This window comes from Zosterops lateralis (assembly GCF_965231275.1).
Source record: "Zosterops lateralis genome assembly, chromosome: 15".
NCBI lineage: Eukaryota > Metazoa > Chordata > Aves > Passeriformes > Zosteropidae > Zosterops > Zosterops lateralis.
In genome coordinates, this window is record NC_139775.1 from 5,553,270 (window position 1) to 5,819,073 (window position 265,804).

The 265,804-nt window shown below is 40.1% G+C and overlaps 14 protein-coding genes across 17 annotated transcripts; 7 read left to right on the plus strand and 7 right to left on the minus strand.

Moving 5' to 3' along the window:
- The first annotated feature begins 31,441 nt into the window (after positions 1-31,441).
- On the plus strand, positions 31,442-36,811 carry LOC310915339 (parvalbumin, thymic). Its single transcript, XM_083872140.1, has 5 exons — positions 31,442-31,547; positions 33,258-33,325; positions 34,104-34,236; positions 34,454-34,563; positions 35,838-36,811. Exons 2-5 carry the CDS (start codon positions 33,265-33,267, stop codon positions 35,861-35,863), a joined length of 330 nt encoding a protein of 109 aa, XP_083728266.1. The 5' UTR covers positions 31,442-31,547; positions 33,258-33,264; the 3' UTR covers positions 35,864-36,811.
- Positions 36,812-42,201: 5,390 nt separating this feature from the next.
- Positions 42,202-44,362, plus strand: LOC310915422 (parvalbumin beta-like; the record flags this gene model as incomplete). The annotated part of the gene is made up of 4 exons (XM_083872295.1): positions 42,202-42,262; positions 42,870-43,002; positions 43,751-43,860; positions 44,337-44,362. 4 exons carry the CDS (start codon positions 42,202-42,204, stop codon positions 44,360-44,362), a joined length of 330 nt encoding a protein of 109 aa, XP_083728421.1.
- Positions 44,363-52,558: 8,196 nt separating this feature from the next.
- LOC310915775 (parvalbumin, thymic CPV3) lies at positions 52,559-55,182 on the plus strand (the record flags this gene model as incomplete). Its single annotated transcript, XM_083872907.1, has 4 exons — positions 52,559-52,619; positions 52,988-53,120; positions 53,546-53,655; positions 55,157-55,182. 4 exons carry the CDS (start codon positions 52,559-52,561, stop codon positions 55,180-55,182), a joined length of 330 nt encoding a protein of 109 aa, XP_083729033.1.
- Positions 55,183-61,907: 6,725 nt separating this feature from the next.
- On the plus strand, positions 61,908-74,610 carry CCZ1 (CCZ1 homolog, vacuolar protein trafficking and biogenesis associated). Its single transcript, XM_083872686.1, has 15 exons — positions 61,908-62,061; positions 64,173-64,270; positions 64,394-64,487; positions 64,585-64,659; positions 65,665-65,712; positions 65,977-66,060; positions 68,009-68,184; positions 68,412-68,493; positions 68,629-68,690; positions 69,076-69,187; positions 69,766-69,799; positions 70,157-70,274; positions 71,812-71,970; positions 73,066-73,193; positions 74,265-74,610. The coding sequence occupies exons 1-15, from the start codon at positions 61,963-61,965 to the stop codon at positions 74,318-74,320; spliced, it is 1,425 nt and encodes a 474-aa protein (XP_083728812.1). The 5' UTR covers positions 61,908-61,962; the 3' UTR covers positions 74,321-74,610.
- A 122-nt stretch (positions 74,611-74,732) lies between these two features.
- On the minus strand, positions 74,733-87,957 carry RSPH10B (radial spoke head 10 homolog B). The gene is made up of 20 exons (XM_083872296.1): positions 87,325-87,957; positions 86,539-86,614; positions 86,256-86,324; positions 85,881-86,054; positions 85,266-85,351; positions 84,518-84,638; positions 82,893-83,069; positions 82,082-82,265; positions 81,767-81,826; positions 81,544-81,665; positions 80,878-81,067; positions 80,073-80,181; positions 79,909-79,988; positions 79,661-79,809; positions 78,811-78,918; positions 77,551-77,757; positions 77,348-77,399; positions 76,765-76,842; positions 75,523-75,709; positions 74,733-75,104 (listed from the first exon to the last, which is right to left on the minus strand). Exons 1-20 carry the CDS (start codon positions 87,582-87,584, stop codon positions 74,906-74,908), a joined length of 2,688 nt encoding a protein of 895 aa, XP_083728422.1. The 5' UTR covers positions 87,585-87,957; the 3' UTR covers positions 74,733-74,905.
- Positions 87,958-89,418: 1,461 nt separating this feature from the next.
- PMS2 (PMS1 homolog 2, mismatch repair system component) lies at positions 89,419-100,841 on the minus strand. Its single transcript, XM_083872818.1, has 15 exons — positions 100,745-100,841; positions 100,406-100,545; positions 99,747-99,833; positions 98,583-98,685; positions 97,735-97,918; positions 97,094-97,261; positions 95,729-95,826; positions 95,319-95,418; positions 94,999-95,083; positions 94,451-94,603; positions 92,535-93,429; positions 91,579-91,746; positions 91,309-91,409; positions 90,214-90,383; positions 89,419-89,824 (listed from the first exon to the last, which is right to left on the minus strand). Exons 1-15 carry the CDS (start codon positions 100,762-100,764, stop codon positions 89,681-89,683), a joined length of 2,616 nt encoding a protein of 871 aa, XP_083728944.1. The 5' UTR covers positions 100,765-100,841; the 3' UTR covers positions 89,419-89,680.
- Positions 100,842-101,019: 178 nt separating this feature from the next.
- On the plus strand, positions 101,020-104,647 carry AIMP2 (aminoacyl tRNA synthetase complex interacting multifunctional protein 2). The gene is made up of 4 exons (XM_083872149.1): positions 101,020-101,152; positions 102,689-102,895; positions 103,403-103,634; positions 104,126-104,647. The coding sequence occupies exons 1-4, from the start codon at positions 101,021-101,023 to the stop codon at positions 104,509-104,511; spliced, it is 957 nt and encodes a 318-aa protein (XP_083728275.1). The 5' UTR covers position 101,020; the 3' UTR covers positions 104,512-104,647.
- Positions 104,648-104,834: 187 nt separating this feature from the next.
- Positions 104,835-117,789, minus strand: EIF2AK1 (eukaryotic translation initiation factor 2 alpha kinase 1). The gene is made up of 15 exons (XM_083872150.1): positions 117,490-117,789; positions 116,910-117,068; positions 115,611-115,747; positions 114,875-114,906; positions 114,310-114,409; positions 113,573-113,653; positions 113,089-113,206; positions 111,464-111,515; positions 110,802-111,189; positions 109,640-109,751; positions 108,090-108,196; positions 106,294-106,414; positions 106,103-106,182; positions 105,501-105,734; positions 104,835-105,040 (listed from the first exon to the last, which is right to left on the minus strand). Exons 1-15 carry the CDS (start codon positions 117,572-117,574, stop codon positions 104,918-104,920), a joined length of 1,929 nt encoding a protein of 642 aa, XP_083728276.1. The 5' UTR covers positions 117,575-117,789; the 3' UTR covers positions 104,835-104,917.
- Positions 117,790-118,015: 226 nt separating this feature from the next.
- Positions 118,016-136,456, plus strand: USP42 (ubiquitin specific peptidase 42). 4 transcript variants are annotated; one of them, XM_083872429.1, is made up of 18 exons: positions 118,016-118,096; positions 120,061-120,154; positions 121,531-121,768; positions 122,533-122,733; positions 123,811-123,921; positions 124,083-124,185; positions 124,346-124,413; positions 124,577-124,647; positions 125,183-125,265; positions 126,587-126,698; positions 127,084-127,224; positions 127,430-127,530; positions 128,010-128,148; positions 128,830-129,558; positions 129,955-130,040; positions 130,672-132,168; positions 132,646-132,938; positions 134,993-136,456. In XM_083872429.1, the coding sequence occupies exons 3-18, from the start codon at positions 121,540-121,542 to the stop codon at positions 135,031-135,033; spliced, it is 4,005 nt and encodes a 1,334-aa protein (XP_083728555.1). In that variant the 5' UTR covers positions 118,016-118,096; positions 120,061-120,154; positions 121,531-121,539; the 3' UTR covers positions 135,034-136,456. The 4 variants fall into 4 exon arrangements, with proteins under 4 accessions (XP_083728555.1, XP_083728554.1, XP_083728557.1 ...); XM_083872428.1 differs by lacking the exon at positions 120,061-120,154 and having other exon boundaries at positions 118,030-118,096; XM_083872431.1 differs by lacking the exons at positions 118,016-118,096; positions 120,061-120,154 and adding an exon at positions 118,767-118,786.
- Positions 136,457-137,112: 656 nt separating this feature from the next.
- Positions 137,113-186,360, minus strand: CYTH3 (cytohesin 3). Its single transcript, XM_083872640.1, has 13 exons — positions 186,129-186,360; positions 160,956-161,038; positions 160,330-160,394; positions 159,846-159,912; positions 155,647-155,765; positions 153,010-153,090; positions 150,845-150,957; positions 149,631-149,779; positions 148,789-148,900; positions 141,598-141,674; positions 141,445-141,516; positions 141,157-141,311; positions 137,113-140,552 (listed from the first exon to the last, which is right to left on the minus strand). Exons 1-13 carry the CDS (start codon positions 186,157-186,159, stop codon positions 140,480-140,482), a joined length of 1,197 nt encoding a protein of 398 aa, XP_083728766.1. The 5' UTR covers positions 186,160-186,360; the 3' UTR covers positions 137,113-140,479.
- A 15,720-nt stretch (positions 186,361-202,080) lies between these two features.
- SMIM10L3 (small integral membrane protein 10 like 3) lies at positions 202,081-208,007 on the minus strand (the record flags this gene model as incomplete). Its single annotated transcript, XM_083872480.1, has 2 exons — positions 202,081-206,132; positions 207,822-208,007. 2 exons carry the CDS (start codon positions 208,005-208,007, stop codon positions 206,112-206,114), a joined length of 207 nt encoding a protein of 68 aa, XP_083728606.1. The 3' UTR covers positions 202,081-206,111.
- An 8,840-nt stretch (positions 208,008-216,847) lies between these two features.
- Positions 216,848-229,850, plus strand: RAC1 (Rac family small GTPase 1). Its single transcript, XM_083872402.1, has 6 exons — positions 216,848-216,981; positions 223,245-223,316; positions 224,662-224,779; positions 228,310-228,372; positions 229,074-229,233; positions 229,383-229,850. Exons 1-6 carry the CDS (start codon positions 216,947-216,949, stop codon positions 229,511-229,513), a joined length of 579 nt encoding a protein of 192 aa, XP_083728528.1. The 5' UTR covers positions 216,848-216,946; the 3' UTR covers positions 229,514-229,850.
- Positions 229,851-230,438: 588 nt separating this feature from the next.
- Positions 230,439-243,695, minus strand: DAGLB (diacylglycerol lipase beta). The gene is made up of 15 exons (XM_083872400.1): positions 243,571-243,695; positions 242,896-243,047; positions 240,632-240,806; positions 239,877-240,138; positions 239,666-239,791; positions 238,558-238,685; positions 237,513-237,639; positions 237,084-237,167; positions 236,589-236,666; positions 236,111-236,191; positions 235,899-236,026; positions 235,346-235,414; positions 235,178-235,250; positions 233,933-234,186; positions 230,439-232,606 (listed from the first exon to the last, which is right to left on the minus strand). The coding sequence occupies exons 1-15, from the start codon at positions 243,663-243,665 to the stop codon at positions 232,414-232,416; spliced, it is 2,025 nt and encodes a 674-aa protein (XP_083728526.1). The 5' UTR covers positions 243,666-243,695; the 3' UTR covers positions 230,439-232,413.
- Positions 243,696-244,271: 576 nt separating this feature from the next.
- KDELR2 (KDEL endoplasmic reticulum protein retention receptor 2) lies at positions 244,272-257,022 on the minus strand. Its single transcript, XM_083872401.1, has 5 exons — positions 256,852-257,022; positions 250,084-250,184; positions 247,534-247,692; positions 246,253-246,505; positions 244,272-245,488 (listed from the first exon to the last, which is right to left on the minus strand). The coding sequence occupies exons 1-5, from the start codon at positions 256,940-256,942 to the stop codon at positions 245,454-245,456; spliced, it is 639 nt and encodes a 212-aa protein (XP_083728527.1). The 5' UTR covers positions 256,943-257,022; the 3' UTR covers positions 244,272-245,453.
- Positions 257,023-265,804: the final 8,782 nt, after the last annotated feature.

A 265,804-nucleotide genomic window follows, 5' to 3' on the forward strand; every position in this document is an offset into this window, starting at 1 on the left:
TCTGCGTGGGAAGTGTTAAAACCTTTTTTTAGAGACAGATAATTGGATCAGCTAAAGGACACGGATAGTTTTATTTTCAGTTGGTTTTCTTCAATATTTTTGATAACATTATTGATGTGGAAGGAATATTTGTCTAGCAGGCTGAGCAAGTTGCCAGAGAGATGTTAAAGGTCCTCAAGGTAACTGTGAATAAAAGCCCCGAAATATTCACTATTCATTTACTAAAAAAGAGCATCACTGAGCATCAGGAACCGAGCTGATCACAGGACCCAGATCTTTATTCCAGATCACTGCTTTAAGCACAAAGATTGGCTTCTCTATTTATGAATGTTGAGACACACACTCTGCTCTCCCTTCCCCCGAAAGAATCACATCTCATGCTTTCAAATATAACCTTTCTTTCCCTGTCAGTGCTGTCTTTTTGTATTTAACAAAGTGGTTTGCTCTTCCATCTGACAGAGATGAAATAAACATCGCTGGTTTTAACCTCCACCTTCAGTCATCAGTGACCTAATAGTGTTTTTCTATAACTGGAGGCTTCTTTCTCCATTCCAAAGTCCAGCATCCAGAATTTCACATTTCAAGGAAAACCGGCTGAAGAAGACCGAGTTTAAAACAATCAGTAAAAGAAATTTTCTCATTTGTGTCAATTGTTTTCTCTTAGTATCTATCTGTAATTCTAAAATGGGTTTAGTTCAGAACTCTCTGATTTCTTCCCACAAATGACTAAGCTTGCACGTGGAGAAATAAACCTCTGGAATATATGGTGCTACATATTTTTAATTGCTGGTAGACAATTCAGTTTGCATTAATTTTAAAATGTGTTAAATAGAGATAAAACCGCCCTTTTTTCATCCATTCCTTGTAAATCATAAAGTAATTTTATTCTTCTTGGGAAATAGTTACTATTTGGATTTGCATCTGCCACTAGCATCCTGCAAAATTTAGTGCAGGTTTCATTTCTGTTGATTCAGGATTACCTAGTGGATTTTGATGGGCCTGATTGGGAAGGTTCTGCTTACTTTAGCTTCAAACAGGTAGACTTTCAATGAGTTTTAGCATTAAGATAGGAAGATGGAATATAATTGTAAATGTATCTTATTCAATTAATTTAAATTTACTTTATTTACTTCATTCAATTAAATTCATTTCACTTTATTCCACTGAAACATTCTATGGAATCAAGCAGTAGCAGTAGTTAGTCAAAAGAATTAATTCTTGTGAAAGGGAACTTAAGTACTACCTCACAGAAATATAAGTGCCAACAGCAATATAAATTTATTCTCAACAGGATTCCATCCTGGTTTACAAAAAATAGAGTCACAAGTGGGTAAATTTTTTTCCCTACATGTTACTCTGATGATGTTGCCATCCAAATTGCCAATTCATGCCAGTTTTGAAGCTGGATTTTATGTCACTGACAACTATTTAATGCTGAAATAAAAGATACATCTGTGGTGATAAATCTCCACTTTAAAGCTTCCTACACAACCTTCCACCAAAATCATAAGAGAGAAATGGTATGTGTCTATTTCCTCCACAGGTATAGGAAATTTACTTGATTTCCATTAACACAAAAAGGAAATGCAAAGTTATGATTTTTGTGTAAAGAAGCTGTTGTAAAACTTTCTCAGCTACTTTAGAAATTCCTTCCACCCTCTCCTATTTATTTTTAGCAAACATTAAACTCTGTGGACTATTAAATTTTGCTCCGGATGCAGCAAATAAGGACTGAATAAAGTGAGAAACCATTTAACCAAACAAATGTCTAATGCAGTCCTAATCTAAATATACATTGTATGTGTGTCAAGGGTAAAAAAAAGCAAACCAGAAAGAATATTCTCACAAACAGACCAAGTAAGAAGCAGGAGATCAAACAACGAGGTTGCAGTTCAGCATCTCCTCATGCAGTACTTTTATTAAGGCAGTAGTTGTGGAAGCTGCTCAGCAACTCTCAGGAACTTGTCCTGTCTGAGACAGCTCAAAAAAGCAAATGTCACCGCATGAGGCTCTGGGGGTTTTTACACTGGAGGTGTAGGTGACAACAACAGCAATTCTGCAAAGGAACAGTTCAGGACCACTTCTGCCTAAGTGCAAGGGTTCGGCAAAACTATCTACAAGGTGCAGAACCAGGCAGTGCCTCTGAGAAACAAACCATCTCTAGGCTGTAGAACACTCCTGTAATTAGCCGTGTTTAACTACGTGTTTGCTGATGCAAACTCTGCTTACACAATGCCAAAAAAATTATCTGCTTCTGCACCTCTTGAACAGCAGGAATCTCCTCATCACAAATCCTTTCAATAAAGGAAGGCAAACTTCAGAGCACAAGATAAAATATGATTTGCATGTCTCTCTAAATAGGAATTCTAATACTAAATTTTGATGACAGTCATATGTCACCATTTGAATACGTCACCTGTTGAAAGACAAAAATTTTTTGGAGTCCTACCAAACAGGAAATTCTTGATTAACCTGTCTATTAAGGTAGTCCTTTCCATTTCCATACCACTTTATACCTAACTTTATAGAAAACAATCAAGAGAAAGTCTCATACAAGTACTAGTTCTCGTTAACATTGAGCAAGCTGAAACTCACAGAAGATTAAAGGACAATTTTTTACATATACAGGCACTCACCTTCCACTTTAAATACCCCTAATAACCCAATCCTATGCAACTGCTCTAAAATTAAACCAGAAACTATCTTAGACCACTTGCATTCCATTTCAACAGTCTCCTACTGGCTTCCACACTAAGTTTTAGTGAAAGCATAAGCAAATGTTTCAGGCTAAGGACCCCTCTGTGTACGGGGCAGGGAAGATCATCCCAATTTGGAAATAATTCGTAATACTGACAAAGGGAATTTTTAAAAGGAGCATTTGGGTCTGGAGGGAAGATCCAGAACAGGATAAAAGAACGGAGTAAGGAAGCTGCTAACAGAGAGACAATTGGTGTCTTGATGCTTTCGGCTGAAGTGCACATTTGGAAGAAAAGCACAAGGATCCAAGATTTAGAGGAAGGTGCAGCTCATTGCAGCACTGCAAGGGAAGGATTTACCTTGTACTGAAAAGTTTATGCATTCTTACGTAAAACAAATATCAGATGCATTTTTAAAAAACTTGTCCTTCTTAAGGACAGCACCTCACCCTAAAAGTTTACTTATTAACTGGTTACTTACAAAACCAGACCTGAAATATGCAGCTCATTTTCCCTTATCCTTGCAGTCCGAGAGTCCAAAGATCATCCAAGAATCAAAGCCCTTCTATCTTCCACAATTCCTTTATCTTTTTAATAAAGCTAATTCCACAGAAATAGGTTTACAAAATTATTTACATTTTGTAGTCTTACATGTGAAGTTGCTTTGCTTGTAGGATTATAAAATACAGATTAAAAGATACTGAGAATTTAAGCAAGGCTCATACTCCCTGTGACTGGTTTTCCAATCCCAGCATTAGCAATTTACTGAGCTCAACTCACCATGCGGGATATTTTTTCCTGCCCTGTGTTACAAGATTATAGGAGCAATGTATGTCCTTCATGCTGCACTATATTGTTTTGGCCATATCCTTCAAGGGAGTAGAGCTGCTTTTGTGATTGACATTGCCCATGTGTGCCAGGATATGGAGAAATATGTCTCATATTTTTACTGATGAACTTCAGGAAAATCCAGGGAATGAGGCCACCTTATATAAGCATGAGCTACCTGAGAACAAAAGACATTTTTCAAAATGCTCACCTCCTTGCTGCTTTTCAAAACTTTGACTGAAGAGAAAAAGTCTAATCTCATTCATTAAATGTCAATAGTTACAATTTTGCTCTCCAGTCCCAAAAAAGAAAAATTGGTCCAGATTAAAAGATGCATTTATCTTTATGGGTTGCTGGTGTTTTCTTTTGATACCAAAGCAATATAAAAACCAGTAAAGATACCTTAGTGGGATGTTTGTGGTATATCAGACAATACAGAATCTAAATTACTTTTGAAGAGTAGAAAGGGTTTGATGACATTTTGCTGACTATGTATGAATCTCATTAATCAACCTCTATATACACTAATCAGGAATCAATGGTAGCTGAAAAATGCATTTTATTTTTCCTACTTTCTAATATAAATTATTTAAACATGAAGGAAATTCAGTCTAAAGGTCCAAAGCTAATCAAAACCCATGTTTTGATTAGCAAAACCTCATGTTTTGATTGTAGTATGTTTAGCAAGAGGATCTCTTTGATATCTGTACACAATACAAAAGAGATGTGGTGTTTCAGTGCTGTGAACTCCAAGGGGTACAGTGAGTACCACTGCAAATTGAGAAAAAAACATCATAAGAGATTAAACTAGATGTGAAAACAGCTTTCAGCACCTTTGCCAAAAGTTTAATTCTTCTGTAAGTTTGTGCTACCAGGGCTAAGTAATTCTGACCATCCAAATGTTTTTAGAACATGGCAGGTGACATACGGGCTCCAAGACATTAGAAAATGCTAATGTCACATCTGCTTGGAACTTCCTTTAATGCCAAAGCAGACTAGGAATTTTAAAGATAAAACAAAACCCCCACAACTTTAAGTCATAATGTACTATATAAACATGAAGAATTATTTCCTCTTGGGTTATGGGCATGTGCCATCAGCACACTGCTGGAAAACTGCCTAACAAGTTGACAACTTCTGAATTACCCTTGTGTGAGCACAGGTCGGGTTATCTATTTATAAAGTCCTACCACAGGTGTTATGGTACCACAGTGTACAGTGGGATATTACAATAGGCAGCAGTTAGAGCTTTTCTCATTTTGATGTGACCCAGGTGCTCAGTTGTGCTTTATCGTTCTTTCTAGTCCATGCTCTCAATTAGAAATTTGGAGAGCTTGGCATCTGGCACAGGAAGACAACAGAAATTAACATTACCATTTCCCAGGGGTCATGGATTAAACATGGCTTGCACCTGCTCTGCTTACTGCTGAGCTGGTAAAAGCAAGACTATCACTTTTACCCTTCCATTGGTTAAATTTTACAGTTTAACTATCCACCAAAGTATAGACCACTTTTTCATTTGACCCAAATATAATCTTCATTCCACACAAACCACTAGATATATTTATTTTTCTTAAAGACATATCTCAAAATGCCGATTCTCTGAACATAGGTACAGAAAATGTTATTTTTATCAAGCAAATTAACACACATCACATTACATTCCTACACATTAAATATTTGTCATACAGGAAAATATTGCAATGCTCTCTGTGCATAAGCAATAACATCAGTGTGTGATATCTGATTATTCCTCTGCCTAGATTTGCCTATAGTTGTTGGAGGTCAGGACAGTTGCAAGAGCTTTCCTCTTCACTGGCTGGTCCCACCACTGGCAAAGGGCTTGGACACACATCCCTGCTGCATTGTGCTTTCCTCCAGCGGGCAAACACGAGCCTGACAGCCATCTGTTAACATTCCCCATGCTGATCTAGATTCCCTGCCTGGGCAGACCTACTGCAGAGGAAATATCCACTCTGAGGATTCCTGGTCTCATGTACTGCAAGCCTTACCTTGTAGATGAGGTGCTAATGGGAGAGAAAGAGGAGAAGTGTGCTGGTTTGGCTGAGATAGAGTTAATTTTTACCACAGTAGCTGGTATGGGGCTTTGTTTTGTATTTGTGCTGGAAACAGTGTTGATACACGAGATGTTTTTGTTATTGCAGAGCAGAGCTCAGCCAGGGCTGCTCCTCACCCCACACACCAGGCAGGAGGATGGGGGTTCCGAAGGAGCTTGGAAAGGACACGCCCAGGACAGCTGGGCCCCACTGACCCCACGGATTTCCCAGACCACAGGGCTCCAATGCTCCATGTTTAAAGCTGGTGGAAGACTAGAGAAGGGAGGACTTTCAGAGTGGTATCATTTGCTTTCCCAAGTCATTGCTACACATGATGAAGCTCTGCTTTCCTGGCATGGCTGAACCTGACTACCCATGGGAAGTGCTGAATGAATTCCTTGTTTTGCTCTGCTTTTGTGGTGGATTTTCTTTACCCATTAAACTGCCTTTATATCAACTCATGAGTTTCCTCATTTTTATCCTATCAATTTCCTCCCCGTCCCACCAGGCAAGTATGCGTGAGTAGCTGCATGGGGCTGAGTTTCCATCTGGGGTTAAACAAGAAGGAAAAACATCAAGCTGACCACTGCAAGGCAGGAGATCCTCTGTGTGCCCCACCATCACCTGCCAATGACTCCCACGGAGATCTGAACAGCACCAGTTCCAGCCTGAACCCAGGCTCACCTCTGTATGCTCTGGGGCTGTGACACTTACGCAGGTGGCTCAATTAATGCACACAGTTCTCCTTATAGAGCAAACTCTGAGTAAGAAAGACACAGGAGCTCTGCCATAGATTGATTTAATGTCCAAAGAGCTCACCAAGGAAGGTTGTTTCCCATATGTGCTCTAACTTCTTTTCTGCTCTGTCTTCCCTGTCCTTGTCTGGAATACACTTTGTCCACTACTGAGAAATTCAGTGCCTCTCCAGATGGCTCTGGCTATTTTTCTCCCTTAAGCAGAGTTTTGTGCTGCTGTATAGAACTGCATGACATTACAGAATATGAGAGAAAGTATATTTAGTGCTGTACAATGAAAACACAAGCTCAGTCCACTGTTAGAGGCAAAAATCTAAATAAGACATAGATATGAAGGTCACTATTTGGCACACAGCATATGCATAATAACTTATGATCCTATGATGAAGGAATCTTGCATTTAATGATTTCTAGGTATGTATAGATCACTCACATAGAGAAAGAATACTCATTGGTTCAGAGGACCAATAAATCAGTTGTTGTACACTGAAAACGGACTGACAGCAAACACTAAACAAGTGGTGTTTTATTTAATTGCTACTGCACAGCAAGCAATTACCATAAGGACTTGTGATATTTAGAAATTAAAATATGCAATTGGTCATGTATTTTGAGTCTAATTCATCATCTGGCCTGGGAACAGCTATCGTCTATAGCCACATTTATTTACAGAAAGAGATTCTTACACTGCGACTGATGGTTTTTGTGCAGTGATTTCAGCATAAAGGGGACACAGTCAAACGGATTTGAAGTGGAACAGTCATTCCTGTGTTCTCTATCTGCTGCATTATTATTGATACGCTTTTGCTTTTTGCTTCATGGAGCTATATTTGGCAGAAGAACTCAGGCTCCTGCCTGATTTTAAAAGAAAGAAAAATTACTGAGGAAGGATGGAACAGAACTCCACAGATAGATTTGCACATGATAGACATGTGTGTAAGAATGCATACAAAATCCCAATGAAACAATGTCTACATTAGTGCTACAAATTCTGTAAGCCTTTAAGCTGCCAGAAGAATCTCTCACTGACTCTGTCCTTTGTTTAAATGGTACAGGCTTCAGCAGTAGTTCCGGCCATTCACAGAGGGAACGCTCGGCCCCTGAGAGACTGATAAGATATAGCAGAGATTACTAGAGAGGAAGAAATACACCCACTTAAAAAGAACGTGGAAGAAAACAGTGCCTTTCAAATGGAACTACAAGAAGCAGAAATCAGAATCTCTGGCTATGTTTAGAAGCACAATATGATCCTATTTATGCAAGGGCCTCAACCCAAATAAGTTGAGGAAACTCCCATTCCCAAAATTAGGAAGAGAAAATATAACTTACATTCACTTAATACTCCTTTCAGACTGGCTCATCTTTCATTATACAGTTTTGTAGATAATTAGTTCCTAACTGAGAAATTAAAGATGAAGCACACTAAGAGTGAAATAAACACAGTATGGGAATGAGATGAGAACCTAAGGAAAATTTCATATCACATTTCCTGAAAGTGAGCTTCTGTCAGAAAGATGATCATGACTGCATGAATAAGCCCCCTAGTTATTCCCAGCAACATGACTTTCAACAGCCTTTGATACACATAATGACAGCTTTGCAGTATTAAAGCTTAATTTGAGGTGAATAGAATTATTCCTTGATTTTTCTCTCCATAGACTCTGATGTAATTAATTCCCCTGAAACTCCTGCTTATAAAACCATGTAGGTCAAGTTAAAGCAGTTAAGAACAAATATGTGTGGACCACAAGGTTTTTCCCCCTGCCTGCAGTATCAAATGCATAATTTTACATAGAATCAATTGACTCTTCTTAAAAATACTACATGGTTCATGCAATAAGATGTTGGAATTTTTGATTTTACATAAATATACATTAACAGCCTTAAGAAGAAAATTGCTGCAAGTCAGAACTTTATGGAGCTTTCAGAAATGGATCTAGGTCAAAACTGAAGCTTTAAATAAATACCATAAATAAATTGAAGTCTAGACTGTCTAGTTCTGTAAACAGGAAAGATTATTCTGTATTATCAGTGACATAAAGTTCACATTGCAATACAGTTTGGAACAAAGAAGTGTGTGATCACTCATAAAGCATTTTCCTTAAATGCTAATGAATCTATGGTGAACTAAAAAACAGGCAAAGATGTTGGGACCTTCCTTTCTGCTCAAACCTCAAGCAATCATCTCCAGGAAACTCACATTGTGCATCCTCAGGTTACAGAATGAGATGTGAGGTATTGAATAAGGCTTCTCTATCCCACAAGCCAAATAAATCTTTGTACTTTTATTCTGCAGTCAGAACTTCAACCCAGTGCTGACTCATGTGCATCTTACAGGGTCACAGCCCTGATTTGGTAATACTGCCTGGCAGTCAGAACGGGAGTTTCCATTGCAAAGTTCATTTTATCAAAAAGCTAATGTGAATATAGTGCTTTGAAAAGAGCAGGATTGATGCTGCAGACTACAGCAAGCTGAAATAGTAATTGCCTTGACTGTAGAGGCACCAAAACAGCGTGCTTTTCTAAACCTATCAGTCACCCTGAACTGGACCTGGGACATATATTGGCAGTTAGGTACTATTAAAATACTGTTGGTATTAATTACAGTATCATTAATACTGTTGTACCCTTGCCATCTCTATTAAGCTGTCACACACACTGCTGCATGTCCAAAACTCCCCCTGAGCTGGAGCTGAAAGACAATGTTCAGAAACAGAGCACATGTTTGCCCCATTTTCTTCATCAGTCTTTAATTATGGTACTATTTGCAGTGACACTCTGCTTAAGAGCTGAAATCATGGACAAAATCCTATCTACCCAATGGGGCTTCCAGCCCCAGCAGCATTTTACAGACTGCACAGAATTCCTGCATGGAATTACTGCTATGAATCACACAAGCTGGACTGTTTCACCGGTGTTAGGTAAGACTCTTGTGCATCCTCCATCCTAAAACTGTAGACACAAGATCAAGTGTTTATTTCAGCAGCCACTTCCCACATATAATTCTTCCCCCAGGTGAAACAACCTCCTGTCTCAGCCACCTTTCAGCACAGGCAAGCAAAAAGAACTCTTAGAGATGCAGGTGCCTTGCCAAGACAACAAGAAATTTCAGATCGTTTCTTGACATTCTGCTGGTGGGAAGAAGGCCTGTATACTTTGTAACCAGTGGGCCAAAAAAATTCTTTGCCAACCAGTCTATCTTTTTAGAAACTACTGCACTGGTGGTATGACTTTAAACCATATTGTCCTTTTGCAGTAATCAATCCCCAAACTCCTCTAAAGATGTACATCTGACCAAATATCTCTTAAAAAAATATTCTGAGCAACAAACCGCCCACAGAAATACAAGTGGAACATTTCAATACTGAAATTACTGTTCCTATCCTCTCTATTGAGAAATTACGTATTACTCTCTGAGAACTGCTAATTAAGACCTACTAAAGCATTTTGCAGATACAATATGCCAGGTAAATGCTAATCCTTTCTGTAACATACTACAATAGAAAGGCATGAGAACAGCAATAAGGAAACATAGTAAAAAAATGTTACCAGATAACAGGAGAACTATTGTATCTGAATTAATAATGTTGCAGTTAAAGAACTCTTCTTGCTACATGGAGAAATGCAGAAGTTATGACCAGAGGCCCTAAACTGTAAACACTGCGCAACTGCTGGCACTTTGAAGAGAACTGGGCTACTTTTCATCTGATGGAATGGTTTGAAGATGAATCAGATACAAATTTATTGCTCTTTCTCCAATTCACGGAACCTTTTGCTGCTGTCCTCCCATCTAATTTAATTTCACAGCTCTGAAAAATTAAGAATGATGCATTTCAGCCAGTGGTAATGGGTGAAAGGCAGAGCATTCTATGAGTTGCACAGTCTAAGTCTCATCCTCATGAAGGAAACAAGAACTGCTCCTCAGACTTGCTGCTATGCTTTGCCTTCAGGCTCCAGCCACAACACATGCTGCCCTTAGCTATTATCTAATCTAGAAATGCACAATATTTACTTTCTGAAAACAGTTGCTCCTGAGCCTGTGATGGCAATTCTTCATTGTGCAAACATTTGGAAAATGCTTTGCCTCATCCACCTCTGTCTTCAGACACTCCCAGCCACAGCAACTGGATGTCTGCAGACACCAGTGGCTGGGGCCAAAAGAACTCCAGCAATGTCGTTTCTCAACAAGTTCTTTATTTTTTGTTTGATGTTGCCGTCAGAACCAAGAAGCAAATCTCTGGTGGATTCAGGGGATCAGGTGTGTAGGAGTATATTTCTCCCCTGGCTCTGCTGAAATCTATAACCGCAGTGAATGGCTTTGTGATGAGGCTAAGATAATTTCTCTGAAGAAGTAAGACATGCAGATTAGCTCAAATAGATCTCTCCATAGGAAGTGCTCTGACTATTCTCATTGGTTGTGAATGTCAGAAAAATACTGGAAATATGATATCCACAGGAGAATAAATCAATAAGCACAAAAATCAGTGTTTCTGTACTATACAATCCTGAGAGGGTAGTCAGGGCCTGAGGACCTGTAGAGTCAGGGTGTTCACACAGGCAGGTAAGTTATCAAATGTCTATTTTCAGGTCATCTTTGATTGTGTAAAGTGTTTGGTTACCATCTGGGCATGGCAGGGCACAGCCTCCCCCAGGCCTCACACACGACATGCCCTATCTGCCTTGAAAGTTGTCTTGCACAGACAGAATGGCAATGTCAAAGGCAAAGTGAGATATCAGAAGCTCATCAGCAACTCTGCTGGAGCATGGAGAGGTCCTCTGCACTTCTGCTGAGAACAGAATATTCCCACTAATACAGTTTGTAGGGAGTTTTTTAGGGAAGATAGAAATGAGAGGAGAGGGAGGGTGTCGTGGAATGTTGAGGAAATGGCTGAGTGTAAAGAAATCTGTGATCGCACTGACCAAACAAATTCTGTTTGGGTGGAAACTACTTGGACTAGAGATGACAAAAACTGCCCCAGCAGGATGGTGGTGAGGATGTTTTACAGGCTCCTTCCTCTACTCAAACTTGAATATAAATTATAAGAAATGTAAAGTAATAATTGCAATTCCTTGTTTAAGGAAGACTTTAACTTCCCAGTCTTAAAGCAGAAAATTAATGCCACCAGTCATAGCAGAGCTTCATCAAAGACACAGGGATGGAAAAAGGTGGTGTTCTTTAATAATAAATCAGCTAACAAAAGATGATATTTCTTGAGAATAATCAATGATTCTTTGCTTTGACATTAGGCTAATAACAGATGGTGTAGTGTAACAGAAATTACAAGTCTTAGGAGAAACAGAGTATATTTCCTCATGCAAAAAGCTATTGAGGAATACATACAATCTCCTCCCAAGCATACTGAAATAACTGGTATGAATTTACAAGTAAAAGCAGCCAATGTTTAATGAATTTCAATGAAAGCTAGGGCTTCAGCATAGCAAATACAATGTTTATATTCTCAAATGTACTTTTAGAAAGTATATATATTCTAAAATGTATTTTAAAAATTCAGTATAATGCCAAGTCTTAGAACAAATTAATTGTAGGGAGGGAAACAGAATGTGAGAAAACATACATGGTTTACCAGAGCAGAGGACATTGAGAGGATATTACCGGAGCATAAAGCCATTGACTGAGCTGGTGTATCTTGAGTAAGATAATTGTCCCTCTGGAATGAAATAATGCAGTGAACTCAGTCTGTTGAAGTTCAAACAGATCATTTGATACAGTGCTCTGCAGGAAATCATTACTGAAAGTGGAGGTGAAAGGGATTAATATAAAAACAATGTGAAGAAGGAGCAACAGGTTATAATAAAAAAGGAGTTACAAGAATGGAGCAAATTACCCAATGGTGTTCCTCAGGGATCCCTCTTTGGAACAACACCGTATAATTCACATTTCCATAAACTAGGAACATAATCAGGCCCAGCCTCAAAAATTGTACATGTGATAAAAAGCTGGAGGGTATTGCCAGTCCTGAGGAGGACCAGATCACCACACTGGAATTACATGACCTTCTTGCCTGCAGTGATAGAAATTTAATAATGTGAACTGCAAAGTCATGTTCTTGGGATTCATCAGCTGGAAGCAACAGAGAAGGAAAAAGATCCGAGTGTTCTGATAGACTGACAGTGTTCCAAATCTGCCAGTACAGCACAGCTGTAGAAACAGATAATGTAGTGTTCAGATGGGTTAGGTGAGATTTTTAGCATAGAAGGAAATATTGGCACTTTTAGACAAGGCAGTGCTAAGATTTTGTGTGAAATATTTATACAGTTCCTGTCAACAGTTGAAAAAGATTAGCTTAAACTGGAATCAGTGCAGACTGGCTATTAGAGCAATTACAGAATTAGCAGTCTTAGGGAGAGATAAAAAGAACATGACTTCTTCAGTGTGACAGTGGAGGAACAATAGGCAAGTCCTTTATAAATAGATCCTATGATAAATAGAGTGGGGAAAGAACTAAGTTAAAGGTTGAAGTGACTGTGAGATAAAATTGTTACGATCTGATCGACAGCATGTTTAGACTGAAAACTATAGAAAATACTTCTAGCTGTTGAAGGAGATCACATGTTTGCATGGTCTTCCAGAAGGAGCAGTAAGGGCAAAGAACCTTAAGAGTTTTAATATGGAACTTGATATTCTCACTGAGGAGTTGCAAAACTAAGAAAATGAGTCTGTGGGCAATCAATGTTTGGGATATACCAACAGAGGCTTGAGAAAAGACTAGATCTCTCTTGTTCAGTATTTCTTGTGTGTGGATCCCATGCTTCACAGAGTTTTCTGATTGCCAAAGTGTTCCACTAGCAAGGGACCAGCAGGGTCCTCCCATCACATCCTCATTGCTGCACAAGTTAGCTTCTGAGGTTTTTTCACATTTCTCTGAAACACGGGGCCTTCGCCAGTTATTAAATTTCACCTCCAAAAAATTTAAATCTGCCTGGGAAGAGCAGAGTACATTGGATGAGACATAGCCAAATGAAGTATTTCTCCTCCCAGGGATCTGGGATTTGCACCTGGGTGCACTGATTGTAGAAAGATTTGTGTAGGTGTGTAGATAGACCAGCTCCTCCTCCCCAGGTCCCTTCTGTGACACTGGAGCATTCAATAGTGCAGTGTGGTCTCCCTTTTCAAACATAATGCATCCTGTTCCTTTGACCAAACTAATCACCGGATGACATTTTATTCTCTACAATCTTATGGCTGAATTTTAGTTTCTCAAGTCTCTATTTTTTCCATTCTTTCTTATATTGGTATAAATCTGGAGTAACTGTCCTGTAGGCTGGCCCTTGCTAACTGAAGTTAGACATGGGATTGGAGAAACTTGGATTGCTTATTATGTTCTTCTCAAAAACCCTTTACCTCCTAAGACTTCTATTCAGCATTAGCTGCTCAGTCCCCATTCTCTGAGTTATTGATTCTGCTCTTTTATCATAGTGTGGGTGGTGATAAAGAACTCTGCTGTGATGCTGTGGAAGTTCAAGGACACCATTTCTGCCCCTGCCAAGGGTGATTCTCTGAAGTACTGCAGGGTGGCTGAATGTCTGTATTATTACTTTCTCTACAGTTATTATCTTCCCCACCCCATGTTATAAGGAAAGAAAGCCAGAGTGGTTACATAACATGTTCTCCACAGGAAGCCAAATAATTGCTAATGTTGTGTTTGTTTTATTTGTTTCCATGTCAAACTGGAAAAAAAAAAGTCATATCCCACCGTGAACTACCTGGCCAAATGTAATTATTTCTTTTATGTCTAAGAAATAGCTACAACATCTCAAACATCAGTGGAAACAGTATTAGTAATAGTAGCAACATGTGCCATGGTTTGATCTCACTCTGTTTACGTTGCTTTTCAGCCCTTTCCCAATGATATCATAATCTGACTCTGGGGCTCTCACACAGTTTTCCACGATAAAAAATATCTTCTTAGTTTTTCTGGAGTTTTGAACATGAAATTGGTCTGAATAATTCTGATTTAATCACAAAATCCTGTGTAACTTGTAGCCTTTCAGGATAAGTGTGTTTGTTTGTTTGTTTTTCTCTCTTAGAATAAACATAATTCCAATAGGGCCTGCCTGTGCACTTGGACACTGCTGTGTCTCGGTGGATATAGCACTCAGGATATTTCAAATCCCAAAGAACTGCTTTGTTTGAAATTTGGTTCTTCATTCGAGGATCCAGTGTTTGTCTACATAATAGAAAGCATAACATAAGGTTTAGCATGGGTGATATGATTCAAGTGATAGGGTGATAGTGATCCCAATGGGAGATTTTCACAGCTTGATGAGAGAACCAAGATCATAAGGAAAAATCTTTCTGGAAAAGTGAACCTCCACTGCAGAGAAATGCCCTAGGAAAGATGGCAATGGGATGAAGGATCACATACATCCTGGGGCAGGATGGAAGGGCTCTGGGTTATGTCAGAGCAGCTCTGTGCTCACCTGAGGGAGCCTGAGGAGTCACAGAGGTGACACAGAACAGCAGAGCAGCTGGAAGGGGCAGCCCTAGAAGCTTCCTTGACCTCGCTGATATTTTGTCCCTCGATTTTTGCACTGCAGAGCAGAATTTAGTGTCCTATCAACAAATCCACATATCCATCTGGCTAACTCAGCAGTGTAAGAAGGGCAGCTTTTTCCATAAAATACGATTTACAAATGGTTTTAGACACTCGACTTTTTTTACCTGCTTACGACCTCAGCTTGTCTGTGCCGCTCGCAGGCAGAGCCCGGCGGGTGCCGAGTGTTCTGCGGGAAGGCAGAGCTCAGCACCCGATCCTGCCGCCTGATGCTGCTGCTCCCCGAGCCCGAGGGACGGCTCAGCCAGGACATCCTCCCTTCCCAAAAACCCTCGGCCGCGGCCCCAGCACAGCACAGCACACACGAGGTGGCGCTCAGCAGCCTCCCTGCGCAGGGAGCGGGGCATTCCAATAGCGGGAATGGTGCCTTCCCAACGGCGAGACCCGGGCTTGGGCATTGCCGGCATGGGGATGTGGGGCTGGGTATTCTCAACATCGGGATGTGGGGCTGGGTATTCCCAACATCGGGGTGTGGGGCTGGGCATTGCCGGCATGGGGATGTGGGGCTGGGTATTCCCAACATCGGGATGTGGGGCTGGGCATTGCTGGCATGGGGATGTGGGGCTGGGCATTGCCGGCATCGGGATGTGGGGCTGGGTATTCCCATCTGTGAGATTTGTGTGTTCCCAACGACGGGACACAGGGCTGGGCATTCCCAATGGCAGGATATGGAGTTGGGCATTCTGAAGAGATACAGAACTAGCTTGGGGACAGGCCAGAGACCAGGAGCCAAGCTGGGCAAGGACTGCACACTCTTGTTCCTTGAGCAAGTGTTCCCTATATCAATTCAAATCCTCCACTTCTAGAGGCTTTAGGTTTTAAGAAGTCTTATTAAGTGTAAACATATTAAGGAAACATAGTAAGGGAAAGAAAATTGGGGGGACCCAAGAGACATCTTAACACACTGATGTCAATTCTGCCAGAGCTGGTAAGTCAGTGTTTGCAGGTTACCAGCCTTGTCCTGTTCTCCCTGTCAGGATCAGACAACAGCAGCTGAGAGGAGAAAGGTGAGATCACCTCCAACATGTAGTACACAACAAGATCTTGTTCACCTTTTCATTCTCATTATTTTTCTGTCTTTTAGTCATTCCCTGCTCCCTGCCTATTTATTTCTCTTCAGTGTTCATTCTCTGCTTTGGCTGTATTGAAAGAAAGCACAAAGGAAGAGGACTCAACAAGCCAAGCTCTGACTGAAAAGTCCAATACTTTCATCTCCCCATCTTTGCCACCATGACTGCAGCAGAGACCCACTGCAGAGTGCAATTCGTAGATCACCTGTCCTTCCCTGCAGCCTGGAAACCAGCCTTTTTTTGAAGAAGAAGACTGATCACAGTGAAACATTCTCCCAAAACAGTTTGTTATTATGATCTCTGTATCTGTTACTTCTCTTTGTCCTGTACAAGCAGGTCAGGCCACGTATGCTTCAGTCACACAATCGTGTCCACATGCATCACACGCAACACGTGCTACCTGTGCTGGTACCAGCAGGGCAAGATGAGGTATCTGTATTTATTTATATTGTACTTCATCTTGGAACAGGTGGTCTCTCTGATTTCTTGGCATCACCAGCATGTGTGAGGCCCATTCTTTCATGCACTGACGTTTATGGCTGCTAGAGATGTATGACTTATCCCTGGGTAATGCCAACTAAATCAAAATTATGTTTATGCATAAGAACTGCTTTATTTTTCAAGCATCCAGCTTTAGTGCAGGCAGTTAAAAATGCTTTCACATCTTTTCTCCTTAATACCTTGTCAAAATTTGATTAGTGCATTATCCCTTCTATTCTAGCAGGACCAGCCTTTAAGCAACAGAATTTGCTCTTCCGCTCAGGCAAATCTTGCCTGCTCTAAGAAAAATAATCTAATCCGCAAGGACTGGCTGTCAAGTAGGTGCAGAATTCAATGAGTTTGCACACAGTACAAATGAGTTCCATGGTTGTTGACTCTTGCACACCAAGAATGTGTCATGGAGTGCAAGGTGCATATTTGGGATTAATAAAAGTTCACTGCATCACTCTCCGGGAGCACCAGAACAGCACCAAAGCCATAGCAAAGCTTCAGATGGCACTGTGCCCTTCAGCCTTGGTGACAACTTTTAGCCACCATGGAATAGCTCAGCTGAGCTGGAGGAGACAGTCTTTATCCTTCTGCTTTGGTTTTAGTTAGAGCAATTTGCCTGGTTTGATCCCTCTACTGCTCCATCAATGACTTCCAACATACAGCACTCCTTGGATCACTGTAAGAGCAGAATACTCCATAGCTGACTGTTCCAAGAGCACACTTCAAGTTATATCTCATCTAAAAATTAAATACTGTGCATCTGAAAAAAAAAGCAGGAAGACCTCTGTTCATACCCTGCTGTTTCAATCCCTTAGGAACAAATCATGAACCTTTAAACACCATTCAGAGATCACAGACATGAACTCCCACATTCATGATGACTTACCATCTTTTGAGTTGTCCTTTTGTCAATCCAAACATGATTAATAAACCCCAGCCGTTTCCCAAAGGCCTGCTGAACACTCAAAGGTCAGCACTGTCTCTCCCAGTGGGGGAAGATGTGCTCACTTTGCCATTGCTAGTTCAGCTTTGGGAGGTCTGTAAGCCAGCCATAAACAGCTACTACTAATTACAGTTGGGCTCCAGATCTTCACCTACCAAAGAGAAATCTGCAATGTGTTTGCATGTTTGTCTTATTTAAAAGAGTCACAGTGTGAAAAACCAAAGTGCAGAGTTGCTGACTGGCTGATTAGCAACAGCCCAAATCTGCATGATCTTTACCCACATTTTTACACTGGCTTAGTCTGTAACATTACTTAAAACATCCCCCACTCCTGACACTAATCTGACTTATTTACATACTTATTCTTGCACTGCTTCAAATCCTACCACAAGATCTACCTCCCAGGGACTGGATGTGGATTTGGAAAAATAAATATAAAACCAGAACCAAATTGGAGATTCATTCTAGAATTGAACCTCCCCTTCCTTCTTTCACACAAATGTTATTATTCTATGCTGTACAAAAGTAGTTGTTGGGGAGCTGTGTAAAAAAGAGAAAGCTTTACATTTCTTACTTTTCTAAAAAAAGGCAAAACAGAGAAATTATTCTTTGATTAATGATGCTTGAGGGTTGTTTTAAAGGTAATGTATTTATTAAAAATGTCATTTCCTTTAAACACCAAAGATCTTTTTTCATGAGTCTCTCCTGTTTACATAGTTCACCCAAAGTCACGTATCAGGTTTTCCTGGTGAAACATTCTTAAAGAAAAAAATCATTACCATAAGTGGGGATTTTGTAAATACTCGTTGAGCCTGTAACAACTAATATATTTGATTAGCAGCAGAAAAGCAATGACTGGCCTTTTCCTTAAAAAAGCAGCGCCTTGTCCCATCTCCTGGACAGAAGGTGGCTGACCAGGTGTTGGGTTTTGCAGCCAGGGCACCCCAGGAAGTCACACACTGAAGTTCCAGTGGTGAGCACCTGGCATGCAGGGTTGTGAGAAGAAGGTAGCAAGGTTGTGAACAAGAGTTCAGACCTAACCCTGGCTCTAATCCTGGATCTATGAGGTGGAAGATTGGGCTTTATCTCCAGCCAAAAAGCACGTTTCCCCCAGCCTTGGCCACAGTTTCTCTGGTCCCCCTGCTGGGGTCACGTCAGTGCAGTGAGGGGGGATGGAGGGTTAATGAAGCCCAGTGTCAGCATGTCACTGCTGGGCCTCAGCACTGGGGATCTGGTGTCTGCACTGAAGAATGAGTCATTTTAAAAGAATGTAGGTATCAAAATGCAGGCAGTTCTCCAGCTACATACGAGTTAGACTATCTGTTTCTTGCTGATACAAATTTTCACACACTAGGGGGGAAAAGTGCTGGTTTCATGCATCACTTTGCACTGGATTGTGTCCAGTTGCTTTACTTATCATTATGCAACTGAACCCAGGGCAATTCAACACCCAATACAAAATTAGAAATACACAAATATATTTGCACTGTTTCTTTGCTCTCCATAACAATATTTGTTTCTCTCCACAGCCCAAGATGAACTGCACAGAACAAAACGCAGCACAGAAAAAAATCCCCATAATTTTATTTTTCTGAATTAAGTACTTTGCCATTTATTATTGGTTTGCACAGCAGATCAGATGGGACTATGTGAGTTTAAAAGAAAACTACCATTGTGATACCTGGGAAAATTCATACATGTACCAAATCTACCATAAGGCAGCCCTTAATCAGGCAAAAGCTGAAACTTTGTCAATATAGGGATAAGCAAAAACTCATGACCAGTGCAACTCAAATTCTGTTTTTACCAAACTGAAGAACTTACAGAAAAGCTAAAAACTAAACCAAACCAAACCAAAAACACCCGACAATAAAACCAACTGGTCTGTATTCCAGTGCAATTTTTCTTCGCCAGAAATCATTAATAGTAACTGTGGAGTTCACACAAATCTTTCAGTCAAGAAATGAGCCAAGTTTTGCTCATGGGGAAACAGCATCTTAAGTGATATATAGAAACCCTTTGTGATACATTTACACTGAATAGGATCTGATTCCTAGAATCATCTCTCTTGCAATGAAGCAATTTGTAGCACAAGAATCTGTTCAACATACACTGAGACAATAGCAACAATTTTCCCTTTCAGCTTTGACCTCTTTCTTTCACCCTTTTTTAAGGACAAAGCCTATCACTTAAATGCCTGTGGCAAACTGCACAGGGAGGTACTGGCACAAAGCACACAATAAATATCAACTGTCTAGGCCACAGGGAGGCTCAACATCAGAATTAGAATTCAGTTACTCCATCTGGGGTTTTGCATTTCTCTCTCTGATAAGCATAAAGGATTTACATCCAAAGACAGGTGTTCCCTGGAGGCAGAACTATAGAGGTAAAGGAGTGGGGTCCAGTCCTGTGCTTCCTCTTGATCCCTGCCAGGGTAGGTCCTTTCTCATAAACTCAGCAACGTGAACTATTCAGCCAAATACCTGCTGCCATTCCTGGGCATCCTGCAACCATTGCTGCCTGAAGAGTGTCTGTTTCCTCTTTCTACTGACAACTGCCATCTTTCTTTCACCATGTGTTGAAATGTTTCTCTTTTGATTGGGAAGTAAATTTAAGAATATGGCTGATAATAACCACATCATCTTAAGAGAAACTTCCATGTGACAATGGTCACAAATTATTCTGAGATGGCCTTAACCATGATCAGGTACAGGATGAAAAATTTACAGATCTTGGTAAAAACAAGGATGCTACTTTGTTTTCAATTAAAGTAACAGACAAACAAAGAAAGATTCAATTAATTTTAATGACCCTCAGCTTCTGTAGCTATCAGATCCACCTTCTTAAGCAAAAAAAAAATTCCAAATGTTAGTTATTACATAACTTTAATGGGAAACATGTCTTATTGTGGTCCAGATCATGTTGACACTCAAGTCAATGGGAATTTTGCTATTGACTTCAATGGAAACAGGAAGTCTCATATAGTAGACATTTATAAATTTCAGATATTTGTTCCTATAATTTATAAATGATGGTGTTGCTTGCAAGACTAGATCTTACTCCAGTCCCATAGAAATCCATAGAATTTCTTTCTTTTGGACCCAGGGACATTGTGATGTCTGTGTATTGTATTTATTCCTGTCAGGGAAAGTTAATTTCATTCTGCAATCTGTTCTCCAGACAACAGAGGAATGAAAGAACTGTGTCCAGCCCTCATCAGCCACAGGGACTGTTACTGTGCTGTGTGAGGAGAAGGGCACAGGGGCATGGTTGGGCCCAAACAGACTATGGGGGTACCCAGAGTGAGATGTGCTGAGATTTCAACTTGATTCATTTGCCCAGAAAATCTCCTTCTGGTCAGAGAGACTCCTCAATGCAGAATAAAACCACCAGAGCAATTTTCTGAGCATTGTCTTCTTATAAAGCTATAAAAACAAAAATTATAAAGTAAAGTCTGACATACCACACACATACAGAGCCCATCTTTCCATGTACAGGGAAAAAATATCTTTTTCTTTGCTTTTCATTCTTATAAAACCTTTGAGTCTCTCAGCATTGGGATTGTGGCCTCTTTTCATTTGTATTTAAATCCTCCCAGCTGAAGAACTTACAGAGAAACAATCTTTTCTATTTGAAAGGTTTTATAAGAATAAAGAGCAAAGGAAAATAATATAAATATGAGCACATAATAAATTTCAGTGTTGTCATATTTAGTGGTGCAATAAAACCCTCGATTATATAGGTACTTTACCCTAATGTAAACACATTGAGAGATTGATTCCACGATCTGTATTCATTAAATTCCCACTCATTCCTTACCAGAGCTTTATTTAGAAATTTGCCAAGACTCCTGTTTCCTACAACTTCACAGCTGTAGAATTTACAATCCAATTCACCACTAAGCAAATGTTGCCTGCAGAAATGTCAGATAATACAAACTAACTCAGAAAGATCTGGAAAGTGCTCCATGCTCCCCAGAACAGAAATAGCCATTACCACCAGGGAAAGATTCCTGTCACATATGATTCAAAGAAACGGACTTTCTAATATTAATTGCAAATATTTAGAAACTGATAAAAAACAGGCAGCACATTTGTTTGGGGAGGGAACCTAATTTCCAGTGTTAAGAAGAGTCACTTTGCCCAGGTTTTTCACTGTACCAGGGAGTTATACTATGATATTTACAGACAGATTTGTAAAACTCAGCATTTGGTCTGCAGCTCCTTCAAAAACCTAACTCTAGAAGTCTGATGTTATCAGCTGTGAGATAAAGGCAAAAATCTGTGCACAGATGTGCTCTAGGCAACATCAGAAAATATGTCCCTTCTCCCAAGCCTGTCAAGATTGCACGTTTTCCCTTTCATGAAAGGGAAATCTGAGGCTGCATTTTTAGCAGCACTATGGAGAAAAGATACTAACTCCTTGAGAATTAAGAATTGGATGCATTTTAAAAATCATGCATTTACCTCAAAAACATACCTCTTTCCCTAAACAGGCACAATCTGATAAAATTTGAAACCAATGCATGGGATGTGATCAACAGGAGAAGCTAGAGAGAACTTGGATTCTGGTGACTCTTTTGAGTAAGGAGAAAGAGTGTATTCCCCAAACACAGAACTCAGTGTTTTTGTTAAATATAGCCTTAAACTCTCATTGTGCTGAAAATGTGTGTCAGCTTTATCTGCATTGACCAGTCTGTAATTTTACACCCTGTCAGGGATCTGAGAAAACTGTCTTAACACAAACTAGGCTGAGAGCCTGTGCTTTTAGAAAACCCTGGGGCTGGAGTAAAATTCGTTGTCTTTTTCAATCTTGAACTGTTGCTTTTGCACCAAGATCACATCACGAGGTTTGTGAACAGCAGCACAAGCACAAGTTCTTGCTGCAGGATTATTCAGCTTTGCTCAGTTATGAGCACAGTGGGAGGAACATACATGAAGCTTAGAAAATAGAACTTAGAAAAAAACATTTAAGGGTCATAGAAAGATATTTACTTCATGATTTTGGTGGAGAGACTTCCCCACCAACAAGAAGGAACTATTACACTTCTTTTGTTTTCTACTGAATTGTTATTAATGAATTGTGCTACCAGCAGCAAAAATAAAGATTATTCAATACATCATCCTTTAATTCTGAGTTCACTGATACTGATGCAATATCCTTCAAACTAAATGCTCTCCCATATTCAGGTAAACAAGTCTGATATTCACTAAGTCTGCATGGTTCTCTTAAGAATGGTGCTAAAACCATCATGGGGATTTTGGGTCAGCTGAGACACAGGATATCTGATCTAGCAGTTCCTTAGATGGAATTTCCTTAGTAGCTGAAACAGTAGAGGACAAGCTGAATTATCAGATTCATCAGTCAACTTAAAATGTTCTAAATTAAGTGGTGGTGTTAAACACATTGATTTTCCTCTGCTAGGCTGGAGTGAATGGAAACAAAGATCATTTTGGAAAGTGTTTTTTGAGTAGAATTAATTTGATTGTAAATCGAGTTAACACTAGTTTTTGTATGTCAAGCCTTTTTCACCTGAACATCCTTCAAAATAATCAGGAAAGAGACTACAAAGAAATCTCATGTTTGTTGCTTTAATTGTAAACTTTTCTCATCTATAATTTTATGGTTTTTTAATCTCTTCCACCTGCTTCACATGTGTTCAGCATTCCCTGGACACAAACAGACAATTTAGTAACTATTTTAGCTCAGTTCTGTATTTCTTACATCAAGCACACAATTCTGTATTTCTTACATCATGCCAAGCAAGCAGGTTGGGATAGTCAGCCTTACTCCTGCTGCTTATGGCAGGGTTGCAAATCTGTTGTAGGAACTGGCCCACAGACACAGCTCACACTTGGACAACGTCAGATCTCCTCAGAGGAACAAATGGTTGCTCTATTTCAGTGTGGCTTACCCAGATTATTTTAAATAAACCAGAAAAATCTCAAGTTCTGCCCAGTCATGAGAGAGTGTCCCCAAACAGGTTTTGCTCTTTTGGGGAAGCTGAATTTCAGGCTGTTTTCCTCCCCAGAGGCACAACTGAGCTGGCTGTACAGCACTGGCTCTGAGCTGCCCAGGCACAGGTGTGACCTTCTTGAGCCATGGGCTTCAACTGGGCTTAATGAAGAACCTGAGATAACAAGAGCCAAAGCAACACAGCCTCATTCCCAAGTCTGTATTCCCAAATCCCACCTCTCTTGCAATGTCCTTACATAGGTGATACCCCACAGACTGCAGCCTCCAGGAGGTTTATGGATGTCCCTTTTGTGGGAAGGTTGTTACAGCATTTTAACCTCTAAAGATTGCACCTTTATTTTCCATTTTACTAATTGTGTTTGTTCTCTAAGAGCAGCCTTGCTATTTTTGCCATTGTTGTTGTTTATGCAGTTTTCCTTGGAAAACTCTAGGGGGTTGCTAAAGAACTGGCAGAATTAGGACACCAAGATGCAAGTGCTGCCTGATTATCAGATCGTGTTTTCATACCTCTAGTTTGAAAACTGGGTGAAATCCAATTCCACTCACTCAAAGGAAATCCTCCTCTTGGAAGATGACCTGGTGGCCATATCAGCAGAAGATAAGTTTCCATGTTTTCCTTTTGTTAATAACACTGAGCTGTCCATATACTCACGGTCTAAATAGAAATGTATTCTGCAAAAGAAAGGTGATTAGAGAAGATGTCCAAGCAAATGCTTCAGAGCACTGGGTCACTGTGTAGTGAGTCACTGTCCCTGAGACCCAGCAGAGTCACTGCCCTGGAACCTCCCACGACTGCCTCCATCAAAAGGGAACAAATTGACAAAGACCAGGCTGATTGTTTCAGCTGCTTGCATCGATAAAGGCACTGGCATACCTCCTCATAGAGAATTTATTTTAAGGATGGTGGCCTTATGCATCAACTTTCAAACCTTATTCAATGGATACTTCTCTCTCTGTTTTGTAATACCTACATATTAAATAGAAAAATCTGTTTGTTAGCCAAATATTCATGAATGTTAAACCATGCCTAACTGTACTTTTCTCCAAAGCATGACTTGAATTTTTCTACTAGTTCTAATAATGCATACTCTTTAATTCCTATGCCAAAAAAATCCATCATTCATAACCAGAAGCATTCATAATTTAAATGACTGTCTCTGCTGGTGATGGCACCATCAATTACAGGGTGAGGTGATGGGGAAGATTTGCACTGATTAACATGCATTTTTCAACATCACTGTTCAGTAAGGTTTTATATAGCTGCAACTTTCAGGAAGTAGCTGGGATCTGGTATTCTGAAATTACCTTGCCATGGTATTCTGAGATAACATCTTTGGAGCATTTCTTAGTAAAAGCTTCACATTTCATTTAATAATCAAATTTCAGTAACATCACATTGGCCACAGAAGTAATTAACTTTCCAGAAAAAATTCTACGTGACAAATTGTGCCCAGAACTACAGCTTGTACAGCCCAGCTCAGCATAGTGTAGGACATAGAATACATTTGCAAAGTGTTCTTACTTCTCAAATTCAGCAAAGTACTTATGCATTTTTTCTCCTTTCATCTTTTTCTCCTTTCTCCTGCTTTCATCTACCTCTACTCAGAAAGGCACAAGCCAATATGGAGAATTTGGGAATCAGCACGACACCTTCTGCTCTCACCATTTGGATTTTCAAATCCAGATGTTGCTGTGTGGTATATCCAAATGAAAAGTCAAATAAAATAATAAGTCACACCTTCAAAAATTTTGAGATTGATGCAAGAACCTCAATATTTTTTTGCACCTACTTGTAGGTCTCTGTATTATAAAGTAACTCTGTGAGTTGTCTCAGAGAATCAATCAGGCACCTCCCCATTTACCTCCTGTGTGAGCAGCAGCTCAAGCTCAATTCCTTGGCAGTTCAAGGGCATTTTCCGCTTTAACAATGAATGAGGTACAGCCAGGCAGGAATTCCTGCTCCAAGGGAGACAGGCCTCCTGCTCTAGAGATTCACCTAGCCTTTTTCTCCTTAAGATTCCTGTTAAGTAAAATTCCTTTTTAAACTTATCCTTTTTAGCAAGGTGCAGTCACTGCTATAATTCAGCTCAAATGGAGGCCATTACAATTCAAGGGAAGACTGTTAGGTGAATTTTTGATTTTAATACAATAAATTTAATTTTTCATCCAGAGCAACAGATTTGAAGTAAAAGCCTGACTGCAGAAATTTGCCAATAAAATCCACAGTGAATATAATGTGGTTTGCCCATAAATGGAAAAGAAGAACTTGCATTTGCTGTCTGGGTTGTCCTATGCTATACAATGAAGCTTGAAATCACTGGACTATCTGGATACTGATATCACTCAGGAGCCACAGCACAAATGCAGCACTATATAGGAAGAACAATGCCCGCTTCTGTCTTTTCATCCCACTGATCCTTCAAATATTTGAACAGTGGAATCACTTCATTGATGCACCATTTGATTAAACCAGGCTTAGCTCTCAAATGCTCAATGGATTCTTGTTTGTAAAGACTTAATGCTTTCATATCCGATGCTGTTATGTCTCTAGTACCAATTTCCATATTCATTCAGCTTCCTTTTCTATAGTCCTCATTCTAATTATTGTCAGTGCTGTTGGCAACGTCTAATGAGGGACGAAGGAATTCTGAGTTCCTGGGTCCGGGTGCCGTGTCCTGGAGATGTGAGCTCCACATTTGGACAATAGCCAAACACACATCAGCCCCTTATTATGCTCTAGTTTGCATAGAAAAGAAGCCCTGCACATCAGGCTGGAAGGAGCTGGGACAAGTCCTGACCATTTCCTAGTCTCAGCAAATGGACGAGAAGGGAATTAAATCACACCTCACTGGGCACCTGTACGTCAGATTGGGTCTGGGCTTTGTGCACATCTTTGAAAACATCTCTCAGAGTCAGCATCTGGGATTTTTGAAACCCATATATCCTTGGGGGAAATAAATATTTATGTTTATGTTTATGTTTATGTTTATGTTGCTATGTCCATTTTGGGTTTTCTAGAATTCTGTACGGTTTTGTTATTAAGTTTCTGTAAATGGTTCATCCCTACCAACCCCCCTTTCCCAAATCCCTGTGTTTCCTTCACAATAGCCCTCTCCCAGTCCACTGTAATTCTTCCCTGATAAGACCTATTGAGACACCCTAGTGCTTGAGTGCTCTGGCAAGACTGGGTGACTCAGCCAGGCTCCAGGTATCCCCACTCCCCTTTCACCACAGACTAGCCATGCCAACGCCCCCTGTTCCTAAGTCACTCCCGTTCCCAAAGGTGACGCCCCCTGTACTTAAAGGCAGGTGAGAGCTAGAACAGGTCACTGGCACCTGGGCTGAGGCCTGAGTAAAACCTTCTTAGTCACCAATTGTGAGTCCACTCCTTCTTCCAGCCTGGAACACGTCTGGGTCTGGACCCACAGGAATAACTGGATTATATGGTATCTGAAGAGCACACTGGCCAGAGATCAGCTCAGAAGAAACCATATATATACACACACCTCCTTGAAAAGCAACTCTTCCAGGAGAATCAAAGGCCCTGCTTTATTCAGCAGTATTATTGGTACTAGATCAGCATAAGCACAGATAATGACCCTGTTCTTACTTAGTGCTGCTGCAATTATACAACCCAAGGAGCTGTTTCTGTTTATAGTGGGACCTACTGTTTACACAGTGGGATAAGGACTATACAAGAACATACAGACAGGTGGAAAAACATCTGAGTTCATTTCAGACACATCTATATGTGAAAGCTTGCTGCAACTGAGGATTATTTATAGTGCTTATAAACCAGAGTCATGGAGCAGGACTGCACCAGGCTACGTAGTGTAAACACACAGACTAGAGTTACAATTCCTGTAACAAGGATCCCCTTGAGGGATTTTACCACATGGGATTTGAAGAACACGACTCAAGAACAGAATATGGTAGATCAAATATTGAATAGAAGTTCTGTTTTCAGCAAGTGTCTTTGCTTCCAACTTAGCTAAAGCAGATTGCCTTGCAGAATTTATTTTTCTACTCAAAACCCATTATAATCCTACACATACCTTGTTATTGCCATTTTTATTGCCATTTATATTTGGACTCTTTCGAAAATAGTAAGCTTTTTGCTTCAGAATTAAGGCAAGAAAATTGATTCCACAGGTTTTCTGACACTTACTGAAAGTAATTTCAGACCTATGGAAGGAGTCATCTGTAGGTACAAGTAACTTGTCTGTTTATGAATGATTGTATCAGATTTCAGAAATCTTACTTTCAGAAATACAATCTTTCAGATTGTATCTACCATTTCAGAAATCAGTCTATGATAATTTCTTTCTTAAAAAAAAAAAAAAAAAAAGCGCCTTTTTCTTTCTGCATCACTGGATGAACAATTTTAGAAAGAAACATAAATGGAAGTGAACAGGAAAGGTTGAATTCAGGAATAAAAGTTTTGAGCTACAGCTTCAGAAATCATATAGAATTTACATCTGGCCCATATTACTTTCAAAATTTGCAATCAGGATTGAAATTCCCATTTCAGATATGCAAGACCAGAAATTGTCTGATTTATGTAAACAATCTACTTGGCTTAAAAATTATGTTTACACATGTAAGAAAAATATGCCTGAAAAATTTTGTACATTAACATTTTACAGGGCACTAGGAACTGAAAAGTTGAATTGTAAATTTTTAGAATCTCTGGAAATCTACCTCAGAGGTTGAACCCATGTGACATTAGAATGATAGCTGGTGAAAAAGAAATTACTTAAATTTTGTGATTCATTCAAGTTTGCAAAAATAAACCAAATGTTTGGTGTATTTTCCATATACAGCCTCCTCCCCCCATAGCAACCCTTCCAGCATTTTTATTTATTCAGTATTTTACTTGGGGGTAGTTATGAGATGTCTACAGATAGTAGATTAAGTAATATAAACCTAAAACCACTCACAAATATTCCCAGATCTCTCCACGAGTTACATTCCTCAAATGACTGGAGCATGATGCATTGATACAATTACACTAAATTACATCAATACCATTTCTTTCATCTGATATATTCCCAAAGCAAATTACAAGTTGCATGAATATTCCACTCTCACTACTCACATGTCATTTAACAATAGGTTAAACACATTTTGCCAGGTGATTCCTGTTCCCTGACTGTGACCATGGATACCCCTACCAGAAGCATTCATCTCATTCATCTGAAAATTATCTCAGGCATGTAGAAGGCACTAAATCACACTTATTTAAATTAAAGCAGGCACTCACACAACTCTTCACTGCACTTTTGTTACTCTCTTGCATATGATTCACATCAGCACTCTAAGAAGAATGACAAGAATAGATTATAAAACAATCACAGAACTTATGATGACCTAAAAGACAGCTTTTCAACTCGGGGAGGTATAGCTTCAGATGTTAAAAGAATTAAGGTTAAAAATGGGAAGAATAAAACAACTCCATGCCTCCAGAAAGCAAAGAGCCTTGAGCACAGAGAAGTGCTCAAGCCCAAGGGTTTAAAACTGATTTTAGTGGTAACCTGACAGGCCGAAAGGGATATATTTTCCTTACTTTTTCATACTTCCCCAGTTCTTCCCCTGCCAAGTTGGACAGCAGCTGCAAAGTTCCTAACAGTATTTGATTTAAGAAAGTAAAAGTGACCAGACAGATGTTTATGCAATCTCTAATGTAGGGCTTGAAAAGAAAATGCTCGTTGGAGGCTGGTTGTAAATAGCTACATGATCCTTGTGCATTTCATCAGTGCACATGTTCTGGATCTCTAGTGCCTCCAATCTTACTGCAAAAGTGACTCCAAAATTTGCTGGAGTCTGAATACACAGACCAGAGCCATAAATCATTTTACTACATGCTTTACCCTTAAAATCACAGGGCACAAAAGGAATTACCTTGTCAAAGCCTCTGAGAAAACAGAGCACACTTTCAAAGACTGCATCCTTATGTGCTTCACATAAAGTTCAAACTAATGGTAACAGCCCACAGGCATTAAGGGAAATAACAGCAATCAATGCTATTTTTAAAGGGAAGAGTGGGGGCGAGGGGTTAACATATGTGGAATTAGCTCTGGGCAAAATGAGAAGCCATTGCGTCTAAAATCAAATGCATTCTCTGAAATAGACACCAGGGACCAAATTCCCATCCAGACTCCTGCAGTCCAAGAGTTTCAGCAGAATTTGGCCTTCCTCTTAACTTAGCTTCATTAGGTCATATCATGCCATCAGTTTTTATGTTGGACACCCTACGTACTGCACATCAGTTGTTGGCACTATGTAGACAATTTTCCAATTTCGAGGGGGAGAAAAGGGTGGTGTGTGTAAAAGGGAGAGGAATTTTTTCCCATTTAGAATAAAAGTCTTTTCTCAGAAGAGTTTGAGGGGGGAAAGTGGTATTTGTACCCCTTCTACCAGATGTCACCAGTGACAACAAGAGCCAGTATTAAATATCTCTCTGTCAAATTCTTCTTGAAATTTTTCAGCGTCAGCTGGTCAAGAACCCATTCAGAAAACAGGGAAAGCTGAAATCTTCCAAAGCCATTATTAACCAATGGTTCTTCTCTGCAAAAGAAATATCTGTGTCTGAAACTGTTTCATGGAGGACAGACTTACTGAATTTTTAATAAGAAAAAACTTGTAGCAATCATTTTTCCTATGTTTATATGCTGCAAATGAAATAGCACCTCCTCCACAGAGAGAATCTTTGCCATGGTCTTTTGTTGCCTTTTGATCAGCTGCTGTCAGTGCTGGATGCACTAAGGTCTCATAGGTACTCTCCATTTGTCGCTTTTCTGTCTGGCACCCTGATCTATTAGTGGCTGGCTTCAATGACTGGCTAGGTCTGTCTTCCATCTTAGAGGGAAATGCTTTGGAAAAAAGATGCCTTGATACACTCTCTGACATTAAAACAGTCTCTGCACTGTCACCTCTTACTGAGCCACCACCTCAAGCTGTGATGCCAATTGCACTGTCATCCCTTGCCATCCCTTAATCCTGGCCAAAATGATACCTTGTACTTTCGTCCATATGACTTGTCTTTCACTGTTCTGCTACCTCAAGGCACAAGTGAGATCCAAGCTGACAGGCTCCTCACCCAGTTAGGCTACAACATTCGCAAAGGAAAATTGAGATGATCAAATTATATCCGTGAAAAAAATAACTAGCACAAAGGAACACTGGGAAACAGCACTGGCCAAACAATTCTAGAAAATAATCACTTCTCTGAAAGAGACTGAAGACAAGCTGAAAACAGAAAAGACACTCTTCAGAGATTGTTATAGCGATGATGTTGCTAATGAAATTGTTCTCTCTATTCTGAAAGCAAAGATCCTTCATGTAGGGCTCAGGGACTTTTGTCTCAGAGACAGCTGGGCAGGTCACAACCCCTTTGCTTCATACACACCCAACTAAACAGGTTGTCAGAATCTTGCAGAATTGTAAGATTTTCTCTGGAAACAGAGCAGATGAAATACTCTCCCCCAACCAACTGTTCTGATGGATTGACATAATATTATTTTACCTCCTATAGCAACAAATTCACTGTGTGGTATTTTTTTTTTCCAAACAACAGATCAGACATTCTGGAGACAACATGGCTATTATTTCCCCTGATTGGTTTGCTATGCAAAACCAAATACCTGAACAGGATACTTTTAATGCTTTTTTTTTGTTTAGTTGTCCAATGATGAAATTCTATCACACAGAGTATTTACAGATAACAAGTCATCGCATCTAAACACCCGTTAAAGACACCTCTTCAGAACTGTGCTTCATTTCACCTGACTCCTCAGATCAAGCATATCACATACTGGGGGTTTTTGTCTTGCCCTACATCACATCGAGAAGCTGGCGTTTTCTGCTTAAATCAGAGGAAATTTGACGTGACTCAGTTCTTTTTGCCTATCTGGCCACTTATCTTGTTTCGTTTGCAAATATCATATGTATTCTCTTGAGATAAAAATAGTGCAAGATGATTAGTTAGGCAAGTTCATTTGACACCGTTCCCCCTTCATGACGCTGAAATCTAAAATCTGTATATGGTATACAACTTAAAGTATATATATGCAAGCTCAGCTCTGCTGGAGACACATAGCAAGTACCTTCCTCCCAACCTGACTGCTTCCTTATCCAGTCAAGAAGACCACAAAGGTAAGCTGATTAGATCTTTCAAAGAAACACAAAAGCAAAATGTTCTCTAAATGAAAGCAACTAAAGTATCTATTCTTGTCTCAGCCTCCAGTATGTTGTATCTTTACAACCTAACATAGAATAGAATAGAATCAGCATTTGGATCATAGGATGGAACAAGTCAGGAATGATACCTCTTGTAAAAAAATGCTGTAATTTTTAGGTTTTCCTTCAACTCTTCTGCTTTTTAATCCTGTCAGTAGTGAGAATTAAGTGAATGGCTGAGCTCAAAGTTATCTTGCCTAATGCTGAGAGGGGGAAGGATTTTGCACAAGAACCCACTGGGACAAAATAATTTTTAGTAAAAGAAAAGTAACCCAGCTGCCTGAGCCAAGGAAGGATCCATTGCCATCAGTGGGAATGTGTGCCATCTTAACCGTTTCCGAGATATTCAGAAAGGAACTAAAATGACTGACAATTTCTTCTGCTGAAAACCAACAGGTATGGAGGAAGCCATTTCATATTTTAGAGGAAATTTAGACCTGTGTTTAGATCTCAAACCAGTGCACAGACTATAAATGGGTACCACCAGTTGATTCCTTCTCAGTCCGTGCTTAGACAGGAAGAATGATGTTGCCAAAAACCAGTTAGGGATTAATGAAAAGATATTTCTATTCTCCTGTGGCTTTCAAGAATAACTTTTCTATGCCTTAGTCCCCTTCTTTCACTAACATGACTTTAGAGCTATGTTTCAAGTTTTAAACTATAAACTGTCTGCCCTGGTGTGTGCAGTTTACCAAACTGCAAGTGCATCAATGCACTAAAAATTGATTAGAAATTCAGGTATTATAGCATTTTGTTAAGTGATACACATTGCACTGGCAAACTATTGCAGCTGTTGGTGGCTGAATGGCACAGAGTATTTTTCTCAAATGAAATGCTGCTCTGTCAGAAGAAAACATCTCCTCCACTCTACTAAGAATGAATATTAGGTCATTATACTTACGTTCTAAAGACAACAACCTACTGAAATGCCAATATCTGGGCAAAAATATTGTTTATGATAATGTATATGAAATGCAAAAAGAAAAGAATCTCAGAAAATACTGACAAAAACTTTTTTACAAAGCTCTCATGAAATGTAATCTTTCAGTGATGCAGTAGCCCAGCAAGACACATTTATTGTTGCAACTAAACTGGAGAGGAGCTTTCCCTCCAAATTTACATGAGTAAAATTACTATTACTAATTCTACACTAATATTTTCATTCTTTGTGAAGGTCACTACATCTATTGATAATAATACTAGATTTTTCACATTCCAATTACACTTACTTCAGATACAGTTCTAGGGGACATACCAGCCTCATCTCTTATGTGTGCTGTAAATACCCTCTGGGTTTTTCTGAGTAATAATCCACCTCCAGGAAAACCCACACAGAAGTCATGAAGTTCCGTGGTGCTGGACACCTTGGATTTGCTCTCCCAGCACAGCAGAGGCATTAGATCTTCCTGAAGCCCCACACTCCCGCGTGCAGAATTCCTCCCTCATTCCCAGCTTTCAGTGGAAGCACCTGCTGCAGACATCTGTTACAGCATGCTCCACTTGCCATCAGATGAATAATGTCTCCCCTGTCACACACTATCACTGCAGCAACTTCAAATAGAGCCATAAAAGTAGGAGAGAAGTCATTTTAATGACTAAGTAGCTCACATTTAATTTATTTTACAGTTCAACAATGGCCATCACTGACATCCTCTCTGCTAAAGATATTGAATCTGCTCTCTCCAGCTGCCAGGGTAAGGAATGGTCACTCTGCAGACAGAAGATGCATATCATTTTTATGTCTTAAGATGACATGCCTATCATTTTCCCCTTAGATTCCTTCCCTGTGAGATCTCTTTCTAAGCTACATTACAGTATAGCCCCTTAAATTCAAAAGGTCTAACAAGTGGTGAGCAGCAATTAAAGGGCCACAGTTTCAGTTAGGGATGGCTTAACACTAAGCTGTCAGAGTCTAAACCTGTTAAAGACTTAAATTTAAAAGTTAAATTTGTCCTTCAAAATTTCAGAAAAAGCCTCAGCTTGCAGAATGAGAGCATCATTTGTGAAGCAATGATCAGTCTCACTTCTCTTAAGAGCTGCTCAGTAAGATCAAGTCAATTTTCCAAATACTCAAAGATCTAGTTTGTCTGTGGATTACTTACTCTTCTATCAAATTCTTCACCTAAGGATTCCATGAAAATGAATTAAGAATTACAGGAGTTGTTTGTAAATCACAGTAGCCCCCTCTCAATATTTATTATTAATTGCATGTGACACATTGCATAAATCCTGATTTAGCAGAATGTGCATTGTAGCAGAAAACTTCAAACTGGCTGAAAGGAAATATGAAAACAGGCACAGAGTGATTAAAAAGGGAAATTAATATCCACTGTATCTGCTCTTTTGCTACACCAGGAAACAAGAGAAAGAGAAGCAGGCTGTTGCTTAAGAAAAGACATACATATTCACAAGGAATACACAAAGTAGTAGCAACTTCAAAGGAAAATATTTAACAACTTCTGTTTCTTCCAGCGGATGATTCCTTCAACTACAAGGCTTTCTTCTCCATGGTTGGTTTATCCAGCAAAACTCCTGATCAGATAAAGAAAGTTTTTGGAATCCTTGATCAGGACAAGAGTGGTTTCATTGAAGAAGAGGAGCTGCAGTAAGTACTGCTCAGCTGCTCTATTTCTTTAAACAACAAAAACCTTTGAACTTGCTTGGCATCCTTGTAGAAACACTTGATGTTATTTTAAAAATAAAATACAAATCCTTGTCTTTCCTTGAATCTGTGTGGATTCCCTCAGATAATAAGAGCAGATGTTACTTTATGGGACACTTCTGAGAGCAAAACTCAAGCACAGTACCCTGTTCTGTTTCAGGCTGTTCCTGAAGAATTTCTCTTCAAATGCCAGAGCCCTCACCTCGGCAGAGACCAAGGCTTTTCTGGCTGCAGGAGACACTGATGGTGATGGCAAAATTGGAGTGGAAGGTAAGACTTTGGAAGATTGATAAAATTCATGGTTTAAAATGCACACATTTTGGGCTGCATTTATACTGGGGCATGAAGAATACACATGAGCACTTTGGCCTGATACTTTCTGCCACAATTTTTTTATGCAAAAATACTCTCTTATTTTCACGGCTTTATTCCCATTTGGTCTCTGTTACAGCAACAGAATATTTAGGCCCAGTGTGGAGTCTGGTCTTCCAATCAATTACAACAGTTTTGGGGTTAATCCTGTGTGTTAATGTGCCAGATTGTCAAAACATTCAGACCACCCAAATTTCTCTGAATTTCCATTTCAGCAGTGGATGCCCTGCACTTCTGGCCATACAACACTTCCATTTTTAAAAACATCTCTACCTAAAGAAACTTATTTCTTCATATTCCACTATCAAACATTGGCCATTATTACTGGGTGCTTAATTCACTACTGTAAAATACAACTGGTATCGTTTCTCAAGGCTGCAACTGCAGCAGTGCAGCACAGGATTTTGTGCTGAAAAATTATTTGATAAGTGCACATTTCACTGGGCAGACCTTTGAGAAACTCAATAGAATTCCTGAAGAAAACCTCACAGGGATGATGTGAACTAGTCAGGATATTTCTTTTAGAAACTGCAGCAGAGAAAAATAGGACATTATGCATCATGTATTAGAGATGAAGTCACTGAAAACAGGGCTGTCTCAGCTGAACTAGGACAGGTGGCAATAACTCCAACAGACACACGTGCTAATCTTAGCCAGATTCGGGAGCAGAGAGAGATATACTGTTGGAGGAATTTGCTTTAGCAGCAGCTTTTGCAGCTTCTGTTTATGAGCCCCAAATAGGGCATTATATTATGCAGATCTTAGCCATTAACCATTGAATCTCGCATTCTGGAATTACTTCACTACAGATATTTTTTATTTGGAATAACAAAACTCAAAAAAAATCTTCTCACTGAGAGCTACAGCCTCTCCTTTCTTGGCTATTATCAGAGTCTGTAAAGGTAAAGATAGTTTACCTTCAAGTCAGGATTTCCCACAAATACGAATTTACAGACACACTCCTCCTCTCTGCACTTACTCTTTTTAAGGAGTGAAAAATCTGTTACGCCCCCAGAATCTCAGTTTAGCAGTAGCTTGTGCAGTGTTATTATAACTTTGGGAGCCCTCCACGCCTAGGAGTTTTAGTCATTTTTATCTATCTTTTTAAAGATGTCAAAAAACTACTTTCAACGAGTTTTATTCCCTGCTTTTCTCACTTTCTTCCTTGACAGAATTCCAGTCTCTGGTGAAGGCATAAACAGCATTAGACCAAAGACAACCTTGGACTGACTCTGCCAATTACCTCGTTCAGCAAGCACTTGGCACTCAGCATGTGTTTGTACATTTTTCTATTGTTTCAGGCATTAACAGTTCCCCACACATGAAATTCACACACCTGACTGCTGAGATATCTTGCAATGTTTTGCTCACATGACAATGTTACCTTTCCATTGTAAAGAAGGCACTTTGTGATTTTCCACCACTGATAATGTTGCGATTGTGGCTGGGAGAGGAGAGAAAACAATTTAAAAATCAACTAAACAAGAAGACCCTCGGAGGAAAAAGCTGCTTTTAAAATTTTGTTTAGGTTCTCCACCCTCATACTTGAGCATGCTGACTCACCAGACACAGTTTTGATGATCTTAAACCATATGATAGATCTTCTCAGGCTTAATTGTACTGATTTAATTGAGGTTTATTTCTGATTAATTCTCTGAGATTTGAGGAAAAGCAATGCTGAAAAGATTTTTATTATAAAAATAATTCAAATGAAGTCCCAAAGCTGCAAATATGAGAAAAAAATTAAGACATTTAAGAGGAGTTCACACATAGCTCAAAGCACAGAATAAATTTGTGAGTAATCTTACAAAATAAAGTAGTAGATTACAGCGTAATCGTATTGTCAGAAAGTGTTTACGGCCTAAAATGTGACTCTCCCCTAAGAAGATTTATCTTTCATGAAATCTAAAGCAGCTGTGAGATAGAGGAGAAGGGTCTAATCCTACTCTGACACTGTCACAAGTCATGGTCCCCTGACAACCTGGGCCATAGGCCTGGAGGTTTTTCCATGAATCATGAGCCTGTTGCTTATTGTCTCATAACATGTACAAAACAGTATTTGCCACATCTCTGAATTTTTGTGTTTTCTACAGATGAAACTACAGCCAGTCTTGCTCTTTGATTACCCTAAAGCTCTTACATTGCTAAATAATGTCCATGACTCAATTCTTTCATTTATTATATGAATTATTATTTATATGTTCCATAATCGACAGCTTTCTTCAGTGTGAAAACTAAGAACTAGTCTTTCCTTTGAAAAGTATCTTACAGGATTTAGAATTGGTTATAGCATTGTCTTCATTAAAGGAAGAAGTAAATCATGTTCATGGCTAAATGCAGACACCAGCAGGCTGAGTAGATGTTGTGCATCTCTGGCTGAGCGTGGCAGAAATTTGCCCACCCCAGTTTCCTTCCCCATGTCCCATGCTGTGGCTCCAGCTCACAAGCAGATGTCATTCTAATACTCTGCTGAAACTGAATGATAATTATGATTTGGCAGTTGTTTTGAAGAAGAGCAGAAACAAAACCTTCTGTAACTTTTATGTAACATCCAGTGTTGGCATCTCCATGAATTGCAGGATGATTATGTGAGGCAAGCACACTCCCTCATTCCTAGGCATGTAAGCAAGCCAGCCGGCAGGTTTAAGATGGCTAAGGCAAAAGACGAATTCTAGCAATCAGAATCACTGAAGCCTTGGCAGAATTATAATGAATATAAATCCTAATTCTATCCCCACTGCCTTTGATGATTTAAATCTAGGTTTAAAGTATAACTTCTGTTAATTGCAGCACTGAAATATTTTGCATAATGATAAGACTCTGTTGGTTCCTTTTACCTTAATTATTTCCCTGCTGAAGAAAAAATCCTGGGGTGATCTGGATCTGCAGCAATATCCAGATGTAATATATACATTAGCTCTTCACACTGCTGATCACTAAACTATCCTGTCACTGGCTCACAAGCAGATGGTACATACAGTACCAGAAGTGACAGACCTGACACCACGTTCCTTGCACCTCTGAGAGTCTCATGTGGAATGCAAGATATACAAGACTGCACAGTGGCCCATCCTGTATTTCAGAGATGCTAAACAACTGCACATCAGCCTTGTGCTGCCACAGGAGGATGAAGCACTCCCAAGAATCAGGAGATCCTTGCATGTGCTGCAACTTCACCTATGCTTATAAGAAAATCCATTCTTCTTAAATAGTGGGAAGAAGATGTGTTTTAAATTTTATTAAAATCATACAGCCATTCCATTCAAAAGAATTACAATAAAGCTCCAAGAAGTCCCCAACTGAAAAAAAAAAAGTCCACAGGCTTCAGCAAAAAAACCACCTACTCTCTATTAAGGTTTGTGTTGGCATTAGGATCCATGTTTTAGATCCATATTTTAATTAAACTAGAAAATAATATTTTTCAACCAAAGGAAACAAATTCAAAAAATGTGACATTTTCTGGCAAGGTTTTTTTTATTTAACTTAAGTCAGTGGCCAGTTTCAGTTTTTTTAGGGAATATCATGGAGTGTTCTCTGAACTTGACAATGCCATCATGCCAGAGAAAAACTTCAGTTGCAGGATGTCTATGGGAATGCCAACTGAAGTACCAAAGAGACACATGGTTGGTATCACAATGTTACCATAATTAAGGTACAGAACCAGAGAGTAATTCCTAATGGAAAGGACTTCCTCTGGAGGTCTCTGGTCCAATCAGTCCCTCAGAAGGGCATGTTGGTCAAAGATGAGTTTGAGTATCTTCAAGGATAGAGGTTCTATAATCTCCCTGGACAATCTGATAAGTAAGGATTAAATCCTCTGCATCAAGCTGTTATGAATAAATTAAACAAATAAAACACTGCTGAGTGTTAAAAACTAAAATTCTGTTAGAAATCGTTTATGCTACATCAAATCAGAAAGAATCTAAAACCCCCTGGTATTTTCCCACTGATCACCTGCTCTCAGATTTAGAGTAAAACCATCCTACTCACTATAATACTCAGTATAAGACTGCTTCGTAATTACCAGCGTAAAGGAGATGTGGTTTGTGTGTTTTACCTTCGCTTAAGATAATTAAAGAGCAACCCAAATTGTGAGTGGTAGATCTAAGTTCCACTAAGTCTAAAGACTGTGAGTTCTCAGGCACCTCAGTCCCTTCATCACCCTGTGTGAGCTGTTTAATCTGTAATCCTCCCTATACTTCTTATGAAATAAAGACATACTATGATCCCTTTAAGCAGGAACACAACACAAAGAACTCTATTGTCCTACACAGACTCCTAGGAAAAGGATACAGCAGGCCAGGGTCACAATCCCAAACCCACCCTAGTGCTCTTGCCACTGAATTCACCATCTCTCTTAAACCAAAATTTTGGGTTGCCCTGAAAGAGGAGCAGAACCACGCACGAGATAAAACATCCTGGTATTTAATGGAAACTGGCTGCCCCCTAACTTCATGTTCCTTTGGAAATCCCAATCCAAAAGCCATTTGTAAACTTGAGATTCAATTTCAGGTCTCCAACTGTTTGAAATCTCAGTCATCTTCTAACAAGTAGAGAGCACAGAAAGGGCAAGGGGATGTCAGAAGATTCATTGCACACATAGACTGGTACAGTTTCTTCTTTGAGTTAGCAGCCAGCCCATGTGGAAAATCTTTGATCAGCATCATCAGAGGCGCCTGGAGCTCTTCACACAAACAGTGTGGGCAGAGGGGGCCAAGGCCGGATTAATTTCCTGGAATGGGTTACTGAAATAGATACATCTTGATTAAATCCCTGAACAGACACATACCTAACATTTTCATGCTCAATTTTGCATGTATTTTAAAACATTTTAATAGGAGGATACTGTGAAGCATGAACTAAAGTGTTCACATTTTACAAAACTTTTTAATGTGGAAATTTTTAATTTCCACGTTAGTTTTGATTGTGAGCACAGATGCCATTATATTGGTCTGGACTTTCTGGTACACTTTCTGCACCAAAGATCTATAGAGCACATCAGCAGCTGAGATATGGCAGCTCTAGTACTTTTGATTCATTTGTGAGCATGTCCTACACTCATGAAAACAAGAAAATCAGTTTTGTATATGAAGCTTCAGAAGAGAAAAATAGATCACCACTCCAGTTACAATAGAAAAAGAAGGTACCCTTAGAAAATGCCTTTTCCTGAAGTTATGAAGTATTATTGACCCTAAATTCAAAGTGGAACTTCTGTCCAACTAGAATATGCAAATACTTGACTCAAAGGCAACATCCGTTCCATTACAATGGCATATTAATCAGCTGTATTTTCCAGACATTGATGCCCTGCTTTAACTCCCAGACTTCCAGAACAAATTGATTTTATATTTGCAATGATGTCCATAATGGGCTGTAAAATTTAGCCAACATAAAAATAAGCACAGCAAGCCCTGATTTTGTTAGGCAAATGAAGTAACCCGTTCTTCTAAATCATCATGAAAGGAAAGTCCTCAGGAATGATCTCAGATTTTTAAATTTAATCTGTTTATATTCCTGTTCTTTCAAGTGCTCGACTTGCTAGGCCAGACTTTTCTTTTAAATACATGTTCCTGCCTCTGTCCCCTTCCTGTTATCCTGTTCTCATCGTGGTCCTCACTTTTCCCTCCCCCGTAGTCCCGCAGAGCTGCCACGGCTGGACTTGCCTGTCTTTGGTGCCACCTTGGGGCAAGCGGTGGTTTGTCACAGATACACTCAACAACTCCCCGCTAGAAATGCTCTGTAATCTCACTGTGGGCTCCTCACATGGATTACTTCTTGAATGTCCAGTAATTCCCATACAATTATCAGATTGTCTCTGATCCCAGGCCATACTCTCTTTTATTTCCTAAGTACTCGAGCCAAAGGCACTGCTAGATTCCCTATAGAAAAATTGCATCATTTAATTTAGATTGCCCTCTGTTCAGGATTAAATGCCTTTAAAAGTAACTTGTTCATTTGACCTTATATCATCCAGAAAAGTTAGTTTTCACAATTTTCAATTTACCACACATCATGGCCTTAGAATAATGTAGTCAGTGCTTCTCTTAAAAATTCTTCTGTGGAAGAAATCGAGGGGAACTGAGATAGATGAGATTTTGTCTGTATTTTCATATATGTAATTTTTGAAAGACAGCAGCTTTATGCTCTAGTGATTAGGGAAAAGGCTTTATTTTAAATGTTCTCATTTAAACCTAAGCAATAGTCCAGCCATGTTTACATACATGTCAGTGTGAAATGTTCTCCCAATGGCTTTTTACACCACTGGCCAATTTCAACTATCCTCAAGTCCATTAAGTTCCAATAAATTTCATGAGATAACTGACAGGGGGTTCCTATTAATATCCAGTAAGAGGAAAGCTGCAGTTTGATCTTAGCTGCTGTTTGAGACCTTAAAGAAGTTTATTTTTTCAGCACAGCAAGGAAGAACCAAATATCACTGATTTCACTGCTCTGCTTCCCTCCTGGCCATAACTGATCCACTCTCCTATGTCCTGCTGAGCAACTGACAACCTTCATCTGTAAATGGACTCATTTACTAGGATGATTTTAAAATGTGCACCATGCAATTAATTACTGCTGAGCAAATGCTGTCAAGATTAGACTTTTATAGCTAACCAAAGCTTATATAACAACTTATTAAAAGTAATTTGGGCTGAAGAAGTTTTGTCTTTGAGCTTGTACTTGTATATCAGATATATCTATTACAAATGTATCAGTATTAGTATGTTTTGAAGACTACTAGGGCAACAGCAGGAGTAGTGTTTCATGGGTAATTCATATCAGAATTGGGCACTTAAAAGTCAAAGTCTACTATGAAGATGTCCATTTCTTGTTATCACTAACCAATTAAAAATATGCATTTCTTCATTTATATATTAAAAACATCATTTCACTAAAATAGGTCAGAGGATTTACTTCATATGGCACTAAACCTTACATATTGTCTAAAACACCATGCACATTCCTTTGGGATATAAATATCAATCTGATTAGCTAGCAGGTCTTGTCAGCCACAGTATCTTATCCCCTGGGCTATCTGAGCCATCACGTGCCTCTAGGACTTCTGTAAAAGGTCAAGAGGACTTAACTAAAGTCTATATAAGTCCTTCTTTATGCCATTTGAAAAAGAATTAGGGCAAGAGGACTCTGAAGATCTTTTACCTAACAATATTTTCTGTTCTTGGGTTGGGGAAAACTAAGTGGCCAGGTGAGTTCAATCTTTCCTCTGGAGCTTTAGAAGACATCACAATAATTCACGCAAAAAATGCATGGAAATAACCAAAGATGCCCAAATGCCGGGCAGTTCTATAAATACCTTTGACTTCGTCCTCAGCTTGTACATCTGAAGACTTAAGTGGAAATACCAGTGACTCAGATGCATGATGTGTATCTGAACTAAAGGATGGAGCACTTGGCTCCTGCAGGGCAGCTCTGCCCTGGGACCTGGGCTCACCTCGGGGCCACCTCCACACTTAAGAGAGCAAGAGTAGTGGCAACTCTACCCAAGAATGTTTTTCATTTTGCAGTATTCTTGACATGGCTCTTTCCAGTATCCTGACAGAAGCTGAAATTGCTGCTGGTCTACAGAGCTGTCAAGGTAATATTTATGTTTTTATGGCTTTGCAGTTTATCTGTCAAATTCCTTTGTCCTTGCTACCCCAAAGTTCCAATTCCAATGGAAACGGAAAATGCTCTCAAATAAAAACAGAAAAAGGATGCAAGGTAATGGAACAGATGCAAGTTTTAATCTTGGCCAAGCAAGCTACAGGTACCCACCATCATTTGTGCACTGCAGCAATTTTAAGGATGTAAAAATCCATAGGTTGTATCCTGTGCTAGAAATCCTGGTTTTTTCAGAGAATAATAAGAAAACTACTGCTGATTTCAATACAAGCACAATATTTATCATCAAGATCTACAGATATGTTTTTCAGTGAAGTATCTATTTACCAGGGTATGTTCTTGTGTGCTGAAGACCACAGTCATTATATCATTACCTTCCTAGTTGTAAGACACCATTGATGGAAAAATCCAATTTATCTGATATAAACTCAGGAAAATCAAGGACTGTTACTTGGGATTTGTAATTACCCTCACTGTACTCCAGAATAGTTTGATGCTTTTTAATCAAAAAGCTAATTTTTTTGTTCCAGATCTTTGACTACTTTTCTTCATCTCTCCTTGTTTCCATCTGCGTATTTCAGCTGCTGATTCATTTGATTACAAAACCTTTTTTGTTAAAGTGGGTCTCAACTCCAAGTCCAAAGACCAAGTTGCCAAAGTCTTTGGAATTCTTGACCAGGACAGGAGTAGCTTTATTGAGGAAGAGGAACTGAAGTAAGTAAATGAAAAAGTTCCAACACACCAACAGAGTGTGTTTTATCATCTAAAAATGCATTATAAGATCAGAAATATTCCCTTTCCTCCTGTCCCTTTGGATGGGAGAAAATTGTGTGTTTGTGCACCGGTGTGTGAGTGCTGGTGCTGGTGCTGGAGGAGCTGCAAGTCAGATAACAAAGGCAAGGCTGGATAACAATGGGGAAACTCTGACAGCATTGAAAATACTTGTTTCATATAGCAATAACTAACAGACTGTGAAGATAAAAATAGTAGTTCCACTATAGCTGCCTTTTATTATTGTAAGATTTTTTTACCAGACTGAATTCAAAGAGCCATTTTTCTCTCATCTTTCTTCTTGTCACATGAATTCTACCTTCCAGATCACATTCATCCGACTTTGAAGTTAAAAGTAAGGTTAGAGAAATTCTTGCTACTGAGACTCTGCATCTTAGGAGAAAGAAGGGAGATAACAAGGGAGGGAAGATGAATCCTGCCACTACAGAGTCAGCATTAATTTTGCCTTTTTAATCCAATGAAATCAAGATGTCATCAAGGATTTTTGTAGGCTGTGAAGCAGCATCCTCTTACTTCCTTACCCTCACTGTCAATGAAGTTAGAGGAAGTTTTACCATTGAAATAGTTCTCAAGAACTGAATCATGCTTGAAATTTTGCAGCTATTACCAATCCAAACCCTGAACACTTTCAGTACTATGTCTCACTCATTTGTTCTCTCACCTTTACCAGACTTTTCCTGAAGAATTTCTCAGCCAGTGCCAGAGCTTTGACTGATGCTGAGACCAAGGCATTCCTGGCAGCAGGGGACAGTGATGGAGATGGGAAAATTGGAGTGGATGGTAAGAATGCCCTTATTAAAGTGATAACACCTGCCTTTGGGACTTCCTAAAGGCAGCTGGAGGCAGCTGCCCTGCTCCATGTATTGGATGTTATGGATCTGATGCTGAGGTGCTCAGATCTACTGTGCTGTAGAGAGGATCTAACATAGAAATAGGTCTCTCTTCTGCCCCTGACTAAATTGGTCAGTCCCTTTTCTTGTCTGTGGAGATCTTTTCAGGACTGGAACCTAAATTCAGTCTATAATTTCACTGCTTTTTGCTAGTGAACTGTGATAAAATGTGAAACTTAAATGCAACACTTCCTTTGCCTTAAGTATCTATTGTTATGAATATACAATGTGCTACTTTTAAGGAATGATTCTCAGAGGAAGTAGCATTAGTTTCCCAATTTAACTCTAAAAACTAGGAGAGAAATTTTTGACTGTATGATTACAAACACAGGTCCCATTTTAATATTCTTATTTTCTTTTTTTCAGAGTTTCAAGCACTGGTCAAATCGTAACCAGCAGTCAAGATAAAGACCAAGATATATGTGCCATAAACAATCTTTCCTATTGCAAACCTACCATTTATTTATTCATTTCATATCCTCAAAGGTCATGGACAATTGTTGGCAAGTGGTTTCATATTGCTGGAAAACATCTGAAGTGGTACAAGCACTACTTAAGCCACACTGCCAGGTGTTTTAAGCAGAAGGTCTATGTCACTGAGGGACTGAACTAGAATCCACTCTTCACATCTGAATTTAGGGCATTAAAGATACAAACGTAAATATTAAGAGAAGAAATTTAAGGCATCTCTGTGGGCCATTGAAATTTCAGTATTTGTGTAAATAGCTAGCATATGTTATAAAAAAAAAAAAAAAAACAGAATTAAAAAATGTCCAGGTGTAAAACCTGTTTATGGTAACTGGTATCAGTGGTATTTAATCAAGAGGCATTTTAATATTCCATATGTTTTTCTGTCATTCTTTATGCAAGTGATTGTGTTTCAGAGAGAAAGCATATTGCAGAACCTTGCACTAATTAAGTCATCAATTTAAGATAAACTGGATCCAGGACGAATTTAGATCACTGAAATAGCAATATACATTTAATATTCCCCAAGGAATCCCTTACCTTCATGCCCAGCCGATGGCACTATTGCTCCACTGCCGAGAAGCTAAACCGGTGTTCCGTGTGCTCGAATAAATTCCACAACACTCCTCGTGTCCTACCTGCCACTTCTGCAAAAAGCACTTCAAAGAAACAAGTCTCCAGTGCTCCATGAGAGCAAATGGGGGAATGTTGCCCAAATAATCAACATTCTGGTGCTTTTCTCCTCAGCACTGAGAATAGCATAATGCCCACATCTCACAGGGTTGTTAAATGCATCATTGTTTGTGAGGAAAGTATAATAAAATGAAAAGTGCCATAAAAAATTGCTAAGAAATTAATCTTTTTTTCTTTACAGGCAGGTTGAAAGAGCAAGACAGACATAAGGAATGGGGAGAATGCAAAATCCTGAGTAGTTGCATATTAATTGAAGTTCATTTTGAGCACTAGGTTACAGTTCTGGTTGAAAAGCATGAGTGTGATGCTGTCATCACAATTTTGTCATAGTATAAATACACAGAGCAATCAAACTGGGCTACAAAAACAGAACTCATTGCTAATAGCATCTAATGAAACACTGCAGTGTATTGGGGTTTTGTCTTAGATATGTGACCAAAATAAACACACAGCTAAACAGCCTTTAAAAAAATCTAGATGGCTTTAACCATACCAAACATTGTACTTCCCATACTACAGTTGCTTCTATGTACTCTTTTTTAAAAAACTGGAGCTCTTGAAAAGTCTGTTCTTGGACAATAATCTTGCAAAAACTGTCTCCTACTGCATTTTTTTGGACGTATTTAGGAAGACGTTTCAATATTTGCAAATCAAAAATCTTAATTTCAAAATTGTCTGCTGAGGTTGTTGTGGTTCTGATGCACAATGTATTTATGATGAGACATTATGGAGAAGGAAGGAAATATCAAAACAATGTTGGGGAAATCACCACATTACACAAAGCTGATGAAATCTACAAGACTTTAATGAATACTCAATAATGTGTTCATGCTCTATACATTAGCCAAAAATACATTTCCATTAACTCTAATGAACGAAGCAAGTCCTAATATTGTAGAACTTTCTATAAGAGTGAAAAAAGAATTATCCATCAAGCAAATTGACATTCATTATTTCAATGTCATCTCAGGAGAGCAATTAAAAAAGGAAATTTTGCAGAATTAAGGACTGCAGCCTAACTTCAGGGCTAAAAGCTCTCATTATTATCAGAAAATGTTGTGTCTCAGCTGATATGATGCTCCATGTTTTCATCATGCAATGTGGGTCACCCAGACATTTCCAAGCATTGTACCAACATTAATGGCTAAATAAGAGAGGCACAGACAGCTCAGATAACTTCTGAGATAGCAGGCAGCTCCTTTATTTAACCACACTTACTTCCACCCTGATTAGCCTGCTAGGCCTACAAATCTAAGACAATTTCACCACTTACCATTCCATTAAGAACAGTAAAAAATTCATGACAAGGTAAGTCTGGTATCAGCTACAGTGATCACTCCAGAAAGTTAAGAAGAGCTTGTGACTAGACAGTTTTTTAGATCTTTCCAGCATTACCACTAAGCAGATCAGAGCAGAAAATGCTGTTTTCTTTGCACAAGGATACACTCACTCACTTTCTTTTCCTCTCTGCCTCTCATTCACACAGGCTATCAGGTACTGTGAAATTTCTGTAACTACTTACCATGTGATTTAAGAAAGCTCTTCAAATATTGCCTCAGCTGGAAATATTGGTGCCTGATCACAAACATACATTCCCAAACAGCTCCCTTAGAGTGAAAAACATTCTTCTGGGATCAGACATTTGGAGGTCTGAGACCCTAAATATCGGATTGCTTCTTGTCAATGGAATTTTATCACATGCTTGGTGCATGTGTTTTAACAGTTTGTCTGAATCTCCTTTCTTTAGGGCACTTCTGTTAATCAATTGACTTTTGATGATTATTTATGATAAAGTTAACTCTAATTACAGAGAAATTTTACTTCAAACCTCACTAAGGGTTACACATCCTCCTACTGCTGAAATTAATGGCCAAAATCCCACTGACATCAATGAAGACAGGCAGTGAATACAGAACTAGTTGCACTTCAGTGCTATTTGGTTTATTTTTCCATGGTTCCTTACACTGCGGGGCACAGTGAAATGCAGCCATGTGCAAAGAGCCTTTGGTAACAGTAGGGCAGGACTCTACTTGTCTTTTACATAGCACAATAGGCAACATCCAGATTATTTCATAGCCTCCAACATTAGGGCATAGTTATTCCTAAAATAGACAGAAACCTGCACAATGCAGATTTTTAAAGAACACTCCATCTGATACTGTCTATAATGCTGACAGCAGACAGAAGCATGTTAGCCAATTACCTTTAGGGTCAGAGACAGAAAATTGCATTACTGAGTCTCAGAAGAACTTTCAAGTGCTTTTAAACACAAACATATATCAAATGCTGTCAGAGATCTTCCAAGACAGCTTTTTAAGTGAAAACATATGTTTATCAGACCAGACTCCATGAATAAGCGACACTATTACTCAGCTATGTTAGTATATTTTCCTGTCATTTTCAAAGAAAATCAAATTAATTTCCACAGAATGATAAGAACATAATTTGAACTGAGGCAAGTTCACATGGTATTTCCCCTAACGTGAGAGAAGTACCTGTTTTCCTTTAGCTCCAGACCCACAGTGCTGCAGAATCTTGTATCTCAGCTTCCCTAGTCCAGATCTCTGCTCAGTGCTCTGGGTAATATCCTCTGCCTGCTGCAGGGAAAGAAAGCTTTGTCAATGGGGCCTGGCTTTCCTCCTCCATCATAGCAAAAAAGTCAAATACTACACCATGTGCTCAGACTTCTCTGTTAAATACGGCAAAATACTATGGCCCAAGCAACAATTAAAATGCTGTAATTATTTCTTTATTTCTATATGATTAAAGCATTTGCCCTAAGAGACAACTTGAAGTGGCAGGATATAATTCATTTTGTTGTAAAGGTTTTTTCAATGATAATAGCTGTAAACACACTAAGATTCTCTGCTGTCACCACTGAGACATCAACATAACGATCAGCCACAGAGGTTACTGAGTATCTATTTTAGTTACTTCCAAACTCATTACAAAGGCAGAATCTGTTATCCAGGATCATTATACAATTGGCCCTGACACAACCAGGGCTGAAAGATGGAGTTGTGTGGGTTTGAGAACAGCTGCTGCAGCATCCCTTTACACTGTTGTAGTTGGTCTCAGGTTAACACCTCTCCTCTGATCTCACCTGAGACAACTGCTGATATTTCTTTTGCATCTGCTTCAAGTCATGGCTTTGGTTGATTGCCACTGCTAATTAACTGTGTACTTTATGCCAAACAGAACACAAAGGGTAAAAGACTAGTCCACAACCTGTCAATGTTTTACCAAAACACAACCTTCCTCTGATACTTAGAGAAGTAAATAGCACTCGATTTGAAGACAATTGTTTAATATGTCCAGATTCCTAGAAAGAACTTATCAATATGAATATTCTCTATTTCTCAGAATTTCACCTTCAAGTTTAATTCTGGAAGTCTGAAAAAAAAAAAAAAGGTTTTAATATTATTTTAGAAAGACACCTCAGGTGAAAACGACATTAGGTATGCCAGTACATGAATATTCAGATGATCAACCCTACAGAACTTTCAGATGTCTCTCATAGAGCAGAAAACCCCCCAAACCAACCAAATGAAAATTAATATTTTTTCTTGAATTTCATAGGAATGAGTGCTAAACATTAATGGAAACTGTGCAATACTAAGATTCTGTGTCAGATTTTGCACTGTTGTTAACTGCCCACTACTTAGCAGCTGTTGTTCTGGTTGAATTATTAGGGATTTTCTTTATAGTGCTACATTGTTTGCATTGTTAAAAAAAAAAACCACTTTCATAGATCTTAGTTTTTGAATGCATAAAGTAATTAAAACCACTTAATTTAACACATAACCAAGAAAGAAGGGAAATAGGCAGGTAATTCCGACGTAAAATAGATTATCTTGTTAATATATCCCTTAATATACTAACCCCTGATTATTGCATTCTAATTGTAGTGGAGGGAAACCTGTACTTCAGATGAAGTGTCATTAATAAATAAATAAAACCCAGTAACCCTAGATTCTCACCTGTATCAATGTACAGTGACATCAACTTGATTCTGAAATTCAGCTCTTTTAGGCTTTTGTAAACCATCTTTCAGCCAGGATTACCATCACTTTTTCTGTCAGCATTGAATTTCAAACACTAGAAGATCTCTTCAAAAGAAATCATAGCAATTATCTCATTTTTACTTGAGATCATGTTCTAACATAATACTAATTCTGGGTATTTTACAATTGTTGAGTACATATAAAATTAGCTCAGCACTCTGTGCCATGGCAGAGTGCATGAGACAACCAGATGCCATTCTTTGACCATAAGGCGCTTATATTTTAATACAATGCCTAAATTAGTTGCAGATATATTTCGAACTTGAGCATTATATGATCACCTTGATCTTGTCATTTTTCTCCATTTCAATTCTCTTGTTCTCATTAGCTGTCAATAATTAGGGTTGTATGGCAAGTCAAGCACTTAAACAAAGAGGGCAGTTCCATAAGTACCATGTAGGAGCCAGCAGAAACAAAGGAAGTCTCCTATAAAGGAACATCTATGGCACTGTCACAAAGGATTAAAAAGCCCTTTTCTCTAGAAACATCTTATTTAAACCTCTATCAACTTGAGAAGATCATAAAGGAGAAAATACAACAGAATGTAAAAAGGTATCTAAGAGAATGAAAGTTATTTCAGGATGATTCTGGAGAAAGCACAGAATGAACTTCATCCCCATGGCCACTGCCTGACAGATACAATGGAAATCTCAGGGAGAAAGCAACATGAATATATAGAATGAAGATGATAAATGGAAAGAACACCAAATGGTCTGTGACAAGACTTTCAGCTTGTACAAATCAGCACTATTTAATTTGTTTTAATCACACAATACTTATTTACAACAGCCCAGGGATCTTAGGTTTACCAGTAAAGTGTTCTTCCAGGTCACTATTGCAGCAATGTATTTGAACAGCTTAGACCACGGAATGCTGCACCTGCCAAACCACCTGTAGTTACTCTTTGGAAATACTCTTTGAAATTCGTCAAGGTTACAGAGACATAAACTGTTCTAAAAATAAGAGAAGAAAAGCCTGAGAAACAGCATATGGAGACCACAAGAATTAGGTAAAGGAGGCCCATGAAGGCATGGAACTGCAGCCAGTCATGTTTCCTGAGGGGCACATGCTGAGCTCATGGACAAAGCAGGGGAACCAACCAAGTAATGTGATTGCGTGAACTAGTGATCGTAGAATGTACAAATGTAGCTTAATGTAAACAATAAATGGCTTCTGCTCAGCCATATTTCTTGGTCATACAGTAGTCCCGAACTCCCACACACTATAACCAGTTTTCCTACTGGTAGCAATAGAAGGAGTATTTGTTCCTGGACAGCTGGTATTTGGGACCAAAGGTAAGTCTGAATATTTGTGATTTATGTCATGTTCCTTCACATACAAAATAGGTAGCAAGAAAGTTAAAAGTACCATTATGTGTGCTTTTTTGTGTTACTTGTACCTTGCATTTCTTTATCCAAATTCAAACAGTGCTATGGAACATTTGCTATGATTGACACTTTTCTCACTGTCATTAAACCAAGCAGAAGTAAATCCACTGCAGTCCATTTACTTACATCAAGGCTTAGATAAATTTATTACTCTGCTCCACAGTATAATTTGTAACTGTTGCTACTATAAAAATATTACTACTTTGGCATGCCATGCTATTTCCATTTGTTTAAAAATAAAACAATGTTCATGGATTAAGAGAACATCAGTTTAGATATCACAATTGACTACTACAGAGTAAATAGTAACTGAAATACATGTGAGTTTTATGAGTCTCCATCCTAGAATTTTGTCCATATAAACCCCCTTAAAGATGGTAACAGGTTTTTATCTGAGTAGGAAAACTTCCCATTTGCTGTTACGAATTTTCCTAAGGTTTTTTGTTCCCAAAGTAATACTCCTGAAATATATAATAAACTCTAATTTATTTATACCTATAATTAAAACTTAGTTATTAGTGAAATATATTGTGAGAGTGTGTTATAAAATGTATACAAAACTATTTCCACACTAACAAAGTCTGATTCCTACAGCCTATAGAACTTGCTACAACTAGTAAGCCTATTATTGATTTCATGTAATTAAAAATATTCAAAATGGATTATTAAGTAGGCCAACTGATTAAATATAATCTTCCAAGGAATAGAGATTACAAGATCAGTTTATTCAGCTTTACCTAGTTCATAGTTTTCTGTTACTGAAGACACTGGTATCTGTATCTGTAATTCAGAAAATGGTCAGGAAATACAAAATGAAGCTTACTGCAGAAAGATCATCCAAATTAGAAAATGCTTTCCTCTAGCCCAGTGATAAGTCATCTTTGTCAGAACGACACATTGTCACCTCTGATCTGTCATCTCCAACATCCTTCATACATTCCAAAGGATCAACAGACCCAGGGAAAACAAATTAATTTCTTTTCACAAGGATTTGACTGCTGGAGTCATCTTCCAAAGAGTGACTTTCAGGTGCAGAGGTTACCTGTTAACATACTTGGAGGCTGAAAGGCTGTTCTGATGGCAGAGTTATACTTAATTAAGCACTAGTGGATTTATTAAAAAAAAAAAAAAAAAAAAAAAAGTTCTTTTCGTCCATATTATCTTAGGATATAAATAGAAAGAAAAGTTTAATTAGTTAAGGAAGAAATTTGAGCCAGGTCTCAATTGAAACATTTGATCCATGGAAGTGTAACCTAAGTAGTGGTCATTGTCACCTTTTGAATCCTTTATAAGACAGAGTGGCAAGCCAGAGCCAACATTACTATTTTGCCTGGTATCTCCTCAGCTATTTTTCCTTTATCTAGCTGAGAAAACTCTAAAGGTGAGCAGCTGACTTGAGATTAATTAAATAAAATTACTGTGCAGAACTGCACCAGTAGTAAGTACAACAACTGTTGTTCTAAGGTTTTTATTTTAATTGCTGGAATACATATGGATGGACTTTACATAGATAAGTATCAGTTTTCTTTTTATTTTTCAGAGCTGTTGGGGGAGATAATAGAAGTAAACTTTCTTACTTTTCCTCCTCCAACTGCATGTATTGTTACCTGTATTGCCAGATTCTGTGCATTCCAGTAAGACTATTAGATTAACAGTTACACAGAGTTTAAAAATGTGCTGTATTTTATATAGGTTGCAGGTAAATGATAAAATATTGATCATCGACTCAAAATATGGTTAATGTAATCCATCTCATTAACAAGTATTATTTCTGCAGTGCTATTTTTAAAGGAAGTAATGTACTAAATCTTGTAATTTATTAAGGAATAGCAGAGATGTTGCTTTGATCAATGAGATTCATCTACTTTTGTTGACCTTATAGCAATCTTCAAAACACAGAAAAACCCAATTTGTTGTAAGACGTACTTGCACTTCAAAACTCTGTTTGCAATATTCTGTTTTGCACAGGTTTGAAATGAGCCTTACAGACATTCTAAGCCCTTCTGACATCGCTGCTGCTCTGCGGGACTGCCAAGGTGAGAAAACAATTAAAACTCTCCAAATCTCTTATTTTGTGTAACCCGTGGCAAGTTTAACTCAGTTGCAAAGGAAATACTGAACAAGCGCATAATTTAAACACAATTCCGTAATCTCTTTACTTGGCTGTCACAGTATGTTTGTTCATTACTGGTTTATATTGTCAGTTTGGAGCTTATCTCCACATGATTTTGTTGGATGTTTAGGAGGATATGGGGCAGTATTGCACATTCATTCATTCTTTGACAACTTCACCTACTGATCATGTTTAGAACAATTAAAATGTAACAAAGTATCATCCTCAGACCATTTAGGAACACTGAATGCAGTGGTCTGGGGTTTAATTTCTCTATTAATTTATTTTCAGCTCCAGATTCCTTTAGTCCCAAAAAATTCTTTCAGATCAGTGGGATGTCTAAAAAGAGTAGCAGCCAGCTCAAGGAGATCTTCCGGATTCTCGACAATGATCAAAGTGGCTTTATTGAGGAAGATGAGCTCAAGTAAGGATTTTGTTAACTACTTGGAGGATTTAAAAAAAATAACCACTTCTTCCATTCCAGAACTTTCAGTAAATGTGAACACAATTTACGCTAAAGGTTGAAAAAACCTTTAGCAGACTGTGAAAGATATATTTAAATAGATCATCCTTACAGAGAAAAGCAAATTAGTAATACCTGCCTTTTATGTACAGAAAAAAAGAGCACCCTGGGGCTGGATTTCCATAGCGGACAGAATCAATTCAATCAGGGTTACACTTATAAAGCAGAAATACATACAAATAAAATCTAACTTGTCAAACAAAGTAGTGTTTTAAGGACTTGGCTATTGTGGTAAATTATTTAGAAATAGTTATCTGTTTGACTATACGACAACCATAAAAAATACTACGGTGTGAAAATCTAAATCCAAGTTGTTTCCTCCCAAGGTATTTCCTTCAGAGGTTTGAGTGTGGAGCCAGAGTGTTAACCAGTTCAGAAACCAAGACCTTCTTGGCAGCTGCAGATCATGATGGCGATGGTAAAATCGGGGCTGAAGGTATTGACTCCTTTAAGTACAGAATGAGGCACCTCAGGATGTTTGTAGTGATGTGGAATTCTCTTTTGTGTTGATGGTTCATTAATGCTCACCCAGTGATTTTACTGAAACCCTTGAGTAGCGACTTCTTTAAGGGTGGAAATGGTCCCTGCAACTCTTTTTGCATGAGCAAAAAGAACTTTCCTGTTGCCACTCACTCCTGTGTTTCAAATTGTTCCAAAAGGAACTGCCCCTTATCTCTCCTCTCACTTACTCTAATGTAAGGCAGCACTGGCATCACTTGGAATACACAAATGTAAAATCAAGGACAAAAGAACCAGCTGTACACAGGAGAACAATCAGCTCATACATCAGCTTGTTTACAGCAGCTTCTGCCCCACAGAAATTCCACTGGGCACCAAAATCATTCTCAGTATGCAGCATGTAGTTAGTTCTGTGTTCATTTTGCATGACAAGGATAACAGAATGATCAAGTGTCACTACCCCAGCGTGAGACCCCACAACAGGATCTGTGCAGGGATGGCTGCTCTTTATCTTCAGTGGCAGGTTAAGGAGCAGATAGGAAGGAGCAGCTGTTTAAGGAAGCACATACTGCACTCACCACGTGGAAACACTGGTGTGATTTAATGGCTGCACGGTGCAGAAACCTCCTGATCTCCTAATTCCATAATTCTGTGCCCTGTTTTGGAGACAAAGCACGCACACAAAAGGCCTGCAGCTAAAGGCAACTCACCCCATGAGAGCAGTGAGCTGCCTAGAAGAGCATGAAAGGGGCTTAGGGAATAGCACGCAGGGAATGTGCTGGCGTGCAGATTCCCCAGCTCACTGCACTGGCAGGACAGAACCCTTCTGTTTCTTTCTTTAGAAGGAATTAAATCCAGTTCCTTAGGAACTACGCCAGAATAAACACACATGATTTATGAAGCAATCTTTATATTAATACAGTCACTCAGGGATGGGACTGATCAGATACTCTAATTCATGGAAGCCAAGTATTTTAAAGATCTTTAAAATAACAGTATCTTATTACACAACTCATCACCCCAGGATCATAGCACACAGAACTGCACAGCGATTTTAGCTTTAGACTGTGCTCTAAATCAACACTTCTCAATGTCTGAAGCATTACAAACAGTTAATAAAACACATGGACTCACTTTTCATTCTTTCACTTGAGCTCTTAACTACTTCTTACTTAAATTCCATATAAGCCATTCTATTATTTTCGACTAAGATCAGTATTATGCAGAGAGAAGGCCAAAACTACCCTGAATATTTAATTATTCCCTGTAAGTGAGCAAAACACACTGCCTTTCCACATGTTGTTTAGAAGAGGATGTTTAGGTGATGCCTCTCGTCCACGCGTTTCTTCTCTGGCCATCTATCAGATGTGCATTCTGTTCATTCTTACTCTAAATCTCTTGAAAAGTAATTAATTCTTTACTCCTAATCCTTTCATGTTAATATTTCTTTCATGTAAATATTCTCTTATCTTTCACAGAATTCCAGGAAATGGTGCAGGCTTAGAGGCTCAAAAGGACCAAACAAGATAGAATTGGGAAGAATCTGCACAAGACGCTCCCAAACCTTGAAAATCAGGAGTCCCTTATTTATCTTGAGAGTGTCTGTTATTTTTTCACTGCCTTAGCAACATAATGAAACACTGATTACTGATTTTTTCATTGTGTGGACTATTTACCATATTTTAACCTCTACTTTAGCAGACACTGCCCTTAAAAAGATCCAATAAAAATTAATCATATACTGTAGCCCGTGTCTATTTTTTTTAACTCCTATATTGAAATATGAGAATTCTTAAACCAAAAGTGTTAATCCCTCCAAGATCTTGAACTTATTAGATCTTCACATATGGAACACCTTTTTAAATAAGTGAGAGTTCTGTTTACAATAGCCTTTCTAGATTAATCTTAGGTTCTCAGAATATTCACAGAGATTAGGAGCTTAGATACAGTTGTGAGATGGGTGAGAGTAAAATCTCTCACTGACTTCCAAGTGAAAAGCAGCCATATATTTTTGCTTAAGTAGTGGCTTCTGCATGAGGCTGTTGCAGTTTTAAACTACTCTTTTACATCAGCCAATTAATAGATGAGGAAAGCAAAAACCACATGCTTTCCTGCAGAGAGAATTCAAAGGGAAGCCTATGAGGACTTGAGGTTTCAGATAACTGTGAGGTTTTAAGAAGCAGAAGGGACACAAGATATCTACTTGGTGATATTTTCTTGTTTTCTCAATAGGGAGGACTGGAAGTGTGGAGGAAGAATTTGTACAAATGCAAGTTGAAAAAGCACCAGCTCACCCTGGTGGGCTGGACTGATGTATTAAAAATGTCCCTCACAAACGCATCCATCTCAGGGAATGCTGAAGAAATGTCTTTTTATGAGCAAACAATTCATTCACTCAGTAGAAAAGGATATATTCAGATGGTCTGATGGAGTATTTATACCTTCACTTGCTTTCTAAACATTAGAAAGTTGCAGGTCACACACATGCAGCTTGCAGAGGCACCACAACACAACAGAATCCTTTAAGCGAAGTGAACGGTTCAGTTTCAGTGCATTTCTTCCTTTGCTGCAAAGGACTGCATTCAAAATTAACTGCATTTCTTCCTTTTCAAAAGTCTCTATGAATACTGGTAATTGTGCACAAAAACATCAAACCCAGAAAGGAACTGTTATGAGATAACCAGCTGTTCCTGGGCAAGAGACTAATGAGTATGAATGGACTTGTGAAAAGGACCGTGCAGCTTTCAGAGCACCAGTCACAGAGTCCATCCAGTTAATGCTTCCATAAGCTGGGCCTCTGCTCTCTCCCAACCTGTGTGTTGCAAACCTAACAAAACAGTACTTTAAAAATTTCTGTTGATTAAAACATCTTCATCGTCAAAGCAAAAGCAGTTCAATAAATTCAAATTCTCCTGTACTCATTGTGAAGAAAAGTTCATGCTGTGCTATAATCCAAGACAGCCTAGACACCTTAACCCAAAACACATTCCATCATGATTCCACCCGGATTCTTCCTCTGTACTTTCTGCAGCAACCTACTCTTTTGGGAGCCAAGCAATGGCAAGCCAGACAAGAAACATCCATCACCTTTTTTAAAAAATGTACATATTGATCCACAGTTCTTAACAGTTGACAATTGAAAACAGAATTTTTGTGTCATTTCTAGATGTTTTCAAGCAGATTTGTTTGATATACAAGTTGCTTGTAAGCTAGTAGACTCAGTACATTTAATATGGTCATCACAATTTTCCTTTTACTGGAGAAAAATAATACAAATTGCTAAAAAATTAACACTGGATTTTGATACCACTTCTTAATATTATGAAATAAGGTCTAGAATATGAATCTCTAGAGTATCAGTGACTTAAACAGAGCTATTCAGATTTACACAAGCTGAAGGTCTGACCCATGAGGAACTGACCCATGGCCATTCTCAGAACGTAGGATGGATGTCACAGGATAGTCACAAGAAATAAAGTGTGTTCTTGGCAAGGAAATCAGTCTGGTGACAGAAGGGTCTTGGAGTAGTTCACATGTAAGTAACAAACAAACTGCTCTCCATTTCACTGACAATTAAGTGTCCTGACCTTGACTAATCATGTTACATCAGGCAGGCAAATGCCCATAAAATAAAGAATTTTCCAGGTGCTGTTGCACTCTGAACTCTAGTTCCTTTAAATGTCTCAGCCTTTGCACTGTGGACCTCAACAAAGAAACCCAGAGGCAAAGTACAAATTTTGTTATTCTCCACTGAAATGCAATAGGATGCTGGAGCAGGTCACCAAACAGAAAAATACACTTGCCCTACTCAAGATATTCTGAGATCTCTCAAACATCCAAAGTATTGCAGTTAAAGAATCTTTCCATGCTTTCCATGAGGAAAAAAGTACTTTAAAAACCCCAGTAGTACAGCACCTACCCCAGCAGATTCAAGTAAGGGAAAACTTGTTGACTTGTAGGAAGAAACATTTAAAATTAAAACATCTTATCACTTCCCTGGGATCCTTGAAACATTAAATCATACTTTTGAATGCTCTTGTAAAACATGTGATGGTAATAACTCAAACTGAATTTATTCACTGACAAAAATACTTGTCTGCTCCCTAGCCTAAAACAAAACACCACTGCTAAAGCTCCCAGACACACGGTATGTAGGATTCCCACTGTTCAGGCAGGCTCCTGTAATTGAGAAAGGTCCTGGGCAGGGTTTTATTGACTGACAAGGAAGGAAAAACTAACTATACTGACCATGTTTAACCTCCATTTAACATATCGATATGGGTGCTCACTCTAAGTATATATTTAATGAATAGGATGGAAATAATAATTAATCTAGTGCATTCACCACAATTTGACATGAAAGGCAGCAGTCACAAATCAGCCATCACTGGCAATCATGCTGACAGATTGCAACGGAAGTTGCAACTGGTTATCAGAATTGCCAGTTGTACATTGCATACAATTATTCACTAGACACAACTGCTAAAAACCCCACATTTTTGAAAACACCAGAATACTTAATGATTCCCTTAAAATACAGGTCTCAAAAATGCTATTCCATGTTCACATTATATACCCCCCAACACGTTGTGCCAGTCTACCCTATCTGTGAACAGTTAAAATTGAGATATAAAAAAACCCAGTAGCTTTATTCAACCTCTAAGCAGAAAAATACCGCGCCTTAAATGTGTCAAACTGTGACATAATTCTTAATGTAATTCTCATTTTTTGCAGTGCTCAGAATGGAAATAATTAACATATTAATATAATCCATCTTCAGAGCTGAAATTCTTTTAACTGCCTAGCCCCTTCCTCATCTTCTCTTCACAGCTTTTCCTCATATGCAAGCTAGTAACATTAAAAAAACAAAAGCATTTTAATATCTCAAGTTTTGCATGAAAGCAGTTTTTCAATTGCTACTCATTAACTTTGGACTCTTAATCACAGCCTAAGCTAGTGTGAAGTTACTGCCTTCCTTTATGAAATCTCTGGTCCTGCAAAGCAAATGCATCCATTATTAAACCATTACTCACCACGACACTCCCAGTGCTGCTCACATTCCCGGACATGACACTCAGAAGAAATCTGGGGGATGTGGAGGCTGCCTCAGCAGGAGCCCAGCTCCAGCTGCACTGTTGTGTTTTCCCACACGGCTCCGTGGGCCTGTTGCAGTGTTAACAAAGCGTGCAGACCAGGGATATACAGGCATTGTGCTTTCTGCTGGGTCACAGAATTATTTTGTAATTTATTTGCTAAACTAATCCCAAACTGCTGAGTCTACACATTTGTTAACACATTTAGACTGCATACTGTCAATGGAACAGCTATTTGAGCTGTCAGCTGTATTTATTTAAAGCTGTCAGTTCTAACACCCAGAGTGATTTATAGTACACCTTTTTGTGAAGTCTGCTACTACACAGCTGATGGGAGTGCTCAAAATAGTATCCAGAAATAGGCTCAACAAACCAAAACATATGTCTAACAATACTATTTCTTACTTATATGCAATTTTACAAGCAAATTGGAAAACACTCATAAAGTTGTTAATTGGTTGTCCCTTGATGCAGGGGTTGTCCTGCAAATTCCCACTGTACTTATGCAGCAGTTTAATTTTACATAATCATGGGCTGGGAATCACATTTCAAACTCAGGGTGATCTGATGCCACTTTGCAAATGTCAAGGTGTGGTGTTACTGCACATACAATTAAGAAGATGGGATGAAATTGGAACCACAATCGAAGTTTCTTCATGCCCTGTTAATGTGTACATTAGAAATGTAATAATTTAATTGGATCTGTTATCACTTGCTCATTGTAGATTCTCACAAATACTTCCACCAAAAGCAATGTCAAGTTACAGATGAGGTCGCACTGAGCAGAATTATATGTTGGCAATCACTACACACACATTAATTCCCTTCCTAAGGAAAGCTGGACATGGAAGTACCTTCCTCAGCAATCCCCCTTTACAGTGAGTACCCAACCCCATGTGCCTCCACAATATATCCCGTGCACCAGTGTTTGTACTGCAGCAATGAACAGGCACCCCAGTCACAGCCCAGGATCTCCATCTTGCAAGGTCCTGAACAAACACACATCAAAACATTTCGACCAACACAAGCAAAAATCTACAGTCACTGCTGTTTTTTAATTTCTTTGGTAAGAAATTATTTAACTTGACTATCAATATTACCACTTTTAAGAATTTCCTTGTTTTGCTTTAAGTGAGTGTTAAAAGCAAATTAACTTCCCCCCTGGCCCGATCACCACCTCATCCCTGTCTGCAGTGGAGCACAAGCAAGGAGGGGAATTCTGCTCCTTTTGTTTGAAATATTCAATCCTCACTAGATAGTCCCAGAAATTGTTTCCAATGTGCTGCAGCCTTCAAATGGATAGACCACTATGAAAGGGTTGTTCTGCACACACTGCTGAATTTTAACTCAGAGCTGTAGGGTAGGAAACAAGAATTACTGCATGTGGATATGTCATCCTGACACGTTTGGCCTGATCCTTCCTCAGACCCTGCTCAGGAAAATGCTGGGGAACTCAGCACAGCAGGGTCTTCTCCCAGCCTGCCTTGCTGGCAAGGAGAAGGAGTCACCTTCTGCTGTGACCTCTGAAAACATCCCAAAATGATAATGCAGATTCTCTCTGCAGCTTTGGAAACATTTCCTTCAGCTCTCTGAGACCTGGCTGGACTGTCTGGAAAGGCTGTCTGTGGTGTGGCTCAGCCTGTCAGGGCACGCAGGAGGAGCTGCTCACTCTTGAGCGGTTTGGGTTAAACGCCAGTCGTGCAGGCAGGAAAGGTGACACCCCAGGGGTGGAGATCTCCGAACCATGGAAAGGAGCCTGCACACATCCACAGGAACTCACATGTCCAAACTCCAAGCTGAGCCATGGCACAGGGCCGGAGGGATGGGATGGATCTGACCCCAGTGGGATTTGCAGCCATGGCACAAAGAAGCAGAGATGGGATGGAGCTGGCTCCAGCAGCCCAGGGGGAAACAGCAGTCCTCCCTCTGGCTTACACCTCTCACTTTTTGAGTGCACACATTAAATATTAAACTGCTGCAGTGTTAAAGCATCTTTATTCCACACAGTGCTCCTACTGCATTGGGTTGGATTCTCAAGCTGCTGAGGCTGAGGAGGACTACATAAATGATGCTACTGGTGATGAAAGTAAAGGAACTGAAATAATAACAAAAGGAAAAAAAATTAAAAGCTCAAGAGATACTGGGTTTTTTTCAGATTCAATGTTGCACACCTTTAAGAGAGCTCACCAGTACATTCTTCTAAATGACTTGATGGAATAAGATATTCAATTATATCTTTTATATGTTACCCAGCTGTTTATTTAAGCAATTATGTAACCTTAGTTTATTCAGATTCTTAATCTCCACACTCCTATGGAGAAGAAAATCATAGCTCTCACCATGTAGGCATTTTTACTTCTAGTTTAGCTTACACTGAATTTTATTATAATGGCAATTGAAAAGTAATAGAAAAGCTTATTTTATTAGTTAAATGACACTACCTTAAATGTGCCAGAAAGAAAATGGAAAAATAATTGGAATAGACATAATATATCTATTTATGGCAAAAGGATTACCTACACTAAGTGATGCTGCGTGCCATTCCTTCAGCTTACTCAAACTTGATTTCATCTTTCAAATCTCGGGTTCTACCTGTAAAAATAAAGCGTTTCTACTTTTTGCAGTTGCCAGTGAGCTGCAAACGAGCCAGAGGGGAAAGAGCCCTGGCTGAGGGAATGCCGGGCTGAGGGAATACCAGGCCCTGGCTGGGGGAACACCGGGCTGAGGGAACACTGGGCACAGGCCGGGGCTGAGGGAATACCGGGCGGAGGGAACACCGGGCACGGCTCCGGCTGAGGGAATGCCGGGCTGAAGGAACACCGGGTTGAGGGAATGCCGGGTTGAGGGAATACCGGGCTGAGGGAATACCGGGCCCTGGCTGAGGGAATACCGGGCTGAGGGAACACTGGGCACAGGCCGGGGCTGAGGGAATGCCGGGCTGAAGGAACACCGGGCTGAGGGAACACCGGGCCCAGGCTCCCCCTCCCGCCGTTCCCCCGCCCGCCGCTGGGGGCGCTGCGGTGCCCGGCCCGGAGCGTTTCCCGGTCGCTGCGGCGGTTCCGGGGCGCGGAGGCGGAAGCGCGGCCGGGCCGGGCCGGGCCGGGGCTGCAGACGGCGCGGCGGGGCCGGTGCCGCAGCGGCCTCGGGCCGATCCCCGATGGTGTCTGGCGGTTGCCGGCCCCAGGCTCAGGATGGCGGCGGCGGGGGCGGCCGGCCAGGAGAAACAGCTCGCTCCGACCCTCCTCAGTTTCTTCATCTACAACCCCAAGCTGGGGCCCAAAGAGGGCGAGGTACCGGGGGCAGTCGAGCGGCGGGGCGCGGGGAAGGTGCGGCGGTCTGTCCGTGCCCGAGGCCGGGCCGCAGCGGCGCGGGCTCCGGACAACAGCGGTGGAGCCGCGGCTCTCCCGGCCCGCGGCCGCCCCATCCCTCGGGGCGTTCGGGTACCCGCGGGGCCGGGCCGGCTGTCCCCCCTGGGTCTGTCACTGCTGCAGGCCGGAAAGAAACTGTAACCGGAGCTGTTGTCGGCAGCAGGGCGTGTGTTGTAGATGGGGAACTGGACCGTCAGCAGCTGTTTTACTGATACTCTAACTTTGTCTAAAAATAACTTTCTCGACGTAGATACAATGTGGTAGGAGAGGTTACTGTTTAGCTTAGTTACAATCAACGCTGCTGTTGTTTATTCGCCGTTGTGTCCCTTGGTAAGGAAAACCAAGAAGCTCTAGTCACTAGCTTTAGGTAACAGCGAAAGGTGTTGTGTGGTTCGTGCTCAGCTTTAATAGTTTTCGAGCAGAGCGGTGTAGTCACATAGTTAGCAGTGAGAGGATGGGGAGGCCCTCAGCCCGCTCCCGGAGGCTCCAGGCCGGGGAACGCTGTTCCCTGCAGGAGGATGGGGCGGGCGCTGTTCGCCGGGCCCGGGCCCCAGGAGCCTGTGGGGCTCAGCACAGGCCCGTGTGTGGGGTGGGATAACCCGGCTCACCCCGGGGCTCCAGGGGGACTGGTGGGGACCAGGGAGCCCGTGGACAGCAGGTCCTGCGTGAATCAGCAGCGGGCGCCGGTGGCCGGGAGGGAGGGCGGCCCGGCAGGTCCCGCCGAGCCAGAGCTTCCCCTTGCCCAGCACATGGGGGCTGCTGGCAGTGCTGGTGATTTATTAAAAGAAAACTATGGGTATTAATCTAATACCAATATCCAACTATGACGGACAAAGACTCTCTAACAGTTTAAAGTTAGAAAGTGTGTGTTTATTACGACGCCGGGATGGCTCCCAAATACACACCTCAATCCACAGATGATCACAGGGGCTTTTATGTACAGGAGTATTGAATACCCAAAACACAAATGCACATTCATAACTCTGGTACAGCCCATTCCCCGCTCCGTATGGTAATTAGCCCAAAAAGCCATTAAGCATGGGGAGTTTGTTCTTTGAAATAGGTTGGTGGTCTTTTTTATGGGGTGGGGTCCCAAAATGATGAAGTAAGATGGGTCTTCCTCCCTTGACTTTTTAACCTTTGACAGCTGAATCCTGTTTTTTCCAGGACTGTTTGATTTATGATTGTATTGTATTCATGGGGTCTACTGATCACTCAGGATGCAAAAGCTTAGTTTGACAGCTTCCATGATTTATCAGTTCCTTCAGTCTGGCTTCTGCTAACAAAAGGGAAGTTTTAGCTCCCTTACCTCAGCGATATTTACTTTAACTAAAGTCTTTAATTTTTCTAAATCAGTGCTTCACTGTGTTCCTCCAGGGATTCCCAGAGTAGGAAAAATACTGGCAAAATGAAATAGGCTAGTGGAGAAGCCCTGAGTCATTTAGGGGGATGCAGAGGAACCACTGATAACTGCATTCATGCAGCCTGGAGGAGAGACAATGCAGTAAGGGGACAGAGGGCAGGCTCACCTGCCTGAAGGATGCCAGTGGATGATGGAGTTTGGTTCTTGAAGTGAAAGAATGAGGATGGATGAAGAGAAATTCTGATGAGATAGAAAAAAAAAATTCTTCACGGTAAAAGGATTTAACATCAGAGCAGGGCTGGAAAGTTGTGGGATTCCCATCTCTGGAGGTATTGAACACATGACTGGGCAAGGCCTGGGGCAATCTGAGCTGCTTTTGAAGCTCACCATGCTTTGAACTGCCTCTGAAGCTGCCCTTGCTTTGAACAGGCTGAGAAGTGACTGTGATTTCAATAGCCTTCAGTTTACAAGGTACTTTGACACATCATGGGATGATTAACTGCTGAAGTGTGCTTAATATGCCTTTTATCCATTCTTACAGAAGCCCATTTTGGTACAAAATAAAATTCTGACTAGGTTATTAAGGGATTAAAAAACAAGCAAACCATGAACTCAATATTTGTTGATTTTGTTAAAATGCATTTGCTTGGATTATTTTTTTGTGTTTTAGGAAGAAAAGAAGATTCTCTTCTATCACCCAAATGAAGTAGAAAAGAATGAAAAAATTAGAAATGTGGGGCTGTGTGAAGCTATAGTGCAGTTCACAAGGTAGGAAGTCTGCATGGATAATTTTTTTCGGCACAAACACCGTATTTTAAATATCTCAGTTATATGTCTTCTTCTTGTGAGTATGTATAAATATCTATATCTACATATATGGTTTTTTTCCAGGACATTTAGCCCAACAAAACCTGCAAAATCACTACATACACAGAAGAATAGACAGTTTTTCCATGAACCTGAAGAAAACTTCTGGATGGTCATGGTACTTATGCACGTGATACGCATATTCCTAAAACCTCATCCTGCAATGTTCTCAATGCATTCTGCATTGTCTAATACCAGCCTGTTCCACTTCCTAGGTTGTACGGAATCCCATAATAGAAAAACACAAAGATGGAAAGCCAGTCTATGAATATCAGGAAGAAGAATTGCTGGTAATAATAAACTTTCCTTTTATTTTTTTTTTCTTTTTTTTTTTTAATGAGTTATGTTGTATTTTTAAGAGTACTTCCAGAAATATCTTAGTTTAATTCTTCTTGAACTGCTGTCAAATTGATTTTATATATATATCTATACCTATCTCAATAACTGGAAAAAGAGCAAAGTATTTTTCAGTAAAGTTTAAAGAAGAGCACAAGATAGAGAATTATCCAGAGAACAGTTCAAGATCATTCAATAAACACTGGTGAAATATACAGCTGTGAGGCTTTTAGCCTGGAGTAGGTGAATATTTCTTAAGATCTGTTTGTTTAATTAAATTCTTAAATCTATGTATTTTTATTGAGTGCCAGTATACATGTTACTGCTTTCTTAAGACTGTAAGTAATATTTACAGATAATCTGGAAAACCAAAAAAGCTCATAACTATGATGGAATTTCATGTCCAAACTGCAGTATCATTAGGTCTGTTCAATTGTATACAGGAAGGGTATTTGGCAGGGTGGAATAATAATTAAAAAGCTGGTTGGTTATCCTGCCTCTGTTCATTACAGTGTGCATTACTTTCATTCCTCTGGGTCCTAAGAAAAGAATTGGAATCATGGGGACTCTATTTTGCCAGATAAAATAGCCTTTTTTTGATCTCTGCCCCACAAAACCTGCTGTAGTGTCCCAGCCTTTGATTTGGATGAAGAGGGAGCTGTCAGAGTTTCATTTTCATTGACCACTGGCCTCAGGGAAGGGCACTGTTTGTAACAAATCCTTGGCATGAGTTCTTAAGGTGCTTTTGGTACCAAATGTGAGGGGGAAAGGGACTCCCTTTATTGAAATCATACTTTAAAAGTTTTGAGATATTTCTAGATGCTGACTGAAAATGACATTTAACTTTTCAGAGATTGATTTGTGTTTTTGCTGGCTCTTTGAAAACACATTATGTGTAGCTCAGCCAAAATACTTGTAATTCTGCCTCTACTGAAGTGCTGCTCTCTTTTTTCCTGCAGGACAAGGTTTATAGTTCAGTCCTCCAGCAGTGCTACAGCATGTACAAGGTAGGGTTAACACCAGAGGCTCAAGGCTTTTTACAAAACAAGAGCATGAGATACTTCAATGACACATAAATACTTGCCTCTGCTGTCATATAAACCTGGACTGTGCAAATTTAAATGTTTTTTTCAATAAAGAAGGGATACATTTGGATTGATGTGGAGTATGTTGAGGAATGGGTGTTGTGTTGTAACCTATGTTCATAGCCAAGTTACAAGAAATTACTGTAAATGCTTACCCAACTGAAGTTTTTCCCTTTAAACTGTTAGCTTTTCAATGGCACATTCCTGAAAGCCATGGAAGATGGGGGTGTGAAAGTGCTGAAGGAGAGACTAGAGAAATTCTTCCATCGGGTAAGATCTTACTTTTCAGACACATACAGTGTGATTCTGCACTGTAAATAAAACACAAAAAAAGAGAAAAAGTGGCAGCAATGTGACTATAAAACACAGGCAGTGGAAAAGATGTAGAGTCAACACAAAGTATGTGGTTATTCATTTTGTCAAATACTTTCTGCTTTTTCTGACAGAGTAGGTTCTTTAAAAGGAGTTGAACCACAAGTGTGGTTATGGCTTGATGGACCAACTTAACTGTTGGATCTTTTTTTCTGATGGAATTGTGTTACTCCTTTCAAAGTTCTGCTTTTATGTTTGAATTGGTTACTGTGGTAACAGTTTGCACCAGACCTATTTGAGTGGCTGTTGAAGATTCATTGAGGTTAGAAGGAATTTGGGGAGGTCATCCGGTTCAGCCTCCTACTCAAAGCAGGGTAACACTGAATTTAAACTCTCCTGCCCAGTGCTTTGGGTGGTTGAGACTTGAAAACATCCAGGGGTGGAGACTCCACAACCTGCATGCAGAGGTTGTCCTGTAGCACTGTGAAGTAGTGAACAGATGAATTTTTTAACTTCTCCCCCCTACTCCACCTGCCATGTGGAATTAGTAGCCAGTCCTGAGAAGACTTCAGGAAATACTGCATGCATTATAAGTAGTCTTCAGAATATCATTTCATAGCTGGTGTTTTAGTGAAAGGATGAAAAGCAAAACCTATTTTTTACATAAAGTAACTGACTGAGTAGTCTCATCTGGCAGAATTTTGAGTTCCTACATGAAAAGTTTCATCAGACTTGAAGTGCCTGCCTGCCTCCATTTTTCTTGTTTGCAAGCAAGGAAAGAGGACTGTTGTCAGCAGTTTGTGCTTTTGTGGTATTGAGATCTCCAATAATGATGGAGTGTGGACACTGTGTAATAGTGTTTAAAATTTTGTTCTTTTAACAGATTTTTAGAATGGCACAACGTTGTGACTGTAAACAAAAATACAGACTTTGCTTGTGGATTTGGGGAGGGTCTTGCTTGTTTTTTGTAAGACTTGTGGTAGACTCCAGAATAAACACCATTGGCGCAAGGAGTACCATGATGAGCTGGTGTGTGCTACTGTCCAGACTAAATTAAAAGTAAACCTTTGCAAAAAAGAAAGTAATAAATTTTTATTGCTAAAACAGAGAGACTTACAAGCTGTGACAGAGATCTGTCATCCTGTTGGTCTGTGTTACTTGTGGACATTCGATAATGTGAAGTGACTGTAGAGGGAGCCATTGGCTAAAGCATCTTCCACAGACCACTTGAGAGTGCATTTGAGATCTCTTGCTAAAGGTTACAGTCTATCAAGAAAGTGAATAATGGAAATTATTTATTCCATTACACGTTGAAAGCATCTGTTCCTATTTCTACATCTCAATCTGAAATTAAATATCAGTAAGATAGGCTTTGCTTGCTTATACTCTCATAAGATCTTGAACTTTCCTTAAAAGCCGTTTTCATAATGATTAAATAAAAGCAAAGTGACGCCTGGAATCACATTCATGCACTCATACATGGAATCACAGAATGGTTTGGGTTAGAAGGTACCCTTAAAGGTCATCTAGGCCAACCTCCTGCTATGAACAGAGACATCTTCAACTAGAACAGATTACTCAGAGCTTTGTCCAACCTGCCCATGAATGTTTCTAGGGATGGGGCATTCACAACCTCTGGCCAGTGTGTGAGCATCCTCATTGTAAAAAACTCCTTTGTCATATCTAACCTAAACTGAGCCTCCTTCAGTCTGAAATCCTTGTCCTCTCACTGCAAACCTTTGTAAAAAGTCTGTCCCCACATGAAGGTGTCAGAAAAGCAACACAGGAAGAACTTTTTTTTCTTTGATTTTTAGTCCAGATTGTTGGGGATTAGACTCAAATTTGTCATTTAAATCTACACCTTGGCAGTTTTCTGAATTCTAAAAGCCAGCTGTTGTTTTCTCAGTACTTGCAGACACTGCACTTACAGTCTTGTGATCTCCTGGATGTGTTTTGTGGAATCAGCTTCTTTCCACTGGATAAAATGACTTACTTGAAAATTCAGTCATTTATTAATAGGATGGAAGAAAGCTTGAACATAGTCAAGTACACTGCATTTCTCTACAATGATCAGCTTATCTGGTAGGTACTTCAGTAATTCTTTTGTGTGTCTTCAATTTCTAATCATATGAGTAAGCATCATAATAGAGAAGCTTTTAAATTAGTGACAGAATTGGATGAAAATGAGAAAACATGAGTCAGGCTACCATTCAGTAAGAAAGGCACTGGTCTGAGCTAGGTGGAGGAAGATGTGTGATCTGAACTGCAGCACAAAGATAATTTGTTTCTTTTTCCCCACAATGTTCTAGGAGTGGACTGGAGCAAGATGACATGAGAATTTTGTATAAATATCTCACGACATCTCTGTTTCCGAGGCACATGGAGCCTGAGGTAGTTGGGCTGGGGGTTTTGAGAGGGAACATGGTTGGATGATTTTGGTTATCTGGTACTAAAGGCTAAAATACCAAAGATAAATCTCTCTCTGCCTCTAAGCTGGGTTTTGCTGTATGTTCTTCTTCCCCTCAGTTAGCAGGAAGAGATTCTCCAATACGTGCTGAAATGCCAGGAAATCTCCAACACTATGGAAGGTAGGTCTTGTTTTACTGTCACCATCTACTGCTTCTTACCCCAGGGCAAAACATTTGGGAGGAGTGTGTGTAATTACTGCATATTTACTTTTCTTCCCATTGTTCTTAATGCACTGTATGACAAATTTGGAAATTGTTCCAGTAATTTCTTTTTAGTCAAGCACTCCAGACAAAGGTGTAGATTTAATATAGGATTTCTCTGTACTCAGCATGTCAGTGAGGAATTCTGTACTTAAGCAAGTGGGCAACATTATTTTGCACGTTTGTGGGTATGGACATCCTTAATCATGAGAACTCCTAATTGCAAGTTTGGAGAACATCTGTTAAATTCAAGAAACTGAAATACAAGAATTTATCACATCTGACCTGTTGAATTATTTTCTAGGTTTCTTACTGGACCTTTAAATCTTAATGATCCAGAAACAAAATGCCGTTTTCCCAAAATATTTGTTAACACTGATGACACCTATGAAGAGCTTCACTTAATTGTTTATAAGGTATTACAGTTTCCTCTGCAATTACTGCACGGAATCAGGAATCTCTATGCAGTGAGGGTGACAATGATGTGAAGCACTTAGGGATTGTATAGAAAGGTGCATGAGTAAGGCCAGGTTAAACCAAAGAGACAGAAAACTGGCATTTCTAGCAACCAGCTTTAAAGCCTGAATTCTCTTTTCCAAAACAAAAAATCATTCTGTTGAAACAAAATACCAGCCTTCAGTTGCTTTAAGTAATTTCATGCCTGGCTTTTTATGGGATTAATAAAACAAAACAAAACAAAAAAGTTCTTACATTAAATGGGACTTTTGTGCAGATATCTTTGTATAGAATGCATTTTTACCAAGTTTTATCTTTTCCCTACGACTTAAACTTTTAACTGAGCTGAATTTTAAAATCATAGCTAACCTGTGTTTTGTGGGACTGCAAAAAGATTATCCTATTGAAGTTTTACCTTAAAAAAGGATTTTTAAATCTCTTCTCACCTGTGTGTGACCTCACTGAAGTATTGTCATTTCTTTGAGTTAGTTAAAGTAATCTGTTGTAAATGGGTTTTTTTGCTTTTGTTTTGTTCCAGGCCATGAGTGCAGCTGTCTGCTTTATGATCGATGGTAAGTACCTATTAGCATCAATTATTTGCCAAGACTTTTATATGTAAAATACTTTCACATGCAGCTTGTTTTACTCTTGAAAAATACTCACCTTAATTTGTTACTTGAGTCTCTTTTTCATGAGTGCTTTTTTCAGTCTTTTATCTTTGTTCCAGTGGTACACGTAACTCATTTTACACAATAAAATGACTAAATACTGCTTCAGTTAGCCACATTCAAAAATCACCCCTGAGGTTTTAATTATGGGAGAAATTTGTCCTTCGACTCTTGCTGATGTTTAAAGAAAACAACTACAGAAATTGTACCTTCAGCTGTGGGCAGAGAATCTCACCTCTCCCTTTTCTCTGCCTGACACAGCTTCAATCCCACCCACGCTGGAGTTTTGCAGAAAACTGGACAGCATTGTTGGGCCTCAGCTCACGGTGTTGGCATCAGACATATGTGAACAGTACAACATCAACAAGAGAATATCAGGGTTTGTACCACACTTCTTTTCCTGCTGCATTCCCTCATTAGGTGGTGAAAAGTTAGGTTAAATGAACTGCATGAATGGTAATGTGACCCCAAGTTTTGAAAGCGTTAATGGTGTACTTAAAACAATGCTTGTCTACTTTTCTGCCTCTTAAGTGTTTTTAAAGTGCATGTTATTGCATATTTGGGTCTCCCTGAAGTAACAATAGATGTTACTAATTTAGGAAGAAATGTATATTGTCTGGCTGAAATGGGAGTTTTAGTGAGTAAGTTACTTGGTTACATTGGAAGTTTTACAGCTGAGAACTTTTCCAGAATTGCTGCTTCTTGCAATGTTGCCATTAGGTGAGGAAAAGAAGTCTTTGATTTTTGTATTTTGCAGGATTAAGGTAATTACTTGAGGGACAAAAAACAGTCAAAAATAAAAGGATGCTAATGCTTTGGAAAATAAACTTCACTTAGAACTGCAGCTGACTTGGAATAAAATTGCATTTAGTTTTTGAGAGATTTATTAGTTGGGGAAGCAGAACAGTATCCCATATGGCAACATTAAAGGAATCCAACCAAAGATAGGTGTGTAAGTGAACTCAGTCAGTGGTACCATCCCAAATCAGCAAAATCACACAGGATAGAATAGGATGTGCTTGAAATTGTGCCAATCTGCTAAATCATTAAACTTGGGGTTTTTAAATGTCCTCTGGGACTGGCTTTGGCAGCTTTAACTCTTTAAAAGTTTAATGCCATGGTGTCCTGAAAACATGATACAGTTTCTTTACACTAATGCATGTGAGTGACAGAGAGCAGGGATATCTGGTTGTTTGCTGAGGTCAGTGGTGTCATCACAGTATCTCCTGCTTGTAAATAATGCATTGCCTCAGGTACCAATTGCTGCAGCCAGTTTTTAGTCAGTCTGAATTTTGTTGTGACTTCTACCAAAAAAATTACAGCTTTAGGTTTTTATATTAGCTTCATAAAAGAGGAAATAGAGGAAGACTGCCAAGGCAGGAGTTTGGAAATAGTGTCTTCCTTGGCCCAAACAAATGACTGGGGCAAAATATAATTGCCTGGATCAAGGAAGAGTTTGTTCTCATGGCTGTAACAAATAACAAAGACATGAACAGAAAATGATTTATTGCTCAAATTAAAGACCCAGAATCCATTCAAATCAGCTTGGATTAGCATAGGGGAGAGCAGCAGGAACAAAATGGGGCCAGAGAAAAAATAGCTCATTAGAAAAATGCAAATTAATTACTACTGTGAAGTGGGACAAGGCCTTCAGACTCCTCTGTGTGTGTTTATTGACAGCCCTAGTGGCAGGAGAGAAAACACGGGCTGGTTCTGCAGGCTTAGTTGTCTTTTGGTTTTTTTTAAAGTGTGTTAAAATGAATTTCAATCCCACAAGTCTCTTCAATGTGAAGGTAAGTCCAGGCTGTCTCAGTTATCTTTGCACTGGCTCACTACCCAGTCTCTGGGAAGCCTGTGCTTATAGAGCATGTTGGTATTCACAAATCACTTTTTCTTTTCTTTTTAAATCTTCCTAGGGCTGAGAAGGAACCTCAGTTTAAGTTTATATATTTCAATCACATGAATCTGGCAGAGAAAAGTACCATTCACATGAGGAAAACACCCAGTGTATCACTTGCATCTGTTCACCCTGACCTCATGAAGATTCTTGGTGACATCAACAGTGACTTCTCCAGGTAATGCTGAACTATTAAATAGTCTGGAACTCCTACTGTCAAGCATATATATATATATATGTGTGTATATATATATATATATATATGTGTGTGTGTATATATGTAATTTTTTTTTTTTTTTTTTTTTTTTTTTGCAAAGGAGTGGTGCTTTCCAGTCTTTTTGTTGATGGCTGGTTGTTCATGTTTGGTATTTTGTTGGTATAGAAGTAGCCCATCTTAAAAAATTTCTAGTGGCCTTTTAAACAAAAAAAGAGGACCAGGGCCTCTATCAAAGAAAAAATCTCATTTATTGGAGGCTTCAGAGTAGTCTCAGCAACTGGGATGGGAAGCACAAGAGTCTGTCTAATCTGGGAGTGTAAAGTACAGGGACAGCTGCTTCTGCCTGTGTCATCCCTGCCCCACCACAGCTGCTGGCTGCTAAGGGTGAGACAATGGATGAAATGCAAACCTTGCAGTTACTGCAGTCCTGCTGATAGAGAAGATAAGTGGCTTCTTGTCAATGGGTATCATGCTACAAAGTGGGAGAGACCCTCTGTCACTAGAAAAGTTAAAAAAGAATGATTGGGATGCCCCTAACTCTAATTAGCAACAAGCTGTTTTCCCAGTCTGCTCAAGGACAAAGTTTCCATTTTTCTATAAATTAAAAAAGTGTGTTTCAGCATATTATGGAAGTCCTGGGCTAGGAACAGCTTTATAGAATATATCCAGTTGTTGAGCATACTTCAGGTCTGTGTTTAACAGTTCTGTGAAAGCTTAGTATCACCAACCCATCTCCAGCTTTCAGTATTTGGTCAATGTGTAGCAAATCCTCATTCTGTGAAGTGTGTCCTTACCAGAATGGGGGAGAGATGTTTTCTTCAGAGCACTGCAGTGTTTGGCTAATGAAAAAGTTACTGGTTGACACATTTGGGCATGTCCTAAGCAGCCATTTATGAAGCCTTCCAGCTGGACTGAATGATGGCCAGGTCAGAACCGGTGTTTGCTTTAATACTGCACAACCACAATTTCTGACATTGAGCTGTCCTAATGATTACAGATAAAGTTGTTGAAGATGAACTTGCTGCCACCTTCTTTACTTTTTAAAACTTCTTTCAGAGCTGATGAAGATGAGGAAATTATTGTGAAGGCAATGAGTGATTACTGGGTAGTTGGGAAGAAGTCTGACCAGCGAGAACTATATGTTATTTTGAATCAAAAGAATGTAAATCTGATTGAAGTTAATGGTAAGGATTGTTTATTACCTTTAAATACAGTTACTCCTAAAATGTGTCCCTAGAGAAGTAAGAAAACCCATCTCATGAGAAATCTAGAGAGGGACTGATCTTCGATAGAGCAGGTGAGTTTGCCTAAGGTTTTAGTCTGCCTACTACCAGCTGTGAAGGACATCATAAATATTCAGCAGACATTTTGAATTATTAATCAGTCATTCTTCCTCCATCAAATAACAGAAGAGAACACTGTGAGCTTAGTTTAGGAGTAATTTAAAAGGTGTATTACAGATGAGAGATGAGTATATTTACATCTGAGTTTTTATTTGTCAGTGAGCCAGGGTTAGTTTCTTACACACTGTGGCCTGTCAGTGATCCTCATCCTCATCCATCTCTGTCTTGTTTCTAATGTGGTTTTGAGGACGATTCACTAAGAGTGAGAATTAACATTAAGATGCAATAAGCTTTTACATTGCTACTTCTCTAAAATTCTGTTGCAATCTTGCAGCAATTCTAGGGCTCTCCATTTGAACAGGAGGCAATGTGCTCACTTACACAGTGGGAAAGAATTAAAACTTTGCCAGGACCAAAGCCTAGCAACCTACATTTTAAAAAGAGGAATGAGTTGTGAAACTTGGCAGTCTTTCTGTAACTGTCTTTCAGCATCAAACCTACCACAGAGAAACAGTAAATGAGTGTTCCTGTGCCTGATAAGGCAAATAATACAAAGCAAAAGTTTGGCAAGCTTAATTTACTGTGACAGAACATCCTAATTCCTCCTTTCTCTGAAAAAGAGGTTATAATATACTTCCCTTAACTATATGTTAAGCCAAGTCTGCTGCTGTTGCAGTGTTTGATGAGAGGCCCAACATTTACACTTAAGCCACTTAGACACAACTCACCTTTCAGACAATGGGAGACATCAGACTTGATTTTCTCTTACTGAAGACAGAGTAATATTAAGTGTATTTCTACATAAGAAAACTTAATTTAATTATATTCTCCATGACAATCCCCAGGGTTTTTCTTGAGGAGGTTTTTGTAAAATACAATACTGATGTATCTTTTTATTTTTTTTTTTAACAGAAGAAGTGAAGAAACTTTGTGCAACACAGTTTAATAATATTTTCTTCTTGGATTGATCTGCAAAGGGCTGATTTATTGAAGATGTCAATGTCAGGCACTTGTTCAACGTGAGACTTTATTAGTCATATTATTGACTGGAATAATGACAATAGTAAAGCAATACTTGCTTTGTAAGAATCAAAATTTCTACTAAAATCTGTAAACTCTGACCATAAAATTTTTAAATTTTAAAAATGTTTATGTGCAAACTAATTAAAAACCAGTCTGAATTCATCTGTACCATTCCATTCTGATATGTTATGTGAATATTTTGCTGAAAAATAAAACTAATAATTGTTACACTTTAGGAGCATCTGTGTTCATTTGCATCATGTAACTTTCTGCTAGTTTACCCCAAACCCTGGTATAGCAGACTGTTCCCTCTGAAACCAGCAATTCTTGTGCCTACAGCTGAACCATTCTTACAGTTTTCCAGAAGAGTTGGTCGTCTGGGGTTGTTTTGCTTTGGGGTTTTGGGGTTTTTTTCTTATTTGAAGAGTACTTGCTTGAAGCTTCAGCAGTTGCCAGCAGAGGATTTCTTTCTTTTTGTGTCAGCAGGTGCTTTGATACCTGTGGGTGCTGCCTTCTCTGCCTCTTCCCCCTCAGGCTCTGCCGTCTTCTGGGCTTTTCTTTGGTGAGAGTTCTCTCTTGGGGGCCTCTTTCTTCAGCTGGGGACGTATCCGGGAGAGGACTCTCGCCCAAGTTGTGTATTTCTTTGAGAATTGTTTCTTGGACTTGGCTCTCTCCTCTAACAGAGCTGCTTCTCGCCTTTTTGCCTCTTCCTCTTTTTCAGCAATAAGTCTGCATGAACAACGTTTGAATTTAAGGTACTGTAAGAGGAGGGAGACAGATTTCTACTGGCTAAGCAACTCCAGCTCTAGTCATAGTATGAGCAGTATAAACTGCCAGAGAAGCACAAAGTCTCTAATTACCCCCTCAAGTCCAAATATGTCTTAACTGCCTTTACACAGAGCAGGACCCAAGTGTGAGGAAATACCAGAGCTAAGAGTTTGTAACCTGAAAGCAGCCTGTATTTGTTACTCCAGCCAGCAGCAGAAAGCACGAGTTACCTTCTGGATGTTACTAATGAAACCCGTGTGAGTTTGTTTTCCAGGTACAGTATGCCATATTACTTTCTTAAGCACTCTTCTCATTTTCAGTAATTTTGTTAGCAAGAGATAAGGGATAACAGTACTGCCAGACAAGATTCAACACTCACCTTTCCAGCGCCTCAGCCTGGATCTTTCTCAGCCCAGCTAATTCAGCATCCTCCTTTTTGTTTTGTTTTATTTTATCCTTCAGCACTTTTTCATGCTCAAAAGCAGGGAAGAACTTAGTTGTAAAAAAGGTTTCCACCTGACGTATCCAGAGACTAAAGAGCTCCTTTTGTTCATCTTTTGCTCCATCTGCAACATGTGAATTAAACATGTTTATTTAGCAGGGCACTTCTATTGCAGATGTGTTTTAGACTAGAATATTTCAGCTCTGATACTCTGCAAAGGGAAGATGAAAGGTGTGAGACACTTTGAACTGAAAGAGGGTGGCCCTTTTGTGAGGCTTCAGTGACTTGGCCCTGGGAATGGCACAAAAAAGACAATGAACTCTTCCCTTTAATCCTGTGATGAGTCTTCTGCAGTAACCTGATGACAGTTCGGTATCTGTGACTCCTGTGCACAAGGGAAGGGACAAACAAACATGACCACCTGTGAAAGGACAGAGCTGTGTGCCAGTGTCCCTTGTCGTGTCAGGACACAGGCCAGGCCCAGGTAATGGGGCCTGAACAGAAGTTTTTCAGACGTGTAACTTTTCAGCCATCAGATTTCAACAAAAGACCTGATGACTACATGAAGATCCTTGTCTACCTCTGTGCTTGGATTTGAGTTCTGTAGCAGCAGAAAACATTTAACAAACGTTAAGAACCAACCCAGATGAGATGTGCTAAAGCTGGAAGGAAGATGGTACAAAAAAACTACAACCCTCAACATACCAAAGTGCTCTTACTGACATCTCTTCTGCCTGAATGTTGGCCTGTCCTACCATAAGGCATCTATCCCAGCCAGTGGTGGCACACCACTAATAATAATTCTTATTTTAACTAGAAGCAGGACATGGCAGTAATACATTTTATTTGTCCAAGACACTCCAAGGACAGGCTTGCAGCTTGAGCTTCTCATAGAGTAAATACAAATTACAGCTTATAGATCCCCCACAAATAAAACAGGATTTTAAAATTGGGGAAATTGTTTAAGTCACTAGTTAAATGTCTCATTTAATTATGAAATCTTATTTTCTTTTAATTTTTTTTTTTATTTTTTAAAAAATCTTTGTCCACAATTAATGCTCATTTACTGCCCTCTTGTGACAAGCTGAAATCTGCCTATACAAATAAAACTTCACAATTCAAGAGCTACAGGAGATTTGTGTGTGTGTGTTAAATCCTAAAACAGCAGGACTGTTTTACCTGACCATTCCTTTTCTAGACAGGAATCTTGGTCTTCATTTCCATCTTTGTCTTCTCCAGGAAATGAGAGAAGAGTTTCTGATATTGCAAAGAAAAAAAATTAAAATTATTCAACCTTTAATCCTGTTCATGAAATTCCAAGTTTGATCCTCAGCACAAATAGAGATTGTCATCTGACCTGAAAGCCAGACCTGTGGTTAAAATACTTCTGCAATGACAAAAAGTTTGTTTCTAATGAAGGCACAATGCAGAGTTCAAGCTCCTGTCTCCATGCCCACAGAATGGGACAGGAAGAATTAAGGTTTAAAAAGCCTTTAAAGTTATTTTTAAGGAAAAAATTATAGCTTCTAATTAAAAAGCACAGAAAATCCAGAGATTCCAACTTGCCCAGCTGTCTATGTACAGCAGGTATGAAAAGCTAAACTTTGCCATAATTGCCAAACTGAATGGAGCTGCCCTCTGTAACTGCAATACATCACCTGTTTCTATGATCAGCTCCTGTTTAACTGTTTTGAAAGCTGCAGAAAAAGTGAATGTCCTCTAGGCACTTTACAGTTTTATAGCCACTTTATACAGTACTCACCCAGTAGAGAAGGTTCACGAGTAAGCTTTGTGTCTTCATAAGGTCTTGGTGTCTGGCAAGAAGTTTTAAATTCAGTTACTAAATGTCTGGGCTTGTGTTCAAATCACATTGGTTTCCATAGTCAGGAAACAACATTTTCAGGGCCTGACTTCGCTCTCTAAGTGGACACATAATAACACTGGACAGGTCTGCATCAGCTTTACCTGAGACAGAGAATGTTCTGTGACAGACACAGGTGAGGTGTCCTTGGACAACTCCTTGGTTTCAAAGCTACTTCTTTTCTCATAATTTTGAGCTTCTTCAAAGCTACTTTTCTGACCATCTTGAGCTTCCTTCTTTGGGATCATATCCTCGGTTACATACACCAATGCACATTCAACAAGAGCTTCGAAAAAATCCAGGAAAACCATCTGGAGTAAAACAAATGCAGTGGTAAATTAGATCATTTTTATGAAATCTCTTCATTAACTGGCCTATGTACCTGAGCATGAAAAGAACTCACAAGTGATAGTGAAGTCTCTCTGGCCTCATTTATCTAGTCAAACATCCCTTCTTCTGAAGAAAAACTGAAAACAGCCAAAGCTCAAAAAATTCAGGAGAGAATATGATGTGATACACTTTATACAAGTCATATAGAGCTAAAATACTGCCTTGATTCTTCTTGTATCTGGAGCTATGAGAAATTTCTCCAACAAGTAACTCACAACTACAGCTATTACCTAAAACATCATATTTTAATTGCATGGGATGCTGCTAGAAACCCCAAGAGTGGGTTTATAATGCATTCCTTAGTAAGAGTTCCACTGTGTGTTCAGTTTATCAGATCCTGTTTAAAACAAATTCAGTCATGTCATTTACTAGAGACTGTAGCTAAGCAAGAGTTAATTCTTTAAGGGTGAAAATCCTCTATAGTAGGCCAGTTCTCAGGCAGCACAGGAGCCTTCTACAGTCACTACCTGACCTCACATGTCACTAACCAGGTTTCTTGGATCACCAGATTTTCAGGACCAGTGGGTTCACATCTTAATTACTGATCCATCTTAACAGCCTCAGCAGCTGGAAGTGCAGTGATTAATCCCTCTGTGCTCACTGCACATCCATATTGTCAGGCAGCTCCCCAGGGACAGAACTATCACTGGCAGCACTCCACTGGAAATGGGATTTCCCTGCATGGATTACGGCACTCCTAAGGACCTTCTGAACGGTCACGTATGCTGAGACTGTGCTAAGATGAGGGAATTAAGAAAAACATAGAAGTACATGAGCTAAACTAAAAGATATAAGCAGAACAAAGCAAGACAACAATAGAGGCTCGAGTTTGTACTCTTTTTTTTTTTTTTTTTTTTTAATAAATTAATTCCTTTTCCTCCTGTTCCAGCAGGTAGGGCAGTATTTGCAGGAGTTTTTAAAAGCAATTGTAATTGTTCCTGTAGCAATGGACTTTGTTTTTTTTCCATACACACCTCCAGCTCCATGTTGATACTATGGATGCCAGGTATGAAGGCACCAACTTTGACAAATATTCCCAGAACTCTTGGAGCAGTTAACTCTTCACTGAGAAGTTTAAAATCCTGGGTAAGAATAAATGTTACATGTTAACAGCACTGAAGGCATTCCCACATGAACCTAATCTACCTCCCTTTCAAAAGGAGGAATTTTTAACCAAAGTTTCTAGTGGTTTCAAATGATACTTCCACACATGTAATTAACAGCAGAGTGAAATTCCAGTCCTATTAAAGCCAGTGGGAATTTTCCCTAGACTGCAAAAGCAGTGTTATAAAAACTTGTGAAAGCTCATAAGCAAAAATAATAATAAAAAAAATTACAATTTTGCCATCTGATTTTTTCTTTATGAAAAAATTGCTAAGATTTATAAAGTGAAAGTAGGTAAACGCCAGGCATATGAGTGGGAATTGTTCTTTACCTTCATAGGAATCTTGATCTGTCCTCAAATAACTGAATTTCAGTAAAGAATCTCATGCTCCTCTTGTAGTAAATATGGTGTTATTTCAATAGCTGTCAGTCTTTGAGCTCTTATAGATGGGGCAGAGGGAGACACAGCAGGGACCAGCAAAAGAATTTATATTCCCTTAAACACATTTATCTAGGATTTGATAAAAGTAAAACACTAGAACTGAAATCCTGAAAAAGTGCATAATTAACACTAGATAATTGTTCCTTTACTGCTCCTTGGACAGTTTGCATAAATAACCTCACTCCCACCTTTTCAACTGTGCAGAAGCCATAGGGACTATTTTAAAATGGTCATATAAACTGAACATCTAATCACACAAAACAGAACTAGACTATTACATCCAACATCCAGAGGAATTGCCTCAGCGTCACTGTGAGTTTAAATGGAGGTCCGGGACGTTGTCTACAAAAATCTTCAAATATTTCCCAGCACTTCTCAATGTAGTTCATGGCAAAAGATGTGAATTCTTCACCAGAAAATAAGGCACCTTCCAAAATGAATTGGCAAAACATAACAGTTTCAATAAAACTGCCATGTATGTGATACTAATTGATGAATTCTGCACAGAAGATACAGTATTGCTTACATTGGACATGACAGGCAGAAGGCAGAACATTCCTGGCCATCATTTCGAAGAAACAATACTGCAGATGAGGAACTTTGTCTCTACAGTTGAAACAAAAATACTCTTGTCTGAGAAGATTCAAAGTGATTACACTGAAATAAGTTTCACCAAAAAATGAAACTTACTTGCACTCTTCATGATAGATATGAAATGCCAGCTGAACAAGGTAGGATACAAATGTTCTGAACAGTAATATCTCTTGTGGACAATGTATTTGCTCAAGTGGTCTGTTACCTAAAAAATTTTTAAAAATCCTGAATTTCTACTATTCTCATTAAAAGCTTATAGGCAATATTGATTTATCAGTCTTTCTTATCCTCTCCATCTGCACCTATCACAGTGTAACAACACTCTGGGGAGACTCAGACCAGACAATGCAGCACTTCCAAACAAAGGTCAAGGGAGAACTGTCCAGCTGTAGCTGGATCTTGGACAATTATTTTTCTAGAAATGCTTCCACTTCCACATATATAGAAATAATAGAGAATTCAAAGTTGGAATTCACATACTAAGGACACTGGAAGTCTAAAGGGAATTGATTGATTAACTGGCTCTATGGAAGAAAAAAAAATACTACATGCAAACCAAAGTTAAGAACACTGAAAAAAAAATTGTTTCTCCTACTCTCTCAAAATTCTCTCTCACTCTTAAATAGTAATAGCAAGACCAGGGGTGAATACACATTTTCAACAGATGGCTCTTCAATGCAATTTTTAATGTTGTATTTTAATTTTGTATTTTCTCACCTAAGGGCCAGAAGTGCCCAGAGAAGTGTAAATTGATCCACTGAGAACTCACAGGCACAGAGGTGATGACTCAGGAGCATTTAACTCCCGGAGCTGAACTGCCACGAGAACTTGCCACTCCAACTCTCCACAGCTCACTATTAAAATTCCCCCACAGTAGACCCTGCACACCAGGAACACAAACCTCTGAGGAGCCGATCTATATCTGCCAGATTTCTGTAGGAGAGATGAAACCCACAGTCCTTCAGAAACTTCCAAAACTGCAACCAAGTCAGCGTGTGAGTGCCATCAGGAGAAGGACTGGTGCCTAAGGTACCATAGAAGTAGTAGGCTCTCCTCAGATTTGAAAGATGCTTCAGCACAGCCAATTCTAGCTAAATAACACAGGATATGTTTTCAGCATCATCTCAAAGCAAGCAGAGATCAGTTTGTATTGATCTTGTAACTGGGCAAATAATTATTTGACCTTGCAACTTAGAAAAGCATACCCCTGGCTAAGTGTTCACAAAAGCATTACTCAAAAGTAGTTTTAATACATGAGTTTTAGTGACTGATAAAAATAAACCATCCTCCATCAGTGGACAAACCTGAGTAGCTAAAGAGTAGTTAAAGCTGGTTGCTCAATGTCCTTCCAGATACATTAACCTATTTTTAATTGGCCTTTTTTAGTGGAAGCTCAGGAGGGGCAATACTGTCTATTCATTCTTTTTGCCTTTCTGTTTTCATGACCTTCAGATTTTCGAATAATTGTTTAACAGAAAGAGTTACTTTAACACAAATAAAACAGAAATAAAATAGTATGAAACACAATACAGGGGAAAACTGAAAGTATCAAACAGTAGACTCTTACTTGTTCCAGTTCTTCAACTTTGTTGTACTTTGGAAGCAAGTGAAACAGTGAAGATATATTCAAAACAACATCTGATCCCAGAAGATTAGTCTTTCCAAAGGAATTAATGATTGTGATCTTTTCTAACAAGCAAATAAAACAAGTTAGAACAAACTAAAACAAAGTTTAATTTATACCACACAGAAAAACAAAATGTATATTATTCCTTCCTTATATTACTGACTTGGAACAACAAATTCCTTCACAGTAAGAAGTAGAGATTTCACAACCAACAGCATAACAACTGAAGAGTAATTTTGTCAAATCAGCCCCTAACCAAAAGGAAATGCAGACATTACAAAAGCTGTGAAACTTTCAGACAACATTTCCATCCATTACAAGTTGTGGTGTAGATGTGTCAGTCCCCTCCAAGTGTCACTCACAGGAAACATAGTATGGAAGTAAAAGCCATGACTCCCATTTTTATCTAAGTTCTTTGAAGACACATATCTGGTCCTTGAGTATGTACAAAGGGTTTCATATTATAGTAAAAAGGAACAAAATGTTAACTGAGTAAAATCTGTTTTCTTAAGCTGCTCACTAGTGGCAGAATGCCTTTTGGTGCTTGTGGCTCTCTGTTTTTTGGCTTTCACTGGAGGCTCTCGAAGAATAGGACATCGCACTGGACAATCATTGACAAACTCGTCTTGAAAAATAACACCATTCTTGAAGACAAACATGCCCTAGAGACAGATTAATTATAATATAAATATAAAACAAAGATAAAAAAACCCAAACCCACTAATTCTCTCAGTCAAATTTCCTTTTCAGAATCTTGGCTAAAATGCAATATGTGAAATAAAATACCACAAAATAATTTTTCCTACTCTCTTTTATAATGCATTTTGTCACCTATTAAACAGGTCTATATACATGTTTGATTTTGAAAAGTATTTCCCCTCCAGATAGAAAGACTTGTTTGCACTCCTTAGGTTGCATATGTGGCACTCAAAAGTCTGTTTTATGAGAGGTTTTAAAAACCTCTCTGTACAAGGACAACTTGAAATCCATTAGCTTGCAGTGGAAGTGTGAAATTCTGACCAGCCACTGCAAAACTTGAGATGCACCTATTGCACTGAAAATCTCCACAGTGAAATATATCTTTGTATACCCATTAACATACCTAACCACAGAGCCAGGCTGTGTCCTTGGAAGGACTCACTCTGCTTTCAGTGGACTCTCTGCCCTTTGTGTGGGGATACCATCCACACTGCAAACTGAATGTAGTTTGCTGTACAGAAATCTAGAGATCCACTATACAGAGCAGAACAGTTTGCTCTGCTGTTGTCTGTAGTTCTGACAATACTCACCTTGCCATGCTTCTTATTATGCACCCATTCTCCACTGTATATTTCTCCACTAGCATAAACAAAGGTCCCACGTCCATGGCGCTCCCCTTTTACAAAATCACCCATGTATTCATTCCGTAGAGGATACTGAGACATTTCTGTTTTATCCAAAAACCATGTGTGGATGCCAGGGCCATGCTGAAAAAAAAATTGTTTGTTAAAAAAAAAGGTCCAGACTTTGGCAATTTTCTGAAATAAAAGCCCCCAGCTGATGGCTGCAGCACTTCAAAGCAGAGACAGAACTACATCCTACAAAGGTGCATGGTAGAAGCCCTCAGAGGATGCACTGCCTCAATACTTGGGCAAGCTCTACCACAGGACTCCTTGCTGGAGTCCAGGGCATCCCTCTGGGCGCCCTGGAAAGTCACAGACCTCGGTAGAGAGGCCTAGGACACGAAAAAGAGGGTCTGGGGTCTGTGCAGGGGGGTTTGCAAGTAATTCACCTTCTTTTTGAAACAGAATAATAAATGGAAGGAACTGAAAATGCCACAAAATTTTCTTCAATCATAAAACTTTCAAGAGGGAACAGTGTGGCCGAGTACTGTAGAAATTTTCTGTGGATGGCAGGGACAAGGAACTCTGCAGACCTGAGATGTTCTAGAAACAACACGTGGCTTTATTATTACAAGGGTCGTGGGTAAAGAGGGCTTTGCCTTCAGCCACCAGCCTGGGCTGGAGCAAAGGCCCAAAGAGAGAAAGGGAGAGAGAGATAGAAGAGAGCTAAGGGGTAAAAAAGGGGCAGGAGCAGGGGAAAAGTGTGGGGAGAAAGCAGGAGCAAGTGAGGTGAGAGAGAAGAGAGGGGAAGGGCGAAAGAGAGCAAGCGAAGAGAGCCAAGAGGGTAAGAGAACGATCGCCTTGTTACAATACATTCTATCTCTTTTTGTGTTGAATATTCTAATTTACAGTCACCAACCCGTGCAAGATACAAAACCTACAAACTTTGCATGCAGCCTATAAGTACTACTACATTACCATGTCATTTTATATTCTAAACTCTACAGACTCCTTTCTTATGTACTTGTTCCCTGATGCCTTTGCAGGGTGGAAAGGCAACATTCCTGTCTTTTGTTTTCCTGTCTTTTCACTCATCTTCAGCTAATCACTGTCTTCCTGCCTCCTCATGCTCACATCTCGAAACTAGCTTTCATTTCTATTTCACTCAGAGGTTTTACATCTGCAGTATTTCTTACCATGCAGTCATATTCATAAGTCCTTCCTGTCCCATCTTTCCCAGCATAGTACTTCACAGGCAACACAGAAATAAACTGCCACATATACCTACTGCTGAAGTCATAGCTCAAGCCAAGCCAAAACCACATTTTTTTAAATCGAAAAAATGTTTATATTTTATAGGGAATGAAATTTTGATTTTATAAGACTAACTCAAATCCTTTAACAAATTGAATATTGCTAACATAAGAATCAATTTACAATAAAGAACACGTTTCTGTTATCTCAACTGGCAAACTCAACTGGCAAAAATCCTACAAAGCTCCTTTGATACCGCACAAAACTCCCTTTTTAGCTTTCCTAGAGTAGTGGACAGATGCTGAACTAAAGAAAGTGTTTGGGGAAGAAATTAGTACCTGCACACCACACTCCCACTGTCCTGTATACTCTTGATTATCTGTTACCCATTTCATTACTCCATATCCATGTCGTAGATTTTTCTTCCACTGACCTTCATAGCTATTTCCAGATCTGTAGCTGCAAAAACAATAAAAGTATAAAAGTTAATTCATACTAAATTCTATGCTGATCTTATGAAAGGTTTATGTGAAACCTCACTGCTGATAAATTTATAATTTATTAAGGCTAAATATGAGCATTAAACTGAAAATTGACTCACTGTGACACGGAGACAGAGGTTTTACTGTAGCCACTGTTAACCTCCTATTTTTAAATTAGAAATCACTAAAAATATTAACCAGCTCTTTTTCCCAAAAAGTCTTTGCCATAGCTATTAACAATATTTGTTTATATATAATTCTATAGATAAGTCATTCATTCATAAGGCAGCTTCATCTGCTCAAATCAATTGAGTGTGTTTATTTTTTAGCACTGAATTGTGGTTTACCAAAGCTAATTTGGGATTTTGTCTTTAGCTGTTCTTTTGTGTGAATGGTCAGTAGAAATAGTTCACCTAAAAATAATCTTCTAAAGGTCTGGTTTTTTATCATAAAGCACTTTGTACATTTTTTATTCCACTGCAGAAGGTACACACTATTGTGGAATGACAGCATTTGCACCACTTTAAACAACACAGGAAACCGTAACAAATAATACACAAAAATAAAAAATGTTGAGGGTAAGAATAAGTGTTATCATACTTACCGTCTTGATCCCCATCCTTCTCTGACATTATTTACCCAATCACCTGAATACCAGGAGGTCCGTTCGTGATCATAATAAATCATACCCTGAAACAAAGAGGACAGTCAGTTTAAATACCTAATTATTCATCTCTATTAATAAAACACCACATACAAATGATATGACGTTTGCAATCATGTTATAATACACAGGGTCACTTTGATTCATTGTACTGAAGGCAACTGAAGGGATACAATTAAATAAAGAAAGCAAGCTCTTTTGATTAATATTAGGTAAGACCTTAGAAAACACCAAGTGCTCAAAAGAAAAATCCTACTACATTACATCAAAGCCTACCATGTTTTTCAAACCCCTTGAAAATACTTTAAGAGAGCTAACCTTGGCATCTTAATTACAGTACTCAGTCTGAGGCAGATCAGTTTTCTGATCCATTGACACTTCTACTTCCAACAGTAGGTCTACAGTATTAACTGTATTCACAACCTCAGAAAAACAAATCTCTACACAGCAGATCATACAACAGAACAAAACACTTTTGCAAAACCTTTACACAGTAACACTTGTTGTTCCTGAAGGTATCACCCCAGCCCATGCTCCCCTTTAGTCCTTACTGACCTTTCCATGTCTTTTGCCATTGACCCAATAACCAGTGTAAGAAATTGGACGAGTACCACTCCTGAAAACTCCATATCCATGCCTAAGTCCATCTTGGATTCCTCCTTCATAAACACTGCCATCATTCCAGGTATAACGGCCATTATGCATCAGTACATTCTTAGCAAATGTTCCCTGAAAGATTAAATTACATTAAAAATCTAAGACTCTGTTTCCCAACCTTCTGGGACAAGTCAGGCTTGTAATTGAAATCACTGCCACAGCTCTGCAGTTGCCACCTGTACTGTACCAATTACTGCAATTTATCTACTTCCTTCAATTTGCACATCTAACTAGATGCAACTGTGTTCAGTTATAACTTAAATTGTACTTTACCTCATAGATCACTCCATCAGCCCACGTGTAAGTTCCTTCTCCATTCATACACCCCTCAGAAAACAGACCCTTCAAAATGAAGAGAATAGCATCATATGCAGATTTATTCTTACCCCAGCTGAAGCCTACCGTGACTATAAGATTTTTTTTAAAATTACATTAATTCCCCCACAACTACCAGCTTCAAGAGTTTTAATGCCAGAAACTAAATAGATCTTTCAGTGCTTCTCGGTGCTCTTGAGACAACTTAGTCCACTACATTTTTTTAAATTTATACACTCACCTGGTATGTATTTCCTCCCTCAAAACAGACAAATCCTTCACCCTCAAAGAATTCATCAACTTGTTTACCTTCATAGCTACAAAGAAAACAAACTAAAGATGAAGATTTCAAGTCATTGCCCATAGATCTAAATCACATAAATGACCATATAATCACATAAACGATTATATAAACAATCATAAATGACCTTTGATTTACCACAGCCTACACACAGTCAGCTGATACATCTTGTGTAGAATACTGAACAACAAGAAAATTTCCAATTTCTTCAATCTTCCTTGTAATATTCCACATAATTGTTGTGTTGCCTCAGACCCATATTTTCTTCAATTAAGAAAAAACCCCATGTTGGTAGCGTTTTCTACCTTACAGTTAGGCATGCTGGTATATGCAACATTACATATAAACATAATACTGAAATACAAAAGGATTTTGTTAACATTGTCATTCACCCGTTTCCTCAGTTTAGGATATTTTGAAGAGATATGAGCAGCCTTAAACATTAAAAGGCAGCAACAACTAAAGATTACATTATATATTTTTTTCACCAGTTATCTGTATATTTTAATGAAACTTCACTGAAGCTGAACAAGCTAAAAGAATGAGGGTGTTAGCAGAGAGCACCAGTAGCACTATAGGATGTGCCACTGCTGCTAGGTCTGAATAACCTACTCTGATTCCCCGCTTCAAAGAAAGAGTCAAATCTGTGTTTGTATGACACTGGCTACAGAAGAGATACTTGAATGAGAGTTCTTGACTTCACTGCTGTATTTGTAACAAGTGTACCTTTTTATAATCACTTGAGCAAGAAGAGGCTCCTCGTGGATCCGGGGAACAGGTGGTTCCTTTACCTCTGGCTCTTTATCTGATGCCTCCGGAACTGGCTGAGTTTCTTCACCCACTGACTCATTCTGCAAATCTGGCAGTGCTGTTAAGCTACTCTTAGCTGTTGTACCTGGAGAGTCTTCTGACTTCTCACCAGCTGCCTTCTTACCATCCTTCTTGGCATCTTTCTTCTTGGCCTCTTTCTTCTTGCCTTTTATCATAGCTATTGAATTGACTCAATGTGTACTTCCCTTCTGAAAAATGAAAATTTATTTCTGTCTTATGAAAACATTTTTAACCTATAAATGAGTTTAAAAACACAAAACACAGACGACTACCAAAAAAAAAAAAAAAAAAAAAAAAAAAAAAAAAAAAAAAAAAAAAAAAACCACCAAACCAAACCAATATTTCTGTGATTATTACACACATATGTATTAAAGTAATCTCTGTAACAGCAGTTCCTCAAGCCAGTGGTATCAGCTTGTGGCAGGCAGGGAGCAATGTCTGTGAATTACCTCTAAGTCTTCCATCAAAACCGTGATGAAAAAAACACTTCCAATGTTATGAAGTGTTGTCAGTAGACTTACTTTTGCCACACACTCCATCTTTACCTGATTTTTAGCTGTCTCTTAGATTTAATTACGTAGAAAAGCTGAAAGGCATTCCTCAAATACATGCATTTGGCAAATTCTGGGAAGTTACACCTGCACGACCATTATTGATTTAACTTGCCTTCCAAGTTATGAGTTGCAGACTGAACACAGCACAGCACAACTACCAAATCTTGTCGTTATTTTACCCGTTGAAAGAAAAGCTACACATTGTCAGAAAGCTACCTTAATGCTGCAGGGCTGCCTGCAGTGCTGCAGTCCTATCACACCGGGAATCACCGCTCGGTAGGGCGAGAACCCGACCCTCGGGGGCTGCAGCGGGGAGCGGGGACACCTCACCAGCCACCGGGGACACCTCCACAGCCACCGGCACCCGGGCGGGGAACGGCGGGGCCGGGCCGGTACCGAGCCCCGAGCCCTCACCGAGCCCGGTCTGAGGGCGGCGGGGCCGGTGCTGAACACCGAGCCCTCACCGAGCCCCGTGCCCGCGCAGGCGCAGTGCGGCCGTGGCCATACCGACACCGACGCCGCCGCGGGGCCGGGCCCGGCCGGGCTGTGCCCACACCCGCAGAGCGGCGGGGCCAAACCGCGGCTCCCCCACACACGGACAGTCTGCTGAAGGCTCCCGGCCGGGCTGGTGGGGCCCACACCCGCAGAGCGGCGGGGCCAAACCGCGGCTCCCACACACACGGACAGTGTGCTGAAGGCTCCCGGCCGGGCTGTGCCCACACCCGCAGAGCGGCGGGGCCGAACCGCGGCTCCCGCACACACGGACAGTGTGCTGAAGGCTCCCGGCCACAGCCGTGCCGGTAGCACGGGCAGGCCCCGCCGCGCTTTGAGCGCTGCAGGAACAGCAGCAGCATCGTGATCACAGCTCCAGCACCGGCTAATGGAGTGCGAAGGGAACGTAACCCATAAACGCAGATTTCTTGGGTCAAATCTTGTTTCCACAGAACCAGAAGAGCGTAACTGCTGTTTTAATGGTTTCTGATTCAAAAAGACAATTTTCTACCTGTTTTGACTGTACTGAGACAGAATTTGGGCTGACTTGACTGGCAGTGCTTTTTTCCTCCATTCATTATCAGAAAAAGAATCCTTGTTCTTGAAAAACAAGTTTGGAATTTGGAAGGGAAAAATGCTAATTAAAAGTAATGATGCCAGACTAATTATTCTATCCAAGCCTTAAACACAGATATCAGGAAACTTATCATTAAATCCGATATTAAAGCTCTGAGTCATTATCTAATGAAACCCAGCTTTGGTATAAGGAAAAAAAATAATTTGTGTATAATTTTCATTGTCTTTAAAATTATCACATACATGATATAGAAACACTGAAAATTAATATTTGTTTTACAGCATTCCACTTCATTTTAAGGATCAGTGTATTTGCTATAAATGAGGTTCATCTACTCCTGATCTTTATATATAAACATGTTTATTTTATAAAAGTTTTGACTGCTGCCCGAAGAAGTACAACACACAGTAAATTGCAATTAGAGAGAAGTTATTTACATGAATTCCAGGATGTTGGTATTGATGATTCAACAGGAGTAACAAGGAAACCCTGCTGAATGCCTTCAAGTGCTCTTGTTTCCAACTTCAAGAATGCCTAAAATTTTTTTACTCGAAATAGGAGAGTCATGATAAAAGCTCAAAATATTGCCAAGAATTAAAATTAAAAATGCTAATAAACAGACACTGACTTATTCTGGTGAAATCAAGTCTAAACTGACTATGTGTCTCATAGTAGGCCTTCCATGGGGGCAGTTCCAGGGATGCTCAATCTCACCCATATGGGTGATCAGTTTTCTCATTTCCTGCACATTCAGTGCAGTTCCAATCATTACCTGCAAGCAAAGGAAAAAAAATAAATTAATTACTTCCTTTTTCCATTTGCCAGATGACACAGACCAGAGCAGTACTTCAGCTACCATAGTAAATACATTCTATGGAAGGTGTTAAAAGTAAAAAACACCTACCAGACAACCAGAAGGCAAAACACAGCTAACATGGTGTTCATGAGCACATTAATTTGGAACAAAATAAAAAACTAGCAGAAATATTTCCCAAGTTACATGAGATAAAAACATGAGGAACAGAAGGAAGGATATTAGCTGTTGACACTCAGCAGTAAATAAATTTGCCCTGCAATGCACATACAGATATAGCCATCTGTACTAGATCAGGAAACGTGGTAATTATTTATTTGAGCACAAACATCAAGTGCAGTACTTACAGACTTCCTGCAAGCTCGAGAAGCAAACATTTGTCTGACCCTGGAAGGCCTGCACATCACTCCAGGGCAGTCACTCAACATGAAGATCAGCTCATCTATGTCTTGTGGACCAAAAGTCCAGTTTTTACTTGTTGGTAACGATACCAATTTAACTCTTTGAGTTACAGGAGCTGGAAGGTTTGCAACAATAATAAAGAAACAGAGAAATACAAGAAATTACTTTTTCATGAGAGAAAAACTGAGAAATTACTTTAAAACATTAAGATTATGTGATGTATGTATATACTAATGTGTAAATTTAATCTTTTGATGGATGTAATTAACTAACCAAAGTGGTAACTAGGCAGATGTCCTTTTAACATCAACCAAAAAGTTGTTTGCAAACTTACAAGCAGGAAGATCTACTTTCTCAAACTCTTGAATTCCAAAGAACAAATGGTTTATGAAATTTTTTTGGGTTTATGTGACTACAAAATCACTCAGGATTTACAATGGTAAGAGATTGCTAATTAATAACATTTTAGATCAAAGAAACCCTGGGGTATTCTGGAACAAAGACTATGGAAAAAAATGTGTAGTGACTTCCCAAATAGCAAAGTGGTACCACACTGCATTTTCATTATCCTCACTGTATAAGGGAAACAATAAGGAGCTTGCAGATTACAGAATTTGCCCAAAAGAACAAGTCAGTACAAAAGCCATAAGGAAACCCAAAGAAAATCAGTTATTAATGCTATCTATTTATTTTAAGTTACTAGATTTACCACTTTGCCCCAATTATCCCTGCATGTGTACTAATAAAAGGATTTTAATGTAACATATCCAGAAAATGCACATCCAGTCATGTAGCCAAAGAGTAACTCCAAACAGTCTTAAAAAACTTCTATAAAAAGCTGGTGAGATAAGTAATTTACAATGTTCTGTTAAATCATGAAGAGAGACCACAGAATCATAAGTCCTAAAAAACAAACATCCCATATACAGTAAAGCATCTTATTTCAAAGCTTCTGATAACACCCAAGCAAATTTTTGCATAATAAATAAGATTAAACCTTTGAAACTCTTTTACTTTGAGCAATTCTGGTCCGAACTCACCATTTTCATTTATGACAAAATCAAAGCCATTTTTTCTGAATATTTCCAGGTTTTCAATCAATACAGTTTCATTTACTGCTGTTAAATTGAGATTTTGAGGCCTGAAAGAGAGAGAAAAAGATGGTATTGCATAGGTACACAGTACCACTTTAGTCTCAAGTGAGTGCTCTGAATGTGTGAAACCCTACATAAATATAAATAATAGATATCCTTCTAAAATGCTGAATTCAACTTAAAACATGTTATTGTTAAAACACTGAGAATACTTACACTATTAGCTTCTGTCCTTGGAGAACAGTGTGTCGTTGCAGCATCTCAAAGTTGTACTTCTCATCAGTAGCATGTTGGTCAATTATGAAAAGATCAGAATTCAACTTTGCTATTATAAACCCTAAATTGAACTGGCCAATGATTTCCATTTTTGCAAACATTTCTTTACTGTATACAAAAATATGAAGAAATTATAAATTACACCCTTATCAGTTATCATGTCAAACTTTAAAAACTTCTCTTTCTCCTTTGCAGAACATTTTATATTTAAAATAAAAAATCTCATTTAAGCAGGATATAAATGTTGAAAATCTGACACTGACCGACAAGGCCATTTCTGGCACAACAAAATCCATCACTAAAACAGGATTCCCACGTTTATGATAATAAAATTAGAAGCAGGCAATATGGCAATACCCCAAGTATTGAAGATGGCATCATGGTTTTGAAGGCAGCTGACATATTTGCTTTCTTTTCACAATTAGAAGACTTTCCTAACACATTTTTTAAACTCAAATATTAACAAATCAGACTTTTACTGTCCTCTGACCACCTGAATGAAACTTATTTTTCCAGGTATGTCTCACCAGATTTCACTCACACAAGGGAGGAGTATGAGCTGTGCAGTCTTTTCAGAATATTGTTTTGTGTAATGAAACTTGGTGTTTCTCTGACTGAACTGCAATTTACAAGGCTGATCTAAGCCAGATCTATAGTATTTGTGGCCTTTTTAGTGCTGTTTTCCACATTCTGTTTGCACTTAGTTCAAGTAGCTGCTCTGTCAGTAAAATGACTCATCAAATAGACTTTTCTGTGACATTAAATAAAAAACAGACCCAAACCTAGCAAGTACATGTAAGCCCCTTGCTCACACTCAAGACAGGTCTTATATTTTTGCTTAACTAATTTTATTAACTGATGAACAAAATATATTAAGCAAGTGAAAACAGAAATACCTGATCTCTTTTCTTAATTCATCTTCTGCTACTTTATTGTCCCCAGGACTAATTTTTGCTTTAAATCTTCTGTAATTTTCAGTTTCTGTATTTTTCTGTTGTTGCTGTATTAGCTTTTTTACCTTTTCTGCCAAAACCTTCATAGAGAATTCAAGAGGCACAATTTTCTTTTTAACTTCCACCAGTACATCAACACTAGCGTTCTTCACTTCAGGATATTTACCTGCCTTGGAATCATCTGCTTCACTTTTAAAGTTTCTGCTTTTAAAACGTTTTACTCTTGGGGAACAACTATTGGCTTTTTGAGAGAACTTGTTTTGATCAGTCCAGTCATTCACTTGATCTAGCTTGGGTTCAGTGTCCAAGACCTGAACATCAGCGTCCAATGACTTCTTACTACATCCAGCAGTTTTAAGACATTCCTTCTGCATCTGTTCTTCTGTGCTCCAGAATTCTTCTTCAGAATTAATTGCACTTTCACTATTGATGCAGCTTCCAGGTTCTGGTGTACTACATCCAGCATCTGACTCAGAAATGCTACAGAATCCAGAATCTGCAGCATCTTCTAATTTTCTCAAGTGTCTCCTTGGAATTGACACCTTTGAGTCCAACTTAGGACAACTCTCAGCCTCCTTAGACAAGACAGCCTTTTGAATCTTTAGAGTACTCCCAGTGGTATCGAGTAACCTTTGTCTAGGGGAACTATGCTGCTGTTTTACTTTTTTAGACCTTTGAAAATTACTTTCTGTTGCTTGATGGAGAGAGAATGACTCCCTTAATCTGGCAAGAGCCATTGTTCTTTTGCCTTCACCGCTTGGATTTTCAGTCTCAGAGTCAGACAGCATTTCTGCCTGAGGCTTTTCTGTCTCTTCAGGAAGAGTCTTCTTCAAGTTACCTAATGAAATCAGAATACAAAGTATTTCAAGATTCTAAATTAGCTGGAAACATGAATTAAATTATGTGCTTTGGGAAAGGGAATGAAAAGAGGTAGAAAAATAGCAAACTGCTCGAAGAAGCCTTGAAGCTTCAGTCAATGAGTATGGGGCTGAAATGCATTAATATCAAACATAGAAACAGTTACATTTTGAAGATATTTAATGGCACACTACTAAGAATGAATTTGTAGTCTCTTTATAAACTGGAACAGTAATCAGTCCAATCAGCACATTTATTTAGATTATCAAAAGAGTTTAATGACAGAGTGACAATGAAAAGTGAATTGCTCTTACACTTTAATGGTCATTATAAAACTCCATTGGCAAAGTGTTAAGGAGCTGACACAACAGGCACTTAGAGTATATGGGATTTGCAGGTCATTAGAGGACTTCAACCTCAACTGCCAGTCCAACAGGGATTTTACTAAAGGTTAATTTAAAATAACAGTGAGAATCAGGCTACAACTAAGTCTATTTGTCAGCAAAAAGGAAAATTAGAAGGGGCTCTGCCGAATGAGAGGAAGAGGATGAGATGATCCTAACTCGGGAGAGCAATCTCAAAAGACTACACAGGTCACAAGACAATCATCAACTTCTGTAGATAACATAAAAGAATCAAAGTTTAAAATCCAATAAATTCATACTTAATTTTAATATTTTATTTATGACCCCTTAACAATTTTTTCTCAAAGACTTTTTCATAAAAAAACCCCCATAGATCCCTTTTAGTATCTTGGGAGAAATCTTTTGCAAGTATTATCAATTAATTCTGTGTTAGTTTTTTTCCTCACAAAGTTGACTATAAATTCTGCTATGCTGACATGTGTCATTTCTATTACAATCACTTAATAACTTAGGGACCTTCTTTATTTTTTTTCCTATTTTTTTATAATTTCTTCTTTGGGTTTTTAAAAACACGTTTTTCCATCTTTAATTCTCTGCCATATATCATACTCAAAACTTCCACATCTTGTGTCCTACCTGCGATTTCCAGAAGTTTCTGATTGACATTCAATTTGTTAACATCACTACCAAACATCTCCATCAGAGAAGTCTTTAGAATTGCTAATAAAAACTTTTCCTCCTGAAGCAAAATTTGCCTTTTGTCAGGAGTTACATTGATGTCAATACACTCTGGAAAAAAAAAAAAAAAAAAGAAAAAAAATAACTGTTTTTCAAATTAAATGCAATGTTATTTCACAGAATTAGTTCTGGTTTGTTTGCCATTTTGTCTGCAAATCAGATACAACTGTCTCAACATTCCAGCAAACAAAACCATAATAGAAGTTTTCTTGTATTTAAGATGACCTCTTCCTTATCACTTAAGAAGTCATTTTTGAGTATAGAAAAGGAGGGGAAAAATAGTGAAATCACAGCTAGATTCTATTTCTTCCTCACCAACTGAGCATTAAAAAATCCCCAGAGAAATCATACAGATGAAAATTGCAATACTCTCTAAATACAAACATCATTGATCAATAAATTGTAATAGCCTTTACTGAAGTTACTAAAAATTTTTCAGAACCTACCAGAATCTACTCCAATATTAAGGACAACAAATGGATACTGGTGTTTATTGTGCAAGTGATAAACTTCATTCACAATCCTGACAACCTGCAAAAAAGGTGAAAAAACAATGAACTTCAAAAATATTACCTTCTATTTTGCACTACTGTATATTAATTAATGTACTAAAACATATATTGTATGATTGAGATCTTGTTCACTCAAATAGACACAACTAAGACAGAAACTACCAAGAAACCAACATACACATGAGCTACTAATCCTGAGGTTTTCAGAGAATATTGAGCTATTGGGGCTGCTGATAGAAAAATAAACCCCTGACCTTTGCTGGATCACAGGGACGTTGGTTGATGAAGAAGAACTGTCTGTCTGTTGTGCTCCTTCCAACTCCATGATCACAACGAGAAATGAAGCCACTAATACTTTTGATAAATAATGGAAGAGTAAGGTAAAATGGATGAGAAAAGCATGTTTAAGGGGAAAGTACTTTATAAGGGGCTTAAGGAAACACTATTATACAGCATCAGTGAATATGGTTATACACATTTCCTCTCCCAGTTCTTTGTCTGACAAAGGCTACTACAAAACCGCATCCCAGTATCCACTATGCTGTTCTTGGCTCTTTTCAATACTATAATCACACATTTTTATTTCTTTTACTTTTTTATTTTAAATTTTGGTTTATGGTAAAGTGCCACAGGACACAGCAGTGGTTTGTACTTTCCTAATTACCTATAAAGATTTTGTGGCATATTAGCAGGGTTGAGTCCATATTCTTCACAAACAGCTTCACTAGGAGGAAGCTGAACAAAAGGAATAAGGCTCTGCAACTGAAAAAAAAAAAAGGAAGGAAGTGAAACATCAAACCTATATAGATTTTTTTCCCTTCTATTTTATTGCCATTTATTAGCCTTAAAATTTATTTGAGAAAATGGTGGATTTTGGCTGACCAAGGAAAAAATATCCAAACCTGCTAGAAGATAATAGCCCTGCTCACTGCGAAACAGAAAAATGCCTTTAAGAAATGCCTGTACTCATCCTTTGATATCACAACGTGTGCCTTACTTATTTCACAGACCCTTACATTAAATGTACACAGGCAGAACAACAAAATGATTGATAGTTTGGCATACAGGTCACCTAAACAAGTTTTATGCTAAAATAAAAGGCAAAAAGAGTAATAGAAGTTTCTTTTGAAAGGACAATAAAACTATTAAAAAATGTGTTATTTGAATCACAGGCTCCCTCTGAACAGTTATGTTTACCACAAACATTTTCTCAGTCATGCCACTATTATTTTTCTGCCATTAGAGCAGCTTCTATCAGTGTAAGTATTCAGTATTAAAAAACAGGCTATAGGCTAAACATTCTATTCAGAAAACTCAAATTTCAACTATGTTTGATGCCACATGGCAAGACAAAGTTACATCTTCCCTTTCATCTTTCAACCACAGCATGAACAGGCTTTGAGATCTCTGTATGGGCACTGTGGAGGGAAAAATTGTTTATCAACAATCAGCAGCTATCAACCACTCAATATTTCTGCTGATCGAAATATACAGTTGTAGGAATGATGTTTTTGAGCTTTTTTTCATCACTGTTCTCATCTAGAGGATAACAATTTTTATAGCTATTCCTTAGAAAGCATCACAGTCTACAGCTTTACAGGAGCTGACTGCAATCCCATTTAAAGGTTATCAAGAATAAAACTTAGTTTGATAGGAAGAGCTTGCAAAAGTGGATACACCTCAGTTTCCTGTTCTCCAGTTAAGACTTTAACATCACATCATTTTAAAGATTTTTTTTTTAATTGCTTGTTCTTGTGACACACAGCCCATTTGCTGGCACAACAGCTCTTAAAACTGATTTCAGAGAGATACTAAGTGACAAGCCCATCTCCTAAATCATTACTCTTCCATAAAACATCTCTGAGGAGATCCAGGACTTCGAGAGGAAGGCGTGGAGGCTGCGGTGCCTGTCCTCTGTCAGCCTGTAGGGTGTGCTGCAGGCCAATGCTCCATCCTCACATTTATTAGATGCTAAAAATCCCTCTCTATATAGCTACATTCTCTCTCTTTTCAATAATAAAAGCAATACCTGTTTTTGCCCAAATACTGCTCCAATGTTCTCCTTTAAACTGGGACTTCCAGAAGTGGATATCACACAGGTTTTTTTCCCTTGGCCCACCTGATTAGTGCAGTTAATCCTCACTCCTTTGGAAACAATACAGTAGGCCTGTAACAGCTGGACCATTTTTGCATATTCCTATTAAGGGAAAAAGAAAATTCACATTTATATGAAATGTTTATTTTCAAAACACAAATGTATAAACGAAGCATTCAATATCTGCAGGTAGCAAATGGGAGGAGTTTTATTCTTAAAATCTTCACAAACTAAATAAAAGGAAAAAAAGAAAAATAGTACTTTGAAAAGAAACAGGATGTTTACAAGACTGATATTTAGCCACAGCGCAACAGTCCCTAGTTTTAAAATACAGATAAGTGATCAAGATATTGGTTCTTTTCAAAATCTGAAAATCTGAGAGTGTACTTTTAAACCCAAATATTGCAAAGCACAAGAGAAAAGTAATACAAGAAGAGTTTTGTTATTTGATTAAGATGTAAGACAGACATGAAACAGTCTGTAATCAACACATTCTACAGCAAACGGAATTTCATTCAGCAGTGAATAAATTCTGGGGCATAACACTCCTTTGAATTGAGAATTTCTGACCTCACCTTTTTGATGTTTCTCTGGAACTCTTTATGCCGCACTGGTAAGGTATAAAACAACTGCTGGATGCTGACAGTTGTTCCCTGCTGTCGTGGCAGAGGAGTCTTCTGAGTAATTTTGCCATTGTGATCAAACACCAAACGAGTCCCAACCTTTGCTGACTTATGACAGGTGAAAATGGTAACATCACTGATGGGAGGAAAGAGGCAAAAGAATTATTCACTGAGCACCATATAATCTTATCTATTCCTTATGACAAGCAGCTTAGAAACTACAGCACTATTAATACCATTACTATTAATTTAATTAAAACAGCTGTTCCCCATAAACAACTAAGAACCTGCCCTTCAGAGTAGTGTAACATTTTCCTAGCTACACCTTCTTATTTGTATCCCTTTCATTCCTCTCTTATAAAACTCAATGTTAAAATCTAGTTCCTCATTTTAATAGATAGCAGCAGTGCTGTGTACAAAAGCTGATTTAAAATGTATAGTTGGTGTGAAAGAAATTTAAGTACAGTCTTAATGAGTTACAGCCTAACAACCAGCACTGAAATATTACAGTGTTTTACATCAGAGGATCAAATACTCATGCAAATACACCCTGTAAATACCTGCATACTTAAGTGACACTAAATTTTGTACATAAAATGACCAATTAGGTGCTTAGGACCATAGAATAATTTTGGTTGGAAACTACTCAGGACGTCGTGCAATCTATTGCTCAAAACTGACCTAAAAGTAAGGAACTGGAAGTTTCCAAAGCCTCATTTTCTCAATAATGATAAATTGAAAGGGTACAGTGGTTTTGTTCATATAGTAACTTTCTACTACTAATAAATAATATTAATTACCTTAATGCACACAGTGAACTCAAAGCTTCACCTCGAAATCCAAACGTTTCAACATGTATTAGATCAGAAAAATCTTGTATCTTTGATGTGTGATGCTTCAGAGCTGGAAAAAGATATTTCAAATACATATTTCACTTCAAAGTGACACTGGTCTATGCAAGTAGATTTTGTATGCATGCTGAGAAGCAAAAAACCTTCTGTATTATTCATTGTAATTTTACATAACAATTAAAGACAAAATACTACTTGCCTTCCCTTTTTCCTATAATCAAGATCTCTTTAAAATCCTCAGATGCACCTGTTATTTCACACTTACATCACAGACTTATTCAGCATTATTGGTATAAGCACTACAAGATGCCTTAGAGCAGGACACAGTACCTGCCTCTGCTGCTGCTGGGGCTGTCACAGATCCTGCCCTGGCAGAAACCAGCTGCAGCCTGTGCTGTGCATGGGGGACACAGGACACAAACCCAGTCCATCCCAATTGAGGAGGACTCAATCCACACCATCAGTGCAGCAGCAGCCCCCAGGTAACAAACTGACCCAGCAGCAGCACCCCTGAACTTTCACTGTGCTGGAACAGCAGCAGAATGAGTTTCTGATGTACCAAAAATGTACAGTGAACACCAAAGTTACTGAGTAACAACCTATGGGGAAAAGATTCCTAGTTGTTTTATTAAAAAAAAAAAAAAAAAAGCAGTATTTCTGTTGCAGTGGTTAGTTAGATTCATCAGACAGTATTGTTTCTGCTCCCACTTTGTGCAATTCCAAACTACCAAACGAGAAGTTTGACAGTCAGTGCAATGTCAGCTCCCTTTCAGCAAATACTCAAGTTTATAATTCACCTTCCCAAAGCAGCCAAGTCCACACAGCTCAGCTCCTTCAACAACAACCAATGATCAAACATGAATTAATCCACAAGAGCATTTATGAGATTTTCTCCTCCATGATTATTTGTATTGCTTGTGCCACTTAAATAAGCAAAGACACCAAAGACTATTTCTGAGTTACAAAAACTATAACCACAAGAGCACTACAGAAGATCAGTCTAGTGTTGTTCAAGACTTGCAGGTAACATACACATTATGTAAAAACCAAGTGTCCATTAAAAATTATTAAACTAAATGCCCACATCCAAATTATGAAAAAAATTCAACTTACTCAAGCCTTCAAAGTTTTCCTCTTCCACTCCACCTCCATTATCTGAAACTTCTATCAGTTCTGCCCCATGATCTTTAAGTTTTATATCTACAAAATTGAATCATAAAATATTTCAATTCTTTATGTTCACACACGGTGTTTGGTACCAATTTTGCACTTGAAGTAAATTTTTCAAATAACGGTTTTCCATGTTGAAATTGAATAATAACAGAAAAAAAAATCCTGATAGCTGTCAAAAATCAGGTCAATCTAATACAAACCAGTCTGTGATTCCAGGTAATTCACTGAACTTCTGCCTGAAGAGAAGTTTTCCCAGTTATCCCAGCACCATCCTGGGAGCTCTGGAACCAGCCCTGCCTTTACCTTGTGCTGGCCCAAGGCCCGGCTGGCACGGCCTGATCCCCGCTGCTGCACAGGCCACACGCTTTCTTAGTGCCCAAAGGGCTAGAAATAAAACAACACAATCTCACACGCTACTAGGAATGCAGCTGGAGCCTAGGAATCAGAATGTTTTATTAACCTGAGCTGTAAAATCACTGCGAACACGCTTGGCCCAAACAGAAAGCGTTTGTCCGGATTTGTTAACACGCACTCAGTTTTGAGGAAAAAGACGTGCTTTAGAAGCCTATGAGAAGTTATGAAATTGGAGGAAGAGTTACCGATGTTGGTAGCTCCGGCATCCAGGCTGTTTTCCAGCAGCTCCTTCACGGCAGAGCCGAGGTTCAGCACGACCTGTCCCGAGCAGATACGATGGACGGAGCCGCGCTCGATGGGCCGGATGGCCCCGGCGGGCTGCGGGCTGGGGAGAGAGGGACAGCAGACCGGGCACTGAGAGCGGGCGGCAAACCCCGCTCGGGCGGGCCGGAGGGGAGGCGCCAACCGCGGGGGAGCCGGACCCGCGCTGGCGGCCGGGGTGTGGCCCGCGCAAAGAGCGCCGCTCCCGTGAGGGGAGCTGCGAGGGGAACCGGGGCCGGTGCCGGGTCGGTGCACACACTCACCAGGGCGCAGCCGCCTCCATCGGGGCCCCGGCGGGGCGGGACACGCCGCGCTCTCCTCAGGCTCCCGCCCCGCCCGGTCAGCGCCGCCCGCGCTTCCCTCCCCGCCCGGCAGCCCGGCCCCGCCACCGGCCTGTGGGGACACGCTCCGTGACCCAACGCCGACCAATGGCAGGAGGGCGAACGGGAGAGCCCGCAGTCCATTGGGTGCCGCGCGTGTCAGTAACGCTCCGCTCCGCCAATGCCCGGGGAGCGGGCGGGCGCGGGGCGGGAGGCGCCATGCCCGCCATGCCCGCCATGTACGCGGTGCGGCCGCTGCACAGCGCGAGGCTGCGGGCCGAGCACCTGCCCACCTGCATGTACCCCCTGCCCAACCTGCACCGGGCCCCCGCCGCCGCTGCGCCGCCGCAGGTAGGAGCGAGGGGTTGGCGGAAAGACCCGCTCGGGCCGCGGCCCGCGGTGCTCGCCTTGGCGAGGTCAGGCGTGCGGCCGCGGGCCCGGTGTTCCCTCCGGTGAGGGCCCAGCCCCCGGTAGGGACCGGGAGGAGCCTCCGCTGCCGGAGAACTCACGGGGCCGAGTCCCGCCGCCTCAGCCCGCAGGAGGGGCCCTGGCTCCGCCTCGCCGTACGCGGCGCGTCCGAGGCTTAAATAACATAAACGTTTTCAGGAATTTCTCCGTAATGTTTTTGAAGCCTTCAGTAGTTGTCATTTTGCCTTTTGTGGGTTCTCCCGTGTGTCTCTGTGGCGGTTTTTATGTCTGAGCGGCCTTGCCGAGCTCCCGGCAGCCCCGTGAGTGCCCACAGGCCGCGCTCTGTCCTGCTGCATCATCGCTGTGCTGGCCCAGCCCGGGCTTCAGCCAGCCACACACCCTCTGTTTCTAGTCTCAATTTCTCTTGCTTTAAATAAGACAAAAATGCCAAATACTGTGTCACGTAGGTCTGGTCGAACAGCCTCTCTCCAGGGGCAAGAACGCATGGAATTCTCACAGGCCACTTGTGGCCAATTGTAGCTCGATCCCATCACGGATGTGCTGTGCCCTCACTCGGGTTGAGGGTGGAGAGACTGAGCAGGAGTAACTTTGGGGCAGAACTGAACTGGAATGCTAACGAAATGCCTTCCCATTGCAAACTAGGGAATTGTGTACTAACTAAATAACAGTCGCTTAGGAGGTCTTCCCTTGTCTTGTCTTTGAGAATATTATTTTAAGTGGATATAAAGATTTTACTTGGATACCTTGTTTATCTCTTCATCTATGGTGGTTTGGGTTTTGTTAATCCTTATTCAGGATGCTTAGAAATAGGCTATTTGAAGATTTTTCTTTAATGTTATTTTAAGCTTTTAGATTTTAAACCTGCCACAGGAATAAATTTTTCATCTTTTAAAAGAGATTGTAAGATGTGATGCTTGTGAGGTAATTGAGATGAAAAGCTGCATTGGTATTAACATGTAACAAAGCCCACAGTTTTTTTTCCCCCACTATAATTTATATTCTCAGAAACAAAGACCAAATCCATGCTGTACCGTCTATCTAAACCTGCAGGGCTTTTTACTTTTATTAACTGCCTCATTTTTCAAAGTTTCCTTGTTTGGCCACTGTACCACAAACTTATCCATCTGCTCTTCTGGGCTTAAAAAAGAACCTGACAACCTGTCTTTGATTTTTCAGTCATTGTTCACCACTTCACTGCCAACTCTGTCTGATTTTGACTGTGTTACAGAGTTTGTTGTAACTAATGGTTTAAAAAAATCTATTAAGCAGAAAGATTTCAGGAATTGATTAAATACACCATCTCACCACACTCATACACAGACAAGAGGCAAACTGATAGACATAAGCCCACGATATTCACAATGGTCTGGCTATTTCAAGGGGTTTAAGTCTTTCAAAACTTAATGTTAAGTGAGTTGAGTGAACGTTAACATGGCCTTGTTTTTTCCTCTCCTGTAGGAAGAGGTTGACCCATCACTTCAAGCACTTGAATCCCGCCAGGAAGAGATTCTGAAGCGCTTGTATGAACTGAAGAGTGCTGTGGATGGGCTCTCCAAGATGATACAAACCCCAGATGCTGACTTTGATGTAACAAATATCATTCAAACTGATGAATTTTCTCCTTTGACAACAAATGGAGCAGATTTAGATCTGATGCTTGGAAAGGTGAGTTTAGTTGAGCAGTTACATTGGTAGGTACTTTCTTTACATTCAGTTTTCAGGGTTGGAAGGGGGGGCATTAAAACCTGGGACACTCAGAACTCAATATACAACCTACAATTACCATTTCATTTTGGCCATCCAGATTATAGATACAAACATTTATAAATACTAGTTCTATGTATGCTCATTTGGATATAATTTCAAGTGAGAATAGTTAATTTAGAAACAGTTGGTTTCTTGTTTGTTACTAAACTGGAAACTTTAACATTGGTTCATCTTGGAGTAGGATTTACCTCAGTCATGTCCTTGAATTACATGTCAAGGAAGGAAGGTGTTTAAAGGTCTACAAAAGTTTTAAATATCCAAGCTTGAATTTATTTACTTCAATATTGTTAGAATTTCAGATATACACATGCATGACTGTGTACATTTTGGTGTCAAATGAGAGCAATAATTACGAGTATGATCTGGAATGTGTCTTATCTCCTGAATGTTTTACTTTCCATTCAGGATTATGGTGCCCTGAAAGATGTTGTCATCAATGCAAATCCTTCTCTACCTCCACTGTCACTGTTAGTGATACACAGTCTGCTTTGTGAACGGTACAAAATATTATCAGCTGTTCACACACATTCATCAGTGAAAAGTGTGCCAGAAAACCTCCTGAAATGCTTTGGAGAGCAGACTAAGAAGAAGCCACGTCACGAGTATCAGTTGGGCTTTACTCTGATTTGGAAGGATGGTAAGAATGAAATTTGTAGATCAGTACTTTACAATAGGTGAGAAAATGAAACTTGTGCTATAAGCCCTTGCACAGATGCAAGATGCCTTGGTGTCCCTGTGCTGACATATGGGGATGAAGAAGCAGAAAATATTTTTGTTCTCTTTTCATAGCTGTGAACCATGGTGGGCCAGAAGAGGAAGATTTTTGTTTATACTTACTACTGTTAAATTATGCATGGCGTTGACAGGGTTGCTTGTACCCTCAGGATTATTTTTAATAAAAATGTTTTTCAGTTTCTACAAATAAGGTGCTAGAAGAGAAATTAGGGAGGAGATTTGGCTGAGTTTTTAAAAAAGTGATTCTTTTATCCCACAAGACCAAAATCTTCATCAGGTTAATGATATTAACAGTGGTGCTGGCACCACAAATGTACATTGTGGAATTACCATTCTAGTTAACTTCTTTGCTATGTTGTATTCACCTTTTTTTTTTTCTTCTGTTAATTTCAGTTCCCAAACCCCAGATGAAGTTTAGCATTCAAACCATGTGCCCTATAGAAGGAGAGGGGAACATCGCTCGATTTCTCTTTTCCCTGTTTGGGCAGAAGTACAATGCAGTTACCTCAACTCTGATCGACAGCTGGGTGGACACAGCCCTCTTCCAGCTGAAAGAGGGCAGCAGCAAGGAGAGAGGGGCAGTGCTGCGCTCCATGAACGCGGCTCTGGGCAAGAGCTCGTGGCTGGTGGGCAGTGAACTGACGGTGGCCGATGTGGTGGCGTGGTGCGCGCTGCAGCAGACGGGTGCCGCCAACACCGCCCCAGCCAACGTGCAGAAGTGGATGAAATCCTGTGAGAACCTGGCACCTTTCAGCTCTGTGATGAAGCTGCTCAAGTGAGCCTCTACCCTTCATCGTGATGTTGTTTTAATCTTATTCCACCTCATGCCTGCTGTAATGTTTGAGTCTTTTCTGAGATGTATTTTAGGTATTACAGTTGGACAGAATCCTAAAATAATAAAAGCGTTACAGCTGCCTTTTGGGTGTGACCTGCCTTTTTTGTAACTCTTGTGTAACATGTTTGGTCAATGTCGAAGGTATGTTAATTAATCCTATGTAAATATAAGCTGTGCTCTTAATTTTTCCACTGCAACGTGATTCCTTTCTCAGTAGCCTTTGGTCAAGACAAAAGGATAAATATCTTTTAAGAACAGATGGCCAAATTAAAATGCATTGAAATGTTTTATGTAAAAAAAGAAATATTTTATATAACTTAACACACAATTGAGGTTAGTTCTTCCTGTACTTAAACAGGAGAGCCTACTCTTGTTTGTTCATCTTGCTCTTCAGAAAGCAGTCTTATTGTCTCCCTCAGCTTCTCTATTTCTTCTTCTTGCTGTCTCACCTTCTGTTGGAGGTTAGAAATAACCTGAAAATAAGAGTCAGTTTACTTCATTTACAGCTAAGCAAGGATAAAGCCTTACCGACCTACTCAGATTGTGTTTGCAATCCACTACAGACACAATGCAGCAGCACTCAGCTCTTCTGCATTTTTGGTACTACAAAGTTAATCTGCAAAGCAGTGGGGCACAGAAAGGAAAAATGATTAGAAGAATCTGCAGATGTGGTGAAAAGCTTTGAAAGCTTTAAAAATACCTCTCAACTGTACAGTTTTCAGAAAGTTGCCTAAAGTTAATGACCAGCTATCTCATTGCAGAGACACCAGAAATAATACAGTGGCCTAAATACTGTAATTGGAAAAAGAGTCTTAGAAGGAACGTGTGATTTAGTTCAAAGCCAAACAAACGTAATACAGGCAGGGATACAAAGGGCATTTCCTTTTTGTGTTCCTTTAGGCTGTAAGGGCTGGGGTTACTGGCAGGAGTTACCTGGTCTGTGGTGTGGAAGAGTTCACTGTCCCGAAGCTGAGGCGCTGTTGGGCGTTCTGCAGCTCTGGGGCTGGTGAGGAGTTTCACGTACTTGGCCTGAGTGGGCCATTGCTTGTGGAAAGCATGAGGAATTTGGCCAGTCCTTAAACGTGTAAGAACTTCTGTTCTTTCCATTTCTGTTCCAAATGGGTGGAAGAGTTCCAGCAGGATAACACCCATGCTGTACATGTCTGACTGTTAATGGGATGAAGAGAAAATTCTGGGATAACTGCTATTTTAACTTAGTGGGCTTCTTTTTCTCATAAAATCATGGTATGAAAAATTTCATAACAAGTTTCATGATGATATGAAGAGTATCATGACACTACTTAAAGGACCCAAATTCAAATCTATATACATTCTCAGCATATTAAAAATAAAAGTTTTGCTTTAAGAGCAAATGAGAAGGCAAAGTTGAAATTCATGTTTCAACAAAAACACTAGGAGTCACAGTAGGAAGACTATTTATGTATTTATCAAATATGTATTTGCCTGTTGAAAGGCTTGATTTATTTCTATTATCTATTGTGTTAATAGAGGAAAGAAGAAACAAAGTTCTCTACCTTGAAATCATAGTGAGATCCCTGCAGCTGTTCTGGTGATGCATAGAGGCAGGTCCCCACTCCTGAAGTATGTGCCAGTCCTTTGAAGGGCAATTGAGACTTACTAAGTGTTGTTACCCTTAGTAACAGTTTAATGATTTTAATACCAAAGAAACTTAAACATTGAAACCCATTACACTTTCTTCTCTTACCATTTATCCTTTCTGTCTGAAACCACTGGTCTGTATCATCCCAAAGAAGGTCTTTGCAGGCTAATCCAAAGTCACCTATTTTTACCTGATGATCTGATCCATGTAGAAAGATATTTCTAGGCTGCAAATGAAGACAGAATACAATTTAAAAATATGTCTATATAAAGAATTGCAGAATTTCAGCTGTTTTGAAGTCTATAAAATCCAGTATTTCACAGATATAAGATGATTATTTAACATTTTTTAGTAGTGGGAGAGAAAAAATAGTCATTGCTGATACCAAATCATGTGCTAGCAATACCATTTGGGCCAAAGGACCACATACCTAGAAGGATCTAGAAAAAAAGGAAGAAAAGCAAAACAGAAAAAAACTCTAGATTTAGTGAAAAGATAAAGTACTTTTTTTGTCCCCAACAGAAACTGGGAAATTTGCAGAACAGTAAACAGGAACAGGAAGAGTGGACAGTAAATTTGACCAACTGATGTAGCAGGAAGGATGACTAAATATCATTGGGCTAGACAATACAAACCAAAATACATTTTTCTGTTTGATAAGCAGCTGCAATATGCTAATTAGTTCTGGGAAGCTGCTATGAAAAAAAAAAAAAAGCCACATTATGACAGTCTTTAGAGCTCTGACACAGAAAACTGAAACAGTTTTTATCCATACATTTTGGTTATAGGACCACTAAGAAGGAGAAATGCAGGCATTATGTATCTCCAAACATCTCCCCACTTGCTCAGGTGGCACAAAGGAAATAGTTGGTCTTTTATTAGTGTATAAAGCAGATGTGAATAGTTTAATAAGAGATGAGCAATCTCCATTATTTTCCTTTACTCAATGCAGATCAAATTAAAAAGATGCAGCAGTGTTGAACAAGTTGCTAGGCTTCTTATATCCACTGAAGTACAAACATATCCAGGAGACCCACCCACTGGGCTTCTGTTCTCAGAAATTCACATGCTGAAAGACTTCCTTAGAATATTATCCCAGAAATAACGAGTTTTGCTAGGTATCTGCAAGGTTACCATTAGAAGAATATATGCTGAAAACCATGAGAACTGGCTCAAAACCAGGTTTACAATAACTGTATGGAATTCTGGAATTCATTATATAACTATCAGACTTTGGACAGTAAGGCCGTGATGATGCTAAATGGGAAGGCAAACCGAAAAACGGTTCACCCTGAAACATCTGACAGAAAAATGAAAATTAATCCAGAGTAAAGATTGTGTGATTTTAAGTAGTTCCAAGCTTCCATATGTGAAGTTTTAATAATCATGATTTCTTCATACAGCTGCTGTATCAGACGCAGAAAACCTGATTAGGAAGCAAAGTAGGAAAACACACATTCACTTCTTTGCTATTCAGGTCTATCAGTAAGCAAGCAACCAAAATATACTTTCAAAAGCTAACTGTATGCAGTTAGCAAACTGAGGTGTAGCCAAGGGCTTTGTTTGTTTTTGTAATTAAGTTCCTGCCCTGGTTAAGGAAAGACTGAGACAAAAGAAAACCAATCTGACCATGCCTGTTTCTGACAGGAAAATGGCTTCAAAGGAGAGAACACCTCCAGAGCTTAAAATCCACTTGTTAGTCAGTGTACCTGAGTACTATGCTGATAGTAAAGAAAGTATGATCCTGCTATAGAGGAGATCGTGTATTTTTTCATATGTAACAACTAAATTCTTAAGAGCCCAGGTCATCTCTATGAAAACAACTATTCTCTCTGTTCATTCTCCCATAATGTCAATTGTCTTTGTTTTCTTCAACACAAGCAGTAATTTAATGAACTTACTTTAATGTCTCGATGCATCACTCCCATGCTGTGGATGTAGCAAACTCCTTCTACTATCTCCTGGAAAATCTTCATTGTCCAGTGAACATCCACGAGATGGTATGGACCTTAAAGCAATTTAAATTATTTCAGCTAGTTTTACTGAGTTATGTAAGATTATGATGGTATGTCTTGTTGAATTCTGCTGTGGAATAAATTTTTTAACAGAATGAGTGTATTTTAAATATGGATTTTGCCATGCTTCTCTCAAAATAGTATTTTTGAATCAGCAAAAAGTCACTAACCACAAAATTCCAAAAAGGAAAGTTCAGGGAACAGGAGCATATGTTTTCCTCAAAAGATTTTTCCAAACCCCATCAGATAATTATTTGATTACAAATTTAACAAACTCTACTTTCATGTAAGTCTTGACCTAGCATGAAAAATATAGTTCCAGATAAAATCATACTAATTTATGTAGTGACATGCTGTCTGTATTGCTTTACACTCTTTTTGTTTTGTTCCTAATCCTTCTGCTGCTGTGCTACCCTCTGAAATTCCTCAATCTCCTCTGGCTGTAGCTGTCCTAAATAAACTTAGCACCTCCTTGTTTTGACCTCATATTACTATTTTATTAAACTACTTTGTCTCTGTGCTCTAATGACCCCTATTTAATGTGTCTTTTTGAACACTCACATTTACTCACATTTGGATTTCTATTTCTTCATGTCTAACCTATGGTAACATTCACCTTTTCCATAAAAATGTGTGAAAACAGCATTTTGCAAGCTCAAATGCCATCATAATTCTGTCATTTCCTGACCAGGAACATCAACTTTTAGCTCATGAAAGCTAAAAGATTATGATTACAGGAGAGATTAGTGGAAGTCAGCTGACAGTAAACCTGTCTATATGAATGAAAAGAACAGATTTACCTTAATAGTGGTTAAAACAAAGATAAAACATTAATCACACATTTTGTTTTACAACCTGATGTTCATATGCTGCTTTTATACACCCACCCCAGAGAATGGAACATGTCTCTACTGCTTTAAGAGCATTGGATTTGTTATTGCAAATGTCAACAGTTACTGATGACTGGTTGGTAGGAGGGCAGGAGAACCCCCTGGTCATTCAGAAAAAAAGCCAATGTTACATTCTTTAACCTATTACAAATTAACCTTTCTGGATCAAATTATGTAATTGTATTTTCTGCAGCAGATAAATTAGCCTTTAACCAGCTTTCTGAGAAGCAGCAGATACTGTCAATAAAAAAATCTGTTTCAAATAAGCAGTATTGCCCAGACACTGAACTCCCCTGGTAACAACTATGCCTCGGGCATTCAGTCATTGCTTTTTTAAGAGCTGTCTAAAACTCAAGAATTCAAATTCTTTTACCAACATCTATCATGCAAAAATTCAATACAATCTCCTACTTCACTAAGTGAATAAGGAATTTAATGAAGATCTGTATTATAAGCTGCTGAAGTAAAATAAAATTTAACTGTACTTCAAATTATCAAAAAAAGAATTATTTGCTTTACGATGAATAAGACAGTGATGAATCTTACTAGAAGTGTCCTCTGATTTCTTGTTGTATCTCTTATTACGGTCAGCAATCCAATCCCACAAAGATATTTCACACAATTGCATTTGTATATGAAGCATCAAATGATACTCCACCTAACAGAAAAATAATGGTCCATAATTTTGCCATTGTAACATGAACAGTATTTCCTACTTATTTTCTTTACAGCAAATAACCCCCAAATTTATTACACAAAAAACCCCTCCAAAAACAGGTTCCAAAAGGACATCAAGTATAGTATTAGTAATCTATTGCACTCAAGAAGCAGATGCAACAATGCTATCTAGTTTTGGGGAGTTTTTTGCTTGTTTCTCAAATTTTAATAATTGTTATATGATAAATGCTAACGAAACTACCAGGTGTGTCTAATATTTAAATTAGAGTTTGAAACCCTCTAGAAATACTAAACAGAGGTTTATTCCAGCTTAATCAATATAAAATAGCAGAAAAAAAATCAACTTCTTGATACAGCATTTTACAGAATCACAGAATTGTTTAGGTTGGAAAAAGACCTTTGAGTCCAACTGTTTGATTTATTACCATGAATATACAGCTCAGTTTCCAGTAATGAACGAGTTCATCTGACAACCTGGACACCTTTAAAACTGGCTTTCTTGCTAGAGGGAACTCCAAGTGAAAGCATAAGCTTGGAGCATTCCAGAGCTGCTTGTGTTAAATAAAACAGATCAGTGGTATGGTGTAAATAACAACAAGGTTTTAGAAGCACAAATGCTTCCCTGCTTGAATCTGCTTTTATCTCTTTCCCATATACTCCTACACTGCATGGGCACCACATGACATACCAAGACACTTTCATCATCATTTTCATTAGTGAAAGCTAAAGATTTTCAATTTTGATGGGGCTGTTTAATGCAGCAGTAGCACTTTTTATTCATGCAGGTACTTTGAAAGGATTCAAGATGCCTAATACATGGCAAGTTCCTCATAGATGCTGAGCTTTGCCAGCTCCTCTGGTCAGCTTCCTTGGAATGATGTTACCCACTTAAGTAAAAATAGTCTGAACTTTCGGCACTACTTGCAGTCATTCTCTTCTTTTAAATTTATTGTTATGAATCATTCATTTCCACTATCTACTGAACTACTTTAAAAACAACACAAAAATTAGGGAGCAGATAAGTATTTACCTCAAACTCTCCACAGAGTGCTACCTCATTTTTGGAGCATACTTCAGTGCAGGACTTGCTTTCAGAGCAGAACTCACTTTCAGTGCTAGCACCTGGATCCAGACTGGAATGAGGTCCCCGTGTTGGATGATTGTCCGCATCAGTTGATAAATTGTAAATATTATTTACAAAGCCCTCTTGTTGTTCCATGGATAATTCACATTTATTTGATCTCACACACTCTTTGCTCTCACTGTTTGAGAAGTCATTCCTTGCATCCATATTCTGCACTGATTCTCTACGCATATTTTTAAGACTGGTACTGTCACAGGACTTCTTTTCTTGTGAGGTAAGGTCAGCAAAGATAATTGAACTACCACTTTCCACACTCTGGATGCGACAGTGATCACTGAAAATAACAAAGGGAGAGAAATCCAAATAACTACACAGTTTCATACCATCTACTTGTGAAACACCATACTGATTTTTTTTTCCCCAATCGCAAAGAGCACTCTCAAGTAAGAGTTCAGCTGCTTCCCCACTAAAACTCCAGGATTACATAACTGTCAGTGCAGGCTCCAGCTCATTTAATACTTTCTACCAGAAGGGATCTTGGACAGCTGTCCAGACAGCTGAAGATAAAGTTTAATATATCTGTTACTACTGAGATTAGTAATACTCACTTGCTACTCTCTTGCTCCAAAAATAACGGTTGCAATTCCATTATTGTTTCATCTGTTGGATGAAGAGATAAATATGGTATTTCATGAAGCAAAGAACGTATCCATGTGTTTACTAAAAATTACCACTTAAGCTAGAGCACCTCACTGAATTTAACTTTGTTACCTGTGGATAGCTCTAGATTACCTGTATTTCTGCTGCTGCAAAAGGGGCTTGTTAAGTCTATTAAGAAGCTACCACCCTAGTATGTATTTTATTTACCTTTAAGTGAAAAGAAAATATGTGTTGTACAAAGTCATTAAAAGGGTTGTACTGGCTTTTCTTAGATATTTACTTAGACTTCATCTTTCAGAAGACAGTCTGTTCAAAGTAAGGGTTTACAATGTATAAAAGTAACACACAGTTAAAGAAGCAGCTCCACAAGGCATCACCCGTCACATCACACTGCTGCTGTTTTGAAGACACTTGATATCTTAGAAATAATTGTCATTAAAATTGCATTTTTAGATGAAAAAGCTGTTTTAGCATACAGAAGCAAATATAAAACACCAATTTTGTAAGACAAGGAAAACCATTAAGTACCACTGAAGCTACCTATAGATTTCATTATACACTTCCATTACCACCATTAAATACTTATGAAGGGCTCCCAGCATTAAACAATTGCTTTCCTTGAGATTCTCTGGATCATTGGTTAAAAAGTTTTGGCTGTTTTACTCTACTGTCAACTTCCTATGCATTTTCTTTTGTGTTTATGGCTGGATGGGCATCAAGTCAGTGACTTGGAAAGCAATAAAGTCATACAGAGCATAACCAAACCTCCCACTAAGAGAGGATCAAAAGATTTAATTGCTAAAGGCATTCCAGGAAAGGACTAGAAAGGGACCAACGGATTCGGGTTACAAAGAGACCAAAGGACCAAGCATGCAAAGATCTGAGAACAAAGAACCTAAAGAGAAAAACAGAGAAGGTGTAAAATGAACACAGAACTAGATAAATTCTCAACAGTTACAGACAGTAGCTGATACACAAAAAATTCCAACTGATCTGTCAGTGCAGGACTATGAACACGACTCAGCAAATTTAAAAAGTCTAACGTGGAAAGCAAAATGAAGATATTTATCATTCAAAGTGTGTATTTCCAGGTTCTTTCAGTTTTTCTTAGATCTTTTCCAGATCCAAAGAGAAGCATACTGGGATGCTTATTCTAGTTTTGCTACATCTCTGAGGCTTCAAAACATAGCTGCAAATTTGTGGGGTGTTTGCCCTTTTCATCATTTCCCCCCCCACAATATCTGAGGTGGCTCATTCTTCAGCATTCATTCTTCTCATCAACTCACTACTTCCTGCATTAAAAGGTTTTCACTGCATTTCACTGACCATCACATAACTTTTAAATCCTCCTCGTGTCTTACCACAAGTAAAGCTAATATTTCCACAGTTCCAAATTAATCATTAAGTAACTGATAAATTATTTGGTAAGGAGGAATTGAGTGAAGGACCTGGTGATCACCTGTGATTTCTTTCAGTTCTTTTAAGGAGGGGAAAAAAATAGTGATTTTATCAGAGAAGTAATATTCTCCTGACAATAACAGTACAGAGGTTACAAGATGCAAGCAAGAATTACACAATGAACTGTACTTTCCTTTTGGATGTACTGTTTGAACTTGCTCCATCCAAGCAGTGTGATAGCCTACAATATTGGGATGCTGCAGCCCAGCCAGCACTTTGACTTCTCGCAGCACCTAAAAAGATCAAAAAACCCACAGTGTAACACTCCTTTATTCTGAGTGCTTAGTAAACATGAAAGATAACAAAAAGTAAGTTTCTTAGAGAGAAAGAAGAGGTGAAATTGTTACAGTAACGGAAAAAAAATTAAAGCTTTAAAACAAATTGACTTTCACCATTGCAGAAATTATCAAATTCAAGTAATTAATACAGTTCTTTTAATGGACTTTAATGCATCTCATTTATTTTTTTCTACTAGGTATTGATAGACTCAAACCTTTAGAAATTTAGAATGCATAAAAAATTATATTAGCTACATTAATAAATTAGAACAGAATAAGCGACAGAGGAGTTAAAACAGGGACAAAATATAGGAAGAATACCTTCATGCAATCTCTTCTTATGGCCTTCTTAATTTTAATTTTTTTAATAGCATAGAACTGACCATCTAACTTGTTTCTGACCTGAAAACAATTACAATAGGAGAAAATCAGAATGTTAATGTGCTTGGATTAATTAAATCCTTTCAAACTCACTATTTTCTAAAATGTTATTTCTGCACCCCATTCCTATGGAGTATCACCTGTATCAGGGAATGAAACTGGGATTAGTCCCCTGCTCTCATCCAGGGACAGGATAGGTCCTGAAAACTGCTTAACGGGTCCTCAATAAATATGTGAGACCACATTTGTCATTTCCACGCGGCACCTCACGGGAGTGTTAACACAACTCAACATTGGCTTGGACAGCTGATGTTCATACTGAGGCTCATGTTTTAAAAGCAGCCACAACTAAAGCATTGGGGTGTGCATATCAATCAGTTCCAATGCTGTTTAAAGTCAATATATCCTAATACTTCACATGTCAAATAAGGAGTTTTCGTTCCCTTTAAAAGGGTCAAAATACACAAAGTAAAACATCTGTTATATCCCGCTTCTGACAAACAAAACTTATTACAACTGAGCAGCTTCTGAAATGAAACACCAACTTTCTTCTAAGGTACAGATTTGCACCTCTTCTATTCAAAAAACATTTGGCAGTAAAGCTGAAACAGTAACTCCATATTCCAATGAAAAACTAGATATAAACAGAGCAGTTTTATATGGGAAGTAATGAATACCTTGTACACTTTGCCATATCCTCCTCTTCCTAGCCTTGCAACCTCCTCAAATTCATTCAAGTATCGTGAAGTCTGTGCTTCAAAGAGAACTTCTTTTTCCCTAATTGAGAAAAGTTAGGCTGCATTAAACTAAATGACAACTTACAAATAAGATACAGCTGTACATGTTCTAAAAATATTATTCATGCTATGAAAAGAAGAAGAGAGAACTTTGGCATCACCATAATGTACCAGCCTGAGGTTCAGTGAATACTGAAGACCAGCAGACTGCAAGAGCATGCACATGTGCTACAAATCCATACCCTGTTTTAACACAGGTGTTCAGATTGTTTCTTTTACATTGGTGCCTGATAAATCTTGAATTCCTGAACAGTGGCACTGACTGCGAGAGTTGTACTGAAGAACAAATTATCACCACATCATTCTGAGACTTTGCAGAAACCTTTACCTTTTTTCTATGTTTCAGAGTCAAAATATGAAACGCAGTATTAATTAAATTCAGAGTGGAGCACAGAACTTTAGGGAAGGAGTTAATTTAGTATTTCTACATGCTTTGAATACATACCCAATTGCAAGAGACTCTCCATTATCAAGTTCCTACGAAACAACAAAATCCAGCATAAAAACGTGACATATATAAAGAATAACATGTCCGCTGCGCCAGTGGCACACACAGCTTCATCAAAACAGAAACTGCAACCTCCTTCTTGGAAGAAAATGAGGTTACTGACAGCCATTCACATGTTGCAGAGAGCTTCAGCAAATTAAAGTATTATTATCTCACTGGTAATCTGTTAACGTCTCTCTGCTGGGGAGATTACTGCCCTTTTAGAGTTCTTCTGGCAAAGAGGATAAAATGAGGGCTCTAAAATGTGTTTAAAACAAAATTAATTAGCTTAGTTCAAGCAGCAAGATAAGCAAACAGGTCTGATTCAATCTAAAGTACAAGTACACAAACTACACCCTCTACTAATATAAATATGAAAGTGTTAGCATAACCAACAGTTAAAAGTTGAAAATGGATGTCTGTCAAAAAAAGCTGTAGCAATACTTACACCTTGCAATAAACACCTTACCTTTGTTTATAACCATTTAACTTGTTTTATTACTACTATTTAATAAGTGGCTTCACTTGATGGCTTCAAAAACTGGTTTGCACCTATACAACCAGAGCATGCCATCCCAAACAGCTAAGGAGTTATTTTGTGTAATTATTAAAAAGACCCAATCCAATATTAAAATCGCCCCCAAACAAAAGCTCCTTATTGCAGAGGTTGCCAAAGACATGTAACAGAGCTTACCCCGTTAAGTATTTGTTGATTAGCTGCTTTCATCAATTCAGTAATGGCTCTGTTGTGCTGCAGTCTTACAGTACTGAATTCATCACAAAAAACAAAAGGGGAGAGTAAACCCGTTCTCGTGAAAGTCTGACGAAGAACTGCACAAAGGAAGAGAAAGGTCAGAAAAGCATTAAATAAAGCCAGCCGTTAAGACCACATACAATTTTTAAACAAGAAATCTTATTTGAAAGATAACGTGTCTTAAAAACTGAACAATCCCTCCTACCCTAATGCTGTTCCCCTACTCTTAGCAATTAAAACTAATTCAATCCAAACTAGAGCTGCTCTATGGGAATCCCTTCACATAATACAATTAGTTGCCATGACTTCCAGGGTCACAACTGCATCTCCTCTTCTTCTTCACTTCAGCAGATGAGTTACACAAACATCCACTCATTCATTTGTGGTTTACTTTTGGACTAATTTTGATCAGCGAAAAGAAAAATTCAAAGCGGGTTCACAATTATGAGGATGCATTTATAATCAAAAGCAGTAATGTCAAGATTTTCTTGTTCCCATCCAAACCCACACACTTGTGCACATACTCATAACAGAGGATGAAGTTGTTCCCTTCCACCACCTCACCTTTCTCATTTGGAGTCAAACAACAGCTCATAAATGCTGGCGATGGGTGCAACTGTGCAATGACTCTACAGTCATGTAAAAATTAAGGACAAAACCCATATATATGCGTTGTTAAATGCACTAAGTACATGCCTAAATGAACAAAATACCCATGATAAGTCATGTATCAAGAAGATATTTTAAAATAAGTTACACTTCACACTTAAAATTGCAAATTCCCTGAATGATATCAAGGGACTTCATGGCAAAATAAAGAACTTGTAAAGTTATTTACTTGGATTTTCACAGAATATAATTTTGAAGTATTTAGTAAAGACTCTACTGCAACTGTTTCTTGGTAAATACTTTATTAAATTCCTCTTCTACCAGCATTTTTAGATCACAACAGTAATATAATTTACCCTGCTGTCCTTCTCTCAATGCAACTCACATGATCTAGCTGGAACAGAGCTGTCTGATCCTTACATCTACAGCAATATTCTGTTACTGTTTTCAAAAATAAGACAAGTTGTCATTGCCAATTTAGTTGATTTAAGGTATTCAGAATCATTCTTGTCCCAGTGGGATGAAACCTACAGCTTTATATTGATATTACACTGTAACTCTGCACAGAAAGCTCTGGTACATATTGCAGTTTGGCAGTTTGAGAGCCAGGAATGAATTCCTCTTACTGACTTCGGAACAAGCCCCTGGAGTGAACAGGGTTGTGCGTGTACATGTGACAGAGATGCTCCAGCAGTGATACGAGCAGCAGCTGGTTCTGGATGGTCGAAGTGAACTTCACGAATTTTTGCGACCCGTTTGCAACCCGCAGCTCCGCCGGCACATCCGATTCTGGAAGAGGACAGTCAGACAAACGAGCTTAGGTCTCAGTACACATCTATTTGCTTAAACATCAAAACAACGTACAGCCAGCCACACACCTTCAACACGACCGCGGCTCACGGAGGCAGCACCCGAGCTGCCACTGAGCGAGTAGCCTAAGAGGCTAATTAGGGAGCTAATTAATTTTTTTAAGTGTAGAGGGAAAGCAGCCAGGCGGGGAGGCCGAGGCGCCCCGTGCTGGAGGCCTGGGGCAGGGCGCTCCCGCTCTTGCATCACCCCCGCGGCCGCCTCAGAGCGCGGGGGGAAGAGGACGGCAGGAGGAGGGCGGCACTTCTGCCCTGCTCCCCTCCTCTGCCCTGCTCCCCTCCTTGCCGGCCGGGGGAAAGGGCGATTTCCCCGTTGGCCCGCAGGGCCGCCCAGCACCGCTTACCGTCGAAGCGCGGCTCCGAGCTCTCCTCAGGGAACTCGATGGCGGGCACGGGGCCCCTCAGGGCCGCGGCCCTCCCGCCCCTCATGTGCCGCCTGCCCCCCTCGGGCGGCTCCGGGGCCCGGGCCAGCCTTTATGGCCGCTCTTTGGGCGCGGCGCGATAAGAATGAACCAGAGGGATGAACCCGAGAGGGGAACCTTCGGCCGGGAGGCGGGGACGAGCTGGTACCGGAGGTTTGCGGCGGGAAGCGGAGCGTCCCCTCCCCTCGCTCCGCTCCGCCCGGGCCCGGCCCCGCCCGCAGCCCACGGACCCCGCGCCGGGCCGGGGGCGCCGAGCCCCCTCTAGCGGCTCCCGGCCGCGGCACAGGGGCGGTGCCGGTCCCCGTGTGACCCGGAGGCGCTCGCTGTTCCCCCCGCCGCCGCCGCCGCCTCCTCTCCTCCCCCCGCCCGCCCGCCTGCCCGGCCGGCGCCGGGCCCCGGATGCAAGAGGCCGGCGGAGGGACGTCATTGTTCCCCGACGGGCTGTAACAGGAGGCGGAGCGGGCCGGGCTGAGGCGGGGGCTGCGGCCAGGGGGACCCGGCAGCGCCGAGTCAAGCGGGGCCGAGCCAGGTAACGGGGCTGGGGGGAAGCGGCGGGCCCGGCGGCGGCCCCGGCACAGCCCAGCGGCACCGCGTGCGCCTCCCGCCTGGAAATCAATGGGCCGGGGGAGGGGCCGGCCCGGGAAAGGGAAGGGAAGGGAGAGCGGCCGGCGGGAGCAGCCGGCTCGGCTCAGCCCAGCCCAGCGCAGCCCAGCCCACGGCGCCGGGGCGCGGGCCGGGCGCTCGGCCACTGCCCCGCTGGCTGGCGGCGGCCGGAGGGGAGGGACCCCCGGGCGGGGCGGGGCGCCGGCCCCAGCACGAGGCGGCCGAGGGAGCCGGCCCCGCCACCGTCACCCCCCGGGCCGGCGGGACCGGCCCCCTCCCGGCCCCCTCCCGGTGCTCTCCGCCCCGCGCCGGGGTCCTGCCGGCTCCGCGCCTCCTTCCTGCCGCCGCTGCCGGCGCGGGGCACTCGGCGGCGCTCCCGGCGGGGGCGGCAGGGCGGTCCCGGTGCCGTGGCGGGACGGGCGCTGTGCCCGCCCGGCCCCGCGTTGTTCCCGCGTTGTTCCCGCGGCGGCGGCCCCTGCGCCCCGTGCCCGGGGGGCTCCGCCATCGCCCCGCCGCCCGCCCCCCCGCGTTGCCATGGGCACGGGGCCGCCGTTGGGCGCCGCCGCCGCCGCCGTGCTGCCCCCGGGCCGGAGCGGGAACAACGCGGGCCGGACAGGTCAGCGCGGGGCCGGGACCGGGGCCGGGCGGCACGGCTGGGCCGGGGGCGGGGGCCGGGGCCGGGGCCGGTCGGGTCAGGGGAGGAAAGGCGGGGCGGGAGTTCCCTCTGGGCCGGCTGCCGGCCCCCTGGCCCGCGTGCCGGGGTTTTGTTTGGTGTGTGTTGGGGTCTCGCCGCGCCGGGCGCGGACATGTTGCGTGCGGTGCCGCCCCTGCCCTGCCCCTGCCCTGCCGGGCCTTCACCGCCCGGGCCGGGCCGTTCTCGGGATAGCGGGACCCCGGGCAGGGCAGAGCCAGGCAAGGGCGGGTCTGGCTCGGCGCTGGCGGTACCGGGGCGGGCTCGGTTCGGTTCGGTTCGGTTCTGAGCGGGCCCGGGCTCCCACAGCACAACCACAACCAACGGCCCCGGGACACGGAGCCCGGGGCTGTCCCCGCCGCCTGCCCGCCAGGGTAAACTCCTCAGTCGCTCTCCTCTCTCTCCTTTCATTGTGTAACGAAAGTAAAACCAGCGCTGTTCCCGGGCGGTGTTCGCGGCCGGGGATGGAGCGGGGTAACCCTGCCCGGGCTTCTCCCGGAGCACTTTCCTCCTCCTCGTTGTCTCTGCCTCCTGTGCTGCTCGTGTTTTCTTACACTCGCTGCTGGAAGTGTTTGGTTTGTCCCGAGATAAAGGCGCGTACTCCCTGCCTGAACAAGGCTCTGGTATAAAACCCTCCCGAGCTGTGATTTATTGTGTGCCAAACGTAAATATTTAGATCCGAGCATTAACTGATGCGTGTTGTGATGAGACTGGGAAAAAAGAATCTAAACAGCGCTGATACAACATTCCAAACGGGGGGAAAGCAACTGTTCCGCTCAGACTGGGAGAAGTTTGTCCTGGGAATAGCAGAGGGGGAAAGTGCTTAATGCACACGGCAATGGGAATTGATGTTCTTCAGCAGTGAACGGAACAGAACCTCTATTTACAGTGAGCTGTGGGACAGCAAAAATACCTGTCTAATGTTTGTGCTGCTCCGTCAAAGAAGTGTTATATCCCAATTAATTGTATTGATAGGTTTTGAAAAAGTGCTGGATCTGAGTTATTCTTGATATCCATTGATATTTGCAGGTGTTCGGTGTTTGATACCTGTTAATCAGTCGTCAGAACTAAATTTGCGGTGCTAATCAGTGCTACTCAGTTGTCAAAAATAAATTTAAAAGTACGTGGGGCTTCCCTCATTGGTCGGTATAAGGCCAAAGCTTTTTTGTGATAATATTCTCGTTTGCTTTTCACTGCAGTCTTGATTCTGGTTTCTGTCCTGCAAATAAGTTCCAAGTATGTTTTTGAAACTCCTTCCCTTTCCATCAGGAAAAGGAGACGTCACCATCATAGGTATCTGCAATTTTGAGTCTGGATCTTACTTGAAATTCACTAAGCCCAAGAACTGTCATCTTAGTCTTTGAAATTGGCAAGGATGTCCTCATTTTCATTAAAATGAGTAAATTTTCCATTTTTTGTGTATTACCGTCTCTAAAATGGGAAGTGTGTACAGAGTAGATTTTAAATTGAAAATTTAGAGGGGATAAAAATCTAATTAAAGGTTCCACACATAATTTGTCTTCTGTGGGACTAGAAGTTCTGTGATTTACTGTGCTTTGCTTAATCTACCTGAAGTTTTATGATTAGCAATCAAGTTGTGCCATGAATCTGAAACTGCTTCATGCTTTGTTCCCTCAGTTATTTTAATATTACAAAGCAGGTTATACTTTAAACCCTCAGTTAAGTTTATAGTTTCCCTAAGCTTAAAAAGGCCCTATATGATATAGCACAATAGTAGTAAAAATTTACCTATAGGAGTTGATAATTGATCATGTAACTATTCAGCAGCTGTGCACACAAAATTACACATATTTAAAGAGGTACCATCTTGAAACATAATCAGCATTTTATAAAGGACTTAGTATCGATTATTGCCTTTATTCTTGTGGGCTGAGGATTTGTTTGGCTTTCTTTTACGGCCATTGTTTTCTTTTTATAGTTTACATTCCTCTTTTGTTTTTCCCTGGCAAAACAACTTTACGTAAGGAGAACTGAAAAAGATGCTTTTTAATTCAACTTCTTGGTTTATAAGTAAGCATTGTAAATGATGGGTGCAAAACACTGCAAGGAGTGCTGCCAAAATCATATCCAAACAAATACTTCTTGGAAGGGCAGAAGAAACCCATGTGGAAATAAATTTGCAAGTGTTTTCTTGCTCTTCTTTCCCAAGATTTCTCAGAGCTGTATCCCATCCTCTGTGTCATCAGGGGTGTGTGGTTCCCAGGAGGGGGAAGATGTTGGCCAGGCAATTCCTCCTGGATCTCAACAGGCCAACACTTGATTGTGCCACTGCTCAAAGCTTCTTTGAGGAAAAAGATCTTGGGGACTATAGTGGTTTGAAATCCCACGAAAGTGTAAGAAATGCCACCAGTCGGTCATTAGCTCAGCAGAAGTTTAAAGCAGTATTGCTACAGTTTTGATGGAAAAAATCTACTTTGTGCATTTAGTTGTGCGTTGGGTGGAAATTTTTTTTTCTTTTTTTTTTTTTTTTTTTTTTTCTTTTGAGTTTTGAGTTTTGAGTTTTAGGGTTTGTTCCCTTGTTTGTAATCATTCTTAGCTGTTTATTTCTTCAAGTTCTTTGAGGCTAAGTGCTAGGATTTTTCTTAGTCTTTCCTTTCTGGAATACTTTGGACGTTCTTATGCCAAACAGAATTTTTGCCTTGTTACAGATATGAACAATGACCATAGTTAACAAGCCAAAATCTTCAAAGTCTAAAAAATCTTCTTCAAGACGGTCTGACAAATCTATGAAACCCCGTACTAAAAAAATGACATCACGCACTGCAAGTTTGGGCCGGGTACCTCCTACAGAAGATCCAAACAAAGTCTCTGTGGACAAAGGTCCTGGGGGGCATATTTATTGTAGATCATCTCAAAAATCAAAGCCTTTTGCCCAAAGAGATCTAGGTAAGTGTCTTCTGTCCTCTCTCCTTTTTGTTAAAAACAAAACCAAAGTAGAAGCAGATTTAGTTGTTGCATTGCTGGCAAATGGGACTACAGTGAATCAAGAGTACAGCCACAGACTCCAATTTTGTGCCTCCCCTAAGGCAGCTGCAGGGATAGGTGTTGCAGAACTTGCATTTATCTCTTTACAATTGATTTGTAAAGTATTTTTTATTTATGTAAAATCAAATAAGGGGAGCTTTTCATAATGCTCAGATGTCCCTAGGTCTCTTCTGTTCTGGAGAGAAAAGTACATTTTACCATGTCTATTCATGGCTTCCATTATTCACAAGTCTTTGAATAATAACACTGCCCAGAAAGAGATCTGATATCTGTGGGGTTACTTTCTGTGCTGCTTACTTGTTTGTCTGTCTGAGTTCTTCTTACTGCATAACCACAAATGTAAGTTTGTGGGTTAAGTTACAATAAGGAAAAAAAAAATGAATTAAGAGATTAAAGGATACAGAGATAAAGAAATCAGATACTAAAATCAGAGTGGTAGTTTCTGTCTTTTATTAGAAGAATTAAAACAGATGAATTAACTGTTGTCCAAAGGAGAGTGTTGACCAGCAAATTCACATGGCAGTGTTAAAGCTGTGCATCATGTGTTGCTGTGTTTTGGAGTAGAGCTGGTTCTTCAGGCTGCTCCTGCAGACTCCTACTTCTTAAATACCCTCTTTAAAACAAAACCAGTACAACTCTTTTAAAAAAATACCAATTTCTTGCAGTTGTTAATGATGGGATTGCCCCGCCACAAAGAATTCTTTTTCCGCCTGAGAAAATCTGTATGGACTGGCAACAAACACAAAGTGTTGGAGTTGGACTGCAGAACCTCGGCAACACGTGTTTCCTTAATTCTACTCTCCAGTGTTTGACCTACACGCCTCCTCTTGCCAATTACATGCTTTCACTTGAGCACACCAAGTCCTGTGAGTATTTTCTAACACTATAAATCTGTTGGACAGCTCCAAAGGTAGAAGAAAAACAGGAGTTCTGTGAAGAAAATTCTTAGTCGTCCTATATTGTCTATAGAAGCAGGTTTTGAACAAGATCTTAAAGGTCTTTTGCAGCCTAAATGGTTCTATGATCCTGCTAACAGGAGGCTCAGAATTATAGGAGACGCATAAAGTCAATTTGTTAATTTAATGTGCATGGTAAAACTTGAAGAAAAGATCATTTCTTGCTTCATGTGAATAATGAAGTACGTTGTAAAGTGGGGCATTTGATGAACATTTGGCATTTGGGTTTCCTGCTGGTAGAAAGGTGATAAAATTTAGGATGTTGTCATTGAAGATTCTTAGTCTTCACAGCTGAGATACTGCAGTGCACTAATACTGTGATAAAATATATGTTCAATGTTGACCCAATAAAAACCCCAAATGTTCTAGAAAGCACTGCAAACTAATCTGTTATGAACTCAAATAGAAATTTGAAGGTAATTGTATTAAAATTTGGGATGATTTTATTCTAAATAATTAAGTTTGTATTTTTTAAACCCTGGAATTTATGTTCTTTGAATTTCATTTTTACATTTGACTTTATTTAAAGCCAAGGGAGCTTCTTTTTATATCCATAAATGTGGGGTTTATTCCTAAGGCACCTGTATGCTTTCTAGTCTGGTATCTTAATATGTATTCCTAGAAGTTTGATTGTGTTTTATATATTCACATATATAAAAATTATTTCAGTTAAGAATCGTGGAATCATTGGAAGGAACCTTCAAAATTCTGTAGTTCCAATCCTCTGCCATTGGCAGGGACATCTCGTGGGAGTGTTCCAGGCCAGGTTGGGTGGGGCTTTGGTCTGTGATTTAATGAGTTTTATTTTGTACAGTTGTGCATAATAAAATTCCACAAAACTGTTGGGCTATTGACGCCTTAGGAGAAGAGAATGTACCACAGAGAGTGGACATTGCACCCACAACTTAGATTATTGTTATTTTGGGGTGGGGTTTTTTTTTAGCAATGTGTATTTGACTAGAATGGGACGCTTTCTTCTTTCACTAGGTCATGTAGAAGGATTCTGTATGATGTGCACAATGGAAAGTCACATCAACCAGGTCCTGTGTTGCTCTAATAATGCCATCAAACCTACGTCTGTTATCAATGGCCTTAAAAGTAAGTTGTTTGATATAGATTTATTTTTATTTTTAAAAAAATTTTACAGTGAATTATTCGATGCATATAAATAATTTTGATACTTTAAAGAAGAGATATTTTAGAAATGTGTGTTTTCTTTCATTTTATAAGAAATAAATATATGATAACCTTATTTTTAGGAATAGGAAAACATTTCCATTTTGGCAGTCAAGAGGATGCACATGAATTCTTATGCTTCACTGTGGATGCTTTACAGAAAGCTTGCTTGAATGGAAGCACCAAGTAAGCATAAAATAATTTAATTTTTCCTGACCCCTCTTACTACTTTATTTACTATCATGAATTAAAATCTATGTCCTTGGTTTTCATAAACAAAAAATTGTTAGAGAAATTAACTCAGTTCTTTCAGTCTTCTGAAGTCTGACTCTTAATTTATTTGCAGATTAGACAGATCTTCTCAAGCCACCACACTTATTTATCAAATATTTGGAGGATATCTAAGATCTCGAGGTACTTTTTAAAACAATTTACTGTTTTTTGAACTGCTCTATGTCTTTTTATCTGTCTGTAGCAAAGGAGTTTGTAGTTTGACTAAAGTAATGTGCATTAATAATTTAAATTCATGCAGTTAGTCTCATTCCCATGATGTTAAGCATTTGTATTTTGATTCCAGTAAAGTGCTTGAACTGCAAAGCCGTGTCGGATACGTACGAGCCATTTCTCGACGTCACTTTGGATATCAAGGTAAGATGTCTCTGAGTATGGGCTGAGATGGGTAAAGGCTTGTAGAGCTTTGTAAAATAAAGTCATTTTGCATAGAAACTTATCTTGTTGAAACAAAACAGCTTGGTAGTGGATGGGGTGGATTGGATTTTGTTGTTCTGTGGAAGGCATGGAAATGCTCTCCATGTTTGGATTGGATTTAAGCTGGAAAAATAATAATTATGGCTACACAAACAATGATATAATCATACTTCTCGATTATTCTACTTCAATATACATCTTTTGTTAGACTGATGGGTTTGATTGTTCTCATTGATGCCAAGGCATACCACAGATACTGTCTGGCACTGCAAAACTTATTTATTTTGACTTGGGATCATTTTGAAATTAGTTAAATACTCAATGAACTCTGTTTCTGTCTCCTCCTTCACAGTGTTTGCTGGATCTCAGTAGGCCATTTAAGTATTAACTAGCAAGGTTCTCTTGTAAAGTGCTTCTAAGTGCTTGAAATTTTGCATTTCTTGTGACTTATTGTTCTACTTTCCTACTCATCCAGGCAGTTACATCTGTCACCAGAGCTCTAGAACAATTTGTGAAACCAGAACAGCTGGATGGTGAAAACAGCTATAAGTGTAGCAAGTAAGATTATTATTAATTACACCTTAATACAAGATACATGTTCAATGCTGTGCATGACTTGGAGACTAAGTTCTCTCTTGACCTTGTTTAGCAATAAAACAGACATGGCTTGCTGTTTCATTTAGTTTTGTTTACATAACTAATATACTGAAATCATTCAAAGCTTGGAAAATAATGCACTTGTTTCTAAATGAGTGATTTTTATATTTCTGTTGAATATTTGGAAATACATTATAAGAATTGTATTGCTCACATTAGATTTTTATTCCTAATACTGTCTGTGCTGGGGCTTGTCAGCCTTCCTGAGTGTGAAGTTGCACACTAAAATACTCATGGCCAGAAGTTAAAAGGCATGTCTGATAAGAACAGTGAGCTGGAGCACAGGGATATGGACAAGGATTTGAGGTGGGAGGCAACCAACTAAGCTGTGACCAGCTTAGTCACGCACCAACCCAGAAGTTTAGTCCTTTTGTGAGTTTGAAAAGAAAGGTTTGGTGTATGTACAGTGTCATTTCCATTGCTGGCAAACTATTATATTACTTTTCAGTTTCCTTTTTGTTTTCTACCATTATTTTTTTTCTAATAAGGATTACTACTGCCTGAAACCTTCATCTCTAAATACAAGTTTCAGAATTTTATGAATTGCTTCTTTTTTCTTTTTCTGGGTGGCTCTCTTATTTTGTTAATTGGCTTTCTTCATCAATTTGGAATTCTGTGCCTTGTATTTTGATATCAGTTTGAGAAGAGGCTATTGAATTCTTCCTGTTTTTAGCTCTCAGCAGTATTTTTCTTGACAATATAAAGTGACATGTTTTAGTCTTTGTGTTGATGGTTGCATTTCAGGACTTAGTCTGTACCTCCTTTGAGTGTGCAGTGAAACAAACAAATTTAAAAATTTTGTTTTGAAGGACTGCAGAGAGTTTCAGTCTTTCCAGGCAACCTCAGTACAAGAAAACTCAATATTGTCCAATGTCTGCCTCTTGCAGAATGGCTGTTTCTTTCCAGTAATTTTTTTTACATTTTTTACTGCCTTACCTTTTTGACATAAGAAAGATACGTGTTCAGGCATTTATTTGGCTATCAAGAGATAATGTCTTAAATCCTTTATTCTCTGTTCTGTAGAGCTGTCTTTAATATCCTGCTATATTCTCTCTATTACCAAAGCTGAAATGCAGTTGATGAATTTAAGAAAAGATCTAACATATTATACAAGCAAAATATAATTCAAATAGCATAAGCATGTATGAGAGATGAGAACTTGTTTGACTTGTGGGTAAGAAAAGAATATACTGTTAAAAATATGTCTGTGCTTGTTTTTAAGGTGTAAAAAGATGGTTCCAGCATCAAAGAGATACACGATACATCGCTCTTCCAATGTTCTCACAATATCACTGAAAAGATTTGCAAATTTTACAGGTGGAAAGATCAACAAGGTATGTTTGCAGCTGGAATACTGCTTTATCTTCTCGGAGTGGACACATCCCAAAGCTGAATACTCATTTTAAAGTTGTTCACATTTCAGACAGTAACCTACAGTGTGAAAGAAGTCAATATAACAACTTAGCAGCTGTGGCTGTTGCTTTTTTTTCTTAATACTGAAAGAGTTTCTATGTGACCATAAAAACATACCTTATCCTTAAAGAGCTAATTCTCTAGAAAATTACTCCCTGCAGCTTAAGTTATTAAATGTTGTTTCTGAGAATAGTCATTTTCAAGTAAATTGAAAAATGTATTTGTATAGTCCTAGTCTGTGTCTTTTTCAGACTGTTCCATGAAGTATTTCAGGATAACTTTTGAATCTTCTTTGTCTTTGTTTAGGATGTAAAATACCCTGAATATTTGGATCTTCGAGCATATATGTCCCAATCTATTGGAGAACCCCTCATCTATGCTTTATATGCAGTTCTTGTACATAGTGGCTTCAACTGTAATGCTGGACACTATCTCTGCTTCATTAAGGTAGATCAGCTTAACTTCTAACAGGATAAAATCTGTGCTGGCAAAGAAATGAAATTGTTACTGGTAACCACTGGTTTTAGGGGAAAACATTGCATCATGTGCTTTGTTTGCTCTGTTTTGGTATGCTTTGTTCTGCAGTGCTCTATCTGTGATGTCCTTTGGAACACATGCAATTCATCTGAAGATATTCTCTCTTTGCTTGCAGGCTGGTAATGGACTTTGGTACCGAATGAATGATGCCTCAGTAGAGCTTTCTGATATCAAAACAGTTCTCAATCAGCAAGCTTACGTACTTTTTTATATCAGGTAATAAAACCAGATGTGCTCAGAACATTTTTGACTATCAAGTTGCTGATACTTTTCTTGTTTTCAAGTCTTTTTCTTTTCGCCTTAGGAAAATGTTACTATTTGTATATTTCTAAGTGGAAATTCCTTGTGTCATTTATTATCTTTCATTGCTTGCCCTTAAACTTCTGCACTTGAGTACGCTGCTTTCTATCTGCTCTCTGCAGCTGTACAGTTTAGAAAAGAGGAGAAATCATGGCCATAGATGGTGTGAGATTGAATCCCTGCCCCGGAAAGGACATTGTAGGAAGACCTTTATCTACTCTTCAGTTTGTAGTCTTGCTAAATCTTCCGGACGCATCTTGGGTGTCACACGCACTGTTGCTGTGAGATTATGGGACGGGGTTTAGTGCAGCAATAGGCTGGAGGAAGAACTGTGAGGTGCCCCTCACAGCACTGAGGCTGTGAACTCAGAGCTAAGGTGCCCTTTCTCTCCCGAGGCGCTACGACCTGACGCTGGGGGAGCGAGCCTTCTACCTGCCCGCGCCCTCCTACCCGCGCTCCTTCCTGGGCCAGCGCGGTGCCAGCAGCAAGCAGCCTGCCTTCATGGGACCACGCCTGCCTCCACACATGATGAAGGTAACTCCAGGGGGGCAGATAGGAGCACCAAATTATAGTGCGTTTGAATGTGGGGTGGGTTTTTTTGAGTTTTATTTTCCCTTCCACGCTGCAGGTTTCTTTGCAGCCCTGGTACTACAGCCAGAGTTACTCAAACAGTGGCTAAGCCTTAATTGTGCAGCCGTGCCAGTTTGTTACTTTATCCGTCCAGCTCAGCTTTCTAAAGCCTGAGAGCTGTGTTCTCAAGACAATTTAAGTAATCTATTAATGTCTAAATAATTTAAATTTAAAAAGTAGTCTATTAATACCAAAATAATTTAAATTTAGGAAGTAAGTATCTGGCCCATCCCTGTGAGTGTCACTTTAGTTGAGACAGTGATAGAATACAAATTGCCTTTTTCCTGAGTACTAGGAGAATTATTCCAGTGTTGTCAGGAAGTGTTTAAAAAGGAAATTAAACACTATTTTGAATAGCTTTAGTCAATCTTAAGTTGTTTGGGTGGGTGTCAAACTGATGCTGATTTGATACCAAAGGCAGGATTTACACACACCTGTTGGACATAGATTTATTGGAAGGGAGGTGAGGTTTCTTCTTAGGTGTTGAGGCAATCTGTGGAACTATTTAGTATGAGAATTTAATGTTGTAAAACTTCCAATGCTGGGTGTTTGAACATATCCATCTTACAATCTCTTCAAATCCAGAGTTCAAGTCGTTTAAATGGAAATGGACCCCTAAAAGAGAATCCCAGCACTGTTGGTGTTGCTGTAAAAAGGCCATCTTCAGCTCCACCAACAGCTTGTGTTCAAAACTGGGCGATTTCCAGGCCTTCAATGACAGACCCTTCCAAAACGCAGAAGATCACCATCAGTATTCACAACAAGCTGCCGGCACGGCCGGCGCTGCCGCAGGCCGAGTGTCCCAGCAGCGCTGTGGAGGAGGAGGATCTGAAGCCCCTTCCTTCAGCCACAATTACAAACTCTTCCGCAGCAGAGCCTACCTCAAACCTCTCCACAGTGTCAGTTGCTACTAATGTCTCCAAGCAGGAGGTTCCTGATGAAATCTTTGTTGAGCCAGCAGTGAATGGAAACCCTAAGCTCTGTTCTGATAACATGGTCCTTTACGGTGCAGAACCTTCAGGAAGATCCGAGGAGTCAAAGGGCTTGTTCAAAAGGAATTGCAACGTTGTAGCTTCCAATGGAATTCTGATTGGGAAGGTGGTCCGTACATTGCATAATTCCCACTCAACCTGTCAGAATGCTGAAGAAAGATCCCAGCATGAGCTGCCAAAAATTGATTCCCTAAATGGTGCTATTAGTTTAGATAATGAATATAAAGAAAATGGACTGAAACTTGATGATTCCGCTTGCCAAGTCCAACCCATTAAACCTTCTGAGATTTTCTTCTCTAAAGCAAATGGAGTGCTTGAAACGGTGAGTTACATTTGTTCACCTGGACTTTCTCACCTATGCTGCATTCAGTATTCATGAGCACTACAATATGGAATACCAAGAAAACACAGCACAGATTACATTCTAAGATTACATTCTTAGATTACATTCTAAGCCTTTGTGCTACTCTCCCACTGAATTTGTGGAGCTGAGTTGACATATAACATATGCCAATGTAAGAGAAGTTCAGGGAGATAATACTTCATAAGTTTATAAAATACATTTTTGGGAGGAGGGGGGTGATGTGTAAAGTGAGAATAGTGCAGGTAACTCAGTGTGATCTTATTTAACACCTAATGTTGGAAGTTGGCCAGCAGTAGTTTTGTACTAAAAATAGCTTTTTCTTTCTGTTTGTTAACTTCCATGTTTTAATTGTAGATGCCTAAAGCTTTGTCGCCAGATCGTCAAGGTATCTTAGAATCTCTTACCTACAGCCAGTTGAACAGCTTGTCAGAGGAAAAAAGGTAAAATTACTTCACTCTGATTAAAACAAGATTTTATACAAGATTATTACTATTTTACCCATCTACTAATACTGCTTAAGAGATGTACATCAGTACAGAGAATTCCACACTGTACATCTGGTATTGCAAACATCAGCACTGGGCACACATTATTCTGATACTAAATACAGGCAGATGCCTCCTGTAAAACTTTGACAGGATGTTTTTACATTTTTCTTTCATTGTCTGGAATGCTTTTCCTATTCTTCTTTCCCTTTTTTGCATGCTAGGATGAATGAATGTAAATTCCCACAATCTTTTCCCACTTGGGAGAGTGGGAAATCTGTGTGTTTACCTTTTTTCTAACTGGGGGAAGAGCAAATATATAATATAGTTGTTCTGGCTATTGATGAAATTCAGAGCTGCAAGTGGAAGGAGTTGGATGTGTTGGGGATGGGTTTTTTAAGGCAAGGCCTGCAGAACTGAGAAGAAAAACTGTCCATGGGAGCTGGGGGAGGTGTAAGAAAGGTTTTCTAAAGACAATGTCTTTCAGAGTTTTGCATTTGCTACGTTTTTAATTTTAGAGATTTTAGTCCTAGCATCTTTTAGATGGACTTTTTCAAGTTAAAAATATGTTTTTATTTTTGTGCAGTGTCTCTGGACCTCCAAAATCTTCTGACAATGATGGAGTTATGGAAACTGTAGTGATGGAAGCACTGTTTGCCTATGAAGAATCCAGGAAGGTTCCTTCCAACTTTAGCTGTGAGGTTGAGAAACTTTTTACTCAACCAGATCCTGAAACCATTTTTACCAAAGAAGAAGTTGCTGAAAGTATTATAACAAAAGCTGATAATGCACATCTCAATATCAATGGTCAGCACAAGGTCAGGAAAAAATCCTTGGATACTGAAGGTGAATTCCTTGGGCAGTGTGAGTCTGAAGACATCAGAGAGAAAGACAAACTAAGAAGATCAAAAGAACCTGAACTCATTTCAAAAGAAAATCCTTTGTACGTCAAAGGGTCTCCTGAGAGCAAAGAGAAATTAGGGCAAATTTCCTCTATAAAGCCTGACATTGAATGTAGTTCTAAAAAACTTGCATCTCTAGATATTACAGATAAATGCCAAGATACAAAGGACATTTCTAATAACTACGTAGAAGTACCACCCGTTAATGACTCTTCTATTACAAAGCTGGATAAAGTATTGGAAAGTCAATTTTCTAGAGCAGATGAGGGGCTGAATAATGAAATAGGTGAAGATGATGATAAACATATGAAAAAAAATAAGAAAAAAATCCATGACTCCAAAAGAACTGACAAAGAGCACTACCGGAGGAAGAGAGAAAACTCGGACACTGAGGAGAAGGAGAGGCAAACCAGAAACAAACCAGATGATCATTCCCACAGGAGGAGGAGCTCTCACAGCATGGAAACAAACAAGCAAAGCCGTCACAAGCAGGAGTATTGCAGTGAGAGCAAGTACAGATCCTCCCACAATGAAAGGAACAGTCCCAGTAATGGCAGGAGCTCAGGAAAATATTCTCGTTACAGATCCCGAAGCAGAGAAAGGACAGATCCTGACAGGAATAGGTATTATTATTCCAAAGGAGACAGACCTTGGATTAGAGAAAGATACTATCAAGATGAACCACGGAGATGGGAAAAATGCAGATACTACAATGATTATTATTCCTCCCATGGAACAAGGGATGGTAGGGAGAGGAGGTCCTCTCATTGTGATAAAGACTATGACAAACTGAGCCAAGCTTACAGCAGGTCACACAAGGATTATCATTGCAAAAGCAGATGGGCTCACAGCACACTCTCCCGAGAGGAGGATGTGCATCACTTCAGCAGCCACAGAGCAAACTTCCACCACTGTTCAGTACCTCAGCAGCACTCGGAAAAATACTCTCGTGAAAGGCACGCACTCCCACCAGTGTCAGCTCACTCAAATTTTGAGGACTTTTCCCGGGAAAACGAAAAAGAAAAACTAAGAAATGGCAAAAGAAAATACTCCCACCAAGAAGAAAGTGGAAGTGACATAGAAAAGAAATGCAGAAAGACAGATGACCAAAGAATCAAAAAGTATAAGAAGGTCAAGAAGAAAAAGAAGTCCAAAGATAAACATCGAGAGAAGGATTACAAGTAAGCAAGGATTCCAGCATAATCAGCAATTTTTTCCTAATTATTTTCTGGGTATTTCTCATGTCTGCCTTTTTTTCATTGTTTCTGAGTAACTTATCTGTCATAATCTGACGGGATCGTGTTATTAGGTTGGCCAAGAGAAGATAGGAAAGATGTTGCTGAATTGTGTTAGAACACTAGAGCTGGACAATGTAGTCAGAATAACAACTGCACACCATTCTTGATTAGGTTACAATTTTTTTTTTTTTTTTTTTAATTCCCCATATGCCTGTTAATGATTTGTGTACAAACCAGGACCTCTTGTCCTTCATTCTGAGGGCTTAAAGTTGCTGCATCTAAGTTAATTTAGAAGTGCAGAAAGTACCACAAAGTAGCAGGCACTCTGCAAGTCCAAACCTGCGGTAAATAAGTAACATTTCATATATACTTCAAGTGCCACATCTGTTTTTCTATTTTTAACTTGCATGTTTCCTTCAGACTTAATGATTTGGATTGCTCTGTGCTCCACTTTGACAATGACAATCGCAAATATAAGAAAAAGAAGAAAAAGAAGAAGCACGACAGGAAACTGAAAGACTTATTGGAATATTTAGATCCTCATTTCCAGAAAAAAACATGGGAGAAGAAGGAAGAATCCCGTCCTCCAGATGACCATTTATGTGAGCAATACAGAAACCAGGGCAGTAAACAACCCTACAAGGAAGACAAGCCTTCTGGTGCAGGTGACAGCAAGAAATACAGCTCCATGGCATCCACTGAGTATGTCAGAGGTAAGGGGCCCTGGGACTCCTGGTTATTCACAGCAATCTCTAAATGCTTGTGTGATGAAATCCCTGGGTTTTATCACAGCTTCCAAACAGTATCATGGCAGGGGGTTGGAAATAGATGATCTTTAAGATCCCTTCCAACCCGAACCATTCTATAATTTAAATAAAATACTACATTCAGCTCTTCATAGCATAGAAACAGTGCTGGTTGCTCATTCAGAATAACAGTAGTTGGTGATAATACTGAAATATTGTTGGTCCAGGTGTAGCTCTGCCTTCTAAGCACAGCTGTCAAACCTCCAGAGAACACTTCACAATTTAACACCTGGAGAGTGTTAAATTCCTGCTATTGTTTTATTCAGTTGTGGGGTTTTTCTGTTAGTACACAGAAGTGGGCTGAGGAAACAGCTCTTTCCCAGTTTTTAATATACGAGAAAGTCTGTTTGGTGCTTCTTACAAAAAACCCAAATATGAATTTGTGTGCCTGACTAAATTTACCCTGAGCTCTCAGCTGTTGCTTGTCATAATCTCAACTTGGGCTTGCAGTAGATAAATTAATTAGTTTAAATTAATTAGCTCTAAAATTATGCAATCAAGATGATTGCACACTGCAACAAATTCAACATCTAAAATCAAACTTGACAACATTTCCCATGAAATTTTTGCTGAACAGAAGTGTTTATTATAGAAATAAAACGTTATTAAATGCCTATTATCTGATATAAACCAGTTCCAGTTACTCATCTATTTTAATAGAAAACCAAAACAATCTCCTAACTATTTTATTCAAAGATAAGTGAAGTAATCCCTGAAGAAGACAGCTCACTATCCAAAAGCAAGTTTCATTGTTAAATTTTTTACACTTTATACCTACCCTAATAAAATACTGATTGTAATTTAAGACAGAGATAACAAAAGGTTCTATTCTAAAAATACGGAGTAGAGGGAAAGCTGATTGTTCACCCGTTTTTCTTTAACAAGAAAAATTAAGGCACTGAATTGAGGTCTTTCAAATCCTAATGTTGTAAAAGGAGATTTCTTTTATGATACTTGTCCAAAAGAACTCTTATTGCACTAAAAGGGTCTGTTCTAGCTGACAAAAAGAAGCCAAACAGAATAAAATGCTTGTGCTCAATAGTGGTTTGGCCTTAGTGATTCTCTGGCCAGCAGATGGCAAACTCGGGTTTTTCAAACCAGGCAGGTGCAGTGAGGAATGAAATGTTCTGCATCTCCTCGCTCAGGGCAGGGCACTGAGGGTGCTGGGCCTGGGGAAGGAGGAGGAGCTGTTTGTTCATTGCTGAACACGCTGCTCACAACAGGAGGGGGACATCAGGGCTGGCAAAAGCAGTTTAAGTCTTGAGAATTTGAGTATTTCCTCAAGTCCATGGATGTTAATTAGCTCCATCTTCTGGAGGGTCAGTATTTTTTTATTTTTTTTTTTATTTTTTTTTTTTTAAATGGGTCTCAAGTAGATCCTCTGAAGGATGGAAGCTGCTTTCAAGAAAAGCCACTTTGGCTGTGTTTTTAGAGTACTGAATGTCTCAATGTAGGGACAGATGAGGAACCACTGAGGAATTGTGAGGTTGTGCTTTTCACCCCAATTCCTGTTATTTTGAATAAATAAGGATGAAAACAGCTAGTGATAAGCTGTGGTTTAAAAAAAAATTATACAGGAGGAGGGATGGAGCAGCTTTGAAGCAGTTCTTTCCTGCATTCCTGTGTGTTCTCTCCAGCAAGTTTCTTTGTGGTTACAATTTGGTCAGCCTGACCACGAGATTGTTACTAAAACAAGGATGCTTTCTAGGCAAAACGTCAGTTAAATATGATTCAGCCAAGGTCCAGCACTTGCTGTTAAAGCAGGTGGCTCTGTCCTGAGGCTCAGTGCAGTTCAGCCAGCCTCAGCCTGGAACTGAGGTGCACTTGGTGTGTGAGGAAGTTGGATCCTGTCCTGAGGGAGCAGGTGGAGCTGGGGCAGCTTTGAGCCCTTTAGAAATGAAGCCCCTGAGACACAGTGTAATGTCACAGCAGGACTGACCTTGTTTCCTTTTGCCTTTCAGATGTGGAGCTGACTGATGAAAGCCTTCAATACTCAGACTGAACCCACCCACCAACCCCAAGGACTTCTGACCACCAACCTCAACAACCCTTCACCTTCAAAACCAACAACTTCTCATCATCAAAACCAATGAATTCTTACCTTCAAACCTGACATTACCAATAGTGACCATCAAAACTTAAAATTTATTATCAATTACCATCAAGACAAAATCCAGTCATAAGTGGTGCTTAACATTTCTGTACAGAATTTTACCATATATGAACTTTTTTTTAGTTTTTAACTTGAGACTTTCTTTTTTAAAATATACTTCTAATCCAAAAGGGTGAAAACTTTTTACAACTGCTGAACATTGTAAAATACCACATAAATATCTCACTGAGCTGAGATAATGCCCTGGAATAGACCATCTCAAATGCTGCTTAATTACAGACTCAGGTTGACTTTATGTTATTCATGTAATGTTACTCCAAGTTAAGACATCTGGTGCAAGAGCGACCAGGAATTATAAAAGTTGCAACTGACAGTCTGTATATTTAATTTAAAGACTTATTTAAAACTTCACAAGTTTTGCAAGAGCTTAATTTTTTTTTTTTCTGTGGTCTGACACTAGAAACTAATTTACTTCACATTTGAGTTATATTCAAGATCTGAAGAAAATCTTCTGGTTTTCAACATTGTGAAACAACGAATATGCAGTTCTGAATGTATCTCTCAAGACTATTTGTATATTGTTCCATATGTTTTTATTACATTTTCTTAATATACTGTCATTTGTCTTAAGTCTCAGTTGTCTGTTTTGTCTCTCTAAAGTGTCTAGTTACAGACAAATTCATACTGTGATTTTTATTTTTATTATTAAATGCTATCAAACTGTGATGCACTTATTATTCACTGGTCCTGCATCAGGAGATGAGTGGGGAACCTGTATTAAATACAGTTCATCTGAATAATCTGTCTGGTTTATACAAGCTGTGTTGTTCAGAGATGTCTAAAGTTTGATCTTTGTTTTTTTAAAGATAAAAAGCACTTGCCCCACTGTAAATATATAGCATGTAAAATTTATATAGTATATAAATACAGCAAAGTTAAAATGGATTTTTACTTGAGTTTTACTTGAGTTCTTTAAAATGCACTGTGTCATGGGAGCTGACAGATGTCAGAGCATGTTTGACACTTGAGAAGTCACATCTTCCTCTCAGTGTAGGGGAGAAGATGCTGTCGGTGTGAGCAAGAGAAGATCAGTAACCTGGGACTGCAGCTGCCTAGACAAGGATGCAGAAGGCTTCTCCTTTGAACTTACAGCTTCCACAGCCAGGCACAAGGCTGGGAGCCCAGCAGGAACCTGGTGGTGTGTGTGCCAAAACAAACAAACAAAACAAAACCACCAGCAAGGTTAATGTTTCACTAAATACTTAAGAGTAATATTTTGGTCCATGGAGAACACCATAAAGCCAAACCATAATGTACCTGCATAATGTTCCTATGGCAACAGTTATGTGATGTTACATAAAGTAACATGGCAAAGTAACTAATATTCCTGTCCTGTATCTGGCTTTTTTTTTCCTCTTTTGTCCTCTGGCTCCAAGATTTGGTGTCTTGTCCTTTACTGACGGGTAACTCCAGCACAAGTGTCTAAAAGGAGTTTGTGTTGTTGCTGTGCCTCCCTTCAGAGCCCCACAGGCAACAGCTGCCCCAAAGTGGCTCTGGAGCAGGGAGGACACTGGGTGACACTGTCCCAGAGCTGTGGAGCAGCAGCACCTGTTTCTAATTGCTAATTGAGGAAACTAATTAATCTACTCCAGAAGCAGAGATCCGCTTCCTCCCCTCACATCTGACTAAACTCCGGGCAGGGAACTGACAAAATAAAATACCTCAATTTAGGGTGGCTCTCAAGGGAAACCAGCTTTTACTGGAGTCATGCTCATGTGGCAACACACTTTACTGAAACATTTTGCAGCTGAAGTTGAAATTAAACCTGATAATTTAAATTACTGTGCCTAAGGGTAGGGAAAAGAGGCCTTTTACTTACAAGAGCAGTTGTAAAATTGAACCTTTGACTCTTAAGAGTCAGCAATTGCCTCTCATGTATTCCTGATAAATGAGGAGACAGTACAGTTTCACACTTTATTTTTGAGAAAATTGACAGATTTAAGCAACAGGTCTTAATGATAAATGAAAACATTAATATTGCAGTGGCTTTACATAAGAACATCACCATTATAACAACGATCGATACAGAATATTTGTCATGCAAATCACTTGTATACACCAAGTAATACTCATATCAATACATACCTGTACAGTATTTACATTTTATATTTAAACTCTAGCTAGAAACATTTTCCAAGAAAATATAGAAATGAAACTGGTAAGCCACAAGTCTTAATTTGTAGTATCTGGTCTACAACAGACCTAGCTTTTCCAGCAAGCATATCTACATAGATATGTAATAAATCTTAAAAATATGCAGTTTTCTTATATATGAAGCATTATAAATGCTGCTCACTTTATAAAGGTTCAGTTTTGTACCAGTTTAAAATGGTTCAAAATGCTAAGTGACGCAGAGCTTATTTTGTCAGAATATTGTAAAATTTAAGTCAGTCCAGCTGAGCTTAAGTTTTGTGTAGAGTTCCCTCCCAGCTGCACTGGCACTGCAGCTCTCACTGCCCCTGCAGCTGTAAGAGGGCAGGGTCAAAAGCAAAGAGCTCAAGAATTACTCAAGTTTCAGTGCCACGGGAAGGGAGAATCTGTTGTCCCCAGAGGACTTTTCCTCAGCATGGCCAAACTGTAACAGATCCTGCTTGAGGCCACCAAACAGCCACTTTCAGTAGCCACCCCTGGACTTGAAGGCCAATAAAAAAGGGAAAGGTTGAGAGATTGTTTTCTTCACCCTCATGGATAGTACCTGATATGGCCAAAATTTTCACAAGCCACTTTGTTTTACTGGCCTCGTGGCCAGTGGAAATTTTGGGCCAGTTTCACTCCCTGTTAATACTGTTACAAAGAACATTTGAAATCAAATATTAACACACATAAAAATGCTATTCCATTAGCTTTGGTAAATTAAATAGATACATTGAGCACCACAAGTAGCTGTTTAAGATGTTGCATTTCAATGCTAAGAAATAAAGTATTTCCTGCTATAATATCCTCAGTTACATGTTACTCTAAATAATTATTTCTGCTGGATATAAGAACTTCAAACTAAATACAGCAAATGAACTCTCAAGGCATTTCCTTCATGTGTATAGGCAGACATCCTCACGTGGTTAGATTTCCTTGAAGGTGGTATTTCAGAAGGTAAGAACTGATACAAAAGTGCTTCATGGCTTATTAATGCTTCTGTAATCTCACATTTCTCCAGAGATACTGTATTTGCTGCCTTTCACCTTTACGCTCACTAGTACCCTGATTTGGCTTGTCACTTATTTGCATTACAAATCTACTTGTCCAAAGCTAAGACTGATGTAGGCAGTGCTTGAAAACAAAATGTCACTGCAGAACAGAAGATTCAAAACAAGTGCTGGCAGCAGCTCCATCACTGTGCTGCTTTGCAAACACAGGACATGCAACTCAATTCATTTCTATACAGAGTTTAAATGTGTTCCATTAAGAAAAGATATCCCCCACACTGACATTTATTTAAGGATTCTACCTCCTCTGGCTGAGTTTTACTCCTTTGGAAGCACTAAGATTTAAACATTCACCCACCAAGCAATTCCACGCACCCTGGGGAAAATCTAAAATGTAGGAGAGTTCACTTTGTTCTTTTCCTCTCAGCCTCTTTTGCAAATATGCAATAAAGCAAAACACTCACAAGGTTGGCACCCCATGCAAAACAAGGCAAATCAGTAAGACAGAACAGTGAAACAGATTCTCCCTTACAGTTCAAAAGAAATTTCAAACAGATCAACCTGGTAAGTCTGTGAGTTTGCCAATGCAGCATATCTCCCTACAGCAGACCCAGAGATGCTCCTGTAACCAACCAGCAAAGCTGCTTTAACATTTTGGGTCTCCAACACATTCACTGGCACAGTAGGCATGGCTAAAGTTCAACAAGTTTGGGAAAAACTGAGTAGTAACAGAAGCAGTAGAGTCAAAACCTCCCACTTTTGCCCCCACTGTGGAATTAGGGGCCTTACCCTAAGAGCAATACGTGTGCTATCAACAGAAAAGCACTGGAATAGAATCTGCTGCAGCAGCTGATGTGTTCCTGAGAGATCCAGCAGTAGGACCACAGAGACATCTTCACAGGTTTCAAAACCAGACACATGCCTATGGGGAAGTCTAGCTGCACCAGGTAATCAATACTTTATTTTTTAGTAAAAATGTCTATTTTCTTCAATTTCAACTGCTGTAGCACAAATCTGAAAATCACGTTTAAGAATGCAATAAAAACAGTGAACTCTCATGAACTTGCACGAACTCTGTATGTCCAAAGTTTGTTATCAAGCAAAAGGATGAATCCTGCTTGCTTAACTCTCCAGGGTTGCACCTTACAGAGACAGTTCACCTACCTGGCTTTTCCCTTTAAAACACTGAATGCATGCGAAATTATTTGGGGGTGTTTTTGCATGCAAATTCTAAAATCTCACAAGCCCTATCATCTCTCTCCTTTAGTAGTAACCTAGTGTTAATCAAACTACAGCATCCGAAACATAAGAGGGATGTACTATGTAAAAAGCAGATTAAACCAGTCATTAGGCCTTAGTGTTTTGTTGTGAGTGTATGAGCAGACAGGAATGAGTTTTAGCCAGCTGGCAAACACCAGACCACATCTGGTACTTCACGTCATGGCCACAGTCTCAAGCCTCTGCTGCTGGGCTCTGCCTCTATTTCAGTGCACACTGATAAAAACCCTTTGGCACCACAAGGTACCCACTGAGCTGCCAGTCACTGTGTTTCTGAAGAAAATCTATTTCCATAAAGGTAGGAGAGGAATCCTGAATGAAAGCTACACTCAGCTGTTACTGTGAAACACACTCAACTGAAAACTGACATTGGGATTGTGAGGTTTCTGCTTAGAGGAAAATGCAGTGCCAGATCATGCCATGCTCCACTGTTGGTTACTAAGAACTCAAAGTCTTATAATCACTCCTTTTATGGGAAATGTGCTCAGGTAACAGGTAGAGAACATTTTAGTGTTAGCCCTGAACTCCTTCTCTCCCAACACGAGTAAACTGGAGTTGTCACTAATGTAAGTGAAAACAAGGCTTCCATATATTCAGTTGTATTAAGTTCCAATATAATCATTCTCTGGGATTTGAAGCTTACTTCAAGTTATATACCAGTAACTATTTACCCTGAAAAGTTTTGCCACATTTTTATGCCATAGTAAAATGTGTGTGTGTGTGTGTATATATATATATATATGTATATATATAAAATTTACAGTTGTCTTCATTTAGTTTGTCCAATTTCTTCTATCACTCCACAGTATGCTCAGTTATAGGTTGATGCATGTCTACAAGTTGCTGATCATGTTCTATTTCTTATTTGCAATTCTTCTTTTCCTTGTTGCCAGCATATCATAAAAGGGATCCCTGCTGATACTCGCTCTGGAAGAGAAAAAAGGAATCACCAGTTTGGTTTAACAAATACCTGGTTTTGAAAACTAAAACTTTTCTTCTCTCTTCCTTGTGGATGACTCCACACTCTTAAGATGGATGGCTGTCTTCTGAGTACCACAAATACTTCTTTAGCACAAGGTGCTATTGCACTGTCATTTATTTAGAGTTCAGACCTTCGCATCTTGACTATTGTTTATTTAAGTGTGGGTCTGCTTAGAAACCTTCCAACATAAAGTCAAGCTGTGGAAGTTTAAAGCTGCTTGTGAACATGCTTAAAATATGTCACTAAAGTTAATTATTAGACAAAAATTCCAACAGAATTAGGTTTAAAGACAATTCACACAAGGTTTTACATGTGCATAGAATAATAAATCCACATTCTCCTCATCTGAGTTAGTAGCAGTATTTCCTTAGTACCACACAATAACAGATTTGTATCTTGATCCACCAACCCCACAGAGCTCATTGTTAGTCCTCCAGGACACTGCCACATCAGAGTTCTTCAAACAAGTTACAACAAATTCTCTTATTATCACATTCTGAAAAGAGCTTACACCTCATTTCTGAAAGACATTTAAGACTTTAAACTCACTTGATAGATTTAATCCACTCTTCCTTTTCTTCTGGGGTTGGAGCAGATATTCTATACACGACATGGTTGCCTTCCACCACTCTACCGTCAGCTTCAGTTTTACACGCTTTAATTACTTGACCTTTATGACTGGGGTTGTACAGCTCAAAGCAGTTCTGGAGGGTAGAAACGAAGTAATAAATTTAAAAGAACAAAACAAAACTGACAAATAAATTCATTTAAGAGTACAATTAAGTTCCATATGGTTTATTCATCTTTATTTAACAAATAAATATAAAACTGTCTTACTGGTTTTCTAGGGTCTTCGACTTCTCTTATGCTAAGATTTTCTAACGGAATAATTCCTCTAGGTTCTTTGTCCTAAAAAATTATGAAAGTATCACATTATTAGCTGCTTATAAATCTTGATTACAAAGAAAATCCACCATGATATATACTCACTGTTGTGTATTCAAAGTAATACAGGCAATTATCAGTCAGAATAAACCATCTCCGTTTCCATGTTTTTACTCTTCCCCCTACAAACAAAAGGTATTCCAGAATTAAACAAGTGCTGCTGTCAAGACTTTAATAACAGGCAAGGAAATAATTAAGTTTTGCTTATTTTTCAAGGTATGGTTTAATTGCTTAATGGTAAATGGATCAGGCACAGATGAGTGAGGTTAAAGGAACATGTTACTGCAACTTGTCCTGAGGCAGCATCAACTATGGAGGTGCCATCAGCCAAGACAGCCGTGGGCAACAGTGAGCAACCAGATCTGCTCCCCCTGTCCAGGCCCTCACCTGTGTTCACTGCACCAAAAATACCAGTTCTGCACAGGGCTGGACACAGCCAGTGGTGCCAGGGTGTGAGTGAGGCCAGCCCTGTGCTGGTCTGACTCACAGCCATTCACACCAGCACTGCCTGACAAACAGCCACTGGACACCTGCAGCAGGATGAACCCCCTCAGCAGTTTCTTTTGGGCAAGGAAAGGGTCGCAGCAATAAAATTAAGGGCATTTTATCACCTCCCTCTCTGTCCACTCGTGAGCAAACATGATTAAGAACTTGTCTTTATTTTCATATTTAATGGCCTAAGGTGCTCATAAACATTAACAGAACAAATATGATGCATCATCAATGAGGAGCTAAACCTACGCCAAAATATACCATATTTACTATTTGTCATCTTTCAGTATTTTAAAAGGAGCTTCTCTTCCGGAGTTAATATATCATTGAGTACACTTGACAGAAGAAATAGCTACTGCTCCAAAAATGCCAATTTTCCTTCATTAACAGTTTAGACAACAGCAACCACAGAGTTCCTCTTCTTTACACCTGCTAATGTCACCCTGTAGGGAACAGTTTCTTTTTAGAAACAACAGCATTGGGTTGGTCCTTTCAGTTGTTTGTCTGCCATTGGCTGCTTCAGAAAACACCTGGCTTCCCATATTACAGTATTTTAAAACTCATTTCCAAGAAAGACAATTGTAGATAGAGCATGCATATGTTATTAGTTTAAAGGTTTAGATCCACCATAGATATCTGACTTCAGGATTATGTCACCACCTGTGCATCATCCATTCAGCAGTGATTTAATTTCATTAAAGCATTAAACATTTCAAAAGAGCTGATCTCACTATTGAACACCTGTGCATAAAAGAGCACCATTAATACACACAAGACATCCTGTTTAATCCAAGTTATATAATCAAATTTAACACATAAGCATAATTTTTTCATCTTTTTGTTCTGCTTAAGATAGCTGGGTTTTTGTTTAATACAGAAATCCAAATCACATTAAATTAAAGAACAACTCTAGGGATATCATGACATTTCTTGATACCAATCTACTGCATATTTGCATTGCAGACCAAGTATGTTGCATGTTGTACGTTCCTTTTGCCAGGTTTCACAATCTTCACAATAACGCAGTGCTAACACACTGCAACATTCAATGTACTCAATATGTTTTCACCAGATGCACTCGTATCTTAAGAAAAATTCAGTCTGCAAGCAGGTGTGGTGAAATAAGTGAAGGCAAAATAGTGCAAGATGCAGAAGCCGTGACAGAATGAATGGTTGAGTGAACTGGAGACAGTGAGGGAAGAACTGGTGGCATTTTAGTACAACCACTGTGACAGAACCTTAAATAAAGCATTGCAGAGATGTTCAAACTGGCATGTAAGTCACTAGAAAAATTCCCCATCACCTTGACCGAGAGCTGGCTCAAGTATCAGGAAGTATCTGGGCTTAGAATGATGAACTCAAGCTTGACTCACTTCCAGACCAATGGAAATGCAGCCGCCAAGTCACGGTGACTGCCAGGGCACTCCCTGCCACCACCACAACGTGACTTGTTTTCACATAACCCAGGATCAACTCCATGGCTTTCAGTCACGTTCTGCTCCCCAAGGTTAGCAGATTAACATCACTTAACATTTTTATGGCCCTAAAACATCACCATGTTTTCCAGGCTAACAGGTAACAACAGCTACCAGAGGTCATGGCTTGCCCAGTTCTAGTAGAAAATAATTCAGGAGGAGAGAGAATGAATCAAACAGGGAAGAGGTTACTATCACAGAGCAGATTAAAGTGAACAAAGGTGTTTTCTCATTAACTGTGATATTATGTCAAAACACAATAAAAAAATCAGTAATAACCATATATTTAAAAGAAGACCTGTTGGTAATTTAATAAACAACAGACCTAAAACACACACTCCCAGAACAATATGAATTGCCAAGAAGCAAACAGCAGTTGAGTTTGCTGAATGTTTTCCTGACAAATCTGCTCTCTCTGGAAAAGCCAGATTTCTCAAATCTGAAACCTTTTTTAATCATGCTGCAGTTCTGAGGAATCTTTTGTCATGAAACATCTCCCAGCTCCAGGAAAACCACAAAGAAGATTAAGTATTTCCAACAACACCCCTTTTACTGCTCTCTTCTCCCTAAAACAGCCAGTAGCTCACTGGATTACAGCACTCATGGGAGCCATAGGAATAGACGTTAAATCCCTGCTCCACCAAGCTATCAGTTACTCTTCCAAAGGAAAAAAAAAAAAATGAAAGAAAAAAAAAAAAAAAGCAGTTAGGCAGGATTTTTTGGCAGGATAAGGAACTACTCTAACATAAGTCTGTCTCCTCTTCCCATTACTGAGTTTCAGCTGTCAACAGCACAGAAACTCTAATAAAGCTCAAAATCTAATCTGTACTAATCATATTTGCAGGGGTCACCACATCACACGTGTTTAATATGCCTTTACAATGGGCTGCAGTCCAAGCAGCTGGCTGATAAGGCACCGTGGCCTGTAAACTGCACATGAGATTAATAGGTAAAAACACATGATAACAAAACGTTCTTGTCCTTGGCTGAGATTGCTGTAGGCTCACAAAACAACAACAGAGGGTTTAGTACCACACTTCATCTCTTATTCCAGCTCCCAGTCTTTTAAACATTAAGACTGGAAGGAATTAAGTTAGCAAAAGAGGAACAAGAAAACCAGAGTATGAATCCATAAACATTTACAAAAATGGAGAGATAAGTTACATACTTCTGAAAGATCAAGCTGATTACAAAAATGCACAGACATCTCAAATAATGAAATACAGAAGCACTGTTACTTCCACAGTAGGTGGAAATGTAAGTAAAGTACAAGAAAAGGTTACAAGGCAAAATGTACAGAAACAGAACAGAAACTCTCTTCACCTTTGTAACTCAACATAGGATTTATTATTTTTTTAAACTCCAGGCAAAGTACAAACTAGGCAACAAGGTAAGAGAAACCATCTATAATAAAGGGAAAAACAACTGGCAATGACTTAGGAAACATAATTCTCCAAAGTAAAAAGGCCCCAAGGCTAAAGGCAGCAAGGTATCTAAAGTTAGAAAGTTCTACTCAAATCTTCATCTCATTTATATAAAAGTTTTAGAGCTCAAGGAGAGGGATGCACACATCAAGAATGTTTTTTTTTTTCTCCTGAGTTCATTTAGATAGCAGCATACAAAACAGACTCAGCAACTACACAGTTGGATCAAAGTTTGGCTTTCTTTTAAAAAGCATTTTCCCTTGACCATGACACTGACTGCCTCAACCTGGAAGAGCTTCAGTCCACACAGGAGCCAAGCAGGTACCGGAAGGCACCGGTTTCCCGATCAACCACACTGTTCCCTTAGGGAAGGGAAACAACATCCTCCCAAGGACAGATGTGCTGGAATGAGCACCAGTGGCGGGACAGGCCCGGATGTGAAGCTTCTGGACCATCTCCAAGCACTCTGTAACCGCCTATTTGGCAGAAAGAATTACACATTCACATGTCTGGCTGGAATCATTTCCTCTCCAGTTTGGGGGAGTAATGTCATAGTTTCCCTTTAACTAGAAGAAAATATTACACAAACCAAGCAATTTGCCAAGAGAAGCTGTTTAAGGCAAGGAAACACCTTCCCAGCAAAATGGTTCTAACTTGGGCATTAGCAAAGAGATCACAGGCAACAATTTCAGAATACTTTAGAGTGGATGGCAGAAAATTTCCCGGTATCAACACCACTCATTATGCAGAAAAATCTAAAGGCTCATAATGTGTCAAGCTGCTCCAAGGAGGACTCACCAGCACTCAGCAGCTTTCAGTTTTTAACTCACTGCATTCATTTTCGTTACACCATGCTTCAGATGATGCAGAACTGAATGATAATTTAGGCCTACCAAGATAAAGGTGTCTATTTAAAGGCACTGACTAAGTCTAGATAGATAAAACCAGAATTGCTGTCTGGCTGCCAAGTTTGGCACTGGGACTTAACGCAGTCACCTCTGAACAATTCAGAGTAACAAACTCTCCAAAAGCCTTCTGCACCCTCCCAGCCTTCTAAAACTCAAGACTGGTCTTCTGGACAGATGGATTTTACAATATATGAAAGTTTCACGATATCCATCTTCTGCCCAGAGAAAAATCAATACAGTGAGGGATGGAATACTAAAAGAGGGGCACAAATACATAAATGGGAAGAGCTAAATATGAGAAACACCAGATACAAAATATTGTCTTGATATACTCAGAGTCTGCAAGTAGTCTCAGTTATGTTTATAGTTTCATATAAAAACTTTCTATTTCAACTTTTATGTTTTATCACAAGTGAGCAGTTAAACTGTCATACAAGAGTTTTTCTCCTTAGCATTTCAATAATACACAAATATTTAATATGAGAATCACCTAAAACTGAAGGAAACCCTACCAATTTCACAAGAAGTGCCAAGAGAGAGGACTGTAAAAATGCCAACGATGTGGATTGAGACAGCACTCTCAACACACAGTTTAAGACTCCTGGCAAATAGGAAATTTGAAGGAGCAGAAAGAAATAAAAGGGAAAAAAGAAAAAAGGGAAAAATAATGAAAAAAAAAAAAAAAAAGACTGTCAGGTTTATTTCTGGTCATTGCATCTGAAATAACAGTGTATTAGTCTGTACCAGTCTGTGTCTGTGGAAAAAATGCAATCTTTTCATGGAAGCACAGCTCCAGGCATTCCCAGGCTGATTCACCAGAGGCTTCTGGACATGTTTCATTTCTTTATTCAAATAATCCTCATACCGTGGGAGTGTTACGTGTAACACCCTTCTGCTTCACACACCCTTTTACTACTGGGTTTTCTGTGCACTGTGCCTCATCTGCATCCCACACACCAAAGACTCAGGCAGAGTTTTCAGTCCTGACCTGTGGTTTATTGACTTTGCACCAGAGCCAGAGACAGACTGTGCAGAAGCTCCTGGCAGCTTTCATTTACTTTCAGTCACCTCTTCCTCAATTTCTTTGTTCCTCTATTTTTTATTAGATCTCTTTTATGGGCAGTTTCCTCCACAGAGGATGTTGTCACTCCTCTACACACTCACACTTGCCTGCACTCTCATTATGTGTTTAACTCCATGAGGGAGCACTGGCACAGCATGGTCTTAACCTGTTCTCCAAGAAGCACATTCCACCTACACCAGCTTGTAAGGCCTTTCTGCTAACCATCATCTCATGGTACCAAATGGAGAAAAGCTGCAAAGTCATGTTTGAAATTGTGCCAACTGAGCCAATACAGGTCAAAAAGCAAAAGCATTGCTTCTTTGTAGTTAGAAAAGGAGCTCCAAAGCATCTGTAGCACAGAGGTCAGAATTTGACATTGGGGAGCATGTGAATGAATTCCAAAAGTTTCCTTTTCACATCCATTTCTTTCCAGCACAAGGATGAGCACCAGGTTCCAGGTGCAATCAGCAGAGTGGGCCCATGGCTCTATCCATCCTCGCCATGTGCATCCCAGCACACATCCCTTCCCACACTTTAGTCACCATTCTCCAAGTGCAAAGTTCCTTCCACTTTAACACACTACAGTGGCCAACAACTGGCCCTAGTGAAGTGTGTGCTGGTGTTTAAATTTTAAAAAATTACTGTTTTGAAAACAACTCTTAAAGTGTCAATCTTCTTTATAGAGGAAAAGAATTCCCGAAGGCCAAGTAAAAAAAGTGAATCCCATCAATCTTACAATAGTCTAAAAACAAAAGCAACTTGCAGTGCCAGGAGACTGAACTACCTGAGGTTTCTGCAACCCTAAATTTGAAGCTCACTTAAAACTCTGTTAAATAAGCTGAATGTATTATTTAAAAAGGAAAGCAAGCAGTGAAAAGAACAGCTTTTACAAATATGTAGTTCAAATGTAATCAATCTTTCAATAATCTATTATCATTGATTAACAAATAACAAAAACACACTGAAACTTCATGACAGAGTAAGAAGTTGTTTACTCTCAGAGATTACTCTTTCCTTGTTATGTTCTTCCATGAATGAGAAGTGTGCTGAAGTCATCCTTATTTTTCTGCTTTGCATGTAAATGCTTTCTTATTTTGCAGAACACATCTGTATGTGAGTTAGACACTGACATGCCAGTCCCTCAGAGCACCACTGATGACACTGTTAGTGACACTGAGTGAAAAAGCAAAATGCTACAACGAATCTGATTAAAAAAAAAAAAAGAAAAAAAGAAAAAAACAGGAGGTAGGAGGAAGAAAATAAAAGAATGAGCAACTGAAGAAGAGGGGTCTGGAAAGCAATCAGATACGTACCTCCTAATGCAGAATAAGCAGAGACAGCCAGTCACAGAACAGAAAGGTGATAGGTCATAGGCCATAAGGAAAACAAGAAGGCACATTTAAACCACTCATTAAAAAATCATAGCCAAAACCAAACCAAGAGAAACTCACAAATAATATGGAAAAATAAAGACGTACAAAAATAACAATTTGAAGAGAAATCCTTTTTTTGTACACAGAAAACTGTGTTGAAACATCACACGCAGTTTTCTGAGATGACCTTATGGAGACTTAGTTGTTATTTATCAGTCACAGCATGTGGTAAATACCATGTGGTGTTTCCTTTTTGTCGCCGAGTTTTTATTTCTCAGATCTCAGAAATAAAACTCCGAAGTTTGAAACAAGATTGCTAATTTGGGTATGCAAAATAAGAAGCAACAGCCTTCAGACATAAAAGAGCTACTTATTTTGGTTCATACATTTTTAAACAGAGAGTTAAACCTGTTACCTTCACAAAAAAGCAGGAAGACACGGAGCAGCAAACATGCTAACAACGAACAAACATACAGCAGCAGAACTGCCCTTGTGACTAACCTAATTTCAGCAGCCAACCTTCTCTATCTGGATTAAAAAATGTATGTGTTAGATCATTTCCATCATCCTCTGGAATTTTAAATGGCTCATTCTTAATACTTTCATATAAATTCTAGAAAAATAAAAAAAAAAGGAAAAAGACCTCATTAATAAATGTCTTAACAGAAAATGCAACCAGGATATTACTACTTCTCAGACTACCAGTATAAAAAGCACAGGAAACACTGTCCATAAAATTCTGGACCACCCCCTGTCAATCTTTGTTTACTACTTTGATCAAGTTTGATTTTAAACTACTTAATCTATAAGCAAGTCTCTCTTGAGTACAAATTTCTTAGGCAATCCTAGCAATGACAATTTTATCTTAACTTCAGCATTTAGTATTTCAAAGGTTTCAGGATCAGTTTCATTTAGTACAAGTTTTGCCAAATGAATCCAGATTTTCAGAAAACGGTTAGCCCATAACACTGGGAGGTCCACAAGACACATGGGAAAAATAAGAGGCAATAAAATAAAAAAAAAAATTACTATTTTTTCTGATAGAAATACTGCCTTTTTTCGTAAGAAGCCAATTCCACAAAAATTTTGCCATAAGCAAACTACTGAGAGATAGAGTTTTCTCTGAAACAGCCTGTTCTCAACAAAAGGTTGGATATAGGGAGAACTAGCTCAAAGTAGCTGTGAATAACAAAATCCACTTTTTTCAGCTACTCAAATGGTTACACATGCTAGAAAATGTTCTTTTGCCTTCCCTTGACAAATTTGCCTGAGAACTGTTGTACACACTTTTAAATCTGCTATTAAAAACAAAGCCAGGCTTTGTCTTACCCAGCCCAACTTACCCTTAGCAATTCCTCTGGAAGGTCTCCACCTTCATTAATTCCACGATTCATAGAGATAAACCTCTCCACTGTGGGTTTATCTCGCACATTGTGGTTGTGCAGGCTGGTATTCAACATAATGATGGCAAATGAAAGCACGTAACACGTATCTGAAATCAGATTTGAAAAATAGTTTTATCTTCCCATGTGTTGTGTGTACAAACCTGTAAAATTAGTACAGAGTTTATCCCAACTGATAAAGAAAAAGAAAAGTCAAAAAATCCTGAATGCTGTACATAAAAGTCTAAAATCCTTAAGCTATTGAAGTAAGCCCAAGAAGAAAAAATGTTATAATTCAAATAAGAAACAAGTATAGGAAAAACTGTATAAGAACACAAAAAAATTTAAATTCTTATGAAATCATTGCTATCACCCTAAATTAACATTTCACTTGAAACGCTGAAGTGTTGGGCAAAATGTTCTCTGTACAGATTTTGCCTAAATCATAGTGGTGGATTCTATAATAAACCTGGACCATCAGCCTCCTCCTACTCAAAGTACTTCCAAAGCTCTCTCCAAAGAGAAAGAATGATCTCCAAAATAATATTTGACAGCATTTAATAAGACTGAAAATGACATTGACTCAATTCCTGGGCATACAGGAGGGAGATAGCACTACTGGATAATATCAGAAGATGACAAGGGAAATCTTATCATGCCTCTTGACATGGTTAAGCTTATAGCAAATTCTCCCAGAATTCAAATACAAGAGTCTGTGTAAGAAAAAGCAGGATGAAAACCTGCTACAGAGAGAAAAAATGTGCCTGGATCTTCAGGAGTTTGTTTTTAGTAGCTGTTTTCCTCTCTAGCTGTTATAGACCTACTTTACACCAATCTTTTTCTGTCCTATCTGTTCCTTAATTTAAAGTGATCAAGAGCAATCTATTTGTGTATATAGCCAAACAGAACAAAAATGCCAGGGCATTCTGCGCAGTTCTGTGATGCTTTATAAATTAAAATCCATTCTGACCATAAGCTTGCACCGCCTGGATTAGACAGTCCTATTTTCTCAGTTCTCAGGTATTTCTCATTTCACACATTATTTTATCCCTAACTTCCAAGTGGTCATTATCTCCTTGCATCAGATGTAGAAGAACACACACATGTGTATATATAAAAAATTATATTTGGATCGTGTAAGCGCTTAAGAACTCCTGTGGTTTCCTGTGACTGACCTGTAGACTGGAAGACTCCTGGGTTACAAAGGCAATAGCGTGAAGCAAAAGCTTCCATCATACGGTCAATTTTTTGAGCCTCTCCTGGGAGTCTGAAGCTCCACAGAAACTGCCTACAGAAGGGAAGAACAGTTGTTAGACCCGTTCCAGTATTTATATATTAAGTATTTATTAGAAATAATCCAAAACAAATGGAAAATGAAAAAAAAAAAAATCAGCACTGTCTATATAGAACGTCCTAGAAATATGTTCTCAATCTCTCAACACACAAGTCAGGAGCTATTATAAAGCAACATGCACAGATGGCTAGCCCAGTAACTCAGCCAGCAACACTGCATGCTATCAGGCAAGATAATATGGCAGTTCATATTCTGTGGCTCTCTCTTTTTTCCAGACTAGTAAACAATTTTCTGTATGCATCCCATTTTTGCCATGAGAAGGCTATGGGGGGAAAAAATTAGTTCAATCCTCCCTGGGTTTCCTGGCTACAAAAAAGCAATGAACAATCAGCTAGACTTTATTCACAATGTAAAAAGACACATTATACAAAATATTTCTGGGGTAAGGACAGAGAAACAAGGAATGCTGAAAGACTTCACGTATTTACTGAAATTCATACAAAACCTTTTAAAAATGGTAACAAGAAAAAGAAAACCCCACTGCTTAGAGTGATGCTGCCTGTCTACTGTTAACTCACCCTACAAGAATCAGACCTAGGCAATAAGAAGAACAACTCATGTCATCATTTCAGTAATTTTGTAATATATGCAGCAGATCTTCCTGCTGCTTAGCAGCATAAACCAAAATACAGAGTTCACTTTTGTAACTTAATATTTCTACATAGAGGTACTCTGGAATGCATACAGGACAGGAGTCTTCACAGATTTATTTTGGCACACTGTGGCACTAAAATATTCCAATGGATTTCATAATTTATTCTTTTATCTCGTGGCAAAAGAATTATCTGAATTAAACCAGAATCTAAACCAGCAAAGTTACATGCTCTGCCATGCAAAACAAGTTCTCACTATTCCCTGTACACCAGATGCCACTATAATAACCATTTATTCTTGTCTTCATCGGTTTTCGTTTTAGGACATTATAGTCAAGAGTCACAGGCCATCTTTAGTTTGTCAGCTCTATGTACTATCTTCTACTCACCTCATGCAAGGTTCCAACCCAGATCACGAATTTTGTAAGCTACCAAAATACAAACATTTAATAGTAGCAGCTGCTAAGGAAGAATTAAGTCAAACCTAACATCAAATTTGGCAAAAGAGACAGGAATACGAAGCTTTTCAGACAAGCTTCAGCAGCCACAGAAAAGGCTTCTTTGGCCCAAGCCTCAGGCAGCTCAAGTTATCATCACCACATCACTCAACCATAGCAAAGCTGTTCTGACTCCACATCACAAGGCACTGCACCAGAAACAAAGATCACACGGACATTTCCATTTATCTGGTGTCAGGAGGGAGTCGCTTGCGGCAATAAAAACAGGCAGAACTGTCTAAGTGATCTTAACTTGATCAATCTGTTATGGATTTTCACCAAGATGAGAAGGGATCTCACAAGGTCACTGTATGCAAGCATCCCAGATAAAACACAGGAACTGTTCATGTAGCAAGGGAAAAAAATAAACTAAGATATCACACTTTCTTTCACATGACAAGTGGGAAAGTGAGGCGAGCAGAAGGAAATCACTTGTTTCAAAATTTACCTCTCTGTGATTGAACATAATCATATCTACCGTCAGTGGATTTCTCCCCCTCCCTGCCCAGAGGGACAAGTTGTGGTGGAACAAAAGGAGGAAGAATATTACATTACTTATTTAAGTAAAGACTTTATTTCTTTCTTAACCTATCTCTGTGCTAAGACAGAAAACAGGTCTTCAAATCTCCACATATGGCAGGCACAACAAGGACTAACAGCTGTTTAGCTGTTTGTATTTGTCTGAAATAACCAGGAGTTCTCACCCTCCAAGGCAGGGCACACACAAGCCATCAAAAGGGTTAAACAGAGCTGTCTCTGCTCACTTGCACAGTAATTTGTACAGTTGTGCTGAGCTGTAAAGCAGCTTTCTGACTAATAAATCAACAAAGTGACTCATATAAACATGCAATTTGATAGAAGCAGCTCAGGTCAAAAAACAGAAAGAATTTACTCACCTTAAGGCTTGTACAAGATTGAGATCAGCGAACTCATGGAGTTCAACAAAAGCCTGAAGAACTTTAATATTAAATTCATCTCTGTGAAAGACAAAAATGCAAATAGACAATTACAATTCTGACCTTTAAAGACTTCCTAGTTATCTCAATTTGCTCCGAAAAATAAGTAAGGAAATAAACAATCATACTGATCAAATAAAGCCATAATAATAATCTACACACTTATTTTGAGAGGTATTTTTATATTTCATGTTATTTATAACACTAGTATTTTGCCCATTTTTGCTGGTAGGTTAGCAAAAGCCAGTGCACTTGAACTTATTTTAGAACTGCTTATTTAAATGACCTAAAAATAGCCATGCCTTCTCTGCTTCATATTTATTATTACTGTACCTGCCTTGACATGGGAGGATACCTGAGAAATTTATTCAGTAAAAGCCTTTTGTAGAAATTGTCATGAATTCTTAAAACAATGGTTAATGTAAGAATGATTTCTTTAGCCATACAACAAAATATATTTTTTCCACTCTGGGAACAGAAAATATTAAAGCAGCATCTGAATTTATGTATAAAGATAAGAAACAAAAATGCTTCTATTTATTGCATCCAAGAAAAAGAACAGCTTTTGAAAAGAGCTACTTAAGCATGTACTGTACTCTTTCTCCATTCCCAAGAATTGGCACAACGAAGTTAACTAAAATCAGAAGAGGTTTTGAATGGGCTTCCTCTCACCCATCTCTTATATTGTTACACAAATCATGAGCCAAATTATGCTTTGTTTGATGCAAAGGTGTTTAAATTCAAAAGTAACACTGAAACATTAATGAACACAAAATTCTGTGGATGGACAGGACTTATCCTACACCATCACTGAGTTCCTGCGCCAGAAGAATAAAGGTTTATAATCCTCAGGGTGTGCTCTGAATACGTCACCAAGACGGAATGTTGTGTATCAGCCTCCACCCGAAAATAGAAAGGTGTGCACCCACCAGGAATTATCTGTTGCTTTGCTAACTAACTGCATAGTCAGACTAACCGGCAACACGCAGGAATAAATACCTTAAAACCAACTGTTCATTCATTAGCATGTTCTCACTTTGTTTACAGAAAAACACACCAGTTCTTTCAGAAAAACCAACCAATTTTCGTTAAATTTAGCAAGGCACAATTCAACTGGGCAACTGCTTTTCAATGAAGTAGCATGAGAGTGCAGTAAAAGAGAGCAGTCCAGAGGGGTATGTTTTTACTTTAAGCTAATTATTTTGTTTATAGGCACACAGTGCTTGTGCTGAGTACACCTCCAAAGACACAAGATAAGTAACACAAATGCTTCAAAAAGCCACTGAAAAAAAGAAGTAAGGACTTACCCACATAGAAAGAAACCATAGCTTTTTTTAGGATATATTTCATCCCTTATTTATTTTAATTTTTGCTATATTTTTAAGTGTTACCTTATTCCATTTCACCATTCATTTTTTTTCAGTTTGCTGAATGCAATGCTGTAAGACTATAAAAGTCACTAATATAGAATCTCTCCCTTTATGGCAGAAGGTTATATAAATATTTCAGTCTGTTAACTAACCTGGTCTTGTCTTCAGCTATATTTAGCTAGAATACAGAAGTAATTTATGATGGGCCCTTGAGAGGGGATGGCAAAGCACAGGAGAATGTCCTCAGACATAACTCTGTTGTGTAAAAACTGTTGACATGTCTACATATTCTGCATAGAGACATCATAACAAAGATCTATTTTCAAAATGCTCATATTACAGTAAAAAAATTCACTGCACCTATGAAAGCCAAGAGGAAACTGCTGAACAAAAACCATGGTGTTGCTGCTGGAATCAGACTGCAGAGGGTCTCAGAAGGGAGCTGCCACAACCCATCATCACAGGAGCACATCCTCAATGAGTCACCTTTGAGAGCCCCCCAAGTGGCACTGGAACACGTGCCAGCACGTACATACACACACTCCAACCCCCTGCTGCCTCGCTCAGCTGCCTTTTTTAAATCAATTCCTGGGTTACACAGCAATGGAAGTCATTTGCATTCTGACTGTGTATTGCAACAGTGTGCATAAATATGCACACTGCATGTTTATTGTACCAAGATTGATAAGGACAGGGTGCAGCTGCCCTTGGAGACATCTGCTTAGCAATGGGATGTATATGTTCAGAGAAGTGACAACACCAAAACCTGCTTGGAACTACTCTCCCAAGAAGTACCTGTTTTAATAAGTAATTTCTTTACTGTCCAATTATTACTGCCTGTAAATCACTCCTCCTCTGGACACAGTACTAAGAGTTACTATTAGGTGTTGCAACACAACTCTCAGCCATTCCAAAAGCTCATGGTATTGAATTCTGCACTACAGACACATGTTCTGGTTTACTCAAAATACTAAATTATAGTTAATTAAATATCATTCCATAATGTACCCATTTAAAAATAACAACCTAACAGGAAGAAAACCTATCACAATACTGTAGCAGTTTTACATCCCCACTGTAGCTTTTATGGATCTCCAGAGTACTCGAGCATCTCTCTCCTGCAGCCTGTGAAGGGGAAAGGAACTACCCAAAACCTGTAAAAGTGCTTTATAAGCTCCAGAGCAAAGTTCCAATAGTTTTACTTTACCTTTCACCGAGGTAATCTCCAATTACCGTTTTATTTAATCCTTCTCCTTTATAAAGGAACTGTGCAATGTCTTCTGCAGTGTTATGCAGGAGGTCATTTTCTATCAGAAACTGTATTCCCTAGGAAGAGCAATTCCAGAGGAAAAGAAATGTTATGTCTTCTTCCACAAGCATTTCAGTAAATACAATTTGTAACATTTGGTATTAATATACTGACACAGACGCATCAATAGCACATTAAGAGTTAGGTTACCTACAGATTTTTATTTCTTTTATTAAAATGGTAAACAAATGTTTTTCAGTTAGATGAACAATATTTAGTATGGTTTTAAGATGAAAATGAGAACACTTTTTTAAGGCAAGAAGTACTAGGTGGCAGTTTGAATCCCTCAACCCTCAATATTTGATTTCGAAGATCAAATATTAATTGAATAATGACTGCATGTTGCTCTTTGGAGCTAATGGGCAAGCTGGCCTGTTCCCAACATTGCATCAATGTCTGCAGAGCCGTAACCTGCAAAATCATATAAATGAAGAGGTAAGGAGAAACAACTTAATTACCACCATGACACAAAATAAAGCATCTGGTATAATCTACAAACTGCAACCCAATACATCAAGCCACTACTTGCAGTAGGAAGTCACAGCTGAAGATACTGAAACCGGTTTAGAAGAGTTTATGCTGACATTGGGATTATCAGTGGATTCTGGTTGTGCTGGAACTAAACTATTCACAAAGGACTGGAGCTACACTACTCACAAAGGGCTGCTCAGTCAGCTGCTACCAAAGGCAGGTGGAGAGTCTTACCCTGTCCCTCAGAGGGTACTTGATCAAGCCCCAGGACTCCTATTCCTCCATAAATTACAGCCCTACAACTGGCACACGCTAGGGAAGCCCAGAGACTTCTCTAGAAAGTGGCAAAGAAAGGAGACTAAGAGTTACACAGAGATCATGAAAGGATGGAAGGGATGTTGTTCCAACACTGAGCAAGTCATGCAGAGATAACCATTCTCTGTACAGCCCACAGACCCCAACACAGATGCTGCTACTCCTGCTGATTTCTTCAAATTCTAACAACATGCTGGTGAAAAGTAGAAGTGGAAACTTTAAGTAGCCTTAATGTCTTCGATTCCAAATATTCTAAAAGAGGTTAATAAATTATTACTAATATCCTCTAATATTCTAATTATAGAATTTAAAGAATACTAGTTTTTCAATTTCTGCAAGTGGAGTATTATTTATTTCATTACAACTGAAAAAACTCCCATTCTTTAATAGCATAGGTGGCCCTCTAGTAACATTCAAAAAAGTTATTATCTTTCTGTTTGATTAATTTTAGCTTTAAATAAGGAAATGGTTACCTGCTTGACAAAAAGGTCAGTTTTCTGACCTAATTTAACAGGGGAAGTAAACTGTGATGTTATAAAGCTTGAAGCTTTCTTTAGAAAGTCTGGAATGCAATTCTCTCAAAACAATTGCATCATCATCTGAAAACTTTCAATGCCAGGCTGGTACTCTGACAACTTAATATTTTAATAAGTCATTTCACAACAGACATGATTTCTTTGCAAAGAATATATCCATTATCTTGAACCAGAAATTGCTGAGCTTTCCTCAGAACTGATCTCTTCAAAGCTTATTTGTACAATATTTGACTACAAAACAGTGCTTTTTCCCATCTCAAGTTATTCAAAAAGCTCTCATCTCTGACAATCAAAAGAGAATCTTTCCTCTGATATCAGAAATGGCAGATTCCCTTGGTTCAACACCTGGACCATATTACTCACGCTTAGTATAAACAGACTGATTTGAATAAGTTTTTTGAAGTTGTGCAAGTTACTGATATTGGACATGACTTGAAGTATGGAAAACAAATTTCTCTGCACAGAAGCAGACACTTTACCATATTGCAAAAATCAATTTAATTTTCCTCTTCCTGGATTTTTTTTTAATTATTCCTAAGATGGTAAAGAACCAGAAGTCAAACAGACAGGAAAAGTCATTTGTCTGGGACAACAACTTCAGCGTCTGGAATAAACGGCAAAATAGGCCAAGCAAACCCCCATCACTTCCTACACTATCTTTTGTCTTCATGCAAATTCTCTTTTTGTAGACTGACAGGAGACAGATGACAGCTGTACTAGTTTAACTTACCCACACAAAACTCATGGCTACAGGCATTTTCAAAATTCACTACAAATACTGCATGGATTTTTTTTTAATTTTTTTTTTTTTTTTAATGTCACTGCAATGAAATCTGCTTTGAATTTTCATCACTTTTACAGTAACTCAATTATAAGTTTTGCAGTTATTTAAACCCTGCCTTTGCACAGAGAATTCACTTCCTGGGCCCAACACAGGTAGTACCAACTTCATCACTGTGAAGTTCCAGCACGACTTTGTATCTGCACAGGGATTCTTGAAGTGTTTTACAAACTTTACCATTACAGCCCTTCCCACACGAGCTCACCAAACCCAAACTCCCAGGTACAACATCATGGAAGTACACAAAAGACACCTATTTTCAGAGGAGGCAAGGGAGAATTGCTCTACACACACATGAATGTGTAATGGTCTTCAAACAGAAGTGATAAAAGAAAATTACCTCACTGTGCTCCTGCTAATATGAAAACATGAGACCTCTGTTACCTGGTTTTAAAGGAGGAAACTTGGTGTGTTCAACCCAAGTGTTATTACCCCAATTCTTTGGCATTCCTAAATCCAGAGACCATCTTCCCTCCCGTTTCTGAATGAAAAACATCCTTTTCCCAATGAACCCCAGGTAGCTTTTCCCAGCACCAAAAGGATGGACACTTCTGCCGTCTGTAACTTAACACAGCAGCTGCAAACAACACCATGACCCAGCTTTAGAGCAGACAGCGACTGCAGCCACCACTGATCACAGGCACTATTAAGAAATTACTACTCTAAACTTGTTCACCACATTTATATTATGTTACAGTAGCAATGTGGCCACAGCATCTATTGATAGAAATAATTTTAACCAGCAAGAACCATAACAAAAAATAGTTAATGCTGGAATGAAAACATCTGACATCATCCTGTGACTTTGCCACAAGCTTCTAGGACTTGAAAGAGCTGGAGGATCACAGGAAACTACCAGGATATTTGAGGGTATTCTGCCCTCAACAGAAGTTACGCAGTCACCAAAATAGAAAATAAAAATAAAAGACATGGCCAGCACTTTAGAAAGGGTTCTTGTACTTGAGAGTTTCTGGCAAACTGGAAACAGTCTGAAGAACAGAAACAGTACCATCACTATACTTGGAACACTATAGAAAAGCCACAGAAATGTAACTGAATTCAATACAACTGGAAAGAAAACATGTCAAGAACACAGAAAAACAAATGACTTCCAAAAAAACCTTTAAGAATACTCTTCACAAATTCAAAACGGAATCTCAATTGCAAACACTAGAAGACAATAAAACAAAGCAAGGAAGATGAAATACGCAAAGCAAAGGCTAAAGATTAAATATGTCAAAGAAGCTCTTTTAAACATTGCAAGGGAGGTCTGTAAGAGAATGTGCAGATACCCAAATTTTCCAGAAAATTAAAAAAGAAAGAGAGAGGCACTCCAAAAAGAACTGCATTACTTTGTGGCTACGTGCAGAGGAGATTTCTTGAAAATGGTAAGCAAGCTGGTATAAGTCAGATAAGTACATATCTACATGTATATGCAAAAATACAGATGTTCACACATGCCTTTTTCAGAAACAGGTTTAGATACCCAAATATAAAAGTTTGCATGAGAACAAATTAGAAAATATGACAAAGGTATTTTGAAAGATAAAAATAGGAGAGCATTAAAGAAAAAGAAGTATGGCCTCACTAACAACCACATATCAAAAAAAAAATTAATTGTATTTGACACATCAACATAGAACACCTCTATCGGGTACAAAGCAAGCCAGGTCAATCAATACCTGGCATATTTGGTTGTTGATAAGTAACCTCCACTATCAAGGGTTTGTTTAAGTGGAAGAAGCACACAGCTGGCACCTGAGCTGATGGCTGCTTCCAATTTAACCCTCAGCTCAGTGTGTTACAGGACATGCCAGTAAGGCCTAGGAACTTACATTATCAGAGATCTTTCTTAAAAAAAAATAGAAGTATTTGTCATAGACTGTACTACAACCAGAAACTTGATTCCTGACAAATGAAAAAAAAAAGTCTACCTTCTTAGGGTCCATGTTGAATTTCTTCCTTCCCATGGCTATTTGCTTATTTCTTTGTGTAGTTTTGCTACGTGAAGAGACACAGAAGAAACAACAAGCACTTAACCAGTTGCTCTTTTACAAAAAGACTTCTAGATGAGCTTTTAATTTGTGTTTTGGCTACTTTTTATTTTCTACTACAAAATCAAGACATCCACTTTTTATAATGGAGAAAATGATGATACTATTTTAACCCCTTTAAGCAATTGCAGCTTCAGAGACCCATATCCTTATCAACTGTACAGTAAAACATTACACTCCATATAAGATATTTTCTATCCAAACAAACGACACACCTGCATGGGATAAAGTCAGGTTTTTATAACAGACTAAATAAAGGTAATCCATCATTTGTTTAGTATGGGAAAGGTACTTTTATTTGCTGTTCCTGGAAGACATGTTCCAAGGTCTTACTGAATCATGTCCATATGTTGGCATCACTTACCTCTCTTCTACACTAGTCAGATTATCAATTTCAGTCATAACCTCAGCAATTTCAAATTTTAATCTCTGTCAAAGGAAGGAAGGATAACACATTAACCTACATTAGAGAACATCTTTTGAAATCATCTATCATTTAATAATATGATCAATTAGGTCTTATTTTCTAGTATTTATTACTTACCTGAAGAAAAGTGAACAAACTTAGACCTTCCTTAGATATTTAAAGATTTTATCACAACTGAATGACTGTTAAACACATGAACCTGCACTCTCAGTGTGTGTTCATGCCAGAGCACTAAGACCAAGCTGCCATTATCAATTAATAAGATTTCTTTATCCACATTTCTCACTTGCTCCTATCCTAGATCCAAATCTGCTGTTTAATGAGTTTTTGATTACACAAATCAAATGTGGACATCTGCACATATTGCATTACATAAATTCAGAAGTTAATATTTTTAAAAGTACACATATGATGCATAAATCCTGTTCACTATTGGGAGTATTTAGCTTAAGTCGTTTATATGCTTTTAAAACCATTAGCTGAAATTCATATTTAGTCTGCAGCTCAGGTCTGTAACTTAATCTACTGAAGGAGTCTAAGGATCTTTACAGTAAATCAATTACCTCAATATCATCAATCAGTTCTTTTTTCCTGCGACGAATATTTAAAAGCTCTTCTCTTTCTTCCATAGACAGGTCATCAGGCACTGGAATGGAGCAAAATGTACAATTTTTTAGCATTTGCAAACATACCTCATCATCACAGAAAACTTAATAAGCTGATTAGGAAAAATAAGCCTATATCAAACATCAAGACATTTCTTTTACATTATTTTCAGGAAAAAAAACCCCAAAACAAATCAAAACAAACAACACTAATGAAACCTAAATCTAATATACTTTTAATCTGCTTTATAAAAATCCTAAGTAAGGTAATTGAATGAATGACCATGGACAGAATCTATCTTTCTAAAGAAAAACAGACAACCAAAGAAACCTTGTTATCATATGATGTGGCAAGATTTGGTTCTGCAGCTTAATTCCCAAATTCAAGTCAGATATAATTCTATCATATCAGTAACATACCAAAATTCTCCACAGAAATTAATTATGATTCAGAAGATATGACTATCTTCCAGAGGAAAAAAGCCAAAAAATTGCCACTGCTATACCCAAGATGTGTATCCTGGTGCTGACTTCAGACATCCCTGAATGCCAGCAGTGCCCCTTCATTTGGTTGCTTTGGAGAGAGAGATGCAGGCAGGTACAACCCAACACACACCCCAACACCAAATACCTCCCAGCAGTAGAATCAGCTATCTAACACAAACACGGGCTTTGCATAACATCATTTTAGTATTTAAGTCAATTTCAGGTCCCTCTTGGCCATGCTACATCAAATGTATGACCCTGCTGATAGAAAATCGGTTGCTACTGAGGATGTAAATGTGTGTCTGTCCTACCCTCATCCTGTGTCTCTGCCTGAGAGCCAGGAAACACCGAAAGTCTTTAGCATAAAACCATTGCTTTTCTTGAATGATCAGATGTTCCCCAGCAAGAAACTTCTTTGGACAGAGATTACTTCTGCTTATTTGTACAGCACTAGACACCAACGACAAATATTCACCTCCTGTGTAATGATCCTATAACAGTTCTAATACTACCCACTTTCTTGGAAACAGCCTTTTAATTATAGAACAGCTTTTCCTTCCAGTAAAATGGAACATCAAAAACAATTAATAAGGTATGTAAGAGCAACACACGACAAATGCAGTCATTTGGGATGGTCAGGGCCACTACTTTATATCCTATACACACATAACAGACTATAGCAACAGGATTACAAAGAAAAGTTCAGCTTGAGAAGAGAGTTTTAAACACACATTTGGAACAGAGCTTCTGTTAGAATCCTGATAGTGAAATACATTGATTATTTCAACATCCAGTGCTTAAGCTCCTTTCCTTTTAGGATCTAACTCATAACAAAATCCAAATGGCGACAGACCTTGTTAGACATGAAGTAATTATGGCAAATGATTTCATTTAACTACTCCAGATACAAACGTGATTAAATTACTTTCAGTTTAGGAAATGACAGTCTTCTGTTGAACAAATACCAGACTTCAATATGCTTACCTGCTTATTCTCTTCATCTCATCAGAAAGCCACCCACTCCTAAAAATCTCTTGTATGCAAATAGTGTGGTAGGATTCTTTTCACATCAAACCTTATAAATACACATCCTTATATCGTATCTTTGTCTTACACGTTTACTCCAAGATCCTAAACTACAGAGAATTAATGACTACGCACACACTATGTACATAAACACACCACAAATATTCACTAGTTAACTGAGCACTGACAAAAAATTAATATTGCTACCCAATGTTGATTATAAAAAAGGCAAACCATACATAATCACTCTCTTAGTTAGGAAGCACATTCTGATATCCTTAAAGCATTTCTGCAATATTGTAGATGAAATTGCACTGCAGCTTTGCACGAGCAGTATTAGTAAGAGATTCTACGTTTTTAACTCTTTGCTGCAGCAAGACATTCTGATAGCTCTCACCCTGGCTGATGACTGGAAATACTAATCAAACCTCAAACAGAAAATCATCTTGAAGCAAGAAATATTTAGAAATCATCGACGGTGTTGCTTTTTCTTCAAGCTGTGTGGCAAAACCTCAGGATTAGCCACTACCACAAACCCTTCCCAAATCTGCACACCAGTGAATGGTACTGCAATTTTTTCTCCCTTACTCTACCATGCAGTGAGGGCTCCTTGGGAGAGGTTTGGAATATCTGGAACAAGTGAAATTGCTCTTTTGGAACCAACATGAATTGTAAGAGTTTTCTATGCTCAAGCAACCTACAAAAAAAGAGAAATCAAACACCTCAGTGTTTTCCTACAGCACTCAAATACTGTCTACTGTGTTTTCCTCTCCTCTGATCACAGCCAGAGTAGAGACAAGCCTCACAGTATAATTAATGATGGTGTTAGAAAGAAAGGAAAAAAGCTAAACGGAGTCAGACTACATTTTGCAGTGGGAAATAAAATCAAGTATTTATCTGCCAGATACAAGACAAGCAGTCTGCTGGAAAAGAACATTCTACACTCAGAGAGCACTTAGACAAAAACTGGACATTAATGCATCTTTAAATAACGATATTTAAATATCAGAGCCAAAATATTTCAGTGTCTATACAAGACTAGAAGATTCAGGATGTAACTGAGTGGGAGTTACAGCACTGCTCAACTTGTAGAAACTCTTGGTATAGACAGTATTTTCCTTCTCCTCACACTACCAGCACAGAGAAGGATGACTGACTGGCCAGGATCACTCCCAAGGGTGTTGTCCTGTAGTCCCATGAATTGGCCTCTGTGTGATACTGAGGATGTTTTTGTCTCATTATCATCCTTCTACTGCTTGTCTATCACTGCCTCTCTTCTCCAGTGCTGCCCTTTATGCTGTAGAAAGTATATCAATGGGAAGAAAACAAAGTTTCTGAAGAGACTTCATGTGGCATGACAGCCTGGAAGGTGTCTGCTCCAGGAGGCCGTGTCACTTTATGACTACTGTCCCTGCTCTTTCAACTCTGTGTCTTCAAACAAAGGCTAATAGTATTTCTGTATTTCAATTAAGGCTTTTGAGCTATTAACATAGGAGGGCAACACACAATGGTGGTTTAAAATACCATTAACAGTCCTAAGCAAACACTACAGGTACATGGTAAGAGATGATCTGCTCTGGCAAGACCCCTCCCAAGGCCACCCTTCTGCCTCCAGCTTTTTTTCAACCATGTGTTCACATAAACCTCCATACAGAACAACGCATGGAGCACATATCACGTATTTGTTCTGTAAAACAAATTTTCTAGCTGTCCTCTTTGAGTCACTTCTGGGGGAGCATTTTTCTTTCACCAATCTAAACACAAAGTAGACAGGATGGGAGGAGTTAGCATGAACATTTAAATACTTAAAAAAACCAAAGCATTTCAGTACAGTGAACAAGCTACAGCATTCTTTCATGCTATCTTCTAATCTTTAAATAAAGACAATGTTCTAATATAAGTAATTTCTGTGAAATCTTTTACCTTAGAGGGGGAGCATTTCCTTTTTCTACAACTTGAGAGCTTCAGGTAGTACTAAATAGAAAGTCAATATACTACTGATATTTTATTTACAAAGAACGCAGTTGTTGAAAATACACATTATATTCTTGGCCAAACAGAAAGAAACACACCATATATGTTGCAATACTACTCCTACTACCAACAGAAAAAAAAATTAGAAAAATATTTAATATATTCCAGCTTGGCCTATAAAATTCAGTTCCTGTAACTGAACTATATGTACTTAAATGAATATCCTGCAATGCAACACTTAATGCAACACAATTTTAATACAGTTCTGTTTACTATACCATGTTAGGGAAAACAAACAAACTGCACCTCAACACAGAAATCAGTGTGTTGTGCATCAGTTGTGATGTCGCCTGCTTAAATAATTCTCCACTATGGACAGCCCAAGTACAATGTCCAAAGAAGAGCCTTATCCTACAGCTCTCAATATGAAGCATTTTTGAGCTAGCAAGTACCAAAAAACTCAAACACTCAATCTAGAGATTGAGAAAGAACTGCAACAGATCAGCTTGCAAAGAAACTTCCCACAGGTTAGTGAAATCCAGGAGCAAATCCGATAATAGGAAACAAATCTAGTACTTTCCAATTCCATAACCATTTTACCTTCATCTTTTTCAGTAGTAAAATTCAAATATTTTCCAGCTCTCCAAGAGTATTATAAGAAGCAAAACTCCTGTGTTTAACTTCACTCATTAGCCTTTCCATTGCCAGTCACCAGCCAAAGTCTAAAGGAATCTCACTTGACCCCTTCAACTGATTTCCGAGTTCAGTCTTTCAAGAGGACACAGTAAAATATCTACAACCAGCAGAAAGCAAACATCTAACATTATCTAACACAGACAAAACACTAATTCTGTAACCCTACTTACGAAGCAATACAACATCCCGACTCTCATTGCTCAGCTAACTTCTTGGTTTCATAAAGATAAACATTTTCCTTCTTCTGTGTCCCAAATTAGTGGTCTTTCAGTAGATGCATGCCAAGCAAAGAACAATTAGATGGAATTTAATTTTGCTGCAGCTGAAACATCTTGCAAGTGTAAAGATATTTACACGATGTAAGGCTTAAAACTAAACAAACCTTTCCTCATCCATATACAAAATGGGTAGACATGTTTCTTCTGGCCTTTAAAATAATATACATTCATCTCTGAGAACAAATCTGATTGTCTCAGAACATTTGCCTCAACGGATATTCTCAGGCTCTTCTCCCTTCCTTTCCCCCTACATGCTCCCTTTTTTTAAACCTTGATTACAGGAACATTATCCAGTTTTCAGCCAAGATGTATAAACAATGCTCCAACCACTTGTGGCTATTAAAAATTCCATAGAAGTTTTTGTAGGAGGACATGCTTCTGAATAGATTCAGTTCACAGTGCAGAAACAAACTGTATCTACACTAAATTCCATCAGTAAAACCAGCTGGATTTGGCTCCTCTCCTAACTTCCTTACTATGTGAATCTGCTATTTAGTCTGCTGAGAACTGCTGAGCATGTTATAGCATAGGAGCAATGACACTTCCATTAGGGGAGAAATAATCCTGTATACAATATCCGTTCACATACAAAAAAATTACCCGTTGATGGTATGAGGAAACTAGGACAGAATCCATGGTTTGCAGAGTTATTTTGAGTTTTCAATCACAAGAGACTCTGTGGCCAGAAATCACATTAGCAGCCAAACCCAGAAGAGAACCTCCAACGCACATCCATCATTCTCATTGTTTAGCTGCTGGAAATCACACCATTACAAGATGTGATTGTAACACTTTTTTGAAATGGAAAACATTTTTTGAAAATGAAAACATTTTTTTCTCTAGGATAAGGACATACTTTGCAGGAAAGTCATAGTAAAGATCTTATCATTTTGTGCTTCTAATAATAGGAGGGAGGGGAATCCTAAAAATATTAATAGTATTACCACATAAAAATACATTTTCATGAATTTAGAGGAAATAGTTTCATTCTGACCTGCTACACCTTCGAGATATTTTCCTTTTACTGCAAAGCAGGTTTATTACATCAGTGGCAGACATTCATGTAGGTTTCTTCAAAACAGACAAAAGCATAAAAAATTGAAAATACGAAATACACTTTTGTTCTATATAGAAAAGGTCCAGCAGGGTGACAGTATCATCAAATGTGAAATCATCTCTTGTATAAAAAACGGTCTCTTATAATACACAAGAATTACTTCAAATAAGGCAAGATTATGTTTTTGTTCTGCCCAGCAATAGCCCTACATAATTTGTTAATGTGTTAGTCTCTCCAGTCAAGCAGAAAGTAGGCAGTGCAAAATTGTGCAAAGTCAGGCTCCAGATAACACTGATTTGGAGGGAAGGAAAATTTTAACCGGTTCCCAAAACCCATCCTATTTCAGGTATCACAAACGACATGCCCTGCCACGGTACCTGCAAATGTTTCTGTTTATGGAGTACAAAAGGACGAGGAGTCAGCAGCAACAACAGATGTGTCTTTACAAACTGCACAGAGATCCAACAGCTGTACAGGAACAGGGAGTGTAAAGGCTTCCAAGAGCTCTCGCATGAGCTGCTAATCCTGCCTGGGAGCGATGAGCTGCCCTTCTTAACGGCACCAAAGCACAAAGAGGTGCTTTATAGCAGCTTCCAGATCTTCACCTTCCTATACAGATATACCCACAGAAACTGGAGAGGCACCTCCCTTGCTTTTTAGCTCCTAATTAGGCCTCTGACACAGATACTGGCCATTAGAAAGCAGGGTGTGTTTAAGTTAATGACTATTTCTCTTTTACTGTCCGTGCTCTTTATTTTCATTAGCAGGCAGTACTGAAGGTCATGATTATATTATACTTACCTCCTTTAATTCAATTGTGTATTTTTTCAACGTTTTTATGTATTTCCATTAGGAAACCAAGTGTTTTGCAGCAACGAAATGAAAGAACCACTTTCAATCACGTAAAAGGAGCATCACTTGAGAAGAAAGACGAAAAAACACACAGAGACAAGGTCTGAGCAAGGTCCACAGGTAATGAGTTGGTACCTGCTCCTCTATGTTCCTGCACTGTTTTGCCATTCGATGCCCGGACCTTGTTTTTTCTGAGTTGTTTTTTTTTTCCTCAATTTAGCAGGACAAATGGTTTCACCAAGGGACCACAGGATTGCCCAAGACAAAAAAAAAACAGGCACAGCAGAAACCCCTGACAGCACAAAGGTACAGGGGACAGCAACCCCCTTGAGAGCAGCCAGCCCTAAAACCAGCTCAGCTCAGCCCCAAAACCCCACCCTCACAGGCTGTATTCTCTAAATACTGAAAGTAGTTCAACCTGATATTAATAATAGATAAGCATAGATTTCCTTTCAGAAGCATTTTCCTTTTGAAGTCACTCTACTCTTGCTTCAAGATCAGAAGATGCTTCTAGGCCAACTTTTCTTCCTAAAATATGTAAATACAAATTACTGAATATGAAAAGAAAGCTGAGTTTAACTTAACATTCTAAGTCTCTTACCCAAATACATTAATACTTGCATTAATAATATAAAGTGTTAAAATATGCATATCCATGCATATTTTAAAAGTGCAGAAAAATTTTATGCCAGCTAATGTGGAAATTAAAAAGGGAGCTGTTGCCCACACTGTAGTAGTGTGTGTTTCAGAGAGGGCTATGAACAGATTAGCACAGATACAGGAAATACTATCCAACATGACATGTGCCTTCATCACCATCAGTTACCAACTACTATTCAGGAATTCTGGTGAATCACCATTCTGATTTCAGTGTTACAGCTACACACTGTCACACTATCACATCTTAACACCACGGTCCTCCTCCAACGTGGAACACAGTAACATCAAAGTAATGTGGGACAAACGCAATGCAGCGCAGTGCCAAGCATTGTAAGTAAAAATGTATAGTCCTGTGTTGTCCTGCTGCCTTAGGGACAGTGGGGCATTATACTGCCTTAACATTTTCTTACTCTGTTTTCAGCTTTTTAACAAAATTATTGCATCTGATTTCTTTTCTGCACAGCAAATAATGAAGAAGAGTGATCAGATTCAGCTTGGTGTAATAATATCACCATTATAAATACAGATATCACTCTTCCAAAAGAAGTGGTCACAGGCCTTTTCTTTACACTGCATTAAACCAACAAAATACTGTCAAACAGAAACAAATTATTTTTCCCTTCCTTCTTATGTATGCTGCAAGGCAGAATCTCACAGATAAGTAATTTTGGGAAAGCTCAGCAATAATTTTCTCTGTGGAGCACTTGTATGTGCAAAACTGGAGGAACAAATGGGGAACTTATGTAGTGCCATAGCTGAAATCAAACAAATTTTCTCTGATGTTTGCATTTGAAAGCCTTTGCTTAGAGTACATCATATTTATAGTATGCATTAACACAAATTTAGTCTTTACAGAGTGGAAGTCTGCAAATTATGAATTTCTTTTGTACACTTTCATGGCAAGAATCAGGTCACAAAATTTTAGCATCCCCTGAGGAAGAGAATGATCCAGCAATAACACATGGGGAGACCACAGCTGATAGCACATTATGTATCCACTTGCAATGCAGAACAACAGCCACTTTCAAAGTGGGAGTCTTGGGAAGGAAATCAGGGCTCCCCCTCAACACTATCTAGGAGGTGAAAGGAACAGATCACCATGCCAACTACGCACAGCACAGCTAAGTGGCACATTACAGATATCATGTCTTTAGCTGAAACCCTTCATTCAGTATAGAGCAAAGAAAGGGCAGCAAAAGAGCAGCAGATTTTGCTTGCCTGCAGCAAAAAGAGAAAATTCTGAAATTAAAATGTGTAGATGCAAGAGCTTTCCACAAGGTACATCTTTTAAGCCACACAACAGAAGCAGGATGTACCTTTTAACTTGGGGCATTTATGGTTTTGCCCAACACAACTGTAACATATTACCAGACAGAATTATACAAAGAATTGGATGGAAAGGGACTGGATGGTCCCACAACTAATTTCTATGCCAGCACAGCTCACTTCTGATTGAGCCAAGCAAACAACACTGACAGGAATTAAAAAACACTATCTTTAAGCATCTCTTGGATGACCAGCACAGGAGAGTGACCTGCTCAGACTGCTGATGGAAAACAGGTGGAACAAGTGGGAGCCCAGATTGGGAAGCTGGACTGCCTGAAGTACTGCAGCCACTGCTCAGGATTTGGTTCTGTGGTCACTTCAGTGCATTTGGGATGATTCCCAGCAGCTCTACAGAGTGTGAGGCAAAGTTTAAACTACTGACAAGATCAAATACTCCTCTGTCAACTTCTTTTCCTTGTCAGTCAGGACAGGACTCTTTGCCTCAACCATCTCAAGGAGTATGTGTGGATGAAAAGGAAAGCAGGGACACTTCATCTGCCACTGGTACACGACTCCCAGTAGTTCTTGTGAACAACTGGACTAACTACACGTGTCCTCCTGCCAGTCTAGACTTCATTCAGCTCCGGGATCCAAGCAACTCAAACCAAGGATGGGACAGCTCCTCCGGAAAGCAGAGATCATTTCATCACATTCTGCACGAGGAAGAGGCAAACAAAAACACTGATTCCTTCAGCTTTTGAAGTGGTATGAGAAGGAAAAAAAAGTAAGACAGTAGTAATGTGTTTCAGCTTTACCCTTACAGAAGGGCTGTGTTTCCCCAGTCACCTAGAGTTACTGGGAAGAGGAAGTGGTTGGCTGGCAGGTATCTACATTTTTTCCTGGGATAGATCTTGGAAAATAGACGCGAAAAGCAAACACAGCAGAGTAGTAGCAGACATTCCTGTCAGATCCATTTTGAGCAGCAGCACAGAAAATTGACAGGAATGTGGCTGAGCAGCTGCAGCGGGGTCCTGGAGCCCAGACCTTGTGGTCAGCTGCCAGCAATACCCCCAAATCCTGCTCAATATCCAAGCACAGCTCATCAGACCTACCATGTTCCCAGCAAAACAGCTGGGGTTCAGACAGGCTTTCTGTCACAAATTTCCAGCAACATCTACTCTTGGCAATAAGGGATCTGCTCACGGCACTGCACTCATTAGTGAGGAGCATTAACCGTTACTTAGGATTGCAGGCTGTTTCTAAAGCACACAATGCCATTTTCAGAAAAAGCAAGGCAAAGTTGATTTTTCCCCTTCCCCCATCCCTGCCTGACACAGCTCTGGAGTTAGATTTCAGAACAGTATTTATTGCAGAAGCTTTCTATTTATTCATTTTCCAAGATCAGTTGCACGCTGAGGAGGTGGAGCAACTTCCAGATTTGAAAGCAATCTTCCTTCCCTGAGGAATGTCTCCAAAGGCAGCTATGGAGTGCCACACAGGACTGCTCATCTATCAAGTAACTGCTTGAGCAGCATTTATATTCTCCCAAAACAAGACAGATTCCAGGATGCACAACTCCGTGCACAATGCGATGTCTGTCGTTGTGTAAGCCTTTGAAATTCCTGCAGTCTTCTCCAAAAAAAGTAACCATGGTACCTGCTATGGAAACCACTGAGCTGCAGTACTTGGAGAGAAATCCACTACAGCTAATACAGTATTTTGCTACTTGGCTATCTTAGGCTTGAATTGCTCCAGTTTCCTACTGTTACATCAACAGGCCCATTGGTCACATTGCCTCAAGCCTTAGAAGGCAGGGAGAGAGTTAGGCATTTACTCATAAATTTGTTGGTGAAGGAATAGCAAAGCTTTGTTTAAGATGTGAAGCATTTTCTGATTCCTCAGAAAAGAGTATACACAGCTTTTGTGAATTGTTGGTTGCCATCACACCATGAAACAATTAGCTTGACAGGTCACTAATTCAGAGAGAAAAGAGCTTTTTATCTGGCCCACTGATAACAAGTCTGTCGGATGGATCCACTTACCGTAAGGTCAAACCCCTGGTCTCTTATTCTTTGCTTGGCAAAAGACCATCAGTAGTCATACCAAATCTGCTTCACCATACTTCCAAAATAGAGCACATTCAACATCTGCTGAAATTCTTCTAAGTACAGACATAAGTTATATGTTACAAAAAGAAAGATTTTTCTACTCCAAGCAGATCTCCTGGCATCCTGATCAAAAACTCATTTGAATACATTCTCCCTATTTAAACTTTCCCCAACTGTTTCAACTAAATCTGAAATGTTACATTGCCCTTTCTAAGCTATTTTCTCTGCCCCTTACTGGCAAAATCACTGCATTCCTTCCAGAGATCAGTGAAAAATAATCTGAACACATAATCTTTTGTACTTTAGTTTCAAGTAAATTAGTCATTTTTTCTCAGCTAAGCACCTAACAAGAAAAAAAAATCATATCCATACAACTTCAAAGACCTAAGCAATTTAGTTTTATTACTCTCAATGTCTCTGAGATTCAGTGTTTTCCCTGACAATCTAAGTAACTAACTGGGATTCAATCCTCGATCTCATTTTTAAGTCCACCAACTCCCACTGCTCCTATTAATAAACATTTTTTCTAAGATTTTGACTTCATCCTGCCATGCTCAAATATGAAACGTTGTTGACTATGAAACAATAACTAGGACTATATGTCTTAGTTCTGCTACCCCTCAACATGGCACAAAGGGTAACAATGAAAGATACCACTTCCTAAACGGGTAAAACCTATAGCAAACCCTGATTTTTTCACCTGCACATACCAGTTCCATTGACAGTGTGGTCAGATGTAGCCTCTGCTAAACACCTTTCCAAAGAGGTAGTGCCTTCAGAGCAGTGCTCTACCTGCCACAAGCTTCCATTATACAAAGACAAACTTTGTGCAAGACTGAAAAAATCTGACTAATGTTAACATACTTGCAATTATCCTAAATTTGCCTTAGGGCAACCAGAAATACCAAGCTATAACTTCTGTTAAGCAGTCTGTAGCAACAGTGACTGCAGCTCCACCAACACAGCTCACATACTGAACAGTGGGAAAACTTACTAGTGCAGTTCAGAAATTCTTCTCTGTATCACAGACATGGACAGCAGCAGCGAGTACAAAACACCTGGAGAGTGCCATTCACAGGTAAACACTTCATTGTTTTAATGATTTCTTGAACACTGAAAGAAGTGTTCAAGTGTTTGGTAATAAAAGCAGTGGCACTAGTAAGCCTAGACTTTTGTCCCCAATAATTCTGACACATATCTGCACAGGCAGCAGTCTACAGTCCACCTGAAAATCATGTAAAAACTACTTCTACAAGATTCTTCAATCATAGGATCTATTCTACCTTTTTTAAATGCCTTAATAAAACGGACCTTAAAACTTTGTTGAAGCATTTGAAGCTCAACCAGAACACCCAAGTGCCATACTCAACTGACTCTGCAGATGTTTAACCAGGATCTTCAAATGTCCAGAAGCTGTTTCTGGAAGATTACGCTGTGATCCTTTAAAGACAAACAGTCAACAAAAATAAATTATAACCGTTTTTAATCAGGCTTCCATTAGATCTGACTGCAAGTGTTTTGCCATGAAGTTCATAAGTGATAAGACAATTGAAAGCATCTAATTTTTTTTTTAATTCTTCCACATTCTTTGTACCTCAAAGCAATGTCTTAACATACACTAAAGAACTTCAAAGCATAATTAATTACAAACTAACTAACAATGAAAGTCTAGCCATCGTCTGTTATCCTAGCTAACAACCTAGGAAAATAAAACCTTATCATAAATTTTCCATTTTAAATGCCAAATTGGTCGCTAATGAAACCTAGAAATATTTTATACTGATCTAATGATGATGTACATGCTTTCATTAAACCCTGGAGCATACAACTTTGCACGATACACATAATATGCTCCTACTAAATAGATGACATTTTCCATTAGAAATAGAAGCAATGGAAAATGACAACTTATACAGACCCACAGAATATAATCATGACATTGTTCACTAATGCTTGCCACCACTGTTAACTCTAGCCCAGAAAGTCTCCAGAGGAAGCTAGATATAGTAGCAGAAGCCGATGAACTTCCAGCTGTAAGGGGGTGGAAGAGAAAGGAAGCAGACTGATTAACTGAATAGATTTATTGTATGCACATATTCTATGCTAAAACCCTGTATCTACTTCAACATACATTTTTTTTGAGTCATTTGACTGTTCGCAATTCAAATACAGGAAAATGCTATGAGACTAACATGTGTTTGTTCAGCAGGAAACCCTTTCTTCAAAATGTAAAATGAGGTAGTGAAAAGCCAAAACTTCACTAGAATTGTACTATTATTTCTCCAATGTGAGAAGGACCTTTTGATGTTCTTCCACCACCTTAGAAAATCATCTCCTAAGTCCATATGAGCTCCAGAGAAAAACACATTACAGTAATAGTTGCAGTGCGGTGTTCTCTCCCTCTCCGAGATGCAAGACATTATCATACTACTTTCTTCAACTTACCTGGCAGATTTTATTCTCAAGCCACAAATATTTTCTTAATTTTCCTTATAAAGTGTCATGAATACAGCCAAAACATCCTAAAGCAAATCTGTAAGCCAAGTTTCTCATTCTAGTTGCTATATTTTAATGGTCTTTGACACTGGCAGAGTCTACATAAAAGCAATTTTGCAAAATGCACTGAAGTTGACCTGCACTTCAAGAAAATGAAAGAGATTCCTTTAGGCTCTTCACAATTCACATAAAGATCACAGCCTTTAAAACTTGGGAGAAAAGAACTCTGACTACCATTCTTACTAAACAAGAATAAAATGTAGTACTGGTTACTTATTCCCCCCAAATGTCAAAAAAACAACAAAAAAAAAGTAAAGTAAATTATTTGCATGGTATTAATTTTAAATATTGTATGTAATAGAAGGACATCAAAGATGTTTTTGCATTGTAGTTGGTTTGTGTTAGAAGTGTTCTGCCATCAAAACACAGTGTTTGTCCACATTTCACTTCCACTCTGAAATGAGAGATCAGCTCCTACTCGCTCAGGAAGGAAAATACATTGTTGCTGTTCTGTTCTGGCACTGAGGGGCAAAGTGCCAGGCTCTTCCACAGCCAACAGACCCACCAGAAACCTTCACCCTTTCTTAGTTGTTTTTCTTCCCCGCCCCCCCAATCAATCAACAACCAATTAAGGCCCATGAAAAGAAAGGCAGAATCCAGATTATGTTTAAGGCAGTAATTATGTTTTAAAATTCATGTCACTGTCAGTATTGGTGGATATAACTTACAGTATTTGAAGTATCTTTCAGTCAATCAGGACTTATAATTCATATACTATTGTTATTAAACTTCTTAAATTAGCCTGGTGTAATTACAAACTGAGTAATGACATTCAAAATTAAAGGCTTGGAGTAACAGTAAAAAAACTCTAAAATTCAGGCAGCTATTTGATGGACTCCCTCAGCAAGTTAAGTTCAGAATGAAGATTTGGAAAGGAAGTAGATACCTAAAAGATAGAGCTGGATGCACTAAATATACAAAAGGTAAACCAAACTCAATAGAAAAATACTATGCTTCTCCCCTTCTTACATCTTTAGGTTCTGTAAAACAAAGAGTAGGAAAACCAAACCTGTTGATCTACTTCATGTTGTAGTATTACATACTGTATTGATAGTGTAAGGGGAGTAAAGAGACTAAAACCTTGTACTGTGAATGAAAAAATAGCATCCTCTTCCATTAAATAGTCTGAAAGAACAGGCACCTTCCCATTCCAAACAGTTAACTTCATTTCTGTTTAAAAAATTAACCAAAAAACTCTTAGATGACTTAAAGTCTAGAGCAAAATCTGAAGGCGTTTAAGTATTTCAGGATGGGATTTATGGCAGAGTTCTGAAATGGATACTCCTAGTTCCTGTTGCTTTTACTGGAATACTTTTATGGAGAGTCACTTTTTTCCCACCCTACCCTTTTCCTTTACTGAATTTCCACACAATAACTTAGATCTGACCATCACCGGACATCTGAACAACAATTAAAAAAGTTACAGCTGGATCCTGTATTAGTCCCAGCTGCGGAGGATCTTTGGCTGCCTTCAGAAAACAAGACAGCCAATAGGAAAACAGGAGGAGAATTTCTTTTAGCATCTTACCTTCGAATGAATTGTTTTTTTATACGCTACTACAACAAACTATTTTGCTACTCAATGCAAAAGATGTTATTCTTCCTATTTTTCATCTCATTTCTAAAAAATTTAAAATTAAATTTAAAAAACTTAAAACTTCCTTCTTCAAAAACTTTTACTACAAAATGCCAGAAAATAATCATCTCCATATGCTCTTTCAAGTCTAACATACCACAACGAATTGATCTGCCAAGTCCACCCACCCACAGGCTCTATAAACTTGAGAGTATTATTTGTATTTAATGTGGATTACCAACTTCACCCAACCTTTCCCCTTCATAACACATGTTACTTTTTTAGGCTTACTACTCAGGTAGAAGATAAAAAAGGAAAATAAATAAGTTTTCAGCAGACTAAGAACAATAACATAATGCATACTCTCTTTACTTCCAATATCAGTGAATTCACAGAGGAAGGACTTAAACCAGTCTTTTTTTATGTTTGCTCTTATAAAATATCACCTAATCTTTTAAAACATTCATGTGATACTATGTCATTTATTGGTACAAGACCAAGACTAAACACTGCAGTCTTTCCAGCTTACATTGCACAAAATGAGAGTGAAGAAAGTTACATGTATTCTTATTAAAAAAAAAAATCACTGGAAGTGGGGGAGCTTCTGCTCAGATACTTAAAAAAAGAAAGTTACTATATTTAATGCACAAAAATCCACCTCCTATAGCCAAAAAAAATAATCAAATCCATATGCTCCATTCATCTATCCTTGCTAAAACACGTACAGCAAACTGAAATGTCAGCTGCCTAGAAAGGCTGATCACACCTAATACACAAAATACAGGCTTAAGACTGAGATTCCCAGAATTCTGAGAATACAGAATTAATCAGCAACACTGACACAAAGAATAAACTACTCACATGTACCTGGAACTTTTTAATCTCTCTCTTCTGTGACTGTAAATGTTTTCCTAGACACAGCAGCCAATTCTCTGAACTTTGACTAGCCTTGGCTACCAGTTTCAACTTCCACTTACAAAATGGTTCATCTGCAAACTGCAAATCAAGGACAGCAGCAAAACTGATAAGAGATGGTGGGAACACAAGTGCAGATACTCTCCCTGTCCCCAGATGAATGTTGGATGCTACCTTAAAATGCTGCTACTACATTATATGGTAATTTTAATGACTGAAAGGGTATAGTAGGTCAAAACTGAATAGCAAAAGAGGAAGTTAAACAAAAGGTCTATCAAGTAACACAGTTGCTTTTGAGTCTATGAATATATACTTCCATAATAAGAACAACTCATTCATGCATTTACATGACGGATACCAAATGTAAAGTGAGTTTTCCCCAATTAGTAAATACAGGGTTTACAAAGTACAAGACTATAGCAAGGATTATTTCAGCCTGATAAAGGCTCTTGAAGCAAACATTAAGTGCTTGTTTTGCATGGGTACCACACAGAATCCTTTCAGTTAAAAGAAAAAAAAAAATTTAAAAAATTGAACCAAAAATACAAAAAAATTTTGGGAGAAGCACAAAGCAATAGCCAGAGGCCCATTCACCTACCCCAGACAGTGAAGTCCAGAGATCTGTGCACAGATCTGCTGCAATGGATCATCAGCACGCGGGGTTTGCACACAGCGGCTCCTGCCTACACCAGAGCCAGAGGAGCACTACAAGAGAGGGGTCAGGTCCTTCTGGTCTCTCAAGAAAGACTGAGAATGGTCCTGTGCAGGACCCAGCCCCTGTCCCATATACATGAGGGGTTTCATGGTCAGAGAACATATTTAACTTACGAAAGTTCTTCCCTGGGAATGGAGCTTCTCCTTAACAGAGCCACCATCTCTCCTTACGGCCACTGTGGTTTAACCTCAACTTCCTGGAAAAAAAAAAACTTTCCCCCACATCCCTTGGCTGGGCAGCTGCAACAAAGGAACAAAAACATGCAGCAGCTTTACAAATTCAAAAATTTCATTTGCAAGTGGTCAAAGCTGTACTCGGAGTACATGGTCTGGTGGGAAAATTCCTCCTCGGTGCAACAGAATGACGGGGCAGGAAGTTCATTAGGACAAACTTACTCGAGTAAAAAAGACAAAAAAGAAAAAAACTTACTTGGAATCCAACTGCTGAATATAAGAAACACTGCCTCAAGCAACCATAATTCCTTATTTTATAGTAACTAATGCAACTACAAATACCTCTTTTGAGAATTCCCACTCTCTTGTAAGTAAGGCAATGGGATCTGTTTATGCCAGAATTTGACTCTACAGACGACACTGATTGTGAGCTAAACAAGGACCTTATTAAGGAACATGGTATCTACAGTACATGAAAGCAAAAATGTAACAGTAAATAGACTCTTGAATACTTGGAAGTCAACAAGAAAACAGCATCAATAGTATTTTGCAGTATGAATGAGCTATTAAACAAAATCAGATATTAAAACAAAAAAAAATTAAAATCTGCATTCTAGAAGTTACACTAATGAGGCAGTTGTATAAAAACCTTAGAGGTGACTCATGAACAGATTACATCTCACAGTTCCTCTTAGAGAAAACAGTGTGAGGCAGTTCCCTTACTTGCACATGCTAATTTTTTCAGCCTTTTTTTGTACATTCATGTGTGTGAAAACAACAGTGAGCACAGGAGACATTGGCCACATTTGTTTTCCTACCCATCAGCTCCTTATGCCAAAGTATACCTTGCACAGCACCCAATTTCCATCTAATTTGACTGAGCAGAAGATGTTCCTCCAACCTATGTGAGAACTAAACTAGCAGCTGGATAGAAGAGCCACCAAAACTAATTCCCACAGTTACTGTTAGCCTCTTCCATACCCTGAGATCAGCAGACTCACGGTTCATCATTTTCACACAGCTTTTTTGTTTTGTTAAGACACTCAACGTATTTCATCTAAAAATCAACACTGGTTTCTCCTTTTTTAATTAAGAACTTACATCAAAAAATCCAGCCAACCCCTTGGGCATGACAGCAAAAGCTAGATCTGAATTCAGATTCAACTTTCACAAATGGACTGTTGTTGAAGGGTTTTCTTATGGAATTCGGAAGAATTGTTAAGCGCAATCAATAAAATCTGTCCTTATTGGGACAATTTTCATATGCTGCTAAATAACAGAAACACTTTCAATTCTTCCATATATTTGGCATAGGATACCTATTTCTTTTTATAATAAACATCTGAAAGTGAGGCTAATCACAAAAACCACACTAAGATGGCCAAGCTGTTGAAAAATAAAATCAAAACATCTTCAAATCCTTCACGAGATTACGATTTAGATTTCCCAAGGTTCCAGCATGCAACATTTCCTGTTAATTCCATGAGATCCTACTGAATTTGTCAAACACATTTTTTGCCTAGGAAATACTAGATACTACTTGTGTTTGCCTTTCAACATGTCAACTTTGACTAGAAAACCTACCCACTTATACCTATTTAAAAGCAGACATCAGAAATTCTGTGAAATTGTAGAAGCAGCTATGTATGACTTTACTTTCCTTAAATAAAACTTCATATTAGCAAATAATGTGCTTAAAGAACCTCAGAAAGTAATGAAATAAATGTGACACAGATGTTCACCAAAAAAAAAAAAAAGAGGGAGAACAAGAATGTTTTTACTTCATAGCAACCAAATAGGTCAAGCCATTTCCTTCTTCAGGCAAATCTCAGAGGACCACAAAACACATGGCTTTCCAGCAGATTTTGTATGTCTATCCCACTAAGAGGAAACACTGCTGTCCAAAAAAATTTGCAATACCAAGTTTTCCCATGAAATTGTTGAAATTAAAAGAAGGAAGTCATATGTAATTAAAAATCATTTGCTAGATGTTAAAATTATACAAATGACATGAATAAATAGACTCTTACTACCTCATTCATAGACCTTTCCGGTTCAATATATTGCTCTGAAAGAATGCACAGTGAAGAAGTCAGAAATGCCAACAGCACATCTGCTCACACAACTTCTCTTTGCTTTTATAAAACGAAGTAAAACACCATGTGTTCTCCACTTCCCTGGGATCCCTGCCTCACAGTTCCATACACTGACAGGTTTTCCCAACAATCCAGCTGCTAAGGATTTATTTTTAGCCTCTGTGAATGAAGCACACAGTCATTAGGTCCAAGCTCCTCTCTAAAATTAATGCTATCCCTTCGTACATGCTTAAGTACTTGTGAACTGGAGGGAGACAAAGTGAAGAAGAAATCATTAACTATCACATTACTTTAAAAAGAAGGAAAAAAATCCATACAGATTCACTCAGTCACCACACAACGCTAACTTCTGTGCTGGCTGGTCCCATGCAGAAATGTAGAGAAAATGTGATCCCATAACCAGATTAAATCTATTTGTGCATTCAAACAGGAAAATTAACATTGCATAGGAGAACATAACTTATCTCATAAGTATGTCAGTACTCTTGCATTGCCCTTCCACTGGCATTTTTATTACAACTTCTCTACAGACTATTTTTTAAGAAGCAATAAATTACAGCATCTCACTATTTACTTGTCAATAACCACTTGGGATGCCAGTGTGTGTCCAACGACATCAAAGAGAGGAAGTGGGTGGAAACAACATTAAGAGCTCTGTTTTAGACTCATTAAGCTTAAGATGACAATTACGCAATCTTAAGATGTCAAGCAAGCCAACATTTTAGCTGGGACAGATGGTACTGGATCCAGAGCACACAGAGTATATGCTGTGAGTCATCAGTTTAAATACAATAGTTCCACTCTAATTTACAAATTTGGTTATCCAGAAACAAGATGTAGAGAAGAAGAGAGTGTTAAAGCAAGCACAGGACCCTGTAAATTTTCACCAAAAAAGTTGGAAGTAGAAAGATCATCTTCCAAATGAAAAAGCGAGTAAGACAGGAGGAGGAGAGAACAGTCAAAGAGGGAAGAAAGAAAAAAAAAAAAAAAAAAAAAAAGGCAAGATTTCAAAAAGAAAAATATAGTAAACAGTATTAGAGGCAGCTGGCAGTACAAAGAGGAGGAAGAGAATGTACTGAGTACAAGGGGTCAGGACAAATGTGGAAAGGACTAGGATAAACCTTGAGGAGGTATTCTGAATTCAGACTGCAAACAGCGTGTTCAATGATTTCCAACAAGGAAACGAGATGAGTGGTAGTTCAAACATTGGCCTTGGCATCAAAGATGGGGGTGTATAAAGAACCAGACTAAACCATTTTTGCATCGGGAGGGAAAAGAATGGGGTAAAAGATTGCAGCAGGTAGGATGGAGCTACAGTTTAACTGAAACATTTTAAAGCTCTTCAAACTTTTATTGGACTAGGAAAAGAGAGACTTAGAGGACAAAAAGATGGCAAGCAGAATTATAGAATGGTTTGGGTTGAAAGGGACCTTGAAACTCTTTTCATTCTACTCCCCTGCCATGGGCAGGGACACCTTCCACTATCCCAGGCTGCTCCAAGCCCCAGTGTCCAACCCGGGGTCTTGGCCACTGCCAGGGATGGGACAGCCACAGCTTCTCTAAGAAATCTGTGCCAGTGTCTCACTTCACTCATAACAAAGAATCTCTTCCTACAATCTAAATCCATTCTCTTTCAGTTTAAAGCCTTTACCCCTTGTCCTATCACCACACACCCTTGTAAAAGGAAGAAAATGCAGGAAAGCCATTTTTTTTTCATTTTACCTTGAAAAAGCATTCAAAATCCTAAAAAGAAAGAAGGGAAAGCAACAAATATGATGGGATTGAAAAATCTGATGTGAACTGCAGAATACATCTTGAAAATCAGTGTTGTCTCACCTTCTGCAGCCCTTCAATAGGTCAAAGCTCTTGGAACTGCAGTGATACTAAAAGATTGCAATATCCATTTGGTAACTGTGGCCTACGGAGAGCCCACTTTCATGTGGCCATTATGGTGATTCTCAGCTGTTGTTCTGCAAAATACACTCTGTTCCTGCCTGTAAATCCTACAGCTTTCTTTCTCAGCTGCAACAGTACAGACAGATGCTGTTACAGGCACACTGCTCCTCTAAATCCATGGTGTGCTTACATTGCTGAGCGTGTCACCAAATACCATTATGTAACAATACATCAAGTTTGGCAACCAACCGCCTCTGGAAACCATCAGCAAAAATTTCATGTTTTCTCCCAAGTCACGGCTAAAAATATCAAACATTAGGCTAAGAAAAACCTAGCAAGTTACTGCAATTAACAAGCACATTTTCTGATACCCCTCAAAATAACTAATATGTACAACATTATTGATAATACTTTATTATTACATTTTTTACTGCAGCGATAACAGATTAAACAGCTTTGGGCTAAAAATTAAGATCCTACTGAGCTGACAGGTAATCCGAAGAAATACGAGATTAGTTTAGCATGAAGAAATATCTATTTAGCAAAAAAGAGACTTACAGCTCTGCTGGCTGGCAAAAGAACACAAAAAGCTAAATTACATAAATAGACTATCTCTGTATCTGGTCTTTTTCACACCCTAGAACCAAGCTGAGTAGTTAGTCCAACACTCAGGTGCATTTTTATATTCTTGGGATTCCCTCAAAGTGCTATTTAAAACTACAAGCCCTCCTCTGAAGGGCTTTTGGGACAACTTTTATTTAAAACTACCGGTACAGGTTATCCACTTTGAGGAGTAGGGAGTGAAATGTATTTAATGTTCTTCTGTGCTAAAACACATTTGTTTGTAATAAAAAAACCTCATAAAATAAGACACCATGCAGAATTAGTCCTAAATGCAAAGCAAATGTCTATAACCATGAGGAGGTCTCATGGCCTCTGGTATCTTTAAGGTTTACCTTTAAAAGATATTACAATGTGGAAAGAAGAGATGAGGCTGCTCACATCTAAAATAGGAATACGTATTTTAAATAAATTGTAAAACTTTTTTCTAAGAAAAATTTGAGTAATTTGTTACATTTAACAGCTTTTACCTAGAAGTAGGTAACTGTTTTGCCCTGCAGAAGAACAAAAGTCATCTTGCTAAGTCTGGTTTGGCAGCAAATCCACTCTCCTGAGCCCTCTGTGTGACGATGTGGTCTCCTGGTGTCTCTCCTAGTGAAGGACTGTCTACATTCTGTCCTCATCACAGACCCAACACGCTACCGGGCACCATCGCTGGCAAGTACAGCCAGCAACTAACAGAGCTTGGCAACCCACCTGCTCTATCCCACAAGAGCTTCAACAGTCAGAAACAAAGCACAGAGTTTGAGGAACAGTAGGGAAACCTCAATGCCATAATTAGTGCTATAATTTGGTCTATTTGTCAAGTAGCAGCAGGACTTTACCCTTCTGGCACGTCTGTTTAGAGCCCTTTGTAGAGACAGCATAAAACAAATGTACAGGAGCTGTTAAGTACCCAGTCTTGCAGTCGTTTTTTAGAGGAATGGCACAGAATTGAACTGAGGGGACTGAAAAGCTGTTGGATGACTAGAGTCAAATTCAGAAAACAAACAGGAGCTGTATCCTGTGCCTGCAGCACTGACTGTTTATACATTTTGACCTTTCACAGAGCATCACTCACGGCGTGACCACACCAAGGGCACTATTGAACACGAGGGTCCCGGCTACTGGCACCGCCACCACCTAACTGTGAGCCTGTGACAAACACCACACAAAACGTAGTTTTAAACCAAGTGGGGAGAGGGGGGAGGAGAAATATCCTGCACTGAGCAAACCACAGAGATATTTTAATCACGACACAAAAGAAAGTTGAGCCAAACACCAACTGACTCGGATCATATCGCATCAATAATCCATGCACAGAGCCTCTGCTGAAATCAACAGGAGGCTTTGTGGATTGTACAACATTGTATAACATAAATGCACGGCCCTGTTTAGAGCTTCACATACAAAAGAAAAGGAGGTTCTGAGAACAATTCCCTCAATTAGCATTTCTCTTCCATCGACTGCTTCTAAGATAATAAATTCTAACTCTACACAGCTGTTTTCATTCACAGTTTTTATCAGAGATGGTAAAACAACTGACCCCATTTGACAAATAAAAGAACTGAAGCACAGGATGCAAATCAAACTGAAGAGCAGTGCAGCAGGCAGAGCTGAACTGGGAATAGCAGCTTACCTTCTGAATCACACTTTAATGTCCTAGATATTTACATGCTTATCTAGTTCAAGTCTCTAATTAGGGTGACTCTGCGCAGCCCTTAAATAATTTTGCATACTTCCTAAAGTACCTGCGCATAATGATAAACTTAGCTGTAAGAGCTTCCCACTCAAGAAGGCAATTCTATGAGGATTTACAATGTCCTGCAGAAGTTCAAAACACTGGCCTGCCATGGTCAGGCTCCAAAGCGAGTCTCATTGCTCAGGTATCACAAGTCTCATTACTCAACAGCAATAAAACGTTTTAAAACAGGCCGTCAAATCCACGTGTTTCCTATCATTAAAAAAAAAAAAAAAAAAAAAGGGGGGGGGGGGAAACCCCAAACGAAATAACAACTTCCCAATTCATTAGCTAGAAATGACCTAACTAATCCTGATGTTACAAACTGACAGCATCCCTAAGAAAAAGTGAGACTGGGTCTCTATTCAAGAATAAAGTGCAATACTTACAAGAAGTCAGAATAAAATGTCATGTACACCAATTGCAAAACAAAAATCCATTCTTACTTGTCTGTGATTGTTTCACAATGAAGCCAAACATACACTATACTGTAGTTTGCCCCCAAAAAGCAACGCGTTTATTCAAGTGATATTAGTTTCACTTGCATGCTAGGGGTACAAATCTGGCTTCACGTACAGAATAAGCATTTAGCTAAATACAGACTGTGTTGTCCCCACGTCCTGAGTTTTCATCCTCCCATGAAAATCCAACTTTGAAACGCTTAGCACCTTATGAAGGAAGGATTAATTCAGCAACATGTCCACTTCATAGTTTACATTTTGTACGTGATTAAGCAGTATATTACACAGGTTAGTGCAAGTAACAAGCACGCTCAGCTCCCTTAACTACAGAGGCAAGTCCACAATACTACGAAAATAACATATTTTGAGTTAAATGAGCTTTCTGCTCTTTACAATTTCAGTGTTCAACTGCTTTGAATAATAACTTCTCAGGACTGGCTTGCTTTGTCTTTTGCTTTCCTTTTTCAGACTTTTTTTCTGTTTTTAAGAGTTAAGTCTATCACTGTCAAAACAAGCAGAAATGCCTGCTGAGAAATGGCCACATTTCCAACCCACTGCTTGAAGAATTATTTTTCTGATTCATCATAGCATTATTTTTTCAAGTTGTCAAAACAAAAACCACACCCTCTTGATTTCCGAGTTCTGGGTAATTATACTTGGAATTAGCAAGTACCGCGCAACTATTAATCATACAACGCTTAGCCCTTACTTTACCTATTTAGAGATCAGCCAATGCATTTAAAGGCGGCCTGTTTAGCATTTGGTTTAAGATAAACCCTCATCGCGGCATTCTGCACCAGCACAGACACACTGAGTACAGGGCAGGCCATGCAGTCGGTCCCTCTGCCTCGGGGCAGGATCAGCTCCTGCCCAGCCACCATTATCGCTGATGATACACACCAACTGGTTATTTCAGGCTGCAGCTTTACACACGCACTCACAAAACACATTATAAATTAAAGGAGGGAAGCGTGTGGCACGTCTGCAGCGCCTTAAACTGGGGCAGCGCGTAAGCCACTCTCCCAAAGGTAAAAAAAATACAAATAAAAGCTTCCCAAACATGAGAGTCCGGATTTTCTAAAAGTAGTATCTGGCAAGGTTAACGCCGCTGCCGTTCACCTTGTTTAAACTGGCTGAACCACCCCGTGATTATCACGGAGCCTCCATTAAGATGACACACACAAACAGAGCCCTCGCAGAGCTTAATTACTCTCCTCTCTGCTCCTACACCGCCAGACGCGTACTTTTTCCTATGCTGCCCCTTCCCCTCTCCCAGCGGAGGGGCAGATGCGGCAGCGAGCACAGGGCTGCACAGGGCAGCGGGCACAGGGCTGTATAGGAGCACAGGGCTGCACAGGGCAGGGGGCACAGGGCTGTATAGGAGCACAGGGCTGCACAGGGCAGGGGGCACAGGGCTGTATAGGAGCACAGGGCTGCACAGGGCAGCGGGCACAGGGCTGTATAGGAGCACAGGGCTGCACAGGGCAGCGGGCACAGGGCTGTATAGGAGCACAGGGCTGCACAGGGCAGCGGGCACAGGGCTGTATAGGAGCACACGGCTGCACAGGGCAGCGGGCACAGGGCTGTATAGGAGCACAGGGCTGCACAGGGCAGCCGGCACAGGGCTGTCCAGGGCTGTGCAGGGCAGCGGGCACAGGGCTGTCCAGGGCTGTGCAGGGCAGCGGGCACAGGGCTGTCCAGGGCTGTGCAGGGCAGCGAGCACAGGGCTGTCCAGAGCTCTACAGGGCTGTCACGGCGCTGCCCTGCCGCCCCCTCAGCCGGCCCGAGCGCAGGACACACACAGAGCCCCCATTGTGGCCCGGCCCCCGCCCGGCTGTGGCCCGGGCACCGCTCGGCAGCGCCGACACGGCGGCTGGGCCCGGGGGCGGCGGGCGGGACGGGGCAGCACCGGCTCAGGGGCCGCAGCAGCTCCCAGGGGCTCCCGCCGCCCGCAGCGCCGGCTGAGGGGCCGCGATACCCGCACGAGCCCCGCACTCACCGCCGCCGCCTCCGCCGCCCTCCTCGTCCATGTTGGGACCGCGGGCAGCGCGCTCGGCTCAGGGAGGCCCGGGGCTCCTTCCGCTCGCTCGGCGCCTCGCGGCCACTCCTGCTCCTTCTCTTCTTCTTCTTCTTCCTCCTTCTCTTCTTCTTCTTCCTTCTCCTCCTCCGCTGCTACTACTGCCGCCGCTCCCTGCCGCCGCCCTCCTCCGCCCCGTCCCTCCCCGCCCAGCTCAGCCCCAGCCCCGGAGCCGCCACCGCCTGGGCCCGGCCGCCCGCCCCTCTCATGTGACCGCGGGGGGCGGAGGGGAGGTGGCCCGGCCCCTGCACTGCCGCCCCTCAGCGCCGGGTCCGTCCCCTCAGCGCCCCCTCAGCGCCGGGTCCGTCCCCTCAGCGCCGGGTCTGGCCGCTGCTCGCCCCCTCACCGCCCCCTCCCCGCCCTGTAGCGAGCGGAGCGTCCGTTCCCGCCCGCCCTTGGCGGTGTGCCCTCCCCGGCAGGGCCCGCACGGCGCGGCCCCCAAAGCGGCTCACCCGGGGCCGTCGGGGCTCGCCCGGGCGATGAGGAGCGAGAGGAGCCCGGGCCGAGCTGCGTGCCGGCTGCCGGCATGTTTTGGGGTCTGCGAGAGCCAGAAAATGTCTGCAGAGCTCCCCGTACTGTGCCGTGGAGGTCTAAAGACTCCTCAGGGGGTTATAAAGGGAAGCGGGAGGAGACTGGAAGGTGAGGGCTGAGCTGGCCTGAAAGAACGTAGTGAAAGGGGGACCAGGTGAGTTGAAGTCTGTGGGAAATAATCTGAGACATCTGATGTTTCTGCACGTTTTCTGCCGATTCTTGCTTGCTCCTTGTTGTTGGGCACGGTGCTGGGTGCTCCCCTTGCCGCGGGGCCATGGAGAGCCTGGTGTAGGAACGGGACTGGGCCCATGGGTGTGCGGGGGTTGGTGTTGGTGATGGTGAGCGTTGTCTGGGGATAACAGGAGGACTCTCCTTACTACCCCAGGAGCCAGAGCATCCCTGGGTTTTCTTTGGTCTTGAGAAAAGATCTTCAGTGATTTACCCACCATGGGAGTCGGGATATCAGCGGCCTCCAAAGTCTGGAAAGGTAAGCAGAAGTGTAATGGTGCACATCACTCTTCCTTCCTTCCTTCCTTCCTTCCTTCCTTGGCACCACTTCTGATTATTTTTTAAAAACCATTCATGTCAAAATTCTATTCAGAATGGAAGCTGTGGGAGGAAAGGGTCAGCCAACAGGAAAATATCGTGTTTTTCATTTTCCTTTTGTAGGCTGGCATGGGACAGAACACTGTCTGGGGAAGCTGTGTCAGGAGCACTCACCTCTTGACACTGATGCTTAGAGCTGTTATTACAGCCCATTTTGCTGAGAGCTGAGCTTTGGCTCTGGCAGGTGCTCCAGTGACAAAGTATTTTACCTCATCCAAAAATTACAAACCTTTAAAACACTCCTCTTTGTCTTTCATATTTTAAATTAAATATTGTTAAAAGTTTAGTAAGTTAGTTATTAAAAGAACATGATTACATAAAAGAGAAGCATCACCTTGGTAAGAGATTTATTTTGAAATTATGTCTATAAAGTGCCATTACAGGATGGTTTAAAATAAATCTTAATGCAGATGAAGTGACAGTGGGCTCTGAATATTTTTGTACTGAGCAAACTGTTCATTTACATTAGTGGGGAATCTGCTTCGTGAGAAAAATTCTAATTTTATAATCAATCACAGATTGTTTGCTTAAATTCGTTTATATTGTTTTACACCTTTATATAAAGTGTATGCTTTTATGTTCATGTTTCTGTTTGTTGGCCTGCCTTCCTTCCTTCCTTCCTGTTACAAGGAAAATTCCTTCCTGTTACAAGTCCAAAATAAAAAAGCCTTATCACTAATCCTAATGGCACCCACCCATTCAGTGCAAAATTCCTGTTGACTTCATGGAAGCAATACTGGTTTTAAAACTCTCCAAATTAATAGCAAAGAGAAAAATTATTTTGTGATGGAAGGAAGATATGAGAAATGGCTGTCCTAGTTACAAGGGATAAGTTGCAATATTTTATAGAAACTTCTTAGTGAAATCCAATTCCAAACTCATGAAATATGGAAATTATTCTTTATTATACCCTTATTAATATATGTAATTTAATAGCTTCTCAAGAAGAATCTGTTCTTTCCAGTCCTGCTTTAGTAGGATGACTTATTGATGATAGTACAAAACAGTACTGAAATTATAGTGTTCTCTCTAAGGCCATGTGTCTTTGAAAGAATGGCAGGTATTCCTTAAAACATTTTCATTCATGCAGTCTGTATCATAAGTAGACTTACTTTTGTATGGGCCTGATCCTACAAGTGTTCTAAGCATAAAACTGTTAATTCTGTGTACAAGGTGCTTTAGTGGACAAAGCTGTTCAATCTGTAGGTGACAGGTGTCACAGAAACTTTTAAGATCAAACCTTTCACCCTGTTGTCTCATTTTCCTGTGTATAAAGTAAAGCTCATGTCTGACTGTAAACCTAACTAGGTCAGGAGTAGATTTTTTGAAAATGTGTAAAATCAAGTAAAGAATTACAGTCACGGTTCTACATCGTAGCTGTGGCAGTTCTACCATAGCAGAACTCCTCCCTGGGTTTTGGCAATTCAACAGTGACAACACTGCTATCATTAAATACAGGGTTGTTCCTTACCAACAAGGGTGCCAGAAGCAATGCAGATTGCAATCATAGCAAATTCCAAGACAAACTTCAATAAATAATTTCCCACTCATGTGAATAATTTCGTTGCATCTACTTCATTTTCTGGAATTTTGATCATTCTTCTGTTTTGAAGTATATAATTTTAATTTTTTCTTCATATTACTGAGACTTTCAATCAATTGGTTTGTCAGGATTGCTTGATTTTTTTTTCCTTCTTGCAGTGTCTTCTTATAGTCTTAGGTCTGTTTTTACAACCAGTGTGTTTTGCCAGTTTCATATCCACAAATCTAACCTTCTGTGTTGGAAGAACTTCATAGTCTGTCATTCGTGTAAATAATAGTCTAATAGCAGGTCTGTTGAAATTATTTTTAGTGGAAAATTGGGCTTTGTCCAAAACCTGCTGTTGGCAGGGTTGATTCCTCAATAATAAATGTGGTTACTTGCTGAATTTTCAGGTAATATACTTCGTCCTCTTTTTTTTTTTTTTTTTTTTTTTTTTTTTTTTTTTTTTTTTGTCCCACTTTGGATCATTCAGTAACTGTTCTGATTCAATTTCCACTAAGAAGTCATTTATGATTCATTTTTCATTTTAAGAGTTGAGAAGCACATCTGTTATAGCATTTGTCCCTATACAGAGAGTTAGTGAAGACAACTAAAACCCTTACATCATATTTTTGTGGTCTATAAAGCTCATTAAATATTAATCCATTTCTGTGGGTTTTGGTTTGAACCAGATTCCAAGAGCAGTGAATGCAAATAAAAATTTTACTATTACAGATTTCATAAAATTTTTATTTCTAATCAAAAGCATGAGCTCTGAGGATGTTCATACATGGATAATAGCATTGTATTCAAGTATAAGAAATAAAATTCTGTATTTTCTCAATGCAGAAAGAAAAACTCACTGTTGGGCCATCAGACTGGATGTCAGTACCAGCCACAGGGAGATGGAATAATGCTCCTTATTGTTGGAAGGAAGATTTTGAAATCTTACTTAAGGAGGTGGTCACCCCCATGCAGGTATTCCCATTTCTTATGTAAGCAAGACATCACTAATTTTTACATCTGGCTTAGTGTGATTTTTGTTAGATTTAGTAAGATGGATAGTTACCTTGATAGTTAATCTTAGAGACATGAACATCTGTACAGTCTTAATAATATATTCATAGAGAATATAGATCTATACCAAAAATATAGATACGTCTTAAACAATAGAGTGTTGTGCAGTATTTTATAATCTAGAATTGATTGGTTGATTTTACAACTTGCTCTCCCATTTTTAGAAAAACGGTGCAAGCATTGCATTGCCTAAAACAGTATCTTATTGATAGAATCACTGTTATTGATACCCAGCCATTGTATTAAAGAATACTTTTGTTTCAAATCTAGGCAATCAAACAGGTTTTTTTTATTTTTTAAGAAGTATTGCTTAATAGCTTCCATGCAGGAAAGTCTTAGTCCATCAGTATGTGGTTCCCCCTCCCCTTTTTTTTTTTTTTTTTAAATTTTTTTTATTTATTTATCAGTACTTGAATAATCTGGTATTCTTAAACCCCTCAGGCAAACTCTTTGACTTCCTCTGCCTGGCAGATGGGTTTTAGCCATGTATTGTTTCTTAAAATGTTTATATTGTCACACTTACCATATTTTTCTCAGCTGGAAAAACATTTTTGTAGAAAATCCTGTTTGCTGGTTGTCTCAAAGGTTTCAGAAGTGCTTGTACCTTTCATTCAGGCCAAAAAAAATTTACATGCAGGTATTTTATATTGCTTTGGGGAACATCAAAGCTAAAGCTTAGCAAGTCAAACATCTTTTATGAATGATGCTTTTTTGTATGGAGAGCAAACTAGTTCCATTAAAATAGTCAAAAACCCCAAGAATAAATATACCTCTCTTCTAAGAATTTTGCAGGGGTTTCTCTCAGATTCACTTTGAAATCATATCCTGAATTTTATTTGCAGCCTCTTTTAAATTCCTATGCTTGACACATTTGAGAGTTTGTGGTTTTTTAAGATTTCTAAATGAGCTTTATCTACTCCTAGCATCAAATATTACTGCTTTTGGAAGGCAGTGCTTGTTTCCATTGTGTAACACTGATAGGGACACTTGTGAGTCATTGAGGAAAAAACAACAGAATGTCCCAGTGAAGAAAACAAAATCCATCAAAATTTGCAAAGGTCCACCACCTCTGTAATGCTTCTAATCCGAAACACATTTTGCATTAGAACTTGTTCTACCTGTATTAATTATGCACAGTACTAGACACAAGCAGGATGCTTTCTAGCATGAAGGCTGGGCCTAAAATAACAGAAAAAGAGGACTTGGATTCAAAGGACATGGGTTGAAACAGATCATGAATGGAATTTTGCATGAAGCTTGAGAGTTTTTCTATCTCAGGAAAGTGAAAGAACTTTATGTAAATTAACTCTCAAAGGAGAGTGTGCTGATTAAGGCCAGACTGTTCCCACCCTGAGAAGTAGCCACAGTCTGAATTCCCCTCTGCTGGCTGAATCCAGCTTGGCACGGCTAGATGTATTCTCACAGACCACTCTGACCAAGGCCTGGGAATTTAAAATTCCTAATTCATCCTCCAGTGGGAGCTGCAGCTGGCCTGCAAACCATGCCTGAGACCTGCATGAGTGCTCTGGCTGCATGCACATGGCAGCAGCTGATGGATGGGAGCCCCCTCAGTTCCTTCTCCCAGCCAAGTCCCAGTGCAGCAGGACTGCCATCCCCTGGCACAGGTGGCAGCCAAGTGACATGCTGTACTTGCTCATGACACACAGTGTTAGAAGGGTCACACCAGGTGCTCTTGTTGATTCACCAGTGAGTGAAATGCAGTGGCATATCCTCACATGAGCTGGCTCAAATCTTGCTGTTGGCTAGTCAGCAGTGCACAAATCTGGGTTTAATAAATATGGAACCATAAATTCAGACAGGAGCAGGAAATGGCAACTAATGATTTTGACTTATTGTGGCCTCTGAGCTGTTTGTGCAGCTGTTCATGAAGCCACACTGTAAATCAAATCACTCAATACAGATTTTTAAAGTTCTGTCTAATCTAATAATTTTTAACCAGAATTGCTCCATTGGTTAAATTCATGCTCTGGACCCACAAACAGTTGCATTGGCACAATTGCAGCACTGGTAAACTGTGACCCATAGGTGGTGTGGAAAGAAGGAAGGGAGGCTGCTGGATTGTAAGTTTTGTCTGTGGGGACAATATCACTGCATAATTATAACCTTATTCTGAACCACAGACTCTCCATCAATTTCACTTTCTGATCCCTCATGCTCAGGCCTTCTCAAGCTGAGCCTATACTCAGACTTTTATATCCTTGTTACATCTCATCTGTGCAATCCTAGATCATCTAATGGTAATAAATTGATCAAGATTAAATACGAACATGTAATTGCATTTCTCGCAATGTTAGTGAGCTATGAGTTACAGTATTTAGACCAAGTTTTATCCTGGCTTTTTACTGGCAGCAGGAGGACAGATGATATCAAATCTAACATAAGACCATCAGGAGGAAAACCACTCACCAGTCCTTGGTTTTGAGGGTTTTGGGTTTTAAATAACTTTGTACTGCCAGGTTGAATTTCTACAAAGAATTTCATGCCACATTGCCATCCAAAAATTGAATTTATTGCATCATGAAATTGCAGTTATATACTGCTGAGAATAGGCTTTCAGCTTCTGTCATATTTTTGAATATACCTGTTGAGTCTAGGGGAAAGGGGATGATTTTTCATTAAAAGGTGATGTGTAATATTTTAAATTCTTATGGTCGTTAGCCGAGAAAGGTCCCTGTTTACTACAGCTGTTGCAGTTAAAATAAACACATGGGTCTTAGGCAGAAAAACATTACTTAAATCCTTAGCCTCTCATGGTTATATGTATGGTTTTATATCTTTCATATCCTCACAGATGTAAGAATAATACACATCTATAACAAATAAAAAGGTTTCGGCATTTTCTTACCGTAATTAAAGTGTACTTTGAATTTAAAAAGCAGGTCCTCACCTTAATTGTCTCTCCCCTGCTGTATTTCTCTTTATAGTCTGAAAGAAAGGAAAACTCACCAGGTACAAGAATATGTTAAGCAAGGGAGAGTTGAAGTTAAAACTTGGCAAGAGGCAAAACAAAGAATTTTTCCAAGGAAATAGAGGAGACAGGTCAAATTAATTCCTTATGTAACTCCATTTACCTCAGTACAGTTACAGGAAGGATGAATTTGGTACCTTATACCTCTGTGGTCAGAAAAAGATTTCTGTGATCTCAATCAGCACAGTAAAAAATAATAATTCTTAAGAAACAGAATTGTAATTTAAGTCTGCTAGAACTGCCCTTGTTATTTTTAGTCTATTAATATGATTGTAAAAGAACAATAGGTCTGCAGAACAACAAAAAAAGGTCTTCATGAAAATATTAGTACATGATGATTTGTTGGTTACATCCTTGGTAACGTTTTTTTTTGTGGGAAAAAAGGAATTCAGGACACACTGCTAAAATGGGCAGGGACAGCAGGGACTGCTTCTCTTTCTTGTGAGTTCCAGAAGCTTTTCTCCAGTTTGCTGCATTGCAACTTCAACTTTTCCCCTCCAATCTCATCCTTCTCCTCTGACCACCCCTAATTCATATTCTTTCCCTCAAGATTGTTCAGGTTCCACTGTATGTGCAGGGGGTCTCTGTGGCTTCTCTTTACTGATGAGTTTTTTTAGATTTTTCTGCTCAGACAGAAATATGCAGCCCCTTGGGGCAGATAAAGGAGAGATGTTTGGCCTCCACCATAATTTCTTTTCAGATTTTAAATATCAATATGTTTAAATTTGAGATGCTTTAAAATAATGCAAATTCACTGTGAGAGCCCAGCCTTCATGTGCCAATCTGTAGTACTAAAGTGTAGCTCTACCCAGAGATTATTTCCATTTTAAAACCTTATTGTGAAACGTCGTCCTTGCCTCTCCACCCTGCTGCCAAATTCAGGAAATACTTTTAATATCTATGTTAAGATCTTTTAATACTGTAACATTAAAGCATTCATATAGTGTATTAGTGCAATGAAATTTAAGTCAACAGTCTGTCTTTTTTATCCTTACCAACTTGCAACTATCAGTTTTAATACAGAGGAAAGTGTCTGTATATACAAGCATATAAAAGATGTGAAAATACAAAGGCATTTATTGAAAACAGACAAAACCAGGAAGATGATAAAATAGCAGAAGGAAGTGGCCTCACATATAAAAACTTTTGCTTTGTATAGCAGAATTTATCACTAAAAGCTCCGGCTGGCAGATTGCCATGCTTTGGACTAAACAAGGAATGAAACATTTAAAAAAATTGACTTAGTGTACAAAACACAATAGAAACAATAATGTCTTACAAAGTAATGAAATTAAACATTTTTTGTTTCCTTTTAATGTGGATCTAATAAAAGTTTCATTATATTTTCAAATAGCAGAAATCTCATTTGCACAGCTCTCCTCTTAAGGATATCTGGATGGATCAGGTGTGCCTTTCAGCAGGATATATGAAATTTCCCAAATATCCAAAATGAAATATAGTGAAGCTATATTTTGAAAGCAATTAATTTTATTTCAAAATAGTGGAACCATTAAAGCATATTTTATAAAAAGTTATTCACTTTACTGCAGTTTTAATGCACAAAGCTGCTGAAGTAAGTGTGAACTGTTCAATGTTTTCACACTGGATGAAGAATACATTTTTTTAAATAGGCTATGTTCTCCATTTCTTTTCATGTTTGTGGGGAAAAAATTGAAAGCATTGGGGAATAACAGTACAGTGAAGCCTGAAAGACTTTCACATAGCAGTCTTTGAAATCTGCTGTTGATGGAGAACACTTCAAAAGCATGAGAATCTGGGATACTTAGTTCAGTTATTGTACCAGCTTAGAACAAATGAATTATTTTCTTCAAGGATTTTCTTCCCCCTTGCCTGCTGAGGCCTGCATTCTAGTATTCCTGCTGGAAGTGGTATCCAGTAGAACATAGATAATGAGCACAGCTAAATTCTCATGACTAACAAAACCCTGCCCTTGCTCTCTACTCTGAAAGGCTTTTCCAGAGCTCGGCAGTTAAGACTCCAAACCTGAAAAACAAGATGGCAGATAACTACAATTAAAACAAACAGATAATTTTTTCCATGTCTTAATCACATTTTCAAGATAAATACACTGCCAAGTACTAGTTATGTTCTTAAATATTGTCTCATTCACAGTTAAAACCTTTTCATCTTATTGACAGGAGTGGTTATCTCCTCCATACATTAAATCATTCCATGAAGTATTTTTATGTGTTTCTTATATTTGAATCTCCAGTATCCTGATTGCTTCTGTGGAATTTCCATATTTACTCTTTACAAAGTACAGTTGCCTGGCAGTTCTTTTTCTAGCTGCTGCTTTTTCCTGAAATGGTTTGGACTTCCTGCATAATTTGTACAAAGCTTTCCCTTCTATAAATGTCATTTTAATTTTGTTTTAGTAAAGCTGGGATATTCTGATGTGAGTTAAAAAGAGATAAATTCTTCAGATTCTTCAGCTAAAATAATGAAATGCTGCCTTGAACCTATTAGAAATGAGACAATAATATTTTTTATTAGATTATGAAACTGCAGGTAATGACAGATAAATCAGTATTCTTACAAATCTAAACCAGTAATCAATAAAATATGTTACTCTAGAATGCTGACCATAGGCAACAGCAATGAGTAAAGCAATATCTTTATTACAATGGGATTTTGAAAGGTCTGTATTAATTCCAGAATAACACAAGAGCAAAGAAAAGTGTGCTTTTACTGTTTCATAAACTGGAATTCCAAGGAGATTTCTCTTACAAGACCATCCATATGCTATAACTTTAGACATTATGTATTTTATTATTATAATTGTCAGATGGTAAATTCTCTCTCTCTTTTTCAAGGTAATACACTTAAAGATGGCTGTTCCTTGAAGAGTACAGTATTTGGAATGTATGCAGTGAATTTCAAGGCCCTTCAGGAACATGATATTATCTCAATTTGAATGGCTGGGAAGATTCACATTGACTCTGCTGTGCGTAGGGCTGCACTTGTAACCCAGGCTAAATTTTATGATATTCCCATAAATCACCAAGTCCAGGCATTGTAGCTCAGCTCACACAGGCAGATCCTCAGCTCCAGAGCTCTGATTAAGTCAACAGGGCTAGACATCAGTACTGATCTTGTGTGATTGGATTACAGGATTGGAGCTGTGATTTGTCCTACTGAAACCACTCTAAGGTACTTAAATAGATAAATCCTACTATCAGATTTCTTTTCTTATTGATTACACTTTCTGAAATGCAAAAGAAAAAAAAATAAAACAACAAAAAAAACCAACCTTGGTTTCTTCAGGTAGCATTATGATAAGGTGCATGTAGAGCTGGAAGGACAACAGCAATACCTCTGGGGAATAATAGTAAAAGTAGGATTTTCCTTTTCCACAGAAAGGTTGTATAATATTTGTGCTTTTTTTTTTTATTTCCTCTGAGCCCATTTCCAGTCCTTAGTTAACCTCACCTTCCCTGTGTGATCTGAACTACTTTACAATTTCTGTTATAAAGGAAATCATACCTAGGTTGCTTCCAAGTCTCAAGTTTTAATTCATACCTTCTCATCCCATGATTCTGGCAAAATAACCTATCAAATTAAACCAAGAATATGTCCAAAACACTTTGTTTTAATTGGCTGGTCTTTCTGGTTTTTTTCTCCGTGAGTTTATTCCTTGCCTCTCAGGTTTGTATCTTAGGTTGAGAGGAGTCATCTTGTGTATCACATTATCTTGCCATGGCTGGAATATCTGCTGGAAGGCAGAAGAGCCCTCCCAGGTAGATCACCTGCTGAATTTAACAAGCACATGTGAATAACAAAGATTGACCGGAAATATTTTCACTTATAAAAGCATTATTTTATACTAACTATAGTAACAATAGCTACATACAAAATGGAATCAAACCTTTGGACAGTGCTCTTTCAATAGGGGCCTTCAGAAAAACCACTTCCTATGAGGTGAAAGAGTAACGGCTCAAAAATCCTTTCAGGAATACCTACAACTACTTATGGATACCTAATGAAAATACATTAGAATTAACTGTAAATTGAGCAAGTAGCAAAAAAAAGCTTGATGAACTGACTGTAACAAAATATCCAGAGATGAAAAGCTCTGCAGACTTCTGCTTGCCAGCATTGGCAAGTAAGTAGTTTAGCTAAATAGAAGGAAAGCAGAAGATACAGCTATCAACTGCAAACGGATGATTATAAAGCAGAAAGAAAATGTGAGGAAGAGCTCTGAAAATTATGATTGACAGTGACAACACAGACCAGACAGCTTTTATTTTAAGCAACAGATTGTTGGGAACACACACCATATATCAAAGTGAAGGACTTGAAACCTGCTGTAGTCTGTACAGATGTTCTCACTCAGAAAGCAGCTAGAGGGAACAGAAGATAAAAGAAGGCTGTCCAACTTCAAAAAAAGGTTTGAATTTTCATTCTGTTTTGACAAGTTTTTGTGCTAGTCTCTGATTTTCAGTGTGATAGAAAATTCAGCATCTACAAACCTGACCTGAAGTGAGAAACACCTGAAGGGGTATAAGCAAACTCTTAAGAAGGTGCTATACAACTTCATGAAATATTTTTTGTTGTTTAATCTTAAATGTTTTTATATTGAAGGAGGCAGAAATTGGAAATGTTTAACTGTTGTAGCTCTGGAGCAGGTCATATGTGCTTGCAGTCAGCATGCAGTACCTGGAATGCAGGGCTAAGATCGGAGAGGCAATTTAGGAATCCCTGCTGCAGAAAAGAGGTTTTTATGATACAAACCAAGACAGGATTACTGAGCTCAGAAGGGTTATTTGTGAATAACTTCCAGCTAAAGTGATTAAGGGCTTCAGCTACTAGTCCCAGAAAAAAAAAAAAAAACAACAAAGAGCATCAGAAACATCCTGCTTGTCATTGCTGCTGGCTTTTTGTTCAGTGAGCAAGAGGTCTGTGTTGGTTTTGGTCCTTTGCCCATGGGGACACTTTTAACAAAACATAATACTTGAAAGAATTCCAAAATATGTTTGGTTTGTTGTTGTTTTTTTCTTTCCTTTTCTTTGAACTACGAAGTTAAAGATAAATAAAGGAGTATTTTAATATGTCTAAAAAATACTTGTGGTAACAAATAGACAAAGCACTTCCTAACCTTCAAGACTTAAAAGTGCACTTTACAAGCGTGCCACAGCTCTTGATAACAAACCCCCCATCCAATACTTACATTATTTAATGTAAGCACTCCATCCTCTTTAAAAAAAATCATCTCTCTAAGAAATGTGAATATCTTCAGCTGAATCTTTGGAACTTATGTTTGGTTTAAGGTTTTGGGGTTTTTAAATTTTAAGCTGCTGTAAAATCTGCCAGAAAAAGCAAGAGCCAAGAAATGTACTGAAAAGATAAAAAAAATGTTGTGATGAGTGTAAATTGGTAAGAGGTTCCTCTGGCAATCTCAGATTTGCAGAGAGGAAATTTGGGCTCCTGTACAGATGAGTTGCTCTTACAGAATTGCACAGTATGAGATGAACAAAGAGACTACCACAAAGTCATAGGCCACCAACTTAAATCGACTTCAAAGCATTTCAGATCCTAATAGGAAGGGATTTGGATATGCACAGAGTAGCATGTCTATGTCTGAGTTTATTTGCATAAGTGTTCAGAGTTCCTTAACATTCCCCATTGCATGTATCATGCCCAATTATATAAATGTGTATAAAACTATTGATAAACCATCTGAAAGTGATGACAACATGAGTGGTTAAGGCTGTATCACATCGCTGTTGCAGTGGGTGGCTGGAAAATCATGGACAAAGATGACAATTTACTACTTCAGGATCTGCCATACAAATTCCAAAAACCATGAGGAACCTACAGTGATGTGCAGGGAGCACTGATAGCACTTAGCCATGGAGGTCTAAAACTTTATAGAACTTTATCAGATTTATTATATTCAGTTTTTTCCTCTTTTGTTTTTTTCCTGTTTAAATTCTTGTTTTGAGGGACAATATGATCTCAGCATTCATCATTAAGAAAATAGTACACAATAATTTTGTACTCAGAGTATCAGCCTGTACTTCAGGGTTGCCAATACCAATTCTTTTCAGAATAGAGCCCATAACAATAACATTCATCCTCAAATCTATCACTTGTGGCAGCAAGGGACCCTCAGATCAAACAAAAATTAAGTTTTTTGAGTCTAGAATCAAAAGGTCATCTGACAGCAGCTTTCAGAAGAGAGATCTCTGAAGGGTAAGTGGCTCCTGTTTTAATTTGTTTTTTAATGTTCAGCATTTAGCAGAGGATACATTTATTCTGCTCCCGGTAATGGGAATATTTCATTCAGCAAAAACAAAATCTCTGGGATATCTGTTAATATCATGGTGATTTTAACTGTGCAGAGAGGCACCCAGAAATGTTTATCCTGGATAATGTAAGAGAGTTGCTATGGCCATTACATGTATTTATCATGGTTTGCTGTCCCCTTTAAAGTGAAGCTGTGCTGTAAGATTGGCTCTAGTTAGGAAATACCTCAGAACTACACTGAAAGTAACTGGTTTGTTAAAGCTTCTCACTTGAAAAAATGTGTAAAAAGAAAGCCCATTAATGAATACTGGTAGTTAACATCATTAAACGAGCCTTGAGTTCAAATACCAGATTTCCAAGATCAGGTATAAGCATTGAGCCCTTTTATTCTCACAGAGGTTTTTAATTTGTTTGGTTTCTGTAAACACACATCTCTCAAATTGGACCTCTGAAAAAGCCACTTCTGGTCTGACTTCACATTGTGAGAAACACAAGCTCTTCAAGTACATCTGTACAATTTATACGTTGAAAAATTGGAATTTGAAGCAGCAAAACTACCTCTTGTCTTTTAAAAAAGATTTTTATTTGTTTTTAAATAGCTTGACAAAACCCATCCATTAGTACTCTGAGTTCAATTGTAAACAGTTACAATGCATTACCGCTGTGTACTGATTTTGTACATTAACCTATTTGCAGTGACAATCCATAAGACAAGGCAAACTGAAATGCACTGTACTAAGATGTATTAAAATGCCATAACTGAAAATACTCCAAAGACTGATGTGTAACTCCCTCCTGTGGTGTGAGTGAGCAGCAGCTTCACAGTCAACAGCTTCTGGCAGCTTGGGGAGCACTCCCAATATTCCAAAGTCTTTATTCAGGTTTCAAGTCTACTATGGAAACTTCTCTCCCAAGTTAAAAGTGTCACAACACATTTTTAAAATACATACAAAGTTGTAAACATATTTCTCTGGAACAACAACAACAAAAAAATGGTTTGTGCCAGCCTCCACCTCCCACATTGCAATAAAAAAATAATAAAAATAGGGCCAAAGATGAAGGCCATAGAATATTTTTTTTTTTCTGCAGGGATGATGTCACAGTTTACAGGAAGTATTGAGTATCAGCATTGGAAATTAGTCACCAACAGGTTGCAGAACCCATTTTCAAGAAATGGTTTCACTTAACTTCAAGTGATGAATCAGGCACTAAATATTTTATTTCCCTAGTTTTAAGAACAAAAGCTTAGATTACATGTTGGTATTATGTTTGATAATAGCTAAAATTGACTACAAACAGAAAACTAAACACTGATATTTTTGCAAGTTTGGGTATTGACCACTTTTGCTATCAGGTTTATACCAATCTTCCATGAAGAAGGAAAGAATTTGCCAAACGGACTATACATATATAGAGAGCATACAAATTAAATGGATCTTTTCAAAGCAGATTTTCTTTGTGTAAGTCCATCTGGTCATTTTCTAAAATATTTTCGCTTTTAAATTTATTTTGTCATTAACAATGAAATAAGCATCTTATATCACTAATTCCAAAAAGACTAAGATAATTGAGATTTTGGGATGCAGTAGAGGGTTAATTTCAAAGTACAATAGGATTTGCTTTTACCAGGGCAGGTTGGTAAATGATAGCATTATTCTAGGACTTCTGTATTTATTACTCTTATTTTCACACTGTCAGGAGGTTGGTATCTGTGACCTTGTAATTTAAGTATGACAGTTGATCATAAATATCAGTATTTTCACAGGCAACATTCGGTTTACTTTAAAGTTCTATCAAGTGCAGCTCTTCCTTGAAGATTAGACACTCTGCAGTCAAAAAAGGGTTCTCCCCCTGCCCCAGTTACTGGCTGTGCATCACAGAAACAAGTGGCAGAATACATTTTATTCTGTGCACTCTTAGGGAAAAAAAAAAAAAAGGTTTCAAAATATTCATGTGAATGTACTCTCTAATTTTTTGAAAAGTTACACTAAGTTCTAACCTTAATGTATTTTGTAAGGCCCAAATTCCTACTGCGATTCTCAGATGTCAGAGGTACCACATACTCAAATTAAATATTGGATTTTAATTAAAGCAGCTGTTTTGAAGAGAAAAAAAGTAGAAATATCTCACATTGACTACATACTGCTCTGTCAGTTATACCACTTGTCATACACCCTAATGAGAGACTATGGACTCTTACATCTCTACATGTTTTCTGTCAATTTGTTGTGCATAATTAATCACAGGACAATGTTTCTGAGGTGGAACAAAGTATCAGCATATGCTTATGCTGAGAAATTATAGGGAGAGAAATATATGCATGATCAGACCAGAAAAACAAAAGGAGCAACCTGACAGTAAGATTATATATTAGGAGAGTACATGCAGACTTGCTTCTTCCAAAAATTAAATGTGTATACCTATAAGGGGCAAAGGTGGACAGAAGGGGAAAGGAAGCAAACTTTGGCAAAGTTTAAGAAAGTGCTGTCTTTACAGTCCTAATAATAAAAGAAAAAGAAAAAAAAAGGGAGAAATAAACCACCAAGCCTCAAAAAACAGCAAAACCAAACCCAACACTGAAAAAACAAAAGGCTAAAAGGTGTCTACAGCTCAAACTGTCCCCTGTGCAGGATGATGCAGACACAACTGCTGAGATTGCACTGGCTAAAACCACATGGAGAAGTAACACCACCATCTCTACTGCATTTTGCACTGCAACGTCAGAAAGTAAATAAGCATTTGCATAAGCATCCCAATATCATACTGTGGTAAAACACTTTTTATCTACATGCAGAGCTCTGTGCACACACATTTTTAAAGTATATTGTCTTTTCAAAGCAGTACACCATATAGTAAATTTTCACTCAAGTGTAACTACTAGGAAAGTCTCTAAATATTGAGTATTTTTTTATTTCTTTTCTAATGGCAGAAATAAGATTTTGCTATGTAGTGCAGGAAGGATCTGGACACTAAACAATGAAATTTCAGATAGCACAAGTTGTTTAGTAGAACCCTGACATTTTGTTTAGAAATAACATCTCTCCTAGAGAAGGATGAGAGACAAAAATACAGTAATATGAAGGCAACTCCTGGTTGAGTATAAAGGTCCCTTACCCCTTTTAAGAATGCTCTCTTTCTGTAACACAATAATCATCTGAGACAGCCCTAGCAGCACGTTAACTCGGGCAAGTTTTCCACATGGGACATAGCAAAGCCATGAAACTCCACACAAACTGATTCTTGGCCAAGACACCTTCCATCTTCTGAGATGAGTTAATATCAAAACATCTGTAGGAAGAGAACAGTGGCCTAAACCAGTTTCAAAGGATGGATGCCATCCTTCAGATTCCTATTCTCCTCCAGACAGGAAAAGCCGTTTAAACATTGTCTCAGTCAGGGCAGGCAGTTCCATTAGTGCAAGAACAGTGCTTTCAATCCATGGCCTCCCCAGGCTTAAAGTGCAGTATATTACATGAGATTTTAACATACCAAACTACGCTTTATTTGAATTTCAGAAGGAATGTTCAAGTTAAAATTACCTTTTAGATTTTAAGCAATAAAATTCAAGGCAAGATACATAAACTGTCTTCAAATGGATTAAATCCACTTATTTAAGTATTCTTTGTATCTTATGTTCAATATACATATAATACACAACAAATACCCATCATTTCACTTAGCTGTATTGTATTTAAGGTGATCCTGTAATAAGTGATGAAAGGCCACACAAACAAGACTGCTTAAAACAGGACTGTATTAGCTGGACTGTGATACGTAACACAATTCAATATTCCAAGATCTCCTCCAGAGGCTTATCATTGATAAGGAGAAAACCCTTGGCACTCTGCTGTACACACATTTAAATTCTAGTTTATTGGTGCTGCTGTCATGTTTCATTTCCCCCTCTTTGAAATCACCATGAAAAAAAAAAGGTGCATTAAAAACTGGATTGATGTTTTTATGCCTTTACTCTTGCCTATTAACCTGACAATCTCACCTACAAGTTCTTGTACAAAACTATGGTTCCCTAAACATGTAGTTCCCAAATGACACACAGCAGAGAATGTTCCAGGCCAAACCAGTCAGCTGCAAAAACAAGGTCTCAAGTAACAACTGCGGGTACAGCTGTACCAATTGATCCTTTGTACAGAAGTCCAAGCGCTCAAATTTTGGGTGCAGGACTGTGTTCATGCACATCTTAAGGTAAGGCTCACCATACAGGGAGGGTATGGCTGTACCTGTGAAGCTGCTTAGAGAGATTAATACGGAGTTGCACAATGTTGTCTTTAGCAATCAAGCTAGCTTAAACAGGCTCCAACCCCTCCCTGCCTTCATTCCTCTGCCCTCTGCTTTGCTAAGTGTCTTCTTGGGTCAAGATACAGGCAGACAGCAACTTAACACCATAACTCCAAGCCACAGACATTTGGCGAAGTGTCTTTGTTTCTGCTGTTCTGGGATGTCAGATTCACATCACTTCAGGAATCTCAAACCTCTTCAACACTACATGTTAACTTGTGTCAATACCACTCACTACAAGGCTGAATTCCAGCAGTGGAAATGAGAGTGAATGGCTTGACTAAGAGGGAACTGTTGCTGTTGGAATTACTTACAATACATAATCCAGAATTATTTGGGGGCTTTCGGTCACTTTGTGACAGGTAATTGCATGGTCAAAAGTCTACAAGTTAAACAATCATTTAAATACACACCAGGAAAGTTATTTTCTAAATGAAAGTAAGTGGCTTTTCATCTCTTAGCATCCAAAAGAAACAATCAGCCAATGAGGATCATGAAAACACATTATTTAACATAAAAAGTAATATATCTTATTTTCAGCACTCAAATAAAATTTAAAAATTTCAACACTTCTCTCTGTAAGACTGATAACCAGCATCTCATCTTCATAATCAATGACTTCTCTATACACGTGTGCCAACAGTCCAGTAACTACCACACTGGAATCTCTACTGGCTTTCAGGTAAGTCCAGTTCAAACTAAATGCAACATCACTTCCTCTCCTTCCAAGATGAAGCAATACCAGCTGGCAAAAAGGATACCTAGTGTGTGAATCACTGCCATGGCTCTACCCCACATTAAGTCCTCACTTTTAAGTCGGAGTCAAGGGGAAGCTGAAAATGCATCCTAACCCACACACCAATACCTCCCTCGTTCTGTGAGCCCTTGGAGCACATCAAGCTGATCTACAGGAACACCCCTGCTGAGAATTTTGGACATTGAGTTCAAAATTGAGTTTGACCTACTGCACAACAAGTTCCTCCACTGAAGTGCCAACAGGAGCCTATTATTCAAAATTCTATTCACCAGCAGCTCTGGATTCCAGCATTCTTGCCCTGTTCTTTGGCAAACCTCATTGTGAGAAGCCTGTCCCAAAGCCAAAGTCAACAGGCCCAGAAGTTATTACTGTACTTCAGCTACAACAATCACTTTTTCAAGGGAAAAAAATGTTTTAAAAATTGTTTACAGTGTCTATTATAGCACAATAAAGCTCACAAGATATTGTTAAATTAGAGCAGTACCTTACTTGGAAAGGAACACTGCTGAGAATTACGCTGTATTGAAGACCACCCTCCCAACAGCTTTCCAGTTCAAAGTGTTCTAAGGACTGACACATTAGCTGCTGTTGGATTCAGAGCAGAATTCAATTCTACAAGAAATAAGTTCCATTGGAAATGGGTATAAATAGTAACAGCCAGAACACTCCACTAATACAAACTCTATAGAAAATGAAGGATCTGTGCTAATCAAATTGGGTTCTAGTTTAGTGTTAACAGCAGACCTGCTGAAGTCCCAGAGTCTGAAGATTATGAAGTTCTTTACACTCAGATGCAGCTACTCCTTAAAAACAAGTCCCTATTCTTCCAATAGCCACTTTAACTAGAAATTATACAACTATAGTTTTTACTTCAGCTATCTAATTGTCACTAAAACCTGAACTGTAACCTTGTCTCTCTTATTTTCTGCTAATAGTAAAAATATTAGTTATTAAAATCTCAGTACTTTTTAACCTTCACTACTGCATACCAGAGACCTGCTAGTGCAAAAGGTAGCACAGAGATTACTAGCTGTATGATGTGAAAATTATTAGTCACACATTGTATATTCAAGAGCATTTGCTCATATCCAAGTGTTAGCTCTGAAGATACAAGGTTTAAGCAACAAAGAAAAAAATGTGGTTTCTGGTTGTTTGAGAGTCCCGTAGCAGATTTGTTCAGAAAGGCAACTGGATTAGAACAGGGATCAGGAAGTCCACCAAGCTCCAATGTTTTAAAAAATACAAACTGCAATTCATTCTCTTTGCTACTGCTCATTTCTGATTCCAGAAACAACAGGTTTTTATTATACTGCAAATTTCCCAGCCAAAATTGTGCAAAACATACAGAGTTGTCTCCTGGGCAGCATGAGCTGAAGTCTCCAGAACTGCTACAAGATTCTTCCAGCCAGCCTGTTACTGAAATGCCACCAATGCAGTGAGAAACCCTATTCAGACTGTCTTTCCCAGAAGAAAAATGCAGATGAAATGAATCCTTCCAAGGAGCAGCTGCACTTGAGTTCGTCCCTGCTGATTCACTGAAACTGAGAGGCATTTCCTTGCCAACAGAAGACAGAGGTATACTATTAAAGAGAGAACAATTCCTGGTGTTACATAATTCTTGTAAACTGCTGCTATGATTTTGAGAACTGTCCAACATGGAATGCACGTGTGTCAGATGAGCTGCTGGCTTGTGATGATCTGGGCCATTGTCACATACTCGTTTCTGGGTAAAATCTTCTTTCTTCATAGTCCTAGAGCACACAAGCACAGCTTTGCTGCTTCACAACAGGCTGGATTTGAAGAAGAGTGTGACTGACTCCAGTTGCAGCATAGAGCAGAAGCAGCACACCAAGTCACAAGTCAATGGATCTCAATATGGACCTAAAGAAAAAGAATGCAGGAAGTTATTACACTGATAACCCAGTTTCCTGCTTCCCGGTGTATTGAACCAAAAATAATTTAAAATCTTTCACATAAAAAATAACCCAGCTACAGAAAGTAACAGTTGTTCCCACAGACAAGTCTCCCTACAGGCTGCTTGAGCACATCCAGAGGGTGGGAAGTATCCCCAAATACCAGCTGCTCTTCTGTAGTTTCAGTTTAATCTGCTACAAGTTCTCTTTTGGTGACAGGCATGAAAGTGAGTCAGCAAACGAGCAGCCAGAGAGATTCACTGTGTCACCGCAGCGTTTTCCCTTAACCAATGGAAACACAGGCTGGGACTGATTACAGGCTTAACATGAAAGGTTAATATTAAAGTAATCCTCCTGTAAACAGAAGTGCAAGCTGAAATCAGACACACAACACTGGAAATCAACAATGTACCATCAACAGCTTCCCAGAGGGAACTGGTCAGACTGGCTGCCCCACACAGTTAGTGGGTATCAGCTGGAGCACAAAGGACAAGTTGGTGGTGTTCCAGGAGAACCATTCTGTATCAACACTGATAATGAGCAAAGACAAGGCTTTTTCAGCTACCCAGGTTACTAAGCCACGTGTACAATTCCTGGCCATCTGACTCATTTTCAAGCTTCAGAACTGTAGGGAAAATCCCAAAAACAAAAACAGGGGAGACACTGCGACCTCTTCCCATTTCAAATTATCTTTTGCAAGTAACAAACTCCAACCAGACTTGTTTTCCAATCCTTGGCCACTGGCCAAACGTCAAAACTTTCATTACAGCTATGTTTACAAGGAAAAAGAGTATCCAATCTTTGGCTAGAACAGATGTTTGCAGTGACAGTGCACAGACTGCTTCTGTTGCCAGTTAAGTTAAAAGTAAATCTTTCATTTCATCACAAAAACAATGACGCTTCAGCCCTACAACAGGTCAAAGCTGTGTAAGAGAGTTCCACGTTTTGCAGAAACAGGCTCCAAACAGGAGAGAGACAAATTAAATGTGAACCATCACTTTCATGCAATAACATTGGTATTTAAAACTGTCTGCATTTTCCGTGCTGCAGGTGTTCTTGATTTCAAAAAACCCCAATAAACTGATGAAGGAAATTGTTTTCTTCGCTGTTTACAAGGTGTCAGGACCGTGCTATCAAAATGCACATATTCACAATTTATTCCCAGTTTTAAGTCAACTATGGCTTGGGAACAGGTACGGGAAAACGGAACGTTTGCTGCTAACGGCACAGGGGGCACCGGCAGCTGGCCAGCGGCAAGGGCGAGGCTGCGGGGCTGCAGCCGTGCCCAGCCAGGGGACACTGCCCGGGGGACACTGCCCTGGGGACACGGGGCCGGGCACAGCCCCCCGCCCTGGGGACACCACCCTGGGGACACCACCCTGGGGACACTGACTGCCCTGGGGACACTGACCTGGGGACACTGCCCGGGGGACACGGGGCCGGGCATAGCCCCCCGCCCTGGGGACACCACCCTGGGGACACCACCCTGGGGACACTGACTGCCCTGGGGACACTGACCTGGGGACACTGCCCGGGGGACACGGGGCCGGGCACAGCCCCCCGCCCCGCCGTTACTCGGGCAGCGGCTGCGAACCGCCCCCGGGCCCGGCCGGTGGCCCCGACACACGGCCCGCCCAGCGCCGCCGCCCCCGCCCACCTGCAGCCGCACGTTGAGCATCATGGAGGCCACGATGTAGAGGTAGGGGAAGTTGATGCGGAGCTTCCAGGCCAGGTCGAAGAAGATGAGGAGGGTCCTGGTGAGCCCCTTGCAGAAGACGCCGTAGGACCGGGCCGCGGCCGACTGGGAGAGCCTGGCGGCGAGCGCGGACAGAGCCGCCGCCATAAACCCGCCCGCGCTCCCGCGGCCGCGCCCGGGGCCCGCCGCCGCCTCCGCCTCCTCCTGCCCGCGCCGCGCGTGCCCGCGGGGGGCTCACACCGCGCCTGCGCCGGCCGGGCCGGGCCGGGCTCACACCGCGCATGCGCGGGCCGGGCCGGGCTGGGCTCAGCAGCGCGCGGCTCTGCTCTCCGCGCATGCGTAGGAGGCGGGCGGGGCGGGGCTGTGCTGTGGGGGCGGGCCCGGCCCCGGCCCCGGGTGGGTGTGAGGGGGGGTGTCGGTGTCGGGCTCCCGGCGGTACCGCAGCGATCGCCAACGCCAACTGCTGGCCCTGCACGGACACTCCCCAAAAATCCCGCTACGTGCCCCAGAGCGCTGTCCGGACACTTCTTGAACTCCTGTCAGGTTTGGTGCTCCCCACTTCCCGGGGAGTCTGTTCCAGCCCCACAGCCCTCCTGGGGAAGAGCCTTCTGCTGATATCCAACTTTAACCTCCCCTGGGTTGCCGTGATTCAGCCCGTTTTCTGAGGGCGTGACCCGGGTGCGCTCTGCGGCCTGCGCGGGGACAGTGACACCTGAACGGTGACAGTGACAGTGACACCTGCACGGGGACAGTGACACCTGCACGACCATGGATCTCGTAGAATCACAGAATGGTTTGGGTTGGAAGGACATTTCAGTCCGCCCAGATCCACCCCCTGCCATGGGCAGGGACACTTCCCACTGTCCCAGGCTGCTCCAAGCCCCAATGTCCATCCCAGGGATCCAGGGGCAGCCACAGCCTCTCTGGGCACCCTGTGCCAGGGCCTGCCCATCCTCACATGAGGGAGTTCTCTCCTAACATCTAAACCCACTCTCTTTCAGTGTGAAATGGCAAAAAAATATTTCTGGGTTTGGGTGCGGGTTTTTTTAATTTTATTCTTTACACAGCCATGTGATGAAGTCACTGAGCCAGTTACTGTCACAAGGAAATGCTTGCCTTGCCTTTCAAGCCGATACTTGAGTTACATAATGAATTAAAAATATGCTGTTCAGGTCCAAGTTCCACACAAGATTTTAAAAAACATTTTGCAGACATTGCCTAGGAAGGTCTTTGAGATAAATACCCATCCTGACACTTTTCAAGTTGGCAAAAATGTCCCAAAAGATGAACAGTTGACCAGTATAATTTTTGGACATGGCCCCATTTTTTTCCCCCCTAGAACTCTTCTTTACAGTTTCCGTTCAATCAACTTTCAATAACTGAAATGAAACAGAAAAATCAAGGCACTGATCTAAGCTTCTTATAAAAGACTATTTTATTGACACAGAATCAAGCAGATGAATAAAGAAAGAATAATCCCAGAACAGGACATTTAGCACCTTTCCATTATTAATTGGAAAACAATGTAGGATACACAGAGGTTAAATCAGTAAGCTGATTAACTTTATATTTCTCAGTAGATGTCTGCCAGTCTCATTAGTTCTGGCTCATGTTGCACATTGCAACAGACATGACACAAGTATGAATTCTTAAATCTTGATTAAATTACTTTATACACTAAAATAGGCAATATAATTAATAAATTAGGTCATAATAACAAGTTAGCATCAGTTTTTATTTCATTAAATTGTGAGATTGATAGAACAGTCTTTAGCTTTCCAACAAAGAAATTAGCAGAAAATACAATTGAATGCCAATTGAAGAGATTTACCAGATTTTGTCGCATGAAGATTTGGAAATTAACTAATTATTTTGATAGTGAAACTAAACCTCAAAGGAATCTCGCAGTCCCTCTTTTGATTTCAGCTCTGTCATGGTGGTAAAATCATTTTCAATTTAGCTAGAACACTGATTACTTTGGTATGCAGAAGTCCAAAACTGTTGACATTCAATTTGCAGCTAATGCCTGTAGAGATCATTTTCCATCACTTTAATGCCATCATCTCACTTCTGTTTCTCAACCCTGACTTGTGTTTTTCTGTTGCATCAGAGAACATCTTTATCTTTTCTAAACTGTTCATGTTTTATTTCATTTTACCTAAAATTTCTTCTGAGGTATTCACATATTCCTCTATTCAAAGAAAAACTGTGAGTCAATGTTACTGAGTTGTTACATTTTCAAAACATCCCCTTAAGTTTTCTCAATGTATATCCATAAAGTTTAGTAGTTCCTCATAGGTTTATGAAAAAATTCCTTTTCTTGGCTCTGCAGTGAGACACAGAACAATCCTTGTCCTTAAGATCAGGTCTCCAGACCTCTCTCCAGGAACTAATAATGACACAGATAAACTGTGAACAGTGAGTGTGCAAATGAGACAGAGCTTAGGGTTATTTATGCTTACAGTTCTTTCTTTCTGGTGCCTTTTATATCCAGTGCTATGCAGGAAAAAATTACATTAACTGATTGCAAAAGACCAAGTCCAAACAGGCACTTGAAGAGGGGAAAAGTCAAATATTTCAGATTGAATAGAATGAAAGTTCATTTGGAGGAAAAAAAAAAAAAAAAAAAAAAAAAAAAAAAAAAAAAAAAAAAAGTCAGATAGTTCCAACAAAGCCTTTCTTGTGAGTGGGGTTTTTAGGAGTGAAAGGAAAGTTGTCATCAGCTGTGGTGGCCTCTCTGCTGCAGCCTGCCTTCCTTCCCCAGCAGTGACCTGCCAGGACACTCTTTATTGCCCCTGGTGACACAAGCACTGAGTTTGTGATGACATCGAGCTGAGAGTCCTCCTCTCTCCAAAAGCTCTGAGAAAATGAGCAGCACAACACACTGAATTCTTGCACTGTGTGCAAGGTACAGTCACAGCCACGGGAGGCCACTGACAACAGGGACAACTCCTTCACCAGCTGCTGGGTTATAACAGTGTTGCACACAGAAATCCAACAACGTTAAAAAGGCACAACACAGGGATTTTTAATCAGTTTATTATAGGATCTCACAATAATTCAAAATACCCAAGTACCAGCAGTAAGCAGAAATACCCAAAAATACCCAGCTGCATCTCTTGGTAAAACAGAAAGGTGGTTGATGTATGTCACTCTTAGCCTGGAGTGTTTTACAAACAGAACAATTTTGTAATGTTTATATTTAGAAAGTGGGGAATAAATCAAATATCTTATTTTGAGAAGTTTTCCCCTTCACCAAAATTGTAACTTAGCAGCTTATCAGTATAAAATCACTGGACAAAAGCCCAAACAACACTGTAGATTTTCATACAATTTGTATATTCTATTTATGCTAAAATAAGCTATTTTGTATTTATGTATTATATATATTATTCTTAAAAGTTCCTCAGAATTTCCACAAATGGTCCTCCTAGTAAGTCATAGATTCCAGAATATATCATCACTTTTTGACAGTTGTCATATTTCTGTTTCAAATGTTGACCATGCTATCTGATGAACCCCTGAAAATAATTTTGGGCTTTGATCTGATGTGTTATTTGAAGCTGTCTGGTTTTTGTCTTGCTTTCTGCTCCAATAGAAGCTGTTCAGTTGGGATGTGAGTCACAGCTGTGCAGCATCACAGGGGGAAGTGGGTTTCTTCCCATTCCATCTGTTCTCAGACAAACCAACCACGGGAGGTTTGGTCCATTTTTAGGTCCTACCTCTGCTGAAGTCCATAAGCTTGTCTGCAAGTCTGGAGCAAAACAAACACTAAATCTTTCTAAGGAAATCAGGGGCCAGATCACAGCTTGTAGCTTTTGGTTTTATTTATGGGAAAAATGACTGGACAATGGAAGGCAGCAAAACTAGTCACACCAAATGGGCTTATGTCATGGTTAAACCTTTTCATCCTTTTTCTTGGTATTTTAAGGCTCATTTCTGTGAAATGCTTGGTGTCAAGATAGGTAGAAGTTGAAGGGCACTTGCAGCTTACATGTCTGTGGGTTTCATCAATGCCTCACCTCAGGGCATGATGTGGTGCCTATAGAATATGGGCTTATTCCCATATTCCTGCTGAGGGAGTTCCAGCGACAAAGAACTGAAGAGACACAGAGAGAAGTCTCAGGTCCTTGTTTATAAATATATAATGATGCCTCTATTCCAAAGAGCTCACAGCCATAAACAGGGATTACTGTGTGTAGTCCCATGGCCTTCAACAACAGTTGAAGCACTGTCTGTTACTGCTTGCTAAACCTGAGGGCAGACATCAGTGAATGCAAAGCCTTATGTGGTTTTTGTAACTGAAATTCCTGACAGAAGAGAGATTTATCAGAAGCTACCTAAAGAAAATACAGGACTTGTTTCTGTTTTATACATACACCAGAGAAATCGTCCATTCTAGAATCACATGAATGGGTTGCATTTATTTTACAATGCTTTATTATTAATGTAAAGACTTACATACTAACATTTTATTTTCATGCTTCTTTAATCTGTTCTCTCTGATGCAGCAAATGCTGACATTTAAAAGTTGTGGTTCCTTTTTTATTGCTGGCTTTGGTTCCTCTAGAGCAGACTGACTGCTATATTTGAACAGTGTACAGGGTTTTTTCAACACCCAGGAAACTAATCATGCCAAAACTGTTTGCCTGGAATATCTATCCATTACTTGTGGATTAGAATACTTTTCTAACGTAAATTTTATGTCATGGTACCTGCCCAAGTTCAGTGAAGATACTCTGAATTTCCTCCACAGCAATAGTGTCACTTTCCCCAATTAAAAATCTGGTCCAGTAGCTTGACAAAGAGATATCAACTAAAGAATTCAAACATCATTAAGCAAAAAACTTGGAATCTCAGGCAACTTTTAGGTGAGAGGCTTTAAGTGGTAGCTACTGTTCAAACAGCTGCAATAAGAACTGCTGTCTGGATTTAAAAACAGGAGGGTAGAGAGGCTCAGAGAGTGACAGGTCAGGAAGGTGGATAACACCACAGGTGGAACTAGAGTCCAGGAAGGAATTTTGGATGCCCACTGCTGTCTGACATTAACTTCTTTCTACATTTAACAATGTATTTCTAATAATACATCATTAAATACCTGACTTTTGGCAACAACTCAAATTAGGGTCAAGTCTTAATTACAATTCTTAAAGATTTCAGCTATTTTAGGATGAAAAAGCATCTACGAACCCCGTTTTCTCCAGTAAGTCTCTCTGTTTTGTGTGAGGTTTGGGGTTTTTTTGCTTCTGATTTTAATAGAAAGTATCTAAAGAGAGAAGAGTGCAATATGCTGAAAACCTTATTCCACCCTCTGACACTTCACACCTTTGCTTCACATAAAATTGGCTTTTACACTTCAGTCCAAGCCCCGGGTTCCAGTGATTGTGAATTCCAATTACAGTTTTTCACCTTAAACCAGTTTTTCCATTACTGTTAAAGAAAGAAGGTTACTTTTGACCTCAATATCGTAGATGCCGTGTCCTGGAGGCAACAGAACAGACCCGCTGTCAGCAGGGGGTGTCATTGCCAGTAAGGGAGCACACCAATGAATCACTGCCAGGTGTTCTCCTCTTTCCCTGTACAAAGGGTATACTGGGCCTTTGTCGTGCTTTGAAAGCAAAACCAGTGAGAGGCTCCAAGTCAGAAATACAATTTAATAAGAAGAAAGGTAAAAAGGTAAAATAAAATAAAATAAATGCAATAACACAAAGCACCACTGACAGAGTCAGAACACACCCTGAGCAGGGTGGTGGGAGCAGTCCAGGTGAGGGGCTCTTCCTGAAGCAGTGATCCCACAGAAAGGTCTGGGAGCTCTGCTCCTCTGGGAATCCAGTGGGTCAGGGCTGCTTGTCCTGTCCCAAATCCCAGATTCTCTCCAGGTGGGAATGCTTGGCTCCTCCCCCTGGGCGGAGCATCTCCCAATGGGATGAGGAGTCGTGCAGTGGGTCCTTGATGGCCCATTAAACAGAGAGAGCTCCTGGAGGGAGTTCCCTGTGAGTCCTGGGCAAGGCATTGATGGGCCATGAGCAGAAGAGCCCAAAGGAGGGGCCTGGGAACACTAGAGCACTGCCTCACTTGGTTTAACAGTTCATGAAGATGGTGATAGAATAAATACATCCTACACTACAACCCAGGAGAGCCTTCTCTACTTCTCTTCATTAATGAGCTGTCAGTTACCGAACACAGTAATAGTTGGGGATGAAAGATACTACAAAAGTGCAAATAATTATTGTCTCTGTAATGTTGATCGTCTGTGTCATGGTGAGTAGAACTTCCTAGTATTGCATCAGCGTGATTATCTTGCCACTCGCCATCCACAAAGGAGAATACTCCTCCTCAGTGCCAGCACACACAATACACACATTCAGGCAGTTCCCAAACAATCTTAAATAACAATTTCTTCTTGATGTCTAAGAAAAAGGCTTTCAACAATAATTGTAGTGGTGAGAGAAGACAAGGTGATAAGAGCATGGAATAATATTAAGCCTGATCTAAGCCTCAGCTGTATGATTCATGATTTTGTCAGAGATATGGAAGGATTTATAATGGGTTATTGTCACTGCCGTTCATTATTTTCTTCCACCCTACTCTGTGAGGTGCATTTGTAACAATTCTGTACACAAATCAGCACTGCAGTCATGTATCAAACGGAATTCTTCTAATAAGTTGTCTGTTATTAACTTCGCACTCCTTTGCCCTATGTTTCATCCTATAAGTTTCTTTTGTTAAACTAATGTTTCAAAGTAATCTGTGTTGCTTTCTCTTCTCATTCTCAGAGGAAAATTCATATCTGCAAAGTGCTGAGTATTTGTAGCATAATGTAAGTTTCTTTTTCTCTTCAGAAACAAACACATTGCATACTAGGTAAACCAAAAAAGATACAAGAATAAAATAAAGTGTAGAATGTTTCACAATAGAATAATTATCACATCATGTATCTTAAGGAGCATACACACAATTGTCTGCCAGGGCAAATAAAGCTACTGTGAGAGAGATATCAGCTATGATTTCAAATGCAAAAGTTTTAAAATTAGAAATGGCTTTTTTTATAACATTTGACAAAATAAATATTTATGAATGTGCGGAAGAAAATTTTCTAAATATGTTGCCATTATCATCATCTACCCAAACTGTAATATTGTTATAATGACTAACAGTAAGTATTTCTCTAGGTATTTTCTAATATTATCAATTATATATCAAATTCAGTATAATATTGTCTATTTAAAATCTGTTTAAACCATGCCCTGTATTTTAACTTAAGTATTTTTTGACAGTGCAAAACAATCCCAAAACAATAGGATGGGTGAGCACTGAAAAGAACATATGTAAAAACATAATGCTTGTTTCATGACAGGATCATAAAACAATTTGTGCTAAAGTGTTTTGTCTGTTACAGCCTTCATCCTTGTCTTTTTGTGCTATTTGGTAATTGCATTGTAAATGCTGTTATACCTCTTTTTCATAGGAAAAGCTTTAATCATCCCTCTGTTATAGACTGGATAAAAAAAGAACCAGTTAAGGAGGACATAGGTGGTGGAAAATCAGGAGCAGTTTTACATGTCCCTCGAATCTTCCCCTGTGCTGGGTGTGACATCAGTCAGACACTTGTGGTGCTGCTCTGTTCCTGTGCAGATCTCAGAAGGCCCCAGAGGCTGCTGCAGCAGCCGGGAGCAGCAGGGGCACGGTGATCCTGCCCACACATCCCTTCTGCAGCTCCCTCCTGCTGGCTACAGATCTGCTGCCAGGTCATTGGCAGCACCAGAGGCTTGCCTTTAAAGATATTTAGCTTAAGTGACAACTCATTTCATCTTCCATCTGTGTGAGGGAACACGGATATGCAAGTGTTGCAAAAATAGCCTTTCGGATCACAGTGATAGTCAGGATTTTCTATCTGATGGGAAATATCTAGGAATTATCTCTGGTCAGTGGAAGAAAAATGAAAGAGAGTAACTTGGAATGCTCTGTCCACCGATGGAGTTGCATTGTGTGGTATCAAAACAATTTAGAAATGTTCTGACATTAAGAGGAGATCAAGTCACTGGAAAACCACCCCCGATAGTGGTTTAATTCACCCTCACTTTGCAGGAGCAGTGTTTGCATGGGTCCTCACCCCAACACTTCCTTCCAGGAACAGATGGCATTGCAAACAAAGGGAACAGTGCTACTGTGCATCAGCCCAACCAGGACATGCTCCGGCAAGTAGAACTGTGGCAAGAACTAATTGTAGAAATTGAGACTTGGGATCATCAGACCTGCTCTGATTGACTTCTGCTTCATTATTTCATGGAAATAACTGGTCTGCTTGAGAGTAAAAACAGACCAAAAGCTCTGTGAGGCCTGACAATCCCTGGGTTGTCCCATCTTGAGAAGACTAGACATTCACTGATCTGATCTAAAACTTGCCAGCACAATTTATGTCACACACAGCGTATCAAGAGGAGGGAGATGGTGCAAAGATCCGTGGCTGAAAGTAAACAATGTGGCTCTGCAGTGGCGGCACAGTGAGAGGGATGGTGCTATGTCCTGGCTGGGGAAGGTGGGCACCTGCCCACAGCAGCACAGGGGGAACCTGGCAGTGACCTGAGTTACAGGTGTTCAGTACGTCATTAACGTGCTTCAGGAGATGCCAAGAATGAGATTGTAATATACATGGTGGTGTCAAAGGCAGCTCTTTGTCGGAGAGCGGCTTGTTAGACACGACCGGGCTGCTGTGGGACGGCGTCCCTGTCCCTGTCCCTGCCTAGGACAGCCTCCTGTCCCTGCCTGGGCTGCGGCCTTGTGCCGGCTGTGCCAGCGCTGAAAGCCCACAGACGAGGCGGATCCCTCCTGAACACACCACACACGGCTCAGGGCGGGGGCTGTGCTGCTGACCCGGTGCAGGAGAGCCCGGCCCTGCGCCCGCTCCCGCCCCGAGGGGAGGGGAGGCCCCGCCCGGCAGCCCGGCCCGGCCGGAAGTGAGCGCGGCGCCGCTTCCTGCCCGCGGTCCCGCCTCTCCTCCCGCCTTGGGTGGTGCCGCTGCCTCGTCCCCGCTCCAGGCTCAGGGCGGAGGCGGCTGCCGCTCCCTGCTCTGCTCAGCCTCCCCGATGCAGGCCATCAAGTGTGTGGTGGTGGGCGACGGGTAAGTCCGGGGATCCTGGGCCGGGCCCGGCCCTGAGCCGCTCGGCCCTTGGGGGCTGTCGGGCCGCGGGGCGGGAGCGGCCCCGGGCCCCGCGCGGGGTGTGGGCGAGGCCGGAGCGGGCCCGGCCCGGCCGTGCTGGGAGCGGGGCTGGGGGGGCCGGGGCCGGGGCCGGGGCTGGGGCCGGGGGCGGGTGAGTGGGTGGCGGCCGCCGCTTCCTGCTGCCGCTGCCGGGCAGGGAGGAGAGCAGGCACGGCGGGGCCGGAGCGGGGTGCGCGGGGCTCGGCAGGCCGTGCCCCCATCCCCGGGCCGAGCCCCCATCCCCGGGCCGTGCCCCCATCCCCGGGCCGAGCCCCCATCCCCGGGCCGTGCCTCCATCCCCGGGCCGTGCCCCCATCCCCGGGCCGTGCCCCCATCCCCGGGCCGAGCCCCCATCCCCGGGCCGTGCCCCCATCCCCGGGCCGTGCCCCCATCCCCGGGCCGTGCCCCATCCCCGGGGCCGGGCTGGTCCCCGGTGTCGGGCCTTGGAGCGGCCCCGCGGATGGACAGGCTGTGCTGGGCTGTCCGGCCGGGCCCGGCCGCCTCCCGGGACTGCCGCTGCTTCCTGCTGCTCCTTCATCGCCCAAGTAGTACATTAAAATAATCGCTGTGTTTTGGATTATAAGAAAAACTTAATACTGATTTGAAATACTCTTTGTGAAAGTAACAAACTTATTGCCTTTAAGATCTTGATTTTTGACATCGGACTTTTGCAGTAGAACTGAGTGAAGTGGGCTGAACTCCATGCAGATCATAAATGCTTTTGGGCAGAAACTTCTTTTGCCTGCAGACCTCTGGTCTTGTAAGGCTCCTATCTAAAGGAGACTGATAGGCCCTTGAAATACAAATAGTTAATGGTAGATTTGTCTGTAAAGAGCTGTTACACCTACTGGATCTCAATATGGTGCTAGTTACATGTGAAACAAGTTGGAGATGCTTTTTAGAATTTGGTTAACTCATAAGTTTAGCAGTTGGATTTCTGTGTTTGGAGTGCTGGAATTGAGAAAATAGTTTGTTTGTTTGTTTGGAATTTTGAATGTTCTCCACGATACGATTCCCCTCAGCCCGGAGGGTTCTCACTGGGTGTCAGAGCTCAGGGGAACATCACAGGCCAGCTGGAAAACAAGACTTGTCTTAGGCAGTTTGAGGTTTGGTTTCTTTTTTCCTTTAGGAGAAACAAAAATCCCAGTGTAGACTGGGCATAATTGGTATCACAGCAAACGTCTGTAGATGACAGAGGAGTGAAGTGTAGTTCAATGACTCGCTACAGTGGTCTATAATTTCACATGGGGCCTTAATTTTCAAGTTATTTGTGTGTGTGGGGGGGTGTGTTAGTTTGTTTTTAACTATGTAAAATCCATAAAAAGGCAGCTAAGAATGGCTGAAAGATAACCATACAGTGTGCCAAATTTGTTTTGACTTGCTATGTAAGATTTGGAGCCATGTGAACGTGAAAGTGGTATCTCAATAAATCATTGTCATCATAGTGTAATTCTTTGATGTCAGATGGGATAACTGTGGACTGCTCTTTTGCTTATATTGAATTTAAACCCAACAAAGTTGCTTTTCTAATATATATATATATATATATATATATATATATATATATGTAATTCATCTGAACTCTGTATTTACAATGCTGTGAATAAATGTGATGCATCATGTTTGGGTGGGGAAAAGGTTCAGTCTACTTCCTCCTCTAGAAGTGAGAACTCAGCACAAACCAGCTGTATAGTGTTCAGTAATTCATTCAGCAGAACAGTTCTTTGGGTCATTTGCTTTGTAAACCATCCTTCTTCCAAGCATTTTTGTTTTTCTTTGTCTTGGAAATGTAGGTGGTGTAGTTCTGTCTGACTTTTGTATGTACGTGTGAACAAAATACAATAGTTTAATTTATTTTCCTTCCTCTTTAGTCAGAAACAAGTCTTTCTTAAGGTTCTTTTCAGGTACTGTTGCTCATTTTTGGTAGTTCTATATAATTCTCTCTTCACCGTTTTTAGAAAACATTTAACTGTTTGTGTTTCCTTGTGCTGTTGTTGCTTCAAGAGCTCCAGCATTGCAGGTATTCTAGGAAACGTCTTGTTTGGCTTAGATAAGACCAAAATTTTAGTGTTCCTGTAAAACAATGCAGGTTAAAGATTTGCTTATGTAATATAAAACTTGGGTATTGTTTTATGTACCCCCCACAAAGATCTGCTAGGAACAAAAATAAACAAAGCTTTAGAAGTACCCGTGGTTATTTTTTAAATTTGTTAATGAGGAGGCTGTTTCTCATATGTAACTCACATTTTGTTCTTAGAGTTTTGACTAGTGTATGTTTAGACAACTAACTTGACCAGAAGAGTGTGGCATGTGTGCTCATTTGGGCTATCATATATTCCCCTTGTTTCTTTTCATTTTGCTGTGGGGATTGTTTGGGGGAGAATAAATGACAACTGTTGCTTTGAGCTGTGGTGATAGAGAGCAGGAGGAATGTGCGGGACAGATGAAGAGCAGCCGCCGGAGTGACTGCAGGAACTGCTGTTGATTGACATTTGAGAAGAAGCAGTGGTGGGAGTTATTTTTAGCAGCTTTTGTTTTCACTCCAAAAAGGCAGCTGTTAAGTGGTACAAAATCTCCAGTGAGGTTGTGTAATGTTAGGAGAAGTTCTGTATTTTGGAGAAATTACCAATTACTAGATGCCACAGAAGTTGTCACTTTATGCTCTTTTGTAGGCATTTTTGGTAGGCTCTTTTGTAAGCATTTTTAAATTGTAGAAATACTTTAAGGACAGACATTTTTTTAATTGTGGAAATACTGTAAGAGCAGTAATTTAGGAGTCCTTGCTTGATCTAATTTAGGAATTCTGCTTGATCTGAGGCCTTGTCTGCTAAAGCTTTTTTTACATGTATTTGCTTTGATGGCTCAGGGAGAAGGGGAGGGCGTGTGTAGGGTTATTGGCTTCTTGCTGAGTGTAGGGCAGTGTTTGTGTGAGACACTGAACACCTCAGGCCCCTCCTGTGCCATCTGGAGAAAGTGCAGTGACTTGAAATTTGTTAACTTGTGTTACTGAAAAAGTTCTCCAAAGAGTAGTTGTTCTGTAAATACTGAAGAGCGTATTTGGGAGAGGGTGTGGCACAGTGAGTAATACAGCTTATCTGAGAGCCCTGTGCAGCTAAACCTCCTGTAGCAGCAGTACTGAACCCTTGATCTGAGGGTGGTACTATGGAAATCTCAGCCACTCTTTGGTGTCTGGGCAAAGACCTGGGCTCTGTGTGTCGTGTCTGCCAGAGAGGCAGGTCGTGTGCAGCAGAGAAAGAAACAAATAGCACAAGCAAAGCCTTTTATGAGGGTTGCCACCTGTTTGCAGGTAAAACATGGCTCCAAGGAGCTCTGCTACAGTGGGGAAATTTCCTAAAACTTGTTAGCATAAATAAAGAGAAGATATGTTTTGTTTTTAGGAATTAACACATACGTATGTGGTTATATAAATACATCAATTCCTGGGTGCTATTTGGAATCAAAAAGGGACTCGGTGCTGTCTTTTGTTAAGGTGGTTTTGTTAAGCATTTAAAGCTGGATTTCTGTAGGCCATGTTTTTAATGACAGTCAAATGTTGCTAGTTTCATTTATGTAATAGTGGGTGGACAGAGCTGTGATTAAGTAGTTGCTAGAAATCTTATGACTAATCTTGGTGTTATTTTAGATTCTTAGTCTCAGCCTTTATGTACAAGGATTTAAACTTTGCCAAACAGTTGGAATTCTCTTTAAGGAAGTTGCTTTATTACAGAAATTAGTAGTCTAAAAAAGTTGCTAAAGCACTTAGAGGATGTTCTTTATAAAGGTAGGCATTAGTGTTTATTTTTAAGACTGGTGACCATAATGATCTGATTCGTGTGGCAGTGAGCCAAAAGGCAAGGAAAGCAGGAAACCTGGATGGAGTAAGTCTGAAATGGGGTTGTTGAACGTGTTTTTTCTTGTTTAAATGACTCTGGCTGATTGGTGCTGCAGAAACACACTGCAGGCACTTCTGAACTTGGAGTGAAATCTCTCCCCATCCTCCCGTGCTGTTTTGATTAGCCAGAACAGACTCGGGAGTTTCAGTGCGAGGTGGGCAAGGGAGCCTGGATGCACAGAATAGTTCTCAATCTGCTGCTGAAAATCTCGAGTTGAACATTAATTTGTTGGAAGCTCAAATTACCTGTAATGACCTTACTGGAAGCTGAAGCGTCAGCCCAGACAGGTTCCAGAAGCGTGAGAACGTGTTGTCTCTGTGCCTCAAGAGATTTCCCAAAGCATTTGGCTGTTGCTCTGCTCGGGATCCTGAAGGTTTTCCCACCTGTCCTTTGTGAGCTGGCCCAGCACAGCTGGCTGTGTGCTGTTGTGAGGGCAATTCAGCAGCACTTCCAAACTAACTCATCAGCAGGCAGCTAAAATAGCAAGTTGTCCTTATGGGGGAGGAATAACTTTCCTTAACTCCTGGCTCTGGCTTGTTAGAGGGTTCGCTCAGGAGCTGAGATAGGATCTCCTCTTTTGACAGCTGTTAAACAGGTATCTGTGTAGTGAACTGCTCCTTGGTTCTTTCCCACACAAGTTTTTTTTAAGGGTAAATCCATCTACTTTGGACACAAAGTATATCTCAGACCTTTTACAACAAGGGAGTGTTCAGAGATTGTACTTAATGAGAGCAGAATTAAATGCCTCCTTTCATGATGCTATTATAGCTTGGTAAAGAGAGTGTGTGCTGAAAGGAAAAAACCTCAGAGTGTGCGAGGAGCCGGTGTCTTAGAAGCAGATGTGAAAAGCAGGATGGAAAACGGCATGGCATGATCAGAGGTGCAGCAGATAGGGTGATATGCTAGGTATTGGCTCAGAAACATAAAGGAAATTACAATTAGAAATGGGTGTGTGGGACAATGTCCCAGATAATTTTGCATGCTGAAGTGTCTCTTCCGTAGCTCAGGCATTTCAGGTGATGTCAGAAGCTATAAAATACTTTCTTGGGCTAACGCAGTGAAGAACTGCTTAAAGTTGAATGGAGAGACTTTACTTGGAGATTGAGCTGTGAATTATGGATATGACAAAGCTCAAACTCACTTGTGAAAGATTTAGTTCAGGAGGCTGGTGAGTCAAACCTTGTACTAATGGCGTGATCATACGTGTGGGTGCAGTGAGGTTTCAAAGTTACTGCTGAGTGGCTTTGGGCAAATCTCTGCAGTGATAAAACATCTGCAAGACAATGCCGTTTTCCCTGGCCAGGAGCAGGAAGGGGGGTCGGACAGGCTGTGAGGTTGTCTGGCAGCATCACCTGGGAGGAGCCAGCTCACCCCGGGATCTCACACGCTCAAAGGATTATACAGTCCTGCCAGGGAACCAGTCTGCAGTGTCACAAACACTCTTTGCAGACACTATTTTAAAAAAGAAATAAGGCCAAATTTCAAGTTTTCCTTGAGCACTTAATTGATACTGTAACAAAAATTGAATGCTGTCGTTAATCAAACGTTTGACTCCAGATAAGATGTGGGGAGGAGGGTGGAGAGGGAACAGAGCTGGCTGCCAGAGTTCTGAAGGAATCCTGGAACAGAGCCTTGTCCTGCCCCCATTTGAGGCTCTTGTGAATTAGATCAGTAGGAAGAGGTTTGGTGTTCCAAGTTTCCCAATACTGGAATGTAATTTATCTATAAATCAGTTAATGAAGTGTTTGTGTGGTGGGTGAATGCATGTGGGGAGTCACTTTGCAATAGCAGTAAATAATGTGAGAGTTATCATTTATATTAATTCCTTAAGTTCTTGAAAGTAATGATGTGTTGAGAAATTACACTTTTCAAGCTTTCTTTAACTTCACTTATATGGAAGTATACCATTTTCTGGAAAAGATAAGAGTTTTAGAATTGTATAAGAGTATTTGGAAGTACTTCCCAGGTTTTTAATTTCAGAGAGTTGTAAAAAGGTCCTAGGAGATGTTAGTAGTCTTATTAATACATGTGGGTTTGTTGGGGTTTTTTGTGACTAAAAATTAAGGAAATTGGGTAATTTCTCACTTGACAAAATGGATGTATATACTAGGTGTGTTTTCATTGCCAGTGATTTCAAAGCTGCAGTCTGTCAGCTGTTTTCCTGCACGGTAGTGACTGGAGATATTCAGTTGTCCGTAGGTGTCTGGACATAATTAGTCTTCCCCTAAAAGGAATATTATTTCTTGTTATTCAAATGAAAGTGTTTTACATGTGAACTTTCTCTTTTTGCAGTGCTGTAGGTAAAACATGCCTACTCATCAGTTACACAACCAATGCATTTCCTGGAGAGTATATACCCACTGTGTAAGTACTTATAAAATACAAAGAGCTCTTTTCTGTCAGCTTCTCAGTGCCTGCTGCCATTCCAGCTTTCTTACCTGAATTGTTTGAATTGGCTGTTAGCACCCCTGAGGTGTGTGTAAGGAACACTTTGAGGTTTTACTGTAGCACAGTCACAGCAGTGCTGGCTGAGGGTCCCTCAGTTCTGGCTCTCTGTGCCCTCTGGGCCTGGCTGATTAGGGACTAACATTTACTAACATTTTATCAGATGTTGTTCTCTTCCAAAATAGTGTGTTTCTGTCTGTAATGTCATTCATAATAAGCTGTCCCAAGGCTGAACAGCTTGTAAAACATTATATCATAGTGAGAAATAGTTGTCTTACATGGCTGGTGACTTTTTGTTTATTTGTTCCTGCCATTTTTTGTGCTACTGCCAATCCTGTGCTAAGCCAGCCACGGCTCTTCAGCTCCTCAGGCGAGACTGTGGAGACTCATTTATTCTGGTGCTTCCCTTTTTCTTTCACGTAGGGATTTGTCAGTATCAGTATTAGTGCAGTTCTCTTTTCCAGGGCCTGTTGGGGGTGTTTATACATGTGCAGTTTCTTTGCCCTTTTCAGATGTCTCTGTATTTTCATCTGGCTGTGCTGCTCTCTGAAGTATTAATGAGTTTTTCAGACAAAATACATTCTAATAAGGTTTACAGATTACATTCTAATAAGGTTTACAGATGACTTTTGTTACCTGTCCAAGGCCTTGTTGCCTTAGTTACTGCTCTTTCTTTTTTCTTGGTCTTAAATTCGGGTTTTTGCATCCAGTGTTCCCAGTGAACTTGGTTTAGCCTTAACGCATCATTAAAACCTTTGCACCTACAGCAGTGATGGGATAAAAACGATGCCTCCACTGGCCCTTGGTTATGAGCTTTGATATTTCATTGGAGGACTTTGATTGGTAGGATTAATTAGCTTTTTTCTTACCTACTGTTGTCTTTAAGGATTCCTTGGTTGTTGTTCCTGTGTCTTCTGTTCTAAATCTCACATCATGAGACAGATTAACTTGCTGAATGTCCCACTGAGACTGGAAAGTGCTTGTTAAGTGCATCACCTGCTTTCCTGTACTCACTGGCATTAGCCTTCCTTTGGAAGAGCCATGACAGAGATCTCTGCTTAGACTAGACCAAGTCTGTTATGTATCATTTTTTATTCCATTACCCAGTATTTAAAGAACAACTTTGCTGTCTCTGAGGAGCTGACAGATGCAATGGAAATGTTCCCTTCCTCAGTTTTCCCAGTTTTTCCCTGTGTGAGGGAAAAATCCTTGGGTGCCTTATTTTACTGCAAGCTAATGCAGCTAACTCTCTCTTTATTTTTAGTTTTGACAACTACTCTGCCAATGTAATGGTCGATGGCAAACCGGTGAACCTGGGCTTGTGGGACACAGCTGGGCAAGAGGACTACGACAGACTACGTCCGCTCTCCTACCCGCAAACAGTAAGAGCTGCAGGCTGAAACCAGGAGCAGACTTTACAGCTTTGTCTAACATTTTTCTTTTTGAACATAAGGCCAACATTGTCACACCTGGAGTTTTATTTATTAGAAACAGTGGCCCTCTTTCATTTCATGTGCCGTAGCTGTAATTTATAATCTCTGGGATGTGTGCAGTTGTAAATAAGTTAAAATTTGCATGCCCTGTGTATTTGTCTGCACTGGTACTTGCTGGGTTTTGTGTCGTTGCATCCTCAGAATTGTCTAGAATGCTTGATTTAAAATAAAAACGACCCCAAAACTAACTCAAAAAGTCCTGGTGAATAGTCCCATCAGCTAGTGCATTGATTATAAGGTTAGTGTGCCTGCCAAAGGCAGGGTTTGTTTTTGGTTTTAGGCGATGTTTGGCCGTAACCTGACACTGTCACTGCTAAGCACTTGATATTGTTTAGTCTGTGTGAAGATGTTCTACATGTGAAAGAGGCAGCACTGAATGAAGAGATTATTGGTATTGACAGAGGCTGCGGTGTCCCAGCTTTCCAGTGTACTTGAGTGGTTATTTTATTGCTTGCTGTAGTTTGTGCTGTGACATCGACACAAATGTGCTTCTGTCTTCCCTGTGTGCAACTGGTTAAGTCCTGCCTGCATCCTGCATCTTTCCATGTTCCAGGCTATAAGTAAAGAATGGGTAATTTGCAGGGGTTTTTGGCACTGATTACTCTTGCTGTTGACTGTCAAATATATGTTAAATGCTAATAATGCAAAATTGTTTCACTCTACAGCATAACTGCTCTCTTGAATAATGTGAATCTTATTTAAAGAACTCTGGTGCTATTTTCAATAATCTGTCTTTAATTCACAATTTTCCTTAATTCGCTGCTCACTAACTTACAGTCATTAGGCTTCCCCATCAGGAATTTGCCAGCTGTGGGCAACTATAGTTGAAATGCCAGAAATACCTGTCTAGAAGGAGAGACAATGGAAAGCTGGTTTTCTCTAATACCTAGATATTTATAGGATACTTAAAACTTCAGTTTTGCTTAACATCATAAAAATAATCAAAAAAATAGAAGAAGGTATGATGAAAGGTCTTTAGTAGGGACAGAATGCTTATATATGTCTTCAGCCTGCTGAAGTAACTGTGGCTTTCTGGTAGACTGCAAAAGAATTCCATGTCTAAGCATCTTAGGGAAAAACATTGTCTGTGCAAGGATATATAACTGTTCAGTACAGGCTTGGAGTACTTTCAGTTATTTAGATTGGTTTTTTTTGCAGCAGAAGATGAAACAGGGTGGTAAGTCTTTAAGTTCTTGTGAAGAAATCTTCAGATTTCAGACTTGTGCAGTATCGAAGATTCATCACCCCCACAAAACTAACAAAAAGCACAGAGGAAGAGAACAGTGATGCTGATGAAACCTGACCTTTTTTTAGGATTTGTGTTCAGCCTCCCTTTTCCTTCACTGTGCTATTTAGAACTCAGCCCTTGCATGTTCTTGCCCCTGAAGGATGTTTTGGGCAAGGTGAAAGCAGCAGATGTTGGTTACTTGGGCAGTGTGTGCTGGGATCAACCACCCAGCAGTTAACAGCTGGTAACTTCACAGTGAGGGCTTGGCATTAATTTGTATCTTTTTCTCCTTATTCATATTTTTATTTTATTCCTTAAAATATACAGAAATTTAGTATCTTCTCCTTAATGCATTTGAAATCTACTACTATTTCCAAATATTTGTGGATTGAAAAAGTTGGTACAGAAGAGGTGGTCATGTCTGTTTCCTCAGGACAGCAAAGCAAAGAGAAATTGTTAGCTGGGTGCTTTTCAGGAGAGGTTGGATACTGCAGGTTTGTCCTGACAGTGCAGAACTGGTTTCTGGGGAAGGCTGGTGTCTGCTCTGGGTGCAGTTGGTTGTGCTGAATTACAGGGCAGCGTCTCTCTTAAGAAGAAAATCCTCCTTGAGAATATCTGTGAGCAGAAATTGCTGACTGAAAACATTTTCCCTTAAATCCATTTGAGGAGTAACTTTATCTCCTACTCTTATTAGGTTGGAGGAACCAATGGTAAGAATATATCTTCCAGTCTGACAGATCAACCTATTGCCGTATGTAAAACTTTAAATAAACTTCAGTTCCAAGTTCTATCATCTTGTCTTGCCTATGATAGTGATAAATTGGCCCCTATTTTTTGAAGAAATACTTTCCTTGGAACTATCAAATTGCTAGATCTGAGAACTCTGTTACCAAATTTAAATGAGTTGCTAAGATTAAATATTTTCTTGAAAATAAATAGTTCTTCCTACTAGTGTGCAAGACACCTGAGATCTTCAGTAATTCCTCGTGGTTACACCAAATCATTTGATCTCTGGAGCTAGTGGAGGAGAGAGTCTCCTCAAGTGCAGCCCTTGAGTCCCCACAAACCTGCAGAATTGGAAAGCAGAAGTAGTGGCCATAGTATCACATTATTTGATGTTGTTTCCTTCTTCTTCTGGGACGCTGCTACGGAAACTTTTTGGGGTGATGCATGAACAACTGGGTTGCAAGTGCTTAGCAGTGAGACGTCAGTTGCTGACCTAACAAAATGCCTTGAAATGCAGCACAATCAACTAACACTCCGCAATCCTGATTCTGTAGCACGTTTGGTACCAACCTACCAGATGCAGAGGTAGGTTGGGGGAAGCTGGACTCGTTTGGGAGACGCCTTCTGAGTTTTGGGTCATACAGCAACACAGACAGAGGAAATGTGTTGGGGTTATTCTGAATGCTTGCAGACCTGGGGCGTGTCATCTGTGAAACCTGAATTGTATCCTGTGGTTACTCTGAAATGTTTTTACCTCCTCTTACTTAGAATCTTTTGCCTTCAGTTGAAAAGCAAGATGTGCAAGATCTCTAAAAATACTCATTTTTCTTTCTGCTTTCTCATTATTTAGAAAGGAAAGGGAGGAGCTTTGAGATTTTAATGCCCTTTTCAATCCTAAATTGGTTATAGAGAAGTTCTAAAATCTTATTTTACTAGCATTCAGTAGAAGTGAAGTTCCATAAGAAGTTCAACAAGCTGCTTCTGATTTGGATGGGAAACAATAATTGTAGAAATTCTTGGGTGATTTTTTTTTTAATTTCATACCATTGAAATTGGCCTTTGCAATTTAAGACAACTTCAGAGTTATGTATTGATAGTTAACACTTTTCAACATCCTATGCTGATGAGCTCTGTGAAGAAGGAATCACATTTAGGGAAAAAAACCCTTTAAAGGCAGTGGTATTAGTGTCCTAGTTGCTGGCTACTGCAATACTGATTATAAATTTGACTGCAATCTATTTGTTATTTGTTTCCCCCTTTCTCTCTGGCTGCTTGTAGCTGCCTGGGAATGGATTTCCCACTGGGAAAGCTGTCTCTGATTGTCATGTGCAGCTGTATTGCTGACCTTGCCTTTTGCAAGTGTGGTAGAGCTGGCAGTGTAATGGAGGTACTGGTGATATTGGCCTGTTCATGACACTCTCAGTGGTTTCTCTGTTGGGCTGACCTCTGTCAACTTCTTTTGTAGGATGTCTTCTTAATCTGCTTTTCCCTCGTGAGCCCAGCTTCCTTTGAAAATGTCCGTGCTAAGGTAAGGAGCTGGTACTGTTTTATTTCTGAATATTCATCAATACTGTTCACTTTACAGCAGAGCTTGGAATATATTAGGTGCTTTTTTAAAAATAGTTTTTCCCACAGGCCACATGAAATGCAGTTTGAAAAAGCACAATCAGTTTTTGCCTAAGTGAGTCATGGAAGTGCAGGGCACATGACACACTTAAGTACAAATTGTTCCTTGATGCATTGATAACAGTAATTTAAGTGTTCAGCCAGCAAGGTGCTGAAATCACAAACAGGAACTTTCCTTTTAATACAGTTTGGGGAAAAAAAGAATTTCAAAACAAATGCATGTAAAAACTGGATTGATAGCACTTGTTCCTTGCATCAGCCACCCTTCTGCACGTGCTCTGTGACTGTGGGAGTATTCCATGTCCTCAGACAACTCAACTGCACAGGAGGTGTTTCCATGGCCAGGGGAGGTCAGGGCTCCTCTGGTGCATGAGGAAACTACAGCCTTTAATGGGCTACATTTTTAAAGGATATGGAAATAGCTGTTGGCTTAGTTAACGGTGATGTGCCCATTTCTAATCCTGCCCAGATGGGATCTGGGTGCTCCCTCCACTCCAACTGACCCAAAGTGAAGGACTGGTAGCTTTCATGTGTCATGTTCCAGGGCCTTCAGGGAACTCTGCCCCCACACAAGAAACACCATTTTTGATTTGTCTTTTCCAGTGGTATCCTGAGGTGCGGCACCACTGTCCCAACACCCCCATCATTCTCGTGGGCACCAAACTGGATCTGCGGGATGACAAGGACACCATTGAAAAGCTGAAGGAGAAGAAGCTGACTCCCATCACTTACCCCCAGGGCCTTGCCATGGCAAAAGAGATCGGTATGGCAGCAGCGGGGTTATTGCTGGCTGGATCTAGGCTGTTTGTGGAAGACCTTGTACCTTAATTAAATGGGGTGCCTGGCTCTTGTTGTGGAGCCAGCTGGGAGCAGTGCAGAGCTGCTCTGTAACCGTGTCTCTGCTTCCCTCAGGCGCAGTGAAATATCTCGAATGCTCAGCACTTACGCAGCGAGGCCTCAAGACAGTGTTTGATGAAGCCATCCGAGCAGTGCTGTGCCCCCCTCCTGTAAAGAAGAGGAAGAGAAAATGTCTGCTGCTGTAAACGTCACCCTCCCCCACCCCATCAACCCTGTGCTTTGCTCAAACAATGGAGCATTCACATGCCAATTTTTTCTGTTATAAATTAGTTCTCTTCCATCAATTCTTGAACCAATTGACAATTTAATGGTTTCATTTCTTTAAAGTATGATCCTTACCTTGCATCCTTCTAAGAGCAAACTCCTGGAAAGACACACCTACGTAAAGCCTTATTTTTAAAATCCTCTTCTTGCTCAATTAAATGTTGCCAAACTATCTGCTGAACTAAGTCGCATTGTTGTGCTACGAACACTAAGCACTAAACTGTTTTTTAAAAGATTCTTCTTGAAAAATGACTCTAATTTCTGGTAGGAAATGCAAAATCTCTTTATAGTTTTTCACAGTAAGTAACAGTGCCGGGGAATTAGCAGAACACTGCGCTCTGATGTGTTTTATTCTGAACTCTTTTCCCAGCGCAGCCGTTGCCTTGTGGTGCATCCAGCACCCGACTCTGGCAATGACTGACACCCCTGAGTCACAGTGTAAATGCTTTATCATTGGTAAGGGCTTGGTTGCAATCTAGTTCTTGCTGCTGTGATTGAAAAAAATAACTATTCTTACTGAAGTGTATCTAGTCCTTTTGACAGCATTGTATTGTGATGAGTAAGTGGAATATTGGATCAGGAGATAGTGCCAGACAGTATTTTGACACTGTACAGCTGACTTACACTACACTGCCAGAGTAGCTCAGCAACCATTTTCCCAGAGGTGCAGTAGTGGAGAGAGGTTGGTGTTCATGGGTAAATTCCTTCGAATTTCAAGTAGGGCATTCATGTAGGTACAATTCTGAATCAGTCATTCCCACTTTTATGTAGTAAGTGCTTTTCTTGTAGAATCTTTTCTTACTGAGCAATATAACTTGTATTTTAAAACCTTCTGATTGATAGATGTTTGCTTTCTTTTTTTTTTTTTTTTTTAGACTAGAATGTTTAAGCATATCCTCATTTTCCTGTTATTTCTGACCCAGTAAGTTCTGCTTTCTGAGGAGCTTTTAGTCTATTAACTAGGTGTAAAAATCATGTGAAGCAGCTTTACACATTTTAGTAATTTTTATATTTTAATCCTCTGTAACTGACAAACCTTTCAACTATCACTATTTACAAGGTCCCCCCACTGTAACATGACTAATGCAGCCAAGTGTTCCTTCTGTCACTCCATGTGCAGCATCGATTGCGTAACGGTAACTTGGGTCTGTGAGGTTCTGTAATTAGTGCTAATGTTCTGTACCTTTCAAACTGGCAGGAATATGATGTTGAACTACACCTTTTCAACCACTAAAGCAAAATTTAAAAATAAAAGTTGCAAAATTGTGAAGTTTTTACATTGATCTTTTGCTAATGCATTTGGCAGTATGTTTTGCATGTATGACTTAATAAATCCTTGAATCACAAGTGTGGTAATGTTTGAGTTTCTAAGCGAGTGTCCATTCTTGTGCCAGTCTGAGCACACACTCCTGTTCCCTGCCAGCAGCCCTGTGTGCACGTGTCTCCTCGGAGACTCTGCACAGCCCAGGCTGCCAGTGGTGCTCTGAGTACCCAAACTAAACACAGCACTTGGCAGCAGCTCTGCAGAGGCTTTGCCCTCTCGGTGCAGTTGTTACAGCTCCTGCTTGTGCAGTGGCTTAAAGCTGCTGGCAGTAGGGGGCAGGTTCTCTGATCCACTCCACTCTCTGCAAACAGAAACACTTTTCCTCTGAACTGGTCACAGTCTGTGTTTAAATGCCCCAGATTCCAGGCTTTTATTTAAAGCCCTGCTCTGTGTGTTGCCTCCCCTCCTCCAGAGTGGCTGCACCCAAGGCTGGTGCCCTGGGACTCCACAGGCCCCAAAAGCAGCACCATTCCTGCTGGTGCTGCTTGACCTCATTGTTCTGACAGCCAGCACTGGTACCTGTCATTGCACAGGAGCCACGGTTTTATTCTGCATTTAATTTTGTCTCCATATCAAGTATCACAGCAGGGACATCCACAGAGTTAATTCTCAACCACATCATATTTTACTTACATCAATTTCTTTTAAATAAATGCTGCTGAGCCTTAAAAAGGAAAATAAAATAATTACACACTAGAAACAAGGAATCCACTTTTAAAAGTCGTTACAACTGGTTACACATTCTCGGCAGAATCAGAGTGATGCTCAGTAGCCTAGAGCTGGTGACCAACATGATGCCAGGACCTGAAGGATAATTTTTTTTCCTTCTCATTAAGTTGTTTTAGTTTAAAATCAATAAAAGCAGTGATGTAGATCAACACATACAAAAGACAGGTAGATTAAAGAATATTGCACATGTATATCCAAGCAGCATTTAACCACAACAAGCCCTCCCCCACAACCCCTGGATCCCAGCACGATCTGTAAGAAAAAATAGTGCAATGACCGAGCCTGAGCCAGCCCCGCCTGGGCCAGCCCCACTCACCCTGCAGCCCTGAGCTGCAGCGCTGCCTTCCCCGCAGCCCCTCGGCTCCACCACGGCCCTGGCAGGCAGGAAGAGACGTGGAAGCAGAAGTGGAGTTGCAGGTGGTGGAGGACAAGGTCTGGCAGGGCTCTGCTCTGACGTGTGGCCACAGGGCTCTCACACACATTCACTTTGGTCAAGCCTTCAGCTGCTGCACCAGTGCACACGGGCTCGGCTGGAGCTTCTCGTCCCCATCCGTGGTGGAGAAGCCCAGCCCTCAGCACAGAGACACAAGCTCTGCTTTCACCAGCACAACATTCCCCGAGGTCGCTGCAGAGGCAGGGGCACTAAGACCCTTGTTCATTTTATGCAGTGTGACAAAAGTACTGAAATCCACTTAGGCGTGAAAGTGGAATGTGCCTTGAATACCTGAAACCTGCAAAAAAGCCCTCCAGGTCGTCCTCAAGCTGTGGTTATACTGCACTGGGGTTGTGTTCTCGTGTTTGACAAGACAGACACAATCCATGTTCCTGAGACAAACTGTTCAGAGCTTTGAGCACAACATCTGGCATGTGGTCTGTGATCATCTTGGGACTTATTAAAATGCTGCTGAAGACAGTTTCGTTTGACCATCTTGCTGTGTATTTAATATCTGAAGAACACAACCTAGGGAAAAAACACACCACAAATACAATGGCTGTGTCAGAGCTGAACAGGCAACCTGGAGAACCTGGACATGGCTCAGGGAGGAACTGAACCCTCTCAGCAGCAGGGGGGTTCCCAGAGCGCTGCAGCTCTGCCCTTCAGCAAAACAGCTGGAATTGCTGCCATGAAGTGTCCCTGAGGGCAGAACTGCACCAAATGACACTGTGCTTTAACAGGGAAAGAAGCCATAAAAGATTCAAATAATTCTGCTCTCGAAACCATGGAGTAGAGCCTGAGCAAGGAGGGGAAGGCATTAAACACTGCACATTCACGTGGTTAATGTCAAATTTAGGGAGTAAGTCACAGTGGTATCAATAGGAGACCAGGCAATACATTTAATGCTGCACATAGGATGCAGCATTCTGTAAAATCAAATCCCAAATACATGATGGGGGCTCTTGTGTGCTAGGCCCACTTAAAAAAAAACCCTCCCATTATTAACTGCTGTGCTGTGAAGTAAAAGACAGAAAAGAAATTAACTCAATAAAGTAAAAGAGCAGCCATTGGGAAAACCTGCCCAGGTCAGAGGTATTCAAGTATCTAACTTATAAAACCAATATTATAATTATTACAAATTAAAGATGTGAAGCTTAAACAAAATACTGATCTACTGAATGGGCTGTTTCAGGTTGCTTTGTCTAAAAAACCCCCAACATCACAAAATAACACACAAAAAACCCCTGAACACAACACTGCCCCAACAAAGCCACAATGCTCACTCTTCCAGCAGTTTCAGCTTTCTGGTGTCTTTGTCTCAGCTTCCTGCATCCACAGAAAAGCAGCAAGTGACAGGAAAAACTACAGACTATGTGGGCAAACACTGGGTACTGGGGCAGCTGCAGCTCTCCAGCCTGGCTGGGTCAGCATTACAGATAATATTGCACCTCCTTCTAATCACCAACATTCACAGGACTGCTCAGGGAAAGGAGGTATTTTGTTACCACTTCACCACTACCAGGACACACTGCAGATCTGCAGCCTCGGGCAGAAACTGGAGCCTGGCAAACCTGAACCTGCCACTCCTACTATTTAAAGTCCTCACTTCAGCAGCTGCAATAAACAGGCAGGATAAGGCATAAAGAGAACATTGTCCAAGGCTTCAAGTGAAACAGAAAGAAGCTGGGAGGCACAGAATAGAAACTGAAAACTGGGTAATGTACAATAACCAAAACTGGGTATTGGACAGGCAGGTAAGTCACAAAGCTGGAAACGTGCACTTTGAAAGGGACAGGGAGCTGTAAGTAGACCTTAGGGAAACAGGAGAGTGGAATTCATCATTCCACTTACCTTCTAGAGCTGCTTTCTTCAACAATGTGGATAATCCTTCCAGGCAGATAGAGATGAGGATACTGAGGGGGTGAATTCAAGTGTGACTCCTCCTCCAGGGCGTTGTACGAAGGCGACCGATGAACCATCAAACTCTCCTCGGCCAGGAGGGGCTGGGTCAGGGCATCCTGGCTCCTTCCATCCAGCTCCGTTGGGAAATCATCAGGATCCCCTCCAAACACCTCATACCAACACCCCCGCAGCAAAATCTGGTACTGCAACCAGAGAAAAGAACACTCCAACTGAAGTTTGGCATCTCCTCAAGTAACCTATTCTAGCTGTGTACTTGCACACACTTTGTCTGAAAATACAATTAAAAGATTAAAATTTACTCTATGCCCATGCTCCCCAAACTTTGATAATACCTCCTTCCTAAATTTTCCCCACAATAACATTCATTTCAACAGTATGGCTCCTAAGCCTCCAGTTACACTGCAGAAAACATCACCACCTCTACCAGCTGAATCATTCCATGTGGATTCTGCTCTGCAGGTTTAACTTTTCTTGCACCTGTAACTTCTAACTGTCCATTATTTTATTTATGACATCACACAGACCCTCTGCTCATCTCTGGGACTACATGGAAATCTTGTGGGTATGGCAGATTCAAATTCAGATGTTCAAAGATGGAATTCTGAATCTTTAAGCCACACCTCTGTACCTACAGCACCATCCTGCCTGACACCAGACTGATCCAGCATGTTCAAAACCTTCCCGCTAACTGTAAAAAGAGGGAAATAATTAACACTGTAACAGAGAAATATCTGCTTTCCAAAATAATTCTGACAGCAATACGAAAGTAAAATCAATAATTTGCTTACCTACTGGTACCAGTTATTACACTATTAAAAGTAAGTAATTTGACTTTTTGTAATTTTAGCTGTTTGAGGGTTTTTTTCCCATTTTTGTTTTTTAATAATTTCCTTTTATCAGCAAAACTGGCAAACAGATAATTTCAGGTCTTTGATGTTGTAAACTGGTATATTAGGAGTCTTACTGAATCCTAATCTTCAACAACACAACTTTACAAGATAGAAAACTAACACAAACGTCACTGAATTAAAAGCAAACAATTTTGTTCTGAAACACAATTGTAACTCTCAGCTTTATGATCAAAAATACACACACCAGCAGTCACTGCATTAAATCTAGGGTTTAACCCAAGTAACAATTCCACAATTTTAATCAGGAACTGCATTTGGTTACCTTGGGTCTGTTGCAGTTTGCCACAATCCTCACTATTCTTCTCTTTAAATCCTCCATGTTGGGCATACTTAACCTGTTTAAACACACAGAACAAAATAAAACAAAGCCCCCTATTGTCTGCTATCAAACACATCGCCAAATATCAATTTAAAAGTATTTTCATCTCACCTTGCAACAAGGTCTTTTCCAACAATGACTGAAACAATGAAGTGCTTAGTGTAATCTGCAAGTGATTTGCTTAAAATAAAAAAAAAAGAAAAAAGGCAGTTTAGATGCAGTAATGAGATAAGCACACTTTAGTTTTAGGATGACCATTATAATTCAGTAAAATTACAAGCATGTGGCAGCACCATTTACAGTCAGTGTCTCAGGGGGTGTTCAGATCTTCTTGCTGAGGGTGACAAGAGTAACTTCAGTGCTGACTCTCAGGGGGTATGGATGCCCAACAGGCGAAGGCAGACAAGTCAGGTGAGTATTTTTCTGGACCATTTACTTTAAACTCTAATTATACTGCCTGCCAGAGTTCCCCAGATGTGTTTCATTCTGTAACGCTCTGCCAAAAACTCAACTGTAACTCCAGATGGAGCAAATTAATTTGAGTGGGGAATGGAGAACATATAGACTCTTCCCACAGTCAGCCCACAGCTGCCAGCTAACACACCTGGCAGCTGCCTGGACTTTTACAGCTTAGACACAGAGCCAAGCAGCAGAAGTCTCTCACCTCAAGAGCCCTCCTGGGGGAGAGAAGGCATAACACTTCAGTGTGGGGAAGGAGTTCCTGAGCATGATGGCCAAGATAGACGCTGTCCCACCACCCAAACTGTGGCCAACTATCACAAGTTTATATTCCTGCAGACAGAAAGACTTAGATGAACACAGAAAATGCTGTGGGTAATTTTTCTGACAAATCAAATTATTTGGAAGGTAACTTACTGGGGCAATTGTGAAAGCCTGGTTTAATATTCCATCATTTATTAGTTTCCGATAGATATAATTTGCAGCTTGAGTTATTCCCTACAAGAAAGCAATTCAGGTTAGAAGCGTGTATCTAATCTGAGGTGTGATACATAAATAGTTTAAATACAACACCATCACAGAACAACTTCTTTGTGCAAAGCTGGTCTTCTCTTTGACATCCTCCTGACAGAGGTCTGGTTAAAACCAAGAGGTCTATATGTATGGTACGTATGGGTTAAAAAGGTTTGGGGATATTTCATAAGGACTTTAAGTCTGACAAGAGGATTAAAAATTCTACCTTGCAGTGCCAGAGGCAGTATTTGATGCACCAAACACTGAAATAATTTGTGCAATCCATCTGACAAGGATGAATATTCTGTTTAACTAAGGATCCCAGGTGTTTATAGCTTGGTGCTGCTAAGTTGATCTACAAAGAAACACAGGCTGCACACACCTTATGCACAAACCCATTCTCCAGAACCTCCTCCAGGGTCAGGTCTTCGCAATCTGCTGACAGATCAGTGAGGATGTCCTGTGAACAAAGCCTGGGTCAGGGCTCCCTGCAGGGCTCTGTGGTGCTGCTGCTCACCCCTGTCACAGGGACACCCCAGCTGGCTGCCAGGTGTGTGAGCAGCACAACACATCCCACCACCCCAGCAAACACACAGCAACCACAGCTCCGAGCCTGGCAACTATTTCCAGACACCCCATCATGGATGCACCTCCACTCACAGTGACTTGGAATTACCCCTGCCTGTCCTCCACTCTCTCTTCCAGTAGCACAGGGAATATCACCCATGCAGGGGCAAGGGGGTTTACAACTTAAACCTGGAAGACTCATACCTGTGAGTGAGTTATTTTAACATGCGACAGCATAACACATTTCTTTTAGGTACCAGGAGTTCACTCATTTCTATAAAGCTAATTATTGCTATCAGATGGATGATACCTCAAAAGACAAGGTTCCTCTCACTGCGACCACAATAGCTTCTTTTTTGTGATCCAGAGCAACAAAAAATGGAATCTCATAGATCTGGAGAAGAAAAATGTAATCAGTAAAGACACCAATGTTTTGTCAAGGCAAGCACTTGTTCTCACCTTCTGGAAGCTCTTACTGAGCTCCACACTGTACTATGGAAAGAAGCTGAACTGGTCTCTTATTTGGTTAGTCTAAGTGCCTTTTTTCAATACTGAGACATATTTATATCAATGGTTTTGTGGCTGTTCTGTTAGATTAGAAAAGAAATCCAAACTGAATGTTTTAATTTGGCTTTGCATCTTACACTTCATAAATGCTGAAGGCAAACTAGACCCTCCACCCCTGGCTTTCCCTGAATTAATCACTACAGATTACTGAATGCCTGTCCAGATTGTTTACCTTGTTATGAAAACTGATATGAATGAAGTCTCTGTACTGCAGTCCTGTTATTTTTAGGATGGATCCAAAGTGAAAGTTATGACGATCACTGCCCGTTATATCAGAATCTGTCGGTCTATTTCTGCAACTAACAAACACAGAAGAGAAAAACTTTCATGTTCCAAATTTTAGGTTTCTTTTCAAGGAATCAAACTCAGTTAAATTTGCAGAGGGCCTTCTGCCAGGAATCAAAAGTGCTTTCTTTTTGCAATAGTACCACTAAACATTCTGATGCAAGATGTTACTTCTGCCTTGTTACAGGATCATTGGTAAAGCAAACAGTGCAGTAAGAAAAGAATTCTTAAGGTTACAAGCCACTGAGAGAAAATACAAACAAGGAAAAAGGAAATTCAAACTAAATTTTTAACAACAATCTTATCTCATGTTTTATCCACAGTATTATGTGATAATTTTTTTCTCCAAGTGATTTATATTTCAGTAGATTATATAGATATTTCTTACTAGTAATTACAAAAATCATTCTTTCAGTCACAAATATCAGTGGTCACATACAGTAATCCTACCTAGCAATATGGAAAATGACATACTGACCATAAACACCTTTGAGTAAAGATGTCAAACGGAACAAAAAGGAGGCTGGAGGGACAGGGAACTTCTGCTAATTCCTCAGGACAGAGAAAACTACTGATAGACTTTCATTTCTATATGTAAATCTGTGCCCAAAAGGCACCTCTAAAAAGCTTCATTTTAAAACATGTTTCATTTAATTCAAATTCTTCCTTTGTCATCTTGCTAAATATCTTAATCACAAACTTTTCCCATTAAAAGAAAGCCAATCTGCTTGAGGGTGGAAAGACATCAGAATTTTGTTTCTCTGAATTTCTGAAAGATAACTCTAGCAGAAAAGCTCACGTATTCCCAAGAGTAATTAATGCAATAATAATTTAATGCTACAAAAATACTGCTATTGTAACTATTTTATTTCTGCTAAGACTAGTTAAATAGAAGGCAGCTATGTGTTTTTGAGCTCTTGGATCAAACCTACCAGTCACCATTGAGCTTACAGAGTGCAGTATACGGGTTGGTGTACACGTAGTAGGGCCAGCCATAGGCAGCTGCAGCAAACAGCATGTAGTGAGCAGCATTCTCCAGCTCAACATCCAAATCATCACTCTGGAAGCACACAGGGGGGAAAAAAAAGGAAGCAGAAAAAGGGAGGAAAGTGTGTTAGGCAGCCTCAGAATAAAACTGAACACAGGCTAGTGAAAATCAAGGCACGATGAAATACGCAGTATCCAAAAGGAAAAACCTCAAGGTCTAAGAGGAGCTAAAAATAGCCACTTGTATTTCAGGAAAAAGTCTGTGTTTATTTTTCTAGCTACACAGCTCAAGGATCTTGAAAAGCTCTCACTGAATTAGTTCCAATCTGAACTGTTCCAATGCTGATACATTGATAGGCTCAATGCTGAAAACAACATTCTCTCCCACTATGTTACCTAAGGATGTCTAAGGGAAGGCTAAAGAGTGCAGGAGATCTCTCTGGTACAGACTTTTAAAGCACAACCCCATCACACCAGCTGGATTCAAAAGGAAGTTGACAGAGATGCACTGGTTGAAGTAAAACCACATACATCTATGAAACACAGGCTAAAAGGAGTGGAAAAAATTTACAAAGGCTCTTGTCTACTGAAGACAAGGAAAAATCAGTTAGCAAACAAACCCACCACCTGCAAGCATTTAAAAGATGCTATTTTTGCTTCTTACCTTGTCTGGGTATTTGCAGCAGACAAACAGCCCACAGTACATACTAGAAGATTACCTTATCTGCTCTATGCAAACAGTTCAAATGTTCATTCTCCCAACTGTTCAACAATGATCAAATGTCCTAAATGGTTCCTTTTTTGCACTTAATTCCCCATTCAAAGTTCTACTCATACAAAAGCAGAAAAATGTTTTTGACTACAGACTTATTGTTTTCACTGCATTTATTAATAATGTACATTGTTACGAATTTTTATTGCAGTGTTTAATCTTATTAAAAGAAAAAACAAAACAAAAAAAACCCCCTCTCTCCAGAAAGAAGTGCATTTCAATTTGATCTGGCACCATTTCCTAGGATAACTACACCAAAGAATGCACTAACCCTTTCTTACCATGAGAGATGATGGAGAATGACACAGGACTTCTTCAGGCTCCTTGGGGCAATTTTCCATTTTATCTTGCTCTTGATGGAGTAGAATCAAACCAGCTGCTATGTCACTTGGCACTAGATCAGTGTCCTGTACAAAGACATGGAAGACTCTGTAAAACCATCCCACACCTCGGTGTGGCAGCAGCACAAACACAGCAGGGCTCCCCTCTCACCGAGAAGTAGCTGCGGAAGAGCTCGGCGATGCTGGTGAAGGCCACGCGGTGGTCGTCGTCCTGCACGATGCAGCAGCACAGCAGCCTGATCCTCTTCTCCCACACCCTGGTGGCAGAGCTCTTCACGTTGTACAGCAACTGCCCCGACTGGCTGCTCTCCAGGTTGCGGCTCACGCCATCGGGCAGGTAGAACGTCTTCTTCCCCCCGAGGGGGTCAAAGACAATGACAACCCCAATGACGGTGAAGATGATGATAATCCAGCTGTCAGACAGGAGGGAGTGGGATAACAGACTGTGAAACCAGACACTTCTGGCAAGTGTGCAAGAAATCCCAACTACAGATCTTGGCAGGCTGAAACCGAAGCTGGGTATGGAATTCTGTATAGAGACCTCTGCTGCTGTCCTGAGGCTGCAGCTCTTTGGACTGTGCTTGCAATACTCTGGGCACCAGAACAAGACTGTTGGCTCAGTTCACACAGGGCACCAAAGCTGGAATCACAGCCCGGTGCTTTGGAAGCAGCAGCACAGAGGAGCGGCAGCTCCATTTTTCACTACCAAGTGATCAGGTTACTCCTCGTATTTATCCAGTTTTCTACACTCCCATTGCCCTTCTCACCCTTCCTAACCTTCACCTCCTTTCCTTCACTGCAGGACATGCTCCCTCTCCCAAGGCAAGCTTTTTTAGGGAAGGATACCAATTCATCTTCCTTTTTCCACATGCTGTAAAGCTCAGATTTGTGGAGAGGCACCTTTACCTTGCAATAACTGTCCCAATGACTCCATTTATCACAGTCTTCTCACACTGCACGCTGTTGTCTGACACCCACACAGCTCCTACAATAGCCCAGATGAATTCAGGGAAATAGAGGAGCAGGCGAGTATAAAGTATTTTGGGAAGTGATTTTCTTGGGCCTGGATTAGAAATTGTTCCTGAAATCAGAGAGAGAATTTAAAACAAGAACTGTTCAGAAATGCACCTCAAGTACATAAAATCCTATCTAGAAATACGAACTTTCTGGGCTTCACAGAAAGTAAGAAACTTAGGAGAAATGATCAAGTTCTTTCATACTAATGGACAGCTATCACTGAAGCTAAGAAAAACAACAATGGATTTATTGCTGTGATTCTTAGAACCTACTCTAAAACCCAAATCTGCATCCAGGAGCACTGGCTCTTGGGATCTGCTTTTATTATTCTATTTAGCTCTTAGATGGTTAGTATTTAATGTTCAGATGCTAGTTTGCTGGGCTACAAAGAAGTTTTTTTAATGGAGTTACTAAAAAATAATAGGAGAACAAAAGTAGGACCATTACCAGGACAAATACTTCTCAGGCTATTTCCTGCATTGGTAATTTACTAACAACCTCTGTTTTAGAACTCTAAGGCAATAAAAAAGGGAACAACTTTTGGCCAGCTCATCTCCTTAAACCAGTCTGCTGATCCCAGGGAAATGAGGTAGTGGGGTGTGTGTGCTCGGGTGTAGACAAGTAATTTGTAAAAGCTGCAGAACAAAAACTACTTTGGGAACTGTTTTCCAATTACAAAACTGTGGTTCACCAATTACAAAACTGTGATAAAGCTGTTTCAAAAGCCCTCTCTCCAGAGGTTGCTTTTTCCCGTTCCCAGGTTGCAGCCTGTCCTGCAGCAGTGTGGTTGCTTACCCAGACACAATCAGATGGAACTGTGCTTTCTCTAAACAACTCTTCCTTTCTCAGCACCACGCCCAGGGTGTGAGAGCTCCAGCCAGGTTCCCTGCTGGCCTCACCCAGCGCCAGGACAGCACAAGGGCTGGTGCAAAACCAAGCACATCCAAACCCACGCATTCCAACCACACTCCAACACACCTCACCCTTCGTTTTCCTGGAAATTCAGCCTGAGAATTCTTCAATTTCTTAGTTATAAACGGTTTCATGGCTGTCCTTTCATCCCAAACAAGGTTCTTTTATCACTGCTATTTACAGTTACATCTCCCACCTCTGCACCTTTGGTCAGAGCCTGGTGCTGACAATACCAAACACATGGGTTTGACCCCTGTATGGCCCATTCACTTAAGAGCTGGACTCGATGATGCTTGTGGGTCCCTTCCAACCCAGAACATTATGTGAAACTTTGATACAAACATCACTGTCTGGCTGATCTTACTTCCCCTCCTCTGGGAACTCTAGGAAAACCAGTGGTCAGATTCAAGGCCAGGATTATCATCCACATCTTGGCTCTGTCATAGTTTCTCTTCATGCACTTTTAAAATTGCTTAAATGGAAGAAAGTATAAATACTTACAGAAGCATAAATACCTATTTTCAGTGTGTCATGAGAACCAATATATGAGAAACTGTGGAGTCTCATCTGTTACTCCAGAGACCACACACATATTTAAAATTAATCTTCTTAACATTACTTTGATGGTCAGGTGCCTCACCAGAAAAAAAGCTTTCCTAGCAATTTTAACCCAAAATTAACCATTTCTACAAATAATTATAAGTTGCACTGGGGTCCTTACTTCTATTCAGCCATTCATTTGAAGCTATGGGCTGTGCTCTATTTAAAAGCACTCACTGTCAGTTTTACTATGACATTTATACAATTAAGTTTTGTCTCTGTGTTTTTCCCCAAGCAGCCCACTGCAGCTAAGGGACTTTCACAAGACATGACTAAACCTGCCTGTGCAAGGCAGAACTAATAGGATACTTCAGATGATTCTGGACACACTTCCCTAAACTCCTGTCAGAGAGGTGGAGCAGTGTTACACTGAAAGTCACACAGAGAGTTTTCAGGATGCTCTGATGGCAATGAACCATTAGCTGCATTAAGCTGTTGTGTGTATTTATTATGTCAGATTCCAGACTAACCAAGGTAATACTATTAAAGCAAATATGTTAATGCTGATGGAGTTTTTCAAGTCTGAATACCATGAAAACATTTCAAATTCTTAGTAGCTTTTAATGTCAGCTCCAGATTAAAAACACACATCTATTACAATCCTACCAGATAAACAGAAGACAACGTTATTAACTCTTTACCTTGCATGCTGATGTATACGAGAGCAGATAAGGCACATATTATGGAAGCCAGAAGAATGATGAGGCCGAGCAGGTAGCTGTGCAGCAATCCTCCCCCGGGACAGTTAAACTGCCCCTTGTGAACCGTGTAAAGGACAAAAATCCCAATCCACCTGCCGGGAAGTGAGATAACAACAGTCACAGCAGGAAGGGATAAATGCCCGCTGCAAGGCGATCGCCTGAGCGATAGTGGTCGTCTTAATGAAGGCAATGCACAAAGATTATCAGCAAAGAGCCTGTTACATAAGAAAAGCGTCGGGATGAAACCACAACACGAACACTCAGCAGGATTTACAACTCGGCTGAGCGCACTCCGAGCCACGGGCTGCCTGCCTGGTGCTCCTCACTCCCCTCCTCAGTTCCCAAAGCCCTGCGGCCAGGGGACACAGAGAAGGGACCGTATTAATTACGGATCCACGCGAGCGCTACTCGGAGATGAAGCCCCGCGGGTGAGGGCGGCCCGTGTGTGCTGTGCCGGGGACACCGCACGGTGTGTGCTGTGCCGGGGACCAACAGCGCCCGGCCCGTGTGTGCTGTGCCGGGGACACCGCGCCGTGTGCGCTGTGCCGGGACCGACAGCGCCCGGGCCGCGGGCCCCGCTGGTCCCGCCGGGGAGCGGCCCCGGGAGCTCCTTACCACACCAGCCTGACGAACAGCTCGAAGGCGCCCGGGAGCACGAAGTCGTCGCTGCCGATGGCCCAGCGCCGGCCGAACAGCACGAGCCCCGGCATGGCGGGTCCCGCCCGCCCCGCTCCCCTCAGGCCTCGGCGCCCGCGGGGGGGGGCACGACGACACAGCGCCGTGACGTCACGCGCCTGGCGGGAGCCCCGCCCCGAGCCGAGCGCGCGGGGCGGCGGGAAGGGCGGCGGAGCCCAGGGCGCGTGCGCGGGGCGGCCCCGGCAGGCGAGGCGGAGCCGTGACGTCACTGGACGGTGGCCCAGCAGGCGCGCTGATGACGTCACGGAGCGCTCCGCGGGTCTCACGGGCCGGGACAGACCGGGCCTGGAGCAGCTGCACCTGAACACCGCTCAGCCCCGGTCAGCAAGGACAAACAGCGCTCACTGCGGAGATAATGACGGCACATTAAGCTGAAGATAAACACCTGCAAGCACCAAACCCTCCTCTGCACAGGCTGAAGAGTTGAGCTCCTACTAAACAAGCAGAACTCAGCCATCATTGCTTGCATCAGTGATAATGCTCCCCAGAGCCTTAAAAACTTTTTATTTCAATACAGCAATAACATTAAGCAACTCATCCTCACCACAACTTTTTATCCAGCCCCAAGCAAACAAAAAACTTTCATGTTCAAGAAGGAAAAAAATGAAAAAAACCCAAAATGTTTTCACCATTTCATAAAGTGTTTATTGAGGATGGTAACACAGGATAAATCATGCAACAGCTCAGTAAAAAAAGGGAATCATTTAAAGGATGAAGAATAATAACTGGTGCTGCTGATTCTGAAAAGTTTATAAAAAAAAATATTAATTGTCCAAAAGTGACATTGAAAACCACTTGAAGCCGAACATGGAAGTTGCTTATAAAGCATTCATTAATAAGAAAATGTAGATATTGTTTGAAATGATCACCCACAGATTTCTGTAATCAACAACTTACAACCCTCCCATTTCTACAGCAGTAATGGTGGAGCAGGGCTGGACATCCAAGATATTTAACTTTCTCTTCCTGAACAAACAACACAGTCACAAACATTTGCCACTAATTAACACAATTGCATCTCTTATCTCTCAATACCTGGGCTGCCAAGTGCTTTCATTATTGGGATTACCTCCCCAGACATCATGGCAGAACAGGAAAGAGCCTATCCTTGTGGCCCCAAGGGATTTCCTCACTGCCCTCTTGCCATCAGTCTGTTTTAGAAGGGGAACAACTACAAAATGCAGCTGTTCCTCTTCTAGCACCAACATATATTTTGAATAAGGAACTCCATGTCAGCAGATGGCACAAAGACTGGGCACCAGCACATCACATCAAACATTGGTGGTTTCAGATTTAGAGTTGACATATATTCGCCTTTTGGAAAAAAATAAATATAGTGGAATGAAAACTGAATCAAAGGGAAAGAACAGATGACTACCATCCATCAAGGATGCACATATTTGTGCACTGGAAAAAAAAAAGAAAATAAAAATCAGTCATTTCAAAGAAAATCTTGAAAATTAAAAAAACGTTTGCACTTGTTCCTGGTCATAAACAATCTCACAAAAATCTCACTTTTGGAACTATTCCAATTGAAACCATACACTGAATTTATTAATACAGTATAAGTTTCTTTATGTAAAAAATCTTTATACATAGTAATAAAAAAGATAAAGGCAAGATGCATCAAACAGAAATCTGCTGGTTGTTCTTCCTCCGTTCTTACAGAGCCGCTGATGACTACCTGCACTATAAAGAGCTGTGTTTCTGACTTTCTGTCTCAAGCATCTTCACCTTTGCTTGTGATAAGGATTGTTCTGTCCAAGCATCCAAAAGGACAGATGCTGGTGATGTTTTGGCACTTACGCTGGCAAACTGAGCTTCTTTCCCTTGAGAACTGCAATGAAAAGTGGGAAAGAGAAGAGTCAGCAAAACAAAGTTGTGATGCAGGAGAAGCACACACTGTTAAAATATCACAGGGATCAAAACCTTTCACACCAAATGGGTCCACTGCAGACAGTCCTCCCAGATTGCCTCTCTCTTTTCAATACATACTGGTAAAACTAGAATTAACAATTCTAACCTTGCCCTCTTGCGGCACCCTAGAGTTCCCCCTTTTCATCCTCATAGGACATACTAGCTCCTCACCACAGCCTCTTAAAAATTATGATTAAAATAGCACAGTCCCATGCAGCTTTGTGGTTACATGATGGAAGCTGAAATGTGAGTAAGGGCAGAATACACCCAGCAGAAGTGTCTGCTTTTTAACTCAGCAGAAACAGAAACATCCAACACACTTTCAACACTCACATAGGTATTTCAACTACTGAGAAAGGTGTCTGTAAGCATGGGATCTGCATGTAACCATGTACATGGTCAGGGGAAGCAAGAGGATCATGCTTATCCATGGAAGGCAACAGCAGTGTATATTTAGCTATACTTAAGTTTTTCCAAAAGTTCATCAGATCATTTACCCATACCCCAAAAAAACCTCAGAAACACTGTACACCAGCAGAAACTATACTCGATAAATTAAGGATATTTCAGAACTAATTTGCACACAGAATTAACGAGCTCGTAATGCTGATGGCAGCAGATCTCTATGAACCTGTTAGCTGCTACATTCCACAACCTGAAGCTGGAAGTTTTTGCCTTACTTACCTTTTGTAACATACAAATAGAAGAAGTCACAGTACAGAACGGTCTGGACCACACCAGCAACAACAGCAATGAGGTCAAAGAATCCCTCAAAGTAGTAGCGCCAAATCCAGTTGACTAAGTACAAGGCACGGTACAGACCCAAGAAGAAAAGATAGTGAGTAGTGATGGTCTCTGCTTCCCCAGTTTTGCTGATCATAAAAAGTTGAGGGAGAATAGCAACTGATTCAAGATAGATGGAGAAGGTCCACAGTATCTGAAAGGAAAAAAAACAGAGGTATATTGAACTGTCTTACTGATAAGAGCAGGACAGAAAACATTTGACTTGGCTTGACTTTTTACTCTCTTATGGATGAACACCTATTCATATAGGTACAGTATTCTGGCAAACTTTTCCTGGTACAGTAAAAACTAAGTGAAAGCTTCATAACCAACCAGAGGATGGGAGGAGAGAACTCTCCACACCAGCCCTCTGCTGATATGGCACACACAGGTTTACTTGTGAGGGAATTTGTGTGCATCCAGTTCACATTGCCATGAAATGCAGCTTACAGAGTCCATGCTGTGAAAGCTGCAGAGAAGATTGAAGTCTTTTCCCCCCCTCCTTAATGTTCTTCCATTTTTTATCTATTTGTTAAAAGAGGAAGTTAACACAGAAAAGAAAATAAATTATGTCTTGAAGTGTTGCAATTCAGATTCCCTTACTCTATAATACTAATCTCAATATAAAAAGGCAGCTCAGTCTATGTAAAACAACCATCTAAAGTTACTCTCTATGTTGTAGGAAGAATTAGCTATTTGAACTTTCCATAATTACATTTTTAATATCATTTTTCTGCAATTAAACACATAGTTGCACTTTAAATGTAATGTAATTATTTTTAATAGTCTGGAGTATTTGCAATTCTAAAAATTTAAGTAGTAGTATAATTCCTTTTGTTTTCACCAGGTGGCACCAACTATTCACCAACTGCATTCCTGGGGAGTTCTTTAACAAACAGAACAAAAGGAATTCTGAATTAATACAGCCATCAAAGTGTACTGGGAAAAACACAGTGTTCTGCTTAGTAAAATAATCAATGCTGATAACAATGCTGGTCCCCTGAGGTGCCTTAAATTTGCACAGACATCTGCACCACACAGATTCACTGAGGAAAGGATTAGCATGAACCTACTAAACATAGACACCCTTCAACCATTCACTGGTCAGGCTAAAACCGCTCATCCTCACATTCTAAATATTTTAGTGAAAAAAATATAATTTCCTTCCTACAATCAACTTACCTCCAGTGGAGAGAAGTCATGATTGACAAGAAAAGAGAGCCCACCAACAGGAACTATCAGGAACTCCACTCGGAAGGTGTCGTGGTTTCCATCGTAGGTGGCCTTGAACTTCATGTAGATCAGGTACACGGTGGCGTACGAGCAAGCGATGTAGATGAGCTGAGGGCAAGGAAAGAAACAACCCCAAAACAATCCACTGAGGTTCCAGGATTAAATCACACTCCCTGAATAAGCACTAAGAGGAGTAAGAGTGGTCTTTTTTGATTCTTTGCATTGTTTACGTGGTTTGTTTACGCAGGCTGTTGGTGGTGCTTAACTTTTGTCAGCAGAGTAATAATTCAAAATTAGTGATTCTGGGTTCTACTGGTCTTGTTGCTTTAAAGGCATCACATGCACGTGGTTGAAGGGATTGCCCAAAGGTGAAGACCCTTTCCAGAACTAAGGAAGTGACTGGAGAAGGAATACACATTCTGCAACTGCAGGGGAAGCACTGGCCCCCAACACTTAGGTTAAAAATGCAGGTGCATACACACAATAATAATGAAAGGGGCCTTTCTACATTCAAAAAGGCTCATGTGGCAATTAAAAAAATACCCAATAAGCCCCATTCAGACAACCACTTAACATATCACAGGTTAGCTGATTTGCTTTGGACCTTTAAATGTTTCTAAAATCTGAATAATGGCAACTGGACACTGTTCTTCACCAACCAACAAGCCACAAGACCTGCAAGATTAAGAGACTGAGAGAAGCAATAACCTAGAATTCAATCTGAGCTGGTGTCTAACCATTTTGAAAGGTTACAGCACAGTAGACTTTATAGCTTCCCTGTGGAATAAACAAAAAGCTTCATTTTACAGACGAGAAAACAGAACTAGACAGAATCTAAGACTTTCTAAAGGTCAATCTGCCATTGTCAGGACAGAACTCATTGTCTTGGAGTCAACACAATACAGCAAACTAGACAAATATTTTAGCTTCTGCCAGTTTCAGCACAAAGATTAAATGTTCCAAACCATTTATCACATCAAAAAAGGGTTCTTTGCAATGGAGAAGAAACAGATTAAAACTCCCACTATTTGCAGATGCTATTAATCATTAAATGCTCTACTCACGAATACAAAAACCTACAAATACTGTATTAAGAAGCTCAGAATCCAAAGGCTCTGCTACATAAGCATCCTGAGTGAGTGGAGATAAAGAACCCCAGGACAGGATACAGGGAATCTTTACTATGGGTGTAAACTAATCACAGCAGGTATGGTCATAGAAAACACTAAGAAAGTGTGAATGAATCCAAATTTCTTATATAACAGATTTCTTCATCTCAAGAATTCCAACTCTTGAATTCTCAACTAAAGTTCTCTCAAGTTCTCAACTATTCTCAACAACTGTGTAACATTATATACTCCTACACATATATAACACAAAATTGTGTTGGGACACTCAAGCAGCCTCATCTTGACACTACAATAATGGGCTGAAAAGACAATTATATCCAACAGTCTTTCTAAGCACTTGAAACTGAAATAGAGACTACCATTTTGAAAGTTAGTATTTCCACACTCATTTCTTTTCTGGTTAGGAGGGCCGCAGAACAAAGATGTGGGCATAGCCCTGAATCACAACCAATAAATAAATAAATAAATGGCAAAATTCCCCTACCTGCTTCTTTAGTGCACCTAACAGTATGTTCCAATCAGAAATTACATGTGGAAAAAGCTTCTGTTTAAAAAATATTTTATTTAACCCACAGCTCCTAATCTAAACTGCAAATATTAAAACTTAAGCATACACATTTCACTTGTTGGAAAGCACGGGTAAGTTTAAGACAATATTTATTCTACATTTCTATTATTTCCCTAATTCATCCATACATCTTGTGGTATTGATTATTTTAGTCTTTCCTCTTAGCAAAGTCATACTACCCTCTAAATTAAAGCTGAAAAGCATCAAGAAAATTCAAGAATAAAGGAATTGGATTAAAAGAACACTGCCTTCTCCCAGACTACTGGTTTATTTTCTTGTACTCAGCACCAGGAATTGCAGGAATGAGTAAGTAACAAACTCAAATTCAGGCTCACTGACATTCAGTGAGCAAGTGACAAGGGTGTAATTCACAGAAGCTACATTCCTTAGAGCTTACTCTGGTCCACTTTTGATCAGCCTCTGACCAGACAGTAGCTGCAATTCTAGCAGTGCATTCTGAATACTAATTTACCTTGTAGTGAATAAGAGGAGATTTACTTGAGCTTTAATGTCTCAGTTGAGAAATACAGTTAGTTTGGACTGTTTTTCCAAAAGCTTGTCTTTTCAATAACCAAAATGCCATTTGTTCTAAATGCCACAGTCCTGATATAAACAGTTTCTTAAAATTGCATATAGAGTGCAGAAAAAAAGTAGGATTTTGAGTCCATATTCCACATTCTTTATCCAAAGCCCGTCTAGAACTGGACAGTGCAGGGGACCATTAAGAATGGCTTTTATTGATGAAATTATGCACTCTGCATGCAACCTCACTTGCTTTTCTAACTCTTTAGTATACTCTACCTTCATAGATGTGTTATACAATGAAATGAATGAAGTGAAGAGGTCCAGGTAACGGGTAGTGAAGACCAGTGCAAACAGAAGCTGGCTTTTCCCAGAAATACCTAAAGTGATAAAGGAAATAATTAATCATTCAGAAAGTGATGAGGTGCTTTGAAACATTTGATGACCAGGATGAGAAAGGACATATCCTTTATTTTTAAGCAAGCTGATCACAAAATAAGGAAAAAATCCACATTCCCAAAGTGTACAAACAGAATTCTAAGCCCATATAGCTCAGTAGTGTGTGAGCATAAATCACCCTGTGCTGGAAGAGGTGCTGGCACTACACAAGGTTTAGAAGTTACTCACAGCAGGTACTGTCATCTCCAAAAATATCACCTGCAAGCTATCTGTTCTGTATTATTACTGCTCAAGTGTGCATTAGCTTTCAGTCCTCAGAGTGCTGTCACATGCCTCAGGACAATCTTTAGATACTGAATGGCTGGAAAGGTACAGGGGCAATAGACAGAACAGACCCAGTGAGAAGCAGAAGGTCTGCTGGCATCAATAATAGGATTTTAGAGGAATACATAGATTTGAAAACATAAGGTGATTCAATTCATAGACTCAAACAATCAAACCCACTTTGTTATTATGTACTAAAACAAAAACAGGGAGGTGAGATAAAATATCAGACATCTACACTGCATCTTCAAAGCAACTTTTGATTCTAGGTCAAAGCCCCAATGCCAAAATGTTTGTTTGTACTTCAGGCACTGGAGCACACTTAGAAGCATAAAAGCTTTGCACAATCAGTCACTAAAAGCTTCCGAAAACTGAGGTGAAGCGTTGCTCCATAATACTGATGTGGTGGTGTGTCACAGCAGGGGGACAAAACAACCCACTCTGTGCCTCTATCTTGTTATTCCAATTATTCTTGTTTTCAGTCATCCAGGGCGAAAATAATTGAATCTGTTCAGCTAAGCATGCAAGTCTTGTTCAAAAAACAAGAGGGAAAAATACTCTGTATGAGAGGGTTATGATGCAAGGCTGAAAATCCTTGTCCCTTTATACAGAGATATTTCTAGAAAGGTTTTTATTAACAGTGCCATAAAGCAATTAGCAGAAGGCAATCTGCTGTGGCTATTGAAGTCCCTTTTCACTCCAGCCTAAGGAACATGGAATAAGCTGCTCCAGATGAAGGAATTTAACCTATAAAGTACAAGAATGGTTGAAACAGTAACAGTTAGAAAGGGGTGTGTTTGCAACTTTCCTATGTGAAATGTCTGCAAGGTGAGCCTGATGTGCCACCTACAGAACGGCCCAAGTACAAGTCCAGGGAACATAAACCACCTCAAAACCTGCCGGCTGTAAAGCTGTAAAACACAAGCTGCAAGTGTTACAAACAAAACACACACACACCCCACCCCCCCAAAAAAAGACAAAACCCAAACAAACACAAAATTCATGAACAAACCACCTCCCAAAGTTTAGAAAAAAGATACATTTGACATTTCTTGAACTATAATGGCATAACACAGAGAGCTGAAGCAGCACTCTGGCTCATCCCAGGTGTGCTTGTTGGCATCACAAGTCACCAATAAAACCTCCCAGCAAGCAAAGCTGTCCTAAGGTCAGAATGCACAGGACAAAGAAATCCACCTGGACAGATTACACAGCAGCATCATACTACAGAATATAATTAGGCTAAATTATTTAGCATGCTATTTTCTTCTAGCAAATAACTGGGAACAGAAAAAAAAACAAACCAGCACGTAAGAGACATTAATTACTGATAACAGCTAAAAATTTGCATCTGGCTATACTGTCATAAATACATATAATATACTTGACAAATTCTTCTAAGTCATTGCCAGTCCCACCTCCTCAACCCCAAAGTTGTAATTTTTATTAAGGCTTTCAATACTCTCGCTGATTTTTGAATCTTTAGAAGAGTTGTGAAATCCTGAAACCCAAGATTAAACTAATTTTCAAGTAAAGTGGGCTAGACTAGACTAGGCAAGGTTTAAATTGTAAATCAAAGGCCTACAAAGGGACAGACAAACTGGGAGAAACATCTAAACCATGAGGAAAAACAGGGCAAGAGAACAGGTAAACACAGTTGTAGGACTTTGATGCATTTCAAAACTTTAGGAAATGCATCATGTATGTGTCACAGCACTGACCCCTGTTCATGGCTGGCAACTGCAACACTCCGAGGCTACAATGATGTCATTCTCATCCCTCTCCCTTTCCTTTTACTCCCACAAACATTACTTAGTTCTTGAACTAAATAAAAGTGGTTTTATGTCTCCTTCCAAAGCTCTGGGCGCAAATTTGGAAGAGCCAAACCTCTCCATTTTGTTTCATCCTCACATGTGGAAAAACTCCTTCAACTTCTGTGCTCCGGCTTGGCTGAAGGCCACAGCATGAAACTTTAATTCGGGTGATTTTCACAGCCAGGGAGGAGGGCAGAGCTGAAACTGTAGTACTTTCTTATCAACTTCATTTTGCTGTGGTGAGTCAGGTAAGGAATAACAGGCAGGAGGAGAGACACTGAGCTGTGGAGTGTGTACAGCACTTACTAACTATGAACTGCACATCACAGCCATAAAACCTACAATCAAAAGTTCTCCTAAGGAAGGTCAATCCATACTTTGCCACGGAAACATCATAGACTTTTAAAAATAGTTTAGTTTAGTACCAAGTCCACATCAGCCACAGAACCACAACTTCTTTGGTTCTGCTAGCAAGTACCAGCACTAAAACCCCTGTGCTTCCAATTTAAAAACCCAACCTAATTTTAAAGATAAATCTCCTAAATGAGAAAGAGAATACTTTCCTTCGAAGAGAGAGAAAAAATTTCGAAGCTACCTAAAGCAGAAGTTTTTGAGAAAATACAGACAAATTAGCAGCAGCCTATGGCAAAGTACTGTCAGAAGTCTTCACCTTAGCATATTATCTGGCCCACAGTAGACACATAAAATTGAGATATAGCTATATTACCTAGCAAAAATACTACACGTTTACTATCTACACTACTTTTTAAGAGTATACAGCACTTAACTTGACAGCACTGCAACTGCAGGTCAGCTTTAACACTTGATAAATGGCATAGAAAAAGGCAAATCAATTTTCAGGCAGTGATTTGCACTGCAAACAATGTAATTTGACCTGAAATGGGTAAGAAAATACAGTCGGAACAGGACAATGTTTGAAAGAACAGGATTCCTCAACTCTCATGAATCTCCCCATTATGACATGATGTCAATAATGGAGTTTCCTACTGGCTCTTCCTAATGATTTTTGAACTGTTATTTTGAGTGACAAGCATTTTTCCAAATTCTAAATTTGGAAACTCAAATAACCAGACATGCAAAAAATTGTTTCCCTGCCAGCTCTAAAAATCCAAAGTCAAGTTTTGATTTGCTTTCCCCTTGTTCTCTTTTCAACCTATTGACTAAATAAGGGAAAAAAAAAAAAAGTTTCTTAAACACAGAAAACAGAGACTGCTTCCAAATGCAGATGAGCCTAGCCTCACCTATCTTCTTCTATTAGAGGAGTCACATCTTAAGAAAGAAAATGGGGACTATGAGTCTCCAAAAAATAGCAGGTTGCAGCGGAGTTGCACAGGCTGTCTCCCTCATTTCCAGTTGCTTTTCCAGGCCTCCGAGTCCTCCTGAACAAAGGCCTCAGACACACACAGAGGCAACCAGAAAAGAGGAGTCGGCCCCATGTGGTTTGCCAGCTCTCTGTGGATCACAGCCTGCAGCTCAGCCAGCAGTTACAACCCTTTATTTATTTTCAAAGCCTCTGCCGCTTCAAAAGTGCACAGTAAAGTAGCAGTTGGTTTGCCCGTGTTTCCTTAGGCACCAATAACCACGAGGTGTAAGTTTATTTAATTTATAAATGGCTCTAATAACCATACAATGTAAAGAAATGGCAGAAAGCCCTCTAAAAAGAGGCTCTTTGTAGCTGCTCAACATTAACTGATAACTACTTATATTGTCGTGTATGACTTTACAAACATATGCAAATGTGTATTTACAGAGGTTTCCTCAATAGAAACCTCAACTGAGAGCAATGAACCACCAGGAGAAACAGAGTAGAACCCCAAAAAGTAAAATTCTTTGCTCCTGTTTCTTTGAGGTACTCATGGTCTTCTCATTCTAGACAAATCTGTCCGGCCCCAGACATCAATCTCACAGCAGCAACACAAATCTGGATTTAGTCCTGAGGATTTAGGCAGCACTAGAAGACACCAAAGGAACAAACCCTGACAAACACATCCCTGCTTTTATTTATTTTTTTTTCCCCCTCAGGAAAATGAATTAAGCAAATATTTTCTACTGAAGGAGCTCATGTGTGTATGTTCGTGTTCGGGGACACTGGCTAACCTGGGAAAGCTGGATCACCTGTGTGATACAGGCCTGTTTACTTTTCTGTACCAATGACTGGTGTGAGGCTGCTTTCTTATGAATAAACCCCTACTAGTGGAGACTCTCAATTATAACTGGCTTAAGGAAAGCAACACCAGGTCACTTTTTAAGCAGAAAGATGGGACCAGGTCACATTGTACTATACTGTGTAAATAACCTCACATCCAAAGGTCACTTCAGAGTCTCTTGGCTCAAACTCTACCTGAATTTCAGCCTTGCAATAGATTTTCTCATTTTCTTTCTTCAGACAGTAAATGATATTCATCTTTTAGATCATTAACCCTCCTGCTGTTTATAATTTCAAATGCATTTCTCAAACACAGGACAAAACTCTACACAAGAGTCTTCTCCTGTCAGATCCAGGCAAGATTCCTGTGATGCACCAGAGCCTAAGCAAGGTGCTCTTGTGCTCCATGACCTCAGCAACAACAGCTCTGCACTGCCACTGCATGTGGGCCATGGAGTCGCTTGCTTGACCTATTTTGTAAAGTTAAGAACAGTTTTTACTTTAAATCTGTTTAAAGCCAAGGCTATTAGTTTACTTTTTTAAAAACAAAACTATTCATTTACTCTCTTTTTTTGTGCTACCAAGTGATGAGCCAGTGATTTGACATGACAGCGTACAGAACCTGTACTTCCTCCTACCTGCAGTGTAAATCTCTTTCATTTCCCCATTCTCAGTTATTTCAGGTTACAACTTAAAACTAATCCTTCATGCTTTTAACTGAAAACTTTACAGATACACCTGTTCAACAGTGCTAACCCAGTATTTGAACAGTACCATGAACACACGGTACACTGATTTCAAGAACAATCACTCTCGCTTGTGAAAGAAGGAGAAGCTCAGTGGAGAGAAGGCAAAGTCAACTGCACAAACTCCCGTATGATATATTTCCTCTCCTGCCCTCCTCCCGGGGGCTTCAGCTAGCTCAGTTATTAGGAGGATTTGGAGAGAATTATACCAAGGATGAGGTGAGATATCTCAGAAGAGGCCCTTTCCCCGGGACCTTCATCCCAGGCGTTTATTCTTCGAGTTTCCAGGGGGGAAAGAGAGAGAGCAAAGGAAGGGGAGACAATTTATAGCCCCCAGCTCAGAGGAGAGACAGCTGGACCACGGCCAATGGGGTCAGAGAAGGAAGTAAGGGTCACTCTAAGTGGTCAGGGACTCCAGGGGGTCAGGAGGGAGAAACCATTTCCTTAGAGAATTACAACTCCCGTGCACAACTAAACCGGTGTTCCCAGGGCAGGGGGTCCGCCCAACACGGCACGCAGTGCACGGAAATGCCCGTTTTGAATGACAACAGCTCGCAGTTTTCTGAAATAAACCAGTTATGCTGCAGTTATGGGAGCCGCCTGCAATTCCCTGGAACCACCACACCGAACCGCGGCACCAGGATGGAGCAGGCCCGTTCCGATGGGGGAGCGGGGCCCGGGCCCGGCACAGCTCCCGCCGCCACGTCACCCAGGCCCGCCGGGATCGCCCTCCTGCCGCCTCCCGCCGCGAACCGCCACCGGCCCCACGGCGGCACCGAACACGGCTCAGGTCCCGCACAAAAGCCAGGGAGACAGGGGTGCGTGAGCCCGCCGCGGAGGGAAGGGAGAGCGGGGACACTCCAGAGGCTGCGAGCCGCGGGTCAGCGGCGGCCGGCGCTGCACAACCCGGGCCGGCCACGGAAGGGACGGCGGGACACAGGGATGGAGGGAGGGCGGCTGCCCGCCCCGCGGGGGGACGGATTCCTCCCCCGACACCACCAAACCGGCCTCCCCATTCATTCCCTGCCGCGGGCAGTTACGTAAGGAAGGAGCGAACCTCCTGGACACGGCCAGAGCGCCGCTGCGCAGGGATTAAAGTACAAATAATGGCAACCACTACACCTTTCGGGGAACGGCAGCTCCCGCCGGGGCGCCCCTACCCGGGGCGGGGATGTGGCTCCTCCTTCCCCCCCCTCCCGGGCGCTCACCCGGTGCATTCGGAGGGGGCCGAGCCGCGGGGAGGTCAGGAGAGGGCAGAGCCCCCTCTCCTGCGCGGACGGGACCGACCGTCCCTTTTCACCGGGCCGAGTTCTGCCCCGGGGGCGCCCAGCGGGGTCAGTCCCCTCCCCGTCTTTCCCCGCTCCACCGCGGCCGCCCCCCGAGCCGGCGGGACAGGCGGGACCCTCACCCCCTCACCCCTCACCGCCGCCCCTCGGCCCGCCGGGCTCTCCCCGGGCCGCGGTCCCTCGGGGGCGATGGCAACCCCCCGCGGCCGCAGCGAGCTCGGGGCGACGCCGCCCGGGCCCCGGCCAGGCTCCCGCGGGGCCCCGCGGCCCGCAGCCTCCCGGTCCGCCTCCCCCGCGGCCTCCGCACGCACCCGCGCAGGAGCGGCTCTTCCAGATCTTAAGCAGCAGGATGATGATGGCCGCCAGGTGGGACAGGTCCCCGGTGAGGCGGAAGATGTTCATGGCGGCGGCGGCAGAGGCGGCGGCGCAGCCGGAGCCGGGCAGCGAAGATGGCGCAAGCTCAGCGGGCACCGAGCGACGTGGCCCGGGGACGTGGCCAGGCCGCCCCGCCCCGGTGCACGCCGGGAACGGGGGGGACCGCCCGCCCCGCCCCGCCCCGCCCGCCCCTCACGGGTCGGGGACAGCGCTTGGGGCCGCCGACCAGCTCATCTCTGTATATATATATATATATATATATGTATATATATATATATATGTATTAGTGAATATATATTATTTGTATATTTTATTTGCGTGCTGCTGTGAGATTGATGTCTGGGGCCGGACAAATTTGTCTAGAATGAGAAGACCATGAGTACCTCAAAGAAACACGAGCAAAGAATTTTATTTTTTGGGGGTTCTACTCTGTTCCTCCCGGTGGTTCATTGCTCTCAGTTGAGGTTTTGTAGGCCAACAGTGTGACAATCCGCATCAGCCACTGGAGAGGGTCCGGCCATAGGGAGGCCATAAAGGTGATGAGGGGTCTGGGGTGTCTCCCTCAGGAGAGACTGCCAGGGCTGGGCCTTGTTAGTCTGGAGAAGACTGAGGGGAAGATCTCATCAATGCATATAAATGTCTCTAAGGTGGGTGCCGAGAGGGTCAAAGAATGATGGAAGCAGAGAATGATTCCCGTTGGTGGGAAGGGCCCTTAGGGATCCTCTCGCTCTGCCCCTGCCGTGGGCAGGGCTGTCACTCCCTGGACCCCTCCAGCCCGGCCTGGAGCAGCCACGGCTTCTCTGGGCAGCCTGTGCCAGGATGGGCCAGACTCTTTTCCCTGGTGACAGGACAAGGAGCAATGGCCATAAACTAAAACACGAGTTTCACTTCAATAAAACGAAGGACTTTTTTACACTGAGGGTTGCAGAGCACCTCAGGTCAGGGATTCTCCTTCCCTGGAGACTCTCCAAACCCACCTGGACACGTTCCTGTGTCGCTGCTCCAGGTGCCCCTGCCTTGGCAGGAGGGTTGGGCTGGGTCATCTCCAGATGTCCCTTCCAACACTAACAACTCTGTGATTCTGTGTAAACTTCCAAAAAAAAAAAAAAAAAAAAAAAAAAAAAAAAAAAAAAAAAAAGGCAATTATTTCTTCAATAATCATGCCTTGAGAGTCAGCATGCTGCCTCTTCAGAGTCCTTAATCCCTAAAACAGGACGAGATCAGCAAAGTTCAGTGGGCAGTTCAAAAGAGGCATCTCCTCTTAATACCTCTCCAATGTTCTCTGTAAAAAAAAAAAACCAAAAAGCCCAACAATCCAAACAACAGCAAAGAAAAATAGGAATAGCTGTCCAGGAACAGGACTTCCATTGGTTGCAGAAAATGGGTAACAGCTTATTCCAGGTAAACAGTGGTGCTTTGCTGAGTAGCTGATTTCTTTAAAATCTCTTAGTTTACATTGTTTCACACCCTGTTTGAGGAAATAGGGTAAGGACTTTACTGTTACAGAATGATACACTGAAAAGTTCCCACGGCAGAAGGTTATGGATTGTTTGAGGTTTATGAAAAGAATCCTAACTAGAATATTTTCATTTTTCTGTTTAAAATATGGTACAAACACTGAATCTTTAAAGAGTTTACATAATCCTGAGAAGAGAGAATTGATTGGTACCTGCTATTGAGATTTTTAGTAAGTACCCACAGTGTGACAAAAACAAATTTACTTATTTTCAGAGATTACAAATCCAAGCCTTCCTCTTACAACACAGCAGTACAACTCCTTGACAAGCTCCATAGTACCTCTTACCACTTCCTAAGAGAAGAGGTTCTGTGTTGCATTTGAAGTTTTATAGATCTGAACTCTAACAGGATAATTATTTTAAAAAGATATTGAACAATTTTTGGCATCAAATGATGTTTGATGTAACCACCAGTGAGCTGCCTACTTCAAGATACATGTTAAAAACCCAAATATAGTACTTGGAGAATTTGTACAACAGCATCTGGCAGAACTCTCCAAATCTGTGGTTCCAACTGCAACAGGAAGGGAGAAAGTGAAAATTCCTAACTGTAACATCAGCAGCTGCAGTGCTGAGGCACTTCTATCACTGTACACGTGTCAGGTCTGTAAACACAGATAAGTCACAGAGCAGTGGCTGGACCAGCCTGTTTGACACTGGCTTGATTGAAACGTGTACATTTAATGTGTCAGATCTCAACATCTCAGTTCTGAAAAGGTGAATACTGAAATAAAACTAGCTAACAAAACTCTGACAGATGCATATCTGGAATCTATTTAATACATACATTAAAGGCAGAGAGCTGACATCAATTATCTCAACCCCTTCCTCAGTTCATGCAGTATATATTTAGAACTTGTTTGTGATCTAAGTTGTTTTCTGACATCTGATTAAATGTTGAAACATGTCAGGCCCCAGTTAAAGATGACCTAGGGCAGTTTCAGCTTGTACATCAAACCAATGGGATTTTAACTCTAGCAATGGCTATTCTTTGATAAATCAATACAGTTCTCTTCCATGTAACAATGGTTAAAAATTATTGAGGCGAGCAGGACCAGAAAATATTCCTCCGCTTTATCTGTGACAGATCAGCATTTTCCACTGTTTTCATATTTCTCCTGCAGGAACTTACTTTTGGCTTCTCTCTTTTTCTCTTTGTCCCTCAAAAAGAAGTTTACAGATATTAAGTGAGATGGTGTTAAGTATTTGTAAGGCTAATTATACCAGCTAAAACATTAGAAGATAAATGTTATACTGTTGCCAGCAAAGCAAGAACTCCATCAATTACAATTCCTCTAGTTAATACTTCAATGTTCAGTCATTTGGACTGTGAGCTCTGAACATGCCTGTCTGTGCTCCTGCATCATGAGGGCAAGAAAATCCGCTCATTAATCCGGATTGGAAAAGCAGACTGATGCTGAACAAAAAAGGGGCAAGAAGAGACAGATGGACATTGGCTGCTTTGTACTCATAGCAGAAAAAATGTGATACATTTTGTGGCTATTTTTGGGTACAAATAAAGAACCAGATGTGAATTTTGATAAAAATATCCTATAGTGCAAAACTCCTACGTGTCCTGATGCCAGGCAAGGTCCGGTGGGGTCTTTGAGGTAGTCTCATAATTTCCCTGTCTAAGGACTGAGTAGATAGATGGTCTGATAATGGATCACAGTCTTAACTACAATATGAAATTATGGATACCTGGATAGCACACAGGTCTGTTTTGCTCTCTGGCAGGTTTGTTATGTATCTGCACTGTCCAACAGCATGCTGTCTAACAACACACAAAATACTCTTTCTGAGGAGCAATTCCAAATGTTCTGGGGTAAAATAAATTTAACTTACAGTGGAGTTTTTGTTTATTCTTTGCACCTGTCTCTTCTATCCAGTTTCCCTCCTGCCTTACTGGAAAAGGAAGTCAGATCCCTCCCTCCATCAGCACTGGAGTAAACAGTCCCCAAGGCTGTCATCATATGGCACAGATGAGAATATTTTACTAATCATGACTATAAGGTTCTTAGGTCTCCTTATTCCATGCCTATAGATCTTGCTTAAAAAAACAAAACCCAAACCAAACAAAAACACCAACCCAAAACACACACACCAAATAAACCCACAAACTTATCAAAAACACATAAACATTTTCTCTGAAATAAACAGACCTCATTGCTGAAAGTTGTGTATGAGCCTGAAATATCAACGTTTTTAGAGAAAAGAAGAGAAAAAAAAAAAAAAAAAAAAAGAGGAAGATATCATTTGAAATTTGATTTTTACTTCTAAGGAGAACAGTGTATGACAGGGGAATGAGGTACTGCAGTTTGATGGCTGTTCCTCGACTGCCATGGGGAAATTGGCAGTGTCCCACTGGGAAGCAGCGTGTGATATCTATAACCACAACACAGCATGAGCCAAAATACCAGCGGTGCACTGTGGCCAGTTACCTGCTCGAGTGATTCATTCCAGGTGACTGCTGATTCCTTGCTTCTGTCTGAGTGTCATTTGAGTGAGTAAGGCCTCTCCCTTAGCCCCAGGTGCACCGGGTTGGCTGGCACACCTTGAGCAATGTCTCACATCTGCTCCAAAGGGGCAGCCAGTGGGACTCTGACAAGGTCCTAGCCTAATATTGCAATTTGTGGTTTGCAATTTGGGGTTGCAATTTGTGAAAGCAAACAAGGGGGTGATGATCTCTAGGCACAGCAGTGAAGTGATAAGCTAAATCTGTCATCATGCAGTATGTAATTGCTTCTGGAATATTTGAGCAGATTATCCAGAGGCATAAAGGGCTTCTTAAAATTAAGAAAGAATGCCTTTTTTTTAACAGTATCTTTAGAGCCTCATGCTGAGGAGCTGGTTAGCTCTGATGTGACAGATTGAGATCACTGGGAGTCAAACATTCCATGCACTATACAAAACCTGTCAACAGCCAGAATGCCAGCTTTAACAGGGACACTTTTCAGACACTGTGGATGGGTAGTTGTTTTCTTCCTTTCAGGGCTTTAGAGACACAACAGATATGGCATTTACCTCAGTACTAGGTCATAGGGATATTTTCTCTCCTGCTGATCCAGAACCAGTAGCCCTTTTCTCTTTTCTAAACCAAATTCTGAACATAAAGGTATCAGGCAGTGGAATAATAAGCCAACAAAAGTATTTCTTCCCTTCGGTTGAATCCAGAAGGATCCTACATTCAATCACAGGAATGAAATTAAATCCCTCCTCTCACATTCTGCTGGGCAGGGTCACCTGTCACAGGGCTCAGAGTACTCAGAGGAGCCAGACCTACACCAGAGTTGTGACTGTCACCAGTTGGATGGTTGGATTTACATCCCACAGGATGTATGACATTGCCCAGCAACCATCAGAGGAGTCACAAGAGGAGAGCTGCGGTTCTCACCATAGGCAGATAAAATTATTATCATGACATACATTCAACCTCAGATTTATGCACAATCCTATTTTTTTTTTCTTTCTCAATGATCTAAAAGAAGTAAGAAGAATGTAGGAGAAATTAAGGTTAAGCAATATATCATTGGAGTTTAATTTTCCAGCCATTTCTTTTCTGATTTGCTCATAGACTGATGGTGGTGTGCAACCTCTTGTATTGTAATTTATTTCCTCTTATATCTGCTCCCAAACAACCTCACTTAAACTTACATTTGACCTTTGATTATAGTTGGTTTAAACAAATGTTACCCACATCTACAAACAGCAATATTTCTTTAAGAATCAAATCTGTATACCACATTTCTCTGTAGTATATTCTTCCCCAGAATCCTGATCATGCTAAAAGATAGGGAGTGTGAAGCATTTTTCCCATGAATGCATTCCAGTGCAAGTGATCATATGCATGTTGTATGCAATACACATCTGCAGAGGGGCAGATGCTTGCACTGAGGGGTTCTGTGGTTTGTTTCACAGAAGTAAAGTGTACATGTTTCAGTTTCCTCTGGCAGTGTGCAGAATTGTGAATGGACAGCAGGTCACACACAGATTACATACCATGCATACTTGTGCTCTCTATGCCTTTCTCCCTTTTCCATCTATTCTTCCCACAGACATTCAGCTTGAACAGTTTTGATGGAGGTATTTCACGAATCCCAGATTTTATAGAATGGGCTTTTCCATCAGTGACCTTTACAAGAGGTACATTGGCAGCAGTAAAATTGCTTTTCTACAATACTTGCCATCCAAGATGCTCACACCATCTCATAAGCCAAACAGGATTTGCAATCTCACCGTGAAATAAATACAACATTAAGTCAATTCTCCACGTTTACCCCTCCCTACACTACTCCTGTAAGAAATAGGTAAGTCCTTGACCAAACGTAAATGCAATGCCAAAGTTCTTAACATAATTATTTAATTAATAAAATATATAAATAATCAAGCAGTTCAGCTATTTAAAAGCACTTATGCTTGAAAGAAATTACAGCACAGATGGCACAAAACAAAGAGCTCACTCCTGCTCCAATTAAAAGCTAAACTCTGACTCACATAATTGCAAACGGAATCACTCCCAGGTATATTGACAGAAGAAGATCACTTTCAACTCATATAGATTTTTGAAGGGCTTGGTAGAGCTAAGTCACGTATCTGACCAAAGCAGCTGAACTGGAAATGCTGACTGTCTTCTTGACATGAAAACACTCTCCTGCATCTTCAGAAGTGCACACAGAATTCAAGTCAGGCAATTTCTAGAAATCAAAAAACCTTTTAATACTTTCACATCTGAGTGAGGCAGAACTTTCTAATGTGAAAACACAGATAAAGCTTTATAATGCATTTGATCCACTGAAGCATTTCTTAGTTTTAGTGGACATTTGCATGTGTTTGCCAGGATTAATAAAACAAACTTCTTTCTATTTAAATATATATCTCAATCTCCTGTTCACATGCAGAAGAGGAAACACAGCTGAAGAAGCTGGAATTCTACCATGAGGATTAGAGAAAAAAAAGAGCCAGGCAGTTTGCAGCAATCATAATTCTTTGCTTATAAAATGCAGAACTAAAGCACGTAGTATTATCTATAACATTGTGTCACACTTACCAGGGTTAGTTATAGGCAAAGGCAGTTCCCAAGCAGCAGATTGCTGAAGGGGGAGAGGGAAAGGAGGGGGTGAGACACACGGCTCTCACTGCCTACTTTGCCAATAACAAAGCCCTGAGAATCAAGTTAGCCCCTACTGCTGCAGGAATTATAGAATGTATGGGACTGTGGTGGGAACTGCTACTCCCAAGTGCAGCAAGAGCTCACATCCACCTTGCCCCAGCAGCAGTTGGGCTTTTCCCTCCAGCTCTCCCTCCCTCCTTCCCACTCCTATTGTTTCCCTACCTGAGAAAAATTTCAGTTCTACTTTCAGGGCTGAGAAGCAAGATGTAGTGTTTGCCATAAAGAAATACAAATTGCGGTTTGAAGGGCATTTACTAAACTTTTCAGTCCATGCATTACTTTTTTTACTCTAGAAAAAAATAAGACTTTTGCAATGGCAAAATGGGAAACTGTGCCATGTGTTTGTGGTCTCAAATCATGTTGAACAACATCAAAATATATGTTCACACACAGAGGGTTTTAATATATCCTTTTTCCTCCATTGTTTAAAATATTGAGGTGTGGCATTAAGTTATATGCTGATAAAACACAGGAAAATATCTATGGTTTATAATTATGAGAAATTCCTTATTCTAGGTCTTGTGGAAAATGCTGGATTGGCAGTCCTAGTGGTGCGTAGGCCCAGTGAACAGTTTCCCCTTAGCATTCCCAGGTGTACACTTCAACCTCACTTGGAGTGACAGGACTGTCTCTTGATGAACATAGGCAGGTTTCCATGGTGCATTTTGTCACATGAAATACCCACATTATTGCCATCAATCTCAACAGTTCTGTATTGAATACAAACAGCCATCAGGAAACTACGTTTTGTAGAGGTGCTAAAATTCTAAGAGCCTGTTATTACTTCTTGTCTGAGCAGGATTTAAACCAGCAGCTCCAAGATGAAGCTATTTTATTGCAAGAGCAGTAACTTTTAGTGCAGTTTCTACTACACCACACAGAAGGATAGCCACTCTCCAGAGAATGTACACTTGAAGTAAAAGAAAACCCAACAAAAGGACACAACAGTGTGACTAAATTAGCCCATGTAAAAAGCACTGGGTATCAGACATCAACCTCCAAATAACAGTCCCCTGCTACCTGTCCCACCTATAATTCAAGTTCCTACCTAACACCTAATCCTATATTTCGGTGATTTTCTCATGAGACAGGTAAGCCGTTTCCAGTTTTTAAACTTGAAGTCAGGGATACTGCGTTACTTGCTAATGGCAGAGCTATGGAAAGGAGATAGTTCTCATCGCGATGGCAGATGAGGCTGATAAGAATTTAACCATTCTGCACTCAGAAATTTCAGAGCCTCTTGATTCTACTGTTCATGCTGAGCTGACACTCTTTTATCTCTAGCATCTCTGTTGTAAGCTCCAGGACACTGAAAATCAAAGCAAAGAAAAATATTAAGTCTTTTGACATGCCTTGCTTTGCAATCTTAAAGGCTAAGTAGAATACTTAAGCATTTAGTTTGCCTAACTGGAATCTAAACTTCAAGCCCACCTGTGCTCTTCTCAAATATTAGCCTGTCAAAATGTTAAAATCCAATGAAAGTTAATGGCAATACTCTACTAAATAGAAGTGTTTGTGGAATAAAATCATATTGATAGCCTTGAATGGGCAAAACACAGAGTAAAACCAAGAACATGTTCCAAATAACAATGCAGTAATTGACTGGTGTTACATGGAGTTTTAAATATACCTTTGTTATGTTTGGCTTTACAATAAAGATAAGATAAAGTGTTTTCTCCTTGATTAGATTCAGAGATAGTCTAACCAAGGTACAAGACACCTTTGTAATACAGGAAAATTATTCAAGAATTGTTATCTTTGTATTCAAAGCAGAAAGAGGGTCCCAGAGTCCTTCTTCTGTTACAGGTGATCTGATATAAAGTTATCTCAAAGTGAAAATATAACTTACCTCAAGCTCAGCCCTTGAAGGTTCAGAAAGGCAGGTGCAGTGTAAACACAGCACACAGCCAGATGCCAAAGCCACTCAAACAAGGAGCACCTGGAAGGCAGAAGGCTTTATTTCTTAGTGCCATGCTACAGCTCAGGCCTAAAATTCTTATCTACACCACCCCAAAGAGGTGCAGCAAATTCTAGCAGTTGAACCCTAGTTACATCTCAGGTCACTTCCAGTTTAACATACACAGCTCCAAAGAGAAGCATTTCACAGGGAGATGGGATCAATGGACAAGAAGTTCAAAAATTCAGGTGATCTTTACCCGGAGAACTCCTCCCTTTGGCAGACCTCCAAGAGGAACAGGTCAT

What these genes read in the sequence shown, in the direction of transcription:
- AIMP2 (XM_083872149.1), top strand. Translation starts at nt 101,021, where the DNA reads ATGCCCGCCATGCCCGCCATGTACGCGGTGCGGCCGCTGCACAGCGCG. An exon ending in CCGCCGCTGCGCCGCCGCAG is followed by an intron (nt 101,153 to 102,688) that starts GTAGGAGCGAGG and finishes CCTCTCCTGTAG; the next exon opens with GAAGAGGTTGACCCATCACT. An exon ending in TACTCTGATTTGGAAGGATG is followed by an intron (nt 103,635 to 104,125) that starts GTAAGAATGAAA and finishes TGTTAATTTCAG; the next exon opens with TTCCCAAACCCCAGATGAAG.
- RAC1 (XM_083872402.1), top strand. Translation starts at nt 216,947, where the DNA reads ATGCAGGCCATCAAGTGTGTGGTGGTGGGCGACGG. An exon ending in CGCTCTCCTACCCGCAAACA is followed by an intron (nt 224,780 to 228,309) that starts GTAAGAGCTGCA and finishes CTTCTTTTGTAG; the next exon opens with GATGTCTTCTTAATCTGCTT. An exon ending in TGCCATGGCAAAAGAGATCG is followed by an intron (nt 229,234 to 229,382) that starts GTATGGCAGCAG and finishes TGCTTCCCTCAG; the next exon opens with GCGCAGTGAAATATCTCGAA.
- LOC310915339 (XM_083872140.1), top strand. Translation starts at nt 33,265, where the DNA reads ATGGCCATCACTGACATCCTCTCTGCTAAAGATATTGAATCTGCTCTC. An exon ending in ATTGAAGAAGAGGAGCTGCA is followed by an intron (nt 34,237 to 34,453) that starts GTAAGTACTGCT and finishes GTTCTGTTTCAG; the next exon opens with GCTGTTCCTGAAGAATTTCT. An exon ending in TGGCAAAATTGGAGTGGAAG is followed by an intron (nt 34,564 to 35,837) that starts GTAAGACTTTGG and finishes CTTCCTTGACAG; the next exon opens with AATTCCAGTCTCTGGTGAAG.
- DAGLB (XM_083872400.1), bottom strand. Translation starts at nt 243,665, where the DNA reads ATGCCGGGGCTCGTGCTGTTCGGCCGGCGCTGGGCCATCGGCAGCGAC. An exon ending in ATATCAGTTTTCATAACAAG is followed by an intron (nt 237,168 to 237,512) that starts GTAAACAATCTG and finishes TTTCTTCTCCAG; the next exon opens with ATCTATGAGATTCCATTTTT. An exon ending in GAGGAACCTTGTCTTTTGAG is followed by an intron (nt 236,667 to 237,083) that starts GTATCATCCATC and finishes CTTTGTTCACAG; the next exon opens with GACATCCTCACTGATCTGTC.
- CYTH3 (XM_083872640.1), bottom strand. Translation starts at nt 186,159, where the DNA reads ATGGACGAGGAGGGCGGCGGAGGCGGCGGCG. An exon ending in GGGCGGCGGAGGCGGCGGCG is followed by an intron (nt 161,039 to 186,128) that starts GTGAGTGCGGGG and finishes GCTCCATTCCAG; the next exon opens with TGCCTGATGACCTGTCTATG. An exon ending in AATCTTGTACAAGCCTTAAG is followed by an intron (nt 150,958 to 153,009) that starts GTGAGTAAATTC and finishes TCCCTTCTGTAG; the next exon opens with GCAGTTTCTGTGGAGCTTCA.
- KDELR2 (XM_083872401.1), bottom strand. Translation starts at nt 256,942, where the DNA reads ATGAACATCTTCCGCCTCACCGGGGACCTGTCCCACCTGGCGGCCATC. An exon ending in TGTATAACACATCTATGAAG is followed by an intron (nt 247,693 to 250,083) that starts GTAGAGTATACT and finishes CCTTGCCCTCAG; the next exon opens with CTCATCTACATCGCTTGCTC. An exon ending in ATGACTTCTCTCCACTGGAG is followed by an intron (nt 246,506 to 247,533) that starts GTAAGTTGATTG and finishes TTTTCCTTTCAG; the next exon opens with ATACTGTGGACCTTCTCCAT.
- CCZ1 (XM_083872686.1), top strand. Translation starts at nt 61,963, where the DNA reads ATGGCGGCGGCGGGGGCGGCCGGCCAGGAGAAACAGCTCGCTCCGACC. An exon ending in TGGGGCCCAAAGAGGGCGAG is followed by an intron (nt 62,062 to 64,172) that starts GTACCGGGGGCA and finishes TTTGTGTTTTAG; the next exon opens with GAAGAAAAGAAGATTCTCTT. An exon ending in TAGAGAAATTCTTCCATCGG is followed by an intron (nt 66,061 to 68,008) that starts GTAAGATCTTAC and finishes TTGTTTTCTCAG; the next exon opens with TACTTGCAGACACTGCACTT.
- USP42 (XM_083872429.1), top strand. Translation starts at nt 121,540, where the DNA reads ATGACCATAGTTAACAAGCCAAAATCTTCAAAGTCTAAAAAATCTTCT. An exon ending in CAGGTGGAAAGATCAACAAG is followed by an intron (nt 126,699 to 127,083) that starts GTATGTTTGCAG and finishes GTCTTTGTTTAG; the next exon opens with GATGTAAAATACCCTGAATA. An exon ending in TGCCTCCACACATGATGAAG is followed by an intron (nt 128,149 to 128,829) that starts GTAACTCCAGGG and finishes CTTCAAATCCAG; the next exon opens with AGTTCAAGTCGTTTAAATGG.
- PMS2 (XM_083872818.1), bottom strand. Translation starts at nt 100,764, where the DNA reads ATGGAGGCGGCTGCGCCCTG. An exon ending in TGCCGGAGCTACCAACATCG is followed by an intron (nt 99,834 to 100,405) that starts GTAACTCTTCCT and finishes TCAATTTTGTAG; the next exon opens with ATATAAAACTTAAAGATCAT. An exon ending in ATGCCACAAAATCTTTATAG is followed by an intron (nt 95,419 to 95,728) that starts GTAATTAGGAAA and finishes ATTTATCAAAAG; the next exon opens with TATTAGTGGCTTCATTTCTC.
- EIF2AK1 (XM_083872150.1), bottom strand. Translation starts at nt 117,574, where the DNA reads ATGAGGGGCGGGAGGGCCGCGGCCCTGAGGGGCCCCGTGCCCGCCATC. An exon ending in CTCCAGGGGCTTGTTCCGAA is followed by an intron (nt 115,748 to 116,909) that starts GTCAGTAAGAGG and finishes TCCTTTGTGCAG; the next exon opens with TTCTTCGTCAGACTTTCACG. An exon ending in TCTTCCACACCACAGACCAG is followed by an intron (nt 105,041 to 105,500) that starts GTAACTCCTGCC and finishes TCTTATTTTCAG; the next exon opens with GTTATTTCTAACCTCCAACA.
- RSPH10B (XM_083872296.1), bottom strand. Translation starts at nt 87,584, where the DNA reads ATGATAAAAGGCAAGAAGAAAGAGGCCAAGAAGAAAGATGCCAAGAAG. An exon ending in AGTGGGAGTGTGGTGTGCAG is followed by an intron (nt 83,070 to 84,517) that starts GTACTAATTTCT and finishes TTTTTTTTTCAG; the next exon opens with CATGGCCCTGGCATCCACAC. An exon ending in AAGTTGAAGAACTGGAACAA is followed by an intron (nt 81,068 to 81,543) that starts GTAAGAGTCTAC and finishes TGTGTTATTTAG; the next exon opens with CTAGAATTGGCTGTGCTGAA.